Genomic DNA, 258,290 nt, shown 5'->3' on the forward strand with positions numbered 1-258,290 from the left:
GGGTGATCTGACCCAGAGATCCGCCCGGCTGATCCGCCCCGGCTGAACTGCCCGGCACAGCGCTGCTCCCGCCCGGCTCCCCCTGAGGCAGCTCCGCCTCTGCACGGGGTCTCCGTCGGAGGGGCGAATAAGTGTGGAAGGGCGGGAAGGGCGTGGTGACCCCAGATCTCGCGAGAGCCGAGGACGAGACGCGGGAGTTGCCATGGCAACGGGGCCGTTCCCCTCAGGCAGCCCCGGCGCCATTTTGAGGTGCTTTGTGCTGCGGGGTGGGTGGAGGTTTCCAGTTGAGTTCCACCTCGTTTCCAGAGAACAAACAAACAGAAAAACAGTAGGAAGAAACAGACGGGGTTTCCAACTAGCCCAAAGCTGCCTTTGTGTCGCCAGGCAGAAGGAGGGGACCTGAGAGACTGGGAATGGAAAGAGTGTTGATCCAGAGTGCTGTTGGTAGAGATTGTCCAGGGTGCATGTCCAGCACTGATGCACAGGACAGAGCTAAAACCTCCTTGGATAAAATAAAAGGGGAGGTGGTGGTGCTCATTGAAGTCTCTTCCCAGAAGTTTGTTGGTGTGTTTGGTGGTGAGGACGGACAGGGAGATGGCTTTGCAGTGATCTCAGGCAGCCATTGGTACATACAGCCATTCAGACCTACTCCATGTTTGCTGAACTCCTTCACCTCTCCCAGTATTAAGATGTAAGCAACTTGAGTATCCAAAGGAAAGCTGGAAGCTTGGAGATCTCCATTCTTTTTCTTTTTTTTTTTACTTTGTTCTGCTCTTGATCTCTGCCACAGCCCTTCCCATGCTGGTGACTCTATGTGGCTGAGTGGGGGAACTTCTTGTTGGAAGTGGGATCTCAGTACCATGAGATACTGGGAAGATGTTTCATGGTGTCTGTGTCATAGAAGAGGCAGAGAAGAGGCAGTTTTACATCCAAAAGTAAAACCAGTAATGGTTCTGCCCACCATTCTCCAGCAATATCACTCTTAGGAGCAGACAAAAACTGACCAAAAATAAAATGCTGTTCATTTCAGCCAAACGCAGCAACTTCAAAGAGGCTTAACTGGAAATTACTGAGAAGAAAATGGAATCACAGAATCAGTGTCAGGTTGGAAGGGACCTCAAGGATCCTCTACTCCAGCCCTCCTCATATCACTGTTTATTTGAGATGTCCCAGCACCCCATGAGCTGAGACTTCAAACTTAGAGCTGGGGAATCCACCACTTCCCCTGGGAGACCATTCCAAGGTCTGAATGCCCTCCGAGTGAAAAATTTGCTTTTCATGTCCAAGCAGAATCTCTCCAGGAACAACTTGTGCCCGTTGCCCTTTGTCATGTCCATGGGACTCCTTGTAAGTAGGGAGGTTCCATCTTTGGAGCCACCTTTTAAGTACTAGGACATCATAATAAGGTCTCCCCTAAGCCTTCTCTTCTCAAAGCTGGTTCTATCCTAGTTCAAACCAGGATATTCCCTTTCTGGGGAAGTTGATTCCAGCTTTTCTGGACACAGGTAGAAGCCTCCTTTTTCTCCAGCAAAATCAGTAAGCACGCAAAGACCAGGAGGACCCCAAAGCTGTAGTTTTATTTGGTGGGTGAATATCAAGTTACTCTTTGGAGAGAGAATTTTGCTCCTTTACTTTTCTGTGAGATCTTCCCTTCCCCAAAAAACCCAGGTACAAATCCAAAGGAACAAAGGTTTCTCTCTTACCCAAGTAGGAATGGGCTTGGAGCACTGCAAACCTGGGCAGTTTTCTTTTGTGGTGCTGCAAACATTTTGCTGTTTATTCTCTCTGAGTTGTACACGATATTGGACCACTTTGGGGAAATTACAATGAAAAAAAAAAAAAAAGATAAATAAATAATAAAATAAAAATTGACTGTGTGCATTTTCAAATTGTAATGCTTTGAAACCACACAGATCTTTTATGTTCAGTGACCCCAAATGGGCAAAAGCAACTTTTACATCTCATTGGGAATCACAGTGATTCAGAACGAACTAAAAAATGATGAGAAAATTGATTTTAACAGAAGTTCAGTGGAGAAGAATCCAAACAAGCTTTCTGGTTTTTGCACTGGGACTCATCTCAGGGTCTGCCAGCTCCTCCCAGAAGGATTCATTCTCTCCAGGATTGCTTTGTGTGTTCCTCTTTTTGCCTGGACAGCAGCTCACAGGGTATCTGCCATCCCATTTTGTTGCCTCAGTTCAGCCTTACCCCCTCGCAGACAATTGTTTCTCTAGTTTGATCCAAGTTTTTATACAATAAATATTGCTTTTCTTCTCTCAGGTCACAAGCAAATGTCAAGATTAGGGTAATTTTTCAGAAGGTGGAATTTCTCCCTTTTAAATCCTCATTAGTTAACTTTCCTTTCTGGAAAGAGGATCTCTTTGGACCTCCTTGTTTTAAACTTTTGATCTCCTTGGCCTCAGCCACCTCCTCAGAAGGGCCATGGTGCAGAAGGCACAGCTTGAGTAGCCTTGCTTGTTGCTGCAGTGCTGACCACATCTCCAGCCCCAAGGCCAGGATTATTCCTGGGGAATTATCTTGGAATTAAGCACCCTGGAGAAATCCTATGAGCCTGGCTTTATTTCAGTAAGATCCTCTCCTGTGTTCCTGAGGTTTCTTTTGCAGATTTCACCCTTTAGCAAGTTGACAACAACGGGGACAGAAATGTAGCATTTTAAGGCATGTTTTGTCTAGACCTTAGCAGAGGTCACAGGATGTCTGTCACTTTGCAGCAGCTGAGGTCTGACCCAGAGACAGTTTGCTTTGTCTGGGGAAAAATTCCCTTCCTGAGCGTCTCCAACAGGCAAGAGTTGGACTTAAAATCCACCCAATTACCTTCAGCACAAATGTCGTGCAGCCACACAGATTGAGAGGAAAAAAAAAAGAAAAAAACCCACAAAAATCAGGAAAAGTTCCCCAAATCCAAAATGAATTTAAATAAGCCAAGAGTGGAGCAGCAGACTCATTTGTCTCACTGCTGTGTGTTGCCTCTTATTCCTGCCATGGCTTTGCACTTTCCAGCAGCTGCTTCTGTCGGGGGGAAATCCTCCCAGCTCTCCAGCCTGGGCTGGGGGATGGAAATTTGGCCACCCAGCCCTGCCTGTTCTGACCAGCATGCTGTGCTGTAATTGCAATCTGCCATCTCTGGGAAAAAGGCAGATTTGTTTAAATAAAGACAGCCCCGAAAGCACCTGTCCCCAGATGAAAATTATTCTGTCTCCAAAGCCAGTCTGAAAGGTGCAATTTGTGCCCGTGACTGAGTTTTATTAAAAGCTCCCCCAGATCCCTCCCCTCACATCGTTATCAGTGTAGGCTCTGCTGCACTTCTCCTCCAGACACATCACTTTGGCTTTAGGGCTGGAAAATGAAGTAGTTTTGGGGTATGTAGGGCAGAATGTGGGTAAGTTACATGTACCAGGGAGTTAAAAGCATGCTCAGAGGCTGTTCTTTTAGAACAGCTCTTACTCAGATCAGTCACTTCATAGTGACAGATTTTTTTATTCCAAATGTGGGGATTAAACCCTCATCAGCCATCTCTCTGTTGGTTCTGTCCTGTCCCTGCCTCTTTGCTCTGTACCTGCACTGAAGGTGCCATTAAGTGACACCCACTGACTCCAGGCCAGTGCCAGCACCTGGAGGATATCTCCACCTGGGTAATTCACTCTGCCTGTTTCTGATGAGGTCCTTGACCTCTTTTTTTTCCTTCTCCCATCTTCTCCCAGGCACATGGGAGGGATGTATGTCACACACTGTCCCAGGTGTAAAGGATCCATCCTGGGAGCAGTGGGAGGTGAGGATTTGATGCCAGGCACACAAGTGCTGGTGATGTGACATCTCTGGTCCCTGACATTTGGTACATGGCAGCATTTAATAATGTCATTGCCCACCTCCAGCAAACGAGTCCTGGAGGAGCTGCAATTCCAATTGTCAGAGAGGGAGAGAAAGGGTAATTAAAAGGCCCAGTTGAGAGGTTAATGAGAAGGATGGAGACACAGCTCTGCTGAAAGACCTGGTGCTCTCCTGGTCTCCAACACACTCCCTGGTACCTCCACTCCTCCCTTTCAGCCTGGAACCAGGAGTGACCTTCTCCAGCAACACAGGTGGAACTGGACATCCTCAGTTCCCACTGCTGAAGGCATCAATTAGCACTAATTGGGCAGTGCTGGGGTGGGAAGGGAAAGACAGGGATTGTAAGGCTTAGTAGGCTTCTTTCTTCTTGTGCTCAGAAAGCTCTGAGGTGAATGTGTTCCCATGTGGGTTCCAGCAGGAGATTTTCTCAGGATGGAGCTTTCATCCACACAGTAAATAGCAAATTGCCCCAGGGAGACACTAAGCCCAAGGCACCCATGGTCAGAGGCACTGGTCTGGAGTGATGCCTTGGTCTTGCATTTCCCATGGAGCAACAACAAAAAGAAACCCCCAAACTTCAGAGTGACAAAAATAAGAGAGAATCTCTTAGATAAGTTAATTTTTGCTGTTCTTGTGTGTCCAGAGAAGTGCAATGGAGAAGTTCAACAGATGTGGGGATGGGTCTGGGGTACAGGTCTGCTGAAAAGTGGCTGAGGGAGCTGAGGGGTTGATCCTGGAGCAGAGGAGGCTGAGGGGGGACTTCACTCTCTGCAACCCCCTGAGAGGAGGTTGGAGCCAGGGGGGTCGGGCTCTGCTCCCAAGGAACAAGGGATGGGACAAGAGGAACTTTTGGCCACAAGTTGTGCTAGGGGAGGTTTAGGTTGAAGATTGGGAACAATTTCTTCTTCTTGTCAGGCCCAGGCCAGGAGTCCCCATCCCTGGAGGGATTCCCAAGCCCTGGAGATGTGGTACTGAGGGACATGGGGCAGTGGTGGCCTTGGCAGTGCTGGGGGAAGGGTTGGGCTTGATATTCAAGGGCTTTTCCAACCAAAACAATTCTAAGATTCCATGATTGATCCCAGTGTCTCCCATGACAAGATTTCTCCCTGCAGCAGTGGAAAACCCTGCATTTCTGAGAGCCCTGGTTTGTCTTCTCCCACTGCCTGCTCTGTCCATGGCATTTCACTTCTGCTGGTGAAAGGAATTAGAAATGTGGGTGGAAAGGACTCACTCTGTGCATTGTTGATATTTTTATTGCTGTCAGACAAGTGCTCTGACTTGTAGTGCTTCTCCATTTTTATGATCACCTTACACTGAACTCTCCCCAGATTTATGTTGTGTAAATGGTGAGGGCTTTGCTCAGTGGATGATGTCCCCAGGAGCCAGATGGCCACCTTGTGATGCTCTGTAAAGTTTAAAGGCACTCGGGGAGCTAATAAGAACTTTTGTGCTGCTGTCTTCAAAACTCTCCCAGTAGGTAACCTTTATGCACCCCTGACTGCCAAGTTTCACAGGGGTGATGCCTTCACACACTGGATTGCAAACTTTCTTATATTTTGCTTGAGAAATAAGCTGAAGATTTGCTGAGGGTGTTTGCAGGAGGATGCTAAAGGGACAGCTCCCAAGCTAAGCTGCTCATCCTTTATGTGGCATAAACAAGACATTTCCAAAATGCATTTCATTCTCTGGTGGTTGAAGCTCAGTAGGAGGGGGAATGATGGCAGAGGTGATAGGGAGACTGAGCCAGAAATAGCTGAGAGATAAACCTCCTTGTTTTAAATCCATCTGTAGTAGCAGAGACAAATTGTGAAGCTGCCTGGGAAAGCAGGACAGCTATTGATAAAGAGGCAGTAAGGGGATTCTCAAAACCATGAACAGACACAGCACAAATCAATCCCCCACCCCCAGTTCTGTGCTGCAGAGGATGCTAAGAAATCCACTAACAATATTTTAAGCTGGAAATGACAGAACTTATGAAATGTGAGGTCAACAGTGAGTCCATTTCTAAAGAGAAAGGGATAGGGCTGGGAAGGAGCTGGCACAAAGGAGATCCACTCCTCACTGCTCCTGCTTTGGCCAGCTTCAGGTGATTAGAAAGGTGCTGCATGGGTTTGCACCAGGCTGTGGAAGAGATGTGGTGTCATGGAGCTGGGAGTGTGCAGGAGCAGCTCAGCTGAGCTTAGGCAGGTGTGAGGGTATGAGTGGCACCCACTTCCCAGGCTGATGAAAATGAAGGGAGGAAAAGAAATTCCAAAGCAAAACCAAAAATACAAAGCAAAGCAAATAAAATGCAGTTACTGCAAAAGAAGAATGATCCTGACAGTTGTTACAAGTGATAGAACAAGTACTGAGAACAGTCAGTACCTACAGAGTGGACAAAGAATGGGGAAAACAGCTCTAACCCACAAGCAGATGCCCAAGTTTACAAAGAGTAAATCTCAGCAGAGAAATTTGTTGCCTATTTTTAACTGAAACTATTAGTGGAGGAAGAGTTTCTGTTTGGATTTTATTAGAAGCCTTGCAACCCTGCTCTCTGCTTGATGCAAATATGTCTTGCTTAGCCAGGCTGTAATGGGGGAAAATGGGTGTGGGATGTATTAGCCCTCTATAGAGACCTGCAGGGGCAGAAATAACTCAGTGAAAGAGCAGGCTTTCACAGGGAGGTCTTCCAGGCTGCTGGAAGAAGAGAAATGGGAATCCAGTTCTTCAGGTAACCCCTGCCAGAGCCCCTGAGACACTGCTGCTGCTTCTCCCACCCTCAATCAGCTCTTGCTTTCCTTCAGGACAGCTCCAAGTTCTTACCACATTTTTAGCTCTACCTTTCTCACACTTTTGTCCTTTAACTCGGGCAAATCCCATGAACTAAACTCTACATTTACTCTGGGTGGTCATCTCAATACCCAACACCCACGGAAAAATTCCCAGGGGCTTCTACCACCTTTGGATCAGTCTCCAGTCTTCTCCTAGACTAGGGTTGGGATTCATCAGACACTTCTCCCTGCCCCAGAGCAGCAGAAGGGATCCAGCCAGCCCCTGGCTCCAACATTCCCTGTCACTCCAGCAGGAAGCCATGATGAAGTGCCCCAGGGCACCATGGAGAGATTAAAAGCAGAAGCTCCAAGTCAGAGACATTTTTAAAATGTGTGTGCTCAAGTAAAGACTTTTTAATGTTTTAATAACAAATATTACAAGACATTTTTCTCCGTGCCCAGTGTCTGGCTGAGCCATCATGCTGAGCCTGTATTTATGGCACTGTAAAGCACAATGAAGGCAACAGTGCTACGGAATACTAATAGCCTCAAGTTTATTACCACTAAGGCTGAGTGCTTTATTTTAATTGCATGGAAACATTTAATTTGTTAGATGGTGTCATGTAGTTTTCCTCAGGCACCAGTAACTCATATCCACCTGGGACAATCTAACAATCTTGAGAGGTTTTAAAATGAAATGATTTTCCTGTTTCTTACCTCTTTAGGTGGCCAGATTCCTGGGCTTTGTAGAGTTAAAGGTATTTCTGCCTCGAACTGACAGGGGAAAATCCACATCTTTGCAGGCAAAATCTTGGTCTCTTGGAGGTCTCTTCCAACCTAAACATCCTCTGATTCTGTGGTTTTTACACGGGTGGTGTAGTGAGAGGAGAAGGGGAAATGGTTTAGAACTTGAAGAAGGGAGATTTAGGTTGGACATGAGGAAGAAATTCTTTCCTCTGAGGGTGCTGAGCCCTGGAACAGATTGTCCAAGGAATTTGTGGCTGCCCCATCCCTGAAGTTTTGATGGTTGGATGGGGCTTGGAGCAAACCTGGGGCTGGTGGAAGGTGTCTGGGGAATGGACCTGGATGAGCTTGAAGGTCCCTTCCAACCCAAAGCATTCTCTGATTCTATGATTTTATACTCAAAAAGGAGTCTGCAAGGCATCACCAGAGGTGGAAGGACCAAAAGTTCTCAGGCCCCTCCTCATCTCAGTACTGAGACCACACCTGACTGATGGATCAAAGCCATGGGTGTGCTCCTCAGCACCTTTTCCATCATTTTTCTCACCTTTATAACAACAACATTGAAATGAGTAAAAGGGAGAAGAAAACCAACTGACTACCAATGGCCTTGTGCTCTGAACCTGGGCCAGCCAAGAACAAATCAGAAAAGTGGGGTTTTTTATAGGAAAAAAAATCCATTTACAAAAAGGAAGGAAGATTTCATGTAAGAAAAAAACAAACTTGCCAGGGTGTCCCTTGGGGCAGAGGAAACTCAAGGGCATTTGGAGACAAGCTGGGTCTGTCAAAACAACCCCAGCAGCTCCAGTTTCCCATGTAGTTCACACGTGCTCAGACAGTGATGATGAATGTGGAACAAATGCCTGGATCAGCAAGATTTCATTTACCTCTGGTCTCAGGGGACCTGTAGCTCTCATCTGTGTGGTGATTTTGTTGGTTTTTTTTTTCCACCATGTGCTGCTCTGACACACTTAGACACTGAAGTTGGAAAATTTCACATCAGAAATGAAATGTGATTTTTTTATTTATTTTTTTTTTTGATCATGCATCGAAGAGCTTTGCAAAACCAGTGGTGAATTCCTTATCCCTCCAGGCTGAAAAGTGAGACAGGACTCTTCCCTAAAAGATAGGCTGCAGCTCAGCTCCAACATTATGGGCTCAATGCTGTCGTGTCTGTGCTACAGAAGAATGACTCTCCCAGCAGGAATTACTGGGGAAGAGGAATATTATGCAGAAGATGCCCTTAATATCCACATTATCCCCTAGTGAGGTGACAAAGCAGATACCATGGCAATAAGCAAATATCTGCATGATGCAAAGCTGTGTGTTGGTGATGAAGGTCCTGGCCCAAGACCCAGATATTCCCAGTTCCCTTCAGCCTCTAAAAACCCAGGATCTGCACGTGGTGCTGGGCACAGCAATGGGAGCAAGGATGTCAGTGTTCAAACCTTCTGTGGGCTTTTCCCCTCCCTGAAATGGCAGTGCTGGAGCTCTGCCCTCCATCCCACAGCAGCTCAGGCTTCTGATAGAAACTTTGCAGGAGACCTCCAGTGGAAAACCCAGGGCAGGAGGCCAGGGATGGAAAAGCTGGGGGCTGCAAGGAAGATTTTCATCCCCTTGTCAGAGTTCTGCAAAGTAAGAAAGTCACAGGGGTGCTTGACCTCCCAAGGATGGATTTTTGCCCCGTTTCTAACAAGTGCTACAGTAAGAGCTGAGAAGGACTTTTCCATCAGCACTTGCTGGCAATTTTAAACAAACCTCTTCAGCTGTGTCAGTGACTCTTTTTTGAGTGTGCATTTCTTCTGCAAAGAGTCCTGGCCCTGCAGTTGTTGAGGCAACAGCTACAGGAAATTGCCTGCCCCAGCCAGCATCCCAGAATGGTCACAGGGATGGGCTTTGGAATTGATTTATGAGGCTGAAAGAGGCTCTGTATGTAAATGGCTGCTGGATTTCTCAGTGCTCCCACACTGGGAGCAACAGCCCATATCCAACTAACTCACAATTTCTAGGAACTTGCATTCAAATTTTTTTTTTTTTAAATTACCCCAGAAACCTGATTTTCAGTTTCTCAGCCTGACCAGAAGCACAACCCTTATTATGTTACCTCTCTGAATTAACAGCTCAGGATATTTCTACCTCAGCCCTACACTGACATTACCCCAGCAGCAGCACCTTGCAGACATGAATAATTTCACCATTATCATCAAAGCAAACCTTGCCATGGAAGAGAAGGTTCAGCTCAGGTACCAAGCTGCTTGCCCAGAGGCATTAAGGAATGGGATTTAATGAGCTGGAGGGTCAGCTGGAGATGCTGTGGCCCACGTAGCTCTCCTGGAGTCCAGAACAACTGCTGAACCTCAGAGCTGTCCCTGCTTTCCAACATTATTCTGCTCACAGGCTCCTTGCAAGCAACAGAAAGGCCAAGAATATTCACAAGGTCATCAGTGAATAATTTTGAATAATTGTCAGCCCTGGGAAAATTGCAGGTCACTGGCAGAGGATGCATGAGCAGGAAGAGGCAAAAAAACCCACAAAACCCAACACCAAAAAGCAAACAAAACAAAAATAAACACACACACACAAAAACCCCAGACAAACAAACAAAAAAAAACCAAAAAAAAAACCAAAGCCCAAAGAATAACAAAAAAACCCCAATAAAACAAAAAACCCCACAGAACAAACAAAAACCCCTTCAGAATTGATTCTTCTAATCACTAATTTTGTTAAATGGAAACAAGGAAATTATATTTTCAGACAACAAATTAATGTGCAGGGACAGCACAGAAAAATCTCAGTAGCCAACGACATCAGACTCCTGGAAAAAGCTGTGACTCCAGGAGCAATCATGCTCTGCACATGGCTCAGTGCTGCCCAAAAAGTGCTGTCTTATTTCTTTGTGCTTTTTCATGCCCAGGGATCCTTCTGCTCTGGCTCTGGTGCTCAGGGACTCCTCTGTGGTCCAGTTTGATTCCTCAACTTAGCAGAAAATTAACTTTTTTGCTTTGTTTTGTTTTTTAATCTCATTTAGGCAGGATCAGTGAACTTAACTGGCTTGTGGATGTCATAGGGCAAATTCTGGGTCCTGCTCACTCTTCTCCCAGGTTTAGTTTTGACCAGGTCATGATCTTGACTGGGTATTTCAGTGCAGGGTTCAGTCCAGCAACATCTTGGGTAAATATTTCCTGCCCTGGTCCTTCCTACCCCCCCTGCAGGCTCTGCAGCCCTGGGTGAGCCCTGCAGATACCTTACTGGGGGGTGAAATGAAGCCAAGCAGGTTCAGCGTGGTCCTTCTGTGATGGAAAAGTGGAGATGGAGAAGACAAAGAGAAGGGACTGCCTTGGGGCAGTGGGATTCCAGCAGAATCATGGAATCATGGAATCATGGAATGGTTTGGGTTGGAAGGGACCATCAGGTCCCTGTGCTCAGCCCTGGGGAGGCCACAGCTTGAGTCCTGTGTCCAGTTCTGGGCCCCTCAGCTCAGGAAGGAGCTTGAGGTGCTGGAGCAGGTCCAGAGAAGAGCAAGGAGGCTGTGAAGGGATCCAGCAGAATTGCTGTGAGGAAGGGCTGAGGGAGCTGGGGGTGTTGAGGCTGGAGAAGAGGAGGCTCAGGGGAGACCTCATCACTCTCTCCAACTCCCTGAAAGGAGGTTGGAGCCAGGGGGGGGTTGGGCTCTTTTCCCAGGCAACTCTCAGCAAGACAAGAGGGCAGGGTCTCAAGTTGTGCCAGGGGAGGTTTAGGTTGGAGATGAGAAAGAATTTCTTTCTGGAGAGGGTGATCAGGCATTGGAATGGGCTGCCCAGGGAAGTAGTGGATTCTCCGTGTCTGGAGATCTTTCCAAAGAGCCTGGATGTGGCACTGACTGCCATGGGCTGGGAACTGCAGTGGGAGTGGATCAAGGGTTGGACTTGATGATCTCTGAGGTCCCTTCCAACCCAGCCCATTCTAGGATTCTATCACCTGGTTCCAACCCCCCTTGCCATGGGAAGGGCACCTTCCACGAGGTTGTTCAAGCTCCTCAACACTTCCAGCCATGGAATATCCATAACTTCTCTTGGACAACCTGTGCCATGTCTCATGACCCTCCTAGTGAAGAATTTCTTCCTGAAGTCTAACCTGAAGCTTATCTTTTGCAGTTTAAAGCCATCACCCCTTCTCTTCTGGCTGCACAGCCTTGTAAAAAGTCAGAGGGCATGGACACAGCTGCTCTGCTCAGGAGAGCTCTTGGCAGCTCCCAAAAATCTCAATAATTTGGTTGAGTTCTGAATCACTCATCTTCCCAGTTTGCAACGTGGTGTTTGTTGAGCTCTGAAGGAAGAGGGGGACAGGACAGCACTTGTCCCATGTGCCCAAGTGCTTTGTTTTTCCCTTGATTTGGGACCTTATCTGTGAGTCTGAATTTAGGACTCTTAACTAGAGGCATCTAATGGTGTGACTCTTGACCAATGGGCAAAACTAATTTATAGTTGTCCTCTTGTCTAATAATCAATTTCTAATAGGAGCACAATTTGCCTCTCTGTGCCAAAATGAGATGGGGGGGACACACTCTCATTTTCCCTTTTTAAGGAAAAGACAAAGCTGCTTTGTGCCTGATTTGAATTTCAGACAAACATTTAACAGATCACTTTGCTTTCCCAAACGTACAGAGCAGGCTCTAAGAGCAAGCTAAATTGCTATAAAATTAAAGTTAAATGTCAAAAAGGCAAAATGTGCAGGAATGCAGGAGACAATCTCTGTGCAATTGGGGTTGTTACCGAGCTGCTTTTATCCACTTTGGCTTGCATATTGTTAAGTGCTCTTCCTGGAAAGGGGAACTTTGATTTTGATCTTTTTTTTTTTTTCTCTTTTCCATTTTTCAGTAAGTCCAACCCCTTTTCCACTGGAAATAGAATGTTGTAATTTCTCGATTTCGCAAATATCATCAGAGAAGAATCACAATTGTCCACTCATTGTGCTGATCATTTCAGTTGAGTTTTGCAGCCCTGCTCTTAGAGAAGAAATGCCTCCCTTTTGATGGAACAGGTATCAACCTGCTCACTAAAAGGGAAATTAAGATGCAATTTCCACCTATTGCTGAGTAGTTGGGCCATCTGTGGGAGGGAAGTGATGAAATCCCTGCTTCTTCTGGTACTCTAAAATAGAAAATGTCTGGGGAGGTGCAGTGTGAGCTATCCATGACAGATAAGAAAACAACCCCCAGCACTCTGGTAGCTGGATCTCACCAATAAAAACTGAGTTCTCATCTTTATTCCAGTGGGGTCAGCCTGTTCTTACCCTCCCCACTTGGAGGGGGATCCCACATCCCCATCCCCACAGTGTCCCTCCTGCATCCTCATCTCCTGACCTTCCATGATCTAAATGCTTCTCCTTGCCTATAGGACCTCTGGACCTCCAAACCCACCAGTACCTAAACTTCCAAAGGATGCTTCCAAAGTCATTTTTTTCCTTAATGACACTGAGATCCTCACTAGCAAGAACCTGACCCAGCTGCATTTCAGGTCTTGTGTGGATCCACTCAGGACAGAGGAAATGGAAGGGCACTTGCCAATGGTCTTGAGGTTACCAGATTTACTGCTATAACCTAGAAAGTCACTGATAGGGCTCGTTATCTTTTTGGCAGGTGTGTTTGAAGAACAAGAGCTGTGGGCTGAAATCCTGGGAGGTTTGAGGTCTCTGGGACAAGACACAGCTTGGAGGGGCTAAATTTTCCTGCCAGGATGTCAGAGTGGGATGCTCTGGGTGGGAGGATTCCTCTCTAGTAGGAAACCTGGATGTGTGCACAGTTCAAACCCCTATCTGATGAATCTGTCTCACATAATTTTTTTGTGAAGGATGTGATTATTTTCTTAGGCTGGCTTCCTAGGGAAATGAGCCCTTTTATGTAGCTGAAATATCTGCTTGGCTGACTTGGTCCTTCATAACTTTTGAAACCACAAATTTCAGAAGAATTTTCTGGTTCAAAGTCCTTAAGCTTCCACAGATTTCATGAAGAAATTCAGCTGGATGAAATACTCTTGGTACCATCACTGGGCACCACTGGAAAAACCCTGGCTGTGCTCTCTGCACCCTTCAAATATAGAAAAGGGAGAAGGTTAAGATATTGGTTAAACCCACAGGGATATGGACCATGGTGTCAGCACTGAGCAGTCTCACTGAGATGCTCTTTTTATCTATTATCTAGGTATCTGTTTAGCTCATACCCTAGATCCTGCCCACAAGCAGGCTGAGCTAACTCATAGCTCATCATCATAAAGAACTGGCACCCCCCAAAAAATTTGCCCCTCTACCCCACCAGCAGCAAGTTGATTTATGACCCATTCTGGGAATCCACTGACCCAAGAGTTTTAGAGCTATGAGGTGGTGACTGCATCCACAAAAAAAAAAAAAAATAAAAAAAATAAAGGCAATGACCTTGTTAACTCTCTGAGCAACTGAGCTTGGAGACATTCCTGGCAGGGAATTCATGACAGTTATTCCCTTCTCTGGACCTGGAGAGAGCCTTGTGCTGCTCTCAGCATTTTGAGACTTGCTGGTTTTCATCACAGTGTTTTCCTGTTTGCTTTTAACTGGTTCTTCCAGAAACAAAAATACAGTACCTGCTATATATACATATATATCTAAATACACACACACACATATATATATATATATATACACACAGATCTGTGCAGTCACAGGTATAGAAGTTACACTTCATAAAGTTCCAGGAGAAGCCAGCAGCAGGATTGATTGAACCTGATGATTTTATAGCAAGCTCCAAAGCTCTTCCCTGAATCAGTGAGTCAGGATGCCCTATAAAACACACACCAAAACATCACAATGACCAAACCCTATTATTCCTGCCTTAAATCTTTGCTGGGAGAGGAAAAGGAGTTTGCAGAGCAAGGCAGGACTCAAGCTGACTGCAGCACAACCCAGGGAGGTGAGGCTACCAGTGTTGGGGTTAGGTGGTCAAGGAGAAGACAGGACAAGAGTTTGTGGGGTCAGAAATGCCCAGATCATTCCTTTGCATTCCTAGGAATAGAAGAGGTTGGATGGCAGCAGCATGAGCCATTCAAGTCATAATTGAGTAAGGAAAAAAAAAAAAAAGAAATAAAGATCCTTTTCCATGGGTTTTCTCACACTCATCTTGCAAAGATTTTGACTTTCTTTTCATTTTTCTAAGACCTCTCTCTCCTTTCCAGCCTCCCACACTGCTGTTTCCTTTTTTATTTCTTTTTTTTTTTCCCTGTTTTTAAATGGATAATCATGACATAAAGTGGAAGAACTCACGTAAGCTTGAAGAAAAAGGGATTTCTGGTTGGGTGGTTTGTTTATTTGCTTCTGGAGAAAAAGATGATTAGAAATATTTTCCCAGAAAACAACATGTTTTGCTTGAAAAGACCTTTCCTCTTTGTGAAACATTTTATCATCAATGTGCCTGCCAGTTCTAGGGTTTTGCTGCCAAATGAATCCTGAAGTGCAAGTGAACTTCCAACAAGCAATCTACAATTATTTTTTTTCCTAGTCAGAACTCCATGGAGTGCTGCTCCTCTTCCCTTATTGACAAGGATAATCTCCTTTTGTCTTCAGGGTTTTTTTCTGGACCTTTCTGTCATAAACTTCCTTCAATAATCCTTAGTTTTGTACTGACAAAAGCAGGATGGAACTGGTGGTGGAACAATGGATCAGGCTGCCCAGGGAGGTGGTTGAGACCTCATCCCTGGAGATACTCAAGGTGATGCTCTGACCTAGGTGAGGGTTGGTCTGGGTGACCTTTAGAGGTCCCTTCCCACCTAAATTATTCCGTGATTCTGTGATTCTACAAATTGATCCTCTCCATAGTTTCTCTGGCACTCACACCTGGACTTCCAGACCTTCTTAATCCCTTCTCAGTTGTCCCTTTCCCAGGCAGAACCTCACCTCCAGCTTTCCTTCTCTGCTGAGTTTCACCAAACTTCTACAGACTTGGAAACTTCATGTCACTGAGCTGAGAGCTCATCTCAACCCCACTGTGGCCTTGTGCAGGGAGAGGTGAAAAACATCTTTTGGGCTGATTGTATGATGGACACATTTTGTATTGACTGTGAGTGGATCCATTTTTGATGTCTGTGTAGGGTTTTTTTATAAGCAAACACCAGCAAATTTGGTTGGGATTGACAGGCTGGATGTGTGGGTTGATACAGGAGCATAAACAGCACTGAAGTGTGACAAGGACACTGAGGAAGATGAAAACCTTGAGATATGGAAGATGAAATAGCACTGAGGCAATTTTTATTTTTTTGAACTTCATTTTTTTCTGTCCAGATTCCAATAGTGACATCTCAGCATGAGAATGCAGATTGAAGGCCATGAAGGTTTTCAGGATGCTGTGAGCTAAATGCATTTTTGATGCTTTGAAGGACTGAAGACTCAATTAGAAAAAGGAACTAAGGAATACAAATACATTTAAAAAAAAAAATCAACATTCAACTCTTCTTTTTTCCCCAAGTAAGAGGCTTTCCTCTTCTGCTTATCTTAATTTGGACCAAAATCTGGTTTTGTTATCACCAGTGCTGAGCATCTTGAACTTTCTTTGATGTGACTGAAAAGCTATTTCCAAGAGAAAAACTTCTCAGTCCTTTTTTCCTTTTTTTTTTCCAGCTGAATTTATTACAGTAAACAAAGCAGATTTATTTCCATGCACACCTGTATTATTTCTGAAGAGCTCTTGAGCATCTGTGAAATGAACAGATTGCCTCTCTTTTTTTTTATTTTTTTCAATAAAAAGCCCCAAAACAAAACTCACAGAGCTCAAGGCTCCTCTGTGTCATCATCCACACTGGGGTGAAGTGAACGTAGCATCTCTGCTCTTCAAACCCAATTGCTCTCCAAACCTCTTCTCCAGTCATGGAAATGGCAACAGGAAATGTGAGGATGAGTCCCAGGCCTTTTAATTATGATAATAAGTCATTCAGAGACTGGAGGAACTAATGAGGCTGGAGGAGGTTCTCTGATGTCTAATAGAGCTCTCATCCTCTGAGCTTCACTAAGTCCAGCTGGAAAGGGACTTTGGACAAGAGGATGGAGGGATAGGACAGGTGGGGATGGTTTCCTGCTGCAAGAGGGGAGATGGAGATGAGATCTTAGGAAGAAATTCTTTGGTGTGAGGGTGCTGAGCCCCAGGCTGCCCCCCAGAAGCTGTGGCTGCCCCATCCCTGGCAGTGCTGAAGGTTGGATGGGGCTTGGAGCACCCTGGGCTGGTGGGAGGTGGCAGGGGGTGGGAATGGGAAATCTTTCAGGTCTCTTCCAACCCAAACCAGTCTGGGGTTTTGGGATTCTCATGGGGAGTTGGCTCTCAGTAGTTGTAGTGGGAAGGTGGGAGGAGGAGATTTCCAGCCACCCCAAACCAGATCTCTAAATCTCCTTAAAAGCCTCACTCATACATTGGGGCTCTTAGTGCTGAAATTCAAACGATGTGGGACTTCCTTTTCCTTTCCTTTCCTTTCCTTTCCTTTCCTTTCCTTTCCTTTCCTTTCCTTTCCTTTCCTTTCCTTTCCTTTCCTTTCCTTTCCTTTCCTTTCCTTTCCTTTCCTTTCCTTTCCTTTCCTTTCCTTTCCTTTCCTTTCCTTTCCTTTCCTTTCCTTTCCTTTCCTTTCCTTTCCTTTTCCTTTCCCACCCTGGGCTGTGGGAGGTGTCCCTGGGCATGGCAGGGGTGGCACTGGATGGTATTTAAGGTCCCTTCCAACCCAAACCATGGTTCTGTGAGATACAAGCAACAACATAGGATTGCAGAGCTAAGAAACACCAGGTTGGAAGGCACCTCAGGGGTTATCTGGTCCAACCTTTCTTGGCAGAAGCATGGTCTAGACAAGATGCCCCTGCACCTTCTCCATATTAAAAGTTTGGGAAATCCAGCACTTCCCTGGGGGGATTTTTCCAGTGAAAAATCTTGTGTCTAGTTGGACTCTCACCAGAAGTAACTTGTAGGTACCCATTACCCTTCATCTTTTCCATGTGATTCCTTGTAAAACCAGATCTTCTCCACCCTCTTTGTAGCTGCTCTTCAAGCACTGGAAGATGGGGATGAGGGCACCACAAAGCCTGCAATAGGGGATGGTGGCATCACATAGGGGCTGGGCTGTCCCTCCTTGAGCAAACGATGACAGAGACACAGAAATGGTCACATACACCCTGTCCAGCTGGGGATGAAGCTCCTCCTGCCTGGGCTCTACAGCAGAGGAGCAATTTTTGTGACAATTAATTTCTCTGTCCCTTCTTTGGGTCGAGCTGTGCAGTGTTATTCCCCCTCTGTCCCCACCAGAGCTGCTGCTTCTGTTAAGAGCTTCACGTGGAGCCTTGCCAGGTCAGACTACACAGCTTGCTCCTCTGCAAAGACAAATTGGTGGCTGCTGGAGCAATGAGCCAGTAGTAACCCAGAGAGGAGTTAAAGGACATGAAAACACTTCCAGCAGCAGCTCAGTGCACACAGGCAGAGCAACTGGGAATTGGTCCCATTACTGCTGCTGAATGAGTGACCCGTAACGTCAGGATGAGGCATCACTATTGTTCCCCTTGTAGAATATTTCCTTTGGGAGCAAAATGAGTGAGAAATGAGTTCCCAAATGATTGCTCTTAAAAAAAAAAAAAAAAAAATAAGAGGAGGGGGCATAAAAGGAGGGGGAAAAAAAAAAAAAACCCAACAGAAAGGCTTCACAGGCTAAGAGCAAATTACTCTGCAATTCAGAGAGTGATTTCATGGACATGCTGCAGGGATAATGTATTCTGAGTGGCTAGAATTTCATTTAATTCCACTTCATTGTTGAGCATCTTTTCCAGTGGTTTTATGCCTGAACACCATGTGCCCATTTTCCCTGTTCTTAATCTGGCTGTTTGACAATCACCCTGGATATACAATGTTCATGCTTATTTGCAGAACACCTCTTTACATGTCCTGAGACAGCAACAGAAAAAGGGAAATGAAAGAGGAAAAGGTTCACAAATGAAAAAGGAAAAGGTTCACAAATGAAAAAGGGAAAAGGGTCACACATGAACCCTGATGTCATTAAAGCTGATGTTTAGGCAAGTGAGTCCAGGTTCTCACCTCTGCCACGCACCCAGGGTGATCCAGGCTGACTCAGGGATCAATTAATTGATCAATCAATCTATTTTTCTATCTTGCAGAAATCCCTGGAATTGTCTGTGAGGACTGAGGGGGTAGGAAGCTCCATGAACCTCAGCTCGATGCACCTTGGTCCAGAAGCAGCTCTGGGACAGACCTGTGCTGAACTCAGGAGTATCTCTCAGTTTTTTGCCTTTTCCTCTCAAATCAAGGTGAAACTTCAAGCCTTGGATTATTTGTGAGACCTGAGGTTCATCTGAACCCCAGAAATGAGGATTAAATTCTGGCAGCACCAACCAAACACCAGGTATGGCCAGAGGGGAAGCTGCCAAGCATTGTGCACCTCCTCCTCAGCAGAGCTTTCCAAAAAGCAATGCATGTTGAAAACAAAAACATCTTTTTTTATTATTATTATTTTATCTTCCCACCCACACAAAGTTCAAAACTCAAATTTGAGGGGCAAAAGTGCACACAGACACACCAAAAAAAAATATAGGAGTGGGACTTAAACTACCTTCCTGACACACCTGATCTATATATAAGTTTTCCTGAGCTCCAGAGGCTCAGCTGTGCACAGAAAGGGGACATTAGAACCATGAAAACTCAGTGAAGGGTGTTCAGGTGCCAGAAGTCACCTCAGCTTGGATCCAGAAAGTTCTGAAAAGCTACTGGAGCCCTTCAACCTGGTTTGGGCAGAGGTTTATCTAGAGGCAGGGAGAGAGGCTCTGAACCTCTCTCTCTATCAAAATTCCACCTCCAGGTGTGTTTCTCACATGGGTTTGGTCCATTTATAGCAAAAGAAAGTTGTGTCCTGCCTCTTTCCTTTTCCTGAGGGCAAAATAACTGGCTAGCAGAGCTCTGGTCCTAGGGCATCCCACCCCCCCTCCAATTTTCCTACTTGTTATTCCAAGCCCATGCTGCACTTTTAGCCATAAGCTTTTAATCAGCTGCTTTCAGTATAATTTCCTGGATCAGTTCTGGGCCATTTATATTGGCCATAGTGCCACGAGCTGGAAGCAGCAAATTCTTTCAATTTTCTACCCTTTCTGGATTTTTTTTTTCCCTCCTCTCCCTGTGGTTTAACCTGACTTGTATGCCAGTAGCAAACCCACCCCAAAAAAATCAATTTGAGGAATTAAACTAAGCCTTTTCCTTCATCTGGGAGCTTTTTTTTTAAGCAAAATGTGATGGGTGGAAAGAAGTGGTGGCATCACAGGTATTAGAGCTTGCTGTCCCTCTGTGATTAGATGAGCACCAGAGACTTGAAAATGGCCAAATTTGGCTGATTGAGAGATTTTTTGCAGCTAGGTGCAAGTGGGAATATTTTCTTGAGTATTTTCTTGTATCCACTCCTCTCTTGCTTTATAATCAGCCCCAGCATTGTGGCAAGGACAGATTTGTCTTTCTGCATTTCCTGCCATGGTAGAACTACAATTTGCAGATCAAGAAAAGGGACAGCGTGGCCTAAAATCCCTTTTTGAAACAAAGGCAACAAGTAGGAAAAGAAAAAAAAAAAAAAAGACAAGGAAGGAGAAACAGAATGAGGAACATGGTAATTAGCAAAAATGAGAAATTCAGAGTGTTGGTGAGGAAACCTGGAGACACAAGGGAAAATCCCAGGCTTAGAGAACTGCAGGGCATGCTGAAAACACCAGGGAATCTCAGCAATATTTAGCTCTTTGCTAGTTGAGGAGAAGAAACTAATAACATCTCCATCCCTCAGGATGTTCTCACCTTCCTCTCCCTTTTTTTTTTTTTTTTTTTTTTTTTTTAATAATTTAACAGAATTATTTGTATTTCATGAATATGATTAGCAATCATTACCAGGATACTGGGAAGCAACGAGGATTGCATTTGTTTTAAAATTGGGAAGTCATTAAAATGCACTTAAAATGTTGGCTGAGGAGAAATCTGCACAAGGTTGTAGCAAGCCCTGTGCTGCTTAACTCCAGCTTTTACTCAGAGCAAAGAGATTACCAGGTTTGACAGGGAGAGGAAGGATTTTAAACAGACAGTTGCAAAGTTACCCTGACAGATTTAAGGAATTCAGCCCATCTTAGGGAATAGGGTTAAGGGGTCTTGGTAGGTAAGCAGCTCACCAGAAATCCCCACCAGGGTCCTACGAGACACTCCCAAGAAAACAAGGAGGGAGTTGTAATTAGGAAAGGAACAGTGTTTTCCAAGGCTGGGATGTGCAGATTTAAGGAATTCAGCTCATTTTAGGGAATAGGGTTAAAGGGTCTTGGTAAGTAAGCAGCTCACCAGAAATTCCCACCAGGATCCCCCACCAGACACTCACAAGAAAACAAGGAGGGAGTTGTAATTAGGAAAGGAGGAATGTTTTCCAAGGCTGGGATGTGCAGACCAGCTGGTTGTCTGCTCTCAGTTTGAAAAAGAAGTTTGGGGAGAGGGCTGAAGACTGTCAAAATTTTTTTTAAAAGTGCAAGAAACTTTACTTGAGAGCTGGAGAAAGTGCCTTGCCCTGAGACTTTCAGCAATCCAATCTGCTGAGTTTATCAGGGGAAAAGAAAAAAAAAAGAGATGGAGAGGTGACTGATTTGATTAAGGTGTGTAAGTACTTTCATAGGGAGAAAATTGTGGTTAGCAAAGCAGTCTTTAATCTTGTGGAGAAAGGTATATTTATGACTGGAAGTGGAATCCTGACATATTCAAATAGAAATAATTTTTACCCGAGTGATGGACCATTTGAACAAAGTGCCATGGAAAGCACTGCATCTCTCTGCTGCTGAAGGCTTTCACATCAAGCCTGAATTTCCTCCTCAAAAGGCAGACACTTTCAACCCAAAGCTCTCAGTATGCTCCTAACCCCTGAATCCAACAACAAAAAGAGGTTGAAGGAAATGGTCTGTGGTGTCTTCTGGCCTTGGAGTTGCTCCATTACCAGTCCAAAGCTCTGGGGTGTTGCTGGTTTACAGGGGTTTGAGGCTCTCAGGGGTAGGTTCAGATACTCTCCAGTCATCCCCTCTCCTAATCCCTGGCCCAAGGAAGCTGTGGCTGCCCCATCCCTGGCAGTGTTGAAGGTTGGATGGGGCTTGGAGCACCCTGGGCTGGTGGGAGGTGTCCCTGGGCATGGCAGGGGGGTAGGACTGGATCATCTTGAAGGTCCCTTCCAACCCAAACCAGTCTGGGATTCCATGACCTCAAATCACTCACTCATGCTCTGGGCTTTCTTGCAACACTTTTTTCCTCCCTTCCATTTAGGGTTTTTTTGGTTGTTCAGAAAGGAATCACTGTAAAAATCAGCCTCCCACAGAGCTTCCCAATAGCTGGTGCCTGTCAGCAGCCAGCACGGCCTTCATCAGGCCTGTGATTCAGGCTGGAACCTGGGAGTATTTTTACTACATTAAATGGCTTTGCTGGAAGTGCACTGAAATGGCACCATTCCCAGGACATATATTCTTAGGCAGTGTGAGCACAACATCTCCCCCAGCCTCGAGCTGCAGCCAGGAGGCAAAGCAGGAGGGACACGTGAAGGTCAGGGAAGGGGAAACGCAGAGGCGGGAAAGCTCTTCCTGCCCAGCTGACAGAGTTTGGAGGATATCTGGAACCAAGTGGCAATTAAAAGAAAACATATTGTGTGGCTCCTTGCTTTCCAGGGAGAGGTCTGGGGAGCATCCTGCCTTGCAGGACACAGCAGCCCTGGACAAGTGTCTCCATTGCCCACCCCGTGCCAGGCTCCAGCAGCATCTCCGAGTCCTGAGCTTTTGTCCCTTTGGAAAATGTTAAGGAGGCCTCTTGGGAGCATCACCCCAACTGGATGCCAAGGAGGCTTTAATTGCAATACCAAGGGTGAGCTGAGCTGCCAGCTGGGACTCGGGTGTGTGTTGCCTCCACAGTATGAAAGCCATCTCACTGAAGCAGAAAATAGGAATGTGTTGAGCCATCACGTGGCCTCCCATAAAGACACAAGTGCTACCAGGGGGTTCTGGGCTATTTGTGTACATCCCCTCATTTCCTAATTGGTGGTTTGTGGGTTTTGTTGTTTTTTTTTTTTTCCCTTCATCCCTTCCAGCCCGAAATAAATAAATAAATAAATGCAGAACAGTCCCATCCCTGTGATAATAAAGCTGGAACATCTATTTAGCCCCCAGCCCTTCCCTGGGATTCATAAGTCTCAGGCTGGCACTGGTGACCGTGAGTTGAATTAAAAGGATGGAGCAGGGAGTTTAAAATCAATGGGCCAGATCATTAGCTGGTGCTAAGTCAGTGTAGGCCATGATGAAGCCAAGAGAACTAAAAGTAGATTAAGCAGGAGATCTGACTGTGTGCATAGGAAACCCTGCCCAACCTCTCCCTGCTCAGCCCTCTAAGCTCTTGCTATTTGTCTGCAGGAAGAGAGGTTAATTATCATCATCTGGAAGCACTGGAATGAAATTAAGTAAAGGAGGATTTAGGAGGGATGTCAGGGAGCTTTTCCTTGCTCTGTTAGCAGAGTACATTCTCAGAAGGAAGGTGAGGGGTGTCTGATCACTTGTCTCACCACAGGGTGCCCAAAGCTTTGGGAAAGATGCTACGAGGAGCATCCTAGGGAAAAAAAAAATAAATAAATCAGAGATCTAGCTGAGCACCTCTGGTCGTTTGATCCCCAGCTTCTGAGTGCTCACGTTTCCCAGTGAAAGTGCTAAGCAGGGCACAGGCTATCTGAATTATTATCCAAGCAAACGCTCACATTCTAAAATCTGGGAAGTTTTCCAGCTTAATTAACATTAACATTTGTTTTCACTAAGCCGTCTGTCAATGTGCCACCAGCAGCACTAAATATGAGCTCTGAGTACACACACGGGGAGGCAGCAATGCAGGTGGAGCGTGCAGTTTTATTTCCAAGCTTTGTTCCTTACAAGCTTCCTTATTTCTCAGGTCTGTAAATCATCCCCTCCTCAGACTGCAGGGCCCTTTCCCTTGACACCTGCTCTCATTGAAAGCTAATGACCAAACACCATGTAACATCCTTGCCTCATCTGTACCCAGACATGAACCTTGATTGCCTTTTGCTGGGTCTGGTGATGTTGTAAGGGGAAGGCAAAAAAAAAAATAGTGTTTCAGAGTGGCATTGTGTCCCTGTTCCTCTCTACAGCTCCATTTGGATGCAGTCCTCTTAAATACCAGTTCTGGCAATTCACAGGTGTTAGGTTTTCACCTTATGGGGCTCTGCTTTCCTTTGGTCAGCTTTGTGGCTTTGGTGATGGTTGGTTCTCAGAAAGGATGGTGAGAGATCCACTGTAGAAGGTGGCTGAGGTTGGCCAGATCCATGGTAGGCTGAGAAAAAGGGGCACAGAAGGAGACAGGCTGCAATCCTGGATGGTGGCACCCAGGATTTCCCATCCAAGGACATCCACCCCCACCATGTCCCCACTGCTGACATCAGATGAACCCCTTGGGTACTTCTGAGCATCACCACTACAAGCAGCTTTAATCTTGCATGACTGACACAGATAAACTCTGGTCTGACCAACCCAGATAAGCTTGCAGATGTCATCCCTGGATCAGCTCCTCTCAGGGAGGCTCCTCCTTGGCAGTGTTGAAGGTTGGATGGGGCTTGGAACAACCTGGGCTGGTGGGAGGTGTCCCTGACCATGGGACTGGGTGGTATTTGAGGTTCTTTCTACCCCAAACCATTCCAGGTATGGAAGAAACAGGTTCTTCCTCAGCTCTGAGTTTCCTCCATCTTCTTTGTTTTGTTTCCAAGGAAAGTTCATTGCTTCTGTCACCAGCAGCACAAACAGGGGCTTCTTCATTCCTGGGCTAATGCTCTGCACCTGATCCCTTCTACTGATGCATTTGATTCAAGCACAACTCCTTCTAAACATGTGTAATGCTCCCAGAAGCATTGCCAGAGGTTTGGTCCATGGTTTCAAGGACAGAGTTGTGGCTCCTGAGGGGCAGTGTTTGTATCCTGCTTGGACCTCCTGGCTGGAAAAAGCCCCAACAACCTGGTCCCATGCCAGTATGAGGAGCTCAGAGAAACCCCAAGCAGACTGACTTGGGATAGGATTTGGTCAGAGACACTGTTGAGATCAGGGGCTCTGAATCTGCTGCTGCATTTCTGGTTTTGGAGGAGATGGCTCCACTTGAGATCTTACGTCTGGTGCTGAATTGGAAGTGGAGCTCTCACTTCATCCTCTGCTTGGCAACAGAAGAAAAGGTTGGCATGGCAACTCACTTCCAACACATAAAAGGTTATTATAAAGAGGACAGAGATCAACTGTTGTCATGTCCACTGAGAGAAGTACAAGAAGGAAGGCAGCTTAATGTGAAATAAATAATAATAATATTTTTTAAAAACCCGAATAGCTCTGGTAGTGAACCATGAACTATGGCTCTGGTTCTTGCAGCTTCTGAACTGATTCTGTCTTTCTTGCACCTCCTCCTTCCTTCTTCTTCTCCTCTTTCAGAACACCCAGTGACTACTGACCTTACCTCCCCTCTCTCTGCTGGCTTCCAAGGCTTAAAATATTTCCCTTCTCAGTGTCCATTTTCTGCACCAGAAATTCAGCCTTGTCCCAGCTGAAGGATCCAACCCTGAAGGAATATCCAGGAATGGAATGGGAATCTGAGTGAGAAGTAACCCTGGTGGTAATTTGCTTGAGATCTCAGTGGCTTCTGAACCAACCTTGTTTGTATCTTCTGGCTAAAATGTCCTGACTGGACAGCAGAGACCCAGAGGAGAGGAGGTCACGTCCCTGCAGAACATCCTCAGTGCTGAGGTCAGCCCAGATGCTCACAAAAAATGAGGAGAAACAGTGGAAGGACTCTGGTGACCAAATTCAAGGCAGCACAGGAGCTCCTCCTGCCCTGCTCTGCAGATCAAGCTCAGATGAAGCTCAAACCACCACAATTTGGACCACACTAGAATTTGGACCACACTGGCAAACCCTCACTTTGGGGTTTAATAGGTTTAGGGTGCATTACATCTGTTCTTAGCCCATTTCCTGGCTTTTCTTAGCCCATTCTTGCACCTGGGTTTGTTCCATTCCAGGGTTTTCTGGGCCAGGCAGTTTCTTATGTGCTGGGTTCCAAGAGCAGGAATTTCATGTCACAGCTGCTCTGTGGCCTTGGTGACACTCGTGGAAGCTTCTGACAGGCAGCACACATCAGGAGCAGAATTACTGGGAGAAGAGGGGTGAGGTGAGGAGAAATCTCAGGCTGGAAATATCACAGCAGAAAGAACACTAAAAACCCCAGCTACAAAGAATCAACTCAGGACCTTCAGATCTTCAACATAAAACACTCAGTTGGTAGCAGTCCTTTTCAGTAGGATCTAGTGAAGATCAAGATTGTTCTTGCTATGAGTAAGGACAGAACTGGCCCTTCATTCCAATTTATTCTTTGACTTTGCCTTGTTAAAAATTAAAGAGAAAAAAAACTAAAACCAAGCCCACAAAACCACAAGGCAAAATAAATAATCAAAACCCCAGCAAACCTCAAGCCTCTCTCATCCCAGCACAGAACCTCAGCCTGCTCTAAACACTGCTGGATTTAAATATCAAGTAGATTCAATGCATCAACAACAGGAAAATATAATCCACATTATTTCACATGACAATGCACAGGGTACAAAAATAGAAGGGCCCGCTCCATTAAGCTTGCATCTCAAACTGCACTGAAATTATAATCAGCAACTTCTTCAGGGCAAAGGAAGAGAAAACAGAGAAAAGCAGAATTAAAATAAGGAATTCGTGGAGGTTTTTTTTCTCTAGCACTCAGAAGAACCTTTTTTCTGGTTCTTTGGACAAGTGCTCCAGTGCAGTCACTGAGGCTTTGCTTCTGGAGGCTCTACCAAACCACTCTCCTTTTCCAGCACTTCCCATGCTCTCTTTTCTCTTCTCCTAAGGTCACAGTAAGGTGACACTGCTCCTTTTTATTGCTTCCCTGCAGGATTTGTCAATAGACACCAAAATATCAGGCAGAATATTTCTGTCTTTGTTTATTTTTATTTTTTTGCCACTAGCCAGAACTGAAAATCACCTCTTGAAAAATCAAAATTTTGTGGAAAATTTAACCAATGAACCAAGAAGCAGAAAGTTAAAGCCACTGATTTTATTAGACTTTCCTGGCATGACCTCACCCCTGGGATGCAGACCCAGGGACTCATTCCTCTGAGCAAGAAGAACAAGGTTAGAAAAATCAGGCTCTCTGGTGCTCCTTTTCATTGGAGCATGTCTATAATTCCCAAATTCCTTCCTCAAATTCTCCAGGCTCCCTGAAGCTACAGAATATGATTTCTGCTATTATGAGGGTGGGGTTTTTTTTTTCAGCATTGATTTATGTAAATGAAATAGTAAGAAATACCAGTGCTCCAGCCAAAAGGAGAACTGCTGGATTTACAGGCTCAATATTTCACTCAGATTATTCATTCTTCCTTGTGAGCAACTCCTTTTTTTTTTTTTCTTTTCTTTTTTTTTCCTCCCCCCTCACATTATATTTTTACTGGTAGCATTAAATGCTGAATGTAGGCAGTATCTTTGATATATGGACAATTTACAGCACACACACAAAGAACCTTGACAGAATTCTTTTCTGTTTCTTTATCATCTTGTTCAGAAATTGCAGCCACCCCAACCAGGGGGCTCAGGAAGGTGAAACTGGGGCTGGGTTTGAGGGGTAAAAATCATGGTTTCTCACCAACATATGAGCAGCCCAGCTGGGTTTGATGCATAAATCTCCTGGAATACACCAAGGCAGCTTGCTCCTGGCCTGAGGGTTGTATATAGCCAGGCAGGGCAGTTAATTTCCTTTTGTTGGCTCCTCCTGAGTGTTTTCCTTTTTCTGGGACAGCTTGGGAAGGGACAGGATGGAGGGGAAGCTGGCAGGATGAATTCATGGAAGAACAGCCACACCAGCACAGACCAAAGTCTTGCCTGGCCCAACCACAATTCTTGAGCCATGGAGCCCAGCAGTTGTCACCCAAAGAGACCTCAGGGAGGGTGTGACAGGCTTGGTGTCCTTTGCTGACCACCAGGAAAGTCCTGGTTTTCTTGCCATCCTTCTGGAATGGTTGCAAGAACGTATCTTAGACATTCATAGAATCATAGAATCATAGAATCCTAGAATGGGCTGGGTTGGAAGGGAGCTCAGAGATCATCAAGTCCAACCCTTGATCCACTCCCACTGCAGTTCCCAGCCCATGGCACTCAGTGCCACATCCAGGCTCTTTGGAAAGATCTCCAGACACGGAGAATCCACTACTTCCCTGGGCAGCCCATTCCAATGCCTGATCACCCTCTCCAGAAAGAAATTCTTTCTCATCTCCAACCTAAACCTCCCCTGGCACAACTTGAGACCCTGCCCTCTTGTCTTGCTGAGAGTTGCCTGGGAAAAGAGCCCAACCCCCCCCTGGCTCCAACCTCCTTTCAGGGAGTTGGAGAGAGTGATGAGGTCTCCCCTGAGCCTCCTCTTCTCCAGCCTCAACACCCCCAGCTCCCTCAGCCCTTCCTCACAGCAATTCTGCTGGATCCCTTCACAGCCTCCTTGCTCTTCTCTGGACCTGCTCCAGCACCTCAAGCTCCTTCCTGAGCTGAGGGGCCCAGAACTGGACACACTGGAGATCATCCTTTGGTTCTGACAGGATCTGGAGTGACATTTCTTTGGAGCTAGGGCTGAGAAGCTGAGAACTGGCCAGCTGGAGAGGCAACACAACAGGGACATGGGGCTGTCCCCAAGGAGCTTCATCCCTCTTGTCCCCATCTGGTGTTGGAGCCTGGTACCAGTTTTTTGGACCACTCCTCTGGGACAAGCAGCCTAAAGCATCACTGCAGGCAAAGGAGATGAGAGGCATCACTGCTCTTGTGCTCTTTGGGTTGTGTGGTGACCACCAACCAGTTGCAGTGGTTGTGAGAATCCATGGCTGATCCTATGGGAGGGACAGCTCAGCCAAGGAACGAGGCACATAAATGGCAGTGACCAAAATGACCCTACAAGGGATGTGTCAAAATGAGAAAACACTCATTAACACAGGACATGACTTGCAGCAGAATGCTGAGAAACATGGTAATGAACTCTAGATTGGGTATATTGATTTTGCAATTTATTTATTGAATGCCAGGCTCACACTAAACTGTGTTCCCACCTAGAAAAATCAAAAATGGGCCTTTCCAGCCTGAGATTCTTTAATTACATGACAATGCTAGCATGTTCTTTGTCTTCTGGAGTCAAAGCAAACATGGCAATGAACCCTACACCATCCTTCCAGCTCTGCCATACTTTCTGCTCACCTAACAAGAGCAGGGAGGGAACATCCACTGGTACCTCCCCAGTCATCTCCAGATGCCACCCCCTGACATCTGAAGAGGTTTAAATCAGTGCTTGCCAGCGAGCAGTGTGCTGGGGGAGGTCAATGGAGCTGCTTTACTTCTCTATTACCTCTGACAGCTGGACCAGTGCCAGGACAGCCTGGTTTCATGACGTGTCTCTGAATTACAGCTGGGCTGTGACACACTCCCATCACTGTTAATTCCATCCACGAGACATTGCAGAGCAAGGGGAATTAAAAAAAGAAAAAAGAAAAAAAAGAAAAAAGAAAAAAAAAAAAAAAAAAAAAGGAAAAAAAAAAGGGTCTCTTTTCTCTTTCAGTCTGCCAGTGTATTGATCCGAGTGCCTGGGATCCTTGGTGGGAATTTAAAAAAAAAAAAATAAAATCAAATGTGCTGGCATTTCTGAAAGGGAAAGAGGCTGCATTGTGTTTGGTGGCTGGGAGAAGAACAAAAAGCCTCTTGTCAAATTCAATGAGTGGTTTCATATGGAGGGAACTGTTTATGGCCCTTTTTAATTGCTGTAATATTCCTCCTGCAGCCACAACTCTCTTTCTAGCTGCTTCACTTGCTCTGACAAATCAGCTGCCAGCAGAAAAGAGTAAAGTAAATAATTTAAGGAATGAAAGGAAGGGTGACCAATCCTGCTGATTTCTCAGTCTGTGCTCTTTGCTTGAAGTGTCCCAGTGACATGCAAGGTGTCCCCATGTCCCACCCAGGACTGGCCTCTTGCCCTCTACCCGTGGCCAACCTGCTACACACACCTCCAGGGAAAGACTCCCTCTTTTCCTACATAAATTGTGCTCTCTCATCCATAGGAGCTGGCAGCAAATGTCCTCTTGAATCCAGCTTGTTGCTGAAGCATGAGGGGCAGGGTGCCCTTGGTTAAACTGCAGAGCAGGAAACACACTTTGGGGGGGCACAGAGCTCAGCATCACCTTCAGAACCACAGGAAACTCAGCTGTCAGGTCCTGGTCCAATGCCTTTCTTTCAGAAGAGGTTCTGTGGCAGTTATGTTTGGTTACTGGTCAGTAAGGGACCCATGGATCTCACCTCTAGACAGACCCTCAGCTCTTCCCCTGCTCTTACTGTGACACAAGATGTGGTCCTGGGGGAAAAAACCCCAAACCCTGCTCACTGCCAACTTCTCCTTCATCTGTGCTCACAGAGAACTTTCTGCAGAGTCTTGGGGCTCTTTTTAGGGCTGGGTTTCTCACTTGAGAAATCAAGATTTAACAAAAGTAATTAGTCAGTGGGACTCCTTCTCTTGGAGTGGTAATATCCAAGGCATGGAGAGATGTCTACCACAGATATATATGGGTGAGGGTGCCTGATGTGTAAGAATCATTCCCTAGGAAAAGTTCCAATGGGTTACACCACCACAAAGTACTATTGCCACTCCCTGGCTGGATAGTTGGAAGGGAAAAAAACCCCAAACCTCCTTCTTTGAGTATATTTTACTTTCTCACAACATCTGGAGATTGTTGGACACACAAATATATCACCACTTTATCCTGAGGAAGAAAACCCTGCAATTGAACCTTTGAAGGAAAATTGCAAGCCCATTTCTTGTTACACAAAAAAACCCCAAAAAAGCACAAAAGGCTTGATCCATTGGGGGCTTGAGGGAGAAGAGCTCTCAGGAAGCACCCACGGAGCTCTCAGAGCAGTGAAGTGCTCAGGTGGGGGTCCAAATGCCTTCAAACCTGCTGATGGGCCAAGCTTGGGCTGTTGTGCTGAACTGGGATAAAATGCTGAACTGGGATATGGTGCTGAACTGGGATATTGTCTGCAAACTGCTGCCAGGGCTCTTCTGTCAGAAGCAGAGGAGAGCAAAGGGCTCTCCAGCAGCAAATCAGCCAAGTGTCACCATGAGGTCCCTACAGCATGAATCGTGAGGGTTTGGCCAGACACAGCCTTGGAACACAGACTGGAGGGAGGAGGGATAATTTCAATGTAAACTAAGCACCCATTGTATTCTTTAAAATAGTCATTGCTTTCTTTCCCCTCCTCCCCTTCTTGATGCCAAGGGCAGCAGGGTTAAAAGCTGGCTGAGCCCTTAAAGGACATCATAGAATCCCAGACTGGTTTGGGTTGGTGGGACCTTAAAGCTCATCCATTCCCAGTCCCTGCCATGATCAGGGACACCTCCCACCAGCCAAGGTGCTCCAAGCCCCATCCAACCTTCAACACTGCCAGGGTTCTGTTGTCTCTTTGATGCAAATAGCATCATGGAATTGGTTTGGTTGGAGAAGACCTTTAAAATCATCAACTTCAAGCATTAACCCAGCACTGCCAAGTCCACCACTAACCCATGGCCCTGCATTCCACATCTACACAGCTTTGAAATACCAAGATCTTGGTCTGGACTTGAATCCCAGCCTCAACTATGCCAGGAGGGTGTGTGTCAAAAATAAAAATAAAGATAAAAAAAAAAAAAAAAAAAAAAGAGAGAGAGAGAGAAAAAACTAAGAATCAGGATATTAATGGTTCCCATCTTCCCGAAAATACCAGTCTGCTGGAGAATGAAGGGAAGGATTGTTTGGGTCCTTGCAGTCCAAGGCATTGGATGGAGTGGGGCACAAATAATCCTTTTAATTCCAGATCTGACCTGACCTGCTCACCCCTCTGTCCCAGTGCAGGGCTGACATTTCAGCCAGCCCCGTGACATGCCACATGAGATCACTCTGTGTTTGCCCCAGAGAGTTTGGTTAGGGAAATATTCACCCATCTATTCCCATGGCAGTGGGCATTCTGTAAGGCACCCGTGGCAGCAGATCAGCTCATTACTCACTGCTAATGCAAACTTCCCATTTAGTGGTGCCAAACTCATCAGTGATGTTATCACTAACATGATTTTTTATTATTTTTAATTTCTCCCTGCGAGGCGTTGAGGTCAGGATCAGGGTCCAGTTGGTGTTTGACTTTCCAAAACACAGGGAGCAGAAAAACTTGCAGCCTTCATCTGCTTTGCTGGAAGTCTCCAAGGGAATAGGATCAGCTGGAGAAGATTTTTTTTCCTTTCTCTTTGAGGCAATCCTTTTGTCAGCCATGTGCTTGCATCTGCAGGGAGGGATGGGAACTGCTCTGACCAGGTAGCTCTGCAGTAGCCACCACCAGCCACGAGCTGGCCACAGACAGGTGGCCATAACAGGAATAAAACCCCAGAGAACTCAGTGATTTGCTGCTTGCTGTAATAAACCCATGGCCAAGCAGGGCCACCAGGGCTGGGGCACTGAGGAACTACAGCAGCTCCAGCTGCAACCTCCTGAGCTGACTCCTCACGTTTCAGTCACCCCATCTTCTACCTTCTTTGCCTGCTGTGACATTCCCTTTAGGAAAGGACACAAAAAGAAAGCTGGGGAGGGACTTTTCACAAGGGTATGGAGTGATAGGATGAGGGGAAACCATTTTAAGATGAAAGAGTGGAGATTGAGATGAGAGATTAGGAAGAAATTCTTTGGTGTGAGGGTGCTGAACCCAGGGTCCCCCCAGAAGCTGTGGCTGCCCCATCCCTGGCAGTGTTGAAGGTTGGATGGGGCTTGGAGCCCCCTGGGCTGGTGGGAGGTGTCCCTGCCCATGGCAGGGGGATGGAAATAGATGATTTTTCATGTCCTTTCCAACCCAAACCAGTCTAGAGGCCAGGACCCCACCAGCACATCCTGCCCAGCAGCCAAGGTTCAGTGCCTGGATGGGGTTTTGTGGTTTAAATCCCAGTTGGGTGTTGAGTAGATGTGTGCATGGAGGGGATGGAACTGCAGTCTTAGACCCCCAAAACAAGAACTGAAATTGTTTGCAACCCACCAGAGGAGAGGAGGCACCAGACTGGAGCTGGGAGATGAAGAGCCTGGTGCTGCCAGGCTGGAAGCTCAGCACCCATTTGATGCTCAGCACCACCAGGGATTGGCACAACAACACCCAAATGCTGCTGCCCATGAGTCTGGGGCTGGAGAATGTAGAATTTGGGGAAAGATGGAGGGAAAGCTGATGCTGGGAGATGTCTCTGCCTTAGCAGGGTGGTGTGAGAACGTCTGAGTGCCTGGAGAGGCTGCCAGGGTCTGCAGGCAGAAGAAGAGGGTAATGAAAGCAGCACATGTGCAAATTTCAAATGTCTCCTTGTGCCTGGGGGGCTGGGAGCTGCTCCTTGAACCAGGCTGCTAAAACCAAATTGATACTTCCTCTAATCCCATCCCTGAAGGCACCATTATGGCACATGGTAATGGGCTGTTATTTGGGCTTTTTGCAGAGGGGTGGCAGGAGAAAGTAAAAGAGGAGGGAGGTTTCTTTTTCTTGTTTTTTTTTTTCTTTTTTGATGTTGGAACAAATCAGCATTACCAGGTTCCTGCCCCAGTTTGCAAAGCAATGAGGCTGCACCACAGCCATTCGCCCTCCTTGGGTTTGTCCACAGCCTTGTTTTGGGGAGGAATTTTATGGAGTTTTACTGCCTCGTATAACACTTATCTCTGACAATCTGCATCGATTTTAACATAACATTCTGTTTTAAGGCTCCTTTTGTTGTTTTGCATTCACTCTGCATGTTGATGAGCTTTACACAATCCGTGATATTTCCTCGTTTCATGAAATCTTATTGGGATAATTACCTTGCTGTGTTGACAGATAGTTGGGCTTGAATTATATAAAGAACACTGCTGTTACCAGCTTTTCTTCCATCTCTTGAAGAATGCTTTCCTACTTTGACATGCGTTGGGCATAGGAATAAATACTGAGAAATATTTACTGCACCCCATATAACCTTAGTTACTTCTTTGCTTCATGGATAAGAAACTCCCAACTCCCACTCCCCTGTCCAAAGCTTTCAGGTAGATTGACCTTTACTGGAAATGGGAAATTAAACAAATGAGAAATAATGAGAAAGAAATAAAAGAAATAATGGCTGAGCCTTCAGGACAGGACATGCACTCCATGTCTCTCTTTTCTACTCATCTACTCTCAACAAAGTGCAGAAATGATTGACCAGCTCTGGAGATGCCAAGGGAAGAAAATCTCAGGGGAAACCCTTCCATGAAATTACATCTCAGACTTTTGATCCTTATGCTTTTAGGCCATGGATGCTAGACAGAATTTGGGTCCCATCTCACCATGCTCATGCTTGGCTACAACTACAGCTGCAGAAACTATTCCCTGTGAGGGTGCTGAGCCCCAGGGTGCCCCCAGAAGCTGTGGCTGCCCCATCCCTGGCAGTGTTGAAGGTTGGATGGGGCTTGGAGCACCCTGGGCTGGTGGGAGGTGTCCCTGCCCATGGCAGGGGGTTGGGATTGAATGATCTTGAAGGTCCCTTCCAACCCAAACCATTCCATGACCCTATGGTTCAGTACAGGGATGTCTGTTGTCAGTTTTGGTGTCACATCAGTTAAAGTCAGGTGAGGTGCCCCACACCCCTGCACTGTGTTACCTTTTTATCTGTTTCTCATATCAAGATGCTTTCTAGGCTTGGGTTTGGTCCTTTCCAGGAGCTGGAGATGAAGCTTCATGTCATCCTCCAGGCCAGATGGAGAGTTGTTGAAGGAAGGGATTGGGGTCCTGAGCTGCCTCTGTTTGAGACCTGCATCCAAAGATACTTTTCAGACCTGTGGTAAGAGAAGAAAAAACTGGGAGATGTGCATGGGGAGTAGAGATGAGACCATCACAGGAGCTGAGCAGTTGCAAGATGAGCTGTAAAACCAAGAATATCTTCCAGTCTGAAGGCTGATCCTAATTAACATTGCAGATAGGAGCAATCTGGGGCCAGGAGCTCAGGACCACCAAGCTCACTGCACACCCTGACATGCTGCATTCATCAAACACATCTTTATTTTTATTTTCTTTCCTTCCTGAGGCTTGATGCCTCCAGACAGCCACCTCCTGATGAAGCAGTTTACCAAAGTCATTGCTCCTGGGAATCTCTCCTGCAAATGTAGCACACAGGAAAGATGAGTTTTTCCTTTCCATCTTCTTGGGAACTCACATCCCTTACAAATTATCCCTGTTGTCTGTCACAGAGGATGCTGAGCCACAAACAGCCGTAATTCCTGAACTTCCAGAGGCAGAGTGAGGTAGAAACAGAAGAGATAAAACTGTCCTGTCTTTGGATACTCCCCTGCAAACAGCACTTTGCTTAATTCCTCGTGGGATGCTTTACTGGGCTCTTCCCAGGCTGGTGGTTATTAAACACAGATCACTGTCAAACCATAAGTCCCTGCACACAAACAGCCTGAGTCAGACCAGCCCGGAATCCCACACAGCCCAAAGCTTTCCAGATGTTATAAAAAAGAGCTGAGCACTTCTCTGGGACTTTGGAAGCCTGGGTTCCCCTTGCCAAGGCTCTGGTTAGCCCCTGGAATGCTGCCAGCAGAATAAAGCAAACTGGGTGCAAGTGCTGGTTGTGTTAGGGGAGTTTTGCTCTGCAGACACCTCAGGAAAGAGGCAGGAAGGAAAAAGGCTGTGTGGGTTTGTCTCATTTTAAAGAAAATATATGTCCTGGCAGATTCTGATGTCTCAGCTGCAGGGGACACACAGACAGGCACAGTCACAGGGAATTAAACAAAAATCCAGCAATGAAATTCCTTCCCTGGAAGAAAAGTCACTGGATGAGGAGTTCAGAGTTTCTCACCTCTGTCAAGGCTGCCTGTGTGTTTTCTAGCAAAGAAAAACCAATGTCCAAGAAGGAATAAACAGTTCCAGGTGGGCACTGAAAAAGGGAGACCAAGTCTCACTTCCCCAGGTACCTGATGGAAGTCCTGCTGCCTTGTCTCTGGTCTCAGACAGGCACGTGAAGCTTCTTGGAAAAAATTCCATATGCTTTTGCTTTGTTTTCCAAGTTTTGGAGGGGTTGGCTGGACATTCCTGAGGAGAAGAATCCATGGGTGGCATTTTCCACGCCTGTGTCCCAGTGTTCTTTGGTGAAGCATTGCAGAGCTCCCCTGTTCATGTCCATCCTGGTGGAAAGAGACAGAGGATGCAGCAAAGCTCTGTCAGGTACCAAGGGATTCTTGGATGCCCTGGTGGACTGCAGCCAGGACCAGGAATCACTGCAGGCAGCTGGGTGGAGGCTGGTGTCCATCAGAGCCCATCACCACTCTCTTTTCCAAAGCCACCTTGTGCCAAGGGCTTGACACAGCTGAGTAGGAGCCAGAGCCCCAGCCAACATCCACGTTAGCATTGGATTTGTTACCTTTCCTCCCAGCTGGGAGCTCTGGAGAGGAGTTCTGTTTAGCTGCCTTCAAGCAGGCACAGATGGCCAAGCCAGCTGCTGCCTCTCTTGCTCTCCTTGTCACCCCAGCAGCTGCTTGGGGCCCATTACCAGTTATTGCCATACTGGTTTTCTCAGGTTGGCTTCCCCTCCCACCATGTACCAGCCCTGCCTGAGGGAGAAGGAAGCACCAGAGAGAGCTGATTCTTGATGATAAATCCTGCAGTGCCTCTGGGCTTTGGGTGGCTTCTGGTTTTGATGCTTTCCAAACCCCAGCCATGCTGGGACTGGATGGTTGAAGTGATGATGGCTCAACAAGTTCTTCCTTCATGGGGAAGGAAACCAAGCCAGAGGCTCATCCTGCCCTGATCCCACAGGGACCTTGTCAGGCTGGAGAAATGGACCTGCCTCTTTTCCAGCCTCAATAACTCTGTGATTCTGTTGTCCATGTAAAATCCCTCCTCCTTCAACTCTGAAAGCTTCTCTGAACTCATTCAGGATTTGAAGAGACTTGCATGCAGCAAAACAGTTCCAACTTCACCCATTTTGGGGCAGTGGAGCACAGGCAGACACCTCCACAACCATGCATGCATATTCATGGCATCCACCAAAGAGGCAAAGTCCTTGGCTCTGGGATGGAGTGACTCCTCCTTGCACCACAAGGCATCTGGATTTCATTTTTTCCATCATTTTATGTGAGAGGGAGGAAAAAGTCACAAAGAGTTTGAGTGGCTTGCTGAAGGTCGTGGTGTTCAAACCCTTAACAGGACCTCTTAGCTGGGGTTGAATTCCCAGTCCTGTCCCCTTGCCTCTTGAGGAACAGACAAGATTTTATAAATGTCCCTGGGAAGAGGAGAGCTGAAAATGAAGCTTTAATTAATTTTAATTTAGCCCTAAGAGAATGCAAAGAATTATTTAGCTGCACTGAAGGGTTTTGCTCAGCAGAGGGGATGTGTTGTGGGGTCAGTTGAGGGACCTACAGAGATGGAGGGAAGCAGGACTGTGGGAAACTCAGCAAACACAGCAATCCCAAAGCATGTATCAGTTCATCACCCACCTCAAACCCAAATGGAACCCAAACAGAACCCAAACAACCCAAGGAAAGTCTGTTCTATAGCCAAGAACTCAACCCACCTCCTCGCCCCAAAGCCCTCCCTCTTCTTGCAATTGAAAACCTGCCAGTTGGTAAGTGCTAACTATTATTTCAATTTCTCTCTTCAGTGGCTAGAAAGTGCTAATATTTTTGGCTCTGTCCCAGCTGACCTGACCTCCCTGACATGCTTTATCACAGGAAAACCTTCCTGTAGATCTACACTGGTGATGGTGTCATAAAAGCTTGGAAGGGGAGGGAGATGAGGGGCTGGGGAGGGAAGAGAAAGGCATGATTAAACAAAGCAATAGCCAGGCACCCACATAAAAATCTATCTAGGTGATGAAGTTGCAATAAATGTGGCACATCAGAGCTTTTGTATAAATGGTCAGGGTAAAATATATTTTATATATATCTATATGAGAGAGTATTTTAAAAATTACTCTGAGCCCACGTTCCACCCCCACCCCACTGGAAGAAAAAAAAAATTGCCTGAAGTGTAGCATGTTATTGATTTTTTATAAGTCAGGGTCAAATTTATTGGAGAGAAAAGTTCATTATTTAGTAATCCCACAGCTCAATCTGCTCTGCTGGCCATTAACTCTCACCAGTTCCCATGATAAACTCCCCGTGAACTCTCTCTCTGTGTTGCCTCAATGAACTGCAGATGAATTTTGCTGAGTGCTCCTTCAGCCTCCCCTGGATATTTGTTGAGGTTTTTTTGCTGACACAGATCTCAGCTCTCCTGGGTCCCATGGCAGTGTCTGTACCCACCTGGGCTCTCCCTTTTCCAAGGAAACACCCTCCAAGCCTCCATCCTTCATGTGTCAACCCTCTGCAGAACCCGTCCATGCTGAGCAGAAGAAAATACTGAACTACCACCAACACCCTTGACTGAAAAGCACCAAAACCCTTAATTCTCCTCCCATATTTACGTGGATTGGAACCAACAATTCACAAAGTCTAAACATGAGGGAGAAGGAATTTTTTTTCATAAGCATCTCAGGTGAGGTTTGGTCACATGCATGGGTAAAACACAACCACAGGCAGCTCTACGTGGGCACCCATGAAGTTCCTTGGGATCAGAGCCTGAACCCCCTGGCTCCAACCTCCTCTCAGGGGGTTGCAGAGAGCCAGGAGCTCTCCTCTTGGTCTCCTTTGCTCCAGGATCAACCCCTCCAGCTCCTTCAGCTGCTCCTGGGCAGATCTTTCCCCCTGTGTTTCCCCCCTCATCCTCTAAGGGCTGAACCTTCTCCTTAGCCCTCCTTTTCTTGCTAATATATTTACAGAATTTTTTTTTATTGCCTGTTATGGTAGTAGCCAGATTAAACTCGATTTTCTAATTTTCCTCCTGCATAGCTTACAACTTTTACATCATTGTTGTCCCCCTGAGCCCCCCTGCTTTACTCTACAGTTCTTATCCTATGGCATTTTATACCCACTCTGCACAGGTGGGAAGCTCTGCTCTGGGGAAAGGTTTGTTGGGAATAAGGCAAGGGAAGCAGAATTATTTAAAAAAAAAAAACTAAAATAAAGAGTGTTGTGGACTTATAAGGGTAAAATATATTTGCCTTGTATGTGAAATCTGTCTTGGTAAGTCATCTGATGGAGCAGATGAATTGCTCATCCGAGGAAGGTTGAAATAGAGAGTGAGCAGGAAAGAAATAATTGAAAGCAGCCACAGTAAAGGTTTTGGGGGAAGGAAATCATACACTCAGGAAAGGTCCTAATCAGCTGGTGACCATGAGGCAGGTTACAGAACAGAGAGGCCTGGGGAAGGAGCTGATGCTTCACTCACCACCTCACCCCATAAATCAGTGTCCCCAGCTCCCAGGGGCAGCAGGCAGTGGTCCCTCCTGCCTTGAGGTATTGCTTGGTGGAGAAACCCTTGAGTTCCTTTGAGATGAGGAGAACAAATGCAGCTGGATGGTTAATTATCATTAATCACTGAGTTACAGCTAATGGGCTGGGATGCAGGTTACCTTAGGACAAGAGCATCCAGCAGCCAGTTGTGGTAGTTTATTGATTTGAGCTGCTGGGTTTTGGTGGGATGCTCTTCAAGCAGGGCATCTGAGCAAAAGGGACAACACTCAACCATCCCTGAGGTGCAGGACAATTATTGGATGTGCACCTGGAGAGCTGGACAGGCTGGGAAGCTGGCTGGGGTGGGGGACTCCTCACTCTGCCATTGCAGCTAGAGATTATTGCAGACTTTATCCTGCAGAAGGTTTTGCCTCAGCCATCTGAGAGTGCCCCAATCACCTTCTGAAGGAGGAGAGGGAAAGACCAAGGTGTGTTCTTGTCCTTCCGTCCACCCCCCATCTGCTTTACCTATTCCCCCTTCTCCCCCATTCACAAATGGTTTGGATACACAGGGTTGCTGAGGAGGGATGAGGACCTTCAGATCATTCACCTGATGGGTCTCCTGGATGCACCTGGGGAGCAGATGGTTTTAGACCAGTCTTAGCCTTGCAAGCTGTAAAGATGCCTTTTTTCCCCTTTTTTCCCCTTTTTTTCACCTTTTGTTCCCCTTTTTTCCCCCTTTTTTTTCCTCTTTTTTCCCCTTTTTTTTCCCTGTAGCTGAGGACCTTTTCCAGCTGCTCTGGGAAGGAGCATGAGAAGACCCCTCCAGGCTCTGCACAGAGAAGATGTCGACCTTCTTGGCAGAAATTCAAAGGCTCCAAGACCAAATGCCCTGCAGCAACCTCACTAACCAGGTAGCCACCAGTGGTTTTTCTCTTTCAGAAGCCAGGAGGTAACCTTGCTCAGCACCAGCAGAGCAAAGCAAGAACTTCTGCTGAGGCTCAAAGTTACTCCTGACCAATGATTGATGGGCTTGTCCATAGGTGTAAAGCCACCTGAATTTAAGTGGGATCCAAGAAAAGTTTCTTCCTTGGTGTTTCTGAGCCTGTGCTCTCTCAGGGGTTACCAGCTCACCCCATGGGGTGATGTTATTCCTTAATCCACCCATCTCCATGCACTTATGGGATAAGCTGTAAGTCAGCATTAAAGCTTGCCTTGGTCAAACTATTTCCAGAAACCAAAAAGAAAAAAAAAAGGCAACATCTAAAGTGAGAAGCAACATCAGACCCTTCAGATGGCCAACCTTAATCAAGAAGGAGGGATCAATTTCTTTTGTAAATGAGCTGTGGCTTAAATATGTGTTAGATCTCCATCACCTCTGGAATCCTAGGAGGTTTTAAAGTCACCTTTCTAAGGTGGTTCAGGTGTTTCCTTTCTGCACTGAGGAACCAAAGGTCAGGAGAAGGAGGTACAAGAAAAATCCCTTTAATGGGAAACCTTCCAGGCTGGGGACATGCATGTCATGACACTCAGAAGACTTTTTAGATCTGGCCAACTGAGCAGATTGAGAGGGTTTAAAAGCCTTTTCTCTCTGCCTCCTTCTTCCCATCTCATGGTGGAGGGGAAGAGAAGAAACCAAAGCCAGAGGGAAACATCACACCCAAATAGCCTCTGTCCTTTAATAAAGCATCATGTCATGTGAGGAAACAAATCACTCTTCCCCAGGGCAATGAACTCACTTCCCAAGCACCTGCCAGGAGGTTTCTCAAGTTTAAAAAAAAAATAGCAGCAGGGCTTTGGTGTTTGGAGGTTATTTATTGAGGTGTTGCTTAATTCTGCATCCTGGACTCGTATGAAAAAAGCCTCCAGGACAGAGTGGGGAAGAACCAGGTATTTCAGCTGCTGGCTGGGAGGAGCTGGGGCTTTCTGCAGCCCCCAGGAGGCAAAGCTCCATGGCAGGAACCAGGTAACAAAAATCATGGGGTTTGTGCATGCAGCTGCAGAATGAGGGGGGGGGATGTCCCAGGGAGCAGGAGAGGAGGGATCAGGACCCTTCCTGCCCCTGAGCAGCCATTTCCAACCTCATTCCTTGTGCTGGGAGAGGGATAAGTGGAGGACTCAGATAAAGAGCTCTGGAGCTGCTATTTAATAGAATCCCAGAGTGGTTTGGGTTGGAAGGGACCTTCAAGATCATCCAGTTCCAACCCCCTGCCATGGGCTGGGACATTTCTCACTAAATCAGATCACTCCAAGCCCAAATCTGAGCAGGGATTTCAGATAAATCCAAGCAAGAGAAAAGAAATCCAGCCTGGATGTAAAAATAAAGAGCCCTAGGGCTGAGTTTTCCTAAAAACAGGAATTTATCATTGCCAGGGCTGTTGTTACACCTCAGCCTTGCCAAGGACATCTGGTCTTCTCCTCCATGCTCGTGGTCCTGATACAACCTTCTTCTCCCAAGGCTTGGATGCAGCCAGAGATGGAAGGGAACTCAGTATCTAAGATCTGAGGAAAGCCTTGGGCATCAGTGGGGCTGGCACTCCATGGGCCATGGCCCTGCTCTGTCTGCCCTTGCCTGACAAGTCACCAAAGCTTTGCCAATCTGCAGAGACATTTCAGACTCCAGGACTGCTCAGTGCTTTATCCAGGTCACTGGCTTTTTAGGCCTGACAGAGCCTCCCCTCTGCCCTCCAGCTCTGGCTGTGTCTGCAGACATCTCCCAGGAGGAAAGAAAAAAAAAAGTCCTAAATCCTTTCTTTGCTCCCAGGGTCAGGGAGGTGAAAAAAAAAAAAAAAAGAAAGACATGGAGCTGTTGGAGCAAGTCCAGATTGGTGCTCAGATCCTTCCCCAGCTCCATTCCTCTTCTCTGGACACTCTCCATCCCCTCAATGTCCTTCTGGTCCTGATGGACCCAGAACAGAGCCCGGGATTGGAAGTGCAGCCTCAGCAATGAGGACAATCCTGCTCCTGCTGGCCACCCCACTGCTGGTACAAGCCAGGATGCTGGTGGCCTCCTTGGCCAGTGCTGCCTCTTCTTCAGCTCCTGTTACCAACACCAAGAGGTCCTCTTCTGCCAGGCCCTTTCCAGCCACTCTGCCCCACCTGGGGTTGTTGGGACCCAATTCCAGGACCTGACACTGAGCACCCAATGCTCATGGACAGGATCAGTGAGATTTAAGTTGTACATTTTTACCTACAGGAGCTACCTGCTCATTGACCAAAATAGTTGAGCATTATCTCAACATCTGTAGAGCAAGATGCAGCTCATTTGGTTTAACCAGGCCAAGGGTAGATATGAGGATTCTTTGGTTTGCAGACACTCAGTCTCAACTCATTCAGCATCTTTGGTGAAAATTACTTTTCCCCTTTCCAGGACACGATGTTGTGGTTGTAGAAGCTTTTACCAGCCCTTCAACTTGTGTCAGTTTTTAAAGAATGAGTAAATCAGCACACCTATGTCTCATAGGAGCAGACTGGCAGCCTTTAAATCTCCTTCAACAGCAGCTAGGGAGCTGAGATTAAAAGGCATGAAAAGCCAAGATTTGTGGCCCTTGCAACATCTGTGATTCATGGTCTTCAGACACAGAAAAAGACCTTTTTCCAGCCCATCCTTTATTGAGCTCTTCCATTGACTGCTGGTTAAATTTCATTTGGGAATTACTCAGAATAAGCATTTAAATCTCCAACAGCATATTGAATAACATCTTTCCAAGAAGCATAAATAAAACAGAACCAGGTTTGCCAGCCATCTGCATGCACTCACATTCTCTTCATGTTTCAAGCCCTGGGTCCAGTGAACTTCCTCTCATCCAGAGGTTGCTCCAAGCCCCATCCAACCTGGCCTTGAACACCTCAAGGGATGGGGCAGCCACAACTTCTCTGGGAAACCTGTTCCAGAGTCTCATTTCTTCCTCATACCCACTCTAAACCTCTTCTCCTTCAGTTTGAAACCATTTCCCCTTGTCCTATCACTGGACACTGATGAAAAGTCCCTCTCCATCCTTCCTGGAGGTTCCTTCAGGGATTGGGAGGCAGCTCTAAGGTTTCCCTGGAGTCTTCTCTTCTCCAGGCTGAACAATCCCAGCTCCTTCAGCCTCTCCTCCTAGCAGAGGTTCTCCAGCCCCTGGATCATCTTCTTGGACCTCCTCTGGACTCATTCCAACATCTCCATGTCCTTGTTGTGGTGGGAACACCAGAACTGGACCCAGAACTCCAGATGGGGTCCCACAAGTGCAGAGTCAAGGGGGGGAATCCCCTCTCTGGATCTGCCAGTCACATTCTACTGGATTCTCTGGAGGTTCCCAAGTGCAGACACATCCTTGGAGCACAAACACCCCTCAAACCCTGCTCCTCTCTCAGTTCCTCCTGGTTTAAATCCTTGTCTCTGGTTCAGCTACACCTCACACTGTCAGAATTTGCTGCCTGTGACCCAAGGCACCAGAAGTGACCTCAAAATGCAACAAGAAAGCCACTTTACTGTCAGATTTTACCCCTTTAGCTCAAGTGGGGCTTTCTTCACCAGCAGCAAGGGGTGAAGGCTTCTGAGTCAATCAGGGAATGAAAAGATCCTCAATTAGGCTGGAGCCACCTCCTCCTAATTCACTCCTTAAATCATGTTTGGTGGCCAAAGCATCCCTGTGAGGTTTATTTATGATTGTGGGCACGAGATAAAAGAACATCCTGGTGTTTTACCCCGTGTGGTGCAGGTTAAAATACACCTCAAAGCAGATCCTCATTTCCAGCCCAGCAGGAAACAAATCACAGCGTCTTCCCAGCACATCCTGGGGGATCAGGCCAGTTGACTGCCAAACACCCACCAGCTGACTAATGCTGGCTCAGATGACTCAAATAATCTTTTTTTCCTCTTTCTCAGACAGGTAACTGAGGGATGAAATGGCTGCATGAGAAGAGCTTGGCTGCAGAAGCAACTTGGAGCCTGCTCACCTAGATGGTGAAGAGGACCCTGAAAGGTTTGAGACCCTCCACGATGCTTTTTAATCTCCTTGGAGAGGAGATTTTCCTCTGGGAGACTGACATGCTGCAGAATGGGACAGCTCTAGTCCAAACCAGCATGAAAAAAAAAAAAAAAAAAAGAGAAAAAACAACAATTTGAGAGAAAAAAAAATGTATTCTACTGAACATGCTTATGCTGAGAGTGCTTGGATGTTCACTACTGTTACAAGGCACAGTGTTTGCATCCACAGCCTTTGAGCAGCTCATTTTGCTCCATAAAGTATCTAAAAAATCCCACAAATTGTCTTAAACTGTTGTGTTGGGGTTGCCAGGCAGATGAAGAGACTTTACACCAATCTGGGCAAATTTGGGCTGCTCATCCCAGCATTTCTCACCCTGGCAGGTTTGCTAATTACTGGGCACTAAAATGACCAGGACAAAGGTGGAATTGACTGCTTGGAGCTGGCCTGAAAACATTTACAGATAAATCTGTTTGTTTTCCAGGAGTTAGTGGACAAGCTAGAAAGTTCTGTGACTAAATTTCCTTTTTATTCTTTTTTATCCTGGGTTTTCTGTTGTCAAAAGGCTGGCTCTGTGTGGGTGGGTGCTACAGAAAGGACAAAACTCACTGTGCTTTCACCCCAGTTTTTCCAAGATTGTGATTGTAGGAACAATATTTGTCTGGCTTGATCTCCAGCTCCCAGAAATGGGTTTCCAACCCTCTATCTAAGAATTTGGCTCTGGATGTCTACTTTGCCTACTCTAAAACCCCCCAGATTAATGTTTTTCTTAATACTTTGCCAAAAATATTTCATGTTTATGGATTATCTATCTCCAGTCAAAAATAGGGTGCTTTTCTGATGATGTTATATTGTGGGCTTTACCCTTCTTCCTGGGCTGAAAGAAGAAACAAAGAGGAAATGCAAACTGGAAAAAAAAAAAATGAAAACAATGGAATATTTCCAAAGCTCAAAACAATTTAAAACAAAAAAAAACCTGTTTGAGTCTGAGTTCTGGGCATCCTTTCAAGGTGGCTCTGATTTTATTTTGACAGGGTGGCCCATTTCTCTGTTTATTAGGAAGACTCCACTAATGAAGGCTTCAAGAGAAATGCTGCAAGAACAAATGCTGGGAAAGTCTTTTATGCATCTAATGACACTTAATTTCCATAGTAAATGCCTAATGTTTAATGAGTATTTTATTCTTTCCCAATTTACATATTTATAGTTAACTTTTGCAGCAGCTCAGGAGTAATTAGCCTTCTGTTTAAAAGGAGCCTGTGAACCACACAGCCACATGCTCATTCCAGTGATGCAACAAAAAAAGGTACAAAACAATGATAATAATCATTAAAAAAAAACCTCACACCAAAACCTTGGGTGATTCATTTAGAGAAATATTTGATTAGAGATGAAAAAAAGACAGTAGGAAAAAAAAAAACCAAACAAAAACAGAATGGGTAAAGCACAAAAATGGGGCAAAAAAATGCCATTGAGTGTGAACCTGAAGGGAATTCCCTTGGTTTTGAGAATATTTGCAAGAGCTGAGAAATCTGGGATAACACTGGGATCCTGTGCAGTTTGTGGCCACCATGGAAACCCCAGGAGGGGCTTCCAATGTTGGAGAGAAAACTTTCTTCTGACACAGAAGGGTTGAGTTTTTATGGAGCTGGAGTTGTGCAGTGAGTCCCTGGGAAGGAAAAGGTCCCAAACTGAAGCCACCAAATTGCCTGATGTTCATGCAGAAACAAAATGAGGAGAAAGCCTGGATTTTAGGGAGCACCAAACTCATCCCCCAGATGTGAAATAGTTGACAGTAAGTCAAAAGCTGAGACAAATCTCCCAAATGGAAGAGAATAAGGGGGTTCTGTGTCACTGGCCAGAAAAGCCTTGCAGAAAAGCACAATTTTGCCCAGTTCTTGCTGTGACCAAATAAAAATGGAAATGAAGAGTTAAAACCAAGTGCAAAGAAAGGGCTTTGCAAAAATATTTGCTGAAACACATCCTGACCCTTCCTGGTGATCAACAGCACCCAGGGAAAGGCCAGGTCTGTGGCTAGGAATGGAATTGAGTTTCCAGGCAGATATTAACCAAGTCATTTCTTGTGTGGGCCCATAACCTTGCTACTGAACACAATAATTGGATGTTTAACCTTTATCTTGAGAGCATAGACTACTCGTGCTCCTCTTTTTCTCCAGCATTGCTGGAGGAAAATGGCAAATGTAATTTGTCTCTTGGTGTATAAAGTCTGGCTCTGCATCCAGGCCAGGGATCCAGCACCCAGGAGAAGAGCAATGGATCAGATCCCTCATAATTCCCCAAATCATCACTGCCATCAACAGAGTCAAAGGGTGGTAAATGATTTGAATGAGCTCATGGTCCCCAGTAGTCTGGTTGGGTGTTGGTTTGAAACCTCCCAGCTGGATGAGTGCAAGGAAGGCAAGAAAGACCCTCCTAAAATCCCAGAATCACAGAATAATGTGGGGTGGGAGGGACCTCTAAAGCTCATCAGTTCCAGCCAAATATTTCAGCATGTCAAGCAGGGTCACAGATGTGCAAATTGGGTCACAGGGAAGACCAAACCACTTCTGCACTGGACCTTCAGGTTATAGCAGAGCTCAGGGAAAGAAAAGGAGCATTTATAGCAGGGAAGCAGAATTGCTCTGGGAAGTGACAGAATGCCACTCACGTTGCTCAAACTTCCTCAGTTTTCTTCGTTCTGGGGTCTTTGCTGGAGGCACTAAGTTGGTGACTTTATAAACATCCAAAAAGGAAAAGTTGAGGAACATAGAAATGAGTTTCACCTCGGTTTTAATGACTGTAATTTTCTCTTGTAACAGTAATTTCAGTAATTAATGGTTGCATTCTTCTATTGTCGCAGCATTTGGAGATGACACAAAACGAGCAAGTGTTTTTGTTTCAGTGACAAAAGGAGAAGATTAGCTGCTGGGAGGGAATGTTTGGAGGGAGGAAGAAGCTAGGAAAGGGAGATAAGAAGTTTAGTGCCATGGTTTCTTTGCTGCATTATCTGGATTCTACTGGAAGGGAAGTGGAGCAAGAGCAGTGGGGTCCAAGTCCCTTTCTCCTCCAAGGAGCTCAGGACCTGGATGGACATCTTAGGGCAGCTCCATCCATCAGGCAAGATACAAAAAGTGTTTTCTCAATTGGGAGCATGCCATGGGGTGGATTTAAAGGTCTTGGCTCAAAACTCAACTGGTCATAAATTTCACAACTAAGCACTTAAACTCTCTCCCCAGGCATCGTCCCATTAATAAAGAGAACAGTTTCTTCTTTCCTTGCTTTTAGGGAAGGTCCCCAAAAAGCCTTGTGGTCTCCCTGTGGTTTGAATCACAACTTGGCCACAGGGAATTCCAGCACATGTGGTTTGCTAGGGGTTTCTTGTTGGTTTTTGTGTGGTTTGGGTTTTTTTTTTTAATTTCAGATGAAATCTCTGACACAGTTCAATTGTAGCAACAAGAATAACAATTGGTATTAATAATCATCCATGTCAAATCCTTGGATTCCTGCCCAGTGATGCAGGAGTTGTATTCCCCAGCTCTTCCCAGATGACATTCTCTGGAATAAGTTCCTGGTACCCAGCCATGACCCAACAGGGAGGTGTCCCCTGTGCTCACACAAGGACCAACAGCTTCTCTTCCCCATAGAGGTTAAAATATCTTACTGAACACTTGGACTTCACTGTCTCAGCCTCTTCAGAGGGTTCTTGAGGTGAGCAGCCAAGCTGACAGGAGTTACCTTCTGCCTTCAGCTGGCTGAAGACTTGCTGGATGTTTTTAATCTGAATTAACTCGTCTCCCAAGACTATCTCATCACTTTGTTTCTGAGGCTAGAGGGCAGGGAGATAATGAAATCCAGACTTCACCTCCAACCTTCCAAAAAGAAACAATTATTCCATACATACCTGGTCCCAAACTGGGGCCATCAGCTCACAGAGGTCCCACTGGAAACAAATGAGGTTTTCTGCCTTTAATACATTCCCCACCACATTTCACTGGGGGAGGTTGGGTTTCACCTCATGACAAGGATTAATTTTCCCCCTTTTTTTTTTTCCCCTTGCCAGCTGATTTCTGTCTGCTCATCACTCCTGCTTTGCCAACGAGGATGTTCATGACTCTGTGTCATTCCTGTTCCCATTCTGGAATCAGGGACGTGACTCCATGTTTTTTGTACTGATGCTGCTTAAATCCAACTCCAGTAACCCTGAGTGCCAAACTGCACCTGGCAGAAAGGTGATGGAAGCTTGTCCAGATACATGTGCCCTGGTTTTGGCTCCTTTTCCCCATCTTTTACTGCCATATGTTACCTGCAGAGCTGGGAAAGAGAAGCAGCTGAGCAATGGTTTAGCAGCAGAGCTTTTTTCCCAGGGCTCAAAGAAAAGATTCAGTCAGCTAAGAAATGACCATAGAATCCCAGACTGGTCTGGGGTTGGAAGGGACCTAAAGATCACCCATTCCCACCCCCCTGCCATGGCCAGGGACACCTCCCACCAGCCCAGGGTGCTCCAAGCCCCATCCAACCTGGGCTTCCAAATTCCAGGGATGTGGCAGCCACAGGGCCAGGAGCTTTACAAATGAACTGTAAGTTACTGGAGATGTTTTAAGCAAACTGTGAGGAGCTCCCTACCCTACAATAGGCCCTTTGGTTTGGTTTGAAGAGTTTGAAACCCTAAAAAAAAAAAACACCTCCAAACATGTTTCCTAAACGAAGAGACTGATCTCTGCTTTGCCTTCTGCAAAGTGCTGCTTTCATTCCAAGTCCATGGTAGAGCTCACACCCCACGTTCTGGGGTGGAAACTTCTGGGTGTTCCCAGCCATGCCCATGCAAAATCACCCTTTTTACTCCAGCCTGGCTCTGGGGATGGTTTGAGCCAACACAGCTGCTGTCCCAAGGCAGGCAGGACTGTGACACGTCTCTGGTACCCAACTCCCTCCCTCTTTCTCATGATGCTCAGAGAGATTCACTGAGCAGCTCTGTCTGTCTTTTCATGTCAGCCTTCCACATCTCCAGGTGTTGGCCTGGCCAGCCAGAAAGGGGTTTTTATAATGGTTTTTTTTTTACAGCATTGGAGGGCCACAGACACCATGTGGCATCCTAGCCACAGGCAGTGGCACCACATTGGGTTTGTTCCTTGAAGAAGTTCTTGGGAAAGTTCCTTTTTCAAGATGGCTTTATAAATCCATGTAAAAAGCATCTTAGAGTTTAGCATGAAGAGTTCAGGTGAAACACCCAGAGGGGAGAAGGATGGGCAGTGGTGGCAGGGAGGAGAAGGGGTGAAGAAAAACCTCAAAGCATTTCCATCCCCACACCTTGACTGCAGCTGTGTTTCCCTGTGGCAGACAGGGGGGGAGAAAAGTCTGGTTGGTAAAAAAAAGAAATTCCTCTAGAAACAAAATATGAAAAAAAAAAACAAACCCAAACAACCCTCCCAAAAATTCATTTAATTGTGGGTTGAACTACACCTGGAAGAAACTCTTTGTTTCAGCTTTTCTCTAGAAGTCAAGGCTAAGGGATGTCAGTTTTCAAAGATCACACCAAGCCTCCCAAAAAGAAGGATTTTGTGCTGAAGCTGACAATCAAAAACCATTTCACATCCCCAAAAAACCCCCAGAAAACCCAACCCCCAAACTCTTTGATATGTGCTTTTAACCAAAATGTTTTGCTAAGTCCAGCCAGAATGAGCAAGCATTTCTGATCAGGCTGAATAGATGTTGTTGTGGGGTTCTTTTTCCTCCCAGGGAGCTAAAATATTCTACCAAATGAATGCATTTATTTATTACTCATTTTGGCTGTAAATACAAATGCTGCTTGATGCCCACAAAATGCACAAGCTACCATTAAAAGGGAAAAAAAAAATGAAAAAATGTTTATATTAACACTGGAAGTTGGGCGTGCTGCCTAGCAGAGAAAATAATGTCAATTACCCACACAAATAGCTTTCCAAATCTCTCAGTGCCTTCTTTCTGCATGAGCAGTTAGAGTCATCGAAATTAGAGATGGGGAAAAGATCTGATTAGTGTGTCTCAGCCTCCTCTCTGCCAGCAAAGGTTTGTCCCCCACTGTGAGTTTTCCACTTGGGTTTGCCCAGCCTGAGTTTACAGTGATGGAGGTCTGTACATTAGTCTGTGTTCTACAGACTGCAGTCTTCATTAGGCAGCAGAAATAGTGAAATTCTGGGGTGGAAACCATGGACTTGGGGTTTGGTGTCTGCAGAAAAGTTTCTCACCTGGAGTCAACATGCAAACCCTGCCCCATGTCCTTCAGCATCACATCTCCAGGGCTTGGAAATCCTTCCAGGGATGATGGGGACTCCACCAAGCCCTGACAACGCTTTCCAGGGAGAAATTATTCCCAAGCTCCAACCTAAACCTCCCCTGGCACAACTTGAGGCCAGAAGTTCCTCTTGTCCCATCCCTTGTTCCTTGAGAGCAGAGCCCAAACCCCCCCTGGATCCAACCTCCTCTCAGGGGGTCGCAGAGAGCCAGAAGCTCTCCCCTTGGTCTCCTTTTCCAGGATCAACCCCTCAGCTCCCTCAGCTGCTCCTCAACATCATGGTGCTGTCCTAAATCCTGGGATTTCCCTCTCCAAGCTCAGCTCCATGGGTGCCAGGAGCAGAAGAGGAGAACTGTGCTAAAGCTCTGGGTCCCCACCAGCTCTCTCCAGGCTCTCAGCAATCCCCTTTTTTGCATTTATTTGATGGAACCTCCCTGCCCCTGGCTCACCTCCAGCCAGGACAACTCTTTTGACAGTGAAATCCCATCATATTCTTTTTCAAGGTCACCAGAAAGCCAGCCAGGCTCTTCCTATCAACTTCTTAGGGTCTCTACTGAAAGCAGCTCAAAGAGGAACTTCCCGTGGTGAATTGCAGTGGAGCAGTGTGTGGTTCTGTGATAAGGACAAGCCACAGGGCCTGAGACACTCAGTGCTACAGAAATCACTGACAGCAGCCCCAAGTTATCTGCCATGATCACAACGTGCCTCCTCCTCCACCTCCACACCAGGCACAGAAGCAGCTGTTGAGGTAAAAGAGATTTCTTGAGCCCGGGCCAAGTTTTGGCAAAAAAAAAATAATAATAATAAAAAAAAAATATCTAATTCAGTGCTGCTTTTAGGCAGAGATATCTGTGGATTCTTCAGATCCCAGCTTGATGTGTCAGTCCTGCTGATGCTCTGTGCATCACTCCACATCTTCCAAGTTCAGCATCATTTCAGGTCACATCTGGGCCTCCTCTGCTGTCCCACAGAGCAGCTCAGCTGGTCACAGCACCAAACATTGGGCAGAATTAAATTGCCCTGGAAATTCTTGTTCTTCCAAGCTCCTGGGCTTGGTGGTTGTAGACACTGCCAAACCTGAGCAGCTCCAACCTGAACTTTTTTGCCCCAGCAACTCATCCAGCCCAGGCTGTGTGATTTTGGAAAGCTTTAACCAAATACCTCTGCATAGAGAACATTCATGTGGGTAAAAATAAAATAATTAGAGGGATACATCCCAGCTGGTGTGGGTAAGGATTCCCAGTGGGCTTTTGTTCTGGGAAGGAGAAAACTGGGTTCCAAAAGCACCAAGGGTGAAAATGGTTTGAAATGATATTGACCACGTTTTGCTGCCAGTTCTTGGGGTGATGGAAACCCCAAGAAAAAAAAAGAGTCCCCAAGAAAAGCTGAGTCCAGACATCTACTCAGAGGGGATGTTTGGAAAGGGTTCTTCACCATGAGGATGGTGCAAAAATGGCCCAGGCTGCCCAGAGAGGGGGTTGAGGCCTCATCCCTGGAGATATTCAAGATATTGAGGAGGCTCTGAGACCCTGATCTGGGTGAGGGTTGGACTGGGTGAGCTTTAGAGGTCTCTTCCAACCCAAATTATTCTGTGATTTGACCATCTCCTTCCAGATGTGGCACCTTCCAAGGCCCCTCTGTCTCTATCACTTTGGGTCACCCCTTTACCCCCACTTCTCCCTACTACTGGTGGAAAGAAGGCTGGAAACATCCCTGAGAATATCAGAGGTACCTCTGGGGTTTATGACTTCTCTTATTACTCCCATTATTCTGCTCACACGTGGTTATTGGGTCATTAGTATTTAAATCAGCTGATAATCCAGGGAGAGAAATTCCTTCTGCCACAGGCTCTGCAGCTGGGCTCTGGAGTGGGGGGGTTCTAATGGTGCCACTTGGTGCCATTTCTGTCAAACCACCTTTGATTTTTAGCCCCAGTGATGAGGGAGCCTGGAAGTGCAATCTGCTCAGATGAGCATTTTGCCAGCCACAAAAAAGGGGATTAAAGGAGCTTTTTTGTGGACAGCAAAAAATGAGCTGTGAGGGAGCAATGCTGGCACTTTGGGTTCTGGAGGGAGGACAAAGCCCCCCTGGGAGCATCCAGGGGGGAGCAGGGAGGTGTTTGCTGCAGCTTGGAGGGCTGAAAGGTCCAGGTCACCACCTCTTGGGGGGTGGGATAATGAGTGGCATCTCGTGGGGGAAAAGGGAAAAGGGAAAGGGGAAAAGGATAAAGGGAAAGGGGAAAAGGATAAAGGGAAAGGGGAAAAGGATGAAGGAAAAAGGGAAAAGGATGAAGGAAAAAGGGAAAAGGGAAAGGGAAAAGAGAAAAAGGGAAGGAAAAGGGGGGAAGGAAAAGGGGGGAAAGGAAAAGGGGGGAAGGAAAAGGGGGGGAAGGAAAAGGGGGGGAAGGAAAAGGGGAAAAGGAAAGGGAAAAGGAAAGGGAAAAGGAAAGGGAAAGGGATAAAAGGGAAAAGGGATAAAAGGGAAAAGGGAAAGAGGGGGGAAGAGGTGTCCTGCTTTGAGAGGACCAGGATGAAACAAAAACCTGATGCTGGGCTGTTGATGTGGCAGCTCCAATGAGGAGCAGCTGAGCCCATGGGGAGGGGAGGGGAGGATGGGTGCAGGCACCCAAATGGACCAATCCCAATTCTCCTTCCTGTGGTGCTCAGCATAAAATGGCTCCTGAGAGAGGCCTTTGGAGGTTTCTTTGCTCAGGGGCTGTGGGGTTGTTGCTGCTCCTGCTGCTTTTCTTGTTGGAGAAGAACATTCCTGATGGAACAGGTTACTCTCTGCATTTCCAGGTAGGATCCCCTTGGTTGTTTTGGGATGCTCTGGGGATGGCACTGGCACCCTGGACACCCCCATCTGCTGCTGAGTCCAGTGTGGGACTGTTCTGGTTGGGAAATAATTCCCAGCTAATGCCTGGGTTCCATCTTTACATCTTTCTATATATTTGTAATTCATTCTCACTGCTCTGTTATCTCTCTGAATTTTTCCTTCTAACCTTGAAGTCTCTCTCCCTTATTCCCTTCTTCATCTTCCCCTGAGAGGGTGGTGGGGAAATGACAGAGCATCTGTCACCTGATTATTGGTGAAAGCTGTGACAAGGAAAACTCCGATCCTTCATGACTGAGTTGAACCTGACTCATAATTTGGGGTCTTATGTTATAGTAAAAAAAGAAGAACACTTTTTCCACCAAAAATAGATCCCATTCCCCTTTTTCCTATGGGACCTGGTGCCTCTTTTCTGGGGCACTGTGAGGTCACAAACATTCAGGGTCTGCCTGACTCTGGCTCCACCAAAAGTGGCTCCAGAGAAAGAAATTGCAGGGTGAGTGATGGGACTGTCTGATTTTCTCTGGGTTCTGATTCAGACAGGAGTCTGAGTCTCCTCTTTTTATTTTGTTTTCCCATTTCAGTTTGCTAGGCTGGGGTTTTTTTTTTTTCCCCTTTCTGAACTCAGCAGAACGCATTCCCTGCTTTGCTTTGCCTCAGGATCTCAGCCCAACTTTCCAAAGCTTTCCCTGGACAGAGCCTCAGCAAAACAACAGTGATGGGCTCAGTTTCCCCCTGAAACAAGAGAGGAAAAAAGCTCCCCCTGTGCTCTCCTGTGAAAGTGATCCCTGCCAAGAAGAGTTTGCAAAGGAAAAATGAAAACCACTTCCCCCACTCCTCTGATCACCTTGGGAGGTGCAGGAGCATCCTTCCCCCCTCCTGCTTCCCTTATTTCTCCTGCTAGGACAGATGCAGGCCCACAGTATTCCCAGTTCCATTTCTGGAGGAGGCCAGGAGTATTTTGGGGGCTGAGGTTTTATTTGGTTTGGGTTTTTTTTTCCCCTCAGTCATGTCACTCATCCTGGGGGTGACATCTTGCTGTCCCCTGGCAGTGTTGAAGGTTGGATGGGGTTTGGAGCACCCTGGGCTGGGGGGAGGTGTCCCTGGATGATCCCATCCAAACCATTCCATGATTTTGTGCAGCAGAAATTTTCCTTTTGCCATGGGTGGAGGCAGTTCTGAGAGGTTGAGGACAAAGCCATCCCCTCTGGAGCATTCCCTAAGGAGCTCTGTGGGCGAATCCCACTCATCCCCCCATCCCTGAAAACCCCCCGCCCCAAAAAACCCATTCCCAAAGCAAACCAGGCTGGAAACCTGGATGCATTTTCATAGGGAAAGGAGCTCCTTCTCCTCCTAATTCTTCATTATTCTGTTTGCAGCCTTTCCCTTGCTGTGGGAAATGAGCTGTTCCATTTTAATTGGGAGAACTGCAGCAATACCTTGTTGAGATGCATTTTGGGCCCACCTAGAGTAAAACCCAAAGAACAGAGCAAAATTTAAAATGCAGCATTACCCCTGCCCTTCAAATCACAGGGAAATAAAATAAATCAGTGCTGGGTGTATCCTGGTAGGTTGTTGTATTCCTATCTTGAAGAGTTTCTTTTGTTGTTCCCCTCCCCTCCTTTTACCTGTAGAGGCATCACTGCATTCTGCTAAGTTTTGAAATGGGGCAGCACTGGAAAATGAAAAAAAAAATAAAGATCAAACCATTCTGTTCAGCCAAATGATGGAAACTGAACTGCTGTGACTGTTTGACAGCAGAATAATTTTTTAAAAAGCAACCCCCTAAAAAAAAATAAAATAAAAATCCTGTAAGAGGCTTTTGACTAAAGGACTGGAAAATTATTTCATTGAGAGGTTTGCTTGAGCCAAATCTGCATTTTTCCAGCCTAATAAACTATTTGACCAAACATTGTTTCATGTGTTGGAGTGGCCTCTCTGCCACAGATCAACACAAAGGCTTCAGGGAAGAGGGTGCCCAGCTGGATGTGCTGGTAATGGGTCAATTTGCTGCTTGTTTTCCATTATCACAGAGTGGGGGAGAGAGGATTCTTTGTGTTAACCGAGGACCCTGCAGGGACAATGCTTTTTATTCTCCTCCCCTGAGCTCTGAATTCCTCCTCTTTGCCTCCCCTAATTCCAGGAAATCTTTCAGAGCTCCCATTGCCTGGGCTTCAATTCCCACAGGACTTTGGGGGAGAGGTGCTTGGGTCCTGAAAACCTCACTTGAACCTTGCAACCAACCCCATCCTGCAGCATCCAAGACTCTTAAATCCAATTCTCTTAAGTCTCTGTATGGATGAGCTGGATTGGGGGGGGGCTGAGTGCATCCCCACTATATTTTCAGGTGACCCCAAGTTTGGTGGGGGTGTGGAGGGTCTGCAGAGGGGTTCCAGGCTGGGCTGAGACTCTGCAGAGGGACCTGGAGGTGTTGGATCAATGTTGTCAGGCCAATGTTGTCAGGTCCAACAAGGCACCCCCAGGAGAAGCTCCAGGCTTGGGGCAGAGTGGCTGGGAAGTGCCTGGGGGAAAAGGAGCTGGGGGTGTTGGTTGGCAATGGAATATGGAGCAGGGTGATCCCAGGTGGCCAAGGAGGCCACCAGCATCCTGGCTTGTACCAGCAGTGCTGTGGCCAGCAGGAGCAGGGCAGGGAGCATCCCTGGGCTGGGCATTGCTGAGGCTGCACCCCCAATCCTGGGCTCAGTTCTGGGTCCATCAGGAGCAGAAGGACATTGAGGGGATGGAGCTGGGGAAGGGACTGGAGAACTTGAGCTGAGGGGTTGATCCTGGAGCAGAGGAGGCTGAGGGGGGGACCTCACCCTCTGCAACCCCCTGAGAGGAGGTTGGAGCCAGGGGGGTCGGGCTCTGCTCCCAAGGAACAAGGGATGGGACAAGAGGAACTTTTGGCCTCAAGTTGTGCCAGGGGAGGCTTAGGTTGGAATTTAGGAACAATTTCTTCTTCTTATCAGGCCCAGGCCAGGAGTCACCATCCCTGGAGAGGTTCCCAAGCCCTGGAGATGTGGTGCTGAGGGCCATGGGGCAGTGGTGGCCTTGGCAGTGCTGGGGGAAGGGTTGGATTTGGTGATCTTAAAGGTCTTTTCCTACCAAAATGATTCCATGATTCATTCTCCAAGGAGAGGATGAAACATCTGTGACCACAGCGGTTTGGGTTTTTTTACTTTTTTCCCCACAAAAGGCCCAGGGGGCACCAAGAACCCTTCCAGAAGCTGAGGGCAGGAGGTGCTGGGCAGAGGGATGTGGGGCAGAGCAGGGCTGGGGTGTCCCTTCATGAAGCATAAGCATCTCCCAGCCAGAGCTGGGGGGGTGGGATGCAGAACAGGAGCTCATTTGCCAGCAAGCAGGAGCCTTTGATTGCCCAAAGTCATAAAGGAAGATAAAGTGGGTAAAGTAATGGGTATTTACTCTTCTCTGCTTGTGTACACAACAGAATTGTTTCTTTTAATGGGAGCTGCAGTCTAATTGCAGTCATTACCCAAGTGAGACGCTAAGCTCAACCCCATCTCTCTGTTACCTCTCTCCATCATGCATTCCCTCTCTCCAACATCCCCTTCCTTTGCCACCACCTGAGCCACAGGCTGGATAAACCTCCAAAAAAAAAAAACCAAAAAAACCCTGTATTTTTGGCATCCACCCCAAGGCAGACACTTTGTCAGCTCCAGAGGATCCCCAGGATCCTGGTGATGTTTCATTGATTCTTCCTACCCGTGGATCCAATTTTCCCTGCTCCAGGCAGTGGGTGTCAGCATATGGCACAGCAGATGGCACAGATTGCATTCCAGCTCTGGAGTGAAATCATTGCTCTGCTCTCCCCTTGCTTTGGTTCCATCAGGGGAGAGAGGTTGGAAAGGGAAGAAGGAGGAGTGGTGGACAAGTAGCTGGATGCTGGGTCAGCATCTCCAGCACCTGAACCCTGGGGAGGATCCATGGCCAAGCAGCTCTTCATTTTCCCTCAGAAATGGTCCCAGAAGGCAGCAGTGATGACTTTTCTCCTGGTCAGCCTTAAAGAGGAAGCTCCTGAGGTCTGGGATAAGGGGTAGGAAGCCTCCAGCACTGCAAAATACACCCCATGTGCGAGGGCTGCCAACTTTCTGGGGTTTGTAGCTCATTAACGTTCCCTCCCATCAAAGATTTGGGTGGTGGTCAGAGGGCAGTTCAGTTCCCAATGCAATCCCATTTTAGTAAGTCCTATTTTAATTTAATCCCATTTTAATAAGTGGTGACCCTTGAGGTAGGACCTGGCAGCTGGGATCCACCTCATCTCAACCATGGATGGATGGGTAGGGAGATCTCAAGGTTCTGTGCCCCCAAAACCTTGCTGTAGGAACCAGGTGCCTCAGTTTCCCTTTTGCTAGAACAGAAGTCTCATTGCTGACCTTGTGAAGGTGCTGCAGAGCCTTGGGAAGTCCTTTGGCAGGGCACTAAAGCTCCTGGGTGGAAGGAAAAAGTGAGAAAAAGCAAAATAAAACATAGCATGGGTGCCCCTGCCCAGAGCTGGGCTGGGAGCAGCCCCCGAGGAGCTTCACTAGAGCTGAAAAAGCCCCACTGGCTGCAAGCATGAAAATAAAAAATAAAAATAATTTGTAACCCATGAGGACAAATTCCAGAGAGGGTCAAATTCCTCCATGAGGATGAGATGAGAGGTTTTATGATCATGCTGCCTTATTATACCCAGCTCCCTGTGGTGTTATCTGCATCCAAAAAACCAATTTACAACCTACCTCCCCCTCTCTCCAGCAACATTAAGAACAAAACAACTTCAAAATAGCCTTCCAGAGCTATAGATAGTTGTGTTTTGTGATGCTGTTGGGGTTTTTTTTTTCAGTAAACATTTGTTTAGTGGCATTCAGGGACCCAATCCTTGCAGAAGGACCAAAGCATCCAAACATCACTGAGGGGATCAAGGGGATTTGGGGGATTATCACCTGGAGAGAACCTTCTCACACCTTTTTTTTGACCCATAACACATTTTTTTTTAATGTCTTTGAGTTTGTTTTGTGTCTTCTTAGACAGAACTATAGAATCATAGAATGGGTTGGGTTGGAAGGGACCTTCAGGATTATTTATTCCCAACCCCTGCCATGCCCAGGGACACCTCCCACCAGCCCAGGGTGCTCCAAGCCCCATCCAGCCTTCATCACTGCCAGGGATGGGGCAAATATACCTGATTTGTTCTTTGAGACAGAGGAATTAATGTCCCCTGGAGGACTGACAATGGAACTCAGAACACTGGAAGAGGCTGAGATTTCCCTGGAAAACTGGAAGAGCACTGGAGCAGCTTTCATCCCAGGGACCTTTATTTCCATCATGCAGCTTCATAGCTGGAGCTCCCTTATTAATTTTCCTGGAAAGGGGGCAAAAAAAACCCCAAACCAAAGCAGAAACAAAAAACCAAAAACCTTGGGGAATAGGAATCCTTCCTGGGAACCCCTTTGTCAGGAGGAAGTTTCAAGAAGTCAAAACTGAGCTTTTAAACCAGCCTGGTGGGATCCATTTAGTTGGTGTTTTGTGTTCCCTCCCTTTGACTTTATTTGTTTTACCTCCTCTTTTCCTTCAGTTTCTTTTTTCCTTTTCTTCCTCATTTATTATTTTTCTTTCAAAGACATCCTTGGCAAAGAGAAGGGGGAAAGGGGAACTTCCCCTCTTCTTTATTTTTGAGCTTGTTCAGAAAAGAAGAGGGTGAGGAAAGGAAAAAAAAAAAACCCAAAACTCTGGAAATAAGTTCCTGCTGATTCCCTGCCTGCCAGGGGGCTCTTATCTGGCCTTGTGGAGTGGAATGAGGAACACAGAACCTTATGGGGGGGAAAAAAAATCAATTTGCTTGTGGCATTTAATTAAATATGTAAATTTATGAATGGCCCTGAAATCATCAAATGAAAAGGCAGAGCTGTCATGAATTTTGATTTGATTTTCTCCCTGGGTTTCCCTCTCCACCTTCCCCTCACTTCTTCTCCCTTTCATCAGGGAGGTGGCTGAGCTGCTGCTCTCCAGGGTTTCCCCAGGAGTGATGCTCACCCAAGGGGTTCTCATTCCCTCCACACCTGCTGCTCCAAGGAGGTGCCTGACAACTTATTTTTACTTCCCACCAGCCCAGGGTGCTCCAAGCCCCATCCAACCTTCAACACTGCCAGGGATGGGGCAGCCACAGCTTCTGGGGGCACCCTGGGGCTCAGCACCCTCACACCAAACAATTTCTTCCCAAGATCTCCTCTCCATCTCCCCTCTTGCAGCTGGAAACCTTTCCTCCTTGTCCCATCCCTCCAGGCCCTTATCCAAAGTCCTTCCCCAACTTTCCTGGAGCCCCTTCAGGCACTTGGAGATCTTCTTCCCAAGATCTCATCCCAATCTCCCTTTTTTCAGTTTAAAACTCTTCCTCCTCATCCTGCTGCTAAAGCCAAGAAGGATGGGAGCAGGAGGAGGTGAGGAGGCAGGGATAAAGGGTCTTAGGATGCACTAAGAGAGCTCCAGGACATGGGACAGAAGGATTATGGAGAGGTGGTCACAGAGGGTGAGAAGGAGGAGGATGGGTGGTGGGACTGAAGGACCCATGGCAGTGGGATCCTTCCCTCCAAACTTCCCCTGCCAGGTCTTTAATCCATCTCCCTGCAGCCTTGGGAAGGAATTAATTTGAACCCAACTGAGTTGTGCCAAACCTTTCCCTCTTTTTCCTTTTCCCACTGGTGTCAGTGCTGGCTTGGAGCTCCAAATCTTCCCAAAAGAAGAGTAAGCATGATGCTGTGATGCTGTGATCCTCCTGGACTGGCTTCCTCCTGAGGCTCCAGAATGTTAGAGATGCTCCCCTAAGACTTTGGGGAAATTAAACCCCACCCAGCAACTGAGAATTAGGGCAATAAATGTTAAAAATCTGAACAGTTTCCTAATTGCTGAGGGTGTTTGCCACAACCCTCTGCTTCCAAACCTGTTCCTGAAGCTTCTTGGGTTTTCAAGGTGGTTTTGAAACCTGAGCTACACTGGGATGGAAAATAATTATTAATAATAACAACACTTTTTTTTTTTTCCCTCTCAGGAAAAAAAAAAGGTTTCACTGCTTCCAGCAAAGAGAAAGTGGCTGAGAGTTTCTAATTCTGAAGCTGTCAGCTCGATTGCTGCTGTGGCAGCTGGAGCAAGGTGAAGTCAGGAGGATCTGGAAGTCAGGGTGTCTGACAGCCATGCCTGAGCCAGCAGTACTTGTCTGGCTAATACTATTTATAATTGGTTGACTTTTATTAAAAGGAAGGGAGGGGGGGAAAAAAATATAATTAATTCAGAAGGTCAAAAATCTTGCCTGGAGGTTTGAACTCTGTTGAGTAGCAGGCAATCTGCATCGTGGGGTGTGGCTTTATTTTCTTTGTTTATTATTTTCTTTATTTTCTTTGTTTATTGGGGGTTGTTTTGTGTTGTTGTTGGTTTTTTTTTATTCTCTGTGGCCATTGTCACAATTTTTTTTTGCTGCATCTGAGCTGTCTGGTGGGATTAGTGTTTGTCTGTCACTGGAGCTCACAGGCACCATGGTGACTGCTCTTACAATGGCTCCTGTCCTGGATGCTCAGAGGGGAGATGGTGTCAAAGTGGGTTTTTTGGAAAGGAAGAACCCTCCTTTCATCATTCCCCAGGGCTACAAGTTGGACCTGGTGTCCTCCCAGTTTGGGCTTGGAGCTGGACATCTGGGGAATGGGGCAGCACAGCCCCAGTGTCTGTATCTTGCTGCAACCTTTGTATAAAGCAGACTGTGAGCAGCAGGCTTGAGACCCTCTCCAGGTCCAGATCCTCTCATTTGGAGCTCTTTTTCCCATCCATGGAATGGAGATGAGCTGAGGGTGCCAGAAGGAACCCATCTTTAGTCCTTCCACCTGAACCTCACCTTTGGCTCGTGGTGCTTGGATTCCCTGAGCATGGGAAGGTTCGAAGGTCTCATGGGACCAGATCCAGTATTCCCAGTACCCAGCTCCAAGCTGGTGGCTGGTTTTCAGGGCAGGACATTCAGGAGCTTGGGGGATTCAAGAGTCAAAGGACAGACAGAGTTGACTGGCAGCAGCTCCATGTCCTGGGAACTCAAGCACCCAAAGATCAACCAACCAAAGCCCAAGCTCTTGTGTGCTTGGAAAAAAAAATAACAAAAAATTGTCCTTTCAGAGTAACTCAAGTTTTTAAGAACTCAGTGGAACATTTTTTTTCTCTCTCTCTTTTTTTTAAGTTTCCTCTTTGTAGGCTCCTTGTAGAGGGGTGGAAGTTGGCAAGGGACACCCAGCCTGGGGGATGTGACTGATGGGCTTCAAACTTCTCACCTTCAGACTCCTCCCCCTGCATTGCAGGTTGGATGAAAAGCCCCCAGTATCTGCTGGGCACCAACCCTGAGGAACTGCTTGAGACCCTGCTCACTGTCCCTGGGGTCCCTGCTCACCCAGGGAACAGGGCCAGTGCTTTCCAGGTGGGTCAGGAAGGAACAGGAATGAAAGGGAATGGTGTTGGTGGGGAGCCTGACCCAAAATCCTCCCTTTGAGGAGTATATTTAGGACTTCAAGGATACCCAGTGTGCTGCCCTCCTTAGCAACAAAGCCTCTTCTGCTCCCAAAAAGGACAAAGGACTCACCCCAAATGCCTTCCCACGTGTTCCACACACAGTGGAAGGGTCACCTTGTCCTGACCCCTTTTTTCTCCCCTGAAAAAGAGGAGATTGAGGTGAATACTAGGAAGAAATCCTTTGGTGTGAGGGTGCTGAGCCCCAAGTTGCCCCCAGAAGCTGTGGCTGCCCCATCCCTGGCAGTGTTGAAGGTTGGATGGGGCTTGGAGCACCCTGGGCTGTGGGAGGTGTCCCTGGGCATGGCAGGGGGTTGGGATTGGATGAGCTTGAAGGTCCTTTCCCAAAACATTCCATGAATCAACGATTCTGTGGCATTTCAAAGGCATTTGGAGCTGGTCGATTAGTAGCTGGTTATGGTGTTGGTCAAAGGTTGGACTGGATGAGTTTGGAGCTCTCTCCCAACCTATAATGGGATTCTGTGACATTCCCACCCCTTCCTCAAGGCTTGGGCATCACTTGGAGCATTCAGCTCCCCAAGCTAACTTGATGGCTTTGTTTTTCCTTGCTGTAGCCCCAGGATTTCTCCACCAAACCCCACCCAGATCCATGGGGACAGGTGTAGGATATCCAGCTTCATTCAGGGACCTGGCTCACACTCAGGAGTGCCAACACTTTAGGTCTTGGTTTTTAGGTTGTGGTTTTTAGGTCCTGGTTTCAGGGGAGGCTCCGATTCATTTTCACCTCTGCAGGGGTGACTGAAAGGGGTGGAAAGCTCAGGTGGCCCCAGGGGCTGATCCCACCCCCCAGCTTGGTTATCTCAATCAGAGACAGTGAACCAGAGCTGTAATCACACCCTTCCTAGCAGCACTCATTAGCACAGCGTCAGGGAATGTCACAACCCATTAATTAACTCATCTTCACATCCTCTGAGTACATTATCCCTGCTTGCAAATGGAGAATTGAGGTTCCAAGAGCTGAAATCTGAGAGTTTCCAGGAATGCTCATTGCACTCAGGACCTGAGGGCAGAACCCTGAGTGATGCAGGATGGAGGTGATGCCCTCTTCTGCTCCTGGTGCTACCAATTATTATCTTTCCCACTTCTCTGTTGTTTTGTTGTTGGGTTTGGGTTTTTTTTTCTTCCTGATCCTTTTTTCTATCCACCTTTTTGACAGTATTAGAGGTCCTGAGAAAAACCTGCATTGAAACAAGGGAGGTGGAAAGGTCTTGGTTGACCCAGGTCCAACAGCTGTGACCTGGGACATGCTCAGCCCTAAGGTTCCTGAAGCTCTGCACTTTCAGACTTGCCTTGGTTCTGAGTCAGACCCTTCCAGTGGTCATTTAAAATCATGATGGCATCTAAAACCATTCCCTGATGTGGAAGGAAGGGAAAGAAGAGAAGTTTCCAGGAATTGGATGCATGATGATCCTAGGGCAGTCCAGGGCCACCCTTGGAGAGCTGCAGGGATGGGATGGCCCCAACCATGGTTTGAAACTGGGTGGGACAGTGACCTCCAGCATCTCCAGGGCTTCCTGCAGCTCCTCACAGCTGGCCCTGATGTCTCTCCTCAGAAGGTTGGTTGCTGGAAGCCAAAACTTGTCTCTTGTAGGCTTCATGGAGAGCTATTGCCTTGGGAAAAAGCCTGGAAGACTGCGAAGCTCTCCCCATAAATGTCTGGAACACCAGGGTGAGGTTCTCAGTCTGCCAGATGCTCCTGCCATCTGCCACACAGGTAGGAGAGGTCCTACAGAGGATTAACACCTCTGAAATCACAGAATCCTGGAATGGCTGAGGTGGGAAGGGAACCTTAGAGATCATCGCCTCCAACCTCTCATCCAGAGGTTGCTCCAAGCCCCATCCAACCTGGCCATGAACGCCTCCAGGGATGGGGCAGCCACAGCTTCTCTGGGGAATCTGTTCCAGAGTCTCATTTCTTCCTCATACCCAGTCCAAACCTCTCCTCCTTCAGTTTAAATCCATTTCCCCTTGTCCTATCATTGGGCACTGATGAAAAGTCCCTCTCCATCCTTCCTGGAGGTTCCTTCAGGGATTGGAAGGTGCTCTAAGGTTTCCCTGGAGTCTTCTCTTCGCTTCTCTTCGCTTCTCTTCGCTTCTCTTCGCTTCTCTTCGCTTCTCTTCGCTTCTCTTCGCTTCTCTTCGCTTCTCTTCGCTTCGCTTCGCTTCGCTTCTCTTCGCTTCGCTTCGCTTCTCTTCTCTTCGCTTCGCTTCGCTTCTCTTCGCTTCGCTTCTCTTCGCTTCGCTTCTCTTCGCTTCGCTTCTCTTCTCTTCTCTTCTCTTCCCCCCTTTACCTGAGCATCCCTTCCCCAGGGGATTTTACCCCAGGATGTGGGCTCATCCACCTGGGACCATTCTTTTCCATTGCCCATGAAATGGAGAAGTTCCCCAAGGGGGGTGCAATCCTCTGGAGCATTTTTGGATGGATGTTTAATGTGAATATTGACTGTCTGGGCTTTGGTGCCTGATAAGTGGAGTGGATTTATGGGGAGGTTCATTGTTCAGCTCCCAGTGTCACCAGGCAGCTCTGGTTTGATTATGGTGATTTATTCTGCTCTGCTGCACTATCTGGAACAGCTTAGAACTGCTTCAATTCCTTATCACCTCCCCCCAGAAAAAACAAAACAAAACTAAAAAAGAAAAAACCCAATCTAGCTGGATATGGGACTTTGTAGCTTTATTATTATTTTTTTAAAAGAAATTATGAAAAAAAAATCCATTCAGATAATTTTCTGTGGGCAGACAAAGCCCAGGAGCCTTGTGCTCCAATTCCCACCTCAGATCCAAGAACTGGGATGAGATGAGAATCCCTCCTTTGGAAACACAGCCCCTTTCTGTACAAATATCTCTAAGGATGGAGAAGGCACCACCACCCCCTTCCTCTGCTGCCCCTCTGACCAGTTATCCTCATCCTGGGAAAAAAAAACAACCATTGCCTCTTTTTCTGGTCTGATTTCTCCAGCTCCAACTTCCAACCACTTGTGATATTTTTGTCTGCAGGACCAGACAACCTTTTCTCATGGATTTCTCCAAGCAGACACCCAAGTGCTGCCACAAAGTCCCTCCCTCAGCCTCTCTTTGTCAAGCACAATGCAGTGAGGTCCTGGAGCTGCTCACAATAAGCAAGTTTCAAAGCCAAGAAAAAAATCCAGAGTTTTCTTGGCTCTTCTCTGGACAGTCAACCACTGATCCCAGGCTGGACACACTTTTCCTGTGGATTTTTCCTGTGGTGCCAAAAGCAGAGGTGACCCAGCCTCCTCCTCCTCCTCACTGAAGCATCCCTTGTGGTGAGGACCAAGGATTTGGCAGCAGATTTAGCCCCAGGCAGAGAAATTCTGTGCTGCCAACTCTGTGCTCTGCCTTTTAGGTCTTCTGAAACCTCTGCTTCTTGGAAAACACTCCTACATCCTGTAAATAAGAGCAGACCCCAGGACCTTCAAATCCTCAGTGGGTCTGAGGCCTCATTTCTCAGCTCATAGTGGGGGGTTCTGTTGGGTCTGGTCCCTCCAGACAGGGGTTGGCTCTTTTTTCCAGGTCCAGAAGTGGCTGCAGGTGTCCATGTGCCCAAATGTCCAAAATGGAGCCTTTTGTTCAGATCCTGCTCCTCCAGGAACTCTGCACCAGCAGCAAAGTCCTGAAGCACCTCCTGGTGTTGTGCAGACATAAGGAGGAAGGCTCAGATTGGGATAGATTAGGAACAATATATGATGTCAGGAAGATATATAATATTGTGTATAATACACAATTATATATAGTATCAGGAAGATATAATATATAATATTGTGTACAATACACAATTATATATAATATTAGGAATAATTTCTGCCCTCAGTCACTAAACTTAGGGGAGAGTTTCAAAACTGCCTCAGGCTGCCCATGTGATTTTTATTTTTTTTTTTCCCAACAAGTTAGATCAGAACAGAGAATTCAAAGAGCTCAGCTCCTGTTAGATACACACACACACCCCAAAAAATAAATTAAAAGATAGAGACCCAGATTTGTTCCCAACCACGAGGTATCTGGCAAGTCCCACTGTGACATGAAGAGCCAGATCTTCAAAAGGGCTGCTTGACATCCAGCCCTTGGGCACCCCAGGGCTCCTCTCTCCTCATCCAAAAGGAAAATGCCTCCTCAGATCACTGAGGAGTTCTGAGGCCAAACTCCTTGATCTCCGTGGGGATCTCCATCAGCGTTTCAGGGAAGGAAGGACAAGGCAGCTCAGATATTTGGCTGGAGAGATGGAGAGATTTTCCACCTCTCTGTTGCAGCAGAGGTGGCAAAAGGATTTTGCTCTGAGCAAGGGAGATTCAGAGCACGGAGTCACAGAATCCCAGACAAATTCCAGGCTTGGAAGGGACCTTTGGAATCATTTAGTTCCAACCTCCTGCCATGGGCAGGGACATCTCCCTTTGCTCAGAGCTCCCTCAGCCCTTCCTGGCAGCATCTTTCCATTCCAGATCTGCAGAAATTTGGCAGGACCACAACCAGACCTGAGCTCAACCCCAGCATCCAGCCCCAAACCAGGCAGAGTTTCCTTCAGCACTTCTCCCATCTCTTTCCTGGTCATTTTTAGCAAGCACCCAGCTGAAAAGGGAAGGGAAGGACCTGGAAGGACCTGCAAGGTGGGGAACTTCTGCTCTTGTTTCTTGCAAGCCTGACGTGTGCTAACCAGCTCCTGAGCATCATAAACCATCCCCTGGACACCAAGAGGGCATCCTGCATCCCATCAAAGCCATCCTTCTCCCTGAATGGGATGGGAAGAGAAAAGGGCCTGTCTGGGGAAGCAAAAAATTACCTTGTAATGCTCCAGTTAAGCCAAGGGGGTGACAGAAAGCAATAAAAAATCACCCTGTTTCAAGGACCTGCTTATGGATTGTGATTTCACCAGCCAAGAACTGCTCTAATAAATTCTTAAACAATTGTTGAGGAGACCACGAAGTTGATCTGTGCCTTGTAAACATGGATTTCAGTCCCAGAGCAAGCACAGTTACCTCTAGTTCAAGCTGCCTGATGCTTTTTCCCCTCCCAGAGCTAATTTCTTATTTATTTATTTGCATTCTTTTGCAGTCCCACCTTCACAAAGGAAAGCTATTCAGGAAGTTGGGGTTTTTTCCCTTTGCTATCACACAATGCAACATATCCAGTGGTGCTTTTTTTCTTTTTTTCTTTTGCTAGGAAACACAACCCCAGTGATGACAAAAGGCATCCCAGCCCAACCAGTTGGACCCCCTGTGCTCTTCAATATCTGAAAGGTTTGAGAAGGACAAAGTAAAGAGAGAAGAGACCCTCAAGTGGTGTAAGTAGTGCAGTCCTTCCAAGGGAAAAAAAATTAATCTGATTTATATTTAATATATTTTTTATATGTAGCATGTTAATGATTTCTATTTATCATATATATCTATATTTAGCCCCCAGCAAACCCTTCTCAAGCTCAGCAGCTGAGGTTTCACTGCTCAGGCCCCAGGGTGGGGGAGATTTGTGCTGCTTGGGCTGGACCAGAGGAGCCTCCCAGCCCCTGCTGAGAGCAACAGGAATTTAAGAAGTGTTGAACCACCCTGCCCACTGCAAGGGGAGGGAATTATCCAGCAGCCTGGTGGGAAGCAAGGCAAGATTCCTAAAGAGGGGAGGTTTCTGTGTGAGGTGAGGATTAGAGTCCAAATCCCAGTGGCTCAGGTCTGGACCAGTAGCCCCACATCCTTCACACATCTCCCTGTGCTGGAGTCACTTCCCATAATGTCAGGTTTTCCATAATATCAGTCACTTCCCATAATATCAGGGCAGCAGCATCCACTCTGATTTGCTTGATAAAGCTTTTTCCTCATCTTAACAGGAGCTGACAAGTGGTGTCACCAGGAGTTAGCAGCTCAGGGCTGCAGCCCAAGACAAAGCTGCAGCTCCTGGAGGGGCTTGGGGTGTGCTGGGAGCATAAATCTGATGAGAAGGAGCTGAGGGGACCTTGGGGTCTTCATCCTGAGGCTGGGGGGAGACTTTCTGGCTCTCTGCAACCCCCCTGAGAGGAGGTTGGGGCTATGGGGCTGGGGGTCTCTTCCCCAAGTTTCAAGAGTTAGGACAAAACGACCTCGGGTCATGCCAGGGGAGGTTTAGATGGAGCTTGGGAACAATTTCTGCCCCAAAAAAGGCCTGGCAGAGGTTTCCCAGGGAAGGACTGGAGTCCCCATCATCCCTGGAAGGATGTAAAATCCCTGGAGATGTGGTGCTGAGGGACATGGGGTGGGGGTGGCCTGGGCAGTGCTGGGTTCACGGTTGGAGTTGATGATCTGAAAGGGCTTTTCCAACCAGAATAATTCAATGATTCTGGCACCTAAACAGCATTAACAGGGCCAGGGAAGTCTGGAGAGAAAGCCACATCCATGGGGCCACAAAAGCAATGACCCCAAGTGTCCCTCTCCAGATATGATGATGTAAAGCTCGGATCTCCTCATCTTCCTCCCCCACCTCTGTTTCTGCCTCACAGCTCTGACCCCTGCAGGTATTTCCAGCACTCATCCCCATGTGTCTCAGCTCTCCTCTTGCAGGTGGAAGCTCTAAGTAGGTCATCTTCATCTCAAGGTGGGGAAATGAATCCTGCTCTGAAGTGACAACTCCTGGCATGTGCAGGTCACCCTTCTCCCCTTTTCTTCTCAAGAGTAAAGGTCTGCATCCGATGGGCACTGTTATTCTGTAGCCATCATTGGCATCATCATCATCATTATTATTATTATTATTGTTATTACTATTACTATTATTATTATTGTTCTGGAGGCTGTCACTGCAGATGTAGGCAGAGAGAGATGCACCAGAAAAGGGCATCAAGGAGAATAAACACAAGAAAGGAATATTTTCCCCCATCCAAGGGAAAACTGATGATTTTGCCACCTCTCCCAGGGTAACCAGGGTTCTTTCCTCTTCCCTCTCTCCTTTCCCTCTCTCCTTTCCCTCTCTCCTTTCCCTCTCTCCTTTCCCTCTCTCCTTTCCCTCTCTCCTTTCCCTCTCTCCTTTCCCTCTCTCCTTTCCCTCTCTCCTTTCCTTTCCTTTCCTTTCCTTTCCTTTCCTTTCCTTTCCTTTCCTTTCCTTTCCTTTCCTTTCCTTTCCTTTCCTTTCCTTTCCTTTCCTTTCCTTCCTTTCCTTTCCTTTCCTTTCCTTTCCTTTCCTTTCCTTTCCTTTCCTTTCCTTTCCTTTCCTTTCCTTTCCTTTCCTTTCCTTTCCTTTCCTTTCCTTTCCTTTCCTTTCCTTTCCCTTTTCCTTCCTTCTCCCCATCACCCTCTTAAAACCCAAACATTTCCACTCTCTTTTACCCTCTGCTAAAGATTAACAGCTTCATTTCCTGCAGCTGTCCCACCCTCACTGCCTCCCAACCCTCCTTCTGTTCAGGACAAAAAGAAAGAAAAACCAAACCACCCCAAACCCATCGATTTGGGGGTTGGGTGTTGTGGGTTTCTTTTTTATTGCTGTGACATTTCCAAGCATTTTCCAGCCTCTGGGAAATGAGAAGTGACCAGCAGGGATTTGTGTTGGTGGGCAGGTCTTCTATTAAAAGCCTGAATTCTTTTCACCCTGTGCTTCAAAAGACTTTTTGGAGGGCTTTGAAAAAGGGACTTAAGAGCTTAGTGCTTGCTGCCCTATTACTGCAGGGCCAACATCTCCCTTTGCATCAGAGAGCCCTGGGAAAACTTTTCCAGGTTCATTTTTCTCTTTTTTTTTTTTTTTTTTCCTTTCTCTGAATTGCTCCCTAAATCCCTCGATGGTGGATGCTGAGCAGGGACACAGGAGTTCTTGCTCTCCAGGATTTTATGGCAATTGCTTTCTGGTGTTTTTTTTTTTTTTCCCCATGGGCTGTTTCTGCCACCATCAAGGTGATGCTCTAATTGCAGGAAGAAGTTATTATCCTACCTGTCCTCTTCAGAATGTAGAAATGAGATGTGATATTGCTTCAGCTCTCCTCTCCCTAGACCAATATATATGAAGTGAAGCAGAAGTGCACTAAAAAAGGCCCTGGAATGGATTTTTCATTAAAAAAAACCCCACCCAGCAGCTCCTGTGCTGGGAAGGACAGGGCCAACAGCAGGAAAATAAAATCTGACCCACACTCTCTCCCCAAATCACCAGCTTTGGGTTGGTTTTTAGGGGTTTTTTTATTCTTTTTAACAAGATCCAAGTGTGGTTTTGCAGGCTGCTCATGTTTAAGGTGCTCAGGGTCTCACTTTTCAGCTTTAATCCTTAATTACAAGATTTTTTACAAATTTATTACAGAGACAGAAGGGGAAAACACACCAAAAAAAACCCCCATAATCATGTAAATCTGGGCACTGGGGCTCTAAAACTGCATTAACTGCCACAATATCAGTGATAAAGGGTGCTGCCAGCTGAGAGGCTGCTACAAAGCTGTAGACAGGATGATTTTATCTGAGCTCTGCTTCTTCTGTAGGATGAAAAGATGCTCCACAGCTTTCCTCAGTGTGGTTTTTTCTTCTTTTTACAACCACGGAAGGGTTTGGGTTGGAAGGGACCTTCAAAACCATCCAATTCCATCCCCTTCCCACCAGCCCAGGGTGCTCCAAGCCCCATCCAACCTTCAACACTGCCAGGGATGGGGCAGCCACAGCTTCTGGGGGCAACCTGGGGCTCAGCACGCTCAAATTAAAGGTTTTCTTCCTAATATTCATCTCCATCTCCCCTCTTTCTGCTTGAAACTGTTCTCCCTTTGTCCCATCCCTCCATTCCCTTGTCCCAAGTCCCTCCCCAGCTTTCCTGGAGCCCTTCAGGCACTGGAAGATGCTCTGAGGTCTCCCTGGAGCCTTCTCCTCTCCAGCAGATCACTGCTTCTCCAACCCTCCTGGCTTCTTAGGTCAGGAAAAAGGAAAATCCAGCAGATCACAGGATTCTTCCCTTCTGGGGAAGCTGGGACACCTCCAGAGAACTTTTCCAGTGATATCTGTTTTGCTTTCCAGACAAGCAGAGGTCTGGTCTTTGGAAGAAGAGGAGGAGGTTTTGGGGGGGTTTGTTCTGCAAGCAAATCCCCACTGGCTTTGGTCATGCTGTGGAACTGGGCTGCATCTGTCACAGCTGATTAGATCGTGTTGTCCTTTTTATCTCCCTGATCTGAGCTATGATTCTTCTGGGTTTTTTTATGTGACATTTCCTTGGCAGGATAACTGCACGGATTAAATATTCAGAATGTCTCCCAAGCCATAAACCATCCCCATTGCAAAGGGTATTTATTTGGCACAGTTATGCTTTTGCTTTAGTTTGTTGGGATTTATTTATTCTTTCTTTTAATGTTGCTTTTCATTGCATTTATTTATTTATTTCCTCACAAGCTTTATGAAGAGGTTCCATGAGGTTTTTGGGGTTTTTTTTTTGCATTAAAAATATCAATGGGTTATGTGTAGAGTGAGGACATCTGTGTGGCACTCAGGCAAGGATGGGACTTTCCAGGAATAGTTCCCTCTCTCTCCTGGTGACCTCGTGTCAGGGCACAGTAATTCCAGGAAGTCTTTTTGAAGCTAACAAAGGTTTAGAGGAGGTAAGGATCTTATCCAGACTGATCCACAGGTGACTCTGCTGGGAAGTCCCTGGTCTCCATCCTCACTTGGACAAACCCTGATTGCTGGGAATAGTGGGGAAGATGGTTTTCAAACTGTGGTATCTCCAAGACCTGTCAGCTACACAGAGGGCTGATCCAGCAGCAGAAGAGACAGCATCCCAGGTAATTCCTTCTCCAGCTGTGGATATGCCTGGAAGTTTGGGTGCAGGCAGGGGCAAACTCAGTCCTTCCATGTTCTCAGCTGGAAAGGGCTCGATGAGCCTCAAACATCAAGAAAGGGGGGAAATGTCCCAGAATCATGGGGTCATGGGAATGTTTTTGGGTTGGTCCTTTCCATCCCAAACCAGTCTGGGATTCTGTGGTTCCTGACCTCAGGAATCCTTGCTCCTGTGCAGCTTTCAGCTCCATGTGTTGCTCCTGCTGTCTGGAGATGGGGAGGGTCCCCGGTGATGACATCTTGGATGAGCTCATTGCCATCTCCCCTGCCTTGCTTGGCCACACACAGCTTGGGAAGGTGACAATGTTCTTGGGAATCAAGAGCCCCAGAAGAAGCAGAGAGAAGGCAAAACTATCATTAATTGGGAGAGGAAAAAGAAATAATGTGCAACAAGTTGCAGAGAGTGTTGGCAGCGAGGGCTCCGTTCCCTTCTGCAGGCAAGAGAGTCCAGAGAAGAAAAATCCACTTCAGGATGGTTTGCTGAAGCATTTCTGGAGGGCAAGTAGCCACAGCAGGATGGGCATTTGCCCTGGCACTGCCTGAGCAAAGGGGAGAGATGTTAGGATGTCAGGGTGGGAGGCCCCAAGGAGCCTGGAGAAGTGTGGGTGGCAAAGGATTGAAGGGAAACATTCCTGCTGGATAACACCCTGAGTGAGCTGGGGGATGGATTTAAGACCCAAGACCACCACCTGCTTCCTCCAGGAGGGCCACATGTGGAGCTGATGCTGGCTGTCCCCTCCCAGACCTGTGTTGGCATCTACAGGAGTGACCTTCCCTGTCTGGACCTGTGCTGGGAGGCTCCACATGGATCAGAGACATCAGTTCCCCACCCTGATGGCTTCTGAAACAATCCAGGGGATTTTTCATAGAGTCACCATGAGCCAATTACCACCTCTCCCCAGCAGCTGGAACCTCAGTTGTGCAAGATCAGCTGGGCTGGGTGGGAGCTCTTGCACCAACAATAGCTCAATTGTTTTGGAGCCTGCTGTAGGAGTTTGATTCTGTCCAAGTTCTCTGGAAAACTCCCAGCTCTGTTAGTCATTGTGGGCTGCACTGAAAGGGGAGATGCTGGAGAGGATGTGTCTTCATTTCCTGCCTACCAAAGGCCTTTGCCAAGTGGCTCATTCTGAGTCTGAGTGGTGAGGGGCAGCCCAGGTGGGGTTTCATCCTCTGGTCTCAAACCCCACATCTCCGTGTGGACATCCAGGTACCTATGGCAGACCTTGGAATCCCAGTCAAGGGATCCTGGAGAGCCCTTCTGCTGACCAGAGGGGATTATTTAGGGGAAGCTGAGTGGTTCTGTGATCTCCAGGGGTTAAATAGGAGCAGAAATACCTGGAGCACCAGTGGGCACCTGCTGGAGCTCAATGTTACATGGGCTCAGTCCCCACCCAGGCCACCCAGTGCCCTTGGAGATGGTCTGGGTGTCCTCTCTGCCCTCCAGCATCTCCTCTGAACTGAGTCACCTCTTGTCCTCCATCATATCTGCCACCCTTGAGCGGATGCCTTGGAAGTTGCAGATCCCTTGGGCTCTAGGGATGAGGGGGATGGAGTGCTGGGAGGCATGGAGGAGGAAGAGGAGGAAGAGGAGATGCCATAAGTGAACAGAGAGGGGTTAAAACTGAACAGAGAGGGTTGGTGGTTTATGGGTTGCAGCTGAGGCATTGGTGGCTGAAGAAGTGCCAGAGAGCTCAGGGGGGTGACAGGGACATGAGGGGTGAGGAAGAAGGTAGAACAGGTCCCAGCTCCCCAGCTTGGAGGAGAAAAGGTCAAACCCTTCCCTCCCCACCATGCACCCCACACCCTTCCACCCCCCCCAGCCCCACTCCTGCTCTCTGTCCCCACCAGAGCTGGGGCCTCCTCATTTTCATTCCCCTGCAGCCTCCCAAAGCAAAGCCACACACAGGCACTGCAAGGGGATTTCATCCAAAGTAATCAAAAGGCAATAATATTCTCCCCAGTAACCATCCTGGTGAAAGCTTGGGAGATGTTGACATTATTTGCATCTTTATTGTTCCTGAGCAGCAGAGCAGTGATGTTGCTGTGTTTTGACTAAATAGATGGAGATGTTTCCCTGCATCCTTGAGCATGGAGAGATTAAGCCCAATTACACATTCCCTCCCTCTCCTCCCTCACCCAGAACAATTCCACCTCTGCTGGAGCTGCAGGACACCTTGGGAAGTGTTTCAGGCAGGGATCAGCTGCATGGAACAGAGGGGATTGCCACCCCCAAGGAGAATTCTCATGATTTTATTGAGGCTGGAGGTGCACAGGAGGCTCAGACCATCCCAGAAAACCCCATGGTCCAAACCCCAGTGATAGAGAAGGGATTTGGAGTGGTTTATTGCATCCCCTTTTGTACCATTTGAGAAGAGAGGAGCCCTTCTTGTCCAGCACTGCAGGAGCATGGAATCAGATCATAGAATCCCAGACTGGTTTGAGTTGGGGGGGAACTTAAAGAACATTTATTCCCAACCCCCCTGCCATGGGCAGGGACACCTCCCACAGCCCAGGGTGCTCCAAGCCCCATCCAACCTTCAGCACTGCCAGGGATGGGGCAGCCACAGCTTCTGGGGGCAACCTGGGGCTCAGCACCCTCAAATTAAAGAATTTCTTCCTAAGATCTCATCTCCATCTCCCCTTTTCTCTCTGGCTTTCCCAAAAGGTTTCCCTCTCATTGGCTCCCAACCCAAGGTTGTACAAAATCCATGGGGAGAAGGATCCCGAGATGCTGAGCTCCATCTCAGAACCAAGCACCTTCCCCAGGGCACTGCCCCTGCTCAGGGCTCTAAAACACTGGGTTAGGTAACCCCAAAAAGGATTAACAAAATCCTCCCCTGCTGGGACAGGGCTGGAATGGCCACTGCCACCCCCCTGGTGACATCAGGGATGGGGATTATGGGGAAGGAGTTGGAGGGGGGGGACAACAGTCAGAAAAGCTCTATGATTAAGTGATTGAACTGAGGAAAAAGATTCTTTTGGACCTACCTGAAAGCTGTACTTTTCAATTTATCCCTGGCAAATGATTTGAAGAAAATAAGCCCATTTTGTTTACTCGGGAGCTTCTTTCCATTTAAAATAAACACTTTGGTGTTTCCAGCTGGAGCAAAGGAAGTGAAATATTGTTTCAGACCCAGACATCAAGCTGTTTGGGGAAGGGGGGGAGAGAAAAATAGGTAAATTGAAGCTTTGTCTTTTTCAAAATTGACTGGTTTGGTTATTTCAGCCCAGCCAACAAACCCAGGTTGATAGAAAACCCCAGCGTGTTGCAGGTGACCTGAAAGCATCTCTTTCAGTGTTAAAAAAAACCCCAAAACTTCCAGGTGAAAATGGAGTCATGAGCAGAATTAGGATTTAATGCTGAGGACACACAGTTTAATCCCTAACTCCCCAAAAAACCCCAAACAAAAAACAAATAACAAGAAAATACAAAAAAAAAAAAAAAAAAAAAAAAAAAAAAAAAAAAAAAACCACACCAAACAAACCAGGGTTGGGGAGGGAAAATCTGGAGGGGAAATACCCTTGGAAGGGTCTGGCATCCACTTTACTTGAAAAATATAGGAAGAAAAGAAATGTCAGATGAGGACAGTGAGATCCTGAGCAGAACAGGACTTCCCACAAAAAAAAAAATAAAGATAATGAGGGGAATTAATAGGTAATAAATGCAACTCTGTAATTAATTGCTAAATGGCATTGGAGAGTTGTCTAAAGAGGAAGCTTCCAACGTGACTGAAGACTTCTCCCTCCTCTCACCTTGCAGATAAAGAGGGCAAAGGGGGAGTTTGCAATTTTGAGGCTTAAAGAGGAATCTGGAAGTTGAGGAAAAGAAAGGAAAAGGGGAAAAGTCCCTTGTGATAGGAGGAATAATGCTGGGGGGTGTCAGGATGGGCTGAGCAACCTGAGCAGCTGTTAAATCCCTCTCCTAAGGGAGGGATAAAATGGGACCAGGACCAAAGTGAGTCCCACAGGATTATGGTGGGAAGGGAAGAGGGGGATCCAGGGGATGGATGGGTCACAGCTTTCTAGCTAAACCCCCTTCCCTCACTGAATTTCTTTTGTCATTAATTGCCAGGTCTCGGGGGGGGGGCTCAGAGCTGAGCTGGAAGAATATTGAGAGGCAAAGCTGTGATTTGATTGAGACTGGGTTTTGAAACCTTTCTGCATCTTGTTTAAATTGATTTTCTTCTGCTCTAAAAGGGGAAATAGAATATAAAAAAAAAAAAAAAAAAAAAAAAAAAAAAAAAAAAAAAAGAAAAAAGAAAGAAAGAAAAGAAGAGCTCCATCCAAAGGAACATCAAAGGGAACTGAGCTATTTTCACTGCTGGCATGAAAACGAAAAACATGCCAAGCCCAAATGAAGTGCCCAAGAACAAAGTCCTGCAGAGACAAAGCACAGGAAGGGCCACAAACACCTTGACTCAGTCCTGAGCTGGTTGCAATACAAAAGCTCCACATGTGGAAAACCCTCCTGGGAAAGGCACCGGGGAGGAGACTGTGTGATTAAAAACAAGCAAATAAAAAAATTGTGGCAGGAATGATTTAAAACTGAAAGACTGACTAAAGGTTGACTAAAGGCAGTCGTGGCTTTTGTCTCCCAAGATGGCAAACGGGGGAGGAAAACCACCAAAAATGATGCAGATGAAAAATAACTCCAAAAAAACCCCCCCACCTGTCATTTTTATACTCGAGAGAAAAAAAAATGAGGTTCTTTATCCCAGCTGTGGCTTGTTTGGGGGTCAGACAGCAAAGCCAACAGAACGGTTTGGCAGCTTGGACTCTGGTCCAGGGGAAACCAGGTACCTCCTGCCAGGTGTTCCCTGGATGACACCTGAACCTCTGTCAGCTCCATCACACCTGGAGATCCCTGCACACCAGGAGGGAACACCCCGTGGGAGCAGGTCTCAAGTTTGGGAGCCTCCAAACCCATCCTACCATGGTAGGGCCAGTCCTGCAGCTGCAAGCTCTGCCTGCTCCTTCCCCTTCTGCTTCTTCTGCTTTCTGCCCATCCTCATGTTAGAGGAGTCTTCTTGTGAATCCAAAAGGCTCAACTGACACCTTGCTGGAAAAGGAGCCCAAGAGCTGGTTTGAGTTGAAAAAAGGGGAAAAAGAAGGTGAGTTTTCAGAGAAGCTGTGGCTGCCCCATCCCTGGCAGTGCTGAAGGTTGGATGGGGCTGGTGGGAGGTGTCCCTGCCCACTGGGTGACCATTAAGGTCCCTTCCAACCCAAACCAGCCTGGCATTCTGTGTCCTGCATTTGAAGCCACTCTGGTGTTTCCAGCCCCCTTCCTACATTCTGCAACTTCTTGATTTTCCTTCTCTGGAAGGGTTTGGTTGGAGAATCCCACTCCAGGACAGACTCTCTGGAGATGCTCTCTGATCCTTCAGCCCTGCCTCTGCTCCCACGTTCTTCAATCCCCAGGGCAGAGCAGAATCTTTGCATCCAGCTCCACATCCCCATGAAACCACAGGGTCCTCAGCTCCCAGCATTGCCCAAACTGGTCCCAATCCCTCCTTTTGTTTCTCCAAGCAGGGATTCCCAACAGGAAGGTTGGGGAGGGAAAGCCACCTCCTGCTTGGGCACTGCTGCCACACAAGTGCTCTGTCCCTGAGCTCCCTTTGTACTTCACAGCACTGGGACTTGAAAGCCCTTCACTTCTTGAAGAAATCCTTGGAAATTAAAGAGATAAGACACCAGCTTTAGGCAACACTTCAGTGGCAGCACTCAACGGGGCCCCGGTCCTTCAGCGCCCGCGTCTGTAATGTTATAAATTCCTTTCTCTCCTTCTCTACAGAAATGTTGACGCAGGGAATTAAAATCAAGCTGTGCTTTAGACTTCCAGTTTTAATGGGACCAGCCTGGGCTTCAAGGAGAGAGCATCAGGAGTGGTGGGAGAGCAATTGTCTCCTGCCAAAGACAAATAAAGTAAAAGGCAAGAAAAGGAAGATGATGAATTGTTTGACTTCCTCAGCTGCAGGAGCTTCTTCATTAACTGCTTCACTGCCTTTTTTTGTTGTTTTGGGGGTTTTTTTTTCCTTTTTTCTCGATTTTTTATCCCCTGAGGCTCCATGGCATGTGTCTGTCTGCCCATGGGTGCCCACGCTGCCTGCAAGGTGCCCATCCCACCCCAGGATGGGGAAGGTTAAATGAGAAGAACCAGAAGAAGGTGGCTTCACATCCTGCACCACCAATGTCACCTGGGGCTGCAGCCTGCTGCCAGGACACCCACCATGAGCTCAGCACAAATGTCACTCACCTGGACATCCAGGCTCCAAGGAGGACACAAGGTGACTCCTCCAGTATGGACCATAGCCTTCTCCCCTGTTTCTGAAGCTCACTGCAAACCATCCCTGAGTATTCTCACCTGGTCTCTCTCTTTCCTCCACGTCCCCCTCCATCCCTTAGGAACCTTTTGTAGAACCCAAGCAGGGCAGAAGCCCCTGGGTCAGGATCTGTCCCCTTGCTGTGGCTGGGTGGGACAGGACACGGGTGGCACAGATGGAGAACTGGACCAGGAAGGTAAAATCCTGAGTCCCTACCCAAGTCCCTGTGTTGGCTTCTCCAGGGACAATTCCTTCATGTCCTGGGGGGGATATTCTACAGCCAGGCATCCATCCAAGCAAGCTCCATCAGTCTCTGCCTCAAGCACAGGACCCAACCCAGAACCAGTGTCCAAAGCTGTCACCAACAGCTCAGCCTGGAACTTGGTGCTGTTGGAAATGGACACCAGGTGAGATGGATCCTTCCTGTCTTCCAAGATATTCCTGGGAATTAAAAGTGGGGTTGGTCTCTCCTGCCCTTGGACTTACACATCTTCTCCTGAGCCAGACAGGAGGTTTGGGGCTTCCCCTTTCCAACCTCACAACCTCTGCTCTGTGGACAAAAAAAAAATAATAATAATAAAAAAAGGAATGTGGATGTTCAGCTCCCAACCATCGTTTTCCAAAGGTTTCCAAGCTCACATGGGTCCCTCCATGAAGGGGAAAGCTCCACATGGATGGACCTGGAGCTCCAGGAGACATCAGAGCAGCTTCACACTCGGCTCATGGGTTCAGAGGGTGATGGGGTAAGGGAGAGGGAGGAAGGAGAAAAGGAGCTGGTGCCTGGAAACCCCAGCAAGAATTCCAAGGCTGACAGGGGGTTTGGTGGTCACCTGCTGCCATCTAGTGTCATCGGGACACTCAGAAGCCCTGCTCGGAGCCATCGATTTGCCTTAGCCAGTCCTCAAGTCCTCCCCATCCCATATGGACCACAGCCCACACCTCTTCGATTTGTGGGTGCTTCAGCCTGGACATCATCCATCTCGGGTTGGATGGAGCCAGCAGAGCCCATCATGCACCGACCTGAAACTACAGCCAGAGAGGTCATCCCACCCCTGGTGGCATCCCATCCCACCCATCCCACCCCATCCCACCCCACCCATCCCATCCCACCGTACCCCCACTCCATCCCACCACACCCATCCCATCCCACCACACCCATCCCATCCCACCCCATCCCATCCCATCCCATCCCATCCCATCCCATCCCATCCCATCCCACATCCTCTGGTGCACACAAGGACCTTTCCCAGGCAGAGGAAGAGACTTTGAGAAGAAGGATGGAAAGCTCCTCGTTGAGTATTTCTTGTGCTGGGGCTGCAAACACCCCTGAAGGATCCCCGAGATCAGAAAGAGGGGGGTCCTACCAAGCCTTTTCCAGCCTGAACAGCTCCAATTTAGCCCCCAGATTCCTGTGGCTCTGCACTGGGGGTGAAGGCTGGGCAGCTGCAGAGCTCTCCAGGTCTCCCCAGCAGCAAGGGGAGGAGATGAAGGGGACCATGATGGACAGGAAGGGGACTTTAGTGGGCAGGAATCCAAGCCCAAGGGACATGGCAGCAGCTTGATGTTCTCATTCAACTTCTGGCCCAAAATGTGGGGGTTTTTTTGGATAGCAGCACCATCATCCCTCACCTGCCCAGGAAGCAAGATGGTCCAACTCACTGAGGGAAGTTTCTCATCATGGCAGTGACTCCTCCAAACCCTCTCTCTTTAACCCTCTGCTAACACCCATCCTGGACATGAGGAGGGAGGGCATCCAGGGGCAGGGAGCTCCAGCACCTCCTTCAAATCTGACCATGCCAAGAAAGTCCTTGGGAGATGACTGAAAAGAACATCAGCCTGGGAAGGGTTAGGGACCAGTGTGCTTATCCTGTCCCTCTGAGGATGCTCTTAAGAGCTCCTTCTCAACCCAAGTGGCTCAGTGACTCTGTGACTTGTTAGATTCTGGACCCTACATCCACCAACCAAGACACAGAGGTACCAGGAACACTTCAGAGACCCATGTGCATGACCAAAACCTCCAAAACAAAGCCTGGGTTGCCATGGAGATGGCCTTAACCACAACCCCAGTGGTTTGGTAACACTAAGGGACACCAAAACACCAGAGCAGTGTCCTGGGGCTTGTCCCCAGGGTCAGATGGGATCCACACCAGGGTCCCTGCCACCTCTCACACAGCTGGACCCAGTGCTCCCAAGGTGAGGGGCCAGCAGAAGAGGTTCCAAGGGATGTCTGGAGAGGCAGCAGGAGGTCCCCAGCCCTTGGGGTCTGAAGGTTCAGGGAACTGCTGAGCAAGAAAAGAGCCAGAGGAGCCAAGGGACTGGACAAAGCCTTTGTTCTCATTTCAGACCCTGACAGAGCCACGTGTCAAGTCACAGGAAAGTGTAGTACTGTGCAGGTCAACAGCACCATTCAGCTGAGGATTGTAAAAGCCCTTTCAAAACATCACTTTGTAAAACCTCACAACACCCCTGTGAGGTAGGTATAAGCTCCCCCTTCCCCCCCCTCTTTTTTTTTTTTTTTTTTTTCAGATGGGGGTTGGGGGAAACTGAGGCACAGAGAAATGCAACGCCTTTGGCCTCTGGCCAAGGTCTTTGGGCAAGCCAATGCCACAGGCAGGAGGTCCTGTGCCTGGCTTGTGGCTCCTTCCCTCTTTGGGCAGCAGTGGTGGCAGCTCACAGAGCCACTGCTGGGCTTGTCCCAGGAGCAGGGAACAAGCCAGGGGTAGGGAGGGCTCCTGAGCCCCAGGAAAGCACCCTGGTAACCAGTTCCCACCAGTACTGCAGATCTTCAACCATTCCCCAGGCAGCTTCTCCTCCTTCCAGGTCTGGCCCCAGGATTGTCACCGATTTGGGGGTTTCTTTGTGCAATCAGGCAGGAGGAACCTGAGAACTTGGATCCTTCGTGGAAAAACATCCCAGTACCAGGTGGCAGAGTCCAAACTGGAAACCAGTTTTCTGTGAGGGCAAATGTCTCCCTGGAGACACTGAGCACAGGTGGCAGTGAGTGGTGGTGGTGGTGGGGATTGTCACCAAGCCTGGAGGAGAAGGAGGAGGTAGCTAGAAGGATATTACATGGCTTTGGCTGCCACTGTCAGCAGCAGCAGCTTCCATCAGTGTTGGATGAACCCAAGTCAACCCAGCCCATGTGCAATGTCAAGAAAAACCTAAAGCTGGGAGATAAATTGGCCAGGAAGTGATGCCAGGAGGCCCCATCATGGTAACCCCACCACCATGTCATGGTACCAGTTTCCCCTCTCCTCCCCACTCCCACTACAGTATTGGTTGTTTGGGTTTTTTTCTTTTGTGCTGAATACATAATTCTTGTCTTATAAAAATAGTCCTCTGGTATCAAAAGAGACATCAAACAAGAGAGGAATACAAGTCCCCTGTGGCCAGCAGCAGTGCAAATCAGGAGAGCCAGCTCAGGAAGGATGGATTAGGGTGTCCTTGGTCTGTCACTTCTTCAAAGGGAAGGAGGTTGATTGGACTTTGATGGCTGGGACAGGCCTGAAGTGAGGAGAGAAAGGGGAAAACTCATTCATGTGCAGAGACCAAGCACCCACCACAACCATCCTTCCACAGACCAGCTGCTGGGACTGTCCTGGTCACCTGTGTCCAAATTATATCACTTGGAGGTGTTTTCCTCCAGTGTACCCTCAAAACCCTGAGGGTCCCCCAAAGCAGTGAGCAGCAGGGTAAGCATGGAGCCCACCAGGTCTGGGAGTGATGTCCCTCAAGGGGTTGCTGCTCCTGGCTTCCCAAGAGCAGCTGAGATGCTTTGTGCTCTCCCAAGAGCCATCACCAGGTCAACCAAGCCAATATGAAACCTGGGAATCCAGGAAATCTTTCACCAGGAAAAACAACAGTTCCCTGGCCTTCTCCTGCCATGTGGGTGGTGGTGTCAAGGAAAGGATCCAGAGCAGGACATGGGGATGCTCCCTGCTCCCTGGCACAAGTGCCTCTCAACACTTTCTGCCATGGGCACCGTTTCCAAAGAGGATGGGCAAGGACTTCTGCTGAAGGACAGCAAAGAGAAACCCACACTGCTTGGGGAAGGAGCCAGGTTTTGCTGGTGGGGTGTGCCAAAACCTTTTGGGACCACAGAAGGACCTGTCTTGTCTGCTAGAAGAGATGAGCTCTAAGGATTGACTGACACTGAGAAATCTGGGGGCATATTCAGCCTCCTTGTGGTGGGAACTACACAGACACAGGAACCTCAAATGGTCCAAGAGGTTCAAAGCAATAACAAGCAGAGCAGACTGTCTGGGGCTGAGGTCCAACCTCAGTCCATGAGGGTGCCTTCTCTCCCAAGCCTGGCTGGGAGGAGCAGATGGAAGTGTGGCCTCCTGAGGCTCCACTGACCAATCCCCAGAGGATTCAGCAGTACAGGAAGAGCTGAGAGTAGTGGTGAGATTGTAAAGGTCTTGGATGGAATCTCCTGGCTCCAAACTGGACAGTCCATGTCCTTCATTCCCTTGGACAAGGGTGTCCAATGCCTCTTGGGTACCCAAGAGCTACATCCTGCTTATCTCAGAGCCTCTGGGAAAGGGGAACATTTAAACCTCATTCTCCTGGGTCCCAGCCCAGTGCTTAACCAAAAAGCATCACCCCACAAGTAGCCAAGACCTTCTCCCCATGGTGTCTGTGACTCACCTTTGAGGTGGCATCGGTCTGTAGGGAGGGAAGATGAAACAGAACATCAGTGTCCATCCCTTCCCTCTGCTGTCCCCAACAGCCTCCTCCATGCTCAGGATATGGTCACCCACCAAAGATCCACCATCAGGACCCCATCAGACCTGAAGTCCCAACCTTGGTCACCAACTTTGGCCAAACCCTGTGGGCTCCTGCCAGGTGGGGGAAGAGCTCAGACCCCCAGTGGTGCCTTGGTCTGGTGGGCAGGACCCCCTGCCCCATGCAAGACACAGGGCTGTTCATGGGCAGCCTGGACAAACACTTTGGTTAGGGTTGCTCTGCAGATAGCAGGATTTGGGACATCTCCTAATTTCCCTTTCTACCTCTTTCTGCTGCCCCCAGATGCCCCATACCCTACAGACCAGTTGCCTCCAGCCTGGAGGGCTCCAAGCTCCTTGGTAAGCCAAGTACAGACCCACAAAACCCAGAGCATTTCTCCTGCCCAGAGCACCTTCATCAGGAGAACCCCAGTTATGGTGAAGACACCAGGAGGTTGTGAGATTTGAGATGTCCCACCCAGACGTGACCCACAAGACCCTGCAGGACCCCAGCACTGGTGGGCAGCAGCTCAACTCTTCTCTCAGCTTACTTTAAGGGCCTTGTGGGGTGGCTCATGGCACTTCTGCTCGATGCCTTGAAGTTGGTAGGAGGGACCATGACCAGCAGGGTCTGTCCATGTGCAGGAGGCAACTGCTTGGCCAGGAGAGGACTTCCAGGCAGTGGCCGACGAGGAGGTTGATGCTTTGGGACAACCTGGGATCACAAAGTGTGTGGGGTGAGACAACACCTTTAGAGGAGCACCCAATGACCTCCTGCAAACCCTTCCCCTCAAGCTGCAGAGCTGAGATGCTCCAAAGGAGGCAACACCAAAACCTGAACCACATTCTCATTCCCTAATGAGCTTTCTTCACCATAGCAAGAGATTCACCTCTTAGGGTGACACGAGAGCTCCTTAACAGTGCCCAACCCCCAAGATCCACAGGCTGCCAAAACCCAGGGAATTTCTAGGAGTCAGGGAAGCACAACCACCCCATGGAGCTCACCAGTGGGGTCCTCACGGGGCTGCAGGGAAGAGGTTTCTTTGGAGGAGGCAGCTTGGCCTGAGAGACGATGGTTTTGGTGGGCACCATGGGTGATTTGCTGAGAGGAGGAGGTGGCCTGGCAGGTTTTGGGTCTCTGGGACGTGGAGGGATGGAGTGGGGAGCAGGGCGAAGAGGGTGGACAATGTTGACAGGCTGGGAGCCAGGATGGTGGGTGCTGGGTTTGGTGGGGAACCCAGCCCGTGCTGCCTGCAGGAATGAGAAAAGCAGAGAAGGAGAAAATCCTAAGGTGGGTTTAGAGCTGGGTGATGTCTCCTCAAGGTATTGGTGCTGGGGAGTTGCACTGGGTATTTATTCAACTTTCCCATCCCACCCTTAAGCTCAACATTTTCTCCTCATTAACCATATGAGAGCACACAGGGATGAGGAAGGTGCTGGGGCTCAGGAGATCTGGACAAAGAGGGGGTCAGCTCTGATGAATCCATCCCAGACTTCCTGAATTATGGAGATGGAGTCACCATCCCTTCTCCCTCCAGCTCATCCCAAGAGCTGACACAACCAGCAGCAGAAGCATCCACCTCCCCAGACACCAAGAGTGGGACTGCAGAACCCCTGCCTGAGCTTTGCCATGGGGATGGGACAGGGATGGGGGTTCCTGGCACTCACTGGGGTCCTTTTGAGCAAGCAGAGCTCAACAGAGTCACTTTTAGGAGGGATGTGTTCTGCTACACAGTGGAGACACAACACCAAACCAGCAAGGGGTACTGGTTGCTTGCCCAGTTGCTAGAGGGAGATGTGATCACCCCCAGGTCCCAAGGAGGGGAAAAAAAACCCCAAAAAAACCTGGAAGGAGAGTTATTACTTACTTTATTCGTGTGGCTGGAGGTGGAGATGTTCCTCAAGGTGAAAGCAGCTTTGGGATGGCCACCAGGTGACTTCCGACTGATGGTTTTGTTCCTGGGGTGACAAAGACAAATCAGGGGTGGGAAAACAAGGCAAGCAACCATTTTTGTACCTCAGCCAGATCCTGTTTCCACGAGATCAGTACCAAAGCATCTCCCAGTGCTGGGGGAGCAGGGCTGACAGGTCTGGCCTGAGATAACGAGGGTCATGAGGGAGGTTGGTTGGGTCTGGGTTTGGGGTTTGGTTTTTTTTGCTCCAATGATTGCAGGGTGTCTGTACATGTACAGGGAGGGGAAATAATGAGAACATCTAAGTTCAGTGTTACTTGAGGGCCCTGCCAGCTCTTGCAGCCTGCTTGGAGCAGATGCTGAGAAAGTTCCTCAGTACCAGGCCACCTCCATCAGCACTCCCAGGGGTTGTCCTGTCCAACAGACCATCCCTGTCCTCTGCTCAGATGAGAGCTGAGAGCCTCAGACTGTCCCAGGAGAGAGGTCTTCATACCTCAACCAGGTCTCCTACCAGTTTCAAACAGTCCCTGTGCATCACCAGCTCCCTCCCAGCCAGTCCTACCAAGCTGGATGCTGCCAGTGCTGAGAAAAGGTTTCAGAGTCCTACTAAAACTTTAAGAGAGAAGGGATTTAGGTCCCACCACTCACCTATAGGTCTCCTGGCTTCTCCTCCTCATCTCCTTTATCCATTTATTGAGCAGAGAGTTCTCCCTACGGTACCAGTAGTAGGTGCCCATCATCAGGGCCGGGAGGAAGAGGAGGAAGATGAGCAGCAGGGTCACCACGATGGCCTCGTGATCTGGCAGGGAAAGCACAAAGAGGAGTCTGGAGCCTCTGGCTTCCCTTGATGGAAATGTCAGCCCCATCTGCCCATTCCTGCCCACCCATTCTAGAGCCACCACTGCTGCCCACATCCCCAGTCAGGGACTGGAACCATCTGGTGGCCCCTGGTTAAAATGAGTGGCCACCAAGCAACCAGGAGCCAGCACATCTGGGAACAGAGCTGCCAACAGCTTCCTTGCCCCATCTCCTGCCCTCATGGCATTGCTCCAGCCCCAGCAGCATCTCCAGGCACTGGGTGACAAGTTGGGACTCACTGTCACGCTGCACGGGGCCACTGTCCACGCTGCCACCCAAGCCTGGCTTCTCACAGTAGGGGGGAGCCCAGCCAGCATCACAGTGACAGTTCTTGTTGCTGTTGCAGACCTGCAGAGAGGGAAAAAAAGGGATGGAGACCAGGAGGGATGTGTGGAAAGAGCAGTCTGTATGGAGGGGAGGAGAGCAGATGGCCAAGGGCAGGAGCCAAAGCTGGAGGAGCTTAACCCCTGCCAATATCCACCCTTTGAATGGAGAATCACAGAGAAGTTGGGGTTGGAAGGGACCTTTAAAAGTCACCTGCAGCCAGCAGGGACATCTTGATCCAGGTGAGGTTGCTCAGAGCCCCATCCAACCTCACCTGGAATGTTCCCAGGGATGGGGCATCTCCCACCTCTCTGGGCAGCCTGAGCCAGGGTTTCACCACCCTCACTGTAAAAAATATCTTCTTATACAGAGTTCAAACCTCATCTCTTTAGTTTAAAACCATCACCCCTTGTCCTGTCACAACAGTCCCTGCTAAAACATTTGTCCCCAAACACCACTTGGACCTTGTCTGTGTTGCCCTCAAACTGTGGCTGCAGTGCCCAGATATATTTTCTTGCTGACTCTTTTATTCCTTGCAGGTATCTTTCCTCCTCAGTCCTCACACCACTTGGCCAGACAAACCTGATGCTTTATGCTCTGCATGAGGCCAGAGGTTTGTGAAACATCTGCCCTTTGGGTTCTTGCTTAACCCCAGAACTCTCGTGGCCTTACCTGACCTGGGTTCTGCAAATCTTTGCAGCCTTTCAGCTTTGGACCAGGATGGTTCTTTCTATTTGTTGAACTCCTGCCCTGCCTTTGTGCAACCCCAGTTGTGTTTCAGACTCTTGGTTTGCTCTCAGGGGGAACAGGCACCTGCTCTGAGCTCAAACTGGACCCTGGTCCAACTTTTGCAGATGGTCCCCACATCCCTCATCATCTTCTCCCTCTAACTTGGACACGGGCAAGCAAAGATCCCAGCTCCCCCACAGCACCTGAGCTTTATGGAAACCAGATGCCCAGAGGGTTTCCAAGGCTCATCCCTGGGGGAGACACCTTTGGAATCATCTCAGGAACCTGCAGCAACTCACCCCATGGCCGTGGCACTGGGACACACATTTTTCCAGCTCAAAAAGGGAGGCATTCTGGCACCGACGATCCTTGCAGACCTGGGAGAGAGCAAAGAAACTGAGGTTAGAGACAGAACCGAGGTGGGGGAGGATGGACAGGATTTTTCTGGCTCCACAGATGGGAGTTTTCCAGGAGGATGTTGCTGGTTGGAAAACGCCGGGTGGTTGCATCCTGTGGGTTCAGGTCGATGGATTTCACTCCAACTTCCAGCACAACCCAGGAAACTTTTGCTATTGCCTGATCCAGGAGGGTTCAGCAGACACCAGACACCACCATTCCCACTCCTTTTCTCCTGACATCCCACCTGGAGAAGACATTTCCCAGATGGCCCCAAAAAGCAGGCATCAGCCCAACCCCACAGCACTGGGGTTTGAATCTTCTCTCATGAACACGTTGGCATTTTGGCTTTCCAGCCCCAAAGTGGGATGAAAGTGTCACAACTAAAAACCTAATGACCAGTGAGCAGGTTGGATCTGTTGACTTCATTCCTGACATAGGAATTATTCATAGGAAGAAAACTCATCCATCAAATCCCAGGGCATGCACCTCTTGTTGGGGTTGCTCTGCTACATGTTAAATCAGGAAAGAAGCACAGAGGACAAGGAGAGAAAGATGTGTGGCCTGCACACAAGCATCTGGTGTGTGGAAATGTCAGGAAATTATCTGGGAATGCCTCAAAGTGCCCCAGCTGAGATGGCACCAGGGCAAGCGGGGAGGAACCGCATCGCCTCGCGGGGCTGCGATGCTGAGAAGAGCCAAGGAGGAGAAGTCCTGGAGGAGAACTCAGCCCAAGGAACTGCTACTCACCATCCCATCTCCACATTTGGTGCCTGTCATCACCAGCCCGGGGTCAGAGAGGTCATCCTCATCATCCTTGGCCGTGTACATGTAGGTGCCCCTGCACTTCACCTCCCGCCCGTTGAAGCGGATGGTGGTGTCGATGGAGACCGTGTTGGTCCCTTGGGGCTTCTTGGCTGAGCTCTGGCACTGGATCTTCCCACACAGGGCATCCCTGGGAGCAAGGCCACAGCAGAGGTGAGGGAAGGAGATGTGGGTACCAACCACCTCCACACCATTCCTGCCCCGCTGGGTCACCAGCCTCTGAACTGGGGGCTGTGGGTGGTTGGGATGGGGGAGGTTCAGAAAGGGCTCAGATCCATCATGGGCAGGAGAGTGAGGTGGTAATGAGGGTTCCTCTACCTTCCCTGGTCTAACTGGGAATCCTGGAGGGGACACACTCCCAAAAAAGCATCTGCTGCTGATGCTGGCTTTGATTTTCCCTTCAGGCTGGGTTGGGAGATGATGCAGGGTGGGACAACCTTCCCTTAGTGATGGGGACTGAGCCCAGGAAGGACCTGATGGCTTCCTAAGGTCCAAACAGAGCTGGCCCAAGGGGTGTTGACAAGGGGGTGGGGTACAATCCTGTCTGTCCCATCACAGGGGGCTGGGGCACCCATGGGTGCCAGTGCTGCACCCACCTCTTGTCACATTTCACGTAGCGCCCTTGGCTGTCCTTGCCACAGTTGCCATAGGTGTTGCCAGCCATGTTCACATCCTGGAAACAGGCATCTGGGGCTGGCCAGGCACCTGGAGGGAAGGAGGGAGGGAGGAAAAGTCCCACGTGGGATGGGGAAAGCAGCCAGCAGGGAGAAAAATACCCAAACGAGGGGCTGGATGCTCGTGGAGGAACCACCACATACCCCAGCATCACAGAATTGTTTTGGATGGAGATGATCTTTAAGAGGATCAAATCCAACCATTAACCCAGCACCACATCCCCAGGGCTCTGAAACCCCTCCAGGGATGATGGGGACTCCAGCCCTGCCCTGGGCAGTTTCCAAGAAGAAATTATTCCCAAGCTCCAACCTAAACCTCCCCTGGCACAACTTGAGGCCAAAAGTTCCTCTTGTCCCATCCCTTGTTCCTTAGGAGCAGATCCCAACCCCCCGTGGCTCCAACCTCCTCTCAGGGGGTTGCAGAGAGCCAGAAGCTCTCCCCTTGGTCTCCTTTTCCAGGATCAACCCCTCAGCTCCCTCAGCTGCTCCTCAACATCATGGTGCTGTCCTAAATCCTGGGATTTCCCTCTCCAAGCTCAGCTCCATGGGTGCCAGGAGCAGAAGAGGAGAACTGTGCTAAAGCTCTGGGTCCCCACCAGCTCTCTCCAGGCTCTCAGCAATCCCCTTTTTTGCATTTATTTGATGGAACCTCCCTGCCCCTGGCTCACCTCCAGCCAGGACAACTTTTTTGACAGTGAAATCCCATCATATTCTTTTTAAAGGTCACCAGAAAGCCAGCCAGGCTCTTCCTATCAACTTCTTAGGGTCTCTACTGAAAGCAGCTCAAAGAGGAACTTCCCGTGGTGAATTGCAGTGGAGCAGTGTGTGGTTGTGTGATAAGGACAAGCCACAGGGCCTGAGACACTGAGGCTGCAGAGAGCCAGAAGCTCTCCCCTTCATCTCCTTTTCTCCAGGCTCATCACCCCCAGCTCCCTCAGCTCCTCCTCACACATCCAACCACAGCACTGGGACCCAACACAGAGGTGTCCCAGGAGGTGTCCCAGGAGGCAGTGGTGGGACTGACCTGGTCCCCAGAGCTGGACACACTGCTGCTGATGGGTCATGCACATGCCATCCTTGCAGTAAGCCTCTCCATAGGCACAGGAGGAGCCATCCAGCAGGTAGACATTGGCTGGGCAGTAAGGTGAGGTCCCCGTGCAGTATTCAGGGAGGTCACAGGATCCTGCTGCTTCCCTGCACATCGTCCCTGCCACCTTCAGCTGTCACAGGAGGAGAGAGAAACATCAGCACTCAGCCAAAGGGAACAAACCTGCTGCTGCCTCCTGGGGCAGACAGAAACCATCTCTGGTGTCTCCTGGAGGATTTTATGGGGTTGCCAAGGAATAATGCTGGAGCCCAGCCATGAAGCAGCCAGCAGAGACTCCACTGGGTGAGGCACAATCCCTCCTCCTTGGGGCTTTGACCTCATGGAAATGCAGCCCTGGAGCTGGGGGGGCTGTGTCTGTCTGCTCAGCCCACGGGTGAGTGGGTGGGTGGGTGGGGGACAGAGTAGGGACCTTACCTTGCAGTTCTGGCAGCAGTCACCATGGGCACATTGGGCCCCCAGCTTCAAGGTGCAGTTGTGTGCATTGCAGCAGGGGTTGGTGCACTCCTGTGTGGGGAGGAGGAGAAGAAGAAGAAGAAGAAAGAAGAAGAAGAAGATGGTCAGTGAGCCCATCCCAGACTCATTGCTGCCCCCCCAGCCCCTTTTCCACCCATCACACCATTGCTCTCCTTGTTTTGTCAAGGGGGAAACTGAGGCATGGGGAGGGATGAGGGAGACCATGAGGACTCTAAAGCAAAGTCCAAAAAAAAAAAAAATCCAGGCCCAGAGGAGGTTCTGGGGATGGAATTTTTTTTATATAAGGGCATGGAGTGGTACAGGCATGGAGGAGGGGGGGAACCAGGCTGAGAGTTGGGGCTGCTCAGCCTGGGGATGAGAAGAATCCAATGGGGACACCTTAGAGCACCTTCCAGTGCCTGAAGGGGCTCCAGGAAAGCTGGGGAGGGACTTGGGACAAGGGCCTTGAAGGATGGGATGAGGGGGAAGGGTTTCCAGATGCAAGAGGGGAGATGGAGAGGAGATCTGGGGGAGAAATTGTTTGGGGTGAGGGTGCTGAGCCCCAGGCTGCCCCCAGAAGCTGTGGCTGCCCCATCCCTGGCAGTGTTGAAGGTTGGATGGGGCTTGGAGCACCCTGGGCTGGTGGGAGGTGTGATGCCCTTGCCTGGATGACCTTTCAGGTCCCTTCCAACCCAAACCAGTGGTTCTGTGACTACATGGATTTAGGGAAGTGGGACTGGGAAAGAGACCTTTCCCCATGGTCCCCATCCTGTCCCCCAGCAGCTGAGCTGCAGAAACCTCTTGGGAGTGGGGGTGAAAAAGCAACCCCTTACCTCCACCTCCCCACAGTCACAGTCTTCTCCTTCCTCCAGAAAGCCATTGCCACATTTCCTGTCCCACCACCAGGTCCTTGGTGTCCGGCAGGTTGAAGAGACACATCCCACCTCCCTTCTGGAAGTAATTCCTTCCAGTTGCCCTCTTGCTGCAGGAGCTGAAGACGCGAGGGAAGGGTGTCTGCTCAGGGGGACAGATGGGGAGGGGTGGAACCAGGACAACCAGGACCAGGAGAAGGTGGGAAACCACAGTCAGAGCTGGGAAATAAGGACACGGGCAAAGTGGCACAAACCCTTCCAAGAGCAGGAGCCACCACCAGCCAGATGCATCAAAACCACCAACATCTCCCACCCCAAGGAAGAGCAGCCCAAAAATCTTGGTGAGGAGAGGGAAGGATGTCCCAAAACACCATTCCATGATTTTCCAGAATGGGGTGGACAAGCAGAGATGCTCAACTCCACCCAAGAGCATCAACCCTCCAGCAGGAGACTGAAGACCCCCCCATGGTGTTGACCTCAGAGCCCTTGGAGCACCCGTGCCTGCAAGCCCTGCCAGTTTGATGCTGGTGCAGATGTCACCTCTGTGCCTCATGTCCCCTGGGACACCACAAACCTCCTCTTGACCCCACCAGGTCTCCAGCCCTGCAGTGCCCTATCTGCTCAGGATGTGCTCAGGAGGTGACTGCTGATGGGAAACACCCCAAACACCTCTGAGGCTGAGGTGGTGAGAAGTCCTCTAAGTGAGGAAAGAGGAGAAAAGGAGCACAAACAAGAGAAAAGGAAAGAAAAGTGGAGAAAAACCACCAAAAATAATTAAAAGAAAAACGGTGGAGGGAAGAAAAAAAAACCCCACAAAAAAAGCCCCATATTTAATGATTCACAAGGCCTGAATGGCCAAAAAAAAAAAATAATTTAAAATTCCAGAGCCTTCTATGTTTAAGGTCATTTCTGTTATTTGTAAGGAGAGGAAGAAGCACAGTGACCTCCTGGTGAAGCTCTAAGTGTGGTTTTTCTGTAATTTTGCTCAAATTTCTGGGGTTTTGTGTCACATATTGAAGGAGAAGGAGGAAGCAGAGGGCAAGAGCTGTGCACCCCTCTCTGCTTCAGCCCTGGTTTCACTTCCTCCTATGGTTAAAAACCAAATTGATTTTATTTCCTGTGAGGACACCTCATTTCTGAGAAGACAGAAAAAGGGGGTTTTTTTTTGAAAGATATTTTGAATTCTTGGGGAGGAGGGAAATGTTCTTGAGCTGGAGAGAAAGCTGCAAGTCCACGTGGGAGGGAGAGCAAATAAAGAGACCCAGAAGGTTGGTAGATAAGGGTACATCTTGGGGGGGGGGTCAAAAGAAAAAAAAAAATAAAGTTTCTTGCCCAGGAATGGAAAATATTTCAGCAAAAAGGAGAAGGAAGGTGGTAGTTTGGAGAGGTTTGCCTTCAAGAGGAAGCAGGAGCATCTGCTGAGGTTTCACAGCAGCACATCCAGCCCGGGTGGGGTGGGGGGAGAGTTAAATAGTCAGAGTTCTTCCTGTAAATAAGTAAAGAGATGCACAACAGCCTCATCCTGGCAAGGTTTTTCTCACCACTGCCCACCAAGGCAGGAATTAAACCCCACGGAGTTGGTGCTGGGGTCTGATGGCCCCAAGAGGGAGAGGGGGGGGAGTCCAGAGGTGGCCAAGAAAAATGGGGGAGGTTTGGAGCAGCTCTGGAGCCAGGGGGAGAGTTGGGGGTGTTCAGCCTGGAGATGAGAAGGATCCAGGGAGACCTCAGAGCACCTTCCAGTGCCTGAAGGGGCTGCAGGAAAGCTGGGGAGGGACCTGGGACAAGGGCCTGGAAGGATGGGATGAGGGGGAAGGGTTTCCAGCTGCAAAATGGGAGATTGAGGTGAGATCTTAGGAAGAAATTCTTTGGGGTGAGGGTGCTGAGCCCCAGGGTGCCCCCAGAAGCTGTGGCTGCCCCATCCCTGGCAGTGTTGAAGGTTGGATGGGCTTGGAGCACCCTGGGCTGGTGGAGGTGGGATGCCCCATGCAGGAGAGGTGGGAATGGACCACTGGGGATATTTTCCTTCCCAAGCCAAAGCATTCTACAATTCTTTGATCCTATGATAAAGCACTCTCCAGACAACATCCATTTGCTCCCATCCCTGGATCTTTTGGGATGGAGCTCCTGCCCATCGCTCCCCCTCCTTGGTGACCAACAGCCCTGCCTGCTCCTGGGATGTCCACACTACAGGAAACTGGGATGTTGCAGGTCAAATGGGAAGGAGGACAAGCAGCCACATCCCCCCCCTCAGCACTGCCTTGCCAGGACAGGACCCATCTCCCACTTTCCCAGGCACCCGACTAACAACCTCCTGGGAGGTTTCCAGGGCACATCCCATCCCCAGTCACCCTTAACCCAGGTTGGCTGCTGCCATGACACAACACTCCTGCTCCGGGGTGGCACTCCCACACAGATCTCTGTGGATTCATGGCTTCAGTCCCAAAGTTGTGGCCCGATCTCGTCGGGCCATGGTAGGCTGCTGCTCCAAGGGGCTCCTCCGAGTGGTCTGCAGAGGGATGGGGGGATGCATTGTCACAGCAGCCAGGAGAGGTGGGAAGGGGGATCCCAGGATGGAAGGGCCCACAACATCCCTGGGCATTGCACTGATCCCGTGGGAGGAGGGAGGGTGAGGATTCATGGGTTTGGTCTCCTAAAAGGGGATTGTGGGAAGAGCTTTTGATGGAGCCAACTGCTGAAATCTTGGGGAATTGAAGGTGCATCCCAAAACTGGATTGGAAAGGTGCACACCACCACTGCCTGGGTACCACGGGTCCCCAAGGCCACCATTACCCTGCCAGGAGGAGGAAAAGAGTCACCTGGGATGGAGGTGACCCTACAAAACCAGAGGGCACAAGCAGGGAGCAAGACGGGGCCTGAAGGAAAACCCAGGAGATCCTGAGGGTCCCCATGGGTGGGAGAGCTGGCAACCAGCTCTTTCCCCCCCTTCCTCTGCTGGGCCAACACCCCAAGAGGCCTTGGGGCCTTGCTGATCCATCACTGGTTGCTCTCAGGCTGCATCCCAGGAACCAACTGGGATAGCTGGTCCACAAACCTTGGCGAAGAACCCAAGAAGTCAAGGGTGGTGCTGGGGTCCTCAGCCCAGGAGAGAAGCAGCAGGACCTTCCTGACCCTTCTTACCACGCTGACACCCCGGAGTTATCCAAACTGCACATCCCTCCAGCGGGGCCATGCCAATGGTTGTCCCCCTGAAGGTTCTTCCTCTGCCAGAAAGGAGAAGGGGGGTGCAGTCAGCACCCCAAGGGTGGTTTGGAGACCCCAGGCTGGGCTGGGACCCCCTGCCCCAGCATCCCTGTGTCCATGGGGGTGCTCACGTCAGCAGCTGGGCATTGTCGTGCTTCCTGCGGGACCTCAGCCCCTTCTTCCACTGCAGGAAGGACCAGAGGGTGGCATTGGCATCACTGGTGACAGCACACTGGTCCCTCTTTGTCCACACCTCCAGGCCAATCAGGGCCACCTTGATATTCAGGGACCTGTAAAACTGCAGGGAGAGGGGACAGGGATGGAGGGGATGGAGGGGACAGGGATGGAGGGGGTGGAGGGGACAGGGATGGAGGGGATGGGGACGGAGGAAATGGAGGAGATGGGGTTGGAGGGGATGGGGATGAAAGGGATGGAAGGGATGGAGGGGACAGGGATGGAGGGGATGGAGATGGAAGGGATGGGAAAGGAGGGCACAGGGATGGAGGGGACAGGGACTGCAATTTGCTGCACATCCTCCACCTCTGCCACTGCCTTTCAGCTGATGGGTCTCCATGCTTCACCTCCACTGGGTGACTCAAGGACAGACTTGTCCCAGAACCATCTCCAAGTCTGAACCCTCCAGGCACAGGTGTGGGCACAGGAGACACTCAGGGTGGCAGGATGATGCCATCCATCAGCTGACAACACCCACACATGTCTTCAAGGATCCTTGCTTCAAGGATGCCACCACTGAGCCCCAACACCACAGCCACCATGTGCTCCATTGCTGCAGCTCCAAGGGAACAAAGCATTTCCCACCATCTGCCCGCTGAATTCCTCCCCCTGGTGACACAGGGACGATCCCTGAGGGCCACCACAAGCTGGCCTAGAAGCTGAGGTGCTTTCCCATAGACTGGAAAGGATGGAGGTGGTCAGAGGGTCCCCTCTCAGCAATGTCCATCCCATTACCTTGTCCACGTAGTTGGCGATCTCCACGATGCGCTGCTTGGTGTGGCCCAGGTCGAGGTTCTGGTTCCTGTACTGCAGGGAAGGGGCACCAGAGAATCACAGAATCATCAGCCAGGCTGGAAAGGACCTCTGGGATCAGCAACTCCAACCCTTGATCCATTACCACTGTGGTTCCCAGCCCATGGCACTCAGTGCCACATTCAGTCTCTTCTTAAAAACCCCCAGGGATGGAGAATCCACCCCCTCCCTGGGCAGCCCATTCCCATCACCCTCTCTGGAAAGATTTTTTTCCTAATATGCAGCCTAAACCTCCTAAACTTTAAGCCCATGCCCTCATCTTACTGGGAGCTGCCAGGGAGCAGAGCCTGAACCCCCCTGACTCCAACCTCCTTTCAGGGAGATGTAGGGAGTGATGAGGTCTCCCCTGAGCCTCCTCCAGACTGAACAAGGAGGGAAGATCCAGGAGAAGGGAAGGAGACAGAGAGGGCTCTCAATTTTTCAGCAGAGCACCAGGTTCCTTCGCCCCTTTCCCCCCCCCAGAGCTCACCAAGGTGTGATCAGCAACGATGAAAAGCTCCATGTACTTCATTGTCCTCCAGGCATCTCTTTTCTTCTGCAAGACAGAGAGGAAGGTTCAGAGGAGAGGAGGAGTGGGGAACCCACAGTCCTGGGCAGCTTTGGTGCTCCTCAAGGGATGGATGTACCCGGTGGGGCAGTGGCCTGAAGAGCTGAGTGATGGCAGCAATGGTGGTCCCCAGCCCATCACCGTGGCCACAGGTCCCAGCCCGGATGGGCAAGTGCTCAGCTCGGTGGATGAGGTGGTGGTGGCCCAGCTCGGGGGTCTCCAGGGGGTTCAGGTAGTAGCTGGTGTTGGTGCTCAGCACTATCAGGCCCCTGGCAACAAAGAAGAAAACCCCCACAAGGGCTCCTGAGGGGCTTGAGGTCCCACAGACTCACTGCACCTCAGCTTGGGCAACACCCAGAGACAAAGGGGGAGCAGAGACAAGGGGTGGGTGTCCCCATGAGCCCTAAAAGCTCAGAGACCCCTGAAGCCTCTGTAGGTGACACCACACAGCCCTGGGCTGGGAGCTGCTGGGTGCCATGGGGTGAAGCTCAGCTCAGGGGAAGGGCTCTCACCTCCTCCTGAGATGAATTCCTTTGAAGGCAGCACAAAGCAATGGCCCCTCCCCACCCTGCCCACCCCCAGATTAGGGTGAGGGATAGGAGAAGAGGAGCAGTGAAAGATCAGCCCCATGAAACAGCCAGAGCTGGGCTTAGAGAACCATCAGGGCTGCTCCAGAGAGTCACAGAATCCCAGACTGGTTTGGGTTGGAAGGGACTTTAAAGATCACACATTCCACCCCCCTGCCATGGTCAGGGACACCTCCCCCAGCCCAGGGTGCTCCAAGCCCCATCCAACCTTCAACACTGCCAGGGATGGGGCAGCCACAGCTTCTGGGGGCACCCTGGGGCTCAGCACCCTCACCCCAAACAATTTCTTCCTAAGCTCTAACCTAATTCTCCCCTTTTAGTTTAAAGCCACCTCCCCTTGTCCTATCACTCCATGGCCTCGTCAGAAAGCCCCCCAAACCCCCCAGAAGTGGTTCCTACAGAGAGAAAGGGGCAGCCAGGCCCCCCCCCCCCATCTCCATACCGTATTCCTGAGCAGGTGCTGAGGACAACCCAGGAGCCACCATAGCCCTGGACGTGCCCGTGGTAGTAGCAGTGGTCCTGGGAAAGAGACACCAGAGACCTCCATGAGAAGACACCACACAGGGCTGAGCTTCCCCCCACACACAAAAAAAAGAAAAAAAAACACACCCCAAACCCCCCCAGTTTTTCATTTCCCAGGCGAGGGATGAGCAGGAGGGATGGATGGAGCCAGGAGGTCTCTGGCTCAGGAGGTTCATCCAGGGACACAGCCAGGCTTGTCGTGTTGGAAGGGTGACAAAGGGCTGGTGGAGGAAGGGGGGGGACACGGGGGAGGCTAAGGGCTGCCTGTGTTTATCTCCTGAGGTGCCAAGAGCTCCAAGAGCCACGAGCTGCTGCATTCCTGACACCACAGGCACCAGGGATGCTGCCCAACACCCAATCTGAACCCCCCACCCCCTATCCCCAGGCATCCCAAGAGGTGAGAGAACCCAAAAAAAAAAATAAATGGGGATCTACACCCCCCCACCCCCCCCAGCACCCACCGTGTGGTTGGGGGTGAGGGTGATGGGGTGTCCATGGGTGCTGTAATGAGTCTCGGTGTAGCCCGGTGCCAGTAGCCTGTGGGAGAGGAGTTGGGGGAAAAAAAGGGTGAGGAACCCCAAGCTGGGATGGGGGTCCTGGCATGGGGACACCTCAAGGATCTGCAGACTTGCAGAGGGGAGCCCCCCACCCCCTTTGCAAAGGTTGAGGAAGGGCAGAGGTAGTGGGGTCACCAGCCCTGGTCCCCCCCAGCCTGGCCATGGCCAGAGGGGACCTGAGTCACAGTCACAGGGAATCCTTTGGGTCAGAAAAGATCTTTGGGGTCATCGAGTCCAACCATCAACCCAACACTACCCCATGGCCCTCAGCACCACAGCTCCAGGGCTTGGAAATCAAATTTTGTACCCAAAAAGAACCAAGAGGAAGGTTCTGCCAGGCCACTGCCTCCCACCACTGGTAGGAAGGGAGCAGAAACTCATCCCCCAGAGATCAGCTCCACCTGGCACCAGGAGGGACCCAAAACCTAAAAAAGGGACAAATGCCACAGGGTCTTGGGGATGGGGGCAAGGAAAGTGAGGCAGGAGATGGGGAGAGGGGCTGCAGGAGGAGTGTTGGCACCAGCATCCCAAAGAAGGAGTACAGAAAGGGTCAAGCAAGGCAAGGTCACCCAGGACCAGTGCCAGGCTGCCAGCCCCAAGAACAGAGCAGCAGAGCTTTCCAAATCTCTGCCAGCAATCAGCATCCTCCCACCCCCATGAGATACCCCCAAGGTGACATCCCAAAAGGTCCCCATCCTGCTGAGCCCCATCCCCATCCCCTAAGCACCCCCAAACCACCTTCACCTGTGCTGGGCATCAGGCCCAGGCTCTTTCTTGCACAACATGGGTGTGGGCAGTGGAAAATGGAGCATTTCAGCCCAAAATGTCACAGGGGTGACAGCCAGCAGGAAGCCACACTGGGGCTGTCCCTTCCTTTGTGGTCAGGAGAGCCAGGCCAGGGAGGCCAGGATGCTGCCATTCCAGGTGGGACCATGCCAGGGACACCCAGCACCCCCCTCCCCAGTCCAACCACCACACTTACTGGTTCTTCTCCAGCACCAGGATGAGCTCCCTGCCCTCAGCCATCACGGCCACCTTTGCCTGGGCAGGTGCTGGCACCTGGGGAGGAAGCAAAGGATGGGTGAGGAGAGAAAAGAGAAAGCTTGGGACACTCAGCCTGTGGTGTTGTAGGACCTGAGCCAGCCCAGAAACCACCCCTGTCCTGGGCTGCATCCCAGCAGTGTCAGCAGCAGGGACAGGGAGGGATTGTCCCCCTCTGCTCCCCCTGGATCCACTTCTGGGGTCCCCAGCACCAGAAGGACATGGAGCTGGTGGAGAGAGGAGGCCATGGAGGTGCTGGGAGGGCTGGAGCAGCTCTGGAGCCAGGGGGAGAGTTGGGGGTGTTCAGCCTGGAGATGAGAAGGATCCAGGGAGACCTTAGAGCACCTTCCAGAGCCTGAAGGGGCTCCAGAAAAGCTGGGGAGGGACTTGGGACAAGGGACTGGAGGGATGGGATGAGGGGGAAGGGTTTCCAGCTGCAAGAGGGGAGATGGAGATGAAATCTTAGGGAGAAACTCATTGGGGTGAGGGTGCTGAGCCCCAGGGTGCCCCCAGAAGCTGTGGCTGCCCCATCCCTGGCAGTGTTGAAGGTTGGATGGGGCTTGGAGCACCCTGGTGTAGGGATCTTTAAGGTCCCCTCCAACCCAAAGCAATCTGGGGTTCCAGGACATTCCCCCTCCCCGAAACTCTTCCAGGCAGCAGCCAGGATGAGCCCCAGGATCAGAACCACCCCGAGCATCCCCAAAGGGACCTCCAGGTGCTCTGCTCCCCCTCAGCTCCATCCCACCCGAGCTCCTCAGCCAGGTCCTGCAGTGCCAGCTCCGTGGGGGGGTCAGCACCCGGCTGCACCCCACGGAAACCCACAGCAACCACCCGAGAAAAACGCAGCGAGAGGAAGCGATGGCCTGACTCAGCTTCCTCAGCACGATGCTGGTTTTACTCATTCCCTCCTTTTGGAGGACGGGATACACGATCTCCACCCCCACACATCCTTTCCCCACCTCCAGCGGGGTGGGGACACTAAAATCCCGGCCCCGGAGCTCGCTCTCCATCTCCCGGTCCCTCCAAATCCCTCAGGGATGCTGGGAGCCTGGTGGGATGCCAGCTCTTGCTTGGGATCTGTCCTCGGGTCCCAGCACCCCTGCCATGAGCTCCAGAAGTTTTGACAGCTCTGGAGAGGTTTTTGGGTTGGTTTTTTTTTTTCCCAGCTCTGGAGGCAAAAAGGGAGAGGAAGGAACCATCCCCAGCAAGCTCTGGCTTTGGGCTGCTCTGAGCATCACGGGGTTCTGCAGTTGGTTACAGGACAGGGGGGGAAGTTGGGTGATTCCCAGATCAGGATGAAAAGGGAAAATAAAAAAAAAAAAAAGAAAAAAAAAAAGGCCAAATCCTGCTGTGCCCTCTGATCCCTACGGACATGGGCAGCAAGGTTTGGGCACTAGGGATGGATGGGGACCTCCAGCCTGCTTTGCTCCAGGGTTGCTCAGCCTTCCTGGGGACCAGTATGGTTTTTTTAAGGGGTGACATCCCAGGATAAAGCATTTTGGGGTGCAGGGTGGGGTTTGTGCTCCCAGGATTTCTGCTTCCTGCAGCTCCCCCCCAAATGGAGCTCCAGGGATGGAGGGACCCCATTAACCAGCTCCAAGTGGCCACAGGGATGCTGCTGGCCCCAAGGATTCCACCATCACCCCAAGCTCCACCATCATCATCCTCTTTCTGGTGATGGGGAGGTGTTGGTTACCCCCAGCCTGAGGCACCACGAGGCCACGGTGATGGAGCAGAGCTGGCCAAGAGCTGCCTTCCCAGCTCCAAAAAAGGAGACCAGACACTGCACTTAAATAAAAACAACAAAAAAAAAAAAAAAAAAAAAGAAAAAGAAAAAAGAAAAACCACAACAACCCCAGAGCAAAGCCAAACCCACAGCTCTGTCACCACCACCCCCCAACCCCAGCAGTCCCCTCAGCAGGGCCAAGGCCACCACTGTCCCTGCTCCTGCCCTGTGAGATGTGGGGGGGGGGGGGCAGAGGGCTCCCCTGCTTCAGTGCTGGTGGGAACAGGGCTGTATTTTTAGAACATGATCTTATCCAAACATCACTCCCTGGCCAAACATGGGCTGTAGGGTTTTCTTGCCATTTCCCTTCTTGCCCTCCCAACCCCCCACTCCTCATTCCCCTCCTCCTCCTCTCCCTTTTTTTTTTAATTTCCCAAGCCCCTTTCTCCCCTTCTCTGATCTCCCAAACACCCTCTGCTCCCCGCAGCCCCTCTCCTCCTCCTCCTCCTCCTCCTGGCCAAGTCCCTGCCGGCTCCTTCCCGGGTTTGAATTCCCCAGCAATTACTCCTCTCCTTGACTCCAGGGCCTTTCCTGGCAAAATGCTCTTTTTTTCCCAGCTGCAGTCTTAAAGGGACACGGGTTGGGTGTGTGTGGGAAGGGGGGGAGGGGGTCCCAGCATTCCCAGTTCCCCATCCAACCACCATCCCCTTCCCCAAGGCTGGAAAAGAAACCTCTGCCAATGGGATCCAGGTCCCACCTCTGCCCGGGGGTGCTCTCCCCTCCCCTGTGCCTCAGTTTCCCCCCCACCCTGAGAGCACGTGGGGATCCTGGTTTTAGCTGGGATAGGTGGAAACCAAGTCAGGCCCTGGAGAAATAAGGAGCAAGATGAAGGAGAAGGAGGGTGGGAGCACCCCCAGGGCCAGGCAGGAGCCAAATGACCCAAGGCCAAGGCCAGAAAAGGTTTTTAGCATTAATTAAACACTGATAATTATGCCTTGAGTTGGCAGGAGGTTGGGGCCCCAGGAGCTGCCCGCCAAGATGTGGTCAGCACGGATCAGCATCTTCCCAGGATCCAGAAGCATCCCAAGCTCCAGCATCCTCCTGGGTTCCAGCATCATCCCAAGCTCCACCATCATCCCAAGCTCCACCATCATCCCAAGCTCCACCATCATCTCAAGCTTCACCATCATCCCAAGCTCCAGCATCCTTCTAACTGCAGCACCTTCCATCAGAGTCTCATGTCCCAGCCTATTCCTGAGCTCCAGCAGCTTCCCAGGCTCCAGCACCTCCTCCATCTCCTTTCTCCAGTGACCACAAACACAAAGGATGTGCCCATCCCTGCCAGAAGCTGGAGGAAGCACTTTCCCTCAGCCCTGGCTGGATGTGGAGGTGATGGCTCCTCTCCAGAACATCTCAGCAAAGCCAATCCCACCAGGGGCTGGGCTGGGAGAGGCAAAAAAAAAAAAAAAAAAAAAAAAAAAACACCAAAAAGCCCAAAACAGCTGGGATGAATCTACCCTGGCAGGGACCCAGCCCAGAGGACCCAGTGGGGCCAAGCTCAACTCTATTTTCTTTCTCAAATCTGCTGCTCAGGAAAACCACAGGGATGTTTGGAGAGGAGCTGAGGCCAAGGGTTGCTCTTTGAGAGGAAAGATGATCTTTGTTCCTCCACCCTTGCTGAGATGCTCCTGCTTCCCTGCAGGAGATGGGCAGGTCCAGGAGAAGGCTGAGGGAGCATTGAGCTCCTTCAGAAATCACTGGTTCAGACCCCAGTTAATCCCCCAAAAGCCACCTCCAAATCCCAGCCCAACAGCTGCTGGGCCAAGGTCCCACTGGCCCTGATTTCCTCACTCCAGCCTGGATGTCCAGGAGGAAGAGAGGGGGATGAGGGTCACCAGGAGCTGCTCCTCCAGAGGGGATTTGCTGATGGGTTTTGCAGCTGGAACATCATGGCCCAGCCAGGTCCTCCTCAGGAGAAATAAGGAGAAATAAGGAGAAAAAGGGAGAAATAAGGATTGGATCCCAGCAGCAGAGCTGGGGTTTGAAAAGCAAGGCTTGGGGCCATCCCCCCCAGGCTGGGGAACCAAGACCTCCAGGACAAGTTTCTTCCCCAAGCTGCTCCTTGGAGAAGCATCCCAGGGGCTGCCAGCTCTGGAGGAGCCAGGACAATCCCATTCCTGGAGCTTGGGGGTTTTTTTGAAGGACACTTGGCTCAGGGACAGTGTCAGGGTTTGCTTCCCTGTCCTCAGCACCTGCAGCCCCCCCCAGATCCCACCTTCTCCTCCCTTCCTCCCCCTGGAGCAGAGTTGTGGATGCATCCCACATGGATGTGACACTCCCCAGGGACAGGGACAGGGGAGGGAGAGGGTATCACATCCCAACCATGGCTGGAGATGCTCCAAGGATGAAGGGGACAGCCATGTCCCACCTCCAGGCCAGGGACACGATGGATGCTCCTGGATCCAGCAGATGATCCTGGTGTGGGGGGAAGGATGGGCCCTTGGTGTCCAAGCCAAATTCCCACATGGGGACAGGGTGCCAGGAGAGAGCTGGAAGGGCTCCTCTGCCTGGCTGTTCCTCAGCCCTTGGCATGGAGTAAATCATAAAACAGTTTGGGTTGGAAGGGACCTTCAAAACCATCCCATCCCAAACCCATTCCATCCCATCCCATCCCAACCCCCTGCCATGGGCAGAGACACCTCCCACCAGCCCAGGGTGCTCCAAGCCCCATCCAACCTTCAACCCTGCCAGGGATGGGGCAGCCACAGCTTCTGGGGGCACCCTGGGGCTCAGCACCTTCCAAACAACAAATTCCTTCCTTACACCCAATCCAGACCTGTGTCCTTGTCAGCTTCAGACTCCAGACTGGAGCCTGGTGGGACACCAGGAGGCTGGGCACAACCAGCCCATGCTCAACCTCTGCCCCATGCCCAGAGCTTTGGAGGGGAAGGAGTGGAAGGATGAGGATGAGGATGAGGATGAGGATGATGCTGGCAGCACTGGGGCCAGGACCCCAACCCAGCACCCAGGCAGGAGCTGTTTGCAGTCAGGGTCCCCACAACCTCCTCTCTAAATGGGTTCCATGTGTGCTGGGAGCCTGCAGGGAGCTGAGCCCCAAACAATAGGAGAGAGGAGGGTGAAGAAGGGGGGGTGGGGAACAGGGGACACCCCCCCCCCAGCACCGTGCCAGCCCCCACACGATGAGGACCACAGGGCCACCACCACCACCCCCTCCATCCTCCTCTTCCCACCAGCTCCACCTCACTCCTCAGGGAGGAGAAGGGACAGGAGGTGCCATGACCTCCCCTGGGAGCATGGCAGGGGCCACCCAGCAGCATCCCACCCATGGAGCAGCTCCAGGGAAAGGATGGAGGAGCAGCTCCCAAGGAAGAGATGGAGGAGCAGTTCCCAGGGAAGGGATGGAGGAGCAGCTCCCAAGGAAGGGATGGAGGAGCCTCCGGGGCTGTCACCACTCTTGAACCCATCACCACGCTTGAACCCATCATTCCACACCCTGGGATGTCATCTCCTCGTGGGGGGTTTCTCACCCCCCAAAACAAAACCCAACCCAACCCAGCCCAGCTCAGCAGGCTGGAGGCCACCAGGAAGCTCTGTTTATTTCCAGGATTTTGGCTGGAGGGCAGGAGGACACGAGGGAGACACAATCAATCCTCAAACCACAGATGTCAGCAGCAGAAGGGCAGAAAGAGACAGGCTGGGGGGCTGGATGCACACCAGGAGCCCCCTCACCCCTACCCCACCCTTGGTCTGGTTGCCACCATCCTTACCCCCCCCCCCCAACAAAATGTCCCCAACTCCTGGTGGTCACCACCCTCCCTCTCCCCTCCTCTTGTCTCTTCTTTCTAGCCAACGAAGACAGAGAAGATGCCAGGAAACACTCCAGGAGCTGCCCAGCCCCCCCATGTCCTCGCTTGGTGGCCCCCCAAGCCTTGGTGACTCCCTGAGCCCCCCCTCCACCCTGTGATCTGCAGCCACCCAGCAGGATTTGGGGTGGCAGGAGGGTGGTAAAAATAAACCCACATCTCCAGTGTCCTCCAACCTAAACATAGACAGCCCAGGGCTGCTGGGAAGGGAGGGGACATTTCTGCAGGCTGACCACAACACCCCCAGCAAGACGAGAGCTTTTTTTTGCTGCTGGAGAACCACAACTCCAAATCCTCAAGGGAAAGGCACTGTCCTGTTCCTGGGAGGAGGGAGGACAGCTTGGAAGTGGGGCTGACTCCTCCTCCTCCTCCCCATGGCTGTCTCCAGCCTGGAACAAGGAGGTGTCACCTTGGAGGCATCTCAAGGGGCTTCCAAGCTGCATCCTCAGAGCATCCCTTGGTCAAGGGAGATGTCACCCCAGAAAGTCACATCCCAGCCAGCAGCCAAACCTCCTCAGCCCCAAAACATTCCCATAAACACCCAGATCAGTGCTCCTTGTGCTGGGGAGTGATTCAATCCACCCTGGAAGAGACCACAGCCCCTGAGACCTTCCCAGCTCTTGGCTACAAGAACCAAGCTATTGGCTACAAGGACCAACCTGTTGACTACAAGGACCAAGCTGCTGGTTACAAGGACCAAAATGTTGGCTACAAGAACCAGATGCTGGCTACAAGAACCAGATGTTGGCTACAAGAACCACATGTGGCCACAAGAACCAGATGTTGGCTACAAGGACCAAGCTGTTGGCTACAAGAACCAGCTGTTGGCTACAAGAACCAGCTGTTGGCCACAAGGACCAAGCTGTTGGCTACCAGCTGCTGCAGCCCATGGGCAGCTGGCAGAGAGGGTTGACCCCAGAACCCCAGAATCATTTGGGTTGGAAAGGAGCTGAGACCATCACATCCAACCCTTGATCCACTCCCCCCCTCCCAGGGGGGTTCCCAGCCCCTGGCACTGATGCCCAAGCCAGGCTGGGGTCACCACCTGGATGTCACCACATGGATGTCACAAAGGATTTGGAGATGGGGGGGAGGATGCCATGGGGTCAGCAGGTCAGCCCTGGGGAGATTCCCTCTTCTCCACCCAGTTCCCAAGGGCATCACTCTTCATTCCTGCTGCACTTTGGCTCCTCCAAGTGCTCTTTCCAACCTGGAATCCTGATCAATTCCCTCCAGCTCCTCTCTCCTCCCCATGTCCCTCTTGCCCCATCCCTCCAGCCCCATACTCAGCCCCACACCTCCCCCTGCTTTCCTCCCACACCCTGGGACTTCACCCACACTTCCAGGGGACCTGGGAACCCAGCTTTTCCATCTGGATCCCAACACCAAGACCTCCAGGAGCAGGATCCATCCCAGTGGTGAAGGGCTGAGGATCCATCCCTGCTCTTACCTTCTCCTCCAGGCTGACAGCTCTTCTGGGACGGCCCCTGAGGAGCCACTGTGGGGTCACCTTCTCTCCATGGGATGGGGGACCTGGAAAAGGGAAGAGCTGGTGAGACCTCCAGATCCTAAAGGGCAGGAATTACCCCACAGGAACATCCCGAGAGGGATGGGAGGAGCTGGGGGTGTTGCTGGGGGATGATGTCCCCAAAGATGTCCCCATGGGGTCACCTAAACCCCTGGGGAGCTCCCACGGTGGAGAAGAAGCCGTGGGGGGCATCACCCGGGTGCAGAAGCCCCCAAAAAATCCCACCCAGGGATGTGGAAGCTCGGGGGGTGCCAGGAAGAGCAGGAGAAGCAGGAGCTGGGCTGGGGGATTTGGCCAGAGAGTTTGGGGTTTGTGCCCTGAACACTGGGGCTGTGGTGTAGGGAGGTGGTGGGGGCTTCAGGGTGGGCAGTGGGGAAAAAAAAAAAAAAACGAAAAATAAAAATAAAAAATAAAAAATAATAAAAATAAATTAAAAATAAAAATTAAAAATAAAAAAAATAAAAATAAAAATATATTAAAAATAAAAATAAAAAATAAAATAAAAAATGTAAAAAATGTAAAAAAGGAAGGTGAAAGATGAAAATAATAAAAAAGTAAAAAAATAAGGGAATGAGAAATTAAGTTAAAATAAAAAATGTAAATAAATAAAATAAAAATATAAAATTAAAAACAAAAATGAAAAAAATAAAATAAGATAAAAAGAAAACAAAACACAAATGAAATAAAAAATAAAGTAGAAATTAAATTAAAATGAAATAAAATTTAAACTAAAGAAAAAATAAAATTGAAATAAAGAAACAAATTAAATAAAACACGAACTAAAGAAGATAGGAAACAACAGGCATAGGAAATAAAAAGGATGGGAAATAAACCAGACAGGAAACAGAATTAAACCGAAATAAAACCATAAACGTATAACAGAAAATATAAAATGAAAATTAAAACCTAAAACCCCAACAAAATAGCCTGAAATTAAAACACAAAACCCCAAACCAGACACAACCCGTCCCGCAGGTGCGGAGCGGGGCTGAGCTCTCCCCCCCGGTACCTCTCGGGGTTCGGAGCTTTCGCTGCTGCTTTGGGGGGATCCGAACGCTCCGAGCATCCCCGGCTCCATCCCGAGGTGTAGGGGGGTGGGTGCTGGGGGTGCCCACCCGGACCCCCACCCTGACCCCCACCCGGACCCCCCCCTGCCCCTCCCGGCGCCGGGTGGCATTCCCAGCGGTGGCACCGGATTCCAGGAATAGCTCCCGATAAGCGCTTGGCCCCAGCCCAGCCTCCTGCCTCCTCCTCACCTCCTCCCAAAGCATCCCGCGGATCCCTCAGCCCCATCCGCCGCTGACGCTGCCCGGGGGAAACTGAGGCACGGGCAAAAAAGAGTGGCGGGTGAGGGGAGCTGGGGGTTGCTGCTTTCTAGTTTGGGTAAAAAGGGAGGGAATAAACCTTTTTTTTATTATTTTTTTTTTAATTTTCTGGGTGTTGGGAGGCCAGGGGCAGCCGGGTTTGCACTGGGCTGGGCTTTAGGCCACGTCGTAAAAAAAGAAAAAAAACACAAATTAACAACAAAACCGCTTAATTCTGATAATTAATCTTCTCCCCAGTTGGATTGGGGCTTTTGCTGGGAAGCAGAAACTCAGAGGTGAGACGGGGCCTTCAAAAACCCAAGGCAAAGAAACCCAGCAGTAGCACAGGGGGGGTTTCCCACCCCATCCTCTTTTTTTTTTCCTCTTGTATGTTTTTTTTCCCTGGAAAACCCACTCATTCCCAGAGTTTGCTGTCTCGGGGCAGCTTTCCCGGCTGCTTTTCCTCTCAATCCAAACAGAAGGATTTTTTTTTTTTTTTTTTTTTTTCTGGTTCCCACCACCCCTTCTCCTTGTTCCTCTCCCAGCTGCGGGGGCTTTGGTGGAGTTGGTGGAAAAGTTTTGGGTTTTTTTTCTTGGAGAAAGCCGGGGAAACGTGAAAGTTAAAAAAAAAGAAATAAATAACGAAAAAAAAGCAGATGGAAATGGGGTTTTGGGTGGAGAAGAGGCAGATCCGGCTGCTTGGTGGGGTCGGGGAAGGAAGCAGGGGATGGAGAGGAGAAAGCAACCTGGGGAACCCCCCCCTGGTTGAAAAGCCAGAGAAAGCTCTTGGGGCGCTGGGGGGGGGATTTCAAGAGAAAAAAAAAAGCCAAGTTTCACCCCAAAACCCCGCAGCAGCCACTGCCAGGTCCCCTCTGAGGTGCCACCCCCCACCCCGCAGCTGTGGGGAGCCAAGGGGGGGTGCGAGTGGGGATGAGGAGGTGAGGGGGGGCCCTGCCTTTTTTTTTTTTTTTGGGGGGGGGGGGGAGAGGGGGTGAGGAGCTGAATCCATCCCAGAGGGGGGGGGGTTGCTGGTCCCATCCCAACCAGACCATATAGAGGCATCACAGAGTCCAACCCCCCCCTTGAGGAGGAATTAGGAGAGGGGGGGGCAAGGGTTGCCGGGGGGGAATTTCGGGACCCCCAAGCAGAGCGATGGGAAGGAGCGCTCCCCCCCTTCTTTCCCAGAATCCACATCCATTCTCCAACCCCCCCCCCCCTTCCCCAAAATCCTCATCCTTACTCCAACCCCCCCTCTCCGGGATGGGTTGGGGAGGAACGGGGGACACACACACACACCCCCCCCCCAGACACATCCCCATCTTACCTCTGCTTCCCGAAGCTCCCCCCCGGCCGGGGACCAGCAGTAAAATCCCTAAAAAGCAGATGCGTCTCCCCCAAAAAGCAAGGGGGGGTTTGGGGGCTGGGGGGGGGTCCTGCCCGGCCATGCCCCGGCTCTCCCCGGCGTTTGTCACCGCCTCTGCTCCTCGCTGCCGGTTCGGCCACCCCCTCTTATGCTCTCGGGTCCCCTCCCCTCCGCCTGCTCCCGTCCCGTCCCGTCCCCCCCCACCTCTTGTCCCGTCCCATTCACCCCCCGGATCCCCCTTTCCCAGGCGCCCGGCGGTGGGAAGGAGGAGGGGGGGATAAAGGGAAGGGGGGGATGGAAGAAGGGGGGGGATGGAGGGAGGGATGGAGGGAGGAGGGGGGGGGTATTGTTCGCTGTTATTTATTGCTGTGGTTCTTGGCCCGGCCCGGCCGAGCTTTAATGAAAACCAGACCCGAGGAGAAGGAGAAGGAGGAGGAGGAGGAGGAGGAGGAGGAGGAGGCTCCCAGGCTCCCTCCCTGCCGGGGCATCCCGAGAAACCCCCACCCATCCCCGGGGTGCTGCCCCCAAACCCCGGCATCAGCCTCACCCCGGGAGAAGGGACCCCGAGGGGGGGGAAAGGGAGGGGAAAAAGACCCCCCCCCCGACAAGGTATGGAGTAAGGGGAGGGGGCACGGAGAGACCCCCTGTGCTCTGGAGTTGTTGTTTTGTTGAAAATAATAATAATAATAATAATAATAATAATAATAATAATAATAATAATAATAATAATTAAATAAAAATTAAATATTACTAATATTAAACAATATTAAATATAATATTAAATAATGATATTAAATTACGATACTAAATTATGATATTAAATAATAATAATATTAAATAAAGTCATTATATTAAGTAATCATTAAATAATTAAATTAAATAATCATTAAATTAAATAATCATTAAATAATTAAATTAAATAATCAAATTAAATAATCATTAAATTAAATAATAATGAATAACAACGATAATAATAATAATTAAAATAATATAAATATTAAACATTAAACATTAAATATTAAATATTAAATGGTGGATATTAAAAATAAATAATAAAGGATAATATTAAATATAATATTAAATACTGATATTAAATAATATTAAATAAATTATATGAAATAATAATTACATAATTAAAGTAAATAATCATTAAATTAATCATTAAATAAATTATCATTAAATAATTAAATTAAATAATTATTAAATTAAATAATAAAGAATAACAACGCTAATAATGTTTTCTTAACGATAAAGTAAGAACAAACAAAACTACCACTACCAATAGTAGCACCAGTCAGAATAACAGCAGTATTAGGAATAATGAAATATTTAGACTGATAAAAATAGCTGTAACAGCAGTAATAATGGTAGTAATCGTTATTAAGACTAATATAAGAATATTAAGACTAATAATAGGAATAAAACCAGTGATAACAAGTTAAAGTAACAGTTAAGAACAATTAAAACTGTTTTAAAAGAGTTTTAAAAATATTTTAAAATGTTGAGTTAAAATTATAAGAGTTGAAACAGTTAAAATCAAGACTGAAATGATAAAAACTACTAATAATGGGATGAATAATAAATATAATAAATATAAATAAATATACAAATAGAAATATAAAAATATATAAATTATATATTATAATTTTATATATATTTATATTTAATTTATTTATTAATTATAATTTATATATCTTTATATTATATAAATTATAAACTGTATTAATATAATAAATAATAAATATGAATATTACAGTGCTAATAAAATCATCAAATGAATCCCAGACTGCTTTGGGTTGGAAGGGACCTTAAAGCCCATCCAGTTCCAACCCCCCTTGCATGGACAAGGGCACCTCCCACCAGCCCATCACCACCACCATTATTATTATTAATAATAATAATATTAATATTAACAATAGTATTAATAATAATATTAATAATAATATATCCTCTCTCAGGAGATGAGGCACCAAACACCCCCATCAAACAGGGGGGGCACAGCCCAGAGATGCCCCCTGGGGTCCCCTCTGACATTCAGGGCAAGGACCCATCAATAACTCCTGAAGCCCTGGGGCACAGCATTAATTAACACCAGTAATTAAAGCCTCACCGAACACTGGCAACCCAAAAACGGGGACAGCTGCAAGACACCCTTACCCTGAGGGACCTGGGGCCTGCCCAAGGTGACATTTTAGGAGAGGAAGGGACAGGGGGGACTTTTCTGGGGTTTCCCAACACAAGTGGCAATGGGAAACGGGGCCTCGAAGAAGAGGAGAGGTTCTCCTCATGGGATGCACCCAGCAGATGCAAACATCTGGACAACTCAGTGCCCCAGCTCAGCATCCCCTCCCAGGACCCCTCGGCCTCAGACACAGGGATTTTCCAGCCCCTCTCCCCAAAATCTTCTGCCCTTTCCAGGTCAAGCTCTGCAGAGCAGCAGGAAGGGCCCCCCCTGGGAGTTTAGGGATGATCTGGTAACGCTGAGCATGGGTGGGGAGGTCCCATCACAGCCCTGAGGGGATAATTGCTACCCACTAAATAAAAATAAAATTACATTAATTCCAAATAATAAATGTGAGTAAGTGTGGTGAGAAGCAGAGAACCCTTCCTGGGGGGGTTTAGACCTCAGTGTTGGAAGAAACTTCTTCCCCAAAAAGGTTGTCAGGCCCTGGCACAGGTTTTCCAGAACAGGGGTGGGATCCCCATCCCTGGAGAGGTTTCCAGCTGTGGTGCTGATGGGTCACTGGTGGCCTGGGCAGTGCTGGGTTCCTGGCTGGACTTGTTGGTCAGAAAGGGCTTTTCCAACCCAATAGTTGACACTTGGATGAGGAGAACAGCTGGAACTGAGCAGGAGGGATCTGAGAGGGCTCCCAACCACCAGGAAAACGTCCAAGCGAGGTCCAGAGGGAGCAGGAGGCTCTGCAGAGCTGCCAGTGGCTTTCCAAGAAAGGGCAGTGGGGTGGCCAGGAGTGCCAGGGAAAATCCTGGAGAGCTGACAGGCTCCAGCCTTCCCCCAGCAGCCCATCCATCCCAGCACAGCTCCACCAGTCCTCCCCAGTTCCTGACATTTTTCCCCAATTCCTCCACGTGCAGGACAAATGACTGGGAGCAGGGCAGGTTCAGGGTTTGGAGAGGATGGGGGGGGTTGATGAAGGTCAAAACCTTTCAGCTTCCCCCCAGCACAGGGAACCTTCTCCATTGGCTTTGGAGAAGGCTGTGGCCCTACAAGGGCTTGGTGGTTTTCCAGAGCAGCTCACAAAAGGCCTTTTTGTGTGGGGGAACAGGCAGCCATCCTCCTCCCCCCCTTTTTTTCTCTCTCCATCACTTGATGTCTCTGCTGCCAGAAGCCAAGAAGAGCTGGGGCACCCAGCACCCTCTGCAGCTGGGGCATGCAGCCTGGCAGCTGGGTCCCAGCTGGGGGATTTCTGCCTCCTGACCTCAGCCAAGAGCAGCAGGTGGGAAGCAGGAGCTGGAGGAATCAGAGGCATGGGATTCAGGAGCAGGGGATTGGGTTTGGGGCTGTTTGCAGGGTGCTGTTCCTTCATCATCACCATGATGATGGAGGTGGGAAGCAGCACAAGCACAGGAGGTGAGCTCAGGACCCACGTTTGGGTGGGGTTCCACCAAACATCAGAACATTTTCTTTCTTGGGTCCTCCTGCAAAGGATTTGGACAGTTAATGAAACACTTCAAAGCCCTCCATAAAAACCAAAAAAAAAGGCAAAAACCCAAACCACCAACAAGCCAAGATCTCCCTAGATCCCTTTTCACCTCATCTGCCATCACTCTTCTGCACACAATGCCACAAGGAACTCAGCTCTGAGTGCCCAGGGGTTCAGCTGGCATCCTTCCTGCTCCGGATCCAAGCTGTGAGTCTCAGATTCCCAAAACCTCCTGACTCCTCTCCAGGGCTGGCTCCTCAGCAGATGACTCAGGAGGGCTGGCAGAGCAGCTCACCTCCTGCAGGGTGATTCACAGGACAGACCAAATGGGAGTTTGGGTGGAGGAGCCAACACAGCTTTGGTGGAAAAAGCTGGAGCCTTTTTTATTTTTGCCCCACAAAGTTTGAAGCAGCTTCTGATAAGGGCAGAAAGAGCTGCAGCACGTGGGTAAATGAGTAAAATTAGATTAAAAGAGAAAAAAAAAGCAGCCACCTCCCCTACTCAAGTCCTCTTACAACTGTCCTCATCATCGTGGAATTTGAGTGCCTTCCAGAAGTGTATTCATCAGCGTGGCTCTCATTTGTCATGCAGAGGTCATTCACCCTCCCTGAGGGTCTGATTTGGGTTAGATCTGCTGATGTAGGGAGAAAAATATGAAATAAAAGTTTTGACTTTCAAACCTTGCTGGTGTGAAAGCTTCGTGGCTTTCCCATCTGCAGCTCAACTCCTTCCCCAGGCCCCTGACTCCAGCTCCTGCTTTCTGCTGCTCACTTGGGGTGCTCCTACACCACTGACACATTTCCCACTGACAAAATCCTTCAGGAGGATCCTAAATCCTTTTGGAGGATCCTCCACGAGTCAACCACTCCAGACCAGGCCATGTCTAGCCAGATGCAGAGTGACAGGACTCTCTTTTTGGGGGGAGCTGCCCTCAAGTTGGACACCCCACATCCCAGCATCTCTTTTCCATCATCCTGACAGCTGGTTTCCATGGAGATGTTTCCAGGTACCAGCCAGGAGAGGATGTGTCCCAGAAAACGTCCACTCAAGCCCCATCACTGCCTGATGTGGCAAGACCTCAACTTGAGAATGGTTCTCCCCAGGAAGGACTCCCAAAAACATCCATCAGGAACCAGAACTTGGACTCAAAGGTCCCACTGGGATGGAATTCACAGCCCCAAAGGTGGGAATGGTGATGAAAGAGGAAACAGAAGGTGCTCCCAAAGGGGAAACAAGCCCCTTAAAATAAGGAGTCTTTTATTTTCATGTAGGGTGGCTTTTTACACCTCTTTTTCTCTGCCTCACCCACACATCTACCAAGCTCCTCACCTCAAGTTCATTTTGGAGACAGCACATCTACAAGCAAAGCCAGAGAGCAACCATCCTGTCTGCTTGGTGATGAACGAGGTAGAAATGAGCACAGAGCACTAGAGCAGAGCTGCTTTCTCCTTCTGGAGACACCCCAAGAGATGAGGGTGCTGCCCTCCCCCAGTTTTGGTGACAGCAGCTGGGACAAGGTGAGACCTTTGGTGAGACTCAAACATGGATTTGGCACCTCCACAAGAATCCTGGTGGGTGGGCATGGCAAATGCTGATCAAAGAACATCTCTGATCAGCTAAGAACTAACCCTGCTCTTGTAGGGTTAAAAAAAATTAAAAAAATAGTTCTGCCTTCTTGAAATCTGCAGAACTTACCCTAAAAGTCTTTGTGTAGCAGTGGATTAAGAAGATAACTCAACTCTGGAACCCATACAAGACAAGCACAATTTCCTGAGTTTTTGGAAAGCACTTTTGTGTCTTGGAATCAAATGACTCCCAATGTCAACAGCCTCCTTCCATCAAACTATAAACACTGGATGCTTTGGATGATCCAGCAGGAGCTTTATCTGACCTGGTGACAAGGAGGCAAGGCAGCAGAATGGCTGGGAGTCAACTCAGACCCTTCCTGGGGAACTCCAGGGAAGGATGGATGAGAATGGTGCTGGAGCAGTGCTGAGGAGAAGACCTGAGTCCTTTAAACCTGAGACCTCTTCTTCAGAGGGTCTGAGAAGCTGCAGTTCCTCCTGATTCCACCTGCAGGTGTTCAGCCCTCTGGGGAGAGGAGCTGAACAGTCTCACAGTGTTCCTCTGCAAAACGTTTTCTCCCCCCTGTGTGCAAAGGGGATGTTTTGTTTGTTGTATTTCTGAGAGCAAACTCTTTGTGGAGCTCCAGACCAGCACAAACCACAGCCCTCAGATCACAAGTTCTGATACCTTAACGTGTGCCCAAGCAGATTTTTAACAGAAGCAAACACTTCCCCCTTAGCAAAGGGAAAAAAGCCACAAGATTTTTACCAAGTGATGAATCACGTGCTGAAGCTCTCAAGCTGCAACTCCAACAGAACGACAGCAGCTGTTCCATTGCTTTGGGAATTAATCAACAGTTTTGAGCCAGGTAAAACATTACAAATCGCAGCAGCTTTTCCTTCTGAAAGGTTTTATAACATGCTGTTCTCTGCTTTGGTGAGGATGGGCACTTGGCTCAGCTGAACTGGGCTGCCTTCACCTTTCTTACCCGGGTCTCAGGAGGTTCCTCAGCAGGAGGGTGCTGAGACTCTGGAACAGATTGCCCAGCCACCTGGAGGTGTTCAAGGCCAGGTTGGGGCTTGGAGCACAGAAGCACTATGCCAAATCTTTGTCTAAGTGTATTTTAGGGTAGTTCCACTGACTTTCAAGTGAATCACTATTTCCCACCACTGAAGAGCTGATTCATTCCATCCCAACAGGAACTCCAGGGATAACGAGCAGAGCTTGGTGGCTCAGCAACCAGGTCTGTGAAATTCTTTTTTGTGAACACAAGAGTCAGAATATAACAAAGTCAGAATCTGAGCTGTGCCTCACCCTCCCCAAGCTGGGTATCCCCTCAGCAGCTGCTCCTTCAACTGCATTTCCATGAACATCTTCAGATGTCACAGAAAAATCAGAAACCGCTTTTCGCATCCGCTTCGTTTCTCTCAGATCTCTTTTCCTGTTTATACACCCTGTGAACTCTATCCTGACAAAAACAACAAAAAAAATAAAATAATGAAGCTGAGACACCCTCACCAAGGAGCCCAATCTTTATATTCCACCTTTTGCCACCATCATGCTGCTGCAGTGCACAACCAAGTGTCTTGCAAGCACCTAATGAAGGGGATTTCAGCGAACACCGTGTATTCTGTGACTCTCCCAGGCAGGGCTTAGAAGCCCCTAACATCAAAAAAAATAAATTACTGATTAAAGGCAGTGAAGTCACAACTCCTCCACTCTTTCAGGTGCCAAGAACACCCTGTTCAAACAGCTTTACAGTTACCTTGTGAGTTCTTCAGGCCTGTATGGAGTAAGAGGTGGTTACGGGCGGGTTTGTTAAGATGTTGTCCAGACAGACAGCAGAAAAACAGCTCATGAGTGTTGCAGTTCCTACAAACTGGTGTGATGTTATTTATTGAAGGGTTTTTTTTTGCAGTACAAAACATGATAGGCTTTCCACATGGAGATAGGAAGTTAAAAAAAATAACAGCTCGTTGTTAAAAAGGCTTTAAAATAAATAGACCCCATGGCTATTCCCATCAGGGAGTTATAAATACAGTAGGAACCAAGCACTCCCAAAGTATGTTTACTCTTGTAGTGCTGTTGTGCTCTTATAAAAAAGTAAAAAAATAAAACCCCCCAGCCATTTATTTCAAAAGCTGTCACATCAAATCCTTCATTTTTAAATCCAGCAAAATAGCAGTTAGTAAAAAAGGACCCAGTTGAATGCCACACAACACACGCTGCACACCACTGTTTACTGCATTCTCCTTTTCCACATCACAACCTCACTGATGCTCCAAGGTCACCAAGCACAAGATGCCTTCATTTGAGTTGATCTCCATCAGTTCCAAGGCACCTTTCTCCCTAAGACATGGTTGGTGATTTTCTGAAAGATAAAAAGGGAGAGAAAGCTAAAAATTAAACAAAAATTGAAAACCAAAACCCAACAACCCCAAATACCTAAAAATTTAAAAACCTAAACCAAGAAGTATGAAGATTTTGTTAACAGGTTTTCTGACCAGAATATCAAAGGGTAATACAACACTAAGAAATGGCAACTGACACCTTGCAAGCCTCATCTTCTGAACACAAACCTGGGGTCATATGCTCCTGACCTGAATCTGGGTGTGGAATCAGTCCCCAATACTTCACAAAGCTTCAGAAAGGCACAAAACATCTCAAACCAAAAAACCCCTGAAGAGTCCTTCCAGCTCACAAGCCCTGTTTGCAACTTGATGCTATCTCCCCTCTTTGCTCCACTTCCAGGAAGGGACTACAAAATAAAATAAAAAAAAAACCCACAACCCACTCTGTTGCTAACAGGGGTGGGGGAAATGTAGGCAAGGAGATGAAAAAACAAACAAAAAATAGTGTAAGGCAGCAAGGGAAGAGTAATTCAGTTTCACACCTCTAGAAGCTTTCTCCTTTGAGGCAGTGACACCTTGTGGCTCCTGTCTTGCATTGGCTCTGCAGAACACATCCCATCCAGATGGGAGCTGCATCCATCTACAGACAGCAAGGAGAGCACCAGCAGCAGCCTTCAGCTCAGAGCCTGTCCATGAGAAACCTTTAAATATCCTCCATCTTCTGCTCTCAGGACTGCACAAGACCTTTTTTGTGTGTTTTAATCCATGCTTCCTTCTCTGTGGGTTTTTTTTTTTTCCATACACCCCAGGTTGGTGCTGGAAGGATTTCAGGTTTTGCTAAGCTTGACTGCCCTGACCCTGATGAAATGCTCCCATAACTTAACCACTAGAAGTTGGCAAAGTAATACCACAACATGAACCTTCAGCAAATATTACTATCATGCTTGTGAACCTCAAGAAAAACAATAAACTGAAACTCCTGCAGCACCAATGCTTGCCCAGAACACCCACCATTTTGTAGAGCTGTGCTTTCAGGCGGTAGGAGTTGTATTCCATTTTTCTCTTCTCTTCCTCTCTCTTCTTCTGCACCTCTGGCAGCTGCTCATAGATCCTGAAGTGTAATGACAAAATAGTCAAAAATAGTAACTTGGAAGGAAGGAACTTATGGTTATTAAAAAAAAAAAAATCCTCCATTTTCACATCTGTTGAAAAGCTCCTGGCCAACCACATCACAGCAAGGTCTGTTTGAGGGTTTACCAGTGTCACACAGGGAAAATGGGGAATACATGGCAGTTGTGATCCCAGAAATCCCCACATCCCATAATACTTCAGTTACAAGCAGCCCCTCCTAAAAGCAGTATTTGTAACCTTGAAATGATGTGATTACCCAGCTGCTAAAGGTAGAGCTTCAGTATCTTCAGCATAGAACAACCCCCTTGCTTTCAGGAGGTGCTGGTTCTGAGTACCATGGTTATCCATCCACAACCCAATTTAAGCTATTTAGGGGTCTTTTTCTTTTGTCTGAACTCAAACTGACTTGCAGTACTGGATATATTTTTCTGTAGCTTTACAATCTATTAAGAGACCACTTTGAGTCTCTTAATTTAAAGTATTTATGCTGTTTCAACTGGTACTCTTCCAAACCACCTCCTCTTGACCTTGCTACCAATCCAGCTGCAGACTGGTTTTTATTCTGCCTTCACACACTCTCTCTCCAAATGTTTCATACACTGCTAGTGTGCCATGCACATTCCACATGAACTGAGTCCAAAAATAAAGCCAAATTTATCATAAGGTGGTCTTCTCCAAGGACAAAAGCCTCTGCATTCCTCTGAGGGCAGTTCTTTCTTACAAAAAGCTGCTTTCATTTGGTGAAACCCCCTCCTGCAGCAGTTACCTGGTTTGTTAATGTTTAAAAGTACACAGATGCTCAGGTGGCCCACACCCTGCATTTCCTCTCCTTTTGGGATCTGGTACTTGCACAGTTTGCTGTTGTACTTCAAGGCTTAGTTACAGAAACTGTTCAATATGCTCTTGTTTCTCAAACTTCCTAACAGGGGCTTTTCTTCCTCTGGTAAGATACCTACACCTTGTACTGAAACAGCTGAGTTAGCCCCAGAGAGTCAGACACTATTAACCCATCTTTCCAACCTTATTTACCTGAAACAGCATTTTCTCACCCTTACCGTTTCGATCTCTGAACCATTTCACTCCTTGGGATTGTCCTTCTCTTCTCTCTGATCAGAAAACCTACATGGAACACGTTGGGATAAGAGAATGGTGAACAAATGTACTTCTCACAACAAATACTGCTGCAACAGCATCACCCCCTCATAAACTGAGTTCTTAGAGACAATAATGTGAGATTATTGTAATGCTTTTCTGGGAAACACCTCTCCCCCTTTGAGTATGATGTGGAAATTCACTCTTATAGGGCATAAAGAGCAAAACCATGAAGATACCTCTGTCAGACAGCATGTGACTTGCATTCCTGTAGCCTTTTCTCTTCTCCAGAGGATTAAACAGCTCTTCTCGTTCAGCCTGGAGCTCACTCTGGAGCCTCCTCTCCTCCATCACAAGCTTCAGGTGCTTCACACGCTCCCCAGAGCGGGAGATGAAGTCGGGGCGATGCACAGCAAGAGCCTCCTGGGATGGGAGGACACAAAACAAGGGATGAAGGGGTCAGATTTCTCCCTAAAACTTGGAGAATGAAAAAAAAACAACCCAACCCAGTCAAGCAGTATTTGGTGTGACATAAACCTTGTATCTTTAATGCTGTGGAAATCTGCAGACCTTGTTTAACAACTGTTTGGAAATAAGCAGAACACTAAACAGACAGGGAAAGGGGAAAAAAAACCTAAAATAATGAGCAAAAGGAACATAACTTCCAAAAAAACGTAGCAAAGTTGAGCCCATAGAGGATTCTGTAGCCTTACAGACTCTCTGGTATAAACCAGTGGGCACATCATTCATTTTGGGTCAGAAGTGGAAGCCATCTCCTGACACCTCTGTTTGCCACACTTCAGTTTCCAGCAGTCCCAGAGAAGATGAGCAGATGCAACTGAACTCAAAGAGATGTCTCAAGTGCACCTAAATTAGCACTTTCCAATTTAGATGTCACTTGCTGTGGTTGAACTGTCCCAACAGAATTGCTGTAAGCTACATCTGCATTTTTCCACAGGTACTGGGGGTATTTTTCCACACCTGAGGTGCACACCATACATGCAAGTGTATGTATATACACCCCTGTGAGCACTCTGAATTAAAGCCCATTTTCATCAGATTTGTGTACACCACACAGAATTATTTCTGCATGGAAGCAAGTATGAGTTGACTTTAACAGGACAGACAAATTCGTTGGTTTCCTCAGCTGTTATTTTTTTTTTTTCATTTTTTTTTTAAGCCCATTTTCATTTTTTTTTGAGACCCCAGCAGCCTTTACCTGCAGTGTAAGCTTCCCAAGTGGTCGTGAGGACCTTTCCTCAGCAGCTCTGCCTGGAAGTCCTGGCTGAGCCCTGTTCCTCTGCTGCTCCTCTTCCCAGTTCTTCTCTCGGAGAGGCTCTCTCCAAGACTTTGTGTTGGGCAAGGGTTCAAACCAAGAGGGACCAGGACCAGGAAAGGGACTGGAATGGTTTTCTTTCCTAGATTCAGATTTCAAACCTTCTGCTTGGACAAACCATGAAATTCCTGTTAAAAACAACAAAAAACAAACAACACAGAGGAGAATCAAGACTGCATTGCAGACAATCCACATGCCCACTCTCCATCCCCATCTGGGCTCCTGACACCCAAGGCTGCAGCTAATTGCAATCAGTGGCACAACACAGCAATAAACACTTCAGTTCAGTAATGCTGGGACTTCACAGCAGACACCTCTGGCAGTTTCAAAACAATTCCTTCCTTTTCTGCCAAAAAATTGTCAGAAAAGCAGCAAAACTTTATCAAAAGAGGTAAATGGTTTAGTTTGCAAGTTTCTCTCTTTATAGAGAGAATATTTATTTATAAGCAATTATACTTTTTAAGGAGTCTCTGTGCTGTCCCAAGCCCTCTGTTGTTTTTTCTCCTAAATAGATGTTTTTGAAGACCAAATGCTGCACATCTTCCTAAATGTTAAATATGTACAAGCACTAAATTACTCACAGCTTCCATACATAATGGGATTTGAATACATCAGCTACTACTCTGAAGGGATGCTATAAGTTTTCTAAATTAAACCAGTAGGAGAGAGAATGATTTTTCCCTACAAAACCAATGATAAGTAGGGAAAATATCCCTAAATATTTAACCAGACTAATGGGAAGTTAAAACCAGAAAAAAGCCAGGAGGCTACACCATCAGCCTAAAAATGTATCTCAAGATAAAAGATGATGAGTCTCCTCTTCCCTCAAGTACACCCAAAAAGCCACTTTTTCTTTGAAGCATCAGTGAAAGCAGCACTAAGTATGGTGACCAATTACTCTGAGCTTAAGAGAGCCTTTTATGCCTTCAAATTCAAAATTAAGCATCTACATGATTCCCCTCTCATTCATCTTTCTTTGCCTTATTCATTGTTTTCTCTTTGCTGGCCAGGCTGCCTCTAACAGCTTGGATGCAAATGCCACCCTAGCAGAGCTCACTTGACACAGTGTTTTTGTTCAAAATTCATTGATTAAAAACAGAATTAAGGACTGACTGTACTAGTGACAGATTTCTGTGTGTCCTAGCTAAATCCCCCTCACAGATTTTGCTGCTTGCTGTTGAGAGATGCAGCTTTTCTGGTCTGAGGAGCAAGTGCCATTTGGACTGACCTCGTGGTAAATGCAGCCTGCTCCTTTTCGCCCTTTTCTCCACAAAAAAATTGCCTGGCTGTCCTTTCTGCTTTTCCTTGCTTCCTGCTGCCTGGTGATCTGTGACCACACCATCTGACCCTCCAAAAATACCATCAACACAACACCAGGGTTCCTGGGGCCGTTGATTTGGCTGGCAAGGGCTTGGGGTAGGAAAAGTCACACCAACATCCCGAGTGTTTTTCTTCGTTGCGCTGCTCACGATCTCCAGGTGTCCTGAAAAGAAACAAACATTTCATTCCAGGGCAGATGGGGGTCCTTTTATACCAAAACCTGGGAGATTTCTCCTGCAGGGGGTAAAAACCTCAATTTTTCCTTTGAAGCTGAAGGATCCCCTTCTTTATCCTGCTTTCCAAAAGGGAAAAATCTTTGATATTCTCACTTCAAGACTCAGGGACTCAGGATTGGTACTGTTTGATCACCTGAGTCAATAAATTGGAGTAAATCAAACACCCCAATCAAAAAAATTCATATAAATAAATATAGGAGGTAGAAATTAAACCTGACCCAACTATGCCCCTTGCTGGGGTTCTGAGTTGACTCTCTGAAGAGCCAACTTGAAATCTGCTGCTGAAAAAGACCCTGTCAGGTCTGCAGAGAGCTTTTTATTTTGGATAATGCAACTGCAGGACTAACTGGAGCTGTTCAGTCACCTCCTGTGTCCCACCCAAAGCTGTTTTAGCTACAGAAGATTGGTTTGCCAACAGCACTGCAAATATTTACCAGAAACATAAAGTGGAAGGTGTTAACTAACATGCAAGAAGTCACAACATGACCTAAAAAAGAAGCCATGGAAGCATTTTTTTGATTCAATCCACACACACACACACACAGGAAAAAAAATGTAGTAATGAATAAATAATTGATAGGTTTGGTGAATAAAACAAAACCAGTAGTCAAGCTGATGATGGGTGTGTAAATGAAAGCAGTGAAAAGCCACCAGAAGAAGCCAAATGCAGAACTGCACCAGTCCAGGAGCAGCTTCTGTTTGAAACTGAAGATAACATCCAAAATATTACAAAGTGTAGGAAACACCTTAACTGCCTTCTGGAATTCCATATGCTACAAAGTACCTTCTGTGAGTAGCAGATGTCTTGTGGAGAAAACATATAGAAAAAGTTACTTCACCTTCAGTATTGAAATGGGTCAGAAGCTTAGGTTAAGAAATTTAAAAGTGAGCAAAATGGCTACTCATGAAGATAAGAAAGGAAATCAGCTGGTTCCTTTTTATTTATTGGGGTTTTGGGGTTTTTTTTGGCTCATTTTAATTCAACCATGACATCTCTCTAAAAAGCATCCAAAGTGAATGGTGAAGAATGCTGTGTGCACATACCCATCACCAGAAAGATCCAACAGATTTGGGGAACAGCTGCCCCAGAGATGAGAGGCAGAAGCAGAACACAGAAGAGCCAAAGCTTGGGAAGGGAAGAACTCACCTGCCTGGATCCCCTTGCTGAGCATCCGTGTCCTTCGCTTGTGGGTCAGGGCAGGGCTGGGCCCCCAGGAGCTGCTGCTGCTGCTGCTTGAGGAAGTGGAATCCAAAGAAAGGGAGGTTGCCTCCTGGAAAAGAGAGAGGAGAAATTCCTGAAATGCTGACAAATGAACAGAAGGCAGGTTTGAAACACAAAAAAAAAAAAAAGCATTTGTCCTGTGTTTGAGACAACGTGACCTCCCAGGACAGACTTACAAACCCTTTGCTGTGACAAGATCATTTCATCATTTCTGTGTTTTTATGAAAGACTTGAAGTATTTCTGCTTTGGAGAGACAAACATCTAAGCTGCATCCTATCTTCCTGACCAGACAAATGAACCTGTAGCTTTGGAAATTCAGAGTTCTGTACCATGGCTATGGAGGAGCAAAGCCCTTTCAAAACCCTCACCTGGTCATCTTCATGACACAAAGTTCTCCAGGTGGAGCAAATTAAACTGAAAAAAACCTCCCAAGAAATAAAAGGCAGGTGGCAAGAGCCTGGCTTAGGCAAAGTACTGGTTCCCCATCTTCACCATTCCCCCAAACAGATGTTCCAGCTGCAGGGATGGGAGCAGCACAGCTTCCTCCCAGGAAATCCCATTTTTATGATATGCTTCAACTTTACAGCCATTGAAAAAAGGAAAATCCTCTGGAAGTCGAAGGCATCTTGCCCACAAGCTTTTTGGTTACATACAATACACAACAGGTTAGTGCTTCATTAGCAGCAATTAACTGCCAGTGCTTCCCCAGGCTCCAAACCCAGCAGTGCAGCACAGAGCAATTCCTGCAACTCCACTGAAATTCACTTTTAATTATGACACTGATTTTTTTTTTTCCTTTTCCTTACTCACAGCAATTAGTATCCTATTAGTACCTCCTGACCTCAACCACGATGGAAATCAGAGGCTTCTTGAGGAGCTTTTTATTGAACCTCTGCTATCACCCCTTCAACACAAACTGCACTTTCATTTCAACACAAAAGGAGCCAATTTTTTTATTTTTCCTCCCATGCACAGTGCCAGGAAGTGGGGTTTAGCTGCACAAAGCTCTTCCAGCTCGAGTGGAGTGCAGCAGACAGAGGTAGTAGATCTGCCTCAGAACAGAAGCATTTTTCAGCAAAAAGGAAGAGAATATAAAGGCAGGAAAAAAACCAGCCCAAGCTCACTCATTTCCATGCAGACAGATACCAGCAATAAATGGGAGCAGGCCACTCTGTGCTGAGTATTGCCATGCAATGTTATTTTTTATTTTGCACCAGAATATTCAGTGCTTTTAAAGCCCTTTAGCAGCTGAAGAGCACAACCTTTAGCTTTTGTACCTGCTACCAGATGGCAGCTTGAGGAGTGCTTTGGAAATAACAAACTGGAAGAGAGAAAAACCTTCTGGGATGGGTTCAGTATCTAGAAATAAATTTAAAAAAAAAAAAAGCAACAAAATGCAGCACTTGCCTGAAAGATTCATACAGTGGTCTCTGGACCACAGAGATTTGCAACAAATAAAATCAATCTTGATTTCTGTTCCATGACAGAAACTACCAAAATTTGTGGTTTAAAATCAAGTTTGCTGCCTTGCCATCAGTTTTCTCTCACTTCCTATTTGAGGAGAGGCATGTGTCTCTTTTTTATGTGTGTTTAAAAAGAACACTACACCAGCAGATAAAAGGAATCCCTTTCCTAAAGGTAAACCATTTCCTAAATACTACAACCAGGCAAAAAAAATGTTGGATCCAGATGACTCTGCAGTCTGTGTTCTGATTCATGGTCCTAATATTACAAGTTAGGCAATTTTTTTTTAGCTTCAGTAAATACTGTAGATAATCAATTATTTTCAGATATTTAGTAATGATGACTCTAATAATTTCTTCTAGCATATAGGGGAAAAAAGTAAATATTAATCACCTGTTCTGTACTTTTCAGCTTGAATGTGTATCACAGAACACATGCCAAGGCCTCCTTTCAGGAAATTACCTCTCATTTCTCCTCCAAAGAGCAATGGCCAAATTCAACTGCAGTAATCAAAGATTTTCTCCCCTTTAAGCCACCTTTACTCCAGACTTTGCACACAAAATCTTTAGGGCTGAGCCTTACTCCTTTAACCCCACCTAAACTGCCAAACACAGAAACTGAAGCAGCTTAGAACCCACACTCAGCAAGAAAAAAATAATTTCTAGCATTTCAAGTGGACAAACAGTAAGAAAATTTAAATTATAATTCCAATTTATCACTGCCCAGAGAGAGTCAGTTCAAATCTCCAACCAGGATTGCCAGAGCTGAGAACCTGCAGGTCACCAGAAATGAGATCCTGCAGGATCTTGCTTCTCAAGACAAATCAAGGCAAAGAGACAAGAACAAAGAGAAAAGAAAGCACAATTGATGTTTTGAGGTATTTTGATCTCTCCTTTATTTCTAGAAAGGCAGAGGCATGTTTGAGTTGCCTAGATCAAAGCCAGAAGCCAGCCACATAAACACCACTCTCTGGGAAAGGTTAAAATGGTTCACCCAGTAACAAAGAGTTCTAAGAACTGCTGATTAGCAGCATAAGTGTTTCTAAAGATTAAAACTGTCTTTTGGTTGAACTGACCACGTACCTGGATCTCTTTCCTTTTCTCATGTCTCTCAGGAGCAACCTTGGGATATTTTACACCCTCTGCTTTGCCACTTCCCTTGTCCCATTTCTCCGAGTGCCTTTTCTGGTGGTTGATGGCACAGTAAAGCTGGGACAGTCTTGGGGACACCTCCACTCTTTCATGCCCAAAGGCCCTGATCAGCCTGGCAGTGTCAATGGTGGAAATGGAACTGCTCACCTCAGTCTGAGCAGCAGTTTCCACCTCTGTCAGGGTCACCACATCTGATTCTGAAGTGGTGGAAGCAATGGTGGTGCTGGGATCTCTGCTAAGCCTTGACCCTGAGGAAGTGTCACTTGGAGTTTCCAAGTACTGCTGGTGCTCCACAATTCTGTTCATGTGGCAGAGGAGTTTCTCTCCTGACCTGTGTTTCCTGAGCTCAACAAACCTATTTTTATCATGGGTGACATGTGGTCTGTCTCCAACACATGCTGCATCAGGCTCCAAGGTACTTCTAAACATGCTCTTTTCTGCCTGTCTCCTTTTCTTCTCTTCTCTTCCCTTCAGATCCTTTTCACAAACATTCTTCCCAGGTTTGGGAGCTATCAGTGTTTGCTTCATGGGGCTCTGAAGGAGCCTGGCCAACCTCTCCAGACGTTCAACCAGGGTCAGCTCACTCCTGGAATGATGGTGCTGGTGCCTCTTCTGGCACTCCAAAAACTTAATCCAGAGTTCATCTAAGCTCCCACTGGAGTGGGTTCTCTGTCTTGGTGGCAGTTCTTTCTCCACACTCTCATCCAGGTGAGGCAAAGGATAACTTCTACCTGCCTTCTGTCCTGCTTCTCTTCTGCCCTGTGGCTCCCTCCCTGATGTTTTGTCCCCCAGAGCTGTGCTGACATCCAGATCCTCATTCCTGCTGTGATCTGCTTCTGCAGTGAGTGGGAAGAACTCATTGTCACCACCTGGTTTGTGGCCAGGAGAGAAACCCAACTGCTGAGGCTGTGCCTTCCTCTGTTTCTGCAGGACAGCACCTGGGGAAGTCCCAGTCTGTGCCACACCACAACTGTCCTCTGGCAGCTCAGTGTTGGACAGAAAGGAACTCTGAGGGATGGGCTCTGGGTGAGGAAGGTGGAGTTGTGCAGATCTGAAGACTGGATGAGTGGTTTTTACAGCCTTGGAATGATCTGTGTGCTCTGGAAGAGAAGAAAGCACCTTGAATGTTTGTTTCTTTCCAGCAAACTGTCAGTCTTAAGCAGGATTACTTTCACCCCAACGCCTTCCTCTCACTTCCAAGGATTAAAAGCAGGAATCACCATACCCAGGAAACTTGGAAATGGAGTTGCAGCATGACTAGAAGTACATAAATAATATTTTCCATCATTTGGAAGACTGAATCCAAGAGAGTGTTATATCCAGCTGAATTAAAGGAGGAATCTACTTACCCCACAGGGAATTATCCTGCCCCAGTTTATGGAGGCTCATCCCAGGCACCCACAGCTCATTTTGCTTCTTTCCAGACAAATGCCCAGGAAGCACAAACGTCCCCTAAGGCTGTGCCTGAACCTGATCTCAACTCAGAACACCTATAAACCCACCAATGCCACTTGATCTACAGCTCCTAAAACCACCTCTGATAGCACAGCACGAGCTGACCTTGCTGTTTTCAAGCTCAGGATGACAAAATAGAATCATAGAATCATAGAATTGGCTGGGTTGGAAGGGACCTCAGAGATCATCGAGTCCAACCCTTGAACAGCTCAAAGCAGCAGTGAAATCCCCCCCATAATAGGCTGCTCTGAAATGACAAGAGGACTGTATGCAGAAATCCAATTATAAACTCATTTGGAAGAGTCACACATTAAGTATGCAGGCAGGATGTGCTAGCAGGAATGGCCTCTGAAATGATTTTGTAATATACTGTAAAAAAAAAAAAAAAAAAAAACAGATTATGAAGTTGGTGTTTCATGGATGCTCTTTGTACAATGGACTGAATTCCAGAACAATCCATAAAGGCAGATTTCCCACTCACTGCAGGATATTTCACACTGTTTTAGTCAAGTATATCATTTAAAGATACCTTGTAGAGTACTGCCAGCTGTAAAATTAATTTTAAAAGTTAATACTAATGGCTACACCAGTGGCAGGGCAAGAGCTGTCAGCAAACCCATAGCAACCTCCAGTAATGGCAGGAATCACACTCAAACTGCTCCTTCTCCAGCTCTTCACCATTCCTCCCAGGCTTGTTGTCTTGTTTGTATTTTTGGTGGTTTTTTTAGCATTTACACAGCCTTGTTTTCTGTGGTTGTCATCTAGGGATGAAAAGAGAACTGGAAACCAGCTCTTTGAGAAAGTTCTGCCACTGATTCAGCAAAAGGGTGGCAAATCCCACACCCAAGCCTCTCCCTCCTTCCTCCCAGCAGGAAAATCCCTACCTACCTCATCAAGAATCATATCCTCTGTTTCCATAAAACCCCAGCTCCCCATGGGAAACAAGCCCAGGGAAGGCTACAACTGCATGAATTCAGGCTGTTGAGCTGCCTCATAAACCTTATTTTTATTTAGGCATTTGTTTTCCTTACACTTCAGGCAGCTCTTCCCTTCCCAACACAGAAACGTTTCAGTGTAACATCAGGATCACAAAGAGCACGACCAGACCTGGTCTCATTAACTCTGAAATTAGAGGAATTTGTCTTTCCAGACAGGGTCAAATGTTTGTGTGCTCATATAAGAGGATTTCTCCACATCCTCCTGACAAGGAGATCAGGCTTGGGAATACTATGCAGAATTTTTGCTATTTTTGTACTTTGAAAAATGACCAGCAAAATGGAAGGAATGCAAACAGGCAAAAAATAAAAAGTTTAAATGGAGAAACTTATTTTTTAACAAATAACTTGTATCATTTCAAGCTCTAGGCAAGCTCTGTGGGTAGAGGTAATCTTTTATTAGACCATCTAAAAATATAGGTGAAGAAGTCAGAGAAGATTTTAGACATGCAAGCTTCTTCAGAGAGCTTGTTTAAACTGCAGCTGCACTGGATGGTTTAACAAAAGATTATTTCTACTTACAGTTCTTTTCAGGCCTGTGTCTTTAGACCATCACAGCTACACAAAAATACTAGGAGAAAATTTTATAATAACTCTTTCATTTTCATCCAGGGTATCCAGAAAGACAAAAATCCTCATCCCCTCCTCAAGAGTGGAGAAAACTTATTAGCCACTCAACAACAAAGAAGGTTTTGTACAGACCATCAGGACTAATTTTAGCTCCTGTCATGAGATAGAGTGTCAAAAGCAGCAGTTAGCACAGTGTAATTTCATTTTGGCAGCATTCTCAGCAGATAAAACCTTGATGTTGGCTACTACAGGAGTAATCTCTGACCTTCATCCCTCAGGAGTACCAACCAACAGGGTTAATGGAGGGAAGGAAGGGGGAGCCATCAGTCAAATCAAATTAAAAATCAGTTAAATACCAAGCAGAGGTGGTTTACAGGACATCACCAGGCAGCAGTGTACCTGTGGACAGGAACACAACCCCAAAGTCACCCCAGTAAAGCTTTTATTTACTGGGGAATTTGTCATTTCCTACACTTCAAGAAAACTTTGCACTTCACAGGGTTTTCACAAATAAAGAAAACTCACAAAGCCAAATAAAACAAATCCCAACCTCACCAAACCAAAGCAATCTTACAAAAACTCCAGTAATTCCACTGGAATGCTAGAAAAGACTGATGTGCAAATATTTGGGGCAGCCAGGGGCAAGCAAGATGGGGAAGAGAAAACCTGGTCCAGTTCAGCATCTTCAGGCTGAGTATCAGCAATATCACCAGTCAGAAAACAGAGTCTGGAACAGTTCTTTTGCTCTCCTCTTTCATCTAACATTAAACACAGATTTTAAATCACCTGAGGAAGCTCCCATTTGTTCCTCAGCCCAGGCTAGCTTGGGTTTGGTCCTCTTGCTGTAGATTCCTGCTTTCTGCTTGAGAGTGGCACTGTCTGGGGGATTCTGATTTAAACCAAGCACTTTTGCTGGAGCACTTGGAGGAAGAGCCTCATTTGACCCTGCAGAGAAAGACAGCAATAACCACGAGTAAAACCAGGTAGCAGGACAAAGAGATACAAAGCTTTCACAAGGTAACATCTGAAATGTAACCCAATAAACCAAATATTAGTACTAGGATAATCACCAACCAAGAATTGTGTTCTCCAGGGAGCAGTTCTGCTGAGGAACAGCAGCAGCAGGACTTACACCACATTGGTTTCCATTAGCTCTGGTGACAAGGGTCTTCCCTGAGAGGTAAATTTTACCTGTTCTACTATTAAGCAGGGAAGAACACATGAAAATGAGCATTAGATATGTCTGCTAGGAAGCCAGGTACAAGACTTGGAATATCCAGACTCCCCTCCTGTTCACATTAAAGTTCATTCATGTAAATATCTATTTCTCCCAGCTCAGAAGAGCAATACAGAAGAATTGGAAGCCTAGAGTAGGTCTGAACCTCTGAACAGGAATTCCAAGACAAGAGCAGCAGAGCTCTCTTCCTCTCATCTCACTGCTTCCTAATCCTAGAAACCTAAAATGGCCCCTACCTGCTTCATCATCCTTGTCAGGATCACCTGATTCCACTCCTTGGGCTTTCCCTATTTCCTCCAGCAACCACACATGAACTCAGAGCAGGGAGTTCAGAAAAAAAAACACCAAACTGTACTTCTTTCTCCCTGCTGTAGAGCTTCTAGAACCTCACACCCATATTGAATTTTTATATCCAGCCTCAGAATTTCTGCAAAACAACAGACTCCCAGCCCATTTGTTTCCCTCTATTGCAACAGACAAGACTGGGGGGGAAAAAAAAAAAAAGAAAGAAGCAGAAAGCCATGCATAAACAATCACAAGCTCAGTTTGGGGCTATAAACCTAAGCTCCCCACTTCTCTACTCTTGTACCAACCCTCTCCCCTCCCAAGGCTCATCTGCCAGGGACTGGACAGCTCTGTGGTATTGGTTCTGTCTGCAAATAACTCTGGATGTCAAAAAGCTCTGGCTGAAAACAACCTGCAAATAAGATCCTTAATGCTTCAGTGATGTAAAGGACTGAAAAATAACAGCAGGCAATGCAAAAGAAGTTGATGAATCACAAAGCATCCTTTCCTCCAGTAAATGTGAAGTGTTTCTGACTGGGAGATGGAAGATGGGAGGAGGTGAATATTCAGTTGAAAGCAGAGTTAAGAATTGCCTTGTTTCTACAAAGGTTTTCTAGGCTGGAATCCTCCAACAGGGAGGAAAGAAATGCAGTACTGAGGAAGCTATTAGCTGCAATTTGTGTAGAATTACACAGATATTTCAGAATGCACAAATACCAAATCAGTACAAGAAGGGGAATGTAAGAAATATAATAAAATTAGGACATTAAAAAGAAGAACTGGCAGAGCTATGAAAAGAGTCCAAACTGAACAGTAATTTCCAAAGTAAAGAATTACCCAGCTGTAAAACACTGAGCCTGGTTTCTTTGCCACAGCCTTTTCTCTGCTTTTCATCCTTTCCACCAGAGACACTGAGACCACTGTCCTCAGTCAGGACTGGCACATCTTTGGGTTATGAAGAGGTGTGAACAAGAACAGACAAATTTTTTATTTCCATCACTGCACTTCCTTTAAGCTGTGCAGGAGAAGAGTTGGGAGACACTCTGCACATGAAACAGAACCATTCTGAGCCATCCTTTGGCATCTGGCAGACCCTAGGTGAGGAAGCACCCAAGTGAGGGCTCCCAATGCCTCTGACTCACCTGGAGACATTTGGGGTCTTGCCCTGGAATAAGGAACATAATACATCCCAGTGCTTCCAGAAGGTCTGTAGGGCAGCAGTAAGGGCTGATCTGGGGGGATGGAAAGGAAAGAAATTATTTGTAGTCAGACTTTCATCCTTCATTGCAACTGAAGTCAGCAAGTCAGGACCCAAGGAGACTGCTGAGGATGTTTCACTGGGGTAAATCCAGAAAAATGCCCTCCATTCTTTAGGAAAATAAACTGAAATTATTATTTAATACACCCCCCCACACACTGGTTAGAAGGTTGACTGTCACTGAGCTAAAAAAAATGAGCTTATTTCCCTGTTCAATATTAAGGCTGTGGCTAGGGTAACAAACACTGACTTAAAAACCCAACTCATACACCCAGAGAGCTCCCAGGTGATCTGTGCTTAATGAAACAATTTTGGATAAGCATGGATCTTCCTCTCAAGCCAATAAAGAGAGGGCTGTCAATTCCAGCAAGTGTCTGGGCCAGAATATTACCTGACTTCTAATAGCAAAGAGGAGAGGCAATCAGAGAGCAGAAATATTTCTTGCCCTCTGATATAATGAAAGAATCTGCTCTCTCAGCTCTGTTTTCAGCACCTTGAGAACAGAGGTACAAAGCTTGGAGCCCAGGGGAAAAAAAATCATGAAAACCACACAAATTTTCACACCTCAGTGGTAGAAAACACCACAGTGGGAAACCACTGTGTGACAGCCACATTCCTCCAGCAGCAGATTTAGAAGCCCTCCCCATTTTCTATTTTATTCTATAGATTAATTGTGATGTGCATATTCTCCTCCTCAGCTTTTTGTACTGCCCTGACTGGAGAGTAAATGGGTGAGCAGAAAGAACTCCTGAGAAACTCTAAAGCAGTGACCCAAAGCAAATTATGTACAAAAAAAGGTCAGGAAATATTTTTGAGCCAGACTTGTCCCAAACAAATTCAGTTCCAGATAAACCTGAACTGAACTACAACTGTATTTACAGCACTCCCCACCCACAAGACTGTAAAGCCCAAGTTTAAGGCTTAGGTTTTTTCCCATATGAGCAACTTCAAATATCAAAGTTGGTATTTATATCATATGAGAAACTTTAAATATCAAAATTATCTCAGGAATGTCCCTTCTGCAAAGTCTGGGTTTGGTTTTGGTTTTTAATACTTATAAATAACTCAAACTTGAATAGATGAGAGTCTATATATATATTTAAGACATTAATTTGCTCACCACCCTGCCTTGGGAAAGGGGGAATCCTGTTAAGAGATGCTGGATTGTTGGGAAGCTCTGGTGCTCTCTGGAGAGGGGCTTGGTGCACAGCATTGCCACCACCTTCTGAATGAATACAAATTTCTGCTGAAAAGGTGGTTTTTTCAGGACTTTCTGTTGTTATCTGAGTGGCAGCATCAGAAGTGCTTTTCCCAGTTTTTGCAGGAACTAGGGAGATGGAGATGTCCTTCAGATTAGATGCCCCTGAACCCAGAAGAGGAGTTTGTGGGCTCTGCCAGCTCTGCAGGGGCAGCCCTTGCCCTGCTGTGCCTGGAGCAGAAGGAAGCACTAAGCAGGGATCTGCTGCAGACACTGTTGGTGGGAAAGAGGAAGATCTTGGATCTTCTGGACCAAGGTGAGCAAAGTCAGAAGCAGCTCCTAGTAAAGTTTCTGCAGTTTTCAAAGACACAGGCTGAGTATTAACTTCAGGTTTCTCCCAGGATCTCATCTCCTTTTCAGTAACCAAGCCTCTCTGCAGCTCTGAGTTACTGCACTTGGAGGACAGAGTGATGTGGACACAGGACAGCACCTTCTTGGCTGGTGATGGAGATGGAGATGTGGTGGGTAACCCCTCAGCAACAGCTGCATGGTGAGAGGTGCAGCTTTGCTCCCTCCCAGCCTCCTTCTGAAGGAGAGGTACCTCAGCAGAAGGGCTTTTCTGCTTTTCTTCCAACAACTTCATGTGGCCCTTCAGTAAATCACTTTGTGTGGTTGGTCCTGAACCTTCCAAGCTCTGACACACCTGGATGTGGCCAGGTGAGCTGCTTTTCTCCTGCTGGGAAGAGCTTACAGAATGAGGTTCACTCAATCTATTTGTTTCTGGATTGAATCTTGTGGCACAGTCAAGCCCCAGGAGCCTGGCACTGTGCCTGCCCAGTGCACTCACATCCTGAGGCAGAACATGAGGAGCTTGTGCAGGAAGGGGATGGCTTCCATCAGCATGGATGCTTGGAGAATCCTGATCTGACAAACAGGCTGCTTCTTGATGAGCTCCAGCTCTGTTACTGTCAGTAGAGACATGATGAAACCTGTCTTCCTCAGCAGTAAAAGCAATCTGACTAGAGACAGAGCCAGCAAGCATTGGGCTTGGAGGGGGAGAGGTCTTAGATCTTTCCCAGGGCTGTTTACCATGGCTCTGTTCCTCAGTGCCAGCAGAACCAACCTCCCAGGGCATCACCCCATCCAGACCACCTCTTGTAAGACTGCTCCCAAGCAGCAGGGAAGTCAGTGGTGACTGCAAACGTTTTTGGGATGCAAAGGTGATAGAAGTGATGTGCTTGGTCACATTTTCAGGACTCTTTTCCACAGAGAGCTGCTTCTCAGGTGGGAAAAGGACTTGTGCATCAGAAGCAGCTGCAGAGCTTGTCACACACATGTCCCATTCCTTCTGCAGTGATGGATGAGGTTCACCAGCATCAGGATGAGCACTTGGAATGGTCTGATGGGGGCTGCAGGGCAGTGCCTGGTGGGTACTCCAAGATTGAGACCCCACATCCTTCAGCAGGCAGCACTCAGCAGGATCAGCTCTGTAGAAAGGCACAGCTTGGTTTAAGCTTGACTCTGAGAGCTCTTTACTCCTGACTGCTGGTGTCTGCCTGTCAGCTGGAAACCTGTTGTCACAGGAAGCTTCCAAAGGGTTTGTGTTCAGTCCCTCCTTATGGCTGTAACCAAAAGCAGCTCCCAAACTGCATCCCCAGGAATCCTGAAAAACACAGAAGAATTCACAGGGGTTATGTGGGTAACTTCCTGCCCTCACCAAAACCTGCATCACAGAATTCCAAGATGATAATCACGAGTCTGTCACTATGAAGGAGCACACACTGCCACTGGAGTTCATCTCTTAATGGAACCAATTAAAATTTTGTCTTGTTTGAAGTGCCAGCCAATTAGCTAACATGGTTTTGATCCTGTAACAACCAGCAGCAGTGACATCTATACTAGAATAACACTTAACTGCTTGACAGCTCACAGAACTCAACAGGCTTTGTTGTAAATACATCTTCAACATCACTCAGCTCACTGGAAAATAAGAGTAAAATTTTCTTCTGCTGGCTTCACCCACAGCTGGATATTTGCTATAAACCCAGGTCACAATGTACTAGGAAAAATTCCTGTCTTTTGACTGACTATTCACTCTTAAAGTCCATTATCTGTGCTCCAAGGGATTTAGGGAGCCTCACACACATTCTGCTACAGCTTTGTAATTCAGTGATAGTTTTATTAATTAAAAAGATAGCAAATGGGACACACAAAAATCACAGAAACACTTTGATTGGAAGAGCTCCCTGGAAGTCTGACCTCTGGCTCAAAGCAGGGATAGCTTTAACACTGGAACAGGTTGCTCAGGTATCATTTCACCCAGCCTGAAAAACCTCCAAGGATGAAGATCTTGCATACAACTTACCCACTGGAAATTACTGGTGAAAGGCATCTCCTTCAGGGAAAACAAAACCCATGTTTACTTCCAGCTTTAAGTACTCAAACCTTGAGCAAGAAAGGTCACAGCTCTGGAGACCTCTGAGAAATCAGGCAACAGACACAGACTGAAACTTCTGGCTTGGCTGGGAGTCCCAACAACTTCCACACTACCAAAGCTCTCACTCATCAGATGGCATTTTAGAGTTCCAGGGACACTTCTGCACCTGACATTTTCCTGTGCCATAACCATGTGAAACAGAACTGATGTAAAAAGGTTCTTCCCTTGAACTGGAGTCGTTTGATTCCAGTGGTTATGAAGTAGAACTAAAATGAACATGGGAACACATGGGAAGAAAACTGCTCCTTACAAAGCATGGGAAAAATCTTTAATTAGAAAAGCTTTCATTTTCTCTAATTTCTGTTTGTCTCTTCCCCTAAAACAAGTGTTGATTTCCTTCTCAGACAAGAACTGTAATGAATCTTTTCATTTCATGGTCACCACCCACTGCTGGCAATTAAAAAATTACTGAAAACAATCAGAGCTTTGATTTACTCTTTAAGGAAAATGCTAACTTGTGACAGCTTCCCAGGTGTCTGGTGCAAATCATTCTCAAAATAGGGACATTTGCCACAGATACTTGTGTGTGTTTGTTTGGAAAGCTGGTGGCAATGCTGCAAAAAAGAGAAGGTATTTCTTACAACAGGTAAGACACTAAATGCCACCAACCCCAGGAAGTTCACTTTCAGGTGGTATCTGCTCAGAAAATCTTATTTTTATAAATAGCTGACATTTACACCATTGTCTGACCATGCAAATTGTCCCACATGTGCATCACAGCCACTCCATTTAGGACTGTATTTATCAGCCACTGTATTTAATCTACACAACAGTTAAAAAAACCTGCTGTGTCTCACGTTGCCTGCCTGTGGTCATTTAGGAAACTCAAACTAATAACTTCCTTTAGTACTAACCTGTGCCCTGGTTTCTTTGCCTGATTTTACCAAACATTCCCATTTTCAGCATGCTCTCCAGCCCTCATTGTGACATCTTCTCCTCAAGCCTCATTCCACCAAAACCAAAAGCCCAACAGAACAAAAGTCATTTTTCCACAGCAGATAAATAAAATTAAGGCAGCACATGCTGTAGCCCCTCAGCAGAATCAGGAGGGGAAAGAAACCCAACACACCCTGCTCTCTGAAAAGACTCATCAGATGGTGCTGCATTGTGCTGCCTATTAATGAGGCAGATTCCTGACACTGCAGTTAGCTGGAAAATTCCTGCTGGCTGAGGAACCAGCACCTTCCCCTGGCATCTCACCAGGTAACCCAATTTCTTGAGATACCTCTTGCAGACAAAGCACTAAAACACTAAGCAGAGATGAAAAGGCATGAGGGGTTCAGCAAATGGCTGTAGTTACTGATCAAGTGAAAGGTATCTAAAAAAAAGAATAAAAAAATCAAGATTTGGATAATTCAGCTCATTACAAACAAAGGAGTTGTCTGCAGAGAGTGGCCCAGGGAGGTTGGGGAGTCTCCTTCTCTGCAGACATTCAAGCCCCACCTGGATGTGTTCTGTGTGACCCACACTGGCTGGTCCTGCTCTGGCAGGGGGTTGGACTCCCTGATTTCTCAAGGTCCCTTCCAACCCCCAACACTCTGTCAATCTGTGAGACTTCCTGACATCCAAACAGAACATGATGCTCCCTCTCTGATGGGCTCACCACTCATTTCCCAACTTTCTGCAACTCCTTGAGGGACCAGGAGGCAGGGATGGGTAGGACCTTTGCTTCCAAGATGCTTCTCATTACAGCAGAAGCTCCCAAAAAGCTGACATTTGCTCTTTGCAGCAACTCACCTGACTGCTGTGAAGGAGATGGAAGAAATGCAAATACCTCTTGATTACAGCTCACACTACAAACAAGTGAATCAAACATCACACCCCAGGATGCAGGCAGAAATCCTGAGGCTCTAAGAGCACAAAGAGCCTTGGAGTACAGCTGGGAAAAGCTTGAATTACCACTCAGAGTAATTGATTACTGACAGAATTGAGCAAAAAGCAACAGATTTTGCCCTGAAGGGAATGAAGACAACTACTCACCTGATAAGACTGTGGCATTGATCTCTGGAAGCAGCTGTGCCAAGCCCAGAGAAATGAACACTCAGCTGCACACAGAGGTTCCCCTCACTCAGACACACACTCACCAAGCCAGGTAGCACACAGCTGCTCCCCTTCCTGACCCAAAAAGACCACAGCACATTCCAGGGAGCTGCTCCCTCTTCCCTGTGTGTTACTCTTACGTGGGGTCTTTCACCCTGACTCCTGGGGATGGGTCAGTTCAGCAGCAGAGGTGGAATGGTGGAAGACAAAATGGAAAAAAGACAAAAACTAAATCATTCCATCAGCATCCAAAGCATCCAGAGCATCAGAGCTTGTGATTTAGAGCTCAATCATCAGTGCACCAGCCCTCATCAGAGAGTATTTCTTCAGTGTGGACAGGATTTTAATAATTTATCAGTAAATTATTACCTTTAATTTGTTATTGAGGTCCACTGTCCAGATAAGGTTGTGTTTTTTAAAAGAAACATTAAATCTAGACTATATTTTTTTTTCCTACTGATTGGAGCAGCTGTGGCAACAGCAGAGTACATTTCATGAAGCACAATGCAGCACCCTGGATGATTATTACATCCTTAGCAGCTAGATGGAATTTGGAAGTGAAAAAATAAGCCCAAACCATGTGTGTTGTATGCCACAAAGTATAAACAAGTATCCCAGCACCAGATTTCCCATCCTCTCTACATCCCAGATCTCATTAGCAGGAACTGGTTTCAGCAAGGTCTAGATTTTTACTCCCCAGCAGTACTTTTCTGTAGTTTATTTGGCTTCTTGTATTTCCTGTAGCCCAGAAGGACAAGAAGGGACTGGAGAATAAAGTAAGGAGACAGAGCATGGGGTAGGGGTGCTCTCAAGATGATCTCTTCCCTACACCAGGCACCAGTTCAAGGGCCTGAAGTAATAAACAGCAACTCCTACTACTGAGAGCAAGCACAGAAGTTGCTATAAACTCATCTTCCCAAGCCTTTCACATGTTTTATTGTGCCTGTTATGTGTCATCTTTCCAAAAAAGATCTGCATGGCATATGATCTACAAAGGATTGCAGTGCAAATTTATAGCTACAACTCAGTGAACTTCCTGAAGAAGTGAGAAAGTACAAGGAGTGGAAAAATACAGCACAGAGTGGAAGAATACAGGGTATACAAGGAGGAATGATCTTGGGTAAATCAAGAGAGAGCTCTTTGGCACCCAAAAAATACAAGAGGGGTGATAAAGTCCTTGATTTAAGAAGGAAAATTCTTAGGTTTTATATGCTGAAACTCCTGAGCTTAGCTGGGAGCCCAAAACAAAGGTACAAAATGGTACCAGAAGGCAGTGAAATTTGAAAGGCATTGCTCTTGGAACACAACACCACCTTCAAGTCTTTGGCTTTTCCCAGTTTCTTATTCTAGAAATTCTTCTCTGGAAAGACCCTGGTGGTTCCAGCAGAGGAACAGGGCTGATTTCTGGAGCCTTGGATTGAATTTTCTTAAAAATTCCAACAACCTTCATGTCATCCTGTGGCTCTCCATGAGCATCCCACACACACTGGGTGATGACTCCAAGCCTATCAAAAGAACAGACTCTACCACCAAACTGCTCAGGGAAAAATAAACCTCTACAGTCCCACCAGAATGGCCACAGAAGGAGGAATTACTCACACAGTAACCTCAAACATGTAGGAATGTCTTGGCAACTCTCTGCCCCTTCATCACAAAGAAGTTTATAGGAGACAGCAGTCAAGTTTGCCAAGACTCATCCCTGGACAGTCTGAGAGGTCACATTTCTCATTAAACACTCCCCATTAATAAATCTGCAGTTTTTGTCTCCTTTTCCTCCTGGAGAATTAAGACCTTTAGGAAGAGTCAGAATATTCCTTCAGAATATCTTCAGTTGTTTGCCTTCCCCTCACCCAAGACAGCAAACTGCTGCCTGGGAGAACCAAAAACCCCCAAACATTCCCATCACCCTGTGCCATGGCTGGTCCTGAAACATACATGGGAACTCAATGAAAATGAATGAAATAAAAACATTTTCTCCAGAGCAGCTGGTTTGGCTGTTTTGTACCTTGGCAAGTGCAGATTTCTTGGCACTCAGCAGCAGCTCTGCCTTTATCTCCTCTATTCTTTGGTGGTGCTCTTCATTCAAGCTTGTCACAGACTCCTGGGATTGGCTGCCCAGCCTCAGCTTCATCCATGCTGCACAAGGAACAGAAACCAGAGAGCAGTTTCCTTGCCATTTCCTCTCATCATGGTTGGTAACAGTTTTGTGACTTCAAATCAAGACTTGGCTCAGCCTCTTCCCAAATTCTTAATCTGGCAGATGCCTCACAGCTACGTGGACAAAACACCTTCTCATGTCCATGTTAGGCAAGAGGAGAAACCAAACTGGAAAAGTCTAATTCTATCCCATTCTCCCATTACCACTTAAAACAGCTGAAAACCACTGATCCCTGAAGCCCTGTCCCATTAAAGATATTATATTCACATTTCAAGTCAGGGGAACAGACTTTGACCTCTCACATCCACATTTCAAAGCAAGGCCCTGAAAAGAGGCCTAAATTAAGATTCTGCCATGTAAAAAATGCAACACAACTGAGACAAATCATTACCTTGTGCTGTCCTCTGCTCTCCCTCTCCACTCTTCAGTGTTTCTCTTGCACGTGAGCCACTCCTCAGAAGATTTCTGACATGGGCAGCTAGTGAATCCCCACTGCTGCTGTCTTCACTCCCTCCTGTGCCTCCTGCCTTGCTTCCAGCTCCCCCAGCTTTGGCCAACATGCTCTGGAAGTCTCCTGCAGCACTGGTGACACTGCCTAGAGTGGCTGAGGAGGATGGATTCCCCAGCTCTGAGGTTCTCCCAGCACTGCCCTCACTGCTCCCATTGCTCTGGGCAAGCCCCACAACCCCAGGTTGGTTTCTGTCTGTAGTTACACTACTGCAGCCTTCAGGCTCAGACCTTCCTGCAGATTTTTCTGTCCTGAACTCTTTGGTCATCTCCTTAACTATCTCTCCATGATTGTGCAAGTTGGCTTCAAAAGGATTTTCCCATTTCAAAGTGCCTGTTTTATAATTCAGAGGCTTGGCTAATGACTCTTCTTCTTCCATACTCCTCTGGGTCAGAGTCTCCACCCAGGACAGCATTTTCTGGAACTGAGGGCTCCTGTCTTTCACTAACCTGAAACCTTCAGTGCCATCTTTTTTTTTAGTCAGCCCTGGGGAAGTCTCACCCATTTTTCTAGCAGAGGCAGTGGACACAACAGGATCACACGACCTGCCAGCTATATCCTCTGCCTCTGCCAAGAGCTTGTGTATTTCTTGCAATGCACCAGATCCAACCAAGGAATCACTTTCCTGACCCTTGGTTCTCTTACTCCCTACACTTGAGGTTTGTGACCCTCTGTCCACTTCCATTTCCCTTTTCCCTCCAGCTGAAGAACCAGCAGGCCAGCTCAGGGGGCTGCTCCTCACTTCTTGGGGCTCACTTTTAGCCAGCAGTTCTTCAAGATGTTTTGCAAGGAGCATGGGACTCTCTCTGTCAGAGAGACAGTCAGGGGAAGGCTGCTGCTGGTTTGGTTCTGCTCCTCTGGAGATAGCTGAACACTCTGACTCCTCCTGAGGGGCACAGGGAGAAGCTCCCTCCAGCTGGTGGCACAACACACTGCACTGACTCGTGGGTTTGTCTCCAGAAGATCTTGAGAAGTGGGGAGAGAGTTCACAGAGTGACAGAAGACCAAAGCCAAGTTCTGAGCTCGTTGGTAGGGACATATTGAGAGCAGAAGTGCTGGGGTTATAATTTGTTGGTGTAATCTGAAGTGCTGATGGGAATTTGCCTGCAAAGAAAAGGAAGAGTCATGAAGTTGAGGGCTCCAGAAAGCAGCTGCATCAGTGAAGACTTTTGTCATCCCCTTGGAAAGAGAGGGGAAAACTGATATATTGATAAACATTTAGGAAATTACCTTCAGAATAAGACCTGAACAAAGACTTCCATGAGAACTGTCTGCTGAAAGAAGTATTAATCCACTTTGGATTAATATAAAATTACCAAGGATACATTGAACAATACACAAACCAAAGAAACTACAGAGCTTGATTTAAATAACATGCTTTTAAATAAAGGCTTAAACTTGATTTTAAATAAATGTTCTTAGATAAATTACACCAGTGGTGCTTGAATGTTCAATGAACACTTGGATTCTAAAAGCATCCCTGCAAGAAGCAGGAGAGCTGTGGGTCAGGATTTCCAAAATATCCTTTTGGAAAAAAGGAAAGGACACACTCTCTGGATAAGTTTGTTTCCCACTACTGGCTAGAGAGCTGCAGAAGCAGAGCAGGTGCACTTCTAGCATTTGGATAGGTAACACCTAATTGCTTTTTTTAAACATAAAACCCCTCAAACTTAAGTGCAAATGGTGATCCCAAATCCACACTGACAGACACACAGAGTTCCAAGCAGAGTTTTGTTCTCTGACCCAACCATTGGTATTTTTAAGGACACCCAAGTAGTCCAGAGCCCAGGTGAACAACACCTCTACTGAGGACACCTCTGGCCCTGTACCAGTTGCCAAACTGGTAAATATCTCCCTGTGGTCTCCCAGGATGGCCCAAGGTCCTCCTTCCCCATACCTTGTGGCTGTGGAGCTGTCCTTGTCAGTGTGTCAGTGGAATCCTTCAGTGTTCTAAGCTCTGAAGGGGAAAATTCCACCTCCCTGATGGGTCCTCGAGGTGCAAATGGCATCAGGATAGTTCCAGGGGACTGATCAATGCCCAGGTTGTGGAGGTATATCTGGGGAAAAGCAGAAATAGGTGACACATGTGTCACTGTCACAGCATGGCAGTGGATTCTGGAGCTGCAGGTTCCACATCACCTTCAGTGCAAACAACTTGGTGTCAAACATCTGAAGCTCCAGTTGTGTTGAACTTCCCCAAAACACTGAGGCAGCAAATCAGGGACAACACCTCCAGCTGCTTCTGCCCTCTGGATCAGGAATCCTTTTTCCAGCTCCACAGTGACCAGCTCAAAAGCCACTGCAGCCCAGCAGAACTGACACACCCTGCCCTCTACTCCTCATCATTTTTGTTTGACAAAGCAGAAATTAACTGCAACTGCTTTGGTGGGGATTGCACTTAAACTAATTAAGTTTTTTCCTGACTTTTCCTTCATCATGTGCCCAAGATGCTGCTGGCAGTAGCATGCTGCCACCAAAGCACTGCCCAGCCCTTCCCAAAGGATCCAGGAGTGATGGATCCTTACAGATCCCAGCCAACTCTATTTCCTATGATTTTACTACAAACCTACACACCAAGTGCTGCATCTGTGACTTCACCTTGCCAGTGATGTACAAGAGCAGAATTCCTCAGAACCAGGGCTGGAGAACACACCTAATTTATCCTCATTTGAAAAACAGAGGGAACAGACAACCTCTACATCTCATGAATTTCATTTTAAATACCCTGCCTACAATATTTATATTTGTTTCAACACGTATTTGTAAAGACAACTGAGAGAAGAGTGCTTCTGCAACACAAAGACCTAATGATTATAGGAGTCATCCTGTGAGAGGAACAGCCACTTACTCAGAAGAAAATTACATGCTTATCATTAACATAAATCTGCATTTAATTTTCTCTACCACTCAACAGCTATTAGAACAGTTAACATGGCTGCCACAATCTGCTCTCTGTTCTCACCCAGCCACCCTGAAAGAGGGAAGGGAGGAAAGAAATCTGCATGAGCCAAGCAAGAGATGAAGGAGGAAAGATACACAGATGCTCTGAACATCCTTTATGAGTACAGTATTTTAAAAATCAAAAATCTATGCCTCAGATACTGGAAAAAAGTGCACAAGCATAGCAATTATTTATAGGGAATTAAAAAGGCAATTTGATTTGCCAAGGGGTTGTGTGTTGGTTTTGCTATTATTGCAGATCTGTGGGTGTCTGAAGTTCAGCTCTCCTGCAGCCTCCCTGCATTTCCTTACTCAGCAGTTGAGTCCCAGCCTCATGTTTGGATAATTATAACCTGATCTTTAGAAAGAATCTGGAAGATCACAAGTGGCTCATCAGCACTCTGCTAGAAGAGCTAGAAACCCATTTATTCACAAGCCTTTTCTCAAACAGATTTCACTCTGTATCAATACATCCTGTTCTTGCCTCTTTTGTGTTCCACCAGCCACCAACCTTTACATTTCTCCTGCATCCTGTTACCATGATACCATCATCTAGACATGGAAAAAACAAGAAAATCTTTCCCCTTTCTCTGCCAGTGCTAAATAACCCCTAAAAGTTATTTGTTTCACCTCTGTGTTTAAGAAAAGATGAATCAATAAGCTGTGTATTCTGAGCTCACAACCCAAAGGTAAAGAAGAGTTATACATTTTTGTTAGGAATTAACTTACTGGGATCCTTTCTTCAATATTAAGCTCTTCTTTCACTGGAGTTTCCAAAGAAGTTGCTCCAACAGGGATGAAGTCATCATCTTTCCCACTGCTGAAGATGTGCCTGGACACCCCAGAGGGGCAACCTGCAGAGCCCAAGCCCCTCTGGCTGCTTTCCCCAGGAGTTACAAGAAAATTCAAACTGTCAGGGGAAATATCACCAAAGTTGTCCCTGCTGATAAGGTCAGAAGGCATGTTTAGGTTGTGAGACTCCTTTCCAAGAGCATCACAATTCTTTTGGTCATCAGCTGAAGAGTTTCCATCCTCCTTGAGGAGCTGAGCAACTGCTTCACCAGAAAGAAAAACATTTGGGTCTGAACTTTGTCCTCTAAAATTACTTTGTTTCTCTCTACCACTGGGTCCAGAAACAATCTCAGCTGAACACTTTTGTGACTTGGAGCCTCCCAAACTATTTTCAGACACTTCTAAAACATGACTTTGTCCTTCTAGAGACTGTGCTGCCTCTGCTGAGTTTGCTGGTGGAGTAACTTCCATCTTCCTGCTGGAAACATTTACTGTGTTGTCAGACTGGGATCTAGCAAGAGGAGAGTGGACAAGCAGGAAGTTTTTATTGTGAAAACACCAACTTCCCAAGGAACCTGTCCCTCTGGAGGAAGCAGCAACACAATCTTTGGGGTCTCTACCACTCCTCTGTATTGACAGAATATTGTTGGAAGAACTGGCAATAGCACTCCAGGCTTTCCTTCTAGGAGAAACTCCACCTGGATCACAGGAAGTCACTGCCTCAGATGCATCCTCTGCTTGGCTCACATCCCAAGCTCCAACCTTCTCCATGAAATTAAGTGATGGGAGAGACTGAATCCTTCCACTGTGGGGATATTTCCACTTTAAGGACTCAAAAAGCTGACTGTGTTCTTTCTGAGCAGCTTGGAGTGAACGTTGCCCCTCAGACAGAGGTGTGCTGGCAGAGTTCTCTGAAGCTTCTTCATTTGGGCATGAAGGAGAGGCCTGAGTATCTGCTTTGAGCACAGGGACACCAAGTTCTCCTGCCTTAACATTTCTCCTCAGAACTATCCCTGGAGTGGACTGATAGCTTGGATGAGCCAAGTGTACAGAGAATGAGCCATCCCCTACAAGATTAAAGGAGGGGGAAATGCCTGTAACTTTATGTCCCCTTTCTATGGAAAAGTCTGAACTAGTTAACTCACTCCTGCTGGCTCCAGGTTCTGCTTCCACTGGGGCATCCACACCACATGGAGAAGGAGCTTCCCTGTCAGTCACAACTGGTTGTTCAGCTGCACAGTCACTTGCCACAGTAGGGATGAATTCCTCTTTCCCAAATCTCACTGCAGGAGAGAATCTCACTTGTTTCTGATCACCATCAAAGAAAGCTCCCAGGAGTTCCTCAGCCACAGACTTCAAGCATTTGGAGCCACTGAAACTCACTCCACAGCCCCCTGACATTCCTTCACCTGTTTCAGAATCCTTAGCAGAAAAAAGATCTTGTGCTTCTGAAATTTTACAACTGTATTTCCTCAGATCATCAGGAAAATTATTAAACAAATTAAGGTCAGGAACCTCTTTTTCTTTTTCCACCTTCTCCAGCTGCCCCATGCCCTCTTCTGACTCGCTCTCAGCCATTTTTACCTTCCCCTTTTCCACTTCTCTTTCTCTTTTTTCTGAATTCTTAGACAGTGCTGTTTTACAGGAAGAGTTTTCTGAAGAGGAGAACTCTTCATGCCTCAGGAACCTCTTTTCTTCCTCTGAAAGCTCAAAAAGAGCAGCTGGTACCTGGTTGTCACAGGAGAAAGAGTCATCTGTTACAGGCATACCACAGGTCTGAGTTGTAAGAGCAGCTTCCACTTGTTTCAGGCTGTTTGCCTTGCTCAGCAACCCCTCTGAAGTGGCATTTGCTAAACTGTGACTTGCTTGGGGAATCAGTGCCTTCTCCTTAGTATCATTTTCACACCCTCCAACTGCCTCCTGGTTCACCAGTTGTTGTCCAGAGGAAGAAGTTGGCTGAGAGGAGCAATCACTACAGCTGGCACCAAAAGGTTCCACATCTCTGAAGGAAAAGGGGTGCTGGGACAAAGTACAGAAGTCACTAGGGGCACCAGAGGGAGACTCTCCATCTGTCCAGGACACAAACTCATGGCTGGGAGAAGGCTTTGAAGGCTCCTCAGATGCAGCAGAAGCATCAGGGACTCCTCTGTAAGGGGTAAAAAACAAGTAAGTGAATTTCTGACCACCCTTTTGCTGTCAACATCCATATTCTCTGCTTTAATGTAAGAGGCAAAAGTACAGCTCCATTCAGGTAGCTGAGCTGTAGCAAGATGCACACACACACACAGCCCCTGAAGAGACCAAAATGTGAATAAATGTAAAGAAAATGCAAACAATATCAAATGGCCACACAGGAAAAACAGGGGGTATTCTGTCATGACAGAGTTCAGCTAACTTTATGTAACTTTATCCTACCTTAAGGGAATAAAATCCATTTCTGAGTGCTGGAGAAGTGTCTCATCTGAAAGCCTTTGGCCTGGTGTTGAATACATCAGCAGTGGAAAACAGGGAGAGCACTGACTGTCCTGGATATCTGTCAAGAACAACACAGTCATAAAATCATGCCAGGCAATCCCTCCTAAAACTGCCCTGCCAACTAATGCAGCCTTCAAAATTCAGGAACATGCCAACTGCAGTGGAAATGATGTAATCCCACAGTTTCAACCCTCCTCTGAAGCACATTCCCTCATGTTTTCAGTTGTTTCCTTACCACAGATCAAAGAAGCAGCCCCATGGATGCCTTCCCCAGGCTCCACTTTCCCTCAGGTTCTGATCATAGCAGAGGCTGCATCACCTGTGGTTGTTTCTTTAGGGTTTCAAGATGCAAGTAAGACCAAAACTTTGTCATCACAATTACTCCACTACCACTGTCTACTGCTGTAGTAATAAATCTGAGTTTCTGTTCTGTATTTCTTTGTCCTTCGAGGTAGCTGGCACTTCTTTTTTTCCAGTTCACTGCTTAGTAACCAAACAGAGATGTTTTACACCTCAGGAATAAACACAATGATAAGCTGATGAGTGTAAAAGGATTACACCCACTTTTGGATAGATGCAAAAAAATTATTTCCAGTACTTTGGTAAGGAAGCTTTTTTCTTTTAAAGCTCTTTCTTGCCATGAATGACTTCCAGAACCAGATTCACATTCAGTTAATTAAGTTTCATTAGTTTTCAACCATCTCAGCCAAACTATCCCCATGTCACTTACAGAAGGATAAGCACATCAGATAAGATGACCACTACATACCAAAAAAAAATGGAGTTTACATCAGCCTTATCCTCAGGCTTTCTACAGGCCTGTATTACATCATCTGATGAGCAGTATCTAACCACAAGATGACCTTTCTGATTCAGTTTTAATTTAATGCTTCCTATTATCATTCCTTAAATTATGTTAGCATACTACAGAGTGAGAGGATAATCATATGGATAGAAGTAATTCCACATCACAGTAAATCTGGCTCAAAATTTGGATGATTTCTGGTCCCTCCCCATTAGCAGCTAGGAAAAAAAATCAGAATAATATTGCTACATAGCTTCAAAGCTTCCCTTCTCTCCTAGCAGCTCTCTACCACATGGCCAGCCTAATGTCTCCTAGAGGAAGCCAAATTTGTACTTTAGCATCTGCAGTACAGATGGCACAAACATGCTACAGCAACTTCAGTGGAGAGAGGGCTTTGTTTTTCTAGCACCCAGTGCCTCTTGAAAGCTGAATTCTCCCCTTCATTAAATAAATGCACTGCACTGCTCATGACTCCATTTCACTTTTCTCTTAACTATTTGCAAGGCTAACAATGAATGACAAGTAGGGAAAAGAGTGACCCTTTTTTTTTTGGAAGCTTATAGGAAAGGAAAAAAATATGTATTTTCCAAAAAAATAGTTATGAATAGCAACTCCAAGGTGTTCAAAGAGGCTCCAGTGTAGACTGGTAAGCACCTGTGCAAAGCTGGAGAAAAACATTCATTCTAACACATGTGGAAGTTTGAAAAAAAGCAGAGGGGGAAACTCAGGAGTGGCACAGAGGGAGCAGGAGCCAAGAAAATAAGGAACAAGGTCAGGGATGTCTCAGTTCTAACTCAGAGTGCCTCAGGGCTCTGTTACAGCACAGGGCACAACCAAAACTGCTCTGATGTAGCAGCCTGAGTGTTACTTATATGATTTTAATCACAATTTGAATCATGGTTTTGAATCCTGGAAGAGGAGACTGAGCTAACTGACTGTCATCTCTTCACAGTAAAATGTACTTCACAGAAAACAAGGTTTGTTTCCAGTGGCTGATATTGCCTTGGATCCAAACAGAGCCTGCACATCAGGTAACTTATTCCCCACCAGCTAACTATCTGGGAGTGGGCAGTATTTACAATGCCTTTACTCTGGGGTTACTGTACATTTACTCAAACAGCTTTTTGTTGTGGTATTTGAAACTACTCAGTTCATTAGCCATCTGGTACACAAGTGCATTCAAGATGCAAACCCACACATCTTAAGAAACATGAAGCAAGCTGGAACCTAAACTCTCAGCTCTGTTACACTGACCTTTTTTTCCTCCCAAATCTAGTTTTACATTTAAAATTCTATTAGTGAACAAAGGCAACAGTCACTGCAGTTATCAAATTAGACTTGTCATGTCACATCATGATGCACTTGATGTTTTCAGAACTGGCATCTCCATTTTTATCCACAGAATGGAAGGGGGGAAATAAGCTTGACTTGATTTTCAGCTCAAATTCTTCACTTTGAATGGAAATGTGTTTGAAGGCTTTAGCTGACTAAATATACTGCAAAGCTGAAACTTCAGCTCAGCCTCCAGGGCAGGCAGTCCTGCTCCCCTGGCACCTCCAGAGAGTTCTGCTCCTGCCCTGCAGCAGAAAGCTGCCTCAGGCTGCCAGTCCCTGGCCTTCCCCAGAGCTTTGGAGCTGTGGTGGTGATCACTGACCTGAAGCAGGAGATGACTGATAAGACCACAAGAGAGAAGGGGAGGAAAAAACAGAGGAAAAAGAAGCAGGAGGAGAGGGAATAGTCAAGAGTCACTGCAGGCCCATCTTCAGTGGGAAGCCTCTCTTCCACCTTGTCCTCTGCAACAACTGGCAGAGGTGACCTGGAAAAACACCCTGATGGAGTTTAAGAGATGAGGCTACAAAATTTATCTGATTTATCTGAGGCTACAAAATTAGATTTTTCATCCCTATAAAGCAGAACTCCAACCATGCCACGTGCTCTGCCTCCTCTGCCTTTTTCTGACCATTTTCTCATCTTCCAAGTGCCTGAATTCCAACATTTCCCCCAACTTTTCTCCAGGAGGCAGAGAGATCATGGCTAGCATGTTTTGGATGCTTAGGATGATTTAGGGGCTCATTATGCTCAGCCATAACCTGGGTTTTGCAGGCAGAGAAGCAGGTGCTGGAGGCTTAAAGAAGCAAGTGACGTCAGTACCCCACACTTCAGCATCTTGTGTCAAAACATAATTCTTCCTGCTGTCACTCTGAAGGTCAAAAGCTTCCTCAGAGTTGAATTCCCTCCACCAGGAAAGCTGGGCAAGCTCCTTTATCTTACAGTCTGCTGACAATTCTGAATGCCAGAGTCAAACTGCCATTTGTGGGAGAGAAAAAAAAAGGAAGGTAAAATAAAAACAAAAGCTCCTTGGCTTCACTGATCTGTTCCAGTGTCACAGGAACAATTTCAGTGTGACTGTCACTGTGATTCCCCTCCCCAGCACATGAAATTCACAACATTTTCTGAAGAGAAGAAGGAATAAATTAGTATTATAGCTGATGTTTCTGCCTCCCCTCTCACCTTTCCTCCCTTATTTGGAAGTTTAAGTGAATACACAAAAAGCCTGTAGCTACTGGCACACTTTCTGGAGAGCTACAACTGAAATACAAGCAGAATTCTTACATCTTTTATCACACTAAAAAGCCTTAAATGTTTCTTTTTAATTCCAGCTGCATTTCAAATGCAACCCTTGACAAGTATCAGGAATTTTCCCTGATGAAATGGTTTTTAAAATACAATAAATAAAACAACCCTGGAAGAGGAAGAAGGCAAAGACAAAGCATGTCTTATCTATTGTGTCCTTTTTACTCTAAAACCTGAAATTCCTACCTGGCACAGCAAAACCAAACTAAATTAAAAAACAAACAAAAGAAGAAGGGATTTCATTCAGTATTTCCCCCCTCTAGCCAGACAGCAACTCACTGTTAACTTCACAGCTTTCTCTGGGACCAAATGTGAGATAGCCACAACTGGTTTTTATTTCATAAAAGGAAAAACCACCCTTCAAAAACATCTCTGGAGTTGTTCCACATGCACAGCAGCCAGCAGTTAATTCAGCCACAAAGAGCTTCTCTGCCTGGGTTGTTGTTCTGGAATAGGACCTCACTTCACCTTCCTACTAAAAGGAAGATGCCTGAACAAAACAAAAATCAAAAAAAAGAAAACCAACACCAAAAAAAAGGGCTTAGAGCAGCAATGGAGAGAGCTCAGTGGTCAGTGTAGAGTAAAACCAACATATTAACTCTGTATTGGCAAACGTGTGGCATTTTCAATACATTTCCTGAAGTTTCTAAGCAACCAAAAAGGTTGCTTAGAAAAAAGGTCTTTCCTTTAATGCTTATTTGTCACTTGCTGGCATTTAAACCTCCTTCAGCATTTTTATCACCTCTCCCAAAGGTAACCTTGTGCCAGTGTCTGCCTTACAGACAGAATTCATATTCTGCCCTGTTTTCCTTCCTAGAAATCCATGAAGTTAACAGAGAACAATAAATGAGAGAATCCCTGGACAAGTAAAATGAGAGATTCAAGTAGAAAAAAAGTCTTTTTTTTTGCACATCATAATCCAAGTTAACAAAACCAAACTCAGTCTTTTAAGAAACGGTAACAGGAGGCACAAGGGGCAGTGGAAGGCACTGAGCTGTGGGTCTCAGAGGGGTTTGGTCTGAACCAGAACCTCTGATCCTGATCCACCAGAGATGTTCTCCCTCCCCTCAGAGCCTCCTTCACAAAGGATGGAGCACTGCATGACCAAAATAACCCCAAATACTGCTGAAAAGGAGCAAGAGCTGCATGGTGTAGTAACATCTCAACTCCTGAAAGCCACAGGAGCTGCCATGGATGTTTACCAGAACATTCCTGAGGCAATTTCAACTCCATTTCCACCCCATAATGGGTTGTTTAACTTCAGAACAAATTAAAAAAACCCCAAAAGCAAAGCACACCCCAGTAAGATTACGTAAGCAGGTACAGGAATGGCAAACTGCAAGCTGCACATGTGGTTAACTGGAAGCAACACAGGTTTATTTTAAAGTATCACAAGCAATCACGTTGTTTGTCTGGAATAATTTGGGCTGTTTTGGGAGGAAAAAAAACCCACAAACCTTCTAGCATAATGGTGCAGTGAAAGCAGCTTTAGAAACACCTTTGCCCAGTGATTTCAGTTATGAAAAGTGACTGGAAAAGTGACTCACAGATGTAATAACCCAATGGAGGTGGTAACACCTGATCTTGCTAAGTGAGAGCAGAGGAGGCCACAGAGCTGCTGGGAGGGCTGGAGCAGCTCTGGAGCCAGGGGGAGAGTTGGGGGTGTTCAGCCTGGAGATGAGAAGGCTCCAGGGAGACCTCAGAGCACCTTCCAGTGCCTGAAGGGGCTGCAGGAAAGCTGGGGAGGGACTTGGGACAAGGGAATGGAGGGATGGGATGAGGGGGAAGGGTTTCCAACTGCAAAAGGGGAGATGGAGAGGAGATCTTGGGGAGAAATTCTTTGGGGTGAGGGTGCTGAGCCCCAGGTTACCCCCAGAAGCTGTGGCTGCCCCATCCCTGGCAGTGTTGAAGGTTGGATGGGGCTTGGAGCATCCTGGGCTGGTGGAAGGTGTCCCTGCCCATGGCAGGGGTTGGGAATTGGATGATCTTAAAGGTCCGTTCCAACCCAAACCAGGTTGGGAGCTTATGAAAGTGATCCTCTGAGGGATATCAATACAGAAAGACACACTTGGGGCTTAGCAACAGCATTGTTAAGTGTTTCCAAGGAAGCATATGCAAGTGTGTGAATAAAAGGAGTCTGTGTGAGGTATCATAAAAGTAAAAAGGAAAACAAGCGTCAGCAGCACAAAAGAAGGCACCAGATGACATAACAGCAAGTTAGAGCACACGTGCACAAAGGCTTGTGCAGGATAAATTAACACTTCCTGGAACTGAGATGGAGTTCACCTTGAAAGCCAAAAGTTACCATACAGGGTGTGATCAAATCTGATCCTAGAACTGGTGTTGAGTGAAAAAAAATAGAAATCTATGCCTAAGTGCAGCAACTGCTTATTTAAGAGTGGAACTGATGGGTAACAACCATATCTGGGGGGCTGGCAAGCAGTTTAGTTCTGCTTTTGCTGGCTTTGCCTTCATTAAATGCCCAAGTAGAAAAAGGGAAAGAAAATCCTTCAGGGGTTGATTGCTACAGGTGAAGTTAAAAAAAACAAGAGGAAAAATGAGCAAATAAAGGTAGTAAAAATGGATCTAAGTTGGCTTTGTTTTTAAGATGAACAAGTTTATCTTGTTGGGGACAGATGTGTTTCCTATGATTAACAGCAATGAGTGAAGAAACAAGGGATCACAGTGAAATGTTAGATCTTGGAACTTCTCAGCTGTGAAGCTTAATCTGAAAGGAACCAAAGTAACATTTGGCTTTTCTAAAGTAGTTTCAGAACTGGAAAACAGTTTATCAGCAAGCAAAAGGCAACTTCAGACATACCCAGCAGTAAGCCATGTGCTGCACCTCCAGGATACTGCCTTTGAGATGCTTCTGCTGAGGGCAAGGCTCCTTCCTCCAGTGTAGGGAACTCTGTCAGGTCATTTCTGTCACAAGTCAGGCTGAGTTTTGTCACTGAGGCAGCAGCCAAGCAGCTGGCATCCACTTCTGCAGGAAGCTGGTACCATGACTCTGTTCCCTAAGAAATGGTGGGGAGAAAAAGAAAAAGTGCTGAAGGATCAAGAAAATTTCCTGTTTCCAAAAGAATTGAAGACTAAGCTGTGGACAAAGTGGAATTACAGCTTCTCAATTCTATTTCCTGTATTTTGTATTTCAATTTTATTTCCAGAGTCAAAACTCTGGCTTTAACATGAAAGAATTATGTTACTATGAGCTGCTGAAGCCCACAGCAAGTTCTTACTGCTGCCAAAGTTGTCATAACTCACTATCTGATCACCAGCTTTCCACCACTTGTCTGAAACTGAGCTCCATCTCCACACCCTGCCAAGGCAGAAGGCTTGTTCCTAATCACAATGAAACCTCTCACTTAGGAAGAACAATCTTCATTAGGATAAACATTTCATAGGCCACTGCAGAGAAAGATGGTTTGCAGACAGGGGAGTGACAAGCAGAAGAGTTTCTGGTTGGTCTCTAACAGAAGTTTCTAATTACAGAAATTCTGAGTTCACACAGAGAATAGCTGAGAATCCTAGGAAACTCCTTGGGATATTTTGAGAGAAAGACTTTCAGTTCCTGTCCAAATGGAAAGGAGCACCTTTAGTTCTAGTAGCTCATTAAAGAACCTGCATTGGGATTACTGGGGAAGTAATTAAACAGATAAATTTCAATTATAGAAAAGGCAGAGACCAGCCTTCAGTGCAAAGAATTAAAACCATCAATCATTTATAAGGCAAACCTTTCTCATCAGCATATATCTTATAAAAATATAGATGTTATTACAAGCAAGAAAATGTCCCAGTTTATTGGCAGAAGTACAGTCCAATCCCAAATTAACAGCTGCAGGCTCTCCTACCTTTCAAAACCCTAAGGCATTAAAAGCTAACTTTCACATCAGAGTTTTGCTATCTGAGCTATATTTTTTGTACAAGTGTCAGAACAACCTGGAAATAAAATTTTTTATCCTCTGTCTTTTAAAAGCAGTTCTCAGACTAATTAAAGATCTGGCAGCATACTCATCAGACAGAGCTATGACTGCAGTACAGGTTTCTGTCCTCACACACGGAAAAACATTAAAACTAAGGACTAAAAGGTCAGATTTCACCTGCAGAGAAGCATGGCTCTGTGCCAACATGTAATTCAGCTATTTTGAGGCAGACAGACCTGACAAGAGGCAGCAGCAGGGCTGGGTTAAGAGCAAATGACAAACTGAACACAGATCAAAGATGCTGTTGCCAAGACCACCACACTGCACTGGAGAATACACTCATTTATAACCAGGAAATAGAGAAGGGGGAAATTAAAACAACACACCCTGAGCTACTGAGGATTAATGATAAGCATCAAGAAGTTTCACAGGAGTTGGATCAAGAGGAGATGACTTGTCAGAGTTGACAATTATCCTGTTTTTCTGCAGCTCCATAATACAGAAACAGACATTTAAAAGGCATGGATGGGAGAGATCTAAATCATACCAAAAAAGCACCTCAGGTGGTTTTTCCTAATCTCATTAATTACCCTTCAAGCCCAAGCAAAACAAAGCACAGTCCAAATACCCAGGCAACAGCAGTCTTCTGGCAGATTGCTTCTCCCAGGGAGATCCCACTGGTGACTGATGCTTGGGTTTCACTACTGCTATGGCTGGAGGATTCCTCCCTCCAAGCACCAAGGGGTGGAGTTGTTGCAATAGGCTAAAAGAAGACAAAATGTATTTTTTAAAACAGAAAAGAAACTCTTGGTATATCAACATGAGTGTCTGTAAGTCACAGACAATGAAAACTGGAAAACATTCCAGCCATCCCCACCAAAAGTGAGGCATCTGTCCCAACACACTGAGCCAGAGACCCAAAACTGAACAAACAGGGGTAGGTTCATTTGCCATGTCAGAGACAAAAAAAAAACAACACCAAAACAACAAACAGCATGACTTCTGCAAATAAGGCAACCACTTCTGAGAGCCAGAAGTTTATTTCTCATTCCCAACTGATGCACATGCAGCTGTGAGTATACCCATACCAAAACAGCTCATCCTTTTGAGCAATCAGGCTCTGGCACTTGTCCTGATCTGGTTTATTCACAGTGGTGGGTGGGTCTTTTGATAGTAATTTATTTATATTTATTATTTTATTAAAAGCTGAAGGTTTTTACTTATACCCATGTTATAAACTAGATTTTAAACCCCATCTGATGTAGCTACCTTAAGGCAAATAGAGGTTGATGTCTATATTACAATTCATCAATAGCTGACACGCTTCAAGGGCATGAATTGAAGTTAAACTGGACCACTGACTAGAAATACAGCTGTAATGGGTTGGTTTGGGTTTGTTGGGGTTTTTTTCCCCCCACGAGGTAACAGAGGAAGCTGTTCTGAAGCCAAAATGAAATTCCTTTTTTATCATGACCCTTGCCTGAGGTCACAGGAACTCTAACAGCTTTGCCCAGATAAGGCAGACAGCCAGGTCCAAGCACAATGGTACATAATTGGGAAAATAGATATTTCTGGAAGACCAAGGTTCAGCCCAAACAAAAATATTCCAGGAAATTATCCTAAAAAACTCTGGAAAACAGCACTGGAGAGTATCAGGTAATATTATTAAAGCAGCACTTTAACATGAAGACATAACCACGAGGACTTGGAGCTCTCCCATCTCTTCAAGATCTCTCCCCTTCCCCCTCATCTTTCTCATGAGAACTCCAGTTCCAACTTAACTCACCAAGAGTCATTTGTTAAGAAAGTCAACTTAACCTTGGAGGGGTTTTTAAGAGCTAAATCAGCAAATGGCATAATCTGAAGAACACTGCCATGAGAGCAAGCAGGGAGAAGCTCAAATATCTGATTGTGAACCACAGAAGATCACTGGGGCAACACCCAGCTGTTTTTAAGGCAGACGTAGAAAAACTTCCACTCTACATAATTATACATCACAGATTACAGCCTTTGGAATGACAACAGCTTCCAGAAATTCAGCACCATATGCCACCTTAAATCCTTCCACAAAACAGCATCACCAAAATAAAAATATGATGTAATAACAACCAAAAAAAAATTTAAAATCCAAACATTAAACTAGGGCTCAGCCAGGCAGAAACCACTCATCCGAATTAATTCCCTGCACAAACTAAGTTTGTTTGGGCTTTGTGTTGGCACTACAAATAATAATTGCAGCCTGTATGCATGTGCTCAGTCCTCTAGTTCCTATTGTTCATACTAATCAAGTCATTAAAAATAGCAGCACTGAACCACAGCTGACAATAGCTCTGAAGGCAAAGCACTCCAGTAGCTGTTTGGTAATTTCATTAAGGCCTATTACAGAAATTCTGGTTTTACAATCTGCATCTCCAGAAAAGGGCAGTTTTATTAAACCCATTAGAAATTAATAGCATTTGGGAGCCACTCTCTGATTAGAAAACTAATTTCACCCAAAAAAAAGTACTGATTTTATTGAGATGTGCTGAGCACAGCTACTGGAGCAGAGGAGGAATAACAGCATTCCATGAATAAGAGACTAAACATCCCAACTCTTGATGTTATTTTTCATTTTCCCTTTTAAAATGACCTTCCTCAGCCTACAGTGAGCAGGTCCTTTCAGAACTGTTTAATTACTGGTGTACCTGTCAGCAACCTAAATGAACACTGGTTTTCTGTGGTGCTGCACTTGCATCACACACTTCCCTTGCTCTCCCCACAAACCAGAGGAACCACTTTGCATTAACAGAAATCTTTAGTTCCCAAAGTCTACCAATTAACTTGCCTCCAGGAAAAAAAAATGTTGACTGACAACCTAAAAAAAATATAACCTTGTAGCCAAGCACTGAATGGGAGCCCTTTTCTGTACTGTTTAAATGCACCCAGAGAGACACATTCTTTGTCACAACACTGCAAGACAAGTAACATGAAAAACCTCATCTGAACAGGTTTCTTCTACCTGTAGCTTATCTTTATGCTTTACCAAAATACTTTATTATAGAATGAATAAAAAAAAGAAAACAATCTGCAATTCAGCATTAACTGAAGTCAGGAAGAATCTTCCTAGCAGGATACAATGGGGATACAATAAAGAGTATGAAAAGATGAAGAACAGAGCTTCCACTCCTTTCTTTCCCTGAAGTTCTTTGTCCTCCCAAAGGTTCCCCCAGCACAGTTTGCAAACCCCCTTCTTTTCATGTTAGAATTTGGAACAGGTTTGGACCACTCTTATTTTGGGAAAACAGAGCCAGAGATGTATCTTAGGCAGATTTCTCAAGAAGAAACCAGTGAGGAAATGCTAATGAGTTCTGCTGCAGTTTGTATAGACTACAAATAGCAGTGTTCTAGAAGATTCAGAGTTCAATTCCACCCAGAGCTACCAAAGGCTCCAATACTCAGTCACCCAAAAAGAGCAAGAAGGAACCAAGGTAGCATTAATATTAAGTGTATTTATTTCCATGCTGAGGCCCCAAAATGTTTCCCAAACACTGACTAGCAGCACTGCTAGAGAATGTGAATAATCATAATATATATAATAAATATTTATCCCCCTTTTACTAGGCACAGACAGCTTGGTGTACACTGGCAGATGAGCAGCACAGCTGATGCTCTGAGGAGGCTGAGCTGACCATCAAGCCCACTTCTGATTTGAAGTTCTAGAATTCCACCTGTCTTCTGCCTGGAGGTTATGAGAGAAAGTAAAAAAAGAACACCACCTACAGCACCACACATCAGGAGTTTAAAAGATGAATGAGAACATGAAAGCAATGTTTGCAGCACAACTGGATAATATGATACCTGTTGCCTGTTTTAATATTAGGTGTAAGTGGCTGCTGTCACTGTCACAGGGATGCTGCAGCATCATGGACATGAGAAGTGCTCTGCACAGTGGCTGAATTGTAGACAAAGGAGATCTGAGTCCATTTCTGCCAAAACATAATTCAAATGAGGTTGCAGCCTGCACCTCCCTGATCTAAACAAGAACAGGCTGCTTTTTTCTTTAAGAAAAAAAAAAGAAAAACCACAACAGAATAGCAAGAAGCCCTCACTGTTAAGACTGCCAGCTCCATGCAGCTGATGGACTCCTTCACTGGAGCTTTCCTCATGGCTCCACAACTTGTAGTACATCCTAAATGTTTATTGCTCAAACTACATGGTAATAACTTCGAATAAGTTATAAAAAGTGGTGACAAATAAAACCTAAAGCTTCCCAGCTTTGTCTCCGGTGTGAGAAGTCTTAAAAAAGGAGAATCAAGCTAAGGTGTGAGCTCCCTGCCAGCCCCGGGACCGGCAGTGCAGTGCAAGCCTCATACCACTTGGAGTCAGCAACCCACTGCTGCAGGGCAAGGGCTTCTCCAGCTGTGGGGAAGGACAAAAGGAACACGGAGAAACAGGCACACATTTACCTGTTCCAACATGGGATGCTCTGCTGTCTTCCTAAAGGTTAAAGAAATAATTTTGCCAGGGCACAGAAGAATTGAAGTCACACTGTCTCACACCCACCTGCTCGTTTTGTGGTCCAACTCCCAGCGTGCAACAAAGAGGCAAGGAAAAGCAAAGCAACTGCCCTGCAAAGGCACTTCAGAGGCTACACCCAAACCCAGAACCCCCCTAATGCTACAGAAACGAGACTGAATTTCACAATAAGCCAACAACTTCATTTATTGTGGCCTTTGGGTCCATAATAATAAAAAGCCCCACCTCAGCACAAAAAAAAAAAACAAACCCAAACTCATTCAAATGCAGAGTATATTTTTAGATCAGATTTCTTTCTTTTTCTGGCCAGAAGCCCAGTACCACAAGTTGTATGAAAACTGTTAGCATTGCAGTCCAGCTACTGAAATGAATAATAAATATCCCACTACTTGAAACTAGTTCAGTGCTAGAAGCTCACCTAGGAAGATGCCAACAAATAACTCTTGAGAAATTTGGTGTCATTGGGGATGAGAAACAACCCAATTATTTCAGTTGTACCTTGATTTTTGTTTGGGTTTTGTTGGTTTGGGTTTGTTTTTTGGTTTTTTTGAATGACTGGTGTGCTAGCAATACTTTCCAGACCACTCACACCATTTTCTCAGGGAGGTACCACCAACCTGTGCATCAGGAGCTCTGTAAATTCTGAAGTGTTTTATTACTTTTCTTTCAAACAACGTGGGGTTGTCAAAGGGCCACAAGAGACCAGAACCACCAAAGCAGATCTCAAATAGAACAAAGACTTGTGACATGGGGAGCTGTCAGGACATGCTGAAAGCATCCCAGGAAGGCAACCTGTGGATTTACACGGACAGACTGACACTGCAAAGATTGCCAGAGGATCATTTTTAACCTCCCAAAACTATTTGTTTCCATTGTCAAGTTTATACCAGCAACAGCTTTCTGGAGTGTCCTAAAACAAGTGAAAAAATGATCTCAGAATGAACAATTTTATGCTTAGTTTGCTAGGAACGTAAAGCTTCCAAAAGGGACTCAGAGCTGGAAAACTGATTACTGTAATACACCTGAATGCCTGAAGCAGCAGCTTTATCCATGTCACCACAGTGAAGCTCACGGTGGAGGGCTGGAGGTCACCTGGTCCAACTTCTTCCTTGAAGTTGCTTCAAGGCTGGGTGAGGTTGCTCAGCACTCATCCTGTCAACTCCTAACTCTTTCCAAGGATGCAGATTCATCCATCTCTGTGGGCCCTGTCTCACCACTGCACCACTCTCTCCATAAAAAGATTTCCTTGTCTCCAGTTAGAATCTCTCTTTACTGTAATACATCACTGCTGCTTGTCCTGTTCCTCTGCACCTCCAAGAAGTCTCCCTCTGCCTTCTCCAAATCCCTGCCAGATGTTCACCTTCAGCCTCCTCCTCCTCCTCCCCAGGCCAAACAAACCCATGTGCTCCAGACCTCTGACTGTCTTGATGGCTTCCACCAGACTCAAACCACTTGGTTGACCTCTCTCTTTGTCCCAGCAACCCAGAGCAGTGCACAGGATCTAGCTGTGACCAAGAAGAGGGAGAATCTTCAGAATCTTCAGAAGGAATCTTCAGTTCCTTCCAGCTGCCAGCGGGTTTAAGTGGAGGTTTAAGTGGGTTTAAGAGGAGGGGGGGTCCAGACTACATCTTAGACAGAATTTATTTACACCAAAGGTGGTGAAGTCCTGGCCCAGGTGGTGAAGCCCTGTCACCCAGAGAGGTGACAGATTGCTCTTGAAACCCCCAAGGCCAGGCTGGATGGGAATCTGAGCAACCTGGTATAGTTACCATGTCCCTGCTCACTGCCTGGGGGACAGACTGGCTGAGATTTAAAGGTCCCTTCCAACCCAAGGCATTTGATGACTTTCAGAGTGGTCACACTATGGCAGACAGCAGATCCTCTCTGCCTGCACCCCTTGCCCCAGGAGAGCAGCAGGAAGTTAGCAACATGTTTGGCTGAGCTCCACCTGGGACTCCCAGAGCTGAGCTCTGGTTGTCAGAGCAGCAGTTAAACCCTGGTGCCAAACAAATGCAGGGAAGGAAGCACTGGGCACCCTAAAACAACCAAACTGGACACCCAAAAAGGATCCAAACAAACTGAATGCTGTGAAGGTAAAACAAGCAACAGGCAAGGTCACTGATCAGTCAATAACATCACATACACAACTCTGAATCACGGAATTTGCCTGCAAATCAGCATTTAATTAAACTTCACTTCCTAGTTACAAGAATACACAGCAGTGCAAGCACCAGCCCCTCCTCTTCTGTGGCAAATTAACCTTCCTGGAAACACATGGTGAAGGTTTTTGCAGAAGGTTTTTAGGAACTGAATTAAGTTTCTATTAAGTAACTATACAGAGGTCCCATATTCTTATTTGAGGCCAGAGTTGCCTTTAAGAGGTCACATTTATTCATTTATTCACACTTCTGTGAGTGAATCTGGCTGTTTCCATCCTTTGTTTTACTGTACAATACTTTCCCTAAGACTGACACCTGTACTTCTCTCCAGGGAATGTTTGCAGAAATTGAGAGGAAATCCACCAGTTGTTGTCATTTGGCTGCTGCACTTCTGAAGTTGCTTTAGAGCTCTGGGATGAAGCTCTGGAGTGATCACCATCTTGTCACTTTTTATTTCAGGTTCCTTTCATAGCACAGAACTGTGGATGTGACATCCAGAAACGTCTCCACAAGTGTCCCACACCAGCTGTTCAAAAGTAACCTGCACAGTGCTGCCTCCCAACAGTTTGCAAGAGTCAGAACTTGTGCAGGAGCTACAATCCCTTTACACTTCAGGAAACTATCCTGAAAAGAGGGGGACAGCTAAGACCAGGCACAAAGAACACTGTAATAGCAAGGATGGAAGCTTCCAAACACTCTCATAGGGCTCAATTTCAGACACACTGATTGCAGAACATGGACAGGATGTGATGGGACACTCATGACCTCCAGAGATTTCCTTTTTTTCATCTCCAGGGTCAGCAGGAACACAGCAAACGCACAGGACCATGTATGAGCCCTTGTAGGGCAGGAATGACCTCATGGGGCCACTCCAGCCCCAGTGACATCCCAGGAGGGGCAGTGACCGAGCCAGCTGCACCCAAGGCAAAGAAAGGCACAAATAAAACAAAACTACACACACACCCTTGCTCTTATGAGAAAAGGAGGAATCAGAACAGCTATAAGGAAGAAAGAAGAAGGACCAGGCCGGTCATAGCTCCTATAAGAGAGAACGGTACAGGAGAAGGGCAGACACTGAGGGGTGAGTCCTCAGGTCCCCCTTTCCTCCCCCCATTTCCCAGGGTAGAAGAACCAACCGGTGGTTTGCCCCCTCCCCAAGGCAGAAAAGCCCGACCACCTTAGTCCCACCTCCCCTACGCCTGGCAAGGAACCCCCCAGCCCCTCACACACCCCCTTCCCCCAAGGCCCAACTGAGGGGCTGCTCAAACCCACTCCTAAAAAAAACAAAACAAACCCCACAACCCCTCCCCGGGTACTCACAGGAACCCGCTGGTTCCCCTCTGCCTCCTCCTCCTCATCTCCCGGCTCCATAGAAGAAGAAAAGGCAGCAACAACACCCACCCCCCTCACACGCAGCCCTCCCGCCCGCCGTTATGAAGGGGGAGTGCGGGGGGTGCGGAGCAGCGCATGCGCGGGGACCCGCGCATGCGCTGCTCCGCACCCCCCGCACTCCCCAGGCTTTTGGCGCGCAGAGCGGCGCTGAGTACCCGGATGTAGCCGCGTCTCCTCACAGAGCTCCCGCGTTAGCGGCTTCAGTTGGGAGCGTGTCTGTGTCCTCTCCGTGTCTCCCTCTGTGTGTCTCTCCAGCAAAGGGAGATCTACGCAGCAAGCTCAGACTGGCGTGGGTTGCTTTTTTGTAAATTAAGATAAAAACGAATGTAAATTAATGCTGTTCTTCCTCCTTGGAGTGGCGTTGCTTGAGGCATGGGGGCTTTCAGCAGCCCTGAGGGAGAGCACCAGGTGCCACCACCTCTGTGGGAAGCCCTTTTTTGTCATGGTTTGGATGCCACACCATGGCACCTGGAGGTTTTGAAGAAGAGACTGAATGTGGCACTCGGTGCCATGGGCTGGGAACCATGGTGGTAATGGATCAAGGGTTGTTCTTGATGATCCCAGAGCTCCTTTCCAGCCTGGATGATTCTGTGAAAAGCATGGCCAGCAGGTCAAGGGAAGTGATTCTCCCCCTCTACTCTGCTCTGCTGAGACCAAGCCTGGAGTACTGGGTCCAGTTCTGGAGTCTGTATTATAAGAAAGCCATGGAGGTGCTGGAGTGTGTCGAGGGAAGGGACATGAGGATGATCAGAGTCCATTCCAATGCCTGATCACCCTCTCTGTATAGACTTTTTTCCTAATATCCAACCTAAACCTCCCTTGGCAGAGCTTAAGCCCATGCCCTCATCTTACTGATATCTGTTTGAGAGAAGAGCCCAAAACCCTGGGGCTCCAACCTCCTTTCAGGGAGCTGTAGAGAGTGATGAGGTCTCCCCTGATGCAGCCAAGGATCTGCAAGTCTTACAGGTCCCTTCCAATCCCTCAACAATTCCAGAAGTCTGTTGGTAGCTCATACACACCTTGGGTTATCTCGTTCTTCTCTTCCATTCAAAGTGCTTGAAACTTCACCAGATATCCTCAGAGAGCAGGGACTCTCTTAGTTGGTGTCCCTCAATCCCATGGGTGGGTATTTCAGTGTGCTAGTAGTACATTCACATCCTGTTGGTGTGCTAATAATTAAGCCCAATTAGTCGGTGCTTTCTACCTATCCATGGTGGTCTGGCAGGGGTCATCTTTTGGGTCAGGTTGAAGAAAGTGCAGGCACCAAGTCTGAAGGAAATGACATTGCAAGAGCTCCTGGAGGCTTGAGTGTCTGTGGGGTCACCCCAGGTCTTTCTTCCTTTCTTCCTTTCTTCCTTCCTTGAAGGAAAATCTCCCCTTTTTTCCCTGGCACAGCCCCCAGGAGGCTCTCTGTGAGGCATTCAGTCCAAGTCCTGTCCATAATGACATTTGATGTTTCAGCCAGGGTGAGGAAGGAGTTTCCCCTTAAAAAGCACAATAACCCAGCTATATTTTATTTACCTACCCTTCCTCTAAAGCTCCAAACTCAGGCGAAGGTGGAGCAGCAGCAGATGTAGATCATTGCTCTGATAGTCCTTCCCCCACGGAGGAGTCAGGAGAATCTCCAGGGTCATTGCTTCACCAGCGATGTTTGGCAAACAGAACATCACTTAATCTTTCATAAAGTTATCGAGCTCCTTCTCAAAAGCCATTAAGCTTTTTCAGCCCTGCTATAAGCAATACATCCAGCTCCAGCAGTAACAGAGCTCCAGACCTCTCTGGATACAAGACAATAAATAACTGCACCAATTTTCCTTCTCTGCTGAGCAGGGGGAAGCTAAAGTAGACTGAAAAATAAAGGTGCCTCCATAACGTTTCCTGTCTCCTGAGTTATTTATTCTCCTCACAGCACTTATCTGCCATGTATCTGGTGTAATATCTCCCAAAAGGCAGGCAGTGTATGTTCATTTTTGGCTGCGTTGATGCCGCAGTGCACTGGGTGTTATTTTTCAGCTCTAAATAAATCAGAATGCTAAAGCACGTCAAGGCAAACATTCCTTAAAATAATTAAAACGCTGACAAGAAAATGCAGCTTTATACCCCAACCCATCTCCCATTACGAATGCAATCACATTTGCTCCCCTCAACCTATCCTACCCTTTTTGTTTTTCTTTTAATGCACAACCCCAAAATCATCACTTAGCAATTTTACAAGCGAGGCTTTAAACAAGAACACCTCTTGAGGTGTGTGCCTGGGGGTGACTGGGTGAGGAAGGGAAGGGGCAATGAGTTTTAAAAGAGTAAGGTACCCACTTTAAAAGGTAAATATCACTGCAAGAAGCAAAGATTCCATGTTTGCTTTCCCTGGGAAGTGCCTGCTTGATTTCTTTAATTACAGGAGAGCAGAATTCAGCCCGTATGTTGCAGCACTAATAATGGTTCCAAATGTCAGCTGTGAGCGAGCTTGCCATTTGCTTTTCTCTGCTGCAAGTGACTGAAGGGCTCCTCTTGTCACCCAGCACAGAAACTCTGTCATACCCTTTATTTTTAGAAGAGCAATTCAGAGGCAGGGAGGGGAGGAGGAAGGGTTTTCTGGGTGTTTATCTCTGGCACATCGTACAGGAAGCTGTTCGCCTTCTTTATTAATTTTCTAACAGTACCCAGGGAGTTACTCAGCCTGAGATGTAAAACCCCAGAATCCTTTCCAGCAAAATGTCACTTGCAATGAAAACTGGAATTCTGAAAAAAGGCCATCGTCAGGGAAGGTTTCCAGAGGGAGCTGAGCCTCATCATCCCTACCAGGTTCAGCTTCCCCCAAAAACTCTGTAAAGCACAAGGGCTCTCAGAGGTGACATATAATGTATTAAAATACAGCAGCTGATTAATGTGCTGTTTCCAGGGGAGGAGATAAAATACAGGTGTCCCTCATGCCTGCAAATATCTCGGAAAAAGGCATATTTCATAATCTGGCCCTGGCTTATACCACATACATCTTAATTGCAAAGCTTTGGTGGTGGGGATTCTTTCTATTTTGCTTAAAAGCAGCCAGGAGGCAGAGGACTCAGGTTGTGACCTCAGTGGAGGTGTTCATTAAAAGCAGATATATAGGACAGTGAATATTCTGACCTGTTAATTAAGAATCCCTGTCCCTTACCACAACTGAGGGTCCCAGGCAGCCTGAGAGGGATCTGTGAATGGTGCTGATATCCTCAGCTACCTCGCTTTTTAATCGACCTCTTGGCACGAACTGCTGGGCTGTTTTTCAAGCACCTTGCTGAAGTTTTAATTGAGTTTTCAGGCTGTCAGATTTCGGTAGCTGGAAACTCGTAACTATTGGGAGCTGGTCAACAGGATTCTCCAGCTGTTCTGGAAAATCTCAGCTGTATAAATGTTTTTGTATTTCAGTATTAGGTATCTCAGGAACTCTTGCAGCTGGCAGAGCTGTCTCTGCTCTGTCTTTTCCTGGTCTGTGAATGAAAAAACAAAATATGTGGTTTAGTGGGAGAGACCCAGGTAATTTCTATGCCTACTCTGGGTTTAAAAAAAAAAAGTGAGGGGAAAAAAGCAAGTGAAGGTAAAGTGAGTCAGTGGGGCAGGAGGGTGGACAGGAAAGAGGAATAAAATGTATGGCTGGGGAGCCAAGGTTAACTAGGCTGGAGAAATAAGAGCTGGAGGAGGTGAACAGGATGTTTGTAGGTCAAGGTGACTTTGAGAAAAGCTGGAGAGAGATTTTTCTCCTCCCTGGCTGCAGCAGGGCTGACAGTCTGCCATGATTACACTGCTGGAGAAAGCAGGAGGGTTAATTAGCTGATTCTGCCTAAATCAGATTGAGGGATAAACAGAATCAGGGCTTGGCTGCTGTTTCCCATCTCAAAAGAGCAAATCAGGATTAATCTGAGAAAACTCTTTAATGAGATGAGATGGTGAGGGGGAGCCAGGCCCTGCATTCTTCCACCAAACCTCAGGAACCCCAGTGGGGTATCTAAGGTGGGATAATGATTGCCAAAATATAGGATTACAGCACGGTTTGGGTTCAAAGGAGCCTTCAAAGCTCACCCATTCCCAACCCCCTGCCATGCCCAGGGACACCTCCCACCAGCCCAGGGTGCTCCAAGCCCCATCCAACCTTCAGCACTGCCAGGGATGGGGCAGCCACAGCTTCTGGGTGCACCCAGGGGCTCAGCACCCTCACCTTGAAAAATGATTGAGCTTGCCCAAGCTTGGAAATTCTTTCTGTCAGTGGTGCCTGAATTGGCTTAAAATTTTATTCAATGTACAGGAGGGCAAATCCTGCTTCAAAAGGCTGTGGATCTGGGTGAAAAACAATCCCAAATGGGCACTGGGAAGAAACTGAGAGCCTAAGAGAATGATCAAGAGGAATCATCACCAAAGAAAGCTTTAGCTAAGAGGTGAGGAGGCTTAGGATGCAGTTAGGAGCATGAGAGGAAAAGCTGGGATGAGGAAGAGGAACCCCAGGGCCTTCTTCCCAAAGAGGGGGTGACACTGAGCCCCCAGTTTCAAGCAAAAGGAGAAGATTTCAGCCAACCTTTCTCCAGTGCCCCAGGGCAGGCTGCTGTCACTGCTGCTTCTTGACACCCTGCCTGACAGCACAGCTCCTGCAAGGAGCTCAGTCACAGATCCAGGGCTGGTGTCTTGACTCACATCTTATGCAATCCTTCTCCTCACCAGGAAGCGAGAAAAAAAAACCTTTTAAATCTGCCCACACAGCGTCTCTAATGCCTGTGCTGAAAGGGGTAGGAAATGAGGATGGATGGATGGATGGAGCCCTGCCCCAGGTTTCAGGCAAATCAGGGGAAAGCTCGTTTGGAAAAAAAAAAAAAAATGTATGCCTAATTCTGGCTTTTCCAGCAGTGATAACATTTGGAGATCTAAACCTTTCTTTAATTAAATTAGAGGTTTAAGGACTGAACAGCTTACATTTCTGGTAGGAGTCTGTAGGGAGTAGCCTTTGAATTGGTAAATCAGCCACCTGAATAATAAAGCACTTGTCAAGCTGAAACATTACGTTCTTGGAGTTCTGTGCTCAGCTGAAACAAGGAAATAAATCAGTGAATTGAGTAGGGATGAAAAATGACAAACTGGAGCCTTGCTTCTTGCTTTTACCCACAGGTTCAAAGCAGCTCCTGCAGCACACTTGGTGTCTGTGCCATCAGCTGGCTTCTGCCCTGACACTGAAATCCTTTGCTCTCCATCACCCCTCCAGACCTTGCTTGGTGCTGAACCTCTCCATCTCTGCTGGTTGTGACCAGGTTGTGCCAGTGCTACTGCTCCTTCAGACTGATGTCCCTGAGAAACCCTGCAGGGCTCTGAGGCTGGGCCTGGGGAAGCCAAAACATCATTTTATGCTTGAAACCTTGAGGAGTCTGGTTTCAAGTTTTCAAGCTTCAGTATCAGACTCCTGAGCCCATCCACCACACACCAATACCCCCATACCTTGGGGGGTATTACACCCATACCTTGTGTTCAGGGTGTCTGAATTACAGCCCAAGGGTGAAGTTCAGCTGGCAGATGACTTAGACCTGAGTCCAAGTCTTTACACAGAGGTTTCTACATGTGGAGCACACCTTTAAACCCCACTGCAATTGGTGACAGTGCAGGGTGGGATCCAGTTGCCTAAAAATATCACCTATTTCAGGCTGAAGTCCTTCCACATCTGCCTGGAACTGCTGGGGGGAAGTCCCTCATCCTCCTGCAGAGCAGCTTGCAGGGATCCCTGAGGCATTCAGCTGCCCAAATGTGGGTGTCTGCCCTGGGCTCAGCTGAATCACTCCAACACTTCCCTGGCTCCACTCTTGGTCCCTGCTGGTGGCCACCTGGTGCCACCTGAGATGTGGCAGAGTGCCCAGGACATGCATACAGACCTGTGGGGGACATCAGCCCTTGAGGAAATGGAGATTGATACCACTGGGCATCTCAAGTACCACTTGATACCTGTGCTTGGGCAGCAGAATTGATCCTCAGAAGTTAATTTGACTGTACAGGAAGCTTAGGCACCTCGTGCAGATGCAGGTGGTCACTGATCACTTGCTTCTGCTTCAGGAGCCCCAGTCTTGTGCTTGGTCCCTCTGCATTCTGAAGAGGAGCCACACACTCTCAGCACTCTCAAGACATGTTTGCTCTGACAGTTTCTCAAGCAACCTCTTTCAGCATGGCCCATAATCCCAGAGTTAGTTTTCCCATGCCATCCAGATGCCCAGCATTGATGAGCTGTCCCCAGGGCTCAGCCATCTCACCTCTGTCTTGTCTCCACTCCTCCATCTCCTCTACCTGTCTCTCTTCTGCCCTTCTCTTCCCTTCAAGCTTGCCCAGTCTGAGCTCCTTCCTGCTCCCAGTTCTCCAGGTTCATCCTGCAGAGTGGTTGGGTTGGCCAGGCAGCAGGGCAGTTCCCTAAAACCAGAAAGCTCCAATGCAGACATCTGATCTGCACACAGGTGTGTCAGCTCCTTCATCATCTGTGGGCAAATCCATCCTTTTTTAGGGCATGAGTCAGCTGATCTCTTTTAGATCTCTATTTTAGGCAGGGTGTCAAGGTTTCTGTTCTTCTGTGCTGACTTTGAGGGGAACCCAGTGTGAGGACTGTGCTCTGGAGATCTGGCTTGGGGAATTGCAGTGATGAAGAGCAAGGGTGACTTCATCCATCCATCCATTCATTCTTCTGAGTGGATTCACTCAGTCTCAGGTTCTGCTCCCTGGCACTGTGAGACTCTTGCAGTGTTCATTTCTTGAGGTTTCCTTTCTTCTTCAAGGTCTTGCCTAATACCTCCAGGAGTTTATGGGAGTCTGTTCCCTACCTCTGTGCTTCCCTGCCCTTCAGCTGCCTTTTCTTCTTCTCCATGGTCATGGATGTAGAAGTTTCTTGATCCTCCCCACACTTGTCCCAGATATCAGATGCTTCTCCTTGGCATTCACTTTTCTCCTACCCCCTACTCTGTCCTTCCAGCCTCATTCTTGATTTTTAATTCTCCCTCAGAGCAGTCTTGCTTTAAGCTCTATCATTTCCCAAAGCCTCCATTTGGCACCTCCATTCCAGACTAAAAAGCCCCAAGTCCCTCAGCCTTTCCTCCTAAGGGAGATGTCCTGGTCCCCTCCTCATCTCTGTGTCCCTTTGCTGAGCCCTCTCCAGCAGTTCCCTGTCCTTGAGCTGGGGAGCTCAGAACTGGACACAGACTCCAGATGGGGCCTCACCAGGGCAGAGCAGAAGGGGAGGACAACCCAGCCTCCTCCACCCTGCTGCCCACACTCATCCTGATGCACTCAGGATTCCATTGACCTTCTTGGCCAGGAGGACACAATTCCTGCCTCGTGGACATCCTCTTCCCCACCAGGACTCCCAGTTCTTTTCCCACAGGTCAGCCCCCAACCCATACTGGTGCCTGTTCCTCCCTAGACGCAGAACCCTATGCTTATCCTTGGTGAATTTTGTCAGGTTTCCCTCTGCTCCCCAGCCTCTGCAGGTTGAACTCCAAGGCTTGCTCTTCATTTTCCAATCTGTTTGGCACATCCCTCACCTCTCACCAGCACCAGGACCACAGCTCTCTCTGCCAGCGTTGTCCCCTTGCCAGCATGCAGACAAGCACCTCCTCCCTGCTCTGTCCCATGCCACTCCTCACATTTTGCTGCCATTCCTGAAGAAAAAAAAACAAAAAAAACCAACCCAAAAAGCTGCCTAGTAGACTCCTGGGGTGCTGAGCTGACTTCCCGTCATGCTGGCTGACATTGGATCATTGTTTTCTTGCTTTCCTCCCATCTGTCTGTTCCCATCTGTTCCATCTTGCCTTATCCTTAGACCACAGCCTTTGCAAGACACAGACTGTCCTTTTTATTTCTGTGTCTGTGCACTGCCTGGTACAGCATGGCCCTTGCCTGTCAGGGGGGGCTAAAAGACACTTTCATGATAAACATTCAATAAATTAATGTGTTTTTTTCCAGTGAACCTCCCAGCAGTGGGTGCCCAGCATTTGCCTCTCACGAGGAAGAAGAGAGGCCTTGAATTTGTACAAGACTTGACCTCCCCAAGTCCCCTTCAGGTGTAACCTCAGCTTTAACCACCTGATCCTCCTTAAATGACACATTTTATAATTATAAACCTCCCAAGTAAGCCTAATAACGTGCAACTGCAGCTCATTTCCAGGCCTGGCTAAGAAAAGGCTGTAACCAGAGTGAGCGAGTTTCATTTCAGCAAAGAAAGGATTTAAATTTAGCACGGGGAACTAAAAACCCTAGGGACTGTAAACCTTCACCCCATGTTAACTCCACAATCATCTTTTTTTCTCATCGCTTGAGATTGCAGAGCATCCTTGTCTCTTGGTTCCTGACCACTTGAAAATCATCATCGCAGGATTAGTCATGCAATGAATGTCTGGGAACATACAGCTCCTAACATTTTCTGTCTTTCTTACTTCATGGAAGGCTTTTTGGATTATTATACCTTTACTATTCAAGTACAGCACAGTCCTATTTTTGGAGAGAACCCTTTAAAATTAACTGAGTTTTTAGACGTTGTAAAAAGAAGAGACCTCCATGAGAAAGTGCCTATTTAAATGCTCCTTCTTTCATTTAACACTGAGTACCAGAAGCAGGGAAAGATTTTGCTTGTAGTCATATTAATGAACTCGATTATTTTAGGAGCACATGCTGCCAAGCAGGTTATCTATTTTAGAATGCAACAGCATCATAATTTAAAGGTAGCAATTAAAACATACAGCAAATAACATATATGTGAAAGTTTTCACAGCTGGGATGATTGGTATGAAAGCAAGAGCCCCAAGGATGTGTTTTGTAGGATCCAGTTGATCATTCCCAGTATAGTCAAGACAGAAAGAGGATTTCCTTGAGCACAAATTGGGATTTATGTCTCCTGTGTGCTGCCCCTTGTTTTTCAGTTTTGATTTACACCCAAGAAACTTTTCAGGTTCTGGATAAAGAATTACTCTGGGGAAATCTCATGATAAAAAGAAATATTTATATCTTGTCATCTTAGAAGCCCCAGCCAGAAATAAAGTGCTAAGCACTGTCCAGGAGGAGGAGGAAGATCTCTGCTTTACAGTTACCCACCATAGGCTGAGACAAGAGGTAATAACCAAAGCTTCACAGCTGTGGGGACAGACATCTCCTTGGGGACTCTTCTTGCGGAATGGTCCCATGAAGCTTTCCTTTACCACTGACCTACTGGAAGGAGCTTGCTCAAAAGTTCCCATCACATGAGGAGTAAACATCCTTCCATGTGCTGCCCCCACTCCTTTTTGAGAGGTCACAGGATCCCAGAATCCCAGACTTGAGTTGGAAGGGACCAACCATCCCCTCCAGCAGCCCTGGAGAGCTGTGTTATGGAGCAGGGAGGGCTCCTTCTCCATCACAGACTGGGTTGGGTTGGAAGGGACCTTCAGGATCATCCATTCCCAACCCCCCTGCCATGGGCAGGGACACCTCCCACAGCCCAGGGTGCTCCAAGCCCCATCCAACCTTCAACACTGCCAGGGATGGGGCAGCCACAGCTTCTGGGGGCAACCAGGGTCTCACCAGCCTCACACCAAACAATTTCTTTCTAATGTCCTACCTCAATCTCTCCTCTTCCAGTTTAAACCATTACACCTTGTCCTGTCTCTAGGACAGGCCTTGGAGACCACAGATCCTCACAGAGGACAGAGCAGAGCAGAAGCAGCTGGAACCTCCCTCCTCTGGGCTGCTTCCCATCCTGTGCAGGGCTGGTGTGAAGGCACAGCCCCAGCAGTGGCTCTCTAGGAGGCAAGTTTGTGTCACAGTGCCTTTGACTCCCCAGCCCCTTGAGAAGATAACTGAGAAAATGATCCCTCACCATCACAGCAGTTTCCCAGTTCTAATGAAGAACAATTACTGCTGGCAAATAGTAAATGTTTCCCCTTGGCAGGTTTCCTTCTTGCAGCCCACAGCTCCCCGTGAGGGTGGCAGCCACTTGCTTTGCCTCAGCTCAGAGCCAGCCTTGAATGAGGGAGGTGACACTCCAGGTCTCAGCCAGCCTAAAATCATTCATGGACTTTGCAGCCCACGGGTGGGTTCTGCTTGGTTTGACATCACAGTCTTGTTGCTGCTTGGTTTACTCACCCGGGGCACTGAGAGCCCTCCAGTGATGCCACGTTGGACACGATGCCTGCTTAGATGGTGTGAGGGCTGCCAGCCTGGAGCTGAAGGGTGGGAAAAGAAAGATGAGGTGAAACAACATGCAGGATGATTGATAAAAATACAATTCCACTGATCATCCCATCTGTCACTCGGGTAACTCGCTCCTAATGTGTTTGTTTTTTTAAATAATAATAGCTTCTGCTTGCAGAACAGCTCCTAAATATGGCTTTTGAGGCAGTTTGTAAGTATTAATTAAAGCCCAAAGCAGCCGTGTGAGGCAGGTGGGAACTCACATCAGGCATCATTATCCTCACTCCTGCCTTCCCCAGGCTGGGAAGTTGGCAGGGCTGGGAGGTGAAGGCAGAATTCAGGTGCTCCCCCATGGAGCAGCAGGCATGGAACAAGGTCAGGGGAGCAGCCAGGAGGCTTTGGGCCACCTCTTGTCACCTCCATTGCCCTCAGAATTCCTTCAGATCCAGTGGTCCTTGAGCCACGAGTGGGAGGTTCAGAATTGTTTTCATCTGGCTGGAAGCTTCTGCTGCTGGGGGTGACCACCAACTGGGGAGAAGTGTTCTGGGTGATAAATCTGTCATAAAACCAGAATGAGAGTGGGTTGTCTTCACACACATCCCTGAGTTAGAGAGAACCTTCCTCTCCTCTGCTGTCCTTGGACCAGAGGGATGCAGCTGGCCCTGCCCTGCAATCAGTGCTCTGGAACTGCCAGGAATTCCAAACCAAAGCCTTTAAATTCCCACTTTCAGTCCCTCAGCTCCCTGGGGTGACTCAGCCATCCCAATGTGTGCTTTTATCTAGATTAGTCCTTTTTTTGTTTGTTTTTCCCCCCACTATTATTATTAATGTTGAGATTGTTGCTTGGGTCCTGGCTGCAGCCAAGAAAGAAAAGGTTCCCCTTGGGCTTCAAGCTACAGAAAACCAAACTCTAAACCATTTGGTGTAAGCTGGAAGCAAACAAGCACACCCCAGGACCCCCTTGGATGTTCTACACATGGGTGGCTGCTGGTAGGAGAGGCAGCCAGGCTGCCATGGAGATCCAGGAATGGAGACTGGGGAATCATTCCCACCCCCTAAAATGGGTCCCTGTGTTTGCTCTGCTCTTCTTTCAACCACCCGAGCAGATCAGGTGTGGGGAGGATCACTGACACTGTTTAGACCAACACAGAACTTCATCTACTTCTTAATAATAATAATAATAATAATAATAATAATGAATTTTGCTGGCCCTCTGCAGATTCTGTTTGCTGAACCACATATCTGCCAGGTGCTGATCTTTGGGTTTTAAGCTGTAATTTTCAGTCTCAAAGACAAAATGAAAACCCACAGTGCAGCCTTTGGAGAGGTCCCACATCCACTGCTGTTGCAGGAGGTCACCAGCTCCTCATTTATCTCCCTGAAATCCCAGCATCTGGTTAAAACCAAATCCATGACCCTCGTTTTCCTGGTGAACCACTTTGCTGCCTCAACCTTATCCTGCTCTCCCTGGCTCCTTTCAATATAGAAACACCTAAAATGCTGATTGATTTTTAAAAGTGCATTTTATTCCCTTTCCTGCCCGTTCTGGGTGTTGCTGGGTTGGTGTTTCACACTCAGAGCCCGTTACCATGAAACCATGGTGACTTTTGTCACTTGTGAGGGTTTGTGAATCAATACCTGAGAGCTGCAAGGGGTCCCCCTCACCCCTTGAGCTATCTCAGCCATCCCCAAACCTGGTTTCCTTGGAAAATAAAGGCTTTGGTGGCTGCATCCAGCCATTCCTCATTTTAAAGGAATGAAGTAATCACTGGGCAGCTTCAACCAAACATTGTGGTGTCCCAGGCATGGAAGGATTTTCACAGAATCTGCTAATTAGAACCTGATGAGCCACCAGGGGACCCAATTAGGAGCTGCAGCTCTGCAGGACATCAGGCTTCCTAGGATCTGCTTGGCACTGCCCAGCTCCTCAGCTTCCAGGCTTTGTGTGCAAAGCTCAGTGGCTTTCCTAGGATTTTAGTCAAGGTAAACCCCAATTAACTGGAGTTATCAGTAAGGCAAAGATGTCCAGCAATAGTCTGTGCCCCACTGGAGCTCTCCCACCTACAACCAGTTTAATCTCTGCTTAGACACCCAAAACAAGTTCATCCCACCCTGGAACAGGCGTTTATCCCAAGCTACAGGAGGAACCAAGAGATCTTGGGGTACATAAGGTTTTGACCCTGTTTCAACAGCTGGTACAGAGGGTTTGGTGCTTGTCAGACCTCAGACAGAATGCTCATAGAATTAAATCCAGAAATGCTGGGCTGAGGATGCAGGACAAGGGAACTGATGGGCTGAGCAAGGCACATCCCTCTTTGCTCAAACAAAAATTCCTTCCTCTAGAGCTCAAACACCCCGGCCCATCCGTGACCTGCTGCTTCTGACACCCTTTTCACCTTCCAGAGGATTCTTTCTTTGAGAAGTTACCCTTTCCACCTCCTTCTCAGCTTCCCTCCCATCACCCTTTTCCCTATTTGGTTTTTCCTTTCCCCTCGCCATGCCCACGATGTGCCAACACTTAACTCCTTGCTCTCTCGCAGTGACTAACTCCCCCGTTTTGCCAACCACTCTGAATCACTCTGCCTGGTTCAGCACACATCCCCAGAACCAACACACATCATTATTCTTGGACGTGAAGTGGTAGGAAGGAGCTGCATCCCCTCAGGTTGCTTTTCTAGTTGTCATTTTGGGTGACAGGAGCGCCCGGAATTGCAGGGAGGGGAAAAAAAAAAAAATTAAAAAAAACCCTCAAATAAAATCTGGTAGCCTGTGTGCTGTGGGTGTGTCACAGTTTTCAGTAATTTTATCAGCATGATTTCTGTATCTTTCCATCTGTGAAGCAAAATGCCCTCTGTTTATCTCTTTGTCATCCACTCTGCTGAGATTCCAGAAGCTCCTTCGGAAATCCGCCCAACGCCAGCTCGAGTTTTGCTGCTGGGAAACAAAACCTATCTGGGCTAGGAGGGCCTGGAATCCCACCTCCTCAGCAAGAGGAGACACCTGCTTTTTGGGCTGATTCCTTCCTAAAATGGAGTTCAGTTCTGAAGGCCACAATACCCAGGACAGAGGTGTCCTGCAGAGCATCCTGGGGATGTCAGGAGGGGCCTCAGATGACTCCAGATTCCATGTGTTGTCCATGCTTGTGTTTGCCTTGCTGGAGGAAATAACCTCTGGGGAAGAAGAGGATGGAAAGCATTTGATGTTCATCACATTTCCTAATTTTCCTTCCAATTTAATCCTGATACCACAAGTGGTGGGGGGGACAGTGCCAAGTGAATGCAGACGTTCTGGCAAAGAGCACGGAAGGATTTTCAGCATCTCTGGGGAGTTTTAAACCTCAGCTTTCAGGCTTCTCTGGCAGAGTAATTCAACCCCAGCCAGTTCTGTGAGCCAGCTCCTGGGTTTGTGGCAATTGGTTGGCTCCAGGGACTGGCTTGGCACTGGGATTTGATGGCAAATGGAAATGTAATGCCCCTTTTGTTGTTTTTTCCCATGAACTTCAACACGAGAAAGGGGGAAGTGAAACCTGACAGTCTCAAACAAACATTCCAAACGTTCCTCCAAACAGGGTGGGATTTAATTGAACACCTCAGAGAAGTATCAGGTATTATTAATCCCCTCCTGCCCTGACTGCAGAGGAAGAGGTAATAATCACCCCAGAGAAGGAGAAAGTCCTGAACATCCTCCCCTGCCCTCCAGGACCACCTGGCAATGGTTCCATCCTCTCTCCATCCCAGTAACCAGTAACATTTCCCAGTAACAAGCCCAGAAATCACCAGTGACCTGCAACTGGGGTGTTCCAGGAGGGTTTGCAGGCAGTCACTGCCCCAGTGTCTCTCTCTCAAAGCACACAGGTTGTCTGGGAGGAGGGACACCCCACTTCCAATCCATGGGACATGTTCCTCCATCCCCAACAACTCACCCAAAGCTTTGAGCATCTGTGGCATCCCATATTTCCACAGCCCCAAGGCACCCAAATGGAGCCAGCTTTACAGCCAGAGGTTCTTCCAGGCTGTGAGGACCCTCCTCACTCTGCAGAAGACCTGCCCAAGAGCTGCAAGAAAATAAAAAATAAAAAATCATAAATAAAAAAAAAGGAAATCCTATGAGAAAGTGTTAGCAGAAAACAAACGTCTCCTTGCTGGGTGCCCAGGGCTCTGCCCGATGGATCCATTGGGAATCCTGTGTTCTTCCAAACAGACAGAGCAGGGCTTGTCCCACCCTGGCTGGCTGACAAATAAAATAAATATAACTGGCACAAAAAAATCAGCTGCCTGCCAGGACAGTGCCAGGTCTCCATAGAAACCCCTGAACAGAGAACCTGACGGCAGGAAAAATGCCACAGCTTGTTGAGGTTGTTGTAAACTTCCTCCTTTGAGCTCTCTCCCTTGGGTTTTTTTCCTTTTTTTCTCTTTTTTTAGAGGGAAATGGGATGGAATTGCTGGAGACCACATCAGGGGAGTCTTTAGTGGGCATGGGGGTGTTGGGTTGAGAGCTGGATTTGGTGACTTAGAGGGTTTTTCCAACCTTAATGATTCCGTGATTCTATTCTCTGATCCTCTGCAACCCCTGATGATCCTGAAGGTCTCTCCCAACCCAAACCAGGCTGGGAATCTGGGATAAACTGGAGGCCAATCTGTCCATGTGCTTCATCCCTGGGCAGTGACCACTGAGGGATGGCCAGAGGAAGGTGCAAGGGGACATCCAACAGCACTCATATTCCCTTTTTGTGCCCCAGATCCTGGCAAGCTGTAGGAATTGGCTGCCAAATGCAGCTGAAGGTACTTCTAAGAGTGGAAACATCAATATTCTGATACTCAGATACAGAATACATACACAGATATAGATCAGATCTAGATCAGATCTAGATCAGATCTAGATCAGATACATATATTCTGATATTCAGGCATCTGATATTCAGATACATTGAGTATTCTGAGCTAAAAACCACTCAGTTATGTACATTTTAGGGTGAAACTTCTCCTGCTGAGATGGCAAATTCTCCTCCTCTCAGAGCTGACCAACACAACAGAACTTGTAGTGGTTTACAGACCCCACTGCATTCCCTATTTTTCCTAATTAATTACCGAGAGAGCAGAGCCATGAACTCAAAGAATTCCATGATTTTCCATGCACTTCCAACACTTTGGCATGAATGCCATTAAGGTTTTTTAGCATTATTAATACTAATGGCTAAAAAAAAAAAAAAAAAGACTGTTATCATCTCACTCCTGAATTCTGGATTTGAGTTGAGATCCTGTAACCACCAGCAACGACTCAGAAGGGGATGGATGGATTTACCTGCACTGGCAGCTGATGGTGACAGCCTTTAAAATGTACTTGGGAGGAGGGATTGATGGCAGAGGAAGCTGAGTGGAGAGGCTGATGGTTTTATTCCAGGAGAGGAGAGTTAATAAATCTCCAGGCTGCTCTGATGAATGGTTCTGGAGAGCATCTCACTGCCTTCTTGGAAGCTTTCCTGAAAGGGAGCAGGGAGCATGGTCAAGGAAGCAGCAAACACAAATGAAAAGGTGTTGGGTGAATCCATCTCTTTTGGGTGAATCCATCTCATCCCTGTTGGGTGAATGCATCTCTGTTGGGTGAATCCATCCCTGTTGGGTGAATCCATCCCTGTTGGGTGAATCCATCTCATCTCTGTTGGGTGAATCCAACTCATCTCTGTTGGGTGAATCCAACTCATCTCTGTTGGGTGAATCCATCCCTGAGCACACCCCAGGTGTTTGTGTGTCCCCTCTTGGCAGGATCTGCCAAGGATTTGGTTTAAAAAGCAAGGAGGGTTGTGGGGAGCAGGGGTTTGGCTCCAGTTTTGCTCTGACTGCTGGCAGCAAATTCATCCCCTTTAACTCCACATCTCATCTCCTGCCCAGGCTCGACCCCACTTCCCAGTAATCCCCGTGGGCATTGGAAAACTGGGTCCCAAAAGCAGCTGGATGGTGAGGGAGGGAGGGATGGGTGGAGATGAAGCAGCCTCCAGGCTTTCTCCCTTTCCCCTGGGCAAGGAAACTCCCTCCTCCAGCCAGCTTGGCTTTCCTTACCTTTCCCAGGAGGGGTTTTATTCTAATGGATCCTTAATTAATGCCTAGATGTGATGACAAGGCAGCTCTCCTCCAGGTTTGACAACACTCTGGCAAAGGGAACAACATTCCCATGGCATTTGGGACACGTGTCCCTGGCACCCGAGGATGCTGAGTACCCTGGGAACCTCTGCTTGTCCTGATAAAACCCGTGGGACCTTGGTGAGCTGAGCAGAGAGAACCCTGAGGAGGCAAAAAGCCCTCTGAGTTCTCATCTCCATGGGGGCTGAGATGTCCAGCAGCCCCAGGAGGGCAGAGCCCAAGGATGCCTGGGAGCATTGAGCTCCTCTGCAAAGCTCTTGGTCAAATATAAAAGTCCCAGTGTTTCACTCCAGGCTTTTTTCCCCAATGATTTGGGTCAAGGAATGCTTTAGTTAAAAATAGGGAAGTATTTCAAAATATGAAGCCAGGCTGAGAGAGTTGGGGGTGTTCAGGCTGGAGAAGAGAAGAATCCAATGGGCAGTCCTCAGAGCACCTTCCAGTGCCTGAAGGGGCTGCAGGAAAGCTGGGGAGGGACTTGGGACATCCTGGAGGGATGGGATGAGGGGGAAGGGTTTCCAGCTGCAAGAGGGGAGATGGAGAGGAGATCTTGGGCAGGGAGGGAGAAAATCTTTGCTGTGAGGGTGCTGAGCCCCTGGCCCAGGCTATCCAGAGAAGCTGTGGCTGCCCCATCCCTGGCAGTTCCACTTCCAAGCCATTCCCAACCCCTGCCATGGGCAGGGACACCTCCCACAGCCCGGGATGCTCCAAGCCCCATCCAGCCTTCAGCCCTGCCAGGGATGGGGCAGCCACAGCTTCTCTGGGCAACTTTTTCCAGTGTCTCACCACTTGAAATTCAAGAATTTCTTCCTCATGTCCAACCTAAATCTCCCCTCTCCAAGATTTAAACTGTTTCCCCTTATCTTCTCACCACACACCTGTGTCAAAGCACCCCAGCTTTCCTGTAGAACCCCTTCAGATACCAGAAGGTTGCTCTGAGGTCCCCTTGGAGCCTTTTCTTCTCCAGGCTGAACAGCCCCAACTTCCTCAGCCTGTTCTCATAGGGGAACTCAGCAGCCACATTTGAGGGATTTTGCCCCAAAGCTTCTCTGCTTGTGATAAAAATAAAATAGATGTAAAAAGCAGGAGAAGAAGCTGTCTGTAAATGTGGAGGGCTGGCAGAGCTGAGATCACCAAGCAGGCAACATGAAACCTGGAGGGAGATAAAGATCCACCCTGTTGGGCCCAGGGTCTGAAATTCCATCCAGTGATCCCTCCCTCCTGCCTGGTAAAGAAAAATGACAACAACAACAGAAAAACCCCAAACCAACCTCTTTTAGCAGACATTTCCTAGAGCCTCATGTGCTGCTGAAAGCTGCTGAGGCCACCTGGGGAAAGATGCTCTTCAGGAGAGGTTCTCAGAGCATCCCACCACCACCCTTTTCTCCCCCTTGGGCTTGGCAGCAGAGCTGGAAGGTGGTGGGGATCTTCTTGGCCTCTCTGGGATGTCTCCTCTGGCACAGGAGCATCCTCTCCAGGGCACCAGGAATAGGAAGGAGCCAGCACTGCTGGTGCCATGCCAGTTGCCATGGAAATGCTGAGTGATGCATTCTAGAAGTTGTCCTGGAATGGGAGATGGTTGGAGGAATCAGAGGAAGGTGGTGAAGGACAAAGAGAGGAGCTCCAGCAGCTGGGAGGTGACCCACTGGGGGGCTGTCCCAGGAGAAATCACTGCTCACCACCCACCCCCCCAGATCCCACCCTCTGAAGCCCCTTCAAGATTTTTTGGGATGCTCCTCCCTTCCCCACCTCAGTGTCCTGGTTTGGGGTGGTTCACAGAAGAACCTTGGCTTTGTGGCTGACTTTTTGGGGGTGGTTTAAAGGAGATGCTCTGCAGCCAGAGGTGGGAGCTATAGAAAAGGTAATGCAGGGGTTCATGTGGAGCACAAACACCCTTGGGAGGTGTTAGGGTTACCAGCAGGGAATTTTCCAGCACCACAAGAAGGTTTTGATCAGCAGGAGGAGGGGATTCATAACCCCAGGTGAGCAGACAGCAGAACTCTTGCTCACACACCCATTGCTTGGAGGCTCCTCTGAAGCTGCAAGGGTGGGGGCTGTGGATGTGCCCCAAATGAAGGGAGGGAGAGATTGCTCCTCCTAAAGCTGAGCTCATCTCATGGGGCAGAGGATTCTAAGGGTTCAAAAAAGGAGTTAGACAGTGGAAAAATCCACTAAATATTTGGCATCAGGTCAAGAGCAGAAGATACCTGAGCCATGAATATTTGGGAGCTTGGAGCAAAACCTGTGGAGAAGACACTTTCCCTAGATTGGGTGCCAAAGGAGGATTGCCATGAACCAATCCTCAGCCCATCCCTTTGGAAAAATGAATCCCAGCCTCAGATCAGTGCTGCCCATCTCTTGCCCTCCCCAAAAGCCCCAGGGCTGCCTCCTCTGCAACTTGGGTGGGCAAAGTGCTCCTCAGCCCTTCCCCTGGCTCCTTGCTGGATCATAGCAAGGCAAGGCAGGGTGAGGATTATCTTCCTCCTTCCCATGGTAGCTTCTCCCTTAAATAGGGCTGGAGGTCCTGGGAGAACCCAACTTTGTGCCAAAATCTCCCTGGATTACAGGGTAAACCCCAGAGCAAGCCTCCAAAGATGAAACCCAGGGGATGAACTTGGGACAGAAGAATTAAGGCTTGATTTACATGCTCCAGCTAGGACTGGGAGCACAGACTGGGAAACTGGGGGGTATGGGGGGAGGTTGATGTGCTGCTGGAATGCATGGAAGGTGGACGGGTGGTCAGCAAAAAGGTGATCCCCGGGACCAAGGTGGCATTGGAGAATCCCAGAATCCCAGAGTGGTTTGGGTGGGAAGGGATCATCCATTCCCACCCTCCTGCCATGGGCAGGAACACCTCCCACCAGCCCAGGGTGCTCCAAGCCCCATCCAACATTCAACACTGCCAGGGATGGGGCAGCCACAGCTTCTGGGGGCAACCAGGGGCTCAGCACCCTCACCCCAAAGAATTTCTCCCCAAGATTTCCTCTCCATCTCCCCTCTTGCAGCTGGAAACCCTTCCCCCTCATCCCATCCTTCAAGGCCCTCGTCCCAAGTCCCTCCCCAGCTTTCCTGCAGCCCCTTCAGGCACTGGAAGGTGCTCTGAGGTCTCCCTGGATCCTTCTCCTCTCCAGGCTGAACACCCCCAACTCTCTCCCTGGCTCCAGAGCTGCTCCAGCCCTCCCAGCATCCCCATGCCCTTCCTCTGGACTCTCTCCCCCCTGGATGGATCAGCAGGAGCCAGCAAGGAGCTGGCCAAGCAAACACTCACCCTGGCTGCTGGAGGGGTCATTTGCTTGTGCCAGCTGGTTCCAGATGGCCCTGAGAGGGGGAGTCCCAGGCTGGCAGCCTGCAGCACACTTGGAGGGCTGTGGGCATGGGCAGTCTCGGGGCTGAGCAACCTGAGCCCTGCCAGAAAGCTCAGAGATCTTTCAGGCTTCCAGCATCACTGGAGCGAAACCTGCCCCTTCCTTCTGGGTCATCGTTCTCTGCCCCAGGGATGTTCCCACCACCACCTGGAAGGTGCAGAGGGTGGGATGGAGATGTCCCTGCCCATGGCAAGAGGTTGGGACAAGGTGATCTTGCAGGTCCCTCCCAAGCCAACCCAGTCTGTGGTTCTGGGAAGCAAAGCTTCCCACAGCATCCCAGCAACCAGAAAAAGAGAGAAGGGACCCAAAACCTGAGCCCCAGCTCCTGTGCCTCCCCAAGAAGGACCTGGCTGCTGCATGGATTTCCTCCTCATCTCTTTTCTGACGACACACTGGACTCCAGGGAAGGTTATCCCTCCTCCTTGCCAGCCAAATGCCCTTCTGGGAAGGAGAAGGCTGTGCCAGCACCTGATCCTCCTGGAGCTTGGCTGTGCTCACCATCACGTTTGCCCATTCCTTCCTGCGTGGTGTCACTTCCAGGCTCCTCCCATGGACACTGCCATCCAAGAGGGGCACTGGAGACTGTTGGTTTTATTTTTAATACAATCAGGTTTCTGCTCTTCTCAAGCTTAGAAGAAAGAAAAACCTTCATCCAGAGGGAGAGGGGACTTCAGGCAGCACCTCTCCCCTGTGCTGCCAAGCTGAGCACTCCCAGGTGTCTGTAAACCAGGGAATAATTGTTGGTGTTCATGGCTGGGGAATGGAAATGTCACCACTCTTTTAGGATCACATTCAAGGGATGGAGAGAGGTTTCCAAGAGCCCCGTGGTGGTGGCAGAGGACCTTCCCATGGCATTGTATAAAAAGTCCCCACCTTTTTTCCATCTCCAGGAGAAATGGAGAGCTGCTTGTCCAGGCAGCAGTCATCCCAGGGACGTGCACAGCTTGGGAGAGCAGGGATCTGGACTCCAGCTCAGAGACACATCCTAAAGGCTGACATCCCAGGGAAGATGTGGCACCAAGCTCTGCTGGCTCCATCTCCCCAAGGAGAGGTGAAGAAGAAAACCACCCTGTGGTCCATCCACTGGTGTTATCTCACCAGCACCCAGCAGACCATCCAAGCAGCAGGGAGGGGTTGGGGTTGGTAGCCCCAGACAGGTTATTTTCAACCTGTTTGTCACCCTTGTCCCCATGATGTCCTGAAGCATCGAGCACTGCAGGGCTGAGGATTCCCTTTGACGTGCCTGAAACTCCAGTTTTTTGGCCATCCCATTGGGCTCCTTCCAACCCCAACCTCCCAGCTCATTCCCAAACATTCCCTATTCCCCCAGCCAAGTTTGATGCTTCTTCTCACCCTTTCAACACCACCCAGGTGCTGAGCAGCCTGGTCCCAAGGTGGGGAAGAGCTGCTAGACACACCACAGGGTGATTTCTCAGAGTCCCTGAGTTGGAAGGGATCTCCAGAGATCATCTAGGCCATTTTTTGGGGATGATTTTCCCACCATGAATCATTGCTGGGAGCCAGGGATAGCACCAGAGCAGGGCCCTGCTCACCTCTTGGCCCCATGGACATGGATGCAGAGGGGTCCCCTCCTCCTTTCCAGCTCCTTGGCATCTCACAACCTTCTCCAGCAGCCCCTATGGTGGAGAGAACCTTCCCACTGCCCACCTTGCAGGGAGAAACAGCACTTTTGTACCCAAAATATCCCGAGAGATGGGTTTTCCAGGGGGATCTGAACCCAACCCAACAGGGAAAGCCTTTTTCCTCCCCATCCAGCTGGGTGCTGGTGGCAACCTGCTCCCCAGGGCATCACTGCTCATCCAGGATGGGCTCCAAATCCATATCGGAAATCTGGGAATCCCCAGGCAGGGAAAGCAGCAACCTCCAGGCTTGGCTTCACTGGAGGTTTCACCCCAATTCAACAGCTCAGGGGGGTGCTGGGGGCACCATCCCGGGGGGAAGCTCTGCCAGGGGGATCCTTCCAAAAAAAACACCGCTTGGGTTGGGTCCTCTCTGCAAACGAGGAGCTGGTGGGATCTGCAGGATGGAGCTGCCTTCTCCCAGCCCCAAGCCGTGCCCAGCACCCGCCGGGCTGGGTGGGAGCCATGAACTCAGATGACTGAAACACAGCGAGGGAGCTGGCCCCAGCCTTCAGCTTCTCCGGGTTTTGTAGGGGTTTTTTTTGGGTTTTTTTTGTTTGTTTCTCGTTTTTTGTTTTTTTTTTTTAATTTTGGCTTCTTGTTCCGTGGCAGGAGGAGCCCGGCATCCGCTTCCCGAATCAAAGCGAATGCGAAATGCCAGGAGAAAGTATCGGGGAAAAAAAAACCAAAAAAAACCAAAACCAGGCAGGGAAAGGGGAGGAGGAAAGGGGGGGGGAAACAGCAAACCCAGCACCTTTCAGGCTTCTAGAAGGAACAAGAACAACAAAAGGCAATCACGGGTGGGGGAAAAATAAATATCGAACATATCCGGAGGCGATTAAGAAGAGCCCGGGGAGATGCAAATCTGGCAGAGCAGCCACGCTGGGAGGGGAGCCGGGGGTGATGGGGGGTGCCCAGCATTTCCTCCCTTCCCATCGGGAAAAGTGCAGGAAAAAGCTGGAAGCTGGAGCAGAGCAAACCTGCGTGTGCACACGCGTGGAGCTTGCACATGTGTGTGTGTGCACATGCGTGTGCAATGGGGGGGGAGGGAGGGATGCAGGCGGTGTGAGGGGGGGATGCAGGCTTGCAGGGGATGCTTCGGACACCCCCCCATCCAGCCCCAGCGATTTGGTAAAAATATCGCGATTATTATTAAAAAAAAAAAATAAAAAAAAATTTAAAAAAAGAGAGAGATGGAAGCGTGAGGAGGGAAGGGGGGGGGGGATGGGGGGAACACACAGAAAAGGGGGAGGGATGGGAGGGGGGGGCAGGGGCAGCACGTCACGGGAGAGATTTCCTTATTGGGACTCCCTTGCCTACATCCTGAGTCCATATATGGGCATTTACGTCACGGCAGCCTCACTGGGGACTCCAGAAATGGCTGCGGCGGAAGGGTCGGAGCAGCCCCGCTCCGGCTATAAAGGGGGTGGCGGGGAGGGAGAGCCGGGAGTCCGCCCGGGCTGCTGCTGCTGCTGCTGCCTGCACCCCCCTGGGGCACAGCATCCCCCCCACACCCAGCACCCAGCCTGAGCACCCCCCCTGGGGCACAGCATCCCCCCCCAGCACCCAGCCTGAGCACCCCCGCATCGCTCCGAGCACTCCGGATCACCCCTCGAATTGCCCCCCCCAAGCACCCCCCCCCCAAATCCGGATTATCCCCTCAGCACTCCGGAGCATCATTCGGATCGCCCCAAGCAACTTGGATCAACCTCCCCCCCCCCCCCCTTCTTTCCCGAGACCCCGGAGCATCGTTTGGATCGCCCCCTCCCCCCCCCTCCTTCCCAGCATCTCGGGGACCGCTCCAGATTGTCCCCAGCACCCCCCGGATTAACCCCCCCGCATCCCGGAGCATCATTTGGATTGCCCCCCCGGCACCGCGCAGCATCCCTCCGGATTAATCCCAGCACTCCCCGGAGCATCTTCGGGTTTGTCTTCTCCAGCACCCCCGGAGCATCCTCCAGACGGTCCCGCAGCATCTCCCCGAGCATCCCCCCCCCTCTCCCCCTTAGCCCCCCCCCAGCCCTCTCTGACCGTCTCTCCAGGAGCGATGCTCAACGTTCTGGATTTCTCCTGCCCGGATCCTCTTTATTCCAAGTACGAGGAGAGCTGCGAGCTGAAAACCGGAGATCTGCAGGGTCTGGGGCAGCCTGAGCAGCAACTTCTGGCAGAGGCCGATTTTCTGGGAGGTAAGGACCTGGCAGAGGTTTTGGGAGAGGATGGGGTGGGGGGGGGTGAGCCGGGCAGGGATGAGGGACCCCTCCAGAGGTGACCCTTACAACCAGGATTTGGGCATCTCCCTCTCCTCTGCCCTCAGCCTGTTCCCAGCCCCTGGCTGCGGGTTCGACAGCCCCTCCTAACCCAGGCTGGGGGGGTCCTGCTGGGAAAGGGGGTGGGGGTGCCACCCAGGGCCATCCCCCTGGGATGGGGACCTGGCAGTGACGCAGGAGCAGCCTCCAGCTGTAGCCCCCGTCTCCCCCTGCCCCTCCCCGTCCTGACACCCCTCTACCCCTCTAATTACTGTCCCCTCTGTGTCCCCAGGAGAGCTACTGGGCACCCCGATGAGCAGTGGGGTGCTGGATTACCCCCTCCTGGGCACCCAGCCCTCCCCTTCCCTCAGCTACACCGGCAGCTTCTTCATCAAGGCGGTCCCAGAGCATCCCCAGGACCAAGAATCTCTCTTCAACCTGATGTCAGGAATTCTGGGCATCTCCCCTTTCACCTCCTCTTCTTCTTCCTCCTCCGAAGGCCACCAAAGGCACCTGGATGCTCTTTACCCCTGCCCCGAGGTGGCTCAGAACCAACTGGACCTTTACGCCGCCTGCCAGCCCGAGATGAACGGAACCACCCCGGCTCCTTTCCCTGAGCAGGGCTACAGCTCCTTCCCTACACCCGAGGGGGTTCAGCCTCTCCCAGCACAACCCACCCTGGGAAACACCACCTCCCACTGCTTCTTCCAGCCCAAGCTCCTGGACAACAAGCAGGACATCAAGCTGCCTTCTGCTTCCCCACCCTTGGACAAGTTTAAAGCCTCCTGTGCCCAGTGGGAGCCCATCACCCAGCATCAGGCCTACTTGCCCTCCGGCTACCCTTCTCCTGAAGATTTCCCAGCTGGGGAAGGCAGCCAGGGGCTGTTCCATCCTCCGGGCTCCAAGATGGAGAACATCTTGTCCATCAGCTGCCAGTCAGAGCTGGGAGGCCTGCCAGAGGACACCCCCTGCTTCAGCACCCAGCTGGGCTACCCCTGTGAGCCCGAGAACTTCCAAGCCCGAGGGGACTTTGCTGACACCAAGCTCCACAACCTCCCCCCTCCTCCTCCCTTAATGCCAGAGTTTGACACCTCCTTGGCCCAACCCGAAGTCCTGCCGGGCCTCCTGAGCTCTGCTGAGCTCCTCCATCCTCACCCCTCGCCCTCCATCCCCCCCACGGACTTTTTGGGCCACCCTTCCTCTTCCTCCCTCCCTTCCCTGCTGCCCCCCAACCCCCCCACGACCACGGCAGAGCCCAAGAAGAAGCCACGGAGGACCAAGTGCTCTTCCAAATGCTTCTGCCCCAAACCCCACGAGAAAGCTTTCTCCTGCCCCGTGGAAAACTGCATCCGGAGCTTCGCCCGCTCGGATGAGCTCAACAGGCACCTCCGGATCCACACGGGACACAAACCCTTCCAGTGCAGGATCTGCTTGAGGAATTTCAGCCGCAGTGACCACCTCACCACCCACATCAGGACCCACACGGGGGAGAAACCTTTCTCCTGTGACACCTGCGGCCGCCGCTTCGCCCGCTCCGACGAGAAGAAGAGGCACAGCAAGGTCCACCTGAAGCAGAAAGCAAGGACGGAGGAGAAACTCAAGGGCTTGGGGTTCTTCTCCGTGGGTCTGTCCTTTGGGACACTCTGAAGCTTCAAGTCCAGGGGTTGGGAGATGGCGTTTCCACCCAGGTGTCCTCCCACACCCACCCACCCACCCCTCTGAGCATCTCCTGGGAGAAGTGGGGTGGGAAGAGACTCCTTGGGGTGACCTCCCCCCCCTGAGCATCTCATGGAAGAAGTGGGGTGGGAAGAGACTCTGTGGGGTGACTTCTCCAAGGGTTTAATCCAAGGATCTCATGGGACAAGTGGGGTGGGAAGAGACTCCTTGGGGTGGCACCCCTCCTGCTGAGCATCTCATGGAAGTGGAGTGGAAAGGCCCTCCTTGGGGTGACCTCCACCTCCCTAAAGTCCCCTCCCCGAGCATCTCATGGAAGAAGTGGGGTGGGAAAAACCTCCTTGGAGTGACCTCCCCCCCCTGAGCATCTCATGGAAGAAATGGGGTGGGAAAAACCTCCTTGGGGTGATCTCCCCCTTGAGCATCTCATGGAAGAAGAAAGGTGGGAAGACCCTTCTTGGGCTGACCTCCCCCCCTCAGCATCTCATGGAAGAAATGGGGTGGGAAAAACCTCCTTGGGGTGATCTCCCCCCCCCTCAGCATCTCATGGAAGAAATGGGGTGGGAAAAACCTCCTTGGGCTGACCTCCCCCCCCTCAGCATCTCATGGAAGAAATGGGGTGGGAAAAACCTCCTTGGGGTGATCTCCCCCCCCTGAGCTCCTCATGGAAGAAGTGGGGTGGGAAGAGCTTCCCAGGAGAAGGTGATGGCAGATGAGGCCATACCAGGGAGGCAGAGGTGATGCCACGGTGCTGGAAGAGAAGTGGCAGCTCCAGAGCCACCTCCAAACTGAACCATTTGCAGAGCTCCTGTTCCAAGGAAGGAGGAAAGCAAGAAAAAAAACAAAAAAACCAAAAATCCCCCAACCAACCATGGACAGAAAGAAACAAATCCCCACCGAGATGGGCTTGAGATCTCCCCAGCCCCTTGGAGATCCTGGGGTGGGAGTGAGAAGATTGTGGGTCCCCTGCCAGCACAGGTCCCCCCCCATTACTGAGTGACCAGTGTGGGGGGGCTGGGGCTCCAGGGACCTTTTCTGCCCAGGGAGAGAGATGCCACCAGGATCCAGCAGTCTGGTGCTTAACAGTCCCTTTGGAAAGGTGATGGCATTATTATTATTATTATTATTATTATTATTATTTTCCTGTTTGTAAAAAAAAAAAATCTTATCAAATTGTGTCTATTTTTCTAATTAAAGATCTGAGCTAAGCCACGACCTCTCTTCTCTGCTCTTCCCTCCCCTCCAGCAGCCACTGCTGGCATTTCTCTCATGGATTTATTTTTTCTTTTGACCTCGAGCTCCCATGTAGAGGGGGGAAAAAAAAACACTTTTTTTTTTTTAAATAACGAGCAGAGAGAGAAAAATCAATCAACACATCGGGGGGGTGGGGACCCCCAAAGCCCTGGGGTGGGTGGCCCAGGAGAAGGAGGGATCCCCTCACCCTGCTGGGGGGTCCCTCTCTGAAAAGGAGGAAGGGGCTCTGGGTTGATTCCCATCCTACTGGGATCCAGATCCATGGGGTGCATGGAGGGGACCCCGAAACACAGCCCAGATTCCTGGGTTCTTGTAGGGTGTAAAAAAGGGGGGGGGGGGGGGTGTGAAATAAAGTCCTGCTCCCCGTGATCAACCTGGAGCATCCCCGGGGCTGGAGATGATCCAGGAACCATCGGGCAGAGGAGGATGAAGCCCCCGGTGAGGATGGGGGCTGGGGGGCTCGTTTCCTCCCTCCCTTTTGGCATTTGGAAGATCCCAGGGATGCTGTTTCCCTTCTCCTGGGATCACCCATCAGGCAGCTGGCTCAGGAGATGTTGCAGCCTGGAAGGTGCCGGCAGAACCTCCCGTGGTTAAACATCAGCTCCGGTTCCGCCCAGGGGAGGTGCTCAGCAGGATTGGGGCTGCCCTGGGCTTTCATTCCAATGGGAGGAGAAGGGGTGGGAGGGGAGGTGATGGGTATGGATGCTGAGAGGTTTTGGGGCTGTTTGGCCTTTTCTTGCAGAGGGGAAACTGAGGCAGGGCAAGGGTGCTGAGCATGGTTTCCCTCTCCATCACCAAATGGTTTGAGTTGGGACCTTAAAGATCATCCAGTGCCACCCCTGCCATGCCCAGGGACACCTCCCCCAGCCCAGGGTGCTCCAAGCCCCATCCAACCTCCAACACTGCCAGGGATGAGGCAGCCACAGCTTCTGGGGGCACCCTGGGGCTCAGCACCCTCACAGCAATTTTTTTTCTGAAGAATTAAATCCTATTAAATCCCCATTAAACCACTGACCCAGCAAAATCCATGTGTCATGGGGTGGGAGAGAAGGGCTGGGAAGCTGGGCAGGAGATATGGGGTCCCTGAGGACTTCCAGCAGGAGTGGGATGGGGGAAGGGGCCAGAAGAAACCCTCATTAAGGGTGGAGTCCAAAACACCCCCTCAGGTGTGTCCCAAAGAGCTCATGGCACCCAAGGGTGCTTGTGCCCCTTGGCTGGGCACCCACCAACCCCAAGCCCTTCTTGTCCCCCCAGCTGAACCATCCCATGAGTCTGATCCTGCGTGGGGACCATTCCATGGGACACAGAGCACCAGAATAAACCAACCTGTTCTGTAGGGACAGCTCAGAGGACAGCAGCACCTGGGTCTCCTTCAGGAAAAGGTGTGTCCCCTCTCCATGGGATGTCACCTCCTGCCAGACTGTGAAGAACCCTCCACACCACCCTACACCTCTCCTGCTCATTCCTGCTGCCTGAGGCCTTTATTAACCCCTCCCAAATTGCATCAATCACTGAAGCTGAGCCCAAAAGCTCCGTGAGGGCACCTGGAGCCTTCACCCTCTGCCCACCCACCTGAGCTGATGAGGGATGGGGGGACCCACCAAGGTAGCTTGGGTGGCACTGGGTGCTTGTGTGTTGCACCCCAAAAGCTGGGGCTGCTGGAGATGGGGACAATGACCTGAGCCCAGGCCAGCAGCATCCTGGTCCCAAGGCTGCTTCCCCTGGGTCCACATTGGTTCTGGGAGGGCCCTGGGTGCTGGGGACCAAACTGGGGTGCTCAGGGGTGGGATCAAACCGAGGTGCTTGGGGACCAGATGGGGACAGAGCTCAGATCCTTGGGGACCAGATGGGGACCAAGGTAGGGGACAAGCTGGGGTGCTCAGGAGCTGGATTAGAACCAAGCAGGGATTGGCTGAAGAACAAGTTGGGATGTGCAGGAAATGGATCGGAACCAAGCCAAGGATCAAGCCAGGGGCCTTGGGGACCATGCTGGGGAACCAGCCCAGGTGAGGGAGGAGCAGATCAGGACCAAGCCAAGGTTTAAACCAGGGTGCTCTGGGACCACATCAGAACCAAACCAGGAACCAGGTGTGCCCAGCGACCCAGCTGAGGACAAAGTTGGGCACCAAGTGGGGTACTCAGGGACTGGATCAGGACCAAGCCAAGGATCAAGTCAGCGGCCTTGGGGATCAGTTGGGGACCAAGTGGGGGTGCTTGGGGACAAGATCAGGACCAAGCTGGGGGCCGGGTTATAGTGCTCAGGAAATGGATCAGAACCAAGCCAGGGATCCAGCTGGGGTGCTTGGGGACCAAGCCAAGGACCCAGCTGGAGTGCCCAGGGACTGGCTCAGCACCAAGCCAGGGTGATGGGGGATGAGATCAGGACCAAGCTGGGGTGCTCAGGGAGTGGATCAGGACCAAGCCAGGATGGGTGCCCTGTCGATCCAGCCCAGGATAGGGAAGGAGCAATGCAGGTGCCTACACACCTCCCAAACCCCCCCTGCCCTCCTCCTTCCCAGGGGAGATGCTCCGGGGTGACCCCAGCGGGGGGCAGGGAGAAGGGGGGAGGACACGGGTGGGATTGGGGAGGAGGAGGTGCGGGCTGAGGCCGCGGAGCTGCCGCATGGCGGAGAGAGAGCCCGGGTGTTCGTGGGGAGACAGGCAGAGGGAGCTGTGCGGGAGGGAAGCGGCAGCCAGGAACACTCCGGGCTGAGGCTGCAAAGGAGGAGGAGGAGGAGGAGGCGGCTGCCAGAGCTCGCCCTCCCTCCTTCATCCCTCCATCCCTCCATCCCTCCATCCCCGCATCCCTCCATCCCGCCATGCACACCCCCCGCTGAGCCCTCGGGGTGCCCAGCAGCCTTCCTGCCAGCCCAGCGGGGCCTTCAGCCTCCCCTCCCTTCCTCCTCCTCCTCCTCCTCCTCCTCCCGCAGCCACCACCCTCCCTCCTTCCCCAGGGCCCGGCAGGCATGGAGGGGCTGTCTCCTGCCTCCCTTTCCCGGGGTTCCAGCCCTTTTCGCCACCATCCTTCAGCCCGGACAAAGCCCTGAAGCTTCTCAGCAGCCTTTGTGCATCACCCGGGGCTCCATCACCCACCCACGGGTGCCCACCCGCTTGGGTGGGGGGACAGCTGGGGACAGAGGTAGCCGGTGGGGACACGGGAGGAGATGCTGCCCTGTGCCCAGGAGCCAGGAGCCGGAGGTCGGCGGCCAGAAGCAGGTACGGGGCGATGCGGGATGCTGAGGAGGGAGCTGGGGGCTTCTCCTCACCCCCCCGGGGGTCGTGGGTCCCCCAGCCAGGGGTGGGGGGGGATGAGCACAGGGAGGGGACAAAGCAGGAGGTGAGGAGGGTTCCGCTGCTCCTCGCTCCAGGTTTGGAAGAGGTGAGGGTTGTGGGGGATGCGAGCTGCATCCCGGATTTTCATCCACCACCTCCCTGCACCTTATCCCAACCCACACCCCCCACCCCGCTGCCATCGCAGCCTCCGCCGGGCAAGGATGGGGACAAGGCAGCACCTTGCCAGCATCCTCCATCCTTCCCTTCCATCCTCCTCTTTCCCCCTTTCTTTAAAATTAAAAGAAAAAAAAATTTAATTCTTATTTATTTCTATTTTATTTCGGAGAGAGGTGGGGAGGGGGAAGGAAAGGAAAAAAAAAATGGACGGGCAGGCAAAACGTTAAACAATGCGAGGAAAGGCTCCATGATGAACAGCAGGTAGCGATGCTGAAGCAGCTCGGGGCTGTGTCTCACCCGCGGCTCCTGCAACCTCCTGGTGGCCCAGAGCTCCCGAGGCTCCGGGTTCCATCGGGATGGCCACCGGAGTCAGGACTCTGCTCCTCCGACCCTTCGATCCCGCTGGATGCTGTCGGGGTGAGAGGGAGGAGGTGTCCTGAGCTCAAGGGAGGATGTGCTGAGGACCGGGGATGGAGGGATGGGAGGGTTTGGATGGGCTTGGATGCTGCCTGGACTTTCAGGTGGGAAATCGGGAGGGATGTGGATGGGGAATGGGGAGAGCTCCAGGCTGGAGCCATGGGGGACACCAGGAGGCTGTGGCTCCATCCCTAGGGCTGGAAAAAGAGCTTTCTCATCCCCTCAGCACCCACTGAAGTTGCTTTGTGTTCCCCAGGGATTGAATATCCCAGGGTGCATTTTGCAACCACCCCAAAACACATCCAGGAGCTCCAGGAACCCTCCCACCACCCCTTTTTATTATTATTATTACTATTATTATTATTATTCACGTTATTTTTCCACTGATCCTTTGCCTTTATTCCTTTTTTTTCCCCTTTAAAACTAAAGCAAAAAATGGTTTCCTCAACCTCGTGGCCAGAGGGTTGCTGAGCCACAGGAGATTCCACCCTGGAGGGAGGGTTTGGTGGTTGTGGGGTGCAGGAGGTCCCAGAGAGGTTTTTGGGTGGTGGGGAGAGCCCTTTGTGGGACATGGCAGAGGGATGAGCAAGGGAACCTCCCACCCATGGGTGCCCTGGGTGCTTTGGGCTGGAAGCATTGCAAAAATGCACCCTGATGGGTGCTTCTGCCTCCCGAGCTTGGGAATTCTGCTGGTTTATCCCATTCCACAAGGGTGGGGTTCTCCCTTCCAACCCCAAATGTCTTGGAGAGGCTTTTTGGGGGATTAAACCAGGTGCCCCCAGGGATCCTGACTTTCCCAGGCATGGGAAGCCACCAGGTCCTCTGTGTCACCAGAAGAACACAACAGGGGGGTCCCACAGCCCCAGAGGGGACAAGCAATGGGATTTGATGGATGTGGTGAGGGGCTGGAGAAGTATCTAATCCAGGGGCTGATCCAGCAGGACTTGGGTCACCCTTCCCTTGGAGGAGGTGGCTCTCAGCATCCCAGCTCCAACATCAGGCAGGGGGATGCTCTCAGGCTCTGAAGATCTCTGGCTCGTGGCACGGTGGTTGGGCAAGAAACCACCTGGGTCACCCCGCTGTGGCAAGCTCAGGGAGGATGGAGAGAGATTTCCCATGGACTGTCCACTTTCCCAACAGCTTTACCCCTCTCAAATGGTTGTGAACATTCCCAGGGGTTGTTCACCTGCCCCGAGGAGTGGTGAGACCTTCCCAACAGTTATGGATCATCCCAGGGCTTGCACTTTGCTGAGCATTGCAGATCTTCCCAAGGGCTGTGGATCTTCCCAAAGACTGTAAATTTCCCCAAGTGTTGCAGATCTTCCCAAGGGGTGTAGATCTTCCCTAGGGTTATGGATCTTCCCATAGTTTGTAGATCTTCCCAAGGGCTGTGGCTCTTCCCAAGGATTGTGCATTTTCCCAAGGGCTGTGAATCCTCTCAAGAGCTTTAGAATTTTCCAAGAGTTGTAGATCTTCCCTAGGGGTATGGATCTTCCCATGGGTTGTAGATTTTCCCAAAGGCTCTTTGGGCTCTTCCCAAGGACTCTGTATCTTCCCAAAGGCTGTAGGTCTTCCCAAGGATTCTGTTTCTTCCCAAAGGCTCTTTGGGCTCTTCCCAGGGCTTGTGTATCTTCCCAAGGGCTGTGATTCTTCTCGAGAGCTTTAGATCATCCCAAGGGTTGTAGATCTTCCCCAGGACCATGCCCATTCCCAAGGGTTTCGGACTTTCCCAAAGGCTGTGAACCTTCTTGAGCACTGTTCACCCTCCCAAGGGATGTGCACGAGTGGGAGGAACACGGGAAGGGAGGATGGAGGCAAAGAGGGGATGGAGAAGAAGGTCCAAGGAGGAATTGTGGGCCCTCACCACCCCTACACCACTAACCCCTCTATCTCTTCCAGCCCCTGGCCGATGCTGACGTCTCCCCCAGGACCCACCAGACCCTCCACTCCCACCCGAGTCTCAGCACCCACCATGCCCCAACCGAGCCGCAGCCCCCCCAGGGGTTGCTCCCCACTTCCCCCCGGGTGCCGCCGCCCCGCGCCGTGAGCGGGGCCATGGGGGTTCCTCTGCCCTAGGGCTGGGATGGCCTCCCTGGACCTTCCCTACCGCTGCCCGCGCTGCGGGGAGCACAAACGCTTCCGGAGCCTCTCCTCCCTGCGGGCACACCTGGAGTACAACCACACCTACGAGACCCTCTACGTCCTCTCCAAAACCAACAGCATCTGCGATGCCGCCGCCGCCGTCTTCCCCTTGGCCGCCGACGGGGCCCTGCTGACACCGGCCGCTCGCCGGGACTATTTTGAGAGCACGTCCTTCCAAGGCAAGGACCAACGCTTCTCCTGCGACCTGGTCCCCGCTGAGGAGCTGGAGCCAGCCCCTTCCTCCTCCTCCCCTTCTCCCCGTTACGTCCATGAGATCGAGATCCCCCTGACGGAGATCTTCGGACGGGGCAAAGCGGTGGCTCCGGCACCAGGTCCACCCGGTGCCATGGACGCTGCCTACGAGGAGGGTTTGGCCCGCCTGAAAATCCGAGCCTTGGAGAAGCTGGAGGTGGACAAGAGGCTGGAGAAGCTGACGGAGGAGGTGGAGCAGAAGATCGCCTCTCAGGTGGGACGGCTCCAGGTGGAGTTGGACCGCAAGAGCTCGGAGCTGGAGAAGGCCAAGCAGGAGAGCCTGAGGCTGAGCCGGGAGAAGCAGGAGCTGGAGGACCGCGCCTCCGAGCTGTCCCGCCAGGTGGATGTCAGCGTGGAGATGTTGGCTTCCCTCAAGCAGGACCTGGTGCAGAAGGAGCAGGAGCTCACCCGCAAGCAACAGTGAGTCCTTTGTCCCCTCTCCTGCCTGTGGGGTGGGGGAAATGGGTCCTGGGTGGCAAGGTCCAAGAGCCCAACGCTCTCGCTGAATCTTCAGGCCATGTCCTAGGACACCATCGGTGTCAGGGGGTTGGGACTACATGATCTTGGAGGTCCCTTCCAAGCCAAACCAGTCTGGGATTCCAGAAAAACCCTCCTGTCCCTTGACTGTCCCCATCCTCAGACTCCAGGGGACATTTCCCAGCCAGCTCCATGAGGAGCTGAGGACCTGCATTCTGAGGACCTTGTTCCCATGGGAGGCTCTTTGCTCCCGGGCTCCTTTGGCTTCTCCAGGGGTGTTTTTCCACCATGGGAATGTGAGAAGTGCTGGTGATAACCATCAGCATCACCTGACACCCGCTGGGCCAGCGCCCCATTTGCCTTCCAAATCTCCTGGTTCCCTGGCCAGGAGCCTCCCCAGGTCACCCCTGGGGAGCTGCACGGGGGTCACCCTGCAGATGGCAGTTGGGGGGACAATTATTTAGTAATTAAATGATAACGAATAAGCAGCAACAGGATTTATGGCACTAGGGTTGGCCCTACCTTTGGCTTCATGCTCCTTGGTGGGCACAGGTGGGTGGGCATGGGTGGGTGTCTCATCCTTAAGCCCCCACCCCACCTCACAGACCAGGCTGGAGGAGCTTAAGAGGGATGGGTGGGAAAGGGTTGGGATGTCAACCACAGAATCAGAGGATTGTTTGGGTTGGAAAAGAGCTTGAAGATCACTGAGTCCAACCATGAACCCAGCACTGCCAAGGCCACCACTGCCCCATATCCCTTAGCACCACATCTCCAGGGCTCTGAAACCCCTCCAGGGATGATGGGGACACCAGGGCCTGACAACCCCTTTCCCAGAAGAACTTTCTCCCAGTCTCCAGTCTGAACTTCCCGTGGTCCCTCTGCACAGGGAGGTGCTGCAGATCGATCAGTTCCTGAAGGAGACAGCTGCCCGGGAGGCCAACGCCAAGGTTCGCCTCCAGCACTTCATTGAGGAGCTGCTGGACCGGGCGGACCGGGCCGAGAAGCAGCTCCAGATCATCAGCAGCAGCTGTGGCACAACCCCAAATGGCAGCTTGGGACGCTGCGGCACGCCGGGCACCAAAGCCATCTGCAGACCGGGACCTCCACGGGCACAGGCACGGGCACCTCGTGTGGCTTCTCTGAGGGCTGCAAAGGGTTGAGGGGGGAGGTGGAGGGACCCCCACCTCGTCCCTGTGGGGAAACGGGTGACTGTGGGTGGGGGGGATCCCAAAGAGAGGTTTCTTCTGGGCGGGTGTGTGTTCCCAAAGCTATGCTGAAGATGCTCTTCTGCATCCTGCTTGGGGATGGCCTCATCCCAACACATCCCTGCCATGGGGTGGGATGTTTGGGTGATGTCCCTCAGCTGCTCCCTTGGGGATGGCCTCATCCCAACACATCCCTGCCATGGGGTGGGATGTTTGGGTGATGTCCCTCAGCTGCTCCCTTGGAGATGGCCTCATCCCAACACATCCCTGCCACGGGGTGGGATATTTGGGTGATGTCCCTCAGCTGCTCCCTTGGGGATGGCCTCATCCCAACACATCCCTGACACCGGGTGGGATATTTGGGTGATGTCCCTCAGCTGCACCGCCCTCACGTTGAGTTTCTCCATGCTGGTTTCCCTCATCCCATCTCCCTGCAGAGGGACCGGCACCCTGGTCCCGGAGCAGCCATCCACGGTCCTTACGGAGTGTCCAACCAACGCTCCTCCTCCAGCACCGGGTGAGTCCCCAGCCCCAGCCTCCTCACGGGGTTTTCCATGGGATGCTCATCAGCTGATGGGCAGGGGATGGATGTCCCTCCCCCCAGGGCCTCGAGCCGGGCCAAAGCCGTGTCCCAAAGCTCGGGCTGCTACGACAGCGACAGCGCGGAGCCGTGTCCCACCGAGGAGGCCTCCGAGGGACCCCCCTACCCGGGTCGGGAGGCGGCGCGGGGCTCGGGGCTGCGGCGTCAGGCGATCCAGAACTGGCACCGCCGACCCTACCGCAACAGCACCGAGGGGGAGGAAGGGGACATCTCGGACGTGGGATCCCGAACCACCGAATCCGAAGCGGAGGGTTGGGAGTTGGAAGCGCCCGGGTCCTCCGCGTCCCGGCCCAGCTGCCGCCTGACGGGTGAGAGGACCGTGGGTTATGCCCGGGGGGAAGGGGGGGAAAAGGTGGGAAAGGGAGGGGTTTGGTGGTGGCATCTGATGGGGGGTGTCCCGTAGCCAGGACCGAAGCTGCCGGGGGCAAAGTGGGGCGGCTGGAGAGGGGCAGCCCGGGCCATTCCAGCGAGGTGATCAGCCCCGAGGTGCTGAAGATGCGGGCGGCTCTTTTCTGCATCTTCACCTACCTGGACACCAAGACCCTGCTGCGGGCGGCCGAGGTGTGCAAGGACTGGAAGTTCGTGGCCCGGCACCCGGCCGTGTGGACACGGGTGCTGCTGGAGAACGCCAGGGTGTCCTCCAAGGTACTGGGGATGGGGATGGTGCCACACGGGCTGAGACCCTTCTTCCAGGGTGCAAGCATCTGGCTTGTGTTGGTTGTTGTGCTGTTCATCATCACGGGAATGTGAAGTTCCAGACTGGTCTGGGTAGGAAGGGACCTTCAGGATCCCATTCCCACCCCCATGCCATGCCCAGGGACACCTCCCCCAGCCCAGGGTGCTCCAAGCCCCATCCAACCTTCAACACTGCCAGGGATGGGGCAGCCACAGCTTCTGGGGGTACCCTGGGGCTCAGCACCCTCACATCAAAGAATTTTTTCCCAAAGTTTAAATCTCTCCTCTTCCAGTTTAAAGCCATTCCCTTGTCCCAAGTCCCTCCCCAGCTTTCCTGGAGCGCCTTCAGGCACTGGAAGGTGCTCTAAGGTCTCCCCATTGCAGCCTTCTCTTCTCCAGGCTGAGCACCCCCAACTCTCTCTGTCTGACTCCAGAGCTGCTCCAGCCCTTGGATCAGCTCCATGGCCTCCTCTGGACTTGCTCCAACAGCTCCATCTCCTTGTTTTGGGGGCTCCAGTGGCTGGATGTGTTGCACGTTCACTTCTGGGCACACCCTCACACGTGCTCACCTTTTCACTTGCTTTTGTGGTCACCCCCCCGTGATTTTGTTGCACATCCCCACGTGACCCCGTGTGTTCATGACCTCACATGTTCATGGCATGTTTGTGCATGTGCAGAAATGTCCCCGTGGGCGTGGGTGTGTCTGTGTGGGGATCTGCTCCAGGGCAGCCAGGGATGGGTGGCATGAGCACCCCTTGGTGACAGCCACCCCTGTCCCCCCAGTTCCTGGCCATGCTGTCTCAGTGGTGCACCCAGATGCACTCCCTCACCCTCCAGAACCTCAAACCCCGACAGCGAGGGAAGAAGGAGAGCAAGGAGGAGTACATGAAGAGCACACGGTGAGTCCCCATGTCCCCTGCAACCCCCTCCCACAGCTCCACAGACAGTCACAGAATCACCAAACTGTCCTCCTTGGAAAAGCCCTTTCAGACCATAACCCACCCCCACCCCATGTCCCTCATCCCCACATCCCCAGGCTCTGAAACCCCTCCAGGGATGATGGGGACTCCAGCCCTGCCCTGGGCAGCCTGGGCCAGGCCCTGACAACCCTTTCCAGGGAGAGATTGTTCCCCAGCTCCAACCTAAACCTCCCCTGGCACAACTTGAGGCCATCTCCTCAGATGATGCTCCCAAACATCCCGTTTCCACCGATCATCACACACCCAGGTCCTTTGGATGCTGTGGAGCCACAGATCCCCACAGGCTCATCACCCCCCTGGGGTGACCACGGATGGTTTGAGGAGGTTCCTGTGCCTGACTTTGCCTCCATCCCTTGGCAGGGGCTGCCTGGAAGCTGGGCTGGAGTCCTTGCTGAAGGCAACGGGCAGCAACCTCCTCATCCTTCGGATCTCCCACTGCCCCAACGTGCTGACCGACCGCTCCCTCTGGCTGGCCAGCTGCTACTGCAGGGCCCTGCAGGCTGTCACCTACAGGTAAGGTGACACCTTACACCACCAGCACCTTACCTGAGGGGACCGTGTGGTTTTCTGGCTGGGAGAAAGTTGAGAACACCCATAGGATGTCTTGGGAACCTTCTGATGCTCATCGCCGGTCCCTGTCACTACCCCAGGACATCTGGCTAGGTGGGAAGGACCATTCCCTGTCCTCTGCCCAGTGGCAGCCCCAGTGTCCCCAGTACAACTCTCATCCTCTTCTGGCATGTTCCCATGCAGATGTTTCCCTTCCAGCTCCATTCCCACCGTCCTGTTACCGACCTCAGCCCAGCTGGAGGTGTGACCAGGGCCTTGGTGTGGGGACACTGCTCTGTGTTAGAGAAGGGTGAAGAAGAGGGGCACCAACACCAGGGCTCACTGATGTCCCACCTGACTGTCACCCCCTGATGGGGAGAAGAGCCCTCTGTCCTGGGAGGGAGGAACAGCTCTGCCATGGGATTGTTATGACCCAACCTGGAGACCCTGGCCAAGAAGAAGGACACAAGGGACATGTATGACATCCCTGAAGGAGCTCATAGGTCCTGCTGGAGCTCACTGACTGCTCCTTGGTCTTGGCAACCTTCTGATGAGGCTCTGCCTCCTGTGGAGAGAGGATTTAGCCTTCCTGCACTCTGAAGGAGGATGATCCTTGCTCCTCTGCACCCTGCAGACGACCACATCAGCTTCTGCATCTATGTCACCTGCAGCCAATGGGTGTCCTTACCCAGCCCAGGATGGAGAATACTTCAGGTGGAAAAGCACACACAGCCAGCCCTGATCTGGGGATCTCCCACCATGAGGAGGCCCAGTAGTGCTGGGTTGAACCCAAGGACTCCTCCATTGGCCCTTCTAAGGGTGCCAGAGAAATCCCAAGTGCTCCTGGCACGTTTTTAACGTGTGACTGACTCCTGCTCTACTGAACCCATCCCGCTGGGTGCCAAGGGGGTCCTGGCAGGCAGCTCCAGTGGAGATGTGTGAACCACTCAACACCCAGCACTTATTTTTAGGCTCCCCTGAAGTTCTCAAGTAGGTCACTCAGGCTTAGGAAGTGTGCCCTCCACCTTCAGGGGGTGACCCAGTGTGGTGGAGCTGCCAGGGGCCTCTCTCTGGGCTGGCAGCACCAGGATGGTGCTCTCTGACATCTCTGCTCCTTTGGCTCTGTGCAAGAAGCCAGAGGCACAAAAGTTGGGTGCCAGACAGCGTGGCTGCACCCCACGGGTGCCACAACTCATGGTGAACCTCCAGCTCCACTACAGCCCTGCCTGACTCCAGCAGCATCCCAGGAAGTCTGGATTGACACTTCCAGAAAGGAGGAGCAGTGACAACCCCCTGCAGTGACGTTTGGCCAACAGCCACCTCCAGATGTGGTGCCACAACCACAGAGGCCATGGAGAAGCCTCTTCCCATGGCTGGAGGTTCCCACCCATCAGCTGGAACACCTTTACCACCACCTGGCACCTTCTCCACCCAGGCTGGGCGGGTGGCAGTGAAACCAACCCGAGGGGATCTGCAGGGACCTTGTGTTTGCTCTGCAAGGGTACAGGGCCTGGCAGGCTCAGCTCAGTCACTTCCCACCGTTGCATCTGGAAGATTTCTGCCTTCACTTTCAGCTTCACCTTCAGCCCTCAACCCCACATTCAGCCACCCAACCTCACCTCCAGCCTTTACCTTCAGCCTTGCCTCCAAACTCCTCCTCAACCTCACTTCCAGCCTCACCATCACCCTCTCCCACTTTTCTTGGCGTGGCACCTCCGTAGGCACAATTCCAGCTAGAGATGCCCTCAGCCTTCCTGCATGGGTTGGTGTTGGGATGGTCTGGTTGGTGGGCAGACTGTGGGTCACAAGTACTGACCCCATCTGGAGCTCCAGCTGCAGACACAGCCCCTGGGGCAGCAGAGCTGCCAGCGGGGGCCACCACGTGTCCTCTGTCTTCTTCCAGGAGCTCCACGGACCCCGTGGGTCACGAAGTCATCTGGGCCCTTGGAGCAGGTTGCAGGGATATCATCTCCCTCCAGGTTGCACCTCTGCATCCATGGTAAGAGTCGTGTTTGGAGAAGCCAGGCTGAGTGTGAGGGACACCAACTTGGGTGCCAGGTTAGCTTGGGGAGGGTCCTCATGGGATGAGCAGCAATGCTGGAGGTCACTCTGGGGGACTGGGGGCTCAGCTCCCTCTTGCCCTGTGAAGGTTGGGAGCTCTTGGGTGGAGGCATCTCCCTACCAAGCTGGGAATGTTTTCCTGGGTGGCTGCTAACACCCAGAGATGAAAGGGGAGCTGTGACAGGTCTGGTAGAGGATCTGAACATCAAACACTTGTCTGAGCTCCTGGATGCTTTTAGAAGGGTGTTGAGTCACTTTCAGGAGACAGCTGCAGTTGTTCTCTGGAAAACAACTGGGGGTGTGAAGATGCTGGTGGGTGCCCAGCCTGCAGCACCTGGGTGCTCAGGAGCTCACAGAGCAGGTCCCATGGCTCCATCCCATGGGAATTGCTCCCTGTCCTGGGAGGCTGGTGGCATGCCAAGCCTCTTAGCAGGAACACCAGGGAATCATCATCATCATCATCATCATCATCATCATCATCATCATCATCATCACAGTATGGTGATGGCCACAGAAGGTGGATGGATGTCAAGTCCCTGGGGGCTGCTTTCTTCCCTGGGGGTAACACCAGGAGGAACTGTGGTGGTCATGGTTGGACTTGATGATCTTAAAGGTCTTTGCCAACCAAACTGAGCCTGTGTGGGCTTCTCCTCCCAGAATGGAGGTCCAGGTTCCCACTCCTGGATTCAGATCTCCAGAGAGGTGGAGGGTGGGCAGCAGAGGGACCCCACAGAGTGCCTGGACCTGTCCTGTCCTGGTTGTTCTGGCAACACCCAGGCTGGGGGGTGGGAGAGGTCCCATCCCCAGCAACACCCACGGGAGCAGTGGTGGGGATGGGTGGGTGGGTGGGTGGGGAGAACTTTCCTGCCATCCTTCCCCAGCTCTTTCTCCTTCATCTCCCCAGCCAGCAGCCAACACGTTTCAGCAACCGCTGCCTTCAGATGATTGGAAGGTGCTGGCCCCACCTGAGGGCACTGGGCATTGGAGGAGCAGGCTGTGGTGTCCAGGGACTGTCCTCCTTAGGTAGGAAGCTCTCCTCTGATGGGACAAGGAGAAGGAGACCTTGCTGGAAGCAGGGTACATACCCTTAGGAGATGTTCTGTGAGGATCCCCATGGAGAAGCCCACCCCAAGGACCATGGGTGAACCCTGCCCTTCCTTGCTGCCACCCATCCCTCCTACCACCCCCTTCCCATTGGGTGTCCTCACCCCTTCTCCACGGGGTGCTGATGGTGGCTGCTCTGTCCTTCTAGCTCGGAACTGCATGAGGCTTCAGGTCCTGGAGCTGGACCACGTGGTGGAGATCAACCAGGAGGTCGCAGCAGAGATGTGTCGGGAGGGGCTGAAGGGGCTGGAGATGCTGGTGCTGACCTCCACACCAGTCACCCCCAAAGCTCTGCTTCACTTCAACAGTGAGTAGCAACAAGAGGGAGGAAGGGTGAGGGCTTCCCAAGGAAGCAGTAGGACTGCAGAACTGGGAGGAACCATCTCACAGACCACCATCCTCCTTATGGAGCCACCAAAACCAGGTGTCCCCCACCTCCAGGATGAGGTTCCCCATCTCCATAAGGTCTTGAGGAGCACTGGGTGGGTTTCAGGGTCCATCCTGGCTGTGGGGAGGACATTTCCCCCCCCCCCAGGTATGGTGAGACCAGGTGGGCTCTCTGTCCCCAGGTGTGTGCCGGAACCTGAGGTCCATTGTTGTGCAGGTGGGCATTGTGGATTATTTCAAGGAACCACACAGCCCTGAAGCCAAGAAGATGTTTGAAGAAATGGTCAACAAACTCCAGGTAAGGGATGCCATAGCCAGGTCACCCGTGTGTCACCAGCCTCATGTCCCCATGGGGTCTGAGGACAAATTCTTGCCCATCACTGCTCCCTAGGGGCACAAAAGGGCTGTTCCCTCCTTCTTCCCTCTTCCACCAACTTGCTGGACACCATGAAGTGACCTAAAGTCCACCTGTGAAAGCAGAAATTGGGTTTTCTCCCCTGCCCCTGCACGTTCTCATAGAATCATTGAATTGTTTGGGTTGGAAAAGCCCTTTCAGACCATCAAGTCCAACCTTTAACCCAACATTTCCAAAGCCATCATTACCCCATGTCCCTCATCCCCACATCTCCAGGGCTCTGAAACCCCTCCAGGGATGATGGGGACTCCAGCCCTGCCCTGGGCATCCTGGCCAGGTCCTGACATCCCTGTGGATGCTGATGTCATTTGCCCCAAACTCCTGCTGCCCTCTGGAAATGGTGTTTGTAACCAAAGAGAAACCCAGCCCAGAGTTATCTCCCAGAATCAAGAGGAGCTGAGCCAGTCCTGAACTGTGTCCAGTTCTGGGCCCCTCAGCTCAGGAAGGAGATTGAGGTGCTGGAGCAGGTGCAGAGAAGAGCAAGGAGGCTGTGAAGGGATCCAGCAGAATTGCTGTGAGGAAGGGCTGAGGGAGCTGGGGGTGTTGAGGCTGGAGAAGAGGAGGCTCAGGGGAGACCTCATCACTCTCTCCAACTCCCTGAAAGGAGGTTGGAGCCAGGGGGGGGTTGGGCTCTTTTCCCAGGCAACTCTCAGCAAGACAAGAGGGCACAAAAGGTCTCAAGTTGTGCCAGGGGAGGTTTAGGTTGGAGATGAGAAAGAATTTCTTTCTGGAGAGGGTGATCAGGCATTGGAATGGGCTGCCCAGGGAAGTAGTGGATTCTCCGTGTCTGGAGATCTTTCCAAAGAGCCTGGATGTGGCACTGAGTGCCATGGGCTGGGAACTGCAGTGGGAGTGGATCAAGGGTTGGACTTGATGATCTCTGAGGTCCCTTCCAACCCAGCCAATTCTAGGATTCTATGAAGCCAAACCCCTGGGGGATGAGGTGGTGGGGATGGGACCAGGGGGGGCTTTTCCTGGGGTGGGGATGTCAGATGTCCTGTCCAGGCTGCCGGGTCCTACACCAACCACACTCTCTGCTCCCTCTTCCAAGGCCCTGAGGAAAAGACCTGGCTTCTCCAAGATTTTACACATCAAAGTGGAAGGAGGCTGTTAGACCTTCAGGGAACCACAAAGCACATTCCCTTTCCTGCCCGGATGGAGCCGGAGATCCTGGGACCCCAAACCCACCCAATCTGTTGCCAGGACCTGGAGCAACGGAGACGCCGGCCCCACGCACAAAAATAAACAAAAAAACCCCAAACCAACCCCAAAACTCTTGCAGGCCTTAGTGAGTGGCAGCCCCGGGGCCAGCTCACGGGCAAGAAGGTGCTACTTAAGGACATTTTTTTGGCTGCCCAAAGAGACAGGGTGATAACTCTTTCCAGGGTGGGAAGATGGCTTCAACCCTCCCAGCCCACCACCGTGGCTGCTCGTTGCCAAGGATCCTTGTTTGGGGAACATCTTTGTCTTCTTCAAATTCTCTTTCTGGAGTTTTTTTCTTTTTTTTTTGGGCCGTTGGATGGGAGATGAAATGGCTCAGCCCATCCTTGTGGGCTCTTTGCATGGCTGAGCATCCCCTTCCTCTCCACGGGGTGGGAAGAGGCCGTTCCTCCAGCATTCCTGCTCAGTTTTGTTTCAGTTGTTTAACACCCAAATTCTGGGGAAATTCTGCCCAGGAACCAGCAGCCACAACAGCACAAGCCCGTGGTGGCAGAGCTGCAGGAGCCAGAGGACACCTTGAGAGGTTGTTGCTCTTCCAGAGGTTTCCAGCCTCACCTTCTCTCCACCCAAACCTTCCCAACAAGGCAATAAACCATCTCCAAAATCCTCCTCCTCCAGCAGGAAACAACACAGCTCATGCTCCTGTTCCCACCAACATCCACAACCTGCTCAGGCTTCCTCCAGGGAGAGTTGTCCCCTCTGGAGAGAAGGACTGGCATGGGACACCCCTGTTTGCCATCCCATCACCTTCCCAAGCAGCCTGAAGAAGAAACCCTGGCCAAAAGGTCCTGAAATCCAAAGCTCCTGGTGAAAGCACCAACCCAACTGCCCTGCTAGATCATTTCTCTCTGGCCACAGCTGGATTTATTTATTTTTTTTTAATTCTGCTTTTTGCTTCTGGCTGTCTCCTGCCTGCAAGGACATCATCAACCCTCTCCCACACAAGTAACCTCCTTCTTTCCAAAGGAAAAGGCTTTTGGAAGGCACCCAGCAGGGTCAAGGCATCACCCTGGGGAGAAGGCACCCTGGGGACACCCATCACAGCACTGCCAGCACAGGGGACACAGCCCCCTGCCACCCAGGGCTGCTGGCACCCAGCATGCTGAGCTGGGGAAAGCAGATTGTGAAGGTTTTTCCTCTTCTTGACACCACTGTTGGAGGTTTTGGTGCCTGCTGGCCAGCGTGGCTGGGAGGAGAGGACCCTTGCCAGGGCACCTCCTCTTCCTGCAGCCCTCCCAGGGTGATGGGCTCCCCGTGGAGCATCCCCCCATCCTGGTACCACCTTCCTCATCCGGGTCAGGAGAGCTGCAGACCTCAGATGGGGACATTGTCAGCATGCCAGCAGCCCACGGGGACATCCACAGAAAATAAAATCAATTCTTCTCAATGGCTGAAGCTGGAGGCAGCTCCTGGGTCTCCAACCCCAGAAGGAACCTGAGGAGAACATTTCATTTCACCCACCCCCCTGTCCCATCTATGCTGTCTCCTCCAGAACAGGGTAGTTGGGGTTTTTTTGGGCCATAAACCCCTGTTGGAAACATCTCCATTCCCTCCTGACTGCAGCTTTCCAGGACAAGGCTGGTCCCTGTATGCACAAAATGTGGGAGCACCCCCCCCCAAAAAAAAAAGCCTGTGAGAAACCACCCTGGGCAGCACTGGATGAGCTCCCTGGCACTGTGGGTTCCTCTCCATCCCAGGGAGGTTGGGACATGAGTAGTCCAGAGGGCATGAGGAACAAAGGATGCCCCAACCAGCAAAAAAAAAAACCCAAACCAACACCCAGTGAAGCTAAACCAGTCCAGGACCATCTCACCAGCCTGGTCCCAGTGGTGACGTCAGGGTTTGGAACAGAGCAGAGACTTGGAAATTCCCTTAAAAAAATAAAAATAAAGCAAAGTAAGTATTTATTTCTACAAAGGAGATTTAAAAAGATATTTTAAAGGAAAATTCTATACTCAGCATGTTCATAGACTCTATGCTTAAAAGACTATCGTGGTGGAGGGCTGTGGCTGAAGACTGAAGGTGGCTGCTCCGGGTTTGCTGCCTGCTCACCCCCAGCCTGGATCCTCCAATCCATGAGGATGGGGTGATGGAAAGCAGGGGGAGATGCTGAAGACCCCTGAAGGAACCTTGTGTGCTCCCCAGTGAGGCCAGAGGAGCTGCTGGTGTGGAGGGTGGCCGTGTCTGCTGGTGGCACTGGTGGCACTGGGGGGTTTGGTAAGTCACAGCAGGACAACCCCACCCCAATCTGGTGACCAAAACGTCCCCCTCCTCTTGGGGCACTCCCAAAAAGCCCAACTTCTGGCTTAGCAAAGTCATGGTTTGATAAAAATCCCAGCAGGACACGAGACCTCGAGCAGGTTCAAGGATTGGAAGGTGGGAAGTGGGGTGGGGGTTTTTTGCCACCCCATTTTGTGTGATGCCTGAGCTTGGATGGGTCCCTTCCTCCTCCTCCTGGGCTGGGGATGAAGGTGACTGGCACAGGGTAATGAGCCCTTCGTGTCCCTCCTGGTGGCTTCTAATTGCCACCAGGTTATTAATGGCAACCAGCTCATTAACAGCTCTGGGTTTCTTCCTTGGAAATGTCACACTGATGGCTTCCCTGATGCTTTCCCACCAGGACGTGGCCCCTTTGGCTCTCCCATCACCCACCCTTGGGGTGCCACTGCCCCAGGGTTCACCACATCAGCTGTGGGGATTCAATCCCATTTCCTCTGGGATTGGTGAAGAGAAATACCAAATCCTTTGGGAAAGCCTTGAGGTCACCCCGTGCTGGGATGGGACAGCTGTAGTGTGAGCTCAACCCCAGAGTAGACCCTAGAGAAGCCCCAGAGGGGCTCTGCGATGACAATCCCCAGCAAAAAGCCAGGAAAAGAGTGTCCTGAGTGGGGGGAGCAGCATTCCCTCAAGGTTCTGGTGGTGGCCAGGGGCTGGCTGGCTGGTGCTGCTTCCCATGGGACAACTTTAGGAGGGATTAAGCCCAATTTTTCCCCAAATTTTCCCCATGGCCACGACTCACAACATTCCTCTTTGGAATGTGGGTGCCTGTCAGGGTGCTCCAGAGGAACACCACCAGCAAAGCCACCTCGAGGGGGAAATGAATCCCAATTCCATGGTTTTTTCTGTCTCAAACGTTGGATTTTGCTCACCATCCATCGCCCAGGAGCCAGGGCTGCTCCAGGACCTCCTCATCCTCCTGCTTCCATCCTTGTGTTCCCAGTTTGGGGAGGTCCAGGGCACAGGAGGTCTCCAGGAAAGGGGGGAACTCCCAGGTTGGCTCCTCCAAGGAGGTTCTGAAATCTTCTTTATCAAGCAAAGGCAAAAAAAAGAATTTAAAAAGCCCCATCTCTGGCTGTGGGATAGGATCCCAGCTGCCACCCACAGCCAGATCCTGGCCACCTTGTTTGGATCCTCCCAAAGGCTCCAAATTTGGATTAAATTGAAGAAAAAAAACCCAGGAGAAACATTGCTGAAGGCTCTTGGAGTGGTTGAGCAACATTTTCCTCTTGGAACCCCAGGAACCTGCAGGTTGGGGTGGAACAAAACCTGATGGGACTCGGTGCCAAATGATAAAATGCTTTAAAATAACCCCTCCAAAATAATAATAATAATTAAAAAACCAAAACAGGGAGATTTTTAGCAACCAGAGATGGTTTGTTGTTTGGTCAGGGGGTGTTGTTACAAGGTTGATGTGTGACCTTCCCCATGGGTGGGAGGGAAAAGAATCCCCACAGCAGGAGGATGGTCCCACCTGCACATCCTTCAAGGAAAGGAGGGAGGGAGGGAAACCCACCCAAAAGCAGGGAAAAATGGGATTTTTCTGAAGCCAGCCTCAGGCTTGAGCCCCGTGGAAGTGGGGGGATGAGGTGGGCTGGGGCCAGGGACAAGCAGGTGCAATGGTGATGGAAGGTGGGGTGGGTTTGGGGAAGCTAGAGATGGGTTTGGGGGAAGAAAAGGATGGATTTGGGGGAAGAAAAGGATGGATTTGGGGGAAGAAAAGATGGATTTGGAAAGCAAAGACATTTTCAGAAGGCAGGGATGGCTTTGGGGAAGCAAGGGATGGTTTGGGGAAGGCAGGGATGGGGTTTGGGAAGCAAGGGATGGTTTTTGGGAACTGGAAGGATGGTTTTGGGAAGGCAGGGATGGTCTTTGGAAAACAAGAGATGGTTTTGGGAAGGCAGGGATTCTTTTGGGAAGCCAGGAATGGTTTCTGGGAAGCAAGGGAAGGGTTTTTAAAAGCAAGGAATGGTTTTGGGAAGCAAGAGATGGGTTTTAGGAAGGAAGCGATGGTTTTGGGGAAGGCAGGGATGGTATCTGGGAAGCAAGGGTTGGTTTTGGGTAGCAAGTGCAGTCCTGCACACTTGCTTAGAGATAATCAGAGGCTGCACAGGGACAGAAAGGAAAAAAAAAAAAAAAGAAAAGCATTATAAATATATATATATATATACAGGAATTCCAATTGTTTCCCTAAAGCACTCCTTGGCAGTGTGTGCTCTGGTGGCAGCTGAGCCAAGGGGCCCTGTCCAGTGACCTCCCCCCCCTCCAAAGGCAGTGACTTCGCCTCCTCCTCCTCTAAGTTATTTTTTTAACTCTAAATTTAGGTCTATTTTAGTCTTTTGCAGCAATGTGCCAGTGTCTGGAGAACCAAACATCCCATTTTTCTTTTTTTTTGCCCCACCCCACAGCCCTAGGATGCTAAAGCAGGGCCTCGATGCTCAACCTGCCAGAGGATGGGGGAAGGGGGGAGGGTGGGAGGTAAAACTGGGGATCAAGTGAGATGGGGGGGTTCTGAAGAGGCTCTGGGGGGTTCTGGTGGCTGGGGGAGACCCATGTTTTAGCACTTTGGTTGGTACTACTCACCTGTAGATGCACTTTGATGTTGTTGCTTTGAAACTTTGCGGAGTGTAAACCATGTGTATTTAAAAGAATTACATGAAAAACAAACAAACAAGAAGTGTGTAAAGAGCTATTTTATGATTCCGTGTTAAAATAAAGACTCCTGGAGATTGAGGTGGGGTTTTCACTCTCCTGAGGGCTACACCAAACCTGTCCATCATTTTTCCTGCTGGAGATGCTCCAGGATCCATCCCTGAAGCCATTCCAGCCCCACAAATCACAGCTCCCTGCCAGGACTGAAGGTGTCAGACCCAGCTGCTGCCCTGAAGCACCTTCCATGAAGACAAAGCAAGAGGTGAATGGGTCATTAATGGAGCAGAAATGTCACCAAACCTGGGAGAGCTGAGAGAGAAAAGGCACCGAGGTGCTGCCTGGAAAACAAAGGGAACTGGGGTCCTGCTTCCCAGGTCATGAAGATGATCAAGGGCCAAGATAAAGGCTGAAAGTTTGTTCAGCCTGGAGAAGGCTCCAGTGAGACCTCAGAGCACCCCCCAATGCCTGAAGGGGCTCCAGAAAACCTGGGGAGGGACTCTGGAACAAAGAGGCTGAAGGGATGGGATGAGAGGGAAGGGTTTCAGGCTGCAAGAGATAGAGATAACATTTAAGGATTAAATTTTTTACAATGAGGGTGCTGAGCCCCAGGGTGCCCCCAGAAGCTGTCACTGCCCCATCCCTGGCAGTGTTGAAGGTTGGATGGGGCTTGGAGCACCCTGGGCTGGTGGGAGGTGTCCCTGGATGATCCTTTAAAGTCCCACCACCCCAAACCAGTCTGGGTCTATGATTCCCAGCAGAGCACCTGCTTTGAAACACAGCAAAAAACCCCAAACCATGCCAGAAGTTAACCTTTGAACAAGCAGCTCTCCCTCTGCAGAAGCAGCAGAGAACAGAAAACACCCCAGTGTGCCACTGAAACACTGTCAGCTCTTTATTGTGTTTGGGCCTGGGCTGAAAACCCCCAGCAGAATGACCAAAAAAAAAAAAAAAAAGAAAAAAAAAGAAAACCAAAAAACAAACAGTATAAATAGGAATAAAGCCCATGCTCACTGAGGCCTCTGCTCCACACCACTGGACAAGGTGAGCCCGAGGGGATCAGTGCTGCGTAGGACATGTTGGGGCAGGGCAGCTGGCAGCAGGCTGTGGTTGCCGAGGCCAAGATTTGACTCTAATTAAAGGTGGCCAGTGGTGGCCTGCAAGCCCTGGAGACGACCATCTGGGCACGGGCTCCTTAATTGAGAAATCAATTTCTGTTTCACACGTGGCAGGTTCGGAGCAGAGCGCTCACCCCCAGCTCAGCCCGCGGCGGGGCTCGGTGGTTGTGGGGTCTTCCTCAGCCCCATCCCCAGCCACCAGGAGAGGGGGCTCAGTGGTTGTGGGGTCTTCCTCGTCCTCTTCCCCTTCCCCCAGGTGCAGCCTCCATGGTGGAACGGGGGTTCTTGATGGTTTCATCCACGGAGACGATGAGGCAGGCGGCCTCGGAGGCGGCCGTCAGGGCGTTGATGCGGACGATCGCCGGTTCCCAGACGCAGGCCTCGAAGTTGTCAGTGATGTCCTCCTTGTTGACATCCACACCATACCACATCCCTCCCTGGGGGAGGCAGAGAAGAGGGAAGAGGGTTGTGTTATTGGGCTGGAAAGGATTTGAGATTCTTCTCCCTGCAGTGGTGGGGTCACCAAGACAAGGAGGAGGTGGAGATGTTGGAGCGAGGCCAGAGGACACAGAGATGATCCAAAGGCTGGAGCAGCTCTGGAGCCAGGATGAGAGAGTTGGGGGTCTTCTGCCTGGAGAAGGCTCCAAGGAGATCTCAGAGCACTCTGCAGGGCCTGAAGGGGCTCCAGGAAAGCTGGGGAGGGAGTCTGGACAAGGGGGAAGCATTTTAAGCTGCAAGAGGGGAGATTGAGATGAGATCTTGGGGAGAAATTGTTTGGGGTGAGGCTGCTGAGCCCCAGGTTGCCCCCAGAAGCTGTGGCTGCCCCATCCCTGGCAGTGTTGGAGGTTGGACCATCCTGGGCTGGTGGGAGGTGTCCCTGCCCATGGAACTGGATGATCTTGAAGGTCCCTTCCAACCCAAACCAGTCTGGGATTCTGTGACTTTGGGAACTGGATGCATGGAAATGCTCTAGGAGAGGCAGGGGATGAACCTCTCTGTACAAAGGAAGAAGATTTGAGGGGGAAAAGGCTGTAGGAGCTATACAGGGCTGACTTCCACTCCACTGCTGTCTCATTTGTCCACCCACAGCCCCAGCTTTTGCAGCTCAAGGCACAGCCACCCATTTTGGGGCAGAATTTTCTCCTTGACCTCAAAATTATCAGCAAGATGAAACTTGGGGAGGAGTGACCCCCCCCAAAGCAGCAGCCAAGGGGCAAGTTCCAGCTGCCTGGACCAGGACTGTGTGTGCACACAAGCCCTCCACGAGATCTGAAGTGATCTGAAGCTCCTCCAGAAAACAGGCAGCTCTGCCAACTTCCATACACTAATTAATGTCTTACATTAAAGCCTCCCTCCTGACAAAAGATGCATTTTTTAAAAATGCAAATCAAACCTCCCAGATCTCCAAGTCACCTGACAGCTGTGATCAAAGGGGAAAAACAGAGCAGTTCCTTTTATAGAAACCTGCACCAAGCCCACACCTGATCTGACAACAAACCACGGCGTTTCACCAAAGAGAACACGAGCCCAACGTGGACCTGGGCTGATTTACACTGAAACCATCAGGCTTGAGAAATAAATAATAATAAAAAAGAAATTAAAAAAGCACACACCACTGGTTCTCCCTCAAAGGTGGGCACCTACCTGGGCGTGCTTGGCTCGGAGCTTGTTGAGGATGTTGGTGGCATCGAAGCCGGCGTTGTCGCAGAGCTGTCGGGGAATGATCTCGAGGGCTTTAGCATAAGCTCCTATCAGCAGCTGCTGCTTGCCTGGAATGGTCCTGGAGTAGTCCCGGAGGTATTTGGAAAGCTCCATCTCTATGGCACCCCCACCAGCAACAACTGAGTCGTTCTGAAAGAGAAATTCTCCCTGTCCTCCCTGGGAACTCGTTTCCTGCAAGTGCCGCAGCTCAGCGTGATGCAGACACAACAGGGCCCCAGGAGAACCTGCAGAACCTACAGCCCTGGGGGCTCCAGAAACAGGCCAAGAACCTCCAGCAGCAGCTCTTTCCCAGCAGTGCATGAAATAAAAAGGGTGGTTTGGGGACACTCTACCAGTGAGAGGAGAGCATAGGAAGTTCCACCTCAACACAAGGAGAAACTTCTTTCCGGTGACAGAGCCCTGGCCCAGGCTGCCCAGAGAGGTTCTGGGGTCTCCTCCTCTGGAGCCTTTCCAACCCCACCTGGATGTGTTCCTGGATCCTGCTCTGGTAGAGTTGGACTCTCTGATCTCTAGAGGCCCCTTCCAACCTCTAACATTCCATCATTCTGCAAGGGACAGCAGGCTGGGCAGGTTTCCCTTGCTGCTGTGAAGCATTCCAAATTCATTTGCAGCAGCACTTGGCAGCCAAGTTCTGCTTCTTTCCCCCCCTCTTTATTTGTTTCAGCAGGGAGAGCAAAATGTTCTAAAAGCAAAACAGTCCTAAAAAATCTTGACTTGCCTCTTCCCATCCCCTCAGGGTACTCAACCTTTTCAGCTGCAAACCTCACGTTCACACATTATCACACAGAGCCCAGGAACACCCACGGTAAGGCAGCAGCTATCACACAGCACCAGCAGCTCCACATCCACACATCCCTCAGCTTACTTCACAGCCAGGGGACAGTTAACCCCCCAGGTTGGTCACCAAGAGAAGGAACAAGTGGCTTTAGCATGGCACAATCCTGCTATTGAAACCTTGTGGAGATCTCCCTGCTGCACCCAGACTGAGTTCGTTCCCTTCAGGATGGAGATGCTGACACAGCACACCAAACCCAGCAAGCACAACTCACAGCCTTGCTGGAGAGAAGGCAAAAGCCAAGCATGCCCCAAAAATAGTTGGCAACACTGCAGAAACAATGCTGCTTTGGCCAGGGAACAGCACTCGAGTTCATCCATCAGCTGCTGCCTGGCTCCACGCCCCACTCTACCCCAGAGAGCTTCAGGCCACTCCCCAGAGCCCTCAGCCAAAGGCTGGGATGTGAAAAGGTTTCTAGAAGGAGTTACAGCCATGCCAGGGGCTGCTCAACAACCTCAGTGATGACAATCCAGCAGGGAGGGTCTCTCTGCTGGCCCTGACCTTGATTGCTCTCCTGACAATCATGATGGCATCGTGCAGGGACCGCTCTGTCTCCTCCATGAACTGCTCAGCACCCCCCCGCAGGATTATGGTGCAGGTTTTGGCCTTGGGGCAGCCTGTGAAGAAGTTGTACCTGTCAGGGGCACAAGGTGAGAAGGGTTAAGGTGAGGGAGAAGCAGTTGTGCTGCTGAAGGTGACAGCACAGAAAACACAGCAGCTCTTTACAAGTCTGGAGGCATTTCACCCTGGGCAGCACTCCCGATGCAGCAGAGCCTGGAAATATCTGAGTGAAATTGAAGCCAACCCAGGAAAATCTACTCTCCTCCTCTTGCCAGGCCATTGTGCTAGACCAGAGCTCTGCTTTTTATGTGGCAGATGTTAGCAGGCAGCCCCCAAGAGGAAGAAATTATTTAATTTAGAACAGGTTGCCCCCAGAAGCTGTGGCTGCCCCATCCCTGGCAGTGTCGAAGGTTGGATGGGGCTTGGAGCACCCTGGGCTGGGGGAGGTGTCCCTGACCATGGCAGGGGGGTGGCAATGGATGATCTTGAAGGTCTCTTCCAACCCAAACCACTCTTTGATTCTATGATTCCTTCTCTAGAACCCTTTAGATGGCACCCAGCTTCATCTGCACGACAGGGAAGTGGCAGGGGGGTTATGAGACAAAAGCCACAACCAACCCCAAGAGGTGTTGCTGTTGAGGTGTGAATGAAATGCCACCACCATGGCACTGAGGAACCAATTTGTATTTTTCAAAGCATATAAAAGAGGTAAAGCTTTAGATGAAAACTTACTCCTGCCCCCTCTCCCTCCTCAGCCCCATTAAAGCAGCAACAATGCCACTGTGTTTTCACACCCAGAGATTCTCAGCCCCACCAATGCTCAGAACTCAAACCAAGAGCTGCTCACAGAGGAGCAGAGGGGTTCCAGAGTGGGGTATTTACCTCTCTCCTCCAATCTGAGTCTCCTCAAAGAGTTCACATCGTCCCAGAACATCATCTGACAGGGCATTGACACTGGTCTGGATGGAGCCACCACAGGCCTGCATGGAAAGGGAAGTGGAATTTCCAATGCTGACAAATAAAAAGACAAATTTCCCCAGCAGGTCCCCACTTTTCAGAGGCAACCAGGCCTTTTAGAGCTGCAAAAAAACAGATTCAAGAAAAAAACCCTTCTACTTTCCTCCCATGCCATGCAAGCTACCAGCATCTGAAATCATCCTTGAGAGCAAAACAAGATTCTGCTTCTCCCAAGTGCTGACTCAGAGGCTCCAGCAGCTGCACAAAAGCTTCAGAGAAAACCACTCAGGGTGGAAGAGGCAAGAACAAGGGAAAAGAAACCTCTCCCCATGCAAAATGGGGAATAAAAAAGCAGTGCAGATGCAGCTAGTGTGCAAATGTTCAGTCAAGACACTATATGGCAGCTTTAGGTAATCACCACATGGGTAAAAAACCTGATGGGATTTTGATTTTTATCTTTGTAAGGAAGAGGGAGTTCAGTCACCACGTGCTGCCCTTTTTGGGAATGACCAGCTTGGTGTGGCTGAAAACAGATCACAAGTGTTTCTTTTGAAGAAAACAAAAGTGTGTTTTTCTGAAGGAAACACATCAGAAGTGTTTCTCCTGAAAGCAAGCAGCTCACCATCATTGTTCTCTTGAGATCCTCCTCTGGGACACGGCCAGCACAGAACATGTCTCTGTCTGCAAAGTACTGAGTAGCCACGTCCCCAATGGGAAGCTTGGAGAGGACAACTTTGGCTCCTGACTTGTGGATTTTGTCTAGTTTGTCATACAAGATGTTCCACTCAGCATCCACAATGGCCTGGTAATCCTAGGAGGGAGGAAACAGGGATAAGCAACCCAGCACTGCCATCAAGAGCACCACGTTCACCCCAGCAGAGAGGGGAACTTGAATCAATCAGTTCCTGAGAGTGCTGGAGCCAAGACCCCAAAAATCAGAGCTGAGAACTTTAGGCACCACAATCACACAGGAACCCAATGCCCCCAACAGGGTGGTGCCTTCCAGGATGTCAGAGAATGACCACGTTTCACATGACAAGGTGGAAGGAGAACAACTGCCCAACCAGCTACCTTCTTCATTACCCAAGAGTTTACTCAGAATTTACTTCATTTAAGCTTTAAGAAGTCACCAGGCAGCTGCCAACTTCTCAGAGCACAGGGGCTGAGCAGAAACGTGCCCCAAACCTGCTCCAAGTCCAACTCTCCCAGGTGAGGCAGCATAACCTCCCCCCAGCTATTTCCAGGGTGAGCAGAAGGCAACCCCACTGATCCCCCTGGCTCCCATGCAGCCAGCCAAGCACCTCAGGGGGGCAGGAGGAAGCAGGAGAAATTTCCAGCTCTTACCTCCACTGTGTTGACTCTGACCTCAGCGTTGTCCTTCTCAGCTTTGAGCTCCAGCTCCACGTTCAGCAAGGCAATTTTGGGAGCCTGATACTTCTTGGGCTGCATCTCAAACCCCGCGTAGGAAAAAGTCTTCTTGAAGGCAACTCCAGCCACCAGCTGGGAGTCCTTGGGGACAGGGATGATGTGTTAGGATCTGACTCCCTTCTCAGTGGGGTTAAGAATTCCTGGAGGAGACTCTCTGCTTGGAATCCTCCTTTACCAAGTGCTCCCCACCAGCTGCCTGCTCTGATTAACCCACTTGGAAAGCAAAGCAGCAGCAAATATTTTTCTTTCTTCTCTCTCTCTTCACAAAAGCAGCTTCCTCTTTACTCCTCAACACACCCCAGCTCAAGATGCTGCACACAACCAGAAGATCAAGGGAGAGAGCAATCTGTTCTCTCTCTGATGTCTCTCCCAACCCTCCCCTTTGAAGATGGATACTCCTCATCCACAGCCCCACACTCGAGGTCTGTTTTGTTTGTTTGTTTTCCCTGCTCTGTTTTTCCAAGCCCCATCACCACCTGGAGGATTGTTCTGCAGCAGCACTGCCCACCCCAACACTGCCCCCCTGAACTGAACTTCTGGATTTGGGGGCTGGGAAGAGAAATCAGCACCTCAGTCTCCTACCCTGAGTGTACCTAACCCTACACTTCAGACCTGGCTCTGCCCAGGTTCCCTGTCCCACCTGACCCAGAACAAGCAGAGACTTCCTCAGCTGCAGCTGACCCAGATCCCTCACAAAAACCAACCCTGAAATGCAGCATGGAAAATTATTTGACCCTTCTCCTCCTCCAAGTCTCCAAGGAGTCTTGGGAGCAGATTAGGGAACAACAGGGAGCAGGGAGAGATGCTTTGTCCAGGATGGGAGACACCATCCTCCCCAGGAGAGCAATTTCTGCAAGCCTCTGAATTCCAGTAAGCCCAGACACCACAAAACCAGATGCTTGAGATGTTCTTAATCCACCCAATTAGCTGTCTGGGCAGGAAAATGGTGTCATTAGTTCTCTTCTCAATGAAAATGGGTGTTCACAGACAGCAACAGCCAGGGAATAATAATTCACAGAGACTGGGGAAGGTTTTACTTTTCAGAAGGATCCCAAGCAAGGGGCCAAAACTACACAGGACAGAGGCAGGACAGAGCCTGGACACATCAGTTGTCCCACAGATATTTGAAGACACAAATGGAATTTGCCCCAGTACCCATTTCTGCTGCAGGGGTCAGTGAGAGAAGAGTGGATTTGGCTCCAAAAGAAGATTCCCTACCTACAGAAAAGAAATCCAGCCCTATTCAGTAAACTTTTCCCTCACAGCAAATGCTTTGTTTTGCTTTGTTCATCCCCAAATTTCTCCTCAAGTCAGCCCATCAGAGGAGCTCTGATCACTGGGCTCCTCTCCTTTCAGGACAGACTCCCACAGAACTTACTTCCAGAGCTCCTCCTTGCACCTTCTTTATTCCAATCATCTTGAGCTGTAACAAGTCATCCAACATCATGACAGCATCCACCACCATCTTGGAGAAAAACTCCTTGCTCTGGGAGATGAGTTTAGAGCTCAGGGCTGTGGCTGCACACTTCTCCAGCAGGCTCCTCTGCTCACTGCAAGGAAGATATCAAGAAAAACACATGGTACTGGTCACTTATTAGCAAGCTAACTTCATGTATCCAACAGCTAAAGAGTGATCTGAGAGCTCAGAGAAGCCCTGAGCATTTAAAACACCCACTGATGGTAGCAAAGTCTCCACCACCACTGGAAAAAAAAAGAAATCAGGCCACTTATTTTGGTCCCTGGTTCCTCCATGGAAGACACTGGCCTAAATACTTCACTGCAGCCCAAGCAAGAGCTCAGCATCTCCCCTGGAGGAGCAGGAACCTCTGAAAGCTGAAGAATAACCCTGTTTACACAACCAGGTCAGCAGGAAGGGAAACTTACTCTTTATCTTCCTTCTTGACTGTAACAGCAATATCTTTGATCTTGTTTACAGCCTGCCAAAACACAAGCCAACAGCTGGATTAATGATTCATGCTCAGGAGCTGATCAGATTTCCAAGTTTGCTCTTTGTATTTTATGTTAATTTTTATTCTCCACTTCAGCATCACAAAATTTTCAGGCATTTGAGATATTTCACCCCTGTCAGGACAATAACTCTAAGTGACACTAACATGGATTTATAAGAGAAGGGGCTCAGAGCTGCCCCACTGGGTTCAGCAGAGATTTGGGGAACCAAAAGGCTGCTGAAGGAGTTCAGCTCCAGAGAAGGGACAGGCTTAGGGGACATGAAAGGTTTACCAAGGAGCAGCAGCTTTACCAAGGAGTAGCAGTGATCACAAGAATGGGAAAAAGGAATTTTCCCACCTTTTTATTCTTCCTTGGAGTAAAACCAATAGCTCTCAAGAAGGATTAGCTGGTGACAGCAGCTGACACCAGGCAAGGCAGCTGATGTTTGCTGTAAGGCATCATGAGCTCAGTTCTGCCTCCCCCAACACCCATTCATCACTGACTTGTGCCTGAAATGTGTTATTTGTCATTTCTGGCAGAGATTTCCTCTCCCCAGAGACCCTGGAGGAGCCCAGCCCTGCCCAGGCTGCCTCACCAGCTGGGTTGCTGTGCGGAAGGCCCTGATGATGATCTGAGGATGGAGACCTTCCTCCACGTAGGGCTTCACTTGTTTGAGGAACTCAGCAGCCAGCAGAGTCACAGAGGTGGTGCCATCCCCAACCTGCAGGGAAGGAGTCACAGAATGGGTCACAAAATGATGGTCACAGCTCCATCCAGTGGGCAGGGACACCTCCCACCAGCCCAGGTTGCTCCAAGTCCCACCCAACCTTCAACACTGCCACAACTTCCTTGGGAAATCAGTTGCCACAGAGAAGAATTTCTTCCTAATGTCCAAGCTAAAATCTCTTCAAGTTTTAAAGCATTTCCCCCTTGTCCTCTCACTCCAGCAGAGAGGAGAGGCTCTGGGTCACCCAAACTGTGAGAGCAGCTTCAAAACTACACAGAGGAAAACACAGCCCAAGGTTTTCTGTTTTCTCTCCTTGGCAGATTTGCAGCTGGATTTTTATTTTTAGTGATTAAAAAGGGCTGGGCTCAAGCTGCATCCCCTTTGAGGGTCAGCTCTCATTTCCCTGTCACCTGTGGTCATGGCATGGGAACTCTGAACCTCTCAAGTTCCAGATCTGGCTGCAAAAGATTTGGAAGTTACCACAAAAGAGAAGGTGTCAAGGAACAGGGATAAACACCAGCACGTGGTGAGCAGTTCCCAATATTCCCACACACATCAACACCAAATCCTCACAACCACTGCTGGGAAAAGCCTCAGGTTCTGAGGGGACCCAGTGGAGCCTCTTACCTCTGCATCCTGTGATTTGGCAATGTCCACCAGTGTCTTGGCAGCAGGGTGGACAACATCCAGGAGCTTCAGGATGGTGGCACCATCATTGGAGATGGTGGCTTTGCCTAGGAGTGAGGTGCAAAGAGAAGTCAAGGCTCAGCTGGTGTGAATAAAGCCCTGGTCAGGCTGAAAAGGCAGGTTTTAGCTAAATGAGTGGTTTGGTCTCCTGTATGATTTGAAATGTGACCACCACAGTTTCTGAGTACAGCTCTGCAGCCAGACACACAGCTGTGTAGCAGAAGGAGAGGGGAAAGAAGAGGGGGCAGGGAAGAGGGGGCAGGGAAGAGGGGGCAGGGAAGAGGGGAAAGAAGGGAAAGGAAGGAGGGGAAAGAGGAAAATCCTATTTTTTTTTAAATTTATTGCAGTAACATCCACTGATCTCACACAGCCACAACTGCTGAGTAACTCCACACATGTTATCAGCTTCATTTAACAATTCAGACAGAGCTGGTGAGGGCAAGCTGAGAAGCAGGCTGCAGACACCATTTCTTTCTGCCATGGGATTTCTCAGATCTGGTCCCAGCAACCCTGGATCTACCCAACCTCCCCCTGGCTGCTGTAATGCAAGTGAGCAGGCCGCAAACAAGGAGCTCCTCAGGCAGCTCTACCAACCAGTTCCACAGCAGAGGCCAGAGCAGCTGGAAGTTTATTTCTGAGGGATTTTTCTGAGGGATTTTTCCAGCTGCTGGGAGAAGCCACAGCCCTTACCCTGATCATCCACAATGAGCTTGTCCATGCCCCGAGGCCCCAGGGTGGTTCGAACAGCCTCAGCAATCACCTGGCAGGCATTGATGTTGCTGACGAGCTGAGGGATCCCCTGCGAGGTGTCTGTCCCCTCCTTCAGGAGGATGACGGGTGTGGGCTGGAAGAGAAGACACAGCAGAGCTGCTACTCCGACCCCTACAGGCAACCCGGAGAAAGTTCCTCACCCCAGTTGCCACCACACCAAAAGATTGGGGATAAAAACCTGCAGTTCATAGAATCCTAGAATGGGCTGGGTTGGAAGGGACCTCAGAGATCATCAAGTCCAACCCTTGATCCACTCCCACTGCAGTTCCCAGCCCATGGCACTCAGTGCCACATCCAGGCTCTTTGGAAAGATCTCCAGACACGGAGAATCCACTACTTCCCTGGGCAGCCCATTCCAATGCCTGATCACCCTCTCCAGAAAGAAATTCTTTCTCATCTCCAACCTAAACCTCCCCTGGCACAACTTGAGACCCTGCCCTCTTGTCTTGCTGAGAGTTGCCTGGGAAAAGAGCCCAACCCCCCCCTGGCTCCAACCTCCTTTCAGGGAGTTGCAGAGAGTGATGAGGTCTCCCCTGAGCCTCCTCTTCTCCAGCCTCAACACCCCCAGCTCCCTCAGCCCTTCCTCACAGCAATTCTGCTGGATCCCTTCACAGCCTCCTTGCTCTTCTCTGGACCTGCTCCAGCACCTCAAGCTCCTTCCTGAGGGGCTGAGGGGCCCAGAACTGGACACAGGACTCAAGCTGTGGCCTCACCAGAGCTGAGCACAGGGGCAGAATCCCTTCCCTGGACCTGCTGGCCACGCTGTTCCTGAGCCAGCCCAGGATGCCATTGGCCTTCTTGGCTACCTAACTTGGCTACCAAGTTCCTCTGCTCCACACCTCCCCCTGGTCCCAGTCCAACTGGAATTCCCCCAGCAGCCTCAGGAACCACACACCCAACTCCAACTGTGGGGTTTTTTCCACACCAAGTGTTTTAAAGAGGTCCTGAGGCTGCACTCAGAGCAAGGAAGTGCTGGGGCTGATGCCATCCAGAGGGACAAGCAGGATGCCCCTGGGCTCCTCATGGAGAGCAACAAGTGGAAGATTCCTGGAAATGGGTTGGGAAAACCCCTGCTATCAACATAAGCTGAGAGTGAAGGGCTTGAGAGCAGCCCTGGGAAGGATCTGGGGGTTCTGGTGGCTGAGGAGCTGGACCTGAGGCAGCAGTGTCTGCTGGCAGCCCAGAAACCACCCCTGTCCTGGGCTGCATCCCAGCAGTGTCAGCAGCAGGGCCAAGGGAGGGGGTTGTCCCCCTCTGCTCCCCCCTGGATCCACTTCTGGGGTCCCCAGCACCAGAAGGACATGGAGCTGGTGGAGAGAGGAGGCCATGGAGGTGCTGGGAGGGCTGGAGCAGCTCTGGAGGCAGGGGGAGAGTTGGGAGTGTTCAGCTGGAGATGAGAAGGGAACAATGGGGAGAGCTTTCCAACAGTTAAAGGAGAATTAATAAGAGAACACACCTTTTATCAGGGGCTGTAGTGTAGGATGAGGGGTGATGGTTTTAAACTAAAAAAGGGAAATTCAGAGATCTTAGGAAGAAATGTTTCACCTTGAGGGTGGTGAAACCTTGGTGAAACCTTGGCCCAGAGAGGTGGGAGATGGCCCATCCCTGGGAACACTGGATCAGGTTGGATGGGGCTCTGAGCAATCTACCCCAGAAGATGTCTGGGATGGACTGGGTGAGCTTTAGGTTCCCTCCCAGCCCAAACTGTTCCAGGATTTTATGACCTAGACCAGGGATGGTTTTAATTACAGTGCCAGCAAGGTGTTCAGCACAACCACCCCTTCCCCAGCACACCCCAAATCAGAGCCTCAGCTGCCCCAAAGGGTGCCAAGTGCTGCAGGATGCTCCCAGAGAGGAAAGACAAGGGTAGAGACACAGGAACTGACTGCCTACACCCGGCAAACACGCCTCAAGGAGCCCAATTTGAAACACCCGCCCGCGGGCAGAAAGCAAAATGAACATTTGGGAGTGTTTCACTACAGAAGGACAGGGCTGGGGCTGAGCTGGCCACATTAATCACAGCCCAGCCGCCCAGTCAGTCCCACAAAGACCCTATGGAAGAAAAGGTACCGAGTTCTTCCCCACCCATCACAAGAAAGGGAAAAGAAACCCCAGAAAACCAAAGGAGAAGCAAACACCGCCCCGGGCCGCAGCAATGGGGAGCGCTGGGGCTGGGGGGGAAGCGGCTCAGGGGGCTTCCATGAACCTCCCGAGGTTCATGGCTGCAGCTCCCACAGCTCCCGCTCCCACCCAACCCCTCCACGCCGAGCCCCAGGCCCTGAGGGTCCCGGCGGGAAGCGGGGCCCGGACTCACGCCGCGGGTAGCGGCAGCGCGGCCTCCGCCATCCCCACCACAACCCCGTCCGACACGGTCCCTGGAGGGCAGCGGAACCCCGGGGAGGCTCCGGAGGGCAGCGGGTGGCGGTGGCGGCGGGGATGGCGGCGGATGGCACTCACCATCATCCCGGCGGCACTGATGGCGGCTGCGGCTCCCGGCTCGGATAGGCCCCGCCCCACAATGCACCGCGCCCGCCCAGAAGCTTCCGCGGGAGACGGGCGCGTTGCTAAGCAACCACTTCCGGATGCCCTCTATGGTACCGGCGGATAGAGCGGCCCCGGTGAGGAGCCTTTCCTTCTCCGGGTAACCATGGAGAAGCACGCTCCGTCAAGCCGGGTCACCATTTGCCGGTGGAGAACGCGGCCTGGGGAGAGCAGGCTCGGCGGGTGGAGCTTTACCGGACCGGGCCGGTGAGGGGACAGCGCGGTCCCGCTGGGCCGGGCAGCGGTCACCGAGCTGACAGGCGAGGGAGGGGGCGACCGCCTCCGCGACCGTCACCCGGGAGATTGATGGCTGCGCCGGCCAATAGGAACGCGCGGCGCAGGGGGCGCGGCCAATGGCATCGCGTCGGGGGCGGGGCTTGCGGGGAGCCGGGCGCAGCCATGCTCCGCCGCTCGCTCTGGCTCTGTCTCTGCCTCTGCTCCTGCCCGGCCCGCGGTGAGTGCGGGCGGCACCCCCGGACCCACACCCCCGAACCCCCCTGTACCCCGGCACCGATGCCTTGCCCCTCCCTGCACCCCGGTCCGGCTGCGCTTCCCCTTCCTTTATCCCGATCCGGCTGCGGTTCCCCTCCCGCACCCTGCCCCGATTGCATCTCCCCTCCCGCACCCCGATCCGGATGCGGTTCCCCTTTTTGCACCCCAATCTCACGGCATTTCCCCTCCCGGACCCTGCTCTGGCTGCATTTCCCCTCGGTGCATCCCAACCCCATTGCATTCTCCCTCCTGCATCCCAATCCCATTGCATTCCCCCTCCTGCATCCCAATCCCAGTGCATGTCCCCTCCTACACCCCAATCCCGGTTCATTCCCCCTCCTGCATCCCAATCCAGGTGGATTTCACCCCATTCCAGGACCTGCCATGGTCAAAGGCTGCGTTCCCCCCCTCCAGGGTGGTGCAGTTGAGGAGGGGCAGCGGGGGGGGGGATTTTTCCCTATTCTTTTTTTTTTTTTTTCAGGACTTTTTCCTTTGTTTTTCTCTCCACGCCCCCCCCCAGGGTTACGCATCCATGAATATTTGTATTTCCAAGTGCTGAGCCCCGGGGACATCCGCTACATCTTCACTGCCACCCCAGCCAAGGACTTTGGGGGGGTGTTTGTAAGTGTGAAGCAGTTCATTTCTCTCAGGTCTCTCTCTCCTGATGTTTCTCCACTCTGGGGATGATGTTTGGGATCCTTGGATAAAAAACAGAGCTGTTGGCTCCTCCCTGAGCTTCCCCTTTGGATCTCAGAGGGGTTTTTTAGCCCCTCCAGGGAGCACGTGTCCCCTCCTCCACGTGTCACAGGGGTGTCCCAGAGATAAACCAGCTGGTCTGCAAACCAAATGAATGACCCTGAGGTTGGGATGGGGTGGCAGGAGTGGCTCTGCTGGGGAATACATTCCCCAGGAGTATTTGTGTGGATAGAGGAGGCCGTGCCTCAGTTTCCCTGCCCTGTGGTCACATCCACACCCAGGCACGGGGTTGAGTGGTGGCTTCACAGAGGCTGGAAAGGGGAAACCAGCAGGTGGGAGCCCTAAATCTCCCCCAAAACAGAGGCTGGAGGGGGTTCAGCAGGGCAGGGGACAGTGGGGACAGCCAGGGTGGGGGTGTGGGGGGAAATTCCCTGCTCCCCCCTGCCTCACCCCTGCTTCTCTCCTCCGAGAACACAAGGTACGACCAGATCCACCTGGTCCCAGCAGATCCTCCTGAAGCCTGTGGAGAGCTGAACAATGGTGTCTTCATCCAGGACCAGATCGCCTTGGTGGAGAGAGGGTAAGTCTGGTGGCACAGGAGTGGCTGGGGGGGACCCTGTGGCAGGGGGGGGCTGCTCATGGCACAGAGGGTGAGAGGAACCATGGCCACGCTTCACCATCACCTCCAGCTTCTCCCTGGGACTTCACATCTTACAGGAGGAAAACATGAGCTCCTAGAGCTTCCCACGTTGAGTCTCTTAGAAACCAGCCTGCAGCCAGCTGGAAACATTCCTCTTTTCTTTTAATTTAATTTAATTTAATTTAGGAGAAAGTGGCAGAGCCTGTGTGGGCCGTGCTGCGAACGCAGCCTCAGAGAGGAGCAAGGTTTGGGGACAGGCAGAGGAGCAGAGGGGACAGTCCTCAGTTTGGGCCATCTCCAGGGGAGTTTTCTGCTGCAGATCTGTCTGTGGCCACCAGAGTTTTGTCCCTCTGTGTCCCAGGGGCTGCTCCTTCCTCTCCAAGACACGAGTGATCCAGGAGCACGGCGGCCGCGCCGTGATCATCGCGGACAACGCCTACGACAACGACAGCTTCTACATCGAGATGATCCAGGACAGCACCAGGAGGACAGCTGACATCCCTGCACTCTTCCTGCTGGGCAGGGATGGGTAAGTAAGTGCCCATGGCCAGGAGGCGCCCACAAATCTTCCCAGTTTTCCCAAGTGTGCTCACAAAACAAGGAAGTGAGCAGCGTGTCCTCGGTGAACCAGATTTGGAGTGGTGTAGGGCTGATGGTTGGACTCATGGGTCATCTGGAAGGTCCTTTCCAACCAGAATGGTTCTGTAATTAATGGGCAGTTTCTCTTGGAGCTGTTTTGGGGTTCATGCTGGTGTCTGGGCTTCACTTCCACCTCACCCCTGCCTGTCACCTCTTCACCTTTCCAGGTACATGATCAGACGCTCCCTGGAGCAGCACGGGCTCCCCTGGGCTGTCATCTCCATTCCTGTCAACGTCACCAGCATCCCCACCTATGAAATGATGCAGCCTCCCTGGACCTTCTGGTAGCAGCAGGAACCTGCAGCAGATCCAGGGTTTCCTGGTGGATCCCAGGAGCTGGCCCCAGGGACCAGGTTTGAGGAAGAAGTCAGAGATCCCACCACCCAACCTCATCAGCCTCAGCAAGGAGCAGATCCTCCTGCTGGCTGGAGAGCAAACACCAGCACCCAGGGGGACAACCTCAAGCCTGGCACCCAGCACCCTTTGTAGAGACTTCCTGGGAGTGGTGGTGGGGGGGATGGCCCAGAGCAAGTCAGTGTTTCCCTGAGAAACATCTGAAGGACGTGTAAGATGCCACCAGAAATGTGTGCTGCTAATCTGGAGGGTTCTGGGGATGTAGGCTGAGAGGGATGGGAGAGACACGGGTTTGGGCTGTCCTGGCAGGGCTCACCCACCAGCTGTATATTTTTGTCTGAATTAATGAAGTCTGAACAAGTTTTAAGAGAAGTTTTGTCTTTTTTTTTTTTCATCACCCAAGGGAACAAATTCCACCCCACCTCTTAATGGTTTTTTCCCCAGTGATCTTCCCAAGGTGTCTCCTGAAGCTGGGGCAGATCCCTGTGCAGCAGGAACCACTCACCCTGGGGCAGAAAGAGCCTCACAGGATGCTCTGGCACCCATCCCCAGGAACAGGCAGGGCACAGACCCAGAGCTCAGACCTTGCTGGGTGTCCCCAGGCCCCCACATCCCCACCACAAGCAGCCCTGGGCTGGTAGCCCCTCATCTCTGCCCCCTCCAGCTCCTCCATGCACACCAACCACACAGCTCCACTGCTCACCAGTTTATTAAGAACACTGAAGGGGACACAGCCCCGGGAGGGCTGGGGACAAGCAGTGAGGTGAGGGGCTGGCAGTGATGGCAGTGTCAGGTGTCCATCCACACTGTCACCCTTAGTCCCACAGTCCAACCACCAGAGGCCTGAAGGAAGCAGCAAAGAGCAGCAGGAAAACAGCTCCTCAAAAATCCAAGAGAGGAGGAAAATAACCCCTGGGTGTATCCCCAGTTGCTGCTTGTCCCTGGCCTGGAGCCATCTTCTCCCTCCTGGTGGTCCACAGGTGGCTGCCAGCATGGGACAGATGACAACACCCCTGCTGCTGGTGACATCCTGCTCACTGCAGGGTCACACAGGGTGTCACACCCTGTCCCTGCACCCTCCTCCCAGGGGGATGGCTCGCTCTCTGCAAAACCCAAAGCATCCTTTTGGGTTCTGGATGGTGATTTTGCTGACAGGACACAGTAACCTGTGTGGGCTCTGGGCTAGCAGTGGCCTCCCTGAATGGGCCCCCCAGGCATGGGGCTTGGTATCAGGTGAAGGATGGGGACAAGGTGGGAGGGTGGCACCTGCCAGGGTCAGCCCCTCTCCCCCAAAGGACTCAGGGTGTCAGAGCCACCATGAAGGTGTCTCTGTCCCACCTGCAACAGCATTTTGCCCCTTGGTGCTCGCCCAGCCAAGGCATGGAATGGAGAATAAATGAGGACCCCAGCTCCTTGGGGTGTAGATAGTGCTAATACAGACATTAAATAGTTCCCCTCGTGCACAAGCACACACAGACACACACTCACACACCTTCCCCTCCTTCCTGGGGGGCAGGAAAGGCCACACTCCTCCCTGCCCACGGCCGGCACAGACACGGAGGAGCAGCCTTGGAGGTGGCCACAGGGTTGGCCACCCCACCATGGTGTCCTCTACACCTGGCTGGCCAGATCCTGCTCTCCTCCAGCCCTCCCTGCAAACACCAGCCAACCCCTCTGGGGACTGGGATGTGGCAGTGGGGCCACCAGGGAGGATGGGGACAGCCTGACACACGCACACAGCCACACACAAAGAGGACAGAGGGGAGCAGGGCCTGCCTCCGGCTCCCCCCCGCCGCCCCCTGACCCCACAACACAACCCTGCTTTGAATATTAAAGCTGCTGCCTCTCGGAGGAACCTCCCTACCCAGGTCCCATCCCTTCCCTTCTCCTCTTTCTCTCCACGGGCTCAGGATCAAACATCAGTCATCTCATCCTCCAGCTCAGCATCATCTGTTTCCCCTTCCCCTTCCTCCTCCTCGTCCGAGGTCACGTCGGCGTCGTCGGCTTGCGCCAGGCACTTGGGACACGAGCAGGTGAACAAGTAGTTCTCCCTAGGGAAAGGGAGAAGGAGGGAGAGGAGATGGCATTGAGACAGGGACAACCCTGCTGGTGGGCAGGGGGCTTGGGGACAGAGCAGCCAGGAAAGGGTTAAAGATCCTAAACCCAGAGAAGTTTGTGAGTTCGGTCATGGCGGGCTGAGGAGGAGTCCTGAAACCTGGAGGGGTGATGGGATGGTGACCACCAGGAGGAAAAACCCTACCCTGGAAGGGCAGAGAATCAAAGAATTATTGTTTCGGTAGGAAAGGATCTTAAAGATCATAGAATCATAGAATGGTTTAAGTTGGAAGGGACCTTCAAGATCATTTAGGGGGAGTCCTCAAATCTGGAGGTGTGATGGGATGGGGGGATGGTGACCATCAGGAGGAAACCCTACCCCTAAAGGGCAGAGAATCAGAGAGTCATTGTTTGGGTGGGAAAGGATCTTAAAAACATAGAATCATAGAATGGTTTGAGTTGGGACCTTAAAAATCATCAAGATCCAACCCCTTGCCATGGTCAGGGACACCTCCACCAGCCCAGGGTGCTCCAAGCCCCATCCAACCTTCAACACTGCCAGGGATGGGGCAGCCACAGCTTCTGGGGGCACCCAGGGGCTCAGCACCCTCACAAGGAAACAAAGGTTTGCAAGAACCAAGTGCAGAGCAGAGCAAGAAGGGGGCACCCAAATCCTTGATCTGTAGGCCTACAACTCAGAAAGGAGCACAAGGAGCTCCATCCTCAGAGTCCTCCATGATCTGATGGCAGCATGGAAGGAGCCCCAAAGCACCAGGAGCTCCTCCACACTCTGTTGGGAGCACAGCACACACCAGGACACATAGCACACACCAGGGCACACAGCACACACCAGGGCACACAGCACACACCAGGGCACACAGCACCACACAGACAGGGCCCCGTGGTGGGGAGGTGGCCCTGGTGGGGTGTGGAGATGGGTGGAATGTCCCCCCAGCAGCCCTCACCTGAGTATTTTGTTGCGGCTGTGTCTGCTCCTCTCCCTCTGGCAGCAGTCCAAGTAACTGATGCAGATCTCCTGGCAGCAAAGAGAAACCCACCCGGGGCTGAGACTCAACTCCCACACACCCTGAGCACCTCTGTTAGCACCAGACCAGCAGAAACCTGGGCTCTGGGTACACCCACACCCCCCAAACAGAGAACAAGGCACCAATTCATCTGCCAGGACAACGTGGGAGGTAACGGGGCTGGTGGGGACACAATTTGCAGTTTTTAGAGGAAAAATCCCCTCTGCCAAGGTGAAATGTCACACCCCAGGTCCCTTTGGGCCCTGCTGTCTCACCTCTCCTGCCTCGATGTCCTCCAGAGCTGTCAGATGCAGGAGGAAGTTGTTTTCTGGGAAGGATGTCTCAGCGTTGGGGATGCAGCTGTGGTTACCTGTGGGGAAGATGGGATGTAGCTGCAAGGGGGTGTCCAGAGGAAGGGGAAGGCAGAGGCACAGACCCCACACAGCCTCTGTGGGGCTGGTGATTGCCTTTCTGTGTGGCCCAGAGCCACAGCCTGGCTAAGGACAGGGCAGCACAATGCCTCCACCTTGGAGATGGTCTCTGCACAACACACAAAGCCATCCAAGCCAGGACTGAGCACTCCAGAGCCAGGTGAGATGCCTGGGAGTGCAGCCAGGCCCCATCCCACCCCATATGTCAAGCACAAATCCCTTTCTCCAGAAGGAGAAGGTTTCCTTTAAGGAAAAGGTGAGCCAAACTAGCCCAGGACATCTCCCTCCTCACTACTCATTTTTCCTCCTGGTTCTTGGAACCTGGTTTCCTCTCTCCTGGGTTAGAACCAGATGATCTGCAAGGTCCCTTCCAACCCCTGCTGTATGATTCTATGATTCTTGTGTTACTTACAGCAGCTCTGGAGCACGTAGAGACCTGATCCCTCACAGTTGAGGAACTCTCCTGACTCTGCAGCACAGAGAGGGGGGTTAGAAGCAGCTCAGCCAGGCCACACTGCCCACAAACCTGGACTTGTCCTGTCCACATAGTGAGCAGAAGGCAGCAGGCACAGCTTGCAGGGAAACTGGGAACTCCCAGGCCCTACTGGGAATCTCTCCTACTCCCTGAAGGCTGGGAAGAGTCTCCAGCTTTCTGCCAGACCCAGCACTGCTGCTTGACAGTGCCCAGTCAGAGCCTCACCCTTCTCAATGTCCTTGTAGAGTTGGTCAATGAAGGCATCCAGCTCCTCTCTCTGCAGCATGGGGAGGTCCAAAGCATCACAGGCGTGCACCCACTGGCTGAGGGAGCTGTGGGGAAGCAGAGGGACACCCCTACAGTCCTTCCCCTGCTGTCAGCACAGGGTGGGACCTCACAGTGGGGACCTAAAGGGTTCAACTGGGTGGCTCTGAGTGGCCAAGGTCTTGGCAGAGGGACGTGGAAGGGTTGGACAGAGCTGAGATGAAGGACTGGCTTTCAGGTTTGCTTTGAACCCAACCCCTGCCCAGGTCCTGGTGGACTGAGAGGCTGGGAATGCTGCAAGGAGCCCCCAGAAAGCCCCCTTGTTACCTGGTTCCTATGCCTTGGCCATTGGTCCCCACCAGGGCAAAGAGGGATCGAAAGCCTTCTGGAGTGAACCACTGCAGAAGGGAGAGGAGAAAGCAGCTGAGCCCCTGCAGCAGCAGCAGCAGCACCCCCAACTCTGCAAGCACCTCAAAATCCCACAGGGAGCTTTGGAGGGAGCAAGGAAGGGGCAGAGTCCCAGGGGAAGCCCTGGCCTTTGGGGCAGACACAACTCAAGGGGGCTGGTGTCAAGAGGAGGGTGGCAGCTCCTGGGCTAGCTGGGAGGCAGCTCAACTCACCCTGCTGAGATATTCATCATAAAGAGCTTCAGTGAAGAGCAACCTCAGCAGCTCCAGCTGACCCTGGCAGGAGATGACAACAGTGTCAGGGTGGGGAAACCCAACTGGGAGTCAGAGCCAGGCTGATGGTGGAGTCCAGCAGAGGATAAAAAGCCCAGGAGCTTGGCTCCTTGTCCTTCCCATTCCCAGCATGGGATTTTCCAGTGTCTCCCACCCCAGCTGTACTGGGCTCACAGGCAGAGGGGGACTCAGCACCTCCAAGCACTGCCAAGCTCTTGCCTTGAATTTGTCCCCCAGCAGCTTGTGCACAATCTCCTCTTCTTCATTTGCTGTCTTATTGCAGAACTGGGAGAAGGCCTTGATCCACCACTCCTTGTCCTTAGCCTGGAAAAGGAATCAAAGGCACTGCAATGACACTGCTCTGCCCCTCAGCCAGGAGAGAGCAGGAGAGGACAAGCCCTGAGAGCTCTGAGGTAGCCAGCCTGCTACCAAGAACCACCAGAAGCAGCTCCACAGGGGCAGTTTGTCCTCAGAATAAATGAAGAGAAAGCCAGGTCAAAGAAGCAGAACCAAAGGAAAGGTTCTGCCCTACTCTGGTATAGAAAATAAAACCCACTTGGCTTAGGACACAGGAGCCTCCTTTGCTCCCTGCTGTCTCCATGACCAGTAGATACTGAACTACTGAAGCAGGACCCAGTTTCTTGCCAGAGAACAATTTTTGGCAATAAGATCCCCGATGGGATGAGGAAACCACACCCCATGGCCCCAAACTGCAGGGTACCTGTTTGACAGTGGCGACCATCCGGGCCATCAACATGATGCTGGAAGTCTCAGGGGGATAATGCATGTTCCTGGGGGAGAAGAATGAAGACAAGAGATGAGCAGATCAACACTGGTGTGGAAATAAAAAGCTGGAGAGGCAGCTGCCATCCGTGTGGTCAGGCCTTTTACACACCTCTCACACCTAAAGCAGGCAGTGGGGATCCAGAGCAGGTCAGGGCAAGGAGCAGCCTTGTTCTGACCACACAAATCATCTCCCTCCGTTCTGCTAAACCAGAGCCCTGGTCCCACACAAAGCTCAGGCAAGAGCTGGGGTTTGGGAGAAGCTTCTCACTTCTCTGCACAATTTTGTCATCATCACCACCACCACCACTTTCCAGCCACCCCACAGAGCAATGCAAAGCAAGGAATATCCTCAGCCCTGGTCCCAGGCAGTGCCACCCAGTCCAGGGTTGCCACCCCCTCCCACCTGTGGAGCAAACAAGAAGGAGGTCAGTCCTCTATCCTCTACCTCCATGCCTCCTGCAGCTTGTTGAGAGGGTGTGTGGGGTCATCACGGGATGGGCCAAGGCAGAGGACCTGGTGGTACTGCTCCAAAGCAGCCTGCCTGCACTCAGCACTGCAGTATGTCACCTGGAGAGAGGGACACAGCACCTGGCATCCCACAGCAGCAGGAAAAGGGGGTCGTAATCACAGCTCTGCCCCCTCAAAGCCCCCACTCTTCAGCTATCATGACACAGGAAAGGCAGAGACACCCCTCGTGGGGTGCAGAAGATGCTGCAAAGGAGCTGGTGAGCCCAACAAGAGCTCAAGTTCAACAAGGCCAAGTGCACTTTGGCCACAACCATGTTGCGGACACAGAGTGGCTGGGAGCAGCCAGGAAGAAAGGGACCTGGGAGTCTGGATTGGCAGGAAGCTGAACAGGAGCCAGCAGTGTGCCCAGGTGGCCAAGAAGGCCAATGGCATCCTGGGCTGGCTCAGGAACAGCGTGGCCAGCAGGTCCAGGGAAGGGATTCTGCCCCTGTGCTCAGCCCTGGGGAGGCCACAGCTTGAGTCCTGTGTCCAGTTCTGGGCCCCTCAGCTCAGGAAGGAGCTTGAGGTGCTGGAGCAGGTCCAGAGAAGAGCAAGGAGGCTGTGAAGGGATCCAGCAGAATTGCTGTGAGGAAGGGCTGAGGGAGCTGGGGGTGTTGAGGCTGGAGAAGAGGAGGCTCAGGGGAGACCTCATCACTCTCTGCAACTCCCTGAAAGGAGGTTGGAGCCAGGGGGGGGTTGGGCTCTTCCCTCAGTAAAACAAGAGGGCATGGGCTCTGCCAGGGGAGGTTTGGGTTGGATATTAGGAAAAAAATCTTTACAGAGAGGGTGATGGCAATGGGCTGCCCAGGGAGAGGGTGGATTCTCCATCTCTAGAGGTTTTTAAGGAAAGACTGAATGTAGCACTCAGCGCCATGGTCTGGGAACCACGGGGGGAGTGGATCAAGGGTTGGAGTTGCTGATCTCAGAGCTTCTTTCCAACTTGACTGACTGATTCTCTGGTTCAGTGCCAGCCAGCAGCCCCATACCTGGCAGCGGGGACACTGCTGGTGGAGGTCTTTCCGGGTGCTGCACTGCTCAGGATGAGGCAGCACCAGGGAGCTCTTCCCCAGCAGCCGCTGCGCGTTCTCCTCCGCTGTCTCCAGAGCCCTGAGGCAGTGGTCACAGGCTGCCAGGAGACAGACAGACAGACAGACACCACCCTGAGACACTGCTGCCAACACCATCTCCAAGCTGGAGGCATCAGGCTCTTAACAAGCCATAGCAAAGAACATTGCTGCTGCTGTTTCAACACCCAACCCCTCTCTTTCCAGACTGCATCTACTGCACTGGAATCACGGAATGGTTTGGGTTGGAAGGGACCATCCAGATCATCCATTCCCACCCCTCTGCCATGGGCAGAGACACCTCCCACCAGCCCAGGGTGCTCCAAGCCCCATCCAACCTTCAACGCTGCCAGGGATGGGGCAGCCACAGCTTCTGGGGGCAAGCTGTCACCTGGCCGGGAGAGCTGACAGGGACGTGCCACCACCACCACCACCACTGCCATCACCTCTCCCACCACCATCATCACCATCACTGCCATCACCACCAACGCCAACAGCATCATCATCACCCTTACCAACACCACTGCCACCACCATCATCGCCACCACAACCATCACCACCACCATTGTCACCACCACCACAACCATTGCCACCAATATCGCCACTCTCGCCACTACCACCATCATCACCACCATCACCATCGCCACCACTGCCACCATCACCACCACCGCCACTATCACCACCACCATCCCCACCACCACCACCATCGCCACCGCCACCACCATCATCATCATCACCATCACCACCACCACCGCCTGTCCCCTCACCTCGGTAGCTGTACAAAGCATTCCAGAGGAACTGGGACGACACCACGGGCCTCTCCACGAACACAGTTTCCCCTTTGCGGATATTCCTGGTGGCAAACAAACCTTTTCCCTGCCGAGGGACACCCGTGGGTCAGGGGGGTGACCGCGTCCCAAGCCGAAACCCCCCATAGGCTGCGGGTACTCCCGCTCCCACCTCGCCCAGCCTTTTTTTTTTTTTTTTCCCTCTGTTTTTAACCCCAAAAACTGTCTCTGCTGCAGAGTGAGGGAAGGGAGGAACACACCGCTGCCGGGCTCACCTTGGCGCTGCTGATGAACCGCGCTTCAGCCGCGGACCCAGCCCCGCCGCGGAGCCCCGCCGCGGCCCCGCACACGTCCCCCGCCGCGGCGGCCATCTTCGGGCGGCGACTTCCCCGCTCTGACCCGCCGGGGGCGGGCAGCGCCTCTTCCTCTTCCTCCTCCTCCTCCTCTTCCTCCTCCTCCTCCGCCCCTCTCACCCACAGCCCCGCACGAAGATGGCTGCCACCCCCTCCTCGCTGTGGGGTCTGCGCCCGCCATCACCCACCCACCCACCCCCCTTCTCCCCAGAACCCACCTCAGACCCGGGCGCCATCTTAGCCCTCCCCTCAGCCCACCGCCACCCTTGGAAAACACCGCCGAAAAGCCCCCAAAACGGGGCTGAGGCGCTTCAGCAAACACGCGCAAAGAAAAGAAACCCAGACAGGAGTTTTGCTGCCCCTTCGCAATTATTATTTCTTTTTTTAAACGTACGACCCCGGGAGAAAGAACCGTCATACCCCTGTCAGGTGGCAAGGCGAGGGACCCCCTCACAGGGCAATGAGGCGTCGCCAGCTCCCCCTGCGCACCCGAAACTGACCCAAAAAAAACCCTTCAAAAGACGCTAAGGTGGCCCCTGCACCCTCGCTACCTCCTTTTAATCTCTCCGAGATGCCCCAAACCTACAAAACCGCGGTTTTAGTTCTATTTTCTAATTCACACCGCTACTGCGGTCAGCCTTCGCATCCCCGCTCTCCATCGAGCATGCGGCTGCAGCGGGATGAGGGAATTGCGTGATAAATTTCCTCTGCGGGGCTGTTGGGGTTTAGTTTTCTGTAGTTTTTTCCTAGTGTCACTAGATGTCACTGTCTGCTCGTGGCTGGGACACGACAGCGGGGGGATAAAGCTCTTGGCATCCTCTCCCCGCCATGCCCGCTCTGCAAGGAGCGAGGTGCGGGTAGAGGGGCACTGCTGCCATCTCGATTTCAGGTATTTCCCACTAATAATTTTCATCGTAACAACAGCGTTTTATGCTCTGGTTTCGTCAGGTTTGGGTTTTTTTTTTTTTGGTGCTAAATGTCGGGACGCTTCATCAAACGCCAGCTTGAATCACAGCCACAGCCAGCAACATTTGAGAGCATCATTCACATCTCTGATTGAGCCCTATTAAAATATTTCCTCTTTTAATTTGGAAATATTTGTGAAGCTGGGCTGGAATTGCTTCTCCTTCTGGGTTTGCAGAGCACTTAGGAGAACCCTGTCCTGGGCTTAGAGTTGGCTGAAGCACCAGGTTGGGGTTGCATGGATAGTTTGGCCACATCCCAGCTGTAAAAGGAGGTTCTGGTTCTCCAGGAGCCCAAAGCCCAGCACCTCACAAGAACCAGGTGACTCCATACAGAACCATTTCATCCTAGAAATGTAGTTTAATCCCACAAAATCTTAGGGGTTGGATGGGGTTCACCTAGAACAGGTTGCACAGTGTGGTGTCCAGATGGGTTTTGAAGTGTCTCTGGAGATAGAAACTCCACCACCTGTCTGTAACTCATCTTTCACACATGGTAGGGGGTCATAAAATTAAAAAAAAAAACCCCACTCAGCTTTTTTTAGCAAGTATTTTGTCCAAATCAGCTTATTGAAAAAAAAAACCAACCCTCAAACTTCTAGGGAAGATTAAAATACATTGTGGTTTTGTTGGTTTTGTTTTTTTTTCTGTTAATAATTTAAATTGAAAATTAAAAGGTGTAGCTGGAAATGCCTTTTCCTTCTGGGGTTTTTTTGACAGATTTTCAGCTGATCCTTTTAAAAGCTGTTCTTGCTCCACTCCAAATGTTCCAAGCTTGACACAAGCACAGGGGTTTACCAGAAAACACGGAAGTGTGGGGTAAAAAACCAAAACAACCCAACAACCTTCTTTCAAGTTTGCATTGGTGTTTCAGGAGTGAAAACCTCACCTTTTGCAGAAGAAATCACCTTTTTGAGAAGAAAACACCGGTTTGAGAAGAAATCACCCTCTCTTGACTTGCTTTTGGAAACGTGGCTATCACTTTTTGACAACAGGAGTTTTATTGGGAGGAGGAAAAGGTGCATTTATTTTCTCCATTTTTTTCTCTATTCCATTTCCTCAGAAACAGAGCAAAAAAAATCACCCATCCTTGAAACTGGTGGGGCAAGAAGCCACTGGAGGCATCACTGCCTGCTCAGAAACCAAGGAGCTGCCCAACCCTCAGCCAGTCCCATCTCTCTTTCTGAAACACACTAACGTTTTTATTAGGAAGCAAAGCAAATAAATAAATGACACTTATTACAGAGGGAAAACAAAACAAAAATATTACCTCTATAAATAACAACATGAGAGTAAAGTGATATACAGTGTTCTAGGTCAGACACAATAAATTACCCTGAGGTGATGGGTGGGATGTGGTGCCTGGCACACTGGGCAGAGAGGGGAAGGTGAGGTGACAGCCCCAGTGGTGACAGCCTGGCCTAAGAGGGTCAGGAACTGAGTCCTGACCCCTCCAAGCCTTCCCAGCCCCAGAAACACAACTGCTGGCTGAACAAGGGGGTTCCAGATGTCCTGGCCCAACACTCCAGGTGCCTTTTCCCATGGCACCTGGATGTGTAATGAGGAGAGAACAGAGCAGCTGCTGCCTGGGCCAGAACCAGCACATCTGGATGAGGGGCAGGGGGTCCTCTGAAGCACCAGAGGTGTTGGAAAGCTGGTTTTGGGTTGGTTTTTTTTCCTTACAACAGTCACAATCCCCCCCCTCACCTCAGCCAGCCCAAGGGCCTTGTTCCCTGCTGCATACACACACCTTGGTGGTGTAAGGCAAGGCCAGAAGGCAGAGACCCACCAGGTTCTGCACTCCAGGATTGGGAAAAAAAAAAACAACCCCAAAAGGCACAGAAACACCAAGGCACAGGACAAGAGGAGGCACTTGTGTCCCAGGGGCAGGATCAGCCCCTGCTCACGTTATTGCAAGTCTGAGGGTGGGAGCAAAAGGGCTGTCCAGTTTTCACAGAGGTTTTGTTTGTTTGCTGTGATCTAAGCATCAAAAATGGGAGTCAAGTTGAGCTGGAAAAAAACAATCAAGTCAAGCTGGCCAGGAGAAACAAACAAACAGTTAGGGCTGGTTCTCCTCCCAGCAGAGATCTCCCTCCTAGGAGCACACAGCCACAAGTGACCCCGTGTCCAGATGCCATCAAAGCCATCAGACACCATCTGATTGTCACTGCTGAAAAGTCTCTGTGTGTGTCCAACCAGGAGATCACACACCTGACCATGACTACAGCACCATCCAGGACAGCCAGGCTGGTGATGAAGCCCCAGGAATTACAGCGGCCAGCTACCCAGCCATCATTTGTTGGGGTTCCAGCTGCAGGTTGTCCTCTAGCTCCCAACTCTCAGATGGAGAGCATAAGGAATGTCTCACTTGGCCCAAAAACCTGTCAGCATCCCCAGTGTCTTTATCCTCGTGGCTGAAGAGGCAGTGGTGGCAGCTGAACCTTGTCCCCCCTCTTCAAAGCTCAACATCCACCGTGTCCTCCTCCTGCTCCTTGATGTCTGTGGAGTCAGCAGTGGAAGGCTGGATCACCCCAAACTGGGACAGCTTTGCTGCCTTCTGCTCCATGCTCTGCTTCCTCCACTTGATCCTCCTGTTCTGGAACCAAACTTTCACCTGGCAGGAAAACAGCACCACAGCTTCATCCAACATCTCCAGGAACCCCTTTTCCAAGAGGGGCCATTGTCCCCAAAAAGCATGTCCCTTAAAGAGAGGGGTGTCACCCTTCTCTTCCTGGGCATGGTGCATGAGGAGACACTGGGGATGTGCTGACACAGAGTGGTGCTGGCAGCAAGGACCAGGCAGCTGCAGAGAAGAGGTTCTGGCCATGGGGAAATAAAGTAGGTGCCACCTCCAGCTCCCACAAACCCATCCCTGGGGCCACAGCTTCCAGAGAGCAGGAGGAGGAGATCCTCACCTACCCCTGTGCTCTTCACACCCAGCCTGACTCCCGAGAATCACCCTGAGTCTCCCCATCTGAATTTGGATCCACCATGGAAGATAATGCCACAGAATCATGGAAAGTGAGGGGTTGGAAGGGACCCCAAAAGATCTTCTTGTCCAACCCCCCCTGCCAGAGCAGGGTGACCTACTGCAGGTCACACAGGGACACATCCAGGTGGGCTTTTTTTGTCTCTTTTCAACAATAAATAAGCAGCTTCAGTGGGAGGGACAAAAACTTATTGGGAAGAGAAAAAAAAAATATAGATTCAGTGTCAAAGAAAGACACCTCAAGCATGTGTTGATGGTGTTCCTGCCCATGAGGGGGGTTGAAACTAAATAATCTTGAAGGTGCCTTCCAACCCCAACCATTCTGGAATTCTGTGGTTCTGAGATGTCTCCAGAGAATCATAACAATGTGGATATATTTGTTCAGCTCTCAACACAAACAGGTTTGTGCTCCTAAATGCTTTTTGTTCCAACTCATGGATCGAGAAGAGGACCTTAACCACAGACCATCTCAATCTGCCTTGCATCCCTCCATGGCTTCAGTGTTCTCTGGAACAAAACGTCCCACAGCTCACTTTCCATTGTGAGAATTCCACAGCAGAGGAATCACCACAGACCAAACCCAGCCCCAAGATCTCTGCTGCCTCCCCAGCTCCCCCTGTCCTTACCTGAGTCTCTGTGAGATGCAGTGTTGCAGCCAGGTCCACTCTCTCTGTGCCCACCATGTACTGCTGCTTGAGGAACTCCTGCTCCAGCCTCTCCAGCTGCTCTGGTTTGAAAACTGTTCGGACCCTCTTCATCTTGCAGGGCCCTCCAGACCTCCAAGGCATGGTTGGACCCAGTGAGTTGGTCCCTACACAGTGAGACAACTCCAGCCCTGCAAGAAAGCAGCAGAGATTGGAGTGGGCTGCACGTTTGGGGTGATTCCTCCAGCCCTGCTGAAGCACCAAGCCCAGCTGGCTTCAGCTGCAACCAAACCCCAAATGCAGCTGCTCTGCAACGTTCTGCACTACTGAATGAAATGGCCCCAAAAAGAACATCAGAAATAGCACCGAAACGAAAATAAGGGATCTCCCTGCCCAGACCATCTCATCTAGGTTCCCTTTCCCTTAAAAGCTTGGGCCAAATGATCTCAGGGGGTCCCTCCCAACCTGTTCTGTGGTGCTACCCACAGGTGGAACCTGGGGCAGTCAGCACTGGAGGAGGTAAGCAGGGTTTGATTCCAGCTGTGCAGGATCTTTGTAGGAGAATAATGAAATCCACCAAGAGCTGATCAACAACAACAAAAATCATCCTATCTCTTCTGTCACAAGAAACCCCCTAACATCTAAAGGCTGGAGGGGGGGGGATTCCCCATGCCAGCCCCTGCTTTTCACCCTTCCCTCACCATCCAGTGTCCAGGATAAGATACTGGAGCTGGTGGGACTGGTTTGATGAGGACAAGAGTCACCAGCCCTAGGGCAGGTTCTCATCCTGGACCTCAGGTCTCAGGAGGTTGAACAATCCCTGAAGTTCCTGGTGTGCAGAGGGATCAGCAGGACCAACAAGTGGATCTGGTCTCAGTCTCCTATCTAGTTCTGGCTTGGTGATAACCCTAATTACTTAATTACCATACAATACACCAGCACTTCCACAGGGCCAGCTGGCACCAGCCTGAGAGCAGAGCTGTCTACCCCTGACCATCCCCCAGGAGCCACAGGGCTCATCCCAGCTGGCTCTGTCCTCCAGAAGGACCTTCCCACCAGCCAGAACTCACTGCCAGGAGGCGTGGAGATACCTCAGCTAAAAGGGGCTGCAGTCATCCAGGCAAAAAAAACCCAAACTTTTCATCCATTCTGGAGTTAAAACACCCAGAGGAACATCAGTGTGAGCTTTGCAACATCTGAGTGTGAAGAACCCGAGGGACAAAAGCTGCTGGACTGGAGACTCCACTCCTGTTCCAAACCCAAGAAAGGCTCCAGTGAAACCTTCCAGCATGGGCGAGCACTCTGGGTGCCAGGAGAACCCTTCCAAGGATCCAAGTCCAGTCCTGAAGATCCTCAGAACCAGATAAGGACAGAACTAACAGCCTGGCTGAGCACCCTGGGCTGGGGGAGGTGTCCCTGGCTGAGCTCTCAGGTCCCTTCCAACCCAAACCAGTCTGGCATTCCTTATCTGGTGGTACCATTGGGATATATCCTAACAAAGCAGCTTTTATGGAAATAATGGCACGGATTCACACCCCCTGCTTTGTGTCTCCTTTCCTGACTGATGTTGTCATCTTCCCCAGGCACAAATGGGCACCTCAACCTACTTCACTTCAGTCACTGTGCATCAATTCCAGGTGTGTTGAAGCTGTGGGAAGGAGACCTGACAGCTTAACAGCCCCAATTTGCATCATTAAAACAATTTCACCCATCACGGTTTTTAATACTTTTTTTTTTTCTTTTGTGCACCTGAATAGCAGCAGTTGTCATTTCAATCACCAGCTGCTTGGTGGGATTGAGGCTTTGCAAATTGCTGAACAATATTTTCAGTGTAAATTCTGACATAACACAAAGGATGAACCCACAGCTCTGCAGCTCCTGTCTGGGTAAAAGACACAACAAATTAAATACTTATGCTAAGTAGTTAAAACAAGATCAGGAGCAGCAAATGCTTTTGGTATCTGACTATTCCAGCTCCCAGGATCAAATCAAGAGTTACTCAGAGGAGTAAAACGTGTGCTTAGCTCCAGGCTTTGTCTGGGCAGTGATGAGATCAGGATCTGAATGCTAAAAAAAGAGACTCAGCTTCAGGAAAAAAATATTCCCAGTAGAGGGATTTGGGTAAAACAAACGTTTTGCTTACAAAAAGCTGCAGTGCTCCTCAGTGAGGGAACAGAGAGGGATTACACACACCACACACCAACCCCGTGTTGGTTTTACCAGTCCTAAAAATACAGGTTTTACACTAAAAATATCAACTTTTCCTTGTGTGAAACACTCAGAAGTTTGGCTTCTGCCAGTGGAACATTGCAGGGAGCAAAACGACAGCTGGGTGAGGGCAGATCTGGGAGAAGGGAGAACCCACCAAGAGCAGAGGAGTGAGGAAAGGGTGGGGAAATGACTTTGGGGCTGAGGCTGTGGGAGGGGGCAGCAGGTTGGGTTCTGCATGGGCACCCTGGGGCCTTTCCAGGACATGGAAAAAGAAATAAATGGCAGGATGTGCAAAACACCACTGAAAATGGAGGTGGTGGGACTGTCCCTGACCTGAGAGCTCCTGCTGGAGGTTGTCATTCTGGGTCTCACTTCACATGGAGGGTAAATGGATGATATTAGTTACCCCTCACTACAGAAGATCAGGGAAACCCAGACTGGTTTGGCTTGGAAAGAACCTTTAAGATTATCCAGGGACACCTCCCACAGCCCAGGGTGCTCCAAGCCCCATCCAACCTTCAACACTGCCAGGGATGGGGCAGCCACAGCTTCTGGGGGCACCCTGGGGCTCAGCACCCTCACCCCAAACAACTTCTCCCCAAGATCTCCTCTCCATCTCCCCTCTTGCACCTGGAAACCCTTCCCCCTCATCCAATCCCTCCAGAATGTCCCAAGTCCCTCCCCAGCTTTCCTGCAGCCCCTTCAGGCCCTGGAAGGTGCTCTGAGGTCTCCTTGGAGCCTTTTCTTCTCCAGGTTGAACCCCCCCAACTCTCCCCCTGGCTCAGAGCAGAGGGGAAACTTTGAGGAGATGAGGAAACTCTTCTCTCCCCCTCCATCATTCCCCACAGCCCATGGGGTTGGTCGAGAAGCTGCAGAAATAAATCCACATCCACGGGGGGAGGGATAAAAAAAAATAAATCAACTTTTCCTGACCCCAAACCCTTAATTTTCCTCTCCAACTGATACCACCCAAGTCCCTCCTGCCAGGTTCCCTCCCACCCCTGCCCCTTTACCCACCCACCCCCCACCCTGGAACAAGCCGGGGACACCCCCCAGCCCCAGCCCTGCTCACCTGCACCCCCCCAGCCCCAGCCCCATCCCCAGCCGCCGGGGATCGCCCCCAGCCCCGCTCCAGGACCCGGCCCGGCCGGGGACCAGCGGGGAGGGGGCGGTGGGACGGGGGTTGCTGCGGGGCCGCGGCGCGGAGGGTCCCGGGCCAGGAGAGCTTCGATGTGGAAAGGGGTCTTGGAAGGAGGGGGGTCCGGCCGGGAACGCGGAGGGCTGCGGAGCATGGCAAGGCCGATGGGAAAGGTTTGCCGGGCCGGGGTGGCTAGCGAAAGGCCGGGGTGGCGACTGCCGGGCCCCCTCCCCTTTATATGGAGGGCGAGGTGGGCTGGGATGGAACGCGCTCCTATGCAAAGCGGAGGCGGGGGGGTGGCGGGGGGCTGTCCTCATCCCCCCCCTGCCCTCCAGAGACATCCCCACCCGCACCTCTTCCTCCCCACGGACACTTCCCTACTGACACCCCCACGGAGACCCCTCCTTACAGCCCCACGGACACCCCTTCTTCCCCACTGACACCCCCATGGACCCCCCCTCATCCTTCCCTGCTGGCTCCTGGCACCCACCCTCACACCTTCGTCCTCACCCCCACGGGCACCCACTCCCCCTCCCCACGCACCTGCTCCTCCCACTCGCCCCCCCCACACTGACACCCACTCCTCCCACACTGACCTCCACTCCTTCCCCTTGGACACCTGTTCCGTGGACACCAACACCCACTCCAGACCCACACACGCGTGGATTTGCCCCTTTCACCACCTTCCTCGTGGACAACTACACTGTGTCCCCCCCAAATAAAAACCCAACACCTCGCTGTCACCCTCACCTTCCCCCGTGGACACCCACAGCTCCACACCCTGACCCTCTTGACACCCACACACCTCCTGACACCCAAACCCTCCCCACAGCTGCACCCACGCCATATTTTGGGCCACGTTCCTCAGGCCACGCGAGTCCACCCTGCGTGGGGAGGCGTCCGTGGGTCCCTGTCCCGCGGTGTCCGAGGGTGTAAGTGGAGCTGGGACACGGGGAAGCCACATCAGGAGGTTGAGAGGTGACATTTAACAGCTCCGAACCCAAACCCAGGGATTCTCACTCAACCTTTCCCTCTCACAGCTCTGCGAGCACCAAATCCACACCGGGAATTCACGCAGGTGGATGCAAACACGGGGAAATCCCAAATCCGGGGTTTCCAGGTGGATAAACACAGATACACACCCCACGGATTGATAACCCTCCATTAAACCCCTCTGCAAGCACCAAATGCACACGGAAAATTCTCTCGGGTGGACAAAACCATAGCGAAATCCTAAGGCTGGAGGCTGCGGGTTGATAAACACGGGGTAAAAATCCCCCGTGGGTTAACAACCCCACATGAAGCATCCCTGGAAGCAGGAGCGAGCTGTCCCGACCCACCAAACCCTGCCCCGAGTTTCCCAGGCTTTAGGGGCTCTGCCCCGGCAGAGGAAACCTTCTGGTTATAAATGAACAACTCGATAATTCTTTTTTTTTTTTTTTTGAGCATTTCAAAGCAAAACTGGAGATGCTGGGGAGGCAGGGACGGGATTATTTCTCTCGTGAGGAAGCACCCTGGAGATGGCTGCGGGAACCTCGGGGAAGAGGATGCCGGCAGGAGACAAAAGAGTCCCTCAAGTTTGCCTTTAAAAAGCGCTTTCCCCTCCCTTCCTTTTTTTTTTTTTCTCTTTTTCTTTCTTTTTTCTTTTTTTTCCCTGCCGTTTAGCATCCTGTCTTCCACGGCAGCTTCAAAATAAGCGAATAAATACAGCTGCTGCTTTATTGCTCCTTAACCAAACAGCCAGCCCCCAAACCCGGCAACTCTGCGCTTAATTGAAATCACACGTTCAAAGCTGGGCAAGTGCCGAAGCCCCTTTCTCCACCACCCCCTCCCCAAAAAAAAGAAGGAAAAAAAAGAAAAAAAAAAAAAGAAAAAAAAAAAAAAAAAAAAAAGAAAAAAAAAAGGAAAAAAAAAAAGAGAAAAAAAAAAAAGAAAAAAGAAAAAAAAACCCCAGGGATTCACAGCTTCTGGCTCAGAGGTGCTGTGGCTTAAAATACAGGTGTCGTTGGGCCAGCTTTGGGTTTGTTTATTTGTTTTATTGGGAAAACCCAAAACGAAACAAAACCACCAAGCCAAAACCTGCTCGATCTCTTCAGTCAGTTTTTTCGTTGTTTTTCGTCCTGGTGATCGCGGCTGCCGCGATGCTTCCCGGCTGGGATTTCCCTATGGAAAGAGATGTCGGGGATGCTATGGAGGGAGTTGGGGTTTATTGGGATGGCTGAGAGGGAGATGGTGCCAGCGGGGACGGGCAGGGAGGTGGGAGGGATGAGCACCAAGCCAAGAAAAAAATAAATAAATAAAAAAAAACCCAAAACCAACCCAACCCCACCCCACCGGCTGACATTTCGGCTTCCCCCTAATGACTCGTCCTGTTTCCCATTAGTACTGTGTGCTCAGCTAATGCATCGCGGGCAGAAAGCTGGAAATTTTCACTCGCTGGTAATGACTTGGGAAATATAGCACCCAGCAGGCAGGAGGAGCAGGGAGAGACCCCCCCACACCTCCCTGCCCACCCGCTCCATCCCCATCTGCTCCGGCAAAAGGGGCTTGGGCAGGAGCCGGGCAGTGGGAGATGAAAGGATGAGCCCTGAGAACTCATTTTTAATTTTTTGTTGGGTTTTTGGGAGCGTTTGGGTGCGTTATAGTTTGATTTGTTTTGGGTTTTTTTTTTTATATTTAATTCCACTTGTGTTTTTCAAGAGCGTGGAAAATCAAAGAAGTTCGCCAAGGAGTTGGGGGGGGGGTTGGGGGGATAAAAATAAAAATTCCCAACACCAAAACAACAACAGCCCCCCCCAGCCCTTTGTAAACATCCCCCCTGAGCAAAGGGAAGGGGGTGAAAAGCATTTCCTGATAACTCCATTAAAGAATGAGGCTGCATTAACATTCCAAGTACCTCGACAAGAGATGAAAGTGGAGAACTTGAGTTCAGCCTCTCCTTGCTCCAGATGTTATTATGGGCTCCCTGAAAGGTTTTTTTTTTATTCCTTTTTTTTTTTCTTTCTTTCTTTCTTTCTTTCTTTTTTTTTTTCTGCCAAGAGACAAAGATGTTGCCTACTTCAAACGGGGCTAATTGATGCTAATGACTATCAGAGAGAGGGGGGGCCCTTCTTCCCCCCTGCAAAGGGGAAAGAGAGAGCGCATTTTACAATCCCCTCAATAGAAATCGCCTCGCTCTTCAAACCAGGTTGTTGCTTCGGGGATTTTTTTATTTCTCCCTGCCTTCTGCTTTTTCTCCTCCTCCGCTTCCCCCCTCCTTCATCTTTTCTGTCCCCCCCCCCCCTTTCTCCTGGGCACCCCGCAGCTCTCACTTGTTTGCCCCATGAGAAATTTCACACCTTCCCCTCCTGGCTCAGGGAGCTTTGCCTCCCTTTTTCCAGCCTTCTCCAAACCAAGCGGGCAAAAAAAAGTGGCGGAAATTTCCCCAAACCCACAGCGAGTACACACCAAAACCCCCTGCCCCGACTGAGGGGGGGTTGTGTTTGTGCATCTGTAATCCTTCTGCAAGTGGGAAAACATCTTCCCCACCCAGAGCATCCCCTCGGGCACGTCCCAGCAAGAAGAAGATGGGTCCCAGTGCTCATTAGGGTAACCAACCCAGCACTGCCCACCTGAGGGGTCTGAAATGCCTTTTATTCTTAAAAAAACCCCACGAAATTGGCTTAAAAATGGGATTCTGAACACCAGCTGCTAGCTCAGTGCCAGATTTTTGCAGCCATTCCTCTGGTGATAACATAATAACAATAACAATAATAATAATAAAACATAATCCAGTGATGAAAAGGCAATGAGGAGCATCCCCTGGCTCTGGTGATGGGCTCCTTCCCAACCTGGATCCCACTGAATCCCATGGGAAGAGAGGAAAGGGGCTTCACCTTAGCTGAGAAAAGAGGAGCATGGAGACTCAGTCACTGACCCGTGGTCCCTCCTGCACCATCAAGTCCAGAGAAGAGGAATTACTCAGCCTGGTGATAATTACTGGCCATGCTCAGGGTTGGCTTTGCCTTCTGGATCCTCAGCACCTCTCAGGGTGCCACCAGCAGATCCAAAGGGGGTGAGGACAGAAGTGGTGGCACAACGTTGATCCCAGGGGGTTACAGGTGCCACGGCCAGCCCTGGGTGAGAGCCCAGCACAGGGACAGCCACTGCCTCTGGGGAAATGTTCTGAGGCCGTGGCTACTCCTTTGGTGACCCTGCTTGCCTAGGTTGCCCCCAGAAGCTGTGGCTGCCCCATCCCTGGCAGTGTTGAAGGTTGGATGGGGCTTGGAGCCCCCTGGGCTGGTGGGAGGTGTTGGGACTGGATGAGCTTTAAGGTCCCTTCCAACCCAAACCATTCCATGATTCTGTGATCATCCCAACAGGGTGGGATGGATCTGGGGATTTTAATCTAAAAGATTCAGACTAAGTATAAGGAGGAAATTTTTTACTATGGGGTGGTGAAAGCTTGGCCCAGATTGCCCAGAGGGAATGTCCCATCGCTGGAAACATTCCAGGTCAGGTTGGACAGAGCTTCTTTGAGCAGCTTGGTCTACATGAGGATGTCCCTGCTCACTGCAGGGGGTTGGACTGAGTGAGATTTCAAGGTCCCTTCCCACCCAAACTACTCCATGATTCCATGATTTAGGAATTGAAACGTTTCCTCCCAGGAGGATGTGCCAAACACCATCCCGCAGAGGAGACAGCTCCCATCCCATCCATCTCCATCCCCTGCATCCCCATCCCCTCTATTCCCATCCCCTCCATCCCCATCCCCTCCATCCCCATCCCCTCCATCCCCTCTATCCCCATCCCCTCTATTCCCATCCCCTCTATTCCCATCCCCTGCATCCCCATTCCCTCTATCCCCATCCCCTCCATCCCCATCCCCTCTATCCCAATCCCCTCCATCCCCATCCCCTCCATCCCCATCCCCTCACTCCAGCTCTGCCTTGGCAGCCTCTGCTGGATTCAGAGGATGGAAAATCCCAACCCTACAAACCAGGGAGCAGAGGGGAGCTGGGGCAGGGCATGGGGGGGAAGGCAGAGGACGGGATCCTTCTGCCCCCAGCCCCAGACAGCCAATACACACCCAGCCACCCCTCAGACACCGGCCCCGGCTCCATTGTCAGGTTAATTTGGGTTAATGGCCTGCAAAGCACCTCAGCCCCAGCCAGCTCTCATTAGCACTTGATAATATCAAGCATCCTGAGGAACTGAGTTGGGTTTTCTGGTTTTTTTGGGTTTTTCCCCCAGGGCATGGAGCCCTCGCACCCAGCCCGGGCCAGGGTGGCTCTGGGGAGGAACACAGGACCTGTTCCTCCCCATGCCCAAGCTTGTGGGGCCAAAACATCTCTTCCCCCACAGCCCCGGGGTTGTTTTTTTTCCTGTGATTTATCAGCCAGGTTGATTTTTCCCGGCAAGGATTGAATTAAACTCATTCTGCAAAGTGCCTGCATCTTGCTCGGGCTTGTCCATGGGGAGAGGTTGTCCCTGATCCCTGAGCTCGATGTCACTTCTGGCTTCTGAACTCCACATCTGGGTGTGAAATGAGGGAGCTGGAACTGCCCCATCCCTCCCCTCACCCTCGCTGGGTGCTGGGGACCCTTCCACCTGCCTGACATCCCCCCCAAGGCACCGTGGGTCGAGTCCACCATGGGGCTACACTAAACCTGACAACAAACTGGGGGGGAGCTACCTAAAAAGAGGCAAATACCCAGCTGCGAGGAGGCTGCTGCGTGGTGCTCCCATCAAGCAGAGACCTGAAGCCTGTGTCCAAGCTGCAATAGCAGGTGATAAGAGCATCCACATTCCAAATTAACTGGGAATACTCAATAAATTCGGGCTTGAGACAGCCCTGAGTGCAGGATCGGCCCCAATGCTGCTCCCTTCAATTCTTTTTTTTTTTTTTTCCTTTTTTTTTCCTCTTTTTTCCCTCTTTTTTTTCCCCCTCCCCCATTGTTCTCCCCTAATGAGGAGACTAATGACCAAAGGATGGTTCATAAGTGGTTCCCAGACTCTCCTTGCCCAGGGCAAACACCGTCCACAATAGGATCACAAATTGTAGGGAGAAGCCCCGGCTGATCACATCAGAAACGGGACAGGGATTTATCTCCCAGCCTTAACAATAACAGTATGTTCTTAATCGCCACTCCAAAGGGACAGCTAGCAGGGGATCTGCCCGGCCTCATCATTAAAACCTGGCAGCAGCATCTTTGGGAGCGCTGCCCCTTTGTTCATCTTGCATTATCCCAATGCTCCGGCCCCCGTTAATTCCTCTCCATCTTATTAAATCAATAGAGATGGAGTGGGGGAAGGATGGGGAAGAGCAAGGGGCGGATCCGGCTCGGCTCTCGGCAGGGGTGCTGAGTGGGAGCGGGAGCAGCGTGTCCAAGACCCCTGGGGAAACTGAGGCACAAAGCGCGCTGCAGGCTGAGACCCGGGAGGGGTTTTTGGCAGAGCTGGGGGGTGCTTCCTCTGACTGCGGCCAGATCCCCTTGTTCATCCCATAGCGTCGGGATCTCCTTGATTTCACGATTTAATCGACTTTTTAGAAATTAAAATCACACCTTTGCAGAGAGCTCCGGTGCCAGGGGTCCCCCCCCACCCCCCCAAAAAAAACCCCATCCCAAACCCACCCGGAGATCTGAGCCCCGTTAAGGGGGGTCTGGATTTCTGGCTGGATTTCCAGGCAGATTCCTTCTCATTTCACCTGGGAGTTTAATGCAAGGAATCGGTGCCTTCACTCTTTGAGCAAGGTGACTTGGGGAGGGGGGGAAATTCACCCCAGAAAGAGTGCAAAAGTTGGGGTGTTGTGGCATTTCCTCCCGCTGTTCATGATGTATTTTATTTTATTTTATTTTATATTTTATTTTATTTTATTTTATTTTATTTTATTTTATTTTATTTTATTTTATTTTATTTTATTTTATTTTATTTTATTTTATTTTATTTTATTACTGTATAACTCCCACTGCAATCAGGCAGCTTTATTAATTTATTTAACGTATAATTCCCACTGCAATCAGGCAGCCCGGTGCCCGCAGCCTTTCGGGGAAGCTTTTTTGATGTTTCAATCAGGAATGAAAGGGGAGGGAGAAGCGGAGGGAAAGGCTCCCTGAGCATTTAACACGATTACACGATACCAGAGCCTGGGAACACGCCCGGGCCCCTCAGCCCGGCTCGGCTCGGCTCGGGTTTTGCCTTCAACCTCTTGCCCCGGCACCCTGATTCCTCCTGGGGACCTGGGAATAATCCCATTTAGCGAATTCCCCCCAAAAGGGAGCGATCGGCTGAGGTGAAGGGGGGGTGACAGCTCGGGGAAAAAAAAAAGGATGTAAAGGGATGGAAAAGGGATGTTTTTCCTGGGAAAGGAGGTGGATGAGAGGGGCAGGAGGGATCCTGCTGCTCCAGCATCCAAACCTCTCCAAACTTTTCCCATCCTCCTGAGTAAACGCGACTCGAGTCCTGCAAACAAATCGGCTCCGTGAGCTCAGCAGGAATAATCCTGGCAGGAAGGACAGCGGGAAGGGGGGGTTGGAAGAGCTGATCCCTTCTCCTGTCTCATCCCATGTCCTCAGTCACCCATTTGCACCTCCTCATCCCCAAACATCCCACCACTCATCTCATCCAGGGTGTTCCCCTGGGCAAAGAGTCCACCCTGAGACACCCACACACCCATCACAGCCCTCCTGTCACCCACCCTTCACAACCCCATCCATCACAACCCTCCTGTCACACACCCATCACAGCCCTCCTGTCACCCACCCATCACAACCCACCCACCCCAACCCACCCATCACAACCCACCCATCACAACCCTCCTGTCACCCACCCATCCCACCCCACCCATCACAACCCACCCATCTCAACCCTCCTGTCACCCACCCATCCCAACCCACCCATCCCAACCCACCCATCGCACCCCCACCCATCCCAACCCACCCATCACAACCTTCCTCTCCTCTTCCTCCTCCTCCCAGCCCCCCACTTATCAGCAGAGATGTGCTGGGGAGGGCTCAGCACCTTCAGCAGATCACCCTGATCCTCTTAATAAGGCAGCTCCCTTCTCACTCGTGACCTCCTCTCACTGGAAACCAACGATTTTGGGGTGGGTTTTCTGTTTTTTAAACAGGTGAAAAAAAAAAACCAAACCAAACAACAAAGCCCAGCATCTTTCAGAGAGTGATGTGAGCCGTGGGAGTGGGAGGAGAGCAGCCAGGTTTTGGGGGTGCCTGTGGGGTTCCTACAGGGACACACAGCTCATGCATCTTTCCTGGGGGATGAGAGGAGCCAAGGTTCTGGCCCGGGTGGGTTGATCCAACCCAAGAGCTCACCAAGCCCTCTCCCACATTTTCCACCTGTGCTTCAGGTTTGATTCCAATCCCTGTGCCAGGGGTTGGGCTGAGCTGCAAAACAAGGCTGGAGAGGGAGATGTCTCTGATGGGAGTGGGAAAATGCATCCCTGCCCCCCCTCTTTTTGGATGCTGGCAGGGGCTTTGGCAGGGCATAAAATAACCCAGCTGAAAATGGCTTTTCTACAAACCAGCAGCTCCAACCCCTCCTCAGGGCCAGACCTGGGGGTTTGGTTCTTCCCATCCTCATCCCGCAGGTCTGCTCCCTTCCTTGCCCTCAGCAACCAGGTTAATGATCACTGGGGGTGAGGAAGAGAGGGATGGCATTCCCAGGCTGTCCCTGGGAAGGTAACACAGGCACCCTGAGACCTGCCACCCCCTCCAGGATTGTCACCCCCCAAGACAAACCCCCCTGCTTGGTGCCCAAGGTGCCAGAGGGATGGATGTGGTTCGATTCATCTCATATAAAAAACACTTAAAAACAACCCAAACCAAACTCAGTCAAGGACAGGGAGTTTTAATTAAAATCCCTGGCTGGGTAGATGCTCCCGCTGGCTTCTGCGGGATCATCCCAGCACCATGGAAAAGGTTCAATCCTGCCCGAGGCTGAGCGCTGCCAGCTCCCAGGGGATTAAAAGTGTCCTGAGAACAACTTCACTCTGGCAATCAGCTCAGGCCCTGCCCGGGGGATATTAAAACATCCCAAACATCCCCCCTGAGCTCTGATTAGCGAGTTCACCCCTCCCTGGGCTCCGGGCAGACAGCAGCACAGTTTGGGAGCTTTGGGAGCCGCCGGGATAATCCCGGCTCTGCAAACAGCCGGGACACAAAGAGCAGCTCCCAGCACATCCCAGCTCCTGCCACTGTCCCCTCCTGGCAATGTCCCTTCCTTATCTAATTGTCCCCTCTGTCTCCATCCCCTTCTCCTGGTGTTATTCCTCCTCTCGACATCATCTCCTGGCGCTGTCCCCTCTCCCTGCACCAGCCCTTCCTAAACTGTCCCCATTTCCCCTTCTTAACTGTCCCCTTCTCTTCTCACTGTCCCCTCTCCTTACAGTCAGGTTTCACCTCTCCCCATAACCCCCCCACCTGCTCCTCCAGCTCCAAACTGGGAGCAGAGATGGAGAGAACGTGGCTGGCAGGAGCTGGTGCTGCCACCTGGGTGTCCCCATTTGCTGTCCCCATTTGCTGTCCCCACAGACCCCATTCCCAGGTCAGTGTCCCCCCCAAAGCTGCTGGGTTTCAAACCTCAACATCTTCCTCCTGCCCACGGAGTGGAAATCCCCTCCCTGTGTCCCTCCCCAGGCTGGAGACCCCCATCTCCTCCTCCCAGGGGATGTTTGGCACTCAGACACTCTGGGAGGAGAATCCAACCCTTTGGGGGACCCCCAGTGCTACCCCAAGGCCACCAAATCCCCCTGAGGAGCTCAGGGTCCTGCTTGGTAACTTTGGATCCACCAGAGCATCGCCCCCCTGCTGCACAGATGGTTTTGGGTTTTTTTCTTGGGGTGGGGGAGCAAAATGTCCCCTGTGCCAGCGAGGTGAAGGGACAGGAGCAGGGATGCTCTGAGAGGCAGTGGCAGCGTGGTGGGAGTTGGGTCGTGTGGGGGGGTTGTCCTTGAACCCCCCCCAAGCTCCCCCCTCTCTGCTGATGGGATTCAGATGGTCATTAGGGTCTGAGATTCTTAAAATCCTGCAGCTTTTCCTAATGAGCTGGGAAAAGTCACACCTCGGGCCGGGCACGGCGGGGGGGCCAGTCCTGCTCAAAGGGCTCCACCGGGGCTGGGGGGGGTTTATTGGGGGAGGAAATGGGGAGTCGGGGGGTTGGGGCTCACATCTGCACCGCAGCAGCCCCCCCACCCCATCCCACCCCTTCCCTCCGTTTTCAGGAGGTCCTTGGGACCCAGCACAAGTCTGGATGGTCCCCCCCAAAATTGGGGACAGCCCCCAAACTAAAGCACACCCCCAAAATCTTGAAGCCCCCCCCAGAATGGATCGCTCTGCTGCTGAGAAATCCACGATGGGGCTCCAAGTGGGGAGCATCCAAGTGGGGAGCATCCTCCCCTCTGGAGCTGTGAGACCACCCCGGGGATGAGACCCCCACCACACCTGGACACATCCCGCCAGGTTCTACCCCCCCACCCCGAAGATGTTGTTTGTTTGGGTTTTTTAACAGGAGAAAGCCCTTTTATTCCTTTTTTGTTTGTTTTTTTCCCCAATGGTGCCCTGCTCCCCCAGCTCCTCCCGGGGGTCTCCCAACCACTGGGGTGGGGGTAAATAAAGGCCTTGGAGGAGAAGTGGGGGGGTCACACAGAGATGAAAGGGTGGGAGATTTGACGTTATTAGTTAATTACACTGAAAAGGCCGAGATAAAAAGGCAGGAGGCCCCTGCCAGGGCTGGGGGGTGTTTGGTTAAGAGGTGCTTTTCCCCCCCTTATTTTTTTTTTTTAAGTCCTTTTTTTTTTTTTCTTCTCTGTTTGATGGAGCTCAGCAAACATCCTCCCACCCCCCCCACCCCAAACACCCTCACCCAGCTGGGTGGCCCCAGGATGGAGGGTGCCCCAGGTGTGGGATGCTGAAGGCATCCATAGGGTTGGGATCCAGGTGATACGGGATGAAAATGGGGATACTGGGAGCCACTGGTGCTTCAGGAGAGGCAGGTGGGGAAATCTGGGGGAGGGAGGAGGAGCTGGAATTGGGGGTTCGCTGCCCATAAACCCAACATCTCCTTTCCCCAGCTTGGGATCCAGGACTGGGAGGTGACCCCAGGGATGACTCCTGCAAATTTGCCCCCAAGGCTCCAGGTCCTGAGCTAATTAATAACAATGCTGCTCATTAGCGCTCCTCTTGGCTGTCTGGGCAGGGTGTGGATTGTCTGTCTGCTGAGGAGTGGGGCCTCCAGGGTCACCCCCCCCATTCCCTTGTCCCCAGACAGCCCCAGGGGTGACCTCAGAGCTTCCCTTTGCTTTGGTGTCCAGGTCCTGTCCTGCAGCATCCCCTCTGTCTCTCCATCCTGGTTTCTGAAGCCCTTCATCCCTTTGCATCCTCTTCCTGATGCACTCTGCCGTACCCCCCAAAAAACTTTGCCAGGAAAAGGTGTATTTTTTACCAATTCAGCTGCAATTATTGGGAAAAAAACCCAAACAAACCAACAAACCAGTGTTTGGCCACTCGCTGCCATCAAGTGGCTTGAGGAGGATCCAGCCCTGACCCTCAGTGTCCCCCCCGTCCCCTGGATCATTTGAGCTGAATTTTAGATCTCCCCCCCCGAGTTAAATCCACTTTTCTTTTGTGTTATTAAAGGTCTCATCAGCCGGATTTGGGATGCAGAGTGAAGCCCTGCCTTAAGCATGGTAAGATATGCAGCTCTGCTCCTGCTCCCCAGGGACCTGCCCCACCTCCGTGGAGCTTTGCAGGGTCACTGCCAGCACCGGGGGCAAAGGCAGGGAAAAAAATTAAAAAAAAAAAATTAAATTAATTCCATTTTAAAGAAAATAAAGAAAAAATTATATATGTTTTTAAACCCTGTGAGTGACTGACCCCGGGGAACTCCATGCCCAGGAGCTCCTGGAGGTTGAGAGCTTCAAGAGAGGAGTTTTCTCCAAATAACAACATCTGTACTGGATGATATGGGCTAAAATATACCTGCCCCAAACTGGGAGAGTCCTGCCTCGGAACTGGGATGCTGGGCACTGGGATGTATCCCCCCTGGACCTGGCTTGAGGCTCCCTGGAGCTGAGATGGATCCTCCAGGCCTGGATGTGTCCCCCTGGAGCTGGGTTGAGCCTCTCAACTGGGATCCCAGTTAGCAAGGGTGTTAGCTGGTGGAGGTCCCAGTTAGCAGGTATCCCAGTTAGCAGAGTTCCCAGTTAGCACAGGTCCAGTCAGCAAGCTGCCAGTGATAGAGGATCCCAATTACCAGACACCCCAATTAGCAGGGCTGCTAATTACTGAGGGTGCCAGTTAGTGGTTCAGAGGTCCTGGCTGCTGCTGGGCACCCCAGTTAGCACCTGCCCCAGTTAGTGGACTCCCAGTTGATGAGGATCCCAGCTGGGAGGCACCTCAGCGGGCAGGGTCCCAGTGGGGTCACAGTCGGGGGTCTCAGGGTCCCAGAGGGGTCCCAGGGGTGTCCTAGCAGAGTCACAGTGGGGTCCCAGTCAGGGTGTCGGAGTTTCAGGGGGGTCCCAGTGTGGTGTCCCAGTCAGAATCCCAGTGTGGTCCCAGTGTGTTCCCTGCAGGGTCCCAGTGCTGTCCCGGTGCCATCCCTGCCGCGCTGTTCCCCCCGTGACCACCAGAGGGCTCCACCCGACCGCACTGAGACCCCGAACCGCGGCTGTGACACCGACTGTGAGAGAGGGGACAGAGAGAGGGGACAGGGATGGGGACAGAGGATGGGGACAGAGAGAGGGGAAAAGAGATGGGGACAGGGGGATGGGAACAGAGAGAGGGGACAGGGGGATGGGGACAGGGGGATGGGGATAGAGGGATGGGGGATAGGGAGAGAGGGGACAGGAGGATGGGGACAGAAGGATGGGAGACAGAGAGAGGACAGGGATGGGGACAATGGGGGATGGGGATGGGGACAGGTGGATGGGGACAGAAAGAGAGGGGACAGGGGATGGGAACAGAGGAATGGGGGACAGAGGGAGATAGGACAGGGGGATGGGGAACAGGAAGAGAGAGGACAGGGGCAGAAGGGACAGGGGGAGAGGGGACAGGGGAACGTGACCACTGGGGACAGCAGAAGAGAGGACACTGGGATGGGGACAGGGGGATGGGGACAGGGGAAGGAGAGACACCAAGGTGAGGGACACCAGGCAGGCACACAGCAGGATGGGGGACACCAGGCTGGGACAGGATGGGATGGGGCAGAGCAGGATGGGACACAGCAGGATGGGACATCCTGAGCCTGGGACACACCAAGGCCTGGAGGTGTCTCCTGAGAAGCTGCAGGGATAAAGAGGTTCCCAGGGGAAGGTGACAACCTGTGTCCCCTCCATATAAAGGTGTCACTGCTGGCTCTGGGTGAATGTTGGGGTGATGAGGAGTGGAGGTGATGGGGACACCTGAGATTTCCCCTTTTCCACTCAGCAGCATGGCCAAATCTGCCTCTTCCCACCCCTTTCCCCAGTCTGGAACCTGGCTGGGTGGGTTTGTGGCATCCCCAGGGCCACCAGCATCATTTCAGGTCCCCAACCCCCCCACACCTCTGCTTTTTTTTTTTTTTTTTTTTTTTTTTTTTTGTGCTACCATCTGCCCCCAAAACCTAGGAAGGAGTCAAAACTCCATCCAAACCCCCCCATCCACTCCCCCCGTGTCCATCTGCCCAGCTGGGAAAGTCAACCCCAGTGTCATTGCCAAATCCAGAGGCACCCACGGAATTGATGGCGAGGGATTTCCACTTTTATTTGTCAACAAGGCTCCCTGGCCTCTCCCCCAGCCCCACAAAGCCCCCGTTAATCTCCCCTACAATTGCAGTTTGCTCTGTAAACACCTCGGGGGGTGTTGGGGGGTGGGAGGGGGCCTGGTGTGGGGTTTTGCATCAGCAATGTGCGATTTGAGGGGTGGGGGGCAGCCCGGGGGGTAAGCCCAGGAGCCACTGGTGGCATCCCGAAGGCTTCCCAAGCAATTGCCCTTCAGTAACCCCAAATCCTCAGGCCTGGGTGTTGGGTTTTTAACTCATTATTCCCACCTTATTATCCTATTGATTGACTTTTAGGAAGGGTAAGAACATCCCAAGAGATCGATGCTCTGAATCCCACCCGGAGATCAGGTGGAGCTTGTGTGGGATCCGATGGATAAAGGTTTGGGGTTCCCCTCCTGGAAGTGGGGATGAGGGGGGAGCAAAGGGGTGATGGGGGGAAAGGGTTGGGGGCAAAGAGGAGATGGGGTTGAGGAGGAAATGGGGGGCATCAGGGTGATGGGGGGCAAGGAGATGAGGAGAGGGGACGCGGGGGGGACCAGCAGCCTCCATCCCTCCCCACTCAGCCAAACGATCAGAATAAAAGCAAATTATTTCTCCTATTTCCCCAGACGAACGATAAAGTGCCCATCCCCGACAAGCAGCTGATAACACCTCTAATTTTACTGGAAGGCCTGAAAAAAAAAGGAAAAAAAAAGAAAAAAAGCCATTTCTAGGCAAAACAGGAGCTGCTCTCCTCCCCGGCCGGCTCTGATAAATGGGTTTTTTTCTTTCTTTCTTTCTTTTTTTTTTGCCTTTTTTTTAATTTTTCTTTTTTCTTCTCTTTTTCTTATTTTTTCCTGTCCTATTTCCCTTTTCTCTCGGCGAGGGGAAATGCCCCCGGAGCTACGAACCCAACCCACAATAAAGCAAAACCCATATTTTAGTCAAAATAGGCAGACGGCGCTCGCAGCCAACTTTCAAATTAGCATTTTGAGGGCAAATACGGAGCCAATTTGAGATAATGAGGCCTGATTATTCAATCCAATGAATGTTAAATAGGCGGCGAGGGCTCCGGCTCCCTTATCTCCCCCGCTTTCCATTTATTTGACTTTAGTTTTTAATCGCTTCCCATTTCAACTCTTTATTTCTCTGGGCTCCGCTCCCTCCTCCCCTCTCCCCATTCCCGGGGATCCCCGTGCTGGGAAATTGTCCCCATCCTCTTCCCAAACTCCTTTTTAGGGAATATTTTGCGCTTTTTTCCCCTAAAATCGAAGCCTTGGGGAGGTTTGGGTGCTGCTCCCTGCCCCAGCCCCGAATTGGGGGAGATTTGGGGTTTGTGAGGGTTTTTCCAGCATCTCCAGAGCTGGGAGTTTTGGGGTGATGCTTCCCCAGCTCCCCCTCATCCTTAATCCTTTAATCCCAGGGGGGTTGCTCAGCACCCAGCAGAAAAGACAGAAAATAAACGTAAAATATATATATATATATAAAGAGGTGATCCCAGTGTCTGCTGCCAGCCCCAAGCAAAGCCCAGCTCAGCACCACTGACACCTTCCAGCAGGGTTTTGCTTTGCTCCCAAGGAAATGGGATTTATTTTTTCTTTTTAATTATTTTATTTTACATTTTTTTATTGCCCAGCCTGGGATATTTTATTTTATTTTATTTTATTTTGTTTTGGTTTATTTTATTTTATTTTATTTTATTTTGGTTTATTTTGGTTTATTTATTTTGTTTTATTTTGTTTTATTTTATTTTGTTTTGGTTTATTTTATTTTGTTTTATTTTGTTTTGGTTTATTTATTTTATTTTTTTATTTTATTTTAATTTTATTTTATTTTTTATTTTATTTTTATTTTTTTATTTTATTTTAATTTTATTTTATTTTATTTTTTATTTTATTTTTATTTTGTTTTATTTTTATTTATTTTTATTTTATTTTTTATTTTATTTTTATTTTATTTTATTTTTATTTTATTTTATTTATTTTGTTTTATTTTTTATTTAAATTATTATTATTATTATTATTATTATTATTATTATTATTATTATTATTATTATTATTATATTTTTATTTAATTTATTTACCAAAAGAAAATCCAAGTTATGGAATTAGCACCATTTCCCATGTCCCCACTGGCAGGGGGGTTGGGTTGGGTTGGGTTGGGTGAACCCCTCTGCTGTTGGGATGATATTCAGGGAGCAGGAGGAAGCCAAAATGATGAGAGGAAGAATCAGAGTTGGAAAGAAATGGGAACAGGTAAAGGAAAAATTAAAACTGGAGCCAAAACCAAAAAATAATTAAAAAGCAAATTAAAGCAGAAATGAAAGTTGAAGCAGAAATGAAAGGAAAACCAAAAGGTGAAGCAGAAATTAAAATTGAAGGTGATGGAAAAAAGAAAGAAAAACTGTAAGGCCATAAAGCAGTGAGCTGGGCCCTGGGCTGCTGCTGTTCAAGAAAAGAGGAATAATTAAAAAAAAAAATCAGATTTCAGGGGTAATGAAGAAACCCCAAATCACCTCTTGCTGCCTGAAACGCAGAGGTGGAAAATCAGAGAGAAATAAAAAAAAACCCCAATGAGGGCAAGGAGGGAAAGTGGTGGAGAGGGGAGAGATAATCAGGGAGGAGGAAAAAATAATATATATCTCATAAAAAGGCAGGAAAATAAAAAGCAGATGCTGAGGAGGGATAAGAGGAGGAGGAGGGAGTGGGGCTGGGCACGGGGCTGGAGGGATAATTGGATTTTGGTTCATCTCGGGGGTGATAAGAAATTCCCTGTGTCAGTTTGTGGGGTTTTTATTTTATTTTATTTTCCCTACAAGAGGAATGTTTTAATGCCAGGGTTGATGAGGGATTTTGGGGGGGGTTTGGGGTTTTTTTAGGGGGCAGAAAGTGGTGATTTCTGTACTTGGCAGCTTCGGTTTGGTTTGGGGGTTTGGGGATTTGGGGAGAGCAGGAGAGGTGGGAGCCCCAAAAGCAAGGAGAGGGGACACAGCAACCCCCAAAGGGGACGTGGCAACCCCAGAGGGGACACTGCACCCCCAAAGAGTGGGTTACACCCCCAAAGAGTGGGTTACACCCCCAAAGGGACACAGCAACCTCAAAGGTGACCCCAGAGGGGAGACTGCACCCCCAAAAGGGGACATTGCACCCCCAGAGGGGATGCAACAACCCCAAAGGGGGATGCAGGGATCCCAGAGGGGATGGAGCAAAACCCAAAGGGGACATGGGACCCCCAGAGGGGACAAGGGACCCCCAGAGGGGACATTGGAGCCCCAGAAGGGACAGTGGACCCCCAGAGGGGATGGAGCAAGGCCCAAAGGGGACACTGCACCCCCAAAGGGGACACTGCACCCCCAGAAGGGATGCAGCACCCCCAAAGGGGACACAGGGAACCCAGAGGGGACACAGCAAAGCCCAAAGGGGACATTGCACCCCTAAAGGGGACACTGCACCCCTAGAGGGGAGGTTACACCTCCAAAAGGGGACACTGCACCCCCAAAGGGGACACAGGGAACCCAGAGGGGACACAACAAAGCCCAAAGGGGACATTGCACCCCTAATGGGGACACTGGATCCCCAGAGGGGAGGTTACACCCCTAAAGGGGACACTGCACCCCCAGAAGGAATGCAGCACCCCAAGGGGGACACAGGGATCCCAGAGGGGACACAGCAAAGCCCATAAGGGACATTGCACCCCTAAAGGGGACACTGGACCCCTAGAGGGGAGGTTACACCCCCAAAAGGGGACACTGCACCCCCAGAAGGGACGCAGCACCCCCAGAGGGGACACAGGGATCCCAGAGGGGACACAACGAAGCCCAAAGGGGACATTGCACCCCAAAAAGGGTCTGTGAGGCCCCTGCCATGCCCCACAGCCCCCTCGGGTCACCCGGTGTCCCCGCGGCCGAGCGGAACGGACAAGTCCCGGTGCCCGGGGAAGGGAGAGGGCAGGGGGGGAGGCGAATCCACCCCCAATTACCCCATTGGGGCCGCGTCCCGGAGATGGGAGCGATAGAGCAGAGCAGCCCGGATCCCAACCCTGACCCCAGCTGGCCCCGCACGTCCCTTATCGCGGCGACATCGCAGCCCCGGGGGCTCCGGTGGCCGAAACGAGCACCCAAAATGTGGGTCCCCGACCCGTCCCGGGTGGAATTTCAGCGTGACCTTGCTGGAGGGGCCGGGAAATGGCGGGTGTGGTGGTGATGGGGGGGGAGAGGGGCTCCTTGCATCTTAATCAGGGTTTGGGGGGCTCGCTGGGGACACTCAGGGTTGGGGACACTCCTGTCGCGTCCCCCAGGCCCACTCGCAGCGTGGGAAACACCGGCGGAGGTTGGAAGGGAAGGGGGGGAATGGGGAAAATGGTGAGGAACGGGAGGAGAGGGGCTTGGGGCTGCATCCTGCCCCGGAATGGGGCGGTGGGGAACGCGATCCCGTCTGGGGGAGTCCTAAAAACTGGGGTGGGGGGAACAGGGGAGCAGCAGCGAGTGGGGAGGGCTGCGTGTGCGTGGCTGCGTGTGCGTGGAGGTGTTTGTATGTGCACGCTCAGGGTTGCACGGGGATGGTGATGTTTGCACGGGCACGGTTGCACGTGTGTGGTGATGTCTGCACCTGTTTGCCCACGCGTGGCCACCAGATGCTCGTGCTTGCACTTGCACGGCTGCATAGCACGCGCTTGCACATGGATGCACGTGGATGCACATGGATGGTCACACGTG

General features: G+C 49.9%; 8 protein-coding genes and 1 long non-coding RNA gene across 11 annotated transcripts; 3 read left to right on the plus strand and 6 right to left on the minus strand.

The window, feature by feature from the left end:
- Positions 1-79,813: 79,813 nt before the first annotated feature.
- ADAM33 (ADAM metallopeptidase domain 33) lies at positions 79,814-107,742 on the minus strand. The gene is given in 26 exon segments (XM_030450915.1): positions 79,814-80,978; positions 82,125-82,142; positions 82,753-82,916; positions 83,207-83,452; positions 84,070-84,160; positions 84,763-84,913; positions 85,212-85,320; positions 86,325-86,402; positions 87,172-87,376; positions 87,843-87,951; positions 88,945-89,140; positions 89,443-89,532; positions 90,315-90,374; positions 90,376-90,572; positions 92,709-92,772; positions 92,774-92,859; positions 93,492-93,574; positions 93,686-93,852; positions 94,524-94,595; positions 95,071-95,136; positions 95,228-95,417; positions 96,178-96,254; positions 96,719-96,794; positions 97,797-97,873; positions 104,916-104,998; positions 107,622-107,742. Coding segments are annotated over 26 exon segments (2,928 nt in total). The 3' UTR covers positions 79,814-80,926.
- Positions 107,743-114,761: 7,019 nt separating this feature from the next.
- On the minus strand, positions 114,762-160,087 carry ALMS1 (ALMS1 centrosome and basal body associated protein). 3 transcript variants are annotated; one of them, XM_030450611.1, is made up of 19 exons: positions 159,957-160,087; positions 152,591-152,725; positions 150,861-151,056; positions 144,541-144,658; positions 142,063-144,271; positions 140,291-140,450; positions 138,277-139,497; positions 137,733-137,863; positions 131,113-132,853; positions 129,877-129,966; positions 127,999-128,157; positions 124,340-125,292; positions 121,502-121,625; positions 120,027-120,281; positions 118,682-118,926; positions 117,702-117,885; positions 117,426-117,489; positions 116,251-116,350; positions 114,762-115,259 (listed from the first exon to the last, which is right to left on the minus strand). In XM_030450611.1, the coding sequence occupies exons 1-19, from the start codon at positions 160,005-160,007 to the stop codon at positions 115,215-115,217; spliced, it is 8,181 nt and encodes a 2,726-aa protein (XP_030306471.1). In that variant the 5' UTR covers positions 160,008-160,087; the 3' UTR covers positions 114,762-115,214. The 3 variants fall into 3 exon arrangements, with proteins under 3 accessions (XP_030306471.1, XP_030306469.1, XP_030306470.1); XM_030450609.1 differs by having other exon boundaries at positions 124,124-125,292; XM_030450610.1 differs by lacking the exon at positions 152,591-152,725 and having other exon boundaries at positions 124,124-125,292.
- Positions 160,088-183,363: 23,276 nt separating this feature from the next.
- EGR4 (early growth response 4) lies at positions 183,364-185,209 on the plus strand. The gene is made up of 2 exons (XM_030450780.1): positions 183,364-183,502; positions 183,855-185,209. Exons 1-2 carry the CDS (start codon positions 183,364-183,366, stop codon positions 185,207-185,209), a joined length of 1,494 nt encoding a protein of 497 aa, XP_030306640.1.
- A 7,231-nt stretch (positions 185,210-192,440) lies between these two features.
- Positions 192,441-202,319, plus strand: FBXO41 (F-box protein 41). The gene is made up of 12 exons (XM_008491084.2): positions 192,441-193,171; positions 194,115-194,343; positions 194,871-194,950; positions 195,038-195,342; positions 195,438-195,679; positions 196,493-196,608; positions 197,050-197,202; positions 199,142-199,237; positions 200,204-200,322; positions 200,552-200,710; positions 200,973-201,088; positions 202,257-202,319. Exons 1-12 carry the CDS (start codon positions 192,441-192,443, stop codon positions 202,317-202,319), a joined length of 2,409 nt encoding a protein of 802 aa, XP_008489306.2.
- Positions 202,320-203,556: 1,237 nt separating this feature from the next.
- LOC115598348 lies at positions 203,557-205,687 on the minus strand. Its single transcript, XR_003987590.1, has 3 exons — positions 205,576-205,687; positions 204,240-204,297; positions 203,557-203,860 (listed from the first exon to the last, which is right to left on the minus strand). It is a non-coding gene; the product is annotated as an uncharacterized LOC115598348 (long non-coding RNA).
- Positions 205,688-208,234: 2,547 nt separating this feature from the next.
- CCT7 (chaperonin containing TCP1 subunit 7) lies at positions 208,235-220,668 on the minus strand. Its single transcript, XM_030450413.1, has 12 exons — positions 220,566-220,668; positions 218,028-218,181; positions 217,278-217,384; positions 216,519-216,644; positions 215,858-215,910; positions 215,352-215,523; positions 213,890-214,054; positions 213,168-213,356; positions 212,471-212,568; positions 211,529-211,661; positions 210,115-210,321; positions 208,235-208,907 (listed from the first exon to the last, which is right to left on the minus strand). The coding sequence occupies exons 1-12, from the start codon at positions 220,569-220,571 to the stop codon at positions 208,683-208,685; spliced, it is 1,635 nt and encodes a 544-aa protein (XP_030306273.1). The 5' UTR covers positions 220,572-220,668; the 3' UTR covers positions 208,235-208,682.
- Positions 220,669-220,940: 272 nt separating this feature from the next.
- On the plus strand, positions 220,941-223,842 carry PRADC1 (protease associated domain containing 1). The gene is made up of 5 exons (XM_030450414.1): positions 220,941-221,103; positions 221,662-221,762; positions 222,308-222,417; positions 222,839-223,006; positions 223,284-223,842. The coding sequence occupies exons 1-5, from the start codon at positions 220,956-220,958 to the stop codon at positions 223,402-223,404; spliced, it is 648 nt and encodes a 215-aa protein (XP_030306274.1). The 5' UTR covers positions 220,941-220,955; the 3' UTR covers positions 223,405-223,842.
- A 328-nt stretch (positions 223,843-224,170) lies between these two features.
- SMYD5 (SMYD family member 5) lies at positions 224,171-231,935 on the minus strand. Its single transcript, XM_030450823.1, has 13 exons — positions 231,821-231,935; positions 231,525-231,633; positions 230,680-230,819; positions 229,632-229,753; positions 229,122-229,191; positions 228,620-228,724; positions 228,341-228,403; positions 228,048-228,118; positions 227,682-227,788; positions 227,394-227,450; positions 226,826-226,920; positions 226,491-226,561; positions 224,171-225,521 (listed from the first exon to the last, which is right to left on the minus strand). Exons 1-13 carry the CDS (start codon positions 231,914-231,916, stop codon positions 225,383-225,385), a joined length of 1,245 nt encoding a protein of 414 aa, XP_030306683.1. The 5' UTR covers positions 231,917-231,935; the 3' UTR covers positions 224,171-225,382.
- A 3,380-nt stretch (positions 231,936-235,315) lies between these two features.
- On the minus strand, positions 235,316-239,996 carry LOC103531240 (homeobox protein not2). The gene is made up of 3 exons (XM_030450916.1): positions 239,777-239,996; positions 236,476-236,684; positions 235,316-235,474 (listed from the first exon to the last, which is right to left on the minus strand). Exons 1-3 carry the CDS (start codon positions 239,994-239,996, stop codon positions 235,316-235,318), a joined length of 588 nt encoding a protein of 195 aa, XP_030306776.1.
- Positions 239,997-258,290: the final 18,294 nt, after the last annotated feature.

This window comes from Calypte anna, chromosome 4B (assembly GCF_003957555.1).
Source record: "Calypte anna isolate BGI_N300 chromosome 4B, bCalAnn1_v1.p, whole genome shotgun sequence".
Lineage (NCBI taxonomy): Eukaryota > Metazoa > Chordata > Aves > Apodiformes > Trochilidae > Calypte > Calypte anna.

Excerpts from the sequence above, each read along its gene's own strand:
- ALMS1 (XM_030450609.1), bottom strand. The coding sequence starts at position 160,007 with ATGGAGCCGGGAGATGAGGAGGAGGAGGCAGAGGGGAACCAGCGGGTT. Across the intron at positions 120,282-121,501 it reads CAGCAAGGGGATCCAGGCAG|GACACCTGGAGATCGTGAGC; the intron begins GTGAGTTCTTCC and ends GTTTCTTTTCAG. Across the intron at positions 117,490-117,701 it reads TCACATGCTGTCTGACAGAG|GTTTTCTGATCAGAGAGAAG; the intron begins GTATCTTCATGG and ends TGTTCCATGTAG.
- EGR4 (XM_030450780.1), top strand. The coding sequence starts at position 183,364 with ATGCTCAACGTTCTGGATTTCTCCTGCCCGGATCCTCTTTATTCCAAG. Across the intron at positions 183,503-183,854 it reads AGAGGCCGATTTTCTGGGAG|GAGAGCTACTGGGCACCCCG; the intron begins GTAAGGACCTGG and ends CTGTGTCCCCAG.
- FBXO41 (XM_008491084.2), top strand. The coding sequence starts at position 192,441 with ATGGCCTCCCTGGACCTTCCCTACCGCTGCCCGCGCTGCGGGGAGCAC. Across the intron at positions 193,172-194,114 it reads GAGCTCACCCGCAAGCAACA|GGAGGTGCTGCAGATCGATC; the intron begins GTGAGTCCTTTG and ends CCCTCTGCACAG. Across the intron at positions 197,203-199,141 it reads CTGCAGGCTGTCACCTACAG|GAGCTCCACGGACCCCGTGG; the intron begins GTAAGGTGACAC and ends GTCTTCTTCCAG.
- CCT7 (XM_030450413.1), bottom strand. Across the intron at positions 217,385-218,027 it reads GCTCATTGTGGATGATCAGG|GCAAAGCCACCATCTCCAAT; the intron begins GTAAGGGCTGTG and ends CCTCACTCCTAG. Across the intron at positions 211,662-212,470 it reads ACTCAGATTGGAGGAGAGAG|GTACAACTTCTTCACAGGCT; the intron begins GTAAATACCCCA and ends TGCCCCTGACAG.
- PRADC1 (XM_030450414.1), top strand. The coding sequence starts at position 220,956 with ATGGCTGCGCCGGCCAATAGGAACGCGCGGCGCAGGGGGCGCGGCCAA. Across the intron at positions 221,104-221,661 it reads CTGCTCCTGCCCGGCCCGCG|GGTTACGCATCCATGAATAT; the intron begins GTGAGTGCGGGC and ends GCCCCCCCCCAG. Across the intron at positions 223,007-223,283 it reads TTCCTGCTGGGCAGGGATGG|GTACATGATCAGACGCTCCC; the intron begins GTAAGTAAGTGC and ends TCACCTTTCCAG.
- SMYD5 (XM_030450823.1), bottom strand. The coding sequence starts at position 231,916 with ATGGCCGCCGCGGCGGGGGACGTGTGCGGGGCCGCGGCGGGGCTCCGC. Across the intron at positions 227,451-227,681 it reads CTACAAGGACATTGAGAAGG|AGTCAGGAGAGTTCCTCAAC; the intron begins GTGAGGCTCTGA and ends TCTGTGCTGCAG. Across the intron at positions 226,921-227,393 it reads CTACGTGCTCCAGAGCTGCT|GTAACCACAGCTGCATCCCC; the intron begins GTAAGTAACACA and ends TCTTCCCCACAG.
- LOC103531240 (XM_030450916.1), bottom strand. The coding sequence starts at position 239,996 with ATGCTCCGCAGCCCTCCGCGTTCCCGGCCGGACCCCCCTCCTTCCAAG. Across the intron at positions 236,685-239,776 it reads CTGGGGCTGGGGGGGTGCAG|GGCTGGAGTTGTCTCACTGT; the intron begins GTGAGCAGGGCT and ends GCTTTCTTGCAG. Across the intron at positions 235,475-236,475 it reads TGCATCTCACAGAGACTCAG|GTGAAAGTTTGGTTCCAGAA; the intron begins GTAAGGACAGGG and ends TTTTCCTGCCAG.